Source organism: Chlorocebus sabaeus, chromosome X, assembly GCF_047675955.1.
Source record: "Chlorocebus sabaeus isolate Y175 chromosome X, mChlSab1.0.hap1, whole genome shotgun sequence".
Lineage (NCBI taxonomy): Eukaryota > Metazoa > Chordata > Mammalia > Primates > Cercopithecidae > Chlorocebus > Chlorocebus sabaeus.
The window spans coordinates 125,038,410-125,297,958 of NC_132933.1; the positions used below are offsets into that span (position 1 = coordinate 125,038,410).

Below are 259,549 nucleotides of genomic sequence, written 5' to 3' on the forward strand. Positions count from 1 at the left end.
TGTATGTTTGAATCCACTAGTGACTTTCACAGATAAAATTTCTTGTTATGGAGGTTGAGGGGGTGCTTCTGGAGCAAATAGTCATCAGATCAACTCAAATCACAGATATACACAAAACTGCTAAAAATCTTCTGGTTATTATGTCACTTATCAGAATGTGTTGAAGCTATGTTTCAAAACCAAATATAGTAACATTAAAACTGCCTATAAAATTGCCCACAACATATCAGCTCTGCTTCTAAAAATTCAAAAGAGCATAAAAATAAACACTGCATATACCATGTTAGGTTGAAGATCCATTATGATTACTTTTTATTTCTTGCTACAAGTTTGTAAACATGCCAATAATTACTGCACTAAATGAAAAAAAATCTTTCTTATGAACTGACCATGATCAAACAAATACAAAAGTCTACATTTTAAAAATATCAAATCAAATTTCTTTTTAACACTGACATAAAAACAGGCAGTGACTAGAGTTGCATCAATCCTTCCCAACTGTCTCAAAAAATATGTGCACTGTTACGATAAAAACAGTTCACCAGCTGTTTATGTAAAAATTATTTGATGAAAAACAAGCATGGCCATATGGTGCACTAGCTCTGCTGTGGGAGCATGAAGAATAATTTTGTAGGCTGTAGTACATAATGGTCATGCTAAGTAGGGTGTCAACTATTGCAGGCACATTACATTAATAGTTAATCTGTCCTTTTATCCTCTAAGTACTTACATATCTTAATAGCTTGTAGTTTGGAAACAAGTTAACAACTCACTGATTAAGAATTAAAATTTTGGAGTTCGTGACCAGCCTGACCAACTTGGTGAAACCCCGTCTCTACTAAAAACACAAAAATTAGCTGGGCGTTTTGGCGCATGCCTGTAATCCCAGCTACTTAGGAGGCTGAAGCAGGAGAATGACTTGAACCCGGGAGGCTGAGGTTGCAGTGAGTGTGAGCTGAGATTGAACCATTGCACTCCAGCCTGGGTGATGGAGCAAGACTCCATCTTAAAAATAAATAAAATAAAATAAAATAAAATAAAATAAAATTTTGGAAATGACAAAATATTTGATGTAATGTCGACATACATAGTATTCATTTGTTAATTAAATATATTGTTTAAATCATACATTAATGGAATGATATGAATGCGATAGGACAGCTGGTTCTCATTTCTGATGAGAAGTTCCAAAATATGAAGGTACTACTCCACTGATTTAGAAGAAAAAAAAAACCTAGTTAGAAGAGGCACTTCATGTAAGAGCCAAATCAACATACACACTTGCATTCCTAGAGTGTTAAGAATTGTACCTTACGCACCTGTATATATCTATTGCTGTGTCTTGCACATAGTAAACATGAAATAAATATTGGCTGAATAGAATCCTTTTAGAAATAATGAGTTATAAATGCCACCAGCAGACCCTCGAGTCTCATAAGTTTATTTTGAAATTCCGGAATACATCCGAGAACAACTCTTATCCATTACTTACACTGCACACATGAGTATTTATTAGGTTATGAAATTCCAGCATTTAACTCTCATATCAATATTTCCTTCTTAAGTTGTTTACATATTGAGAGCTAGAGTCAATTGAAAAAAAAAAAAAAAAAGACTGAACAGCCTAGCTCTCATTCAGCAAATCAGAGTGCGTGACTTAAGATCCTTTAAAAGAAGATGGAAACCAAAATGGAAAAGGAAAAAGTGAGGCTAGAATCCAGTCACTCACATTTGTATGCTTTGGTCGATACCCTGACAAAAAGTTCATTGACATGTGGCACTATCATTAATAATTTCAAAATGTCAGTTGAGTGTCATGGTGACATTAATAACTGAGAAAGAAACCACAGCAGAGATAGTTCTGTAAGAAAAATGTTGCAGATGTGCCATCTATTTCTAAAATGCTTATTCTCTATGTTTTTCATGGTTCATTTGATACATGAATGTCTAGTTTAAACTCATGATCGATGTGATTTTTTTCACTTACACCAATTCCAAGTCAAATGTATTACTTTTTAATTTCAGAGAATTGGAACACCATATTAAAGAATTTCAGATTGGTAGTAATATCCTTGTTTACAAGTGGCAAACAAAACTAGTGTGTAAGTTATTAAGTCTCAAGACTCGTGGTAAGAATGCTAGAAACTCTGGTATGGATACACACCTAGTATTAGTTCATGGAATATAATAGTCATAATAAGGATGTATTAGGAAAATCACTTCAAAGAATATTTTAGGGAGCAAAGTAATTAAGTTGATAGAGACACAGATAGGGAGCTCTCAAGGCTTAATATTTGAATGATGGGACAAATACTGGAATCACAAAAGTGTCAGTACTTTAGTAAATGACAGTAGCAGTGGAGCAAAGCTCACAAGATTAGAAGAGACTCTAAGATATAAAATTATTATCTATGATATTGATGTTTAAGGAAGATTAAAGTTTTTAGTTTAGTTTGTTTTATATATTACAAAAACCCTATTAAAAAGACAGTTTTCCTGGAGTGCACATCTTTTTATTGATTTTTACTATGGTATGTGATTAGAGTGATTTTTATCACTTTACAATATGTTTTTATAAAACAAGAAAACCTGCTGTTTATTTGTTGACTGTGACAAATAGTATCTTTAGTAAAATGTTAGATATGTATTTAAGATCTCAAGGGTACCCAGAAAAGTTGAGAAGGCAACAGTTTGAATGTTAAAATATATATTCACCCAGAATGGAACAATATGGGTAGTGTGAGGTAATGGGTGATATTATATGGTGAAGTACAATTCTAATTAGTGAAATAAAAGTCATCTGGTATTAAGAAATAAAAATATGTTTGAAGTAGTGGTTGAGATTTCTTGATTTATGAATATATATTTTTAAATATTCATTATATGCTATTCAGATATTTACACTCAGATGTTTATTTTTAAAAGTAAGGGATTGTTCAAAGAAGAAATAAAAATTATCATAATTTCCCAATAAGAGATAGCCAATATATGTATTTTAAAATGTATTAACAATATTTTAAATTTTCTGTAATATTAGTTGCAGATACTTTCCCACATATATTTTTACATATGGATTATTATTATTATTATTATTATTTGAGATGGAGTCTCACTCTGTCACCCAGGCTGTAGTGCAATGGTACAATCTCGGCTCACTGCAACTTCTGCCTCCCGGGTTCAAACAATTTTCCTACCTCAGCTTCCCGAATAGCTGGGATTACAGGTTCCTGCCACCACGCCTGGCTAATTTTTGTATTTTTAGTAGATCTTTTTTTTTTTTCTTTTCTTTTTAGAGATGGGGTGTTGCATTGTTGCCACGGCTGGCCTGGAACTACTGGGCCCAAGCAATCTTCCTGCCTTAGCCTCCTGCGTAGCTGGGACTACAGGTGCACCACTGCACGCTGCTTCCTTTTTATATGATTTCTGTATTTGAAGTCATAAAGTTTGTTCTTTCTTCCAAATGTTCTTTACTATTATTTCAAGACTTTTTTAACCTTTAAATTTATAATACATTTACCAGGAAAAAAAAAATCATAAACTGGTAGTCTGCAGGCTGGATTTGGCCTGGAATTTTTTTTTTTTTTATTCACACAGTGCAGTTTTTGTGGTTGTTGTCATTAGTTTGCCTTAGTTTGTTAATGCGTCTGCTTATATACTTATTACTCAAATATAATGTACACAGGAACAGAAATGTGAACAAATCACAAATATACAGCTTGATGAGTTTTCAGTTTCAGCTTGATGAGTTTTCATAAACTGAACACACTCATGTAACCATCATCCAGATCAGGAAAGAGAACCACATCACAGTACTGTAAAAAAAAAATTCTGCAGACATGCCATCTACGTCTAAAACTCAGGACCCCCCACACACCTTCCAGTTCCTACTGCTTCCCAAAGATAACTACTATCCAACTTCTTAAAGTTCTAAAAGATAAATATACCAGTTTTAAACCTTATGTGAATTGAAACGATGGAAATTACTGTGTTTTGTATGATTATTGGCCGTTTTGATATCCTCTTTTGTGGAGTTCTTAAGTCTTTTGTTCATTATTTCTATAGGGTTGTCTCCCTTTTACTTATTGATTTATAAAAGTTATCTATATATTTTGGAAATAAGAACTTTGTTGGAAGTTTATAGTCAATCTATCTCCACTTATGCCAATCTTAATATATTCTAATTGATCAGTTTTTACCATTTTTGATTATTTTTTGTCCTGGTTAAAAAATTGTTGCCAACTCCATGGTTATGAAGCTGTTCTACCACATTTTCTTCTGAACACTATATTGTTTTACCTTCCACAGCTAGATAGGGAACTCATCTGGAAGTCTTTTTTTATTATGTTAATGAGAAGTCAAGGTTAATTTTTTCCTCATAAATATCTAGTTGATCCAGGACTATATACAAAAAGGACAGTCCTTTCCCTACTGCATTCCAATTTTCATAATTCAAGTGACTATATATGAAGGTTTATTTCAGAACTCTCTAGCCTTTTCCATTGGCCTACTGGTCTATTTTTCTGCAAATATTGTATTGTCTTAATTACTGTAGTTTGGTATGTAAAATAGTATCTGGTAATTAGTGACAATTCATAGCCATTTATTTTTTTCTTTTGAAACCTTATGTCTCAACTTATAGTATATAAGTATTTTTGCCTCATTGAACTGACTGAAACAGCTTTTAAAATGATAAATAGAAGTGATAGCAGTATTATTAACATGAGTATTTGTCTTGTTTCTGATCTAAAAAAGAAAACTTTCAATTATGTTTGCTCTGGTAATTTAGATGTTCTTCATTAAATTCAAGGCATTTTATTCCTTTTCTATATCAATAGCTTTTATCAGTAATGAGTACTAAATTTTGTAAATACATTTTCATCATTGATATATACGATTTTCTTCTTTTGTTCCTGTTCACTTTATGAATTAAAATGTTTGATATTTTTAACGTTAAGTAAATCATGTATTCCTGCAATAAAACCCTCTGGTCAGGATGTATTATCTTTTTATTTATCTTTTAATCTATATTTAAATTTTATTCATCTTTATTTATTTACATCCACTTGGTCATGATGTATTATCTATTTTCCTTGCTTTTTTATTATTTAATTTCTTCATTTATCACTAGATTTTAATTTGCTGATAATTTGTTTAGAATTGTTGTATCAGTGCTTATGAAAGGAATTAGTTTTAATACTTTTTCATAATGTCTTTTTCAGGGTTTGATGTTATAGTTATACTGCTATTATAAAATGAGATGGGATATGTTTTCCCTTTTTCTGCTCTTTAGAAGTACTTTTGTGTAATGTTGGTTTTGTTGTTCCTTAATGAAGCCATCTAATTCTGGAGTGTGCTTTGAGGGAATTTAAGTTATGGATTCTGTTTCAGGATTTTAAACAACGAAATTACAAATTCATTATTACACATATTTTTTATTTCTTTTTAGTCAATTTTATTTAGACGTGCTTTTCTAGGAATTTGGCTTAATTTTTCAAGTTTTCCATGATATTGTTGTTGATGCTATCATATAGTATTTTATATGGGTGTTGGATTTGTAGTGATATTTCTTTTTCATTCTGACAGTGGCTTTTTCAGCATTTATTTTTCTTAATCATTCTTGCCGAGAGTTTATCTGTTGAATTTATCCTTTTAGAGAACTAACCTTTAGTTTGGTGATACTAAGTAATGAATTTGAACTCTATTTCATCAATTTTTGCTCTTATAACATTTTGCTTTATTTTCTTTTGCTATTTTCTTTTCTTTTTTTTTTTTTTGTCGTCTTTTTTTTTTTTTTTTTTTTTGAAATGGAGTCTCGCTCTGTTGCCCAGGCTGGAGTGCAGTGGCTGAAATCTCAGCTCACTGCAACCTCAGCCTCCCGGGTTCAAGTGATTCTCATGCCTCAGCCTCCTGAATAGCTGGGATTACAGGCACGTGCCACCACGCCTGGCTAACTTTTCTATTTTTAGTAGAGACGGGGTTTCACCGTGTTGATCAGGCTGGTCTCGAACTCCTGACCTCGTGATCAGCCTGCCTCAGCCTCCCAAAGTGCTGGGATTACAGGTGTGAGCCATTGCGCCTGACCTGCTATTTTCCTAATATGGGTGTTATTTTATTGTTAGTTCATCAATTTTTACCCTGTCTTATTCTCTAACATATGTCTTTTAAACTGTAAACTTTCCTCTAAGTACATGTTGAACATTATACTCTAAATGTTATGGTGTATTGTATTTTTCAGTCATTTCAAAATACATTATAATTTCTGTTTTTTTTCTTCTTTGTGGTTTATTTAAAGTTCATTTATCAATCTCCTAAGTTCTTAAGTTAGGAAGATTTTTAGGTTTTTATTATTGATATTTACATTTAATTACATTGTGATTAGTGACTGTAATTTATAATTTTCAATTCTTTCAAATTATCTTAAAGTTATTTTATGGCCCAGAATATACTCAATTATTTAAAGTGTTTGCTGTCCGAAAAAAAAAATGTGTGTTATGCATTTTTTGGACAAAGTGTTTTGTGTATATAGTTTGCCTCAAATTTGTTAAAACTATTAAAATATTCTCTATTTTGTGTTCTATTTGATCTGCGTGATCTACCAATTCAGGTAGGTATATTAAAATCTATTATTATTATTTTCTGAGATGGAGTCTCACTCTGTCACCCAGGCTGGAGTGCAGTGGCGTGATCTTGGCTCACTGCAGCCTTCACCTCCTACGTTCAAGGGATTCTCCTGCCTCAGCCCCCTGAGTAGCTGGGATTGCAGGCGCCAGACACCATGCCCAGCTAATTTTTGTTTTTTTAGTAGAGATGAGGTTTCACCATATTGGCCAGGCTGGTCTCATACTCCTAACCTCTGGTGATCCACCCTCCTCGGCCTCCCAAAGTGCTAGGATTACAGGCGTGAGCCACCGTGCCTGCCTCATTATGATTTTAAAATATTCTATGTCTACTTGTAATTTTGTCAATTTTTGCCTGTGTATGTAGAGTCCATTTTATCTGAGGTATAATAATTTAGAATAGTTATGGCCTTCCAGATAATTACATTTTTGATCATTCAGAAGTAATTTCTGTATATCTATTATTGCTTTTTGGCTTTAATATGTATTTTATCTGTTATTAAGGTAACTATACTAGATTTGCTTTGATTAGTGATTACATGATAAAACTTTTCCTATACTTTGTCAACCTTTTTGTACTTTTTATTTCACATAATTCTCCTGTAAATAGCATGTAGTTGATTTTAAAAATCAAGTCTGAATTGTTTTCTTTATTTTGTAAGAGTCATTCTATTTCCTTCATTAGCTAATGTGTTCAGTTTATAAATACTATTTATTATTTGCATTCTTATTGTCTCACTTGTTTTAGGAGTCCCTTTTTCTGCTTCCTTGCATTATTTTGAATTGCACATTTTTATTATTCCTTGTCCCTCTATGATGCTTTTAGTTTTATATTCTTTAATTCTTCTATTCATTTTTCTCTAGAAATTACAACATGCATGATAAAATCACCAAAATCTATTATTTGTTGATTATTTTATTTTCCTCTCAGAAAACAATGAAAATGTAGACTCTTCATTACAATTACTTCCTTTGTTGGTTTACATACTATTATTTTTGTGGATTTTAATTGGTTAGTAATGGATTTTTTTTTTTTTTTGGTCAGTCTACGTCTATATTTCACATCCATCATTGAAGGATACTTTTGTGAGAAATAATTTGTATTGGTCGTCATTTTAACACATTGAAGTTATAGTCCTTCAGCTTCTGGATTTTATTGTTGTTGTTGCAAAGGCAGCTGCCCTTTTGACTGTTGGTGCTTTAAATGTGATCCCTTCATTAGCTACTTTTAAGATGTCCTTTGTATTTCGTGTTGGTTTTCTGCAGGTATATCATAATATACCTATTTCTGATTTTCTTTTGTATATCTTTCATGCAATTTGTTGTGATTCTTGAATATGTGGATTGATATTTTCCATTAGTTTTGGAAAATTTGTAGCCCTTTTTTTGTTTCAATTTCTTTCTTTCCTTATAAACTTCAATTAAATGTGTTTTAGAACTTTTCATTATATTCTCTGTTTCTGTCTTTTTTTCTGTATTTTCTCCACTCTTTTGTCTTCATGATTCATTCTGGGTAGTTTCTTCTGACCCATCTTTCCAAATCATAAATGTTTCAGCTGTATTAAATATGCTGTAAAATCCACCTTCCATGTTCTTAATTTTTGTCATTGTATCTTTCAGTTCTATGATTTCTGGTTGGTTCTTTTAAAAATTGTATTGTCAGTTTTTACACTTTCTTATTTCTTGGTAAATATTTTAAGTTCAGTACTTACCTCCATGATCATAGTTAACATAACTATGTCTGTTAATTATAATATCTATGTTCATTGTGAGTCTGTTTCAATTATCTTGTCCCCTCATGTGCTAGGTTATGATTATGTATTGATCATTTTTGTACACATTTTTAGATATTTTATTGTGTTCTGAATATAAATTTGATGCCTAGATTCAGGTATTTGTCCTAAATCCTCTAGGGAGGATTTTTTTCTGTATAGTGTTTGGAGGCACTAGCAATGTATTATCACCATAATCCAGTTTCAGGGTTTGAGATTTTCTAGAGACCAAATGACCTGAAACTGAGCTTCAGCTCATGCAAGGGCTTGTTTCCTTCTATTTCATGCTTACTCCTGTATGCAGGTTTGCAGGAACTATTCTAAATAAAGTATACCTTACAAGACTGCTCTCCATCTTGGCAGGACCTGGAATTCATCTTTTGATCACCTGCCCTTTGAACCTATCACAGGCATTACTTGACCCCTCAGTAACCTTTGAAAAGTGGCATCAAATACTGCAAGTACTGCTTTGACTTCTGTGGGTTTCTGTCTTCCCCAAGATAGTGTCTCTTCACTTCCTCATCATTTTGCTACTTTCTGATTACATATTTTTCTTGTCCATATTTTTCAGTTATGTTTATTGGGGTGGAGGTTCTCAACTATGTAATCCATCATTTCAGTAAACTTTACTGTGCTTTTCTCAGTCATTATTTTATATTATTGATACACAAGGGTTGGAAATGAGTACATGTTCTCCCTCCAGTAAGATTTCCTCTGCCTCTAAATTTGATAGGGCAAAGACTATGTATGAAACTTTCTCTAGAAAATACAAAAATTGGCACATATTTAGCAACGGTTATATATAGAATATGCAAGAAAACTTTTTGTCACTTTCTGTTAGCCTTTAAATTCTGTTTTCTATTTTTAGGCTTGAGAAGATACATTATTGTCACATTAATTCTCTTTAATGTAAATCTTGAAATATGTAACAAAAACATAAGCACAAAGCTTAAACACATTTGGCTGCTGGCAGGATGGATGATTCTCCTTGTTTGCCTCTAGAAAATCATACTGGGACAAACTGCAATAAAAAATGCTGATATACTGGGCATCTTGAACCATGCTGCATTTCTCATCTGGGCATTTAATCACTTTATTTAACAACTTTTAATAATAGCTATCATGTGAGGGTATAGAACATGCAGTTCCTGTTTTCAAAGATGCCAGAGTCTCATGGTAGCAATTGTTCAGTAAAGAGATATGTGTAAAAGAATGTAGTGAGTTATCTGGTAGGGGCATTGACAATCAGTTCTTAGAGTCCTGATGATAAAAGTGTCAATTGACAACAGCACAGCTCTGAGAAACTGATGTATCTTTCCACTTATCCTAGCTAAGGATGTGCCTAAAAGCTTATTCCAAAGCCAATCCACCTTTATCCCCTCTCTTCTGCTTTCCAGGGGAGAATGGCATCATTTCTAGGCTTTCTTTGCTACTGCATGCCACATTCACAAGTAGAATACTAAAAATATTTAAATAAAAATCATGAGCAAAAATGGCATATAAAAATGTGGAAAAAGAGGTGACAGAAGTAAAACTAATCAAACACATCATTTTTGAAAAATTATCAAAGAAAAACAATGCATTAAGGAAATACAGCGATTTTTTTCTTTGATGACTTTATAATCTTTAAAGTAAATTTTAAACACTTTTCTGAAATATTTCAGATCTTATTTCCTTTTATGCATTAATTTACTGGCAATTGTAATTGTAGATATTGAGTTTATTACCATACATAATATCATGAGTTTCAAATTCCTTCAAAAATGAACCTTCAAATAAAAGTGAGTTTTTTGAAATAAACTAACTCATGGCATCACTTCAACTCAGAGACTTATAAAGTGTGTGGAAAGAATTATTTTGATTACTTTTAATTAACTTTGGGCCTATGCAAGTTAAATATATTAACAAAAGGATTTGATTATTTTAACAAAGATAAAGGACCACCATTTGGAGGAAAGTACAGATTCAAAACAAATCTTCTTCAGTAAATAAAGGTATATGAAACCAAATTATTTGGACTCTACACTGAAATAGAAAACAAAAGAAAAGTAATAAAATGAATTAACTTAGATCAATGGTGATACTCCAGTTAGCCATGTATTCTTCCATATTAATTTCCTTCCATTATTCCAAAAATGTTAGCATATGAATCTCATTTTAAAATATACTTGCATATGTTAATTTCAGTCTGTCTTCCCAAAAATATGAAAATTTGTCTTTAAAAATTAACATGACTAATCTAAGAAAAGTATGTTAAAAATGTAGGTTCATATATTAAATAGTACGAAGACAATATGGTTGAGGATTGCTTCTTTTTCATCATATAACACTTCTGTGTTTACTTATATACCCTGATGACTTTTGATGAAAATATAGTAAGTAGGAAAGCTTTTCTAATACTCAGGCGCATGGCCTCATAAAATTTCCTTTTGGTACCACTGATTATATAATATTTATCAAATGTAGATAGAATTAAGCTCATTGATTTCATGAGTATGTGAGGAAATTCACTTTGTACATCTATGCTGAGAATTAACATACACAAATCTATACATATGAACTGTTGTACCCCTCTTTTGATAATGTTATTTCATTTAGTAGATATTGAAGTCATTTTTAAATTGGATGATGGAGTTATTAGATAAAAGGAAGAGCAGAAAAAATGTTAAATATTTGTTTCAACCTACATTGTAATTTTTGTCTTATAATTATGACTTTTGGATGATATGTGCCTTTTCACCTATGTGTCTGATTATTAAGTAACAATTTTAATTAAAAATATATGTATCAGTCAGGGGCCAGGCATAAAAAGATAATTTAAGCTATGGAGTTCAATAGAGGGAATTTAAATTGGGAATATTAATGTCGAAAAGTGTTAGAAGAACTGAAAGGGCAAAAAGAGGACCATGAGGCAATCTGGCTGTCAGCACTGAAGGAAACAGGTCCTAGTGCTAGAGAGGCAAGGATACAAGGTGGTGTTACCAGGTGATGTTACCAGGTAGTGAACAGAAGTGAGGGCCTTCTGGTAGGAGCCAGAACTTAAGAAGGGGGAGCACCTCTGGAAGCTAGAACCACATAGGAGAAGCAATCATATCCCAGAAGGCCATCTGAAGCAGTGAGAGGTGGGAGAAATACCTTAGGTTCTCCTCTCCATTCATTCTCAAATATCTGGCCAGTAGCTTTCAGTGGCAGAACTCAGTCAGAGGCTAATTGGTAAGTAATTGGTAAACTAATCAGTAAGGGATGTACTTGTGGGGCTCAGTCACCCAATACACACAGTAGAGCAGGAGGAAAGAACGGCATGGCTCTAAGTGCATGCTGGCTAATAAACAGAACAGTATATTCAAAATAGTCAGTAGAAAAGAAAAAAATAGCATTATATAATATTCTTTATATAATGTTATTTATAACATAACAATCTCAAATTCATAGAAGATTGGAAGAAATCAGACTAAAAAATGACAAACTTTAAATGACTGCATGGGTTTGAGGTAGTAGGAAAAGATTTTTAAATAAAAAATTTAAACAGTGTACTAAAAGGCACTTGATAAAAAGAAATGTTAACCTCTTCTGAAAAATTAATAAATATAAATATAAGGATTATTGCTTAATGTCATAAAGAATACCTTTGTAACAGCTACATTGTCAAGCATTGAATTTACATTTAATTCTGAAATTACACAACATCGATATTGCTACTGTATTTCTTGGTATTGCTCTGCTAGTCCTGGCCTATGGAACAGTGTGTCAAAACAAAATGAGATATAGTTATGTGAAGGTAGTGAAGAAAATTACCATTATTTCCAAATAATATTATCTATATAAAAACTCAGGAACTTATATGAAAAAATGTTTCAACTTAAAGTGCGTTTGATTACTGATAGCAAAGAGTAAATAACAGTTGCTAATTAAACTTTTATGTATTATCACAATTAATGTGGTGGCTGGGAGTGATGGCTTACACCTGTAATCCCAGCATTCTGGGAGGCCGAGGCGGGAGGATCACTTGAGGTCAGGAGTTTGAGACCAGCCTGGCCAACATGGTGAAACCCTGTCTCTACTTAAAAAAAAATACAAAAATCAGCCAGACGTGTCTGTAGCCCAGCTACTAGGGAGGCTGAGGCAGGAGAATCTCCTGAACCCGGGAGGCGAAGGTTACATTGAGCTGAGTTTGCACCACTGCACTCCAGCCTGGGTGACAGTGTGAGACTCTGTCTCAAAAAAAAAAAAAAAAAAAAAAAAAAAAAGAAAAGAAAAGAAAAATTACTGTGGTAATATAATGAAAAAAAAAACACCTCCATTCACAACAATAACAAAAAGTAAGTACCTAACTACATATAATACGTTGGAATAGTCATAAAAAAGGAATGTAAATTTCATGGAAAATTTTACACAACTTTAGATGAGACTTAAAATGTTAAGTAAATAGAGACTTATGTCAGGTTTTTGGATTAGAAATCTTATTTTAAATATCAGAATTCCTCTTAAGTTAATGGGTTGGTTTATTACAAGTTTATTCACATTCTCACTGGGATATTTTGGAGGGATAGTATTGAAAATGATGCCAACTCCCATTTGGAAAAGAAGTTAATGATTGAAGTCAAAAATATTGTGAGAAAGAGAAGTATGAGATTTTAAAATGTAATATCTCTTTTCAATTCCACATGACAGGCTGAGCAACTGTGACTATCACCCCTGACTCCCTATATCCACTTAAAATTGCAGACAGCATATTGGTGAGTGTGTGTGCATATGCAAACAAAAGAACATAATAAAATTGTCAATTAAGAACATTTTATATACGTAGATAAAAGAGTTATTGGTAGATAGAAAGTTGATGGGTTCAGATTGAAAGGAAATTCAGAAGTGCCAAAAGTGAAGCAAATACCCGAGGTAAGCAGATTTTCTCAAGGAAACCCTGGGGAAAACAAAGCTGAGAGTGCACAAATATCAAAGCCAGACTAAGCCGTAGGTCAATCATCAAGATAATTACTGTAAGAAATTTTATTGAGAATAACTGGATGTTTGTGCCCCCGTGTCTCCAGCTCATCAACAGAACAGCTGGTTGTAGTGAATTTTGTACTCAAAATAAAGCCCAAGAAATTCCTCTGGATAAAATAGTCTGTTCGAGGGCGGGGTTACTAGTAAGGGGATTGTAGCTTGGAGAAGGAAGCCAAGCTTAAGTTGGAACAATCCTCAAGAGATTAAAAAGCAAACAATGCTGCACAAAAATAAAGAGAAATATATTGGATATGTTTCTTTCCAGAGTAAAACTCTTTGGTTTGGCAATTATGAAGACTTTGAGCCTACCTTCTTGCCTTCTCACCATTCACACAAAGGTCAATACCTGTCCCAGAGTGTAACTTGTTTACTTATGTAGAGTCTGTGGTCAGGCTTAATTACAGAAAAGTCTTTTTTTTTTTTTTTTTTTTTGAGACAGAGTCTCGCTCTGTCGCCCAGGATGGAGTGCAGTGGCCAGATCTCGGCTCACTGCAAGCTCCACCTCCCGGGTTCACGCCATTCTCCTGCCTCAGCCTCCTGAGTAGCTGGGACTACAGGCGCCCGCCACCTCACCCGGCTAGTTTTTTGTATTTTTTAGTAGAGATGGGGTTTCACCGTGTTAGCCAGGATGGTCTCGATCTCCTGACCTCGTAATCCACCCGTCTCGGCCTCCCAAAGTGCTGGGATTACAGGCTTGAGCCACCGCGCCTGGCCAATTACAGAAAAGTCTTATTATATAAATACACCTACAACCACTGTGGAATCCAGCATGCTATGCTGTACTTCATTTGTAAATATTAATAGACCAACACATATGATAAGACATTTGAGGAAAACACAGAGTGTGAAGAAGGGAGACAAAGAAGAACAAACAGAATAATATAATTAACAGATGAAAACATTCAGAGGAAAAATAATTCAAGGAGAAAATAAATTAAACCCGATTGAGATCATGAGAAAAAATTGTGATGAATATTGCTTCCATGAAACAAGAATGCTTGTCCATGCAAACAGAAGAAGATGCAACAATTAGAATACGTTTTTTTGAAATGTAAAATTCAGTAAACTGACTAAATTACAAATGTACATAAGTTATGACGTTATGACTGAATTGCAGATCTAGACAGTATCACAGAATAATCAAGACAAAATCAAGGCAAAGTATGAGACGTGGTGTACAGATTCAGGTAATTCCAGAAGAAAGAGGAGCTAATGAGCTAAAAATGTCTCTGAACTATAGAAACATGTAAACTTTCAGATTTAAAGGATTCATTTACTGCCTATCAGAATAAATAAAATAAGCCCACACTTAGCAAATTTATCACCAAGGTCAAAATAAAAATCCAAAACATTTCATAGAAGAAAAAAAAGTTTGTTTACAAGGAAAGGAAAATTTCAGGGAGGTAACTAGTATTCTCATAAAAATATAAACTCTTCAAAAAAATGATACAATAGCTTTATATTTCTATGAAAAAATAACATTTTAAAACTACAAGTATATACTCATATCATTAGTAAGTCATGAGTGTCAAATGAATATACTTTCAGACACTTAAGAGCAGAGAAACCTAATGCCTGTGAAAAGTTACCCAAAACATATTCCAACACAACAAAAAAGGTGGCGACATGTAATATAAGAATGATTGGTATCATAGTATGGCCTAGAAAATAAAGAATGCTAAAGTTTACTTCAAAGAAAATCCATTATATGTTTAGAGTATTTTTTCACTTTCAGCAGGAAATAATGATTCAAAGGTCTGGTGAATTGTACTACTTAACTCTATGACAGACATGATTTGGCTAATTGAATAGAAAGTGCTGTTTGTTACTTTTCATGATTTAATATCAGTATATAGAGGAAATCTTTAAAAATTACAGATAGAGAAAAGAGTATAAATATTACAAATGTCACACCATACATATATGATGAACAGAAACGGAAAGTATCATGGGAAAGGGTGGTATACAGAAGCATGTTAATTCTAATTTCTTTTATGAATAGCAGAGTTATGTTCTAGAGGTGAGATCAAGAAGTGCAAGTTTAAGTACATTGTTTAAATTTTACAAACCAACCAACAGAAAAACTGAAAAGAATAAATGCAATACATTCCTGTCTTTTCCCAGAGAAGAGACAATAGAAACTGTATCTTTTATCTTTGGCAAATAAAATTATTTACAAAGATATAATCATAATTATCATAAGAACTAAGCTCAAAAACCATTATCTGTGAGTGACTCTAAATTGTGTGTGTGAGAATGTGAGTGATGCAGGAAAGAAGAGGCTTTGACTTTTTTGCTTTAGTTTCTTCTATAATATTTTATTTTTCTTGAAATTTACATGCATTATCTTCATAAGGAAATATCATTTCATAAGGTTTGAACTTTCCAATAATGTATCAACAAATTATTTTAATTGAAAGTGTTGCCTGTCTGAGGATGAAAAAAAAACTGTTAAAAAAAAAAAAAAAAGGAAAAGGGCCTGATATAAATTCTAAAAGTTCTGTAAGGAAAGGAAGTATTTGTTAAGTAAACATTGCTAGACTATTTAGAAAAGCAATAAATACAGAGACATTTCTCATGAATCATATGTGCATATTTGTATTTTTATGTGCGGAAATATTTTTATTTTTCTGTGGTGTATTTTGCTTTATCATGAATTAACATAATTATAAGGGCAGATAAAAATTATTTAAAGATTTTGGTCATCTGTAATTCTTATCTTGTGATGACCTTTTTTTTAAATGAAAATAATGATTTGTAAATTTTATTCAATCTAAAACAAAGTCAGAATGTGTAGGCCATACATAGGAGAGAAGGCATCCCCTGATACCCCAATAACTTATGGAAAAATAAAATAAAATAAAATAAAAGAACAGCTGTGGAGATAGGAAACACTCCTGTAGGTATTTTTTAAGATATTCAAATAAAATAGAACCTTCTTTTTTGTTTGTTTAGTTGTTTTTTCAGCTTCATTGAAGTATGATGGACAAATACAAACTTTCTGAGCATGAAGACAATGTTAGGTGACAGGAGGTATATATTGTCAAATTTCATTTTTTAAAATACCACAAACAAAAATATACAGCAAATATTAAAATAGAGAGGAAATTATGTAAAATATATTTTATCAAAGTTACTAAAGGATGCTGTCATTATTAAGGAACACTTTATAAAGCAATGGAAACCGACTTTCATATAAATAAGTTATGAGTTTAAATTTGTGAAAGAATATGGATGGTCAGTAAATATATAAAAAATTAAGTCTCAGTAGTGCCCACATAGTTTTAAAATACCATTTAGGATCATCAGATTAGCAAATGTTAAAGTTATAAACACATTTTTGGAAATGAGCATTTTTTTCATTTCTTGTAGGAGTATGTATAAGCATAACCTTTTTGAAAGCCCATTTGCAATAAATATTTACTAGCATTAACAAGGCTATTGCTGATCAGTATAGCAAACATTTATCATCAGTCCTGTGAAATACAAAGAAATACAGTCAAAGACATGTGCAAAAAGGTCATTGCATTATGCTTTATATAATAGCAAAACAATGGCAAAATAAGTCTCTCCAAGTAGTGAAAGAGAAATGTATAAATACATTAAGAAAAAAACTATTTTCTTAAAAAAAAAATCTGAAGCAAGGACTAAGTTGCTTACATTTCAATTAGGATATGCCAACTCAGTGCTATGATGATGAGGACAAGAGGGAAATGAGTTAAGATCCAAAGTAATGCCAAACAATGCATCGCTGTATTTGCTACTGCTTCAAGCAGGCCACTAAGAGAGTTCACCGTGACAGAACAGATCACTCAGGAAGCATATTCACTGAGCATCTGAGACTTCTCTGGAAGGGTAGCCAGTCCTGAGAGTAGTCCACAGGAGAGAGAAAATAGGGGTACTTGTCAGCCCTTCTCTCTATTGTTTCTTATTTTCTATTGGCCAAAGGCGATCTTGGGATAGCTAATCCCCCAATACCGATTTGGTGATCACTCTGGAAGCCAGATTCTGCCCTTAACAACAAACTCTACTGTTCCATCCAAGTCCAAACAGGGATGACATGATCTGGAATGGCTTGGCCACCAGCCAAGAAAGTGAAAAATTAAAATAGTCAAGGAAATATGAAAAGGCATACAAGGTTGGCATTTCAATAAAATATAGTTGAATAATTATCATAGAACCTTTATAATCAAGTTTTCTAAAAATTAAGAATGGCACAGAAGTGTTTATGAAATTATGTCAAATTTTAAAAAAGCAGGAAAAAGTGGCTACATGTTTGCTATGAACCCAAGATCGCGAGATAGATATGTGGGTAGATAGATAGGCTGATAGTTAAGTTGATAATCTAGAAATAAATTTATTACCAGTGTGTTGCTTTCTGTGTAAGGTATTTTAACTTTAGATTCATTTTTTTCCAAATAGTGACTGTGATATCCTAAAATTTCACCATGATTTTGTATTAATTTTATAATTCAAGTAAACAATAAGCATTAGCACACATGAAAAAAAATACAGCTGAAGTTGTTATAATGGGATCCAGTTTTACTAAATTTTAATAAGCTATTCTTCAGTATACATATAAAACTTCAGGAAACTTCAGACACATGAATATAAACTCCATGGGGATGCATAAAATATGGAGTTTAAAAAACTAGTTGATGTGACAGATGTTCCTTTTCCATCCTGTCGGATAAAACTACCATTATACCATTTTTAGGAAGAATTGTTTTTAGTAAAGTTCACTAAACAAATAAGACATTGGTTTGGCATACTAATAGAAAAAAAAATATTTCACATTTGTGGTCCCAAGAACCCTTAGACACATAAAATAAAATTATCAGTTGTAGTTCAGCCTTTATTAAAATAATCTGTGGTACTTTAATCTAGAATATGTAAGGGGATTGGAGAAAATTCAAAGGCATTTAATAAAGGGGATATCATGACAACAATTTACTTTTGGATGATGGATTGAAAAGGAGACATAAGCATTTTAGCCTCTCTGTAGTTTAACCAAATCTATATTCTTCCATCTTTATTTTGATCAGATTTACACAAAACCACCAAAACTAATGTTTTAAAACAAAACAAAAGCCAGCCTTCTGTCTAAATACATTTGTAATTAGATGGTGAGAAAATCTTACAAACGTCAATAAAATCTTCTTAAAGCCCAACTATAGATATTGTTTTAATTGTGCCTTCCTTTCCATTACTTTGTTTTCTGAAATGTTCACCAGCACTCTGTGAGCCCTAAGTAATGCTCCTGTAGCAAAAGAAAAAAAATGAATGGGTAAAAAAAGAGGCATCATAATCATAATAGCAGATATTTAATGAACATCTTATAATTGCCAGCTATAATTCTCAGTGCTTCACACACATTATTAACTCATTTAATATTGACAAAACCTATGAGGTATATGAGGTGAATATTATTATTGTCATTCCCACTTTACAGATGGGAAACAGGCAGAGAGAGGTCAAACAGGCAGATCCAGGATTTGAACTAAAGAAGACTGGCTCCAGAGGCTGTGGTATTAACCATTATAGCACATGCTACCTCTAATGTCACTTAGGCACTTGCTGAAAAAAACAAATTATGCATTACATAGAAAATAATCTGCCACAAGGAATCTCTTTGACTTCTCTTTGTTGCAGATGCCTAATTATAGCTGACCAAGAATACATTTATAGTACAGATATCTACAGAGCTGAGATCTTACATCTGCTTTCCTGGTCCTTGTTTCTCTAAAGCACTTGCCAACCCATGAAAAGGAAGTAATCATGCTGATTTGTGTAATTGCTCTGTTTTATTTCTTAGTACACTTCCCATGAGTAATGACTACTAAATATTATAACCCTTTAGTCTATTGATTTTACCATTCCAAGGTTTAATTCCAGGAAGTATGACATTTAGAAATAACATATTTATAGTTTACGCAAATTTTGAATTTTCAATTTATTATTAATTTCAGAGAAATAAAAATTAAAATTTGTTTTCTTAAAGTCATCTATTTTACTACCAATAACATGCAGACCATTAAGAAAGTATGTAAGTTTCATTTTTGCAACAAATAAATTTATAATTACAAGTTAGTAAATTGTAACTTTATCAATGGTTAAGTGTAGTGAAGATTTCAGAAATGAATGCTTGGTTATTCCTTTTAATTTAAATATGGGGAGAGGAAAATAGAATAAAATTTAAATGAATTGACAGAAGTAAAACAGTACTTCCAGACGGGTATGGCACTCACATCTTCAATATAAGGCTGACTACACACCTGAAAAAACATCTAAAAATTAGGGAAGATCCAATAATGAGCTATTGAAAGAAAAATTCTATTGTTTAAACAGAAGGAAGTAGACTCAAAAAATACGTGGTCTTGACATGCTCTTTAGTTACACATATAAATGAATGTAGAAGGAAAGACAGGACTGATAATATATTTTCCTTTAACAGGTATAAGAAGTCTTGTGATTGCTTACTCAGCTTTCTAACTTTTAAAATGAAATGAAATACATGCAGATAAAAATAACCCAAGATCTATCTCAAAGGACTCAAAGTAAAGTAAATCAATGAATGATGTTTGTACTCCTTAAATTAAGATTAATAATGATAACACTGAAAAAGGTAAACACTGGACTTGTCAAATTAAAAGATGAACTTCCTGAAGAATCAAACGTGCCATTTTGATGTACCAGAATGGGAAAAAAATACTACAGCTAGAGAATATTTCATTCTTTCATTCTGTAATTAAGAATATTGAATATTATTGAACATCCATTACTGTGGTACTATTTCATGATAAAAAGTGTGATACATTAATTATTGCCTTATTGTTGGATAGTTAGATTTTTGCCAATTTTTCTTTTATTGAGCTAGGATAAATATCTTTAAACATCCCATAGTTCTGATGATTTCTTCAGAATACAGCATAAGAGGTTTACTGGGATAATTTTTATAGGTGATGTAAAAGTAATTTCCATTGACCTATTAGAGGAATAAGTTGTGACGTAAGTTATCATTTAACACAACTTAACCATGAAAAAAAAGGGTTGTCTAGTATTTTGTTTATCACTAAACTTGAGTTATGTAACTTGGAAACCCTTACATAGTTGAATTTGCAATTTCCATTTGAAACATCTTCACAAACATTTTTCTATGACAGCTACACTGACTTCACTAACTCAAAAAGTGATTTTTTAAAATACGTTTTAAAAAAGTTTTTTATTACATTTTTTACAGGACATGACTTGTCAAGAATGAGAGGAAAGGCAGGAAAAATTGCCTGTTTGCTTGATATATAGATCATGGGACAGTGCAAGCTAAAAACATGTTTCTGGCCAAATTTATGTGATATAAACGGCTAATCCTAAGAATAATATTATATATTTTATTTATATTTCCTTCTATTTTTCTTAAATTTAGGATGCAAATGTGACCTGGTTATACATCAGTATGTATGTCTTAAAAGTAAGCTGTCAGTTCTAAAAGTAGTTACCCTGTGCACTGTTTACTAAAATGTGACATGCTGATTAAAAGAAACAAAGCTAAACAACAAGAAACAAAGAACAATTCTCAATGGCCCAGCACACTTACTGAGAATACAATTCAAAGCTCATATCCAGGCCTACAACACTTTACAAGGCCTCATGCTCTGGCTCCTGGACCCCTCTCCAAGCGCATCTCCTGTCACTCTTCCCAGTACCACTACCTTTATCACCACCCCTCTATCACTTGTTGTTCCCTCTATCAGGAACCTTCTTGTAGATTTTCACATGGTTCAGCCTCTTAAATTTTTCAGAGCTCTTGATAAAGGGCTTCCCTAACTATCCCCATCATTCCATAAGGCTTCAACTGCCTTGTTTTAGTTCTATAGCATTTGCCTGCACCTGACATTATATTATGTGTATGCTTCTTTGTCATTTTCTTCTTCCAATGAAATCTAAGCTTCATTAGGACAGAGGTTGCTTTCTCAACCACTGCGCTTCTATTACATTGGACATTGTTTGTGGCATAGTAGGTTCTCAGTGAATATATATCCAAGGAGTGATATAACATGATCTGCTGGGAGTCAAGAGAGACTAGGTAAAATATTTATATTTTCCATGTGAACTCAGCTTTGTGAAGTGGAGAAAGAAGTCAGCAAATTATTGCTTAAATTAATGTATATAATCAAGTGATAAAATTTTAAAAATCAGTTGTGTGCTTCATGTGGTAATTATTTCATGAAAAGCTATTATTAAATCAATGTCATGGCATTATAATCATGACATCTTTTATATGTTGAACACATTGTTAGGTTATTTTCATTGTTTCAGGAGCGGACTCAGAAAGCAGAAAAGAGACTTTAAGTCTCTTCTGGATTTAGACACATAAAAGATAAAGTTCTTACACAGAGAATGTGTTGAACATTGACAAAAATGGAAGAAAAATCACAATGAGCAGCGTTTCTTCATTTTCTTAATTTTCTTTACACAAAAATACGTTCCAAGTTTTAGGGTGGGAAGCAGACAGTACGTAGAGTGATATTCAAAATATAGAATAACTGATGTTGGTCTGCTGTTGACCTACCAGGCACATCTGTTGGTTGTGTACAATCTGTGTTAGCTATTTTGAAGGTAACCTGCTAGACAAGAATCTATATGTTAGAGTGTCTCTGAGAAAAGGGCAATCACTGGGAAAAGAGAAAGTCTGCAGGGAAAAGGATGGCTCCACAAAGGACCTAGATGCCCTGGATCTTCGGTGACCTAACCAATAACTGTCTTTGTAACTTTTTAGCAAGTTTAAGTACCCAGGAACTTTGACCAAACCTCCAGGAAAGAGGATAAAGACCCAGTTGACTGAGAACAAGTTTCCACTGCTCCAGAAGAATGGGGATCTTAAATATAAATTAAGCTGGTAAAAGAAAACAATAAAATAATTGTATTTTGTGCTCAGCTATACTCTATACACTGGCTATCCACATTACATATACCCAGTGGTAGATCTGCTGCAAGAGTAATAAAGCTTAAGCTTCAAGGCCTCTCCCTTGCACCTGTTTCTAGTAATTCTCAGAATTGTAGTGTGTGTGGGAACTCATTTGCACGAAAAGCATTTCTCTACAAGTATTTCAGACCCCAGACGAAATGATTATGAATTGTTAAGTCTCCAGTCATTTTTTATGATTTCTTTCCTTATTCACACACACACACACACACACACACACACACACACACACACACACTTCCTAACCTAATTATAAATGTATAATTTTGTAATTTCTTATTTTTTAGTAAGGTCCTAAAATTGTATAAGTTTTAGATTCCACTTAACCTGGACTCACCCTTGTATATACATAGAACTTTTGAAGGATAGCCACCAGGTTGATAAGTGTATTGACTTTGGAGAAGTAATTGTGACAGACCAAGGAGGGACAAGTTTTTCAAATTTTACATCATATGCTTTCACAGTTTTTGATTGCATCGTGTTTTGTATCTCTCCTTTTAAATTCCCTGATAAAGAGAAACAAGATTCTCATTTCTTCAAAATAACTTAGCTTCCAATAAAAACTGCCAAAACAAACCAAAACAAATGAAATAAAGTGTTTGAATATGTCAGTGAGAGAAACTGATGCCACACCTTCCTCATTTTATTCAGAGCCAAATTTTTATAAAGGTTATTATTTTTAAGTTTATTATTGTATAATTTATATATAAATTATGTTTATTATTCATAAAATTTTACAAATTATGTCAATTCAATGGGTTTTTTAAGTGAATGTATAGACTCATGCAATCAGTATCACAATCCAGAAATACTCTTATCATCCCCCCAAAATTTCCTTGAGCCAGTGTGCACTCTATAAATTACTATTTTAAAAAATTTGTTTTTATTTAAGAGCTATTGTCTTCCCTTCTCCTTATTTAATCCCTTTTGACTTCTGCTGCTTCACTCATTGAAGCGTTTCTTGCCATGATCAGTAATAACTTCTGTTGTTATTGTTAAAATTAGTGGATGTTTTTCAGCTTTTATCTTACTTGATCTTTCAGGTATTCTTGTATTGTTGGGAATATTCTTTGCTTTATAAAATACTCTTAGAATTTGTGGCAGTAAGTCATCCAATATCTATTGTTTCTTTCCTTTCTCCGTGCTAATAGAAACTGTAGGTAAGATGTTACCAAGTGTGGAGCTCAAGTATATAAATTACAAAGAACCCTTGCATTTGGCGGGGTGATGTAAGAAATTGGCTAAGTATTTCTGGGAAAGATTTTGATTTCCTGATATAGATGCCACCTCTTCTTGCTTCCCTCACTTTCTTCTTCCTGTCTGGAACACAATAGCTTATTGAAGTTTTATAGATCATCTCCCACCACCATCATAAGAATGGCAGAACATAAAACTAGAAGCTCCTTGGGATATTGAGGTCATCACGTAGCCTTTATAACAGTCCTGAACTGCTTATCTATGGACTTGTTGAGATGAGAAAAAATAAAATTGCATCGTGTGAATCCCCTGATATTTCAAAATTATCTTACCAACATCTGATTGCACTCACTAACTAAAATAGCTTAGATGGCTTTTCTCATTTTGAACCTATGGGTAATAGTGCCACCTGGAAGAGTCTTTATAGAGAAAAACCAGGGATGTTATCTGATGACTCTCTTTCTGAGAATATCCCGTTATACGAATCCTCTTCTATTTGAAAGAATGCAGTTTCAACATTTGGTTGTCCATGTCTAGTAGCTAAATATATGTGAGACCACGGATTTTAAGAACTACAATTTTGTACATAAGAACAGACTGGTATGCTAAGTCAGTAAACAACTTTGTTTAGAAAATCAAAGATACCATTTGTACATTAGCGTTATAGCCCTGGGGGAAAATATCCTTTGGCTATCCAAGATACCAGGATGAAGTTCTTTTTAGAACGATTCTCTCTCTCTATCTTCCCTCCCCCATTAATAAGCCCAAAAGAGCATATATGGGGATGACTAAAAGATGACCAATACTCATTTTTCCCACTTTGAGATATGGATTCTTTTCACTGTTTTAAATCCAATGAAACAATATATTTTGGCTATTATAAACATATCAGACAGAAACAAAAGGATAAAGAGAGTAAGTATCATAAGAAAATTTCAAAATAGAATTTTCACGTTTACGTAGTATACACAGTGTGAGGAAACCAGCATGCCTTAAGTTGTCGATTGGAGTTAAAACTGAAACAAATGCATATGAGGACATATTGTACAGGAAAAAAACCCTTAATCTTTTATATATCATTTAGCCCAGCAATGCTATTTCTGTGTATTTATCCTAAAATAATTCTGCAGAAGCCTATTTGGAGCAGAGCTTGGTATTAAAGTTAAGATCTTGCTTAGCTATCATTCTTGTGCACCAGCCAGGCAATGAATGAAGCAGGATGGGGGAAGAGCACTCTCTTTCCTTAAAACATAACAGATCTGTTTTTTCCACAATTTAAAGTTTTTATGAAACTTTTTATTTTGATGAAAACCCTTAGCTGCATCCTGTATTTTTCTCTATACCTACTGCAAAGTGGTTTGTTTGTGACCTAGTTTGATAATTAAGGTCAGGGACAAATTGCTTCCTATATTCTGTACAGTCATCATTAGAATGGCGTGCCATACTAATTTTCCTAGGAAAATGTTTAAGATGTCAAATTTAATAAATCTGAAATTCTGTTTTTATTAACTATGTGGGAATATCCACTACCTATAATTGAGGCCAGAGGGAATATTTGAATGGAAAATTGTATATTTTTATTGATCATAAAATCACTCAAGGAAATACTAATTATATGAGGTGATATAAAATTTCCTTAAAATAAGTACTTATATATCTTATAAACATTTTTTCAGGTATTTAAAAATATTCATGTTTTGTGAACGAGACCTCTGAAAGTGATTCAGTTTACTATCTTCATTTTTTTTTTTTTTTAACCAAGCAACCAAGTAAGAAAATCTTTCAGTGCAGCATGATTGGGGACTTTCTTTTTGCCCCTTGTAATGAAAGTATGTATGGACATTTATTCCAGAAAACCATTACTTATAAACACCAACCAACTTCCTTCCACCTGATCTGAGATTCTTCAGGGAAGTCCTATCACCACAAAAACAGAGGATGTAGCCTTCCCAAAGCTATAGGACTCAGTGGGTTTTAGAACTACTGAACTGTATGACCCTCTGGGATTTTCAATTATTTTGCATTGTCTTCTCTCTATTCAAATACCTTCTTGGGATCTTTATATGAAGGTGATGCCTCAGGGTGAATTGCCAGAAGTTCAGTACCTCACCCTTTCATTTTGGCTATCTAATCTAGAAGATCAAAATCGCCTAGAACTTCCTAAGCCTGGGATGCCCAGCCTAAATCTAATTTGTTCTTGAGCACACTGAAGCCAAATGATTCGAACAGTGAAGGTTAACCGATTTTTCTCTGCCCAGCTTCCACCGCGCTTCCCCACTCAACAGTAATAGGGAAAGTTTATGCCTATCTTTTATTGGTCATGACCATCACATCCCTTAGATTTGTAAATATGTTTTTCCTCTTTTTAAAAATGACAGTAATAGGAAAATAGTTATAAATATGTTTTCTGTAAAATTTAAAAAATAATAAATCAAGTGCTTATAAATCATTTGCATATCTCAGTGTGTTTTGATGAAAGGATAATGGAATTTCAAAGTATCCTAATATGCACCTGGGGAGGGCAGTGTCAGGAAGTATGTAAAATTTCACAATTTAAAGTGGCAGCATTGCTAATATTAAACTTCTAAAAATCCCAAAAGGAGTAAGGAATGTGAATTGTTATGGCATAAAAGATAAAAAGTCTTCTGCCTCTCGTGCTGATTAGTCTATTTAATAGAAGAAAAGACTTGCAATGATGGTACAGCAAACTATTGAAGTGTTATAATATGGGTCTAAAGGTTACTAATAAAATGCTATGGATAAGAAAATATGTATAAAATTACAAAAGAAAACTACATTTCTACCAGAAAATATGTGGAACGACTAGTAAAACAGAGTCAGTAAAGGAATACTGAAATACATAAGACAAACTGAATCATATGTGCGAGGAAGACTGCTACAAAGGGTGGAAATTAATGCAAGGATGTTCCTTGATTAGAGAGGATTGACAGGGAAGAGTAGAAAGCCTTGCATAAAACAGTAAGGTGATTATTTGGCATAGTGTAGTAGAAGCTGAGTATTGAATACGTGTTCTTCCTTGTTGAGACCTCATCTCCTCCAACTTGAGCTAGGGAATGAAGAAACAGAATTATTTGCTCCCTTATGATTTCAGGTATTTTGTCACTTTTTTAAAAAAAGAACAGCACCTTCCCATAAGAATAATTATCTTCATACTCCACCCTGTTCCATAACCTATCACTGCTCTAGAAGTGGGGAATGATAACCAGGTATGTTATAGAGAGACAGAAGATTAATTCAAGATCCTAAAATAACAAATATTGAGAAGGATAGTAGAAACGGTAAGAAAAGAGGAGATAATTAGATGTTCCAAAAATACGTCCAACAGAAATTTCAGAAAGAGGAATAAGTCAGCAATAATAAAATAACGTCTGATCAAAATGAAGAAAGTCATGAATCCTTAGCTGGAAAGGGCCCATTCTATATATGAGCCCTGTTTACCTCCATCCTATCAATGAGAACTGTGAAATAATGTGGAAAAGTACACTTGGGAAGTTCTTATGGCCTAGGTCTGGGAATGGAATATATGTTTCCACTTACATCTCTACTGTCACGTGGTCATACATCACTGAAATGGAGGCGATGAAATAAAGATGAACTCTGTGTTCAGAAAAAGAAAATTTAGTTTTGGTAAACCATTGGCAGTTCCTCCCATATTCTGTACTTCAGACTATTAAATATCCATTTGGACTCTTCTGTTTTAATAGGAGGAATACTTTTGCCCATTTATCTCTGTGTCCCTTGACTCTAACCTCAGGAAGATCTTGCAAACCCATTATCCTACTTGGCCAAATCTGAAACCGATGTTGAGGCACCGGGGATTATACCAATAACCATACACTTTACACATATACTGAATAATTATACCTAAAACATTTACCATACCAAGTCCTTACTCAGTCACTTTGTTTATTCACATATTTTTTGCTTGCTTGTTTACAGCTTCTTTACCTCCATCCCATCAGTGATTGAAAAATATTAGATAATGATATAAAAGGATATTCAGAATATCTTTGTGGTGGATAAATGCCTAATATGATCCTGTGGTAGGCAGCCTCTGAGACAGCCCTAAATGATATCCTCTTCCTGGCATTCATGCCTTTGAATGTGAGTAAGGTTTAGTGACTCACTTCTAGTGAATAGAACGTGGCAGAGGTGATGACTTGAGAGACTAGGTTACAAAAAGACTGCAACATAGATATTTTGCCTTCTTTCACTCACCTCTTTGCTCTGATGGAAGTCAGCTGCCATGTTGTGAGCTGCCCTATGGGGTGGTCTACTTAACAAGGAACTATTGTCTCTAACCGTCAGCTAGTAAGGACCAAAGGCCTGCCAACACCCACATGAGTGACCCTGGGAGCAGTTCCTTCCCCACTTGAGCCTTGAGATGACTGCAGCCCTGGCTGACACCTTAATGGCAGCCTCATGAGATACTCTGAGTTAGATAACTCAGTTATCTAACTCATATGAAGATTCTTGACTCATAAAAATGTAAAATTAAGATTCAAATGTTTGTTGTTTTAGGCAACTAAGTTTTGGGTTAATGTGTTATGCAGCTATTGATAACTAATTCAGACCCTCTTTGAGTAAAATTTTACAAAATAGGTGTGCTCTTATATCCTTAAATTATGTTTCATGAAAAGGTTCAAGAAGTTGTCAGCACTGCTTATCTTCAACAATAGGGTATGGATAATTGGGGAATTAATTTTACTTTACACTTCATATTGTTCTCCACTTTTTGGATATTTTACCATGAAAGTGGATTACTTTTTAATCATTATATAAAATAACTAGTTAAAGATAACCTCTGTTTTAATGAGGAAATAATAACTAACATCACATGCTTTTTAGAAAAAAATTAGGACACTATATATTAAAACCTATGGAGTGTGCTCTAAATCACATTCAGAGGAAATTTTAAAGAACTGAACAGATTTGAACTATAAAAGAAAAATTAAATATAAAGAACACAGCTTTCTGTTTAAGAAGAAACAAAAGAAATAAAACTTGGATGAATTGAAATAAAGCATTAATAAATATAACTGCAGAAATTAATGAGGTAGAAAATAAACTGTCTGGAAAAAAAAACACAAACCAGTCATCTTGACCAGTAAAACCAAAATCTACTACTGAGAAAATACTGATAAGATATATAAAATACCGACAAATACAAACAAGAAAAAAGAGATAAGGCACATTTACACCAAGAATGAAAAAACTCAAATGATTACAGATTAGAAGTATTCCCGTTAACATTAAGAACCAACAAGGATGTGTGCCAACACTGCTACCATTTGACACTGCTTAGGAAATCCCAGTAAAAATAGGAAGCAATAAAGGAGAAATAATAGTATAAATATTGCAAGAGGATAAATAAAAGCGTAACTGATTAGAGATTATATGATAGCACATATAGACAATTTGAGATCACACAGTTAATAAATGATTAGAACTAATATGAGAGCTTAACAATGACCATTTACAGAAAGCTCACATGTGATTCCTACATTTAAGAACAATTCCTTATTGTCTTTGCTCTTTAACTGTCTCTAAAATAGCAATTGCCCTGACGTGGTTTCTGATTCCAGTGGACAATTCCAGCCTTTAATGATGATCCTATTAGACCCATTCTGTCCTTTAACAGATATCTGTACTCACTTAGAAATCGAGGGAACTATTTTGCTGAACTTTTTCTTTATATATTACTCTGGACTGTATTGGAATGGTCATTTTCTTATCTCAGGGCATGTAATACTCATTACAGAGATTTCTTAGGTTGTACTCCACTATGTTTGAGAGCCAGTGTTAATCTTACTGTGTTTCTAAGAGTACGAGAGCACTGCTATCTACTATGGTACTCTGCAGAAGGCTTCTTTCCTGATGACTCTGGGAAGGGCCTGGATTTGTGTATCGCTGGAGTTGTGAGCACTCTCTCAATGTACATGTGTCTGCATAATTAACAGACAGCTCTTTAAACATTTTGGTGGGAAGTTCCAATTACATAATGAATTCTAAACGAAGCTGATTTGATATGCACATGGATACCATATAATGTCTGTTACCTAAATCAGGCAGAGACACCTCCCCTGTCTCCAGTGAAGTGAGGTTTTAATGCACTTAAAATCAATTTTTAAGCAACATCTGTATTTCAAATAAAATGTCCTTAAGGTGATGGCCAAGGCAAATTGTTTTGTTTTGATTTTAGAGACAGGGTCTTATGCTGTTGCCCAGGCTGGAGTGCAGTGGTGCAATCTTGGCTCACTGCAGCCTCAACCTCCTGGGCTCAAGCAGTCCTCCCATCTCAGCCTCCCGAGTAGCTGGGACCACAGGCACACACCACCACTCCTGGTTAATTTTTGTATATATATATATATGTTTTTGTAGAGATGGGGGTCTTGCTATGTTGCCCAGCTTGTCTTGAACTCCTGAGCTCAAGCGACCCACCTGCCTTGGCCTCCCAAAGTGCTGGGATTACAGATGTGAGCCACCATGCCCAGCCTGGCAAATTCTTTTAGTTACAACTTTATTTTGAAAATTGTGAATTCCTTGAGAATATTATATTTTCCTAGGAAGTCCGTTTTCTCACTTTCTAAGAAAATTATGTCCAATTTTATCCTCTCTTTTCAAACTTTTTTTCAAGAAAATTCTTTCCCCCACAAAAGTCTAAGCCAATGGTCTTATCTCACATTTTACTAGACAGAAAGTCAAAGCAATAACATCAGTATCCTAACACCCATCTTCCCACCACCAAACCTGTCGACTCACTTGACTGAATTTACTTTGTCTGGCTTGGTCCTAAAAAAGGCCATTATTTCACTAGTTTCTAGATCATATATCCTTCTCAAGAGCTGGAATCCTGGAGTTTTCCACTCCTTCCTACATCATTGATTTCTCTCTCACATTCAGATATTTACTATCAACAATTTTTTTCTAATATATTTCTTCTAAAAACTTCCCTAATTCTACATCTTGTTCCAGCTGTAACTCCATTTTTCTTTCTTTCTACACAGCAAAACTTCTTGAAAGATTTGCCTACACTCACCATTTTTACTTCCTCTCCTATATACCCTTCGACCAACTCACATCTGACTTTCACTCAACCTCTATGCTAAAAATGTTGACAACATTTTACAAACTGCAAAAATATATATGTTTTGTGGTAAATGATCAGTGTTTAAAAAAAAGCAGTGATGTGTGAATATTTTCTAAGTCCTTATTTACTAAGTACTTTACAATTTTCTTTGGTGATAAGTCTCCCTTTAAGGAAATTTCTTTTAGGAATTTACTAAACATTGTCCTTTAAAATTTTCATCTTTATTTCAATTTACAGCTTTTATTTGACTTTTATTAGAAGCAGCTTACCAGAAGCACATCATTGAACAAAACAGTCAGAGTGATAAAAGAAAGAACATTTTCAAAAGGTCACAAATAATGAAAATTACTCAACATGAATCACAAAATAAGTAGAGATTTCAAAAACCAAAGGAACTGAATTATTTCTACTCATAAGATAAACTACTAGAATCATGATAGCTACTATAGTTAGGGAGTTTTTCCATGGATTTTTTTGCATGTAATAATTTCTTACTATTTTGAAATAATTTTAGATTTCCAAAGATTTTTCCCACATATCCCTCACCCAGTTTCCTCTAAACTTTACATCTGACATTGCCATTGTATATTTATTAAAACTAAGAAACCACCGCCAGTTAATTACCATTAACTAAACTACAGACTTTATTCAGAGTTTACCACTTTGTCAACTAATGCCCTTTCTGTATTCCAGGATCCCATGCAGGCTACCACGTTGCATTTAGCCATCATGCCTCATTAGACTCCTCTGATCTGTGATAATTTTTCAGCCTGTCCTTGTTTCTTGTAACCTTAAAAGTCTTAAGGATTACTAGCCAGGTATTTGTAGAATGTTCCTCAATTTGGAGTTGTTTTGTACTTTCCTCATGGCTAGACTGAAGCTATGGTTTTTGCAAAAGAATAATCATAGAGGTTAATGTCCTTATCATTATATCATATTGGAGGCATATGATATCAACGTGACTTATCACTGGTAACGTGAACTTCTATCACTTGGTTAAGTGGTGTTCATCACATTTCTTTACATAAAATGACTACTATTTCCTCTTTTTATACTCAGCGCTTTAGATGCAACACACTAAATTCAGCCCACATTCAAACGGGGAGGGGAATCAATCTCCGTCTCCTGAAGAAGGGAATATCTACTGTTATTTCGGATTATTCTGTGGAGGGAGATTTGTCCCTTCTCCCTTATTTATTTACTTATTTATTATCAGTATGGACTCATGAATATTTTATACTTTGGGTTGTAGTCTAATGCCACATTATTTGGGATTTTTTGGTCAAATTATTACAGCTTTGCCAACTGAGAACTCTTTCAGTTGGTTTATGTGTCCTTTTGATAGACTCTCATCCCTTTGTTTTATGAGAACTTTCTGACTCTCTAGCACTACAAGATGCTCCACGTTCCTCTTGTATATTTACTGCCCCAGCTTTAAAATCAGCCATTTTTCTGAGGATTCCTGGTTCTTTTTATTGAAGAATGGGGTTAGAAATCAAGATCTGGGTGCTGGGTGTGATCATTGCTGCTGAAGTGTCATTGCTCCCGGAGTCTCTCCATAGAGAGAGCAAGAAAATGTATGTATGTACTCTAACCCATGTATATACACATTTCTTTAATTATTTCTGCCTCTGTCCATCTCTCTTTCTCTCTGTTTCTCTCTCTCTCTCTCCATATATATATATGTGTGTGTGTGTATGTGTGTGTGTGTATATATACACACACACACACACACACACACTAGGGCAAGAACCCCGGGATACAGAAAGCCCTCTGTCCTTGCAATAAGGCAGAGGGTCTAATTGAGCTGATAATACAAGCCATCTGCAGATAGCAAAACTGAAAGAGCACACTGTAACACACACCCACTGGGGCTTCGGGAGCTGTAAACACTCAACCCTAGACGCCGCTGTGGGGTCAGAGCCCAAAAACACTCCCCACGACCTGCCCTTCTGCATGCTCCCCCTAGGGGGTTGAGCAATGGGACACCAAAGAAGCAAGCCACACCCCTGTTACATACCCAGAGAGGCGGATAAGGGAAATCTCCTCCCATTTCATATATAAAGCTAATTGTGAGTTCATAGAGATGTCTCTAACTCTAATTTGGTACTACAGAGTTCATTTCACCTTTATTTCTTGCTTATCTATAATCTCCCTCTCTGAGAGTGAGAAACCTGGTTCTCAACATGCATCATGAATTTACTTATTTATTCAACCCTAGACATACGTGCAGGTTGAGAATTAGTAACCACAATCCCAGTGAAAAATAAATTCAGCAACTAGAGTTTAGTTTTTACGGACCATTCCTTTTGTCTTTAGCTTTCAGTTTCCTTCAAAACACCATTCAGCAAAGTTATTTATGCTAACTTCTTTTCCCCCACCTGCTTCAGCGAGGTTATGTCAAACACTGTAATAAAGGCAGATTTAGTTGTCATAATCTATATTCCATCCTGAGATCCCCTGATATCCTGCTGATTTTTTTTACTATGCATACATTAAAATGTACTCTTTTTTGACATACGGTTCTATGAGTTTTGACAAATGCATTGAATCATATATCCACTCAGTGTTTTCAGTAACATAAAGATCAGTTCCATCATCCTAAAATTCTACAGATTTTTGTTGAGGGGGGACTATGAGAAAGCACTTGGAACAAAATCTTTTTTCCTTTAAATATTTGGTTTTATGTGATGATGTTAAGGTCAGTTTATTTCCATATTTCCAAAAACATGTTTAAAACTTTTACAAATATCCTTACTCACCAAGAGTTCCTAATTACAGACTTTAAAAAATATTTATAGGTGTGATTATTAATTGTTAATTATAAGTCTTAACAGAGTAACACTGAAGGCCCAAATACTGTGTCTTACTTTGTAACTCTCACTGCAAAAAAGAGGAGCTTGTCTATAGGATGCAAGCTCTTAATGGTTACCTATCATGAATCTCAGTCCCTCACAGTGTTTGTCATACCACTATCTAGCAAAGAAATATATATTCAGTGTTCCATTAAGACATGAGATCTAAATTTGAAAATTCAACCCTCTCATTTTACTGTTGAGATTAAAATTGAGAAAATTTAAGATAGTGAAGTTCCTAGAAGTCAATCACAGGATGGCTAAGATTCAGTCTATTGTGAATTTATTGCATTATGCTTTTGGCTCACAACATGGGAAAATAAGCACTGCTGACAGTCACTGTTGGACTTTGACAAATCTTCAAAATTGTTTTGGCCTACCATTTAGCAATTATGCTCCATTATACATATTTTTCATCTCTATTCTTTTCCACACCTATCTCCTTAAGAAATGGCTGCCAGAAGATTTCTTTTTAAAAGTATAGTTTGGCATCTCTCACAACTTTATGCAGATAAATCCTGTGCATAATTAGGAGACAATTACAATATTTCATAAAGGTCATGAAAACCTACACAGAACTGTCCTATAGACAACCCACATTGGATGAAAATAACTGGTGTTGAAAAATTAAAGCTAAAGGGGCAGCTTCACCTGCTTATTGAACTGACGGAATTGTTAGTTTTGCCCAGTATCTCATAGCTGTCTGGTGGTTGTATTCTGTTGCTCTCTTCTATGTGCTAATAGGAAACATATGTGCATAAATTAAAACCATAACAATTACTTCATTTTCTAGAACCTAAAAAGCATATCTCAGAGATATTGCATGTTCAGTTCCACACTACTGCAATAAAGTGAATATCACAATTAAGTGAGTCACACCATTTTTTGTTTCCCAGTGCATATACAAGTTATGTTTATACTATACTGTAGTCTATTAACCGGGCAATAGCATTATGTCTTAAAAATAATGTACATACCTTAACTAACAGTATTTATTAATAAAAATGCTAATGATCATCTGAGCCCTCGGAAAGTCATAATCTTTTTGGTGGTGGATGGTCTTGCTTTGATGTTGATGACTGCTGACTGATCAGGATGGTGTTTGCTGAAGATGGGACTGACTGTGGCAATTTCTTAAAATAAGACAACGATGAAGTTTGCCACATGAATTGAATCTTCCTTTCCCAGAATATAGTGCTTTCAAAAAATGTGATGCTGTTTGATAGTATTTTACCCACAGTAGAACTTCTTTCAAAACAGGCATCAATCTTAAACCCTGGCACTGCTTTATCTGCTAAGTTTATGGAATATTCTGGATCCTTTATGGTCAATACAACAATGTTCACAATTTCTTCACCAGGAGTAGATTCTGCCTCAAGAAACCACTTTCTTTGCTCATCCATAAGAAGTAATTCCCCATCCATTCAAGTTTTATCAAGAGACTGCAACAATATAGTCACATACACAAGCCCCACAATTAATTCTAGTTGTCTTGCTATTTCCACTACATCTGCAGTGACTTCTTCTACTGAAGTGTCAAACTCCTCATAGTCATCCATGAAGACTGGAATCATCTTCTTCTAAACTCCTGTTAACATTGTGATTCTGACTACCTTCCATGAATCATGAATGTTCTTAATGGCATCTGGAGTGGCAAATCCTTCCCAGAATAATTTCAATGTACTTTGCTCAGATCCATCAGAGAAATCTGTATCTATGGAACCTATAGCCTCATGAGGCTTATTTCTCAAATAACAAGACTTGAAAGTTGAAATGGCTCCTTGATATAGGGGCTGCAGAATGGATGTTGTGTTAGTAAGCATGAAAACATTAATCTCCTTGCACTTCCCTATCAGAGCTCTTGAGTGACCAGGTACATTGTCAATTATCAGTTTTATTTTGAAAGGAATCTTTTTTCCCTGAGCAGTATGTCTCAACAGTGAGATAAAATTATGAGTAAACCATGTTGTAAACAGGTGTGCTGTCATCCAGGCTTTGTCATTCCGTTAACAGACCACAGGCAGAGTAGATTTATCATAATTACTAAGGGACCTAGGAATTTTGGAATAGTAAATAAGCATTAGCTTTAACTTAAAGCCACTAGTTGCCTCAGCCTTTAATAAGAGATACAGCCTGTCCTTTGAAGCTTTGAGGCCAGGCATTGACTTCCATTATCTATCTATGGAAGCAAGCCCTAGATGGCATCTTTTAACAATACAAGGCTATTTTGTTTACATTGAAATCTGTTTAGGCTAGTCACTTCCATCAATGGTTAATATGGTTTGGATGTTTCTCCCCTACAAATCTGATATTGAAATGTAATCCTCAGTGTTGGAGGTGAGGCCTGGGGGGAGGTATTTGGGTCATGAAGGAAGATCCTTCATGAATGATGGCTTAGTGACATCACACTGGAGATGAGCGAGTTTTCACTGTGAGTTCACATGATATCTGGTTGTTTAAACATGTGTGACACCTCTCCCCTCTGTCTCTTGCTCCTGCTCTTGCCATGTGACAACCTGCTCCCACTTCACCTTCTTCCATGAGTAAAAGTTTCCTGAGGCCTCACCATAAACCCAGCAGATGCTGGCATCATGCTTGTACAGCCTATAGACTCATGAACCAATTAAACGTCCTTTCTTTATAAATTATCCAGCCTCAGGTATTTCTTTATAGTGACATAATGGACTAACACAGAAAATTGTACTGAGGGCGTGGGGGCTCATGCCTATAATCCCAGCACTTTAGGAGACTGAGGCAGGCAGATCAGGAGTTCGAGACCAGCCTGGGCAACATGGTGAAACCCCATCTTTACTAAAAATAGACAAATTAGCTGGGCATATGGCACATACCCGTAATCCCAGCTACTTGGGAGACTGAAGCAGGAGAATCACTTGAACCTGAGAGGTGGAGGTTGCAGTGAGCCGAGATTGCGCCACTGCACTCCAGCCTAGGCGACAGAGTGAAAGAAAGAAAGAAAGAAAGAAAGAAAGAAAGAAAGAAAGAAAGAAAGAAAGAAAGAAAGAAAGAAAGAAAGAAAGAAAGAAAGAAAGAAAGAAAGAAAGAAAGAAAGAAAGAAAGAAAGAAAGAAAGAAAGAAAGAAAGAAAGAAAAAAAGAAAGAAAGAAAGGAAAGGAAGGAAGGAAGGAAGGAAGGAAGGAAGGAAGGAAGGAAGGAAGGAAGGAAGGAAGGAAGGAAGGGAGGGAGGGAGGGAGGGAGGGAGGGAGGGGAAAATAAAAGAGAGAAAATTGCACTGAGAAATGGGACATTGCTACAAAGATACCGGAAAATGTGGAAGTGGTTTTGGAACTGGGTAATAGGCAGAGGTTGGAAGAGTTTGGAGGGCTCAGAAGAAGGCAGGAAGATGAGGGAAAGTTTGGAACTTGTTAAAGACTGGTTGGGTGGTTGTAACCAAAATGCTGATAGAAATATGGACAGTGAAGGCCATCCTGATGAGGTCTAGGTTGGGAATGTGAAAGTTATTGAGAACTGCAGTAAACGTAAATCCTGTTACACCCTAGCAGAGAACTTGGCTGCATTATGTTCATGTCCTAGAGATCTGTGGAAGTTCGAACTTAAGAGGGATGACTTACCATATCTGGCAGAAGAAATTTCTAAGCAGCAAGGTGTTCGAGAAGCCTGTTAGAAGACTAGATGCTTCTAAAAAGCTAAATCAGGAGCAAAGGAATGACTTAACATTGGAACTTATATTTAAAAGGGAAGCAGAGCATAAAATTTAAGAAAACTCACAGCCTGGCCCCTTGGTAAAGAATCCAGGCAGGCTGCAGAGCAACCACTTCCTAGACACAGTAGCATAACTAAAAGGCAGCCAAGTACTAATATCCAAGACAGTGGTAAAAAGGCCTTGAAGGCATTTCAGAAGTTTTTAAGACAGCCTCTCTCATCACAGGCCCAGAGGCCTAGGAGGAAAGGATTGTTTCAGGTATCAGTCCCAGTGTGTTACTACCCTATTCAGCCTCAGGAAACTGCTCCTCACATCTTGGCTGCTCTGGCTCCAGCCTTGGCTGAAAGCGGCTCAGGCACAGCTCAGGCCACAACTCTGGATGGTGCAAGCCATAAGCCTTGGCAGTGTCTATGTGGTGTCAAGTCGGTGCATGGAATGCAAGAGTGAAGGAGGTTTGGAAGCTTTCCCCTAGATGTCAGAGGATGTATGAAGAACCCTAGGTGCCAGTAAGAAGCCTTCCACGGAGGCAAAACCCTCACAGGGAGACTACTAGGAAAGTGCAGAGAGGAAATGTGGGGTTGGAGTCCCCACAAAGAGTTCTCCCCACCAGTGCACTGCCTAGTGAAGCTGTGAAAAGGGGGCTGCTGCCCTCCAGACTCCAGAATGGTATAGCCATGGACAGGTTGCATCCTGAGCCTGGAAAAGTTACAGGCACTCAACTCCAACCCATGACAGCAGTCACAGGGGCTTCAACCTGCAAAGCCACAGGGATAGGGCTGCCCAAGGTCTTAGGAACCCAACCCTTGCCCCAGTATGCCCTGAATATGGGACATGGAGTCAAGGAGATTATTTTGGAGCTTTAAGATTTAATGCCGACCCTGCTGGGTTTCAGACTTGCATGGAGCCTATAGCCTTTTTCTTTTGGCCAATTTCTTGCTTTCAGAATGGTAGTGTTTATCCAATGCCTGTACCACCATTGTATCTTGTGAGTAAATAACTTGTTTTGATTTTATAGGCTCGTAGGTGGAAGATGAGTCTCAGATGAAACTTACGACTTTGAACTTGATGCTGGAATGAGTTAAGACTTTTGGAGACTATTGGCAGGGCGTAATGGTGTCTTTCAATGTGAGAAGAACATGAGATTTAGGGGGCAAGAGGTGAAATTACATGATTTGAAGATCTATCTCCTCTAACTCTTATTTTGAAATGCAATCCTCAGTGTTGGAGGTGGAGCCTGAGGGTGGTGTTTGGATCATGGGGGAAGATCACTCATTAATGGTTTAGCACTGTCTCCTTGGTGATGAGTGAGTTTTCACTCTGAGTTCGCATGAGATCTGGTTGTTCTGGTTGTTTAAAAGCATGTTCCCCCCACTCCTGCCACCTTGTTCCCCTTTTTTGCTGTGTGATGTGTCTTCTCTGGCTTCACCTTCTGACACGAGTAAAAGCTCCATGAGGCCTCACCAGGAGCTGAGCAGATGCCAGTGCCATGCTCTTACAGCCTGCAGAGCCATGAGCTAATAAAACCTTTCTTTACAAATTACCCATCCTCACATACTTCTTTATAGCAATGCAACATACAAACACAATGGTTTTAGTTATATTTTCTGGATAATTTGCTGCAGTACTTGTTGCTTTACCTTGAACTTTTATGTTATAGAGATGCCTTCCTTCCTTACACATAATGAACCATCCTCTGCTAGCTTCATGATTTTCTTCTGCAGCTTGCTCACCTCTCAGCCTTCATAGAACTGAAGAAAGTTAAGGCCTGCCTGACTCTGGATTAGGTTTTGGCTTAAGGGAATGTTGTGGTCGGTTTGATCTATGCAGATCACTCAAACTTTCTGCATATCAGCAATAAGGCTGTTTCAGTTTCTTATCATTTATGTGCTCACTGGAGTAGTACTTTTAATTTCCTTCAGAAACTTTTCCTTTTCATTTACAACTTAGTCAACTATTTGGCACAAGATGCCTAGCTTTTGACCTATCTCAGCTTTTTTGATGCTTTCCTCACTAAGCTTAATCATTTCTAGCATTTGATTTAAAGTGAGAAACGTGTGACTCTTCCTTTCACTTGAACACTTGGAGGCCATTGTTGGGTTATTGATTGGCCTAATTTCCATATTCTTGTGTCTTAGGGAATAGGAAGGCCATAATAGAGGGAGACAGACACCGGAATGGCTGATCAGTGGGGCACTGAGAACACACACAACGTTGATTGAATAAGTTCATCATGTTATAATGGGCACAGTTCATGGTGTGCCAAAACAGTTACTATGGTGATATCAAATATCACCAATCACATCTTGCTTGTAATCCCAGTTGCTCAGGGGGATCACTTGAGGCCAGGAGTTCCAGACCAGCCTGGGCAACACAGCAAGACCCCACCTCTAACAAAATTTTGTAAAAAATAGGCTAGCCAGGGGTGGTGGTTCAGGCATGTAGTCCCCCCTACCTGGGAGGCTGGGGTGGGAGGATCCCTTGAACCCAGGAGGCTGCAGTGAGCTATGATTGCACTACTGCACTCCAGCCTGGGTAACAGAACAAGACTGTCTAAGAAAAAAAAGAAAAGATCGTCAATTACAAATCACCATAACAGATAAAATTATAAGGAACATTTGAAGTATGGCAAGAATTACCAAAATGTGGCAGAGGCATGAAGTGACCACATCCTGTTGGAAAAATGGTGCTGATAGACTTGCTTATTGCAGAGTTGCCAAAAAACTTCAATTTTTAAACAAAACAAAAGCAATATCTGCAAAGCACAGTAAAGTGAAGTGCAATAAAACAAAGTATGCCTATACTACATCAGCTTCATTGAGAGAGAGACAAGGAGAGAGAGAGAACGAGGGAGAGAGGAAGCCAAGGAGGATGACTAAGAGGCAGTTGCCCCCGGCCAGGACTAGGATGAGGTGTAGAGGCTGTGTCCCCCATCTCCAGGGCTGGACTGAGGCCCGAGCACTCCTGCAGCAAAGCCAGCCTTGCCAAATAATGTCTCTATGAGACTGGAGGACTTTCTTTTCTTCCAGGCAGGTTTGGATTTGGGGTGGATTTTAGTTTTGTTTCTCTCCCCTCTTCTTTTTTAATGGTGTATTATCTTTATTATTTTAATTTTATTTTTTGAGGCAGAGTCTTGCTCTGGAGTCACCCAGGCTGTAGTGCAGTGGTGCGATCTCGGCTCACTGCAAGCTCTGCTGCCCAGGTTCAAGTGATTCTCCTGCCTCAGCCTCCCAAGTAGCTGGGATTACAGGTGTGTGCCACCATGCCCAGCTAATTTTTTTGTGTGTTTTTAGTAGAGACGGGGTTTCAGCATCTTGGCCAGGCTGGTCTTGAACTCCTGACCTCGTGATCCACCCGTCTTGGCCTCACAAAGTGATGGGATTACAGGCATGAGCCACCGCGTCCGGCCAATGGTGTTTTACCTTTGATTCACTTTTAGATCTCACCCCTGGTTGTTATCTTTCTTCATCAACATCTTTTCCCGATTTTGTCCCCTTCTCTCCCCAGATCTCTTAGCTACCTTCCAACCCAGGGAGCAGCAGTGTAGACAGGAAGCCACAGGCCTGAGACTCCATCTCCTCTCCTTCTTAGAGCCTGGAGCAGGCCAGGAGAAGGAGGTGGTGTTCTCCAGTTCCCCAGCACTGAGGAAGAATGGGGTTCTTACCATGTCACCCTTCCCTTTGTCTCCTGCTCCCAGGACTGGGCCACTTCTGAGTGAGTCAGCGGATCCCAGCTCAGCTCACACTGAGAATGTACGAGTGTGTGTGTGTGTGTGTGTGTGTGTGTGTGTGTGTATCAAGTTCAACTTCTCCCTTTAGGGACCTATAATTCCTCCAGATGGTAAATGTCCAAGTCTAAGTAACCAGGGGATTTATTCAGTCCAAAGCATGTGGGGGAGGTTGTATCAGTCAGGGTTCAATCAGAGAAACAAACACTCTGATTGAACAAATATAAGATGATACACATATGGGGATGATACACATATAATAAGGGACTTATAATAGGGTCTAGGCCTTATTGAATTGTGAAAGCCAGTTAATCAGTCTCAGTGAGGCTTTTGTCTTTGCATCATATGCTGGAACCTGAAGTCAGCAGGGAAGTCAGGAAGAAGAGATGTTGCAAAGTAGAGGAAGCAAGGGTAAATAGAATCCATGAGGAATATCTGGAGCTCTCAAGGACTGACTGGGACCCATGTTGATCTTCCACTGCCTCTAAACCTCCAATTTCAATGACATGAATGTCCTGCCAAAAAAAGTGGGCATTCTTTTTTATGGAGCTGGTGAAGAAGGAAGATATGAAGGAGAACTGGAGCAATTGTGGGCCCAGCTGCTGCCCCCACACCAAGGTAAGCCAGGATATAAGCAAAAATATTCATGAGCTGTAGTAGCACCTTTCTTAGCATAAAACAAATGTGGCTACTACTTTACCTTTGCCTCCTAAATCTTTTACCAAATGCCTCTTGTAGCACAAGTTATCTCAGAACCATTCAGGGAACTCTGAGTAAAGTTTTAGTTCAGCTAAGTGAGCAGAATATAAATCCCCCAGAGGCAGACCTTCTAAACAGCAGGTGGGGAAACAACTGTGTAATTTATCTGCTTTCACTTTTGCTAACACTGACACTGTCACTTGAAATCCCAAATGATTTTTTAAAAATGTTTTGTTAATATTATTGCTGGCATGTATCCCATGAAGTTATACAGGGTGCCCCAAACTTGGAATTCTAGTTTTAACACTCTTCTTATGGACTATAAATTCTCTTTTGGGACTCTTAAGATCTTTTCCTGACAGCAGACCTTGGTAGGGGCTTCTTGAGGGTCCCAGACCCCCGGGCAGTTGTCCCTAACTTTGGATCTCAGTGAGTAGGAACTTCGGTCGTTATGTTCCATTCTAAATTCTAATCTCATTATGCAAATTGCTCTACATTTTCCCAAAAACACAGAGATAATACTCATTTCAAGAAGTATTATCAAAGAAAGCCATTGTCAGGACACAGGATGTTTCATTACATCCTTCTTTCCCAAGAAAAGTCTACAGAGAATGGTGTGGTATATTTCATGGGTGTTGGGGAAAAGGGGATCTTCTGAATTCATTCACACAAATAACACATATAAAATAAAGACGAATATTTTTATTGAGCAGTAATTGGACATCCAGTGCCCTTATTTAATTTATATTAAATGAGGCATAAAACAATTTTTAAAGCAATTTAAACAGCAGAGAGAATTTTAAGCAATGTTGAGGATGTCAAATAGGATTTTTCTACCAATTACACCAAACGGTTATGTGTAAGTATAAACAATTTTTATTGCAACTTGTTCTTAAAAGTTAATTAAAATGTATTTTCAAATATGAGAGAGTTTTATACCAGTAGCTGGCATTTACAGGAAATAGCTGTCCCAGGAGGACTTCCTGGAAGGTAACCCTGTAGGAGTTCCCAACCTTAAAACTTCAAGAAAACTTAATGCACAGAGTAAACAATGTCATGTGATCAAATTTAATTTAATTCTTACCAGCTACAGTGTACTCAAATTTTTAAAAGTTAATATATGGATTCAGAAAATGTAGATAATCTCATGTTATTTATTCTGAGGGAATGAATTATCTGGTTAGGAATTAATCTACACACTACTTCTTCTCTTTTCCTTTTCTGAGACTGTGTGTGTGCATGGCCAAGTGTTAGGAATTAATCTGCACACTACTTCTCTTTTCCTTTTCTGAGACTGTGTGTGTGCAGCCAAGTGTCAGTATCGACAGAACAAAACTATAGTTTGTCTTATTTTACTTCTAAAGAAGAAACATATTTCTGAAATTTTCAGGTTAACTGAAGAACTTGATCTTCAGAAAAAATTGTTAAAGATGAAAAAAAGTAAAAAGGTAACTGTTTTCAGAATGTCAGATTTGAGTAGATGCATCTAATAAGGGTATTAATTTTTTCAACAAAATTCGGAAAATCTAGAGGTCAACTATAAGGGAACAAGGGAAAAGAGGCATAAATAAGTTGCATATGCACTCATGTAAGAATAAGGGGTAACAAAAGAGGCATAAAGAAACCAAGAGGAAAGGAATGAGAGAAGGAATGTATGGAAGAAAGAAAGGAAAGCAGAGAGGAAGGAATGGAAGAGATGGTTTTCAGCATATATTGTGGAAATTAGAAGACAAAAAGCAAATCTATTAATCTATTGACAATTCTAAATTAGTCAAACTGAATTTTAAAGTCCAGTGTACTTAGGTGGCATCTAGCTGGACTGGGTATGAGGCCTTCAGGATGGCATGCACTGCACTCGGTCTTGGCCTTCCTCCTCGGATGTCTCTGAGGTGCTGGAAGACTCATCCGATTCTTCATCTGGAAATTCGGCTTCACCACTTCTCCAGCCCTGGTGATGACCTCTCTGTGTCAGGTGATGCATGAGGAACCAAAGCATGTGCTGGTCAAACAGACTGGCATGGTGCAAGCTATCTTCATCTCGTTCCCACTTGTTCTTCTTAATCACCTCCTTTAATCCAGTAAGCTCAGTGGCAGCTTTAGCTGTGGGTGTCCAGATCTTCACATTATGATCTAGGCCACTGGTCGCCAGCACAGGTAGGTAAGGGTGGGGTTCAAGACAGTTTATTGTACCTTCTCTGTTCCCCTTTAGGAACTGGATGATCTGGCAGGATGATTTCTCCCAGAAGAAGATATGCCCGCAATCACTACCGCTCACTACAAACTCACTCCTGGGGCCATAGAAATTAACACCTTTGACTGTGGTATTATTTCTGTGCCCCTTAAATCTCTTCGTGTATTGAGCACCATCACTGTGAGTGGAGTCGAAGAGGTAAATATCTTCATCATTGTAGCTGGCCAAAAGCTCTGTGCCATCGTGACTGTACACAACACAGGTGATGTTTGTTGGGAAAACACAATTAACCAGATGATGAGGAGTGAATTTCTTGAGCACTCCATTGTTTTCTTTCTCATCAATTCTCCTCTGGTCATAAATTCTTACAAACTGATCTTGTCCGCCCACTGCAAATTGGTAGGTATTGGCGGGATTCACAGTAATTGTATATAGTCCCACTTTCTTATCCTTTTCTCTTGTTACCACAACTTTTGAAGCTGGCCGGTCTTGTCTGAGGTCAATGGTGAAGACAACAGCATCTTCACCTGAAGTGAGGAACTTAGAAGGAGAGTCAGGCACCAGAGCCAACTTGTGGGCAGGTCCCCTGTGCTGGGCCACACACTTAGTATTCTCGAAATATGATGCATTAATTAGTTCTGCTACCCGTACCTGCCCATCACGGGCACACATGGCCAGGGTGGAATCACCACAGTTAGGAAGGAATTTGGCCTGGAAGACGTTATTTGTGTGACCACTTTCAAAGTTGAGTACTGGCCTCTGCCGTACCCAGTCCCACACTATCACCTTTAGATCATCACCGCTACTGGCCAGCCGGGTGCCACGCTGGTTAAAGTGTACAGTATTGACACAACCGACATGGTCTGCAAGACAATATTGCAGGCGGAAACGCTGCACAAAGGCTCTTGCCCCACAGGCCTCATATACAAAGCGGGGACGTGAACCCAGCTGCCGCTGGTGAAGAGCAGTAACAACCTGCCAGCGAGGTAGGGGCAGGGCAGATGTCTCTGAGGAAATCCACTCCTCCAGCGCCTGATCCTCCTCTAACAAGTACTGCTCATGGTTGGCGCCACTGCATTGTGGACCCGCCCGAGGCTGTTCTTCTTCCTCCTCCTCCTCCTCCGCCTCCTCCCCTCCTTCCGCCTCCTCCCTTCCCTCCTCTTGTATCTCCTCTTCTTCCTCCTCCCTTTCTGTCTCCTCCTCTCCCACCAAAGGGTAATGGAATAAACTTTCACCACTCATGAGGAAATGCTCAAAGTCCTCCATGCTGTCAAGTTCGATGTCTTCACTTACACTTTCTCGGTCTGAGCTTCGATTTTCTGTGCCGACATCGTTGGGGAATCCACCATCCCTGGTATCACTGTCATCTCCGGTCATTGTCACACTCAGCTCTGAGGTCGCTATGTCAATGTCTGAGGAGGCCTCTGTCGCCGCCACTGCTCCAGACTGCTCCTCTGGGCTGCTGAATAGGCTTTCAGTCCCTAAGTCTGGTAAGCCATCTGTGCTTCCCTCTTGGTGGGACATCTCGAACGATCTTTGCTGTAGTTGATCTGGAACTGCAAAGGCCAGGCCCCTAAAAGCTCTGGGAAGAAAGTTGGCCTGCGGTTAGGACTGATGGTCGTGAAGGAAGTAAGCGCGTGGCAATCAAAAGCCAATCTGATTGGCTAAAGGGGACAATAAACTATTCTGCCAAGGCAGTTGCCAGTATGGGATCCCATGAGGTTCAGAAAGCTTCTTACCTGCTCGCCTCCTCGCAGCATCCAGATTGCTCTAGGTTTTCCAGGCCCAGAGCCCCACCCCGACAGGCATCTTACACTGTGAGTAGCTGCGGGTTTTTGAAGATGAAACTTGCTGCACCTTGGAAAATGTTCTTATTAGAGAACCATGAGCAAAAGTGATCCTCTTTAAGCAAAATAGTTTTTAGAAGCCTCTCAGTGTTTTGCTTGAAGGTAATGTACTCTATAAAATGAAGATGTAGGCAAGAACAGTGAAAAGTTAGCTAAGTGTCCCACAGCTAGTGACTTTTTGACATACAAGAAATATCTTAAATCGAGCAGCTTGAGGGAAACCTTGAGTGCTCTAACTGGTAGAATCGATATAGGGTTGCCAGATAAAATATGGTATGCATAGTTAATTGCATTTCAGATGAAGGATGAATACTTGTTTTAGTATGAGTAGGTCTCAAATATTACATTAGATATATTGCCACTAAAATTTTATTTATTATTTATCTGAAATTCAAATTTAACATGGTGTCCTCTATTTTTATTTGTTAAATCTGGCAGGCTCCTTTAGTGAAAAGAATTTAGACCCTCAGTGTAATGAAGGCCGAAATCAACTGATCAATTGAAAGTGGACATTGAAATGAGTAATGGCTTCACCTATTTGAGATAGAAGTAGTACTTCCTTTTTTTCTTATGCCACTAGAGTTCTTATATATTTATTTAGAGTTAATTCAATTTAAGATACTTAGGGAACACCAACACAATTTTATGGAAAAAGAAATTATGTGATGTCATAGAACTATAAAATCTTTTATATATCACCCACAATATGTCAGAGGTTTCTGTGGGGCCTCTAAGGAACAGAAAACAGCTCTACAGAGACAGTTAATTGGCATTACTGTGTTAATTTAATAGTTTCTGTGAATGAATTATCTAAGGTGATGTCAGCATATTTTCAAAGGGCTACAGTAAACTGCCAACTAAGAATGCCAGAATGAGGAAAACAAAGTTTCCCTCAGAGTAACTGCAAGATAAATGCAAAATTGATTAAAAGTAGAAGTACACAGTCTTCTAAAGAAAGCGGATGGTTCCAAGGCCAATAGTAACAGAAAGATATGTAAAAGAGTATTCATAGCAACTTGTAAAGCCTAGCACAGCAAACTGAAAACCACTGAAAAGCCCATCAAGAATAACATGGATATATAATGGAATAATGTACAGAAGTGAGTAGACGAGACTAGAATTGAATACATGAGCATGGATGAATCTTTAACACAATGATGAGTGAAAACACAATTAACAAGGATAGTCAATAATTTCAATTTTTTGCAAGTCTATATTATTTTAATATAAAATAACATCATTTAAAAAGGCAAGGGAGTAATTGATTCACAACTCAGGATAATGATTAAATTTCTAAAAGAGAAGAAGGTTGAAATCTGAGAAAGATGCAACTTCAAAAATTCTTGGCATTATTTATATCTTATCCTCAGTATACGTGTCCAGTTATTCTTTTTATTATTTATTGCTAGGCATACACATTTTATGTGTATGATATATTGCACAGTAATTATTTAAAAGAATTCATGTTCATAAACAAAGGGTCTTGCTCAGCCATGGAACACAAAAACAGGAAACCTAGAGCATCAAAGCCTAACATACCCATAAAGGAATTGCCCAGGAAAGGAAGTGTCTTAGTCCATTTTGCTTTGCTCTAAAGGAATAGCTGAGGCTGGGTAAGTTAGAAAGAAAAGTGGTTTACTTGGTTAAAAGGTCAGCAGGCTATACAAGAGGCAGGCACGAGGTTCTGCTTTTAGTGAGGAACTCAGGAAGCTTTAATCATGGCAGAAGGAGAAGGGGAGCGGGAGTGTCATGTGGTAAGAGAGGGAGCGGGAAAAGAGGAGGTGCAAAGCTCTTTTTAATAGACACATCTTGTGAGAACTAATAGAGTGAGAAATTACTCATTACCTGGAGAGAAGGCACCAAGCCATTCATGAAGGATCTATCCCCATGATCCAAACACCTCCCACCTGGCCCCACTTTCAACACTGGGCATCAATTTTTTTGATAGCTTTTAATTGTGCTTTTCTTCAGCTTAGTTCATTAAAATATATTTATTTTAAACATCCTATAAATAAAGTGATCACCAACTAATGTGGAATATAGGTCACCCTTCAGTATGATATTTGTTTTAAGCAGTGTTTCTCATAGGAATTTTATTTATTGTACAGTAGTTACAATAATGTCAAATATAATGATGTATACAATTTAAACGAGATAGGCCAGTTAAGAACTTACATAATATAAAAATATACATATTAAAAGTTAGCCAAGTGAACAGATGCATGTAACAGGGAGAGCAGGTAACAAGAACCCCTTTAATTATCAGTCAAGGGCCCAGATGCAGGAATCTTGTTTTCCCCTCCATTACAGTAAACAACGTTCATTAACAGATACAGGTCTTCCAGATACATCTAAACACACAGGAGTAAGTTGTGAATTGCTACGTGTACAGTCTAAAGTGGTGTAATTGTGATCTTCCTGTGATATTCCTGAGAAAAAGTAAATAGTGAACCCCAACAAGTAGTAGGAAGCATTGGTCTTTTATCATAGGTTGGACTTGAAGATATTTAACTCCTGACATTAATATCTGTAAACAGGCCAGGCATGGTGGCTGACATCTATAATCCCAGCACTTTGGGAGGCTGAGGTAGACACATCATTTGAGGTCAGGAATTTGAGACCAGCCTGGCCAACGTGGTGAAACCCCATCTCTACTAAAATGCAAAAAATTAGCCGGGTGTGGTGGTACACACCCGTAATTCCAGCTACTTGGGAGGCTGAGGTGGGAGGATCACTTGAGCCCAGAAGGTGGAGGTTGCAGTGAGCTGAGATCACACCACTGCACTCCAGCCTGGGCGACAGAATGAGACCCTGTCTCAAAAAATAAATAAAAATAATAAATAATAAAAGCCAGGCATGGTGGCTCATGCCTGTAATCCCAGCACCTTGGGAGGCTGAGGTAGGTGGATCACTTGCAGTCAGTAGTTTGAGACCAGCCTGGCCAACATGGCAAAACCCCCTCTCTACTAAAAATTAGCAGGTCGTGGTGGCGTGAACGTGGTCCCAGCTACTCGGGAGGCTGATGCACAAAAATCACTTGCACTCGGGAGGCGGAGGTTGCAGTGAGCCGAGGTTACGCCACTGCACTCCAGACTGGGTGACGGAGTGAGACTCTGTCTCAAATAACAAACAAACAAAATATTCGTAAACAGCACATGCCCCCTTTTATGTTTTCTCCAAAAATGGCATGGACTTAGGGTGGGAGAATTCTGATGGTCGTTTGACCTAACAGTGAACTACTGAACTACTGTTTAAAATGTGAGAACCTTTCAAAAAAATTAGACAGGTGTGATAGCACGTGCCTATAGTCCCAGCTACTCAGAAGGCTGAGACAAGCGAATCCTATCCCTTGGGCCTGGGAGATCGAGGCTGCAGTGAGCTATATTTGTGCCACTGCACTCCAGCCTGGGTCACGGAGTAAGACCCTATCTCAAAAAATAAAATAAAATGAAATAAAAAATAAAGTGTGAGAACCTTTTAATACTATTTAGTTACACAGTTTTAAAAATGGGGATCATCCATAGCTATAAGCCAAAAGGTAGAAGGGAGTGCATCTTAATTTTTATGCTTTTAGTTTTACTGTTCTGTGGTTTCTATGGCTGTCCTAAAGAATGACACTGGTACACTGCTGGTTTCTTTACCAACGCAGACACTAGTTAGAGCACTTAGATCAGACAAAACCCGAAATAGAAGAAATGCCACTCTTTTTCTCTGGGATCTTCTAAGAAACTAGACTAAAATTATGAATTATTAAAGTTTTCTATTGAGTGGTGGTGTTTTTATGTATGTAACTATCCAGAGAACAAATCAAATAGCTGTCTAACACTTGCGAGAGCATAGACTTTTGGTATACTTCTGATAGGGATCAAGAACCCCAAGCAGCAGTCAGAGTTCTTTTCTTTTCTTTTTGTTTTTTTTTTTTTTTTTTTTTGAGATGAAGTCTCGCTCTGTGGCCCCGGCTGGAGTGCAGTGGCATGATCTCAGCTCACTGCAACCTCTGTCTCCTGGGTTCAAGCAATTCTCCTGCCTCAGTCTCCTGAGTAGCTGGGATTACAGGCGTGTGCCACCACACCTGGCTAATTTTTCTATTTTCAGTAGAGACAGAGTTTCACCATATTGGCCAAGCTGGTCTCAAACTCCTGACCTCAGGTGAGCCGTCCACCTCGGCCTCCCAAAGTGCTGGGATTATAGGTGTGAGCCACCATGCCTGGCTAGAGTTATTTCCCTACACACCCCATTTACCCTGCGCTTGTGCCAACTACTATGATATATGCATTTTGAGGGATTATGGTTCACAACGTATGCTTAAAGATCCTCTTAGACAGATTTCTCTAGTTGAGTAAAAATCCCTCTATAAAAAGGTGGCAGGTTCTGTGAACCTAAAGATAAGACTCAGTGTCTCTCTGAACACCTTTAAATTACTGCTAGAATGGGAAGTTCCTATTTAGGGGAAAACAATATTAAAATAACTTGAAAGTCTATTTTATTGGTAACTTAGAATGCAAAATATTTTATTTTAAAAATTCTAAAATTTGGAAGCAAGCTAGCCTAGGTTAAATAATATAGTTTCTAGACCTGAGTGTGTTCATTTGGGGCTCAGTTTTTCTGTTTAATTACAAGAACAACTTCCTAACTTCCTAGGTGGGAACACTACTGTTTTGGAGATCTGCAATTAGATAAACTGATCCATCTCAGTTGGTAACACTTCTTTTTTTCTTTGGTAATGGTGTAAAATTCTAGAATAAATGCATTTTTATCTAGTTTTACAGTGACAATTTCATTCCAAAATCTATTGGGAGGCATATACCATATATAGGAAGCCATCTTCATCCTTCTCACTCCTCATACACCTCTGAAATCAGCGAGGTGATGCTCATCATTCTGTGCCCAGTCACCGACAGGAAGAAGGCTTGATTAGCACAAGGAACTTTGTTTCATCCAGAACAGGCAGCTGCTTCTCACTCTTGTATCCTGTTATCACGGGGATTCTGGTTGGATGCTGCTCTCCGGTAAGTGAGACATCTACTCTTTGTCTTAAGGTGCAGGCTGCTTGAAGGTCTTCTGAGGCATGGTGCTGGGGCCTGGGGGTGGGGGCAGGGGGGGCTAGGCTGAGGAGGCAGGCTGCAGAGACCCTGAAGGTCTGGTGGCTCTGGAGAGGGGAGGAGAGGGAGAGTGGTGGTGGCTCTGACTCTCTTCGGGATCAAATTTTAACACAAGATTTGAGGGTACAAATATCCAAATTATATCAGGAAATCTTAATCAGCTTTGGATATGTCTTGACCCATTGCAAAGAACAGTTCCAGTGTTAGAGGGTGAATCAGATTACTTTAACCTGATGCTATTTTATCAATCTGCTTTTCATATTTGCTTATTAGGCAAATTTTGACTATAAATTGGCTTTTTATTTAAGTTTTTGTTTAAGTTTGGCTTTACATCTCATCAATTCATTTTATATATTTCCATTCTCATTCATTAATCCACCATGCATTTATTTAGGACTTCTATGTGCCATGTACTATTCTAGGTACTGATAATACGGTGGTGAATAAAAGTGGCATTCCGTTGACTCATGGAGTATGTAATATAGTGGATGAAAGAGAAAATAGACAAATTAATATATAGATAGACCAGATGAATCAGTAATGAATATTATGGAGAGAATTAAAGTTGTGTAAGTGCATATAAAATATGAGTTGTTATTTTAGATAGCACATTCAGGAAGGTCTCTTTAATGGGGTGACATTTAAGTAGAGGGCCGAATGAAAAGAGAAATAGATCCTTAAGTACCTAGAGTAAGAACATTCCTTATAAAGTGATACTGAGTGCAACTTATCTGAAGTAGGATCACAATGTGAGTGTTCATGGAACTTCAAGGAGGCTGTGATTCAAACAGTGCGAGTAAGCTTTAGGGAGAGTGACAGGCAATGAGATTGGAAGTAGCCATGGCCAACTAAACAGAACCTTGTTGACCATTATAAGGAATTAGAGTGCTTTATTTTATTCTAAGTGTGCTGGAAAACCTTTGGGAGCTTGCCAGCAGGGGAATGCATTGTGTGACTTACTTTTTAAAAGGATGACACCAGCTATTGTGTGGAGAATAGCATGGGAGGAGAAGAGAGAACAGATGTACTAAACTATTGCTCTAATCCAGGTGAGAAATTAAACTGTATTAAACTAGTGTTGGAATGGTGTAGGTGGAGAAAATTAGTTAAGTTTGGAATATATTTTGAAGTGGAAAAGGCAGCATTTGCTGATGAGCTGAATATGAGTGTGAGGTGAATTAGCCTGTCAGCAAGAAATATACCAGTTGGGTAATTGGAAGCAGTTCAACAAGTGGGCTCCTTACAAAGGTGAGAGCAGGCTAAATCACAAGGGAAGCATGCGGACATCATTGCTATTATGAACAGGAAGACATTATACTCCTAAGCCAAAAGGTATAGAAGGCAGAGAGAAGTTATCAAAAACCTGAGATGAAAAAGGGAGTGTGGAGAGTCTGGTGTGACATAGCCATCCCTCTGTGAACCCATAGAGAGGCAGTCAGGGAAATAAATTCCCCAGATTTATTCTCCTTTCTGTGCTCTCCTGCTGGTGCTTCCCATTCAATCACATTAAGAAGGGAGGAGAAGGAATCTGGATGTGTAAATGTAAGCTATCCAGCCTCTGGTGGACAGATAGGAATCAATGGTAACTCCTAAGTATTTGACAGGAATAATGGGTTAATGGTGGTGACATTTACTACAGTGAGGATTAGGGATGAGGATGGGGAATCAAGAGTTCTGTTTTATTTACATCAAGTATAAAAATGTCCACAAAACATTGAGAAAACAGAAGCACTGAGTTGGCAATTGGATACACATGTCTGGAGTTTACAGGAAAGATTATAAATATAGATATAAATTTAGAAGTCATTAACCACTGGGAGTAAAGGAGATCACCTAGGGAATGAATATAGTGAGAAAGCAAAGATCTGAGAACTAGGCATTGGAAAACTCCAACATTTATTTTAGGAAGAAAGGAGAAAACCACCATATGGAGCAGAAGGAGCAGCCAGTTACGTAGGAGAAAAATATGAGAATATGAAGAAAGTGTAGAATTTATTTTACAAAGTTGGGTGTGATTGACTGTACCAAATATTGCCAAGAGGTTAAGAAAAAGCCTTGGAAGTGACCACTGAATTTGGTAAGAGGGAGGTAACCAGTGACTTATTGTAACTCTTTTATAAGACTTACGAGAAAAAAGTTTGGCCAGGAATGTTTGGGGAGAGAAAGGAGAGGGAAGAAGTGATGATGGTGAGTGAGGAGAGACAACCCTTATGGAGTTTTGCTGCAAAGAGAAGAGAACTAGAGTGATAACAAAGGGAAATAGGGTCAACAGATTTTTTTAAAAATCGGTTTATCACAGGATGTCATATACTAATGATAATGATTCAGTAGTGAGGGTAAAGTTGTAATGCAGGGGGGACAGAAGTTTCTGAAAGTCTTAAATAGGGGAGAGAAAACAGGATTCAACGCACAGGTGGAGGGGTTGTAGCAGGAGAGGAGATGAAATATTTGGCATGGAGGCAGGCAAGTTGTTAGACCTGGTGGTGAAAGAGTATATGCATGTTATCTTCTAACTGCTTCCGTTCCTGAAGTGAATAAAGAAGCAAGGAAATCACTTATGAATGAGGAGGAATACCTCTGTGCTAGAGCTTTGAGACAGAAGAAGGTTTGGAACTGCCAACTCAGAGAATGAGAGAATTAGTCCAATAGAGAAATGGAGATTTGTTGCCTGGAAGCAGATCAGACCACTTGTAGTTTCATAACACAAACGTAAAGTGAGACAGCATTGCTACTTGTTTTTCTCTAACCATTTCAGATACTTGAGGACAGAAATGGAGTAGGCAGATACCTGGATTGAAGTAAATTCCAAATTCTTTTGCTAGTTGATGATGACAGAGAGTTGGGGGTGGGGGACAAAGGAGCTTAGATTTTACATAGTGAAATTTTATAATAACAAACCATGAAATTTAACTGTATTAAAAAGGGAATTAAGGACTTGAGGAAGAAGATAGAAATGGCAAATATGATAGGGTCAGCAGGTTGGAGGTCCTAGGGAAGTCAAAGTTTGCTCTGATCAGCAAATGTGTTCAACTAGGCCTGCAAGTATATATGAAGCTTAGGAGGACAGGATGATTCAGAGCACTGTCATGTGGACTCAAGCTATTAAGGCAAAACAATTCGATTAAAAGAGTAAAGTAGTTCACTCTAAGATGTGGCTCAATTTTCTTAGAAGCTATTTTCTTAATCTAAGGGGAACTTCCTACTCTGGGGAAGATGTTTTTTAGACAAAACCTTCCAGTGCCACTTGAATATCCCAGGACATTACCATAACTACTCTTGGAGACCAGAAGTATGGCAGCCTGATTCTGAAAATGTCAATCAAAGAAAAAGATGGGTTATTAATCTGATTGCTTTGGTGGGTTTAAGGATTTAAAAGACAATCATTTCTAAAATGCTATATCACCTTCCTTATGTAGTGGGTTTGTCGTGTTTTCTGCCCTCATGGAAATAACATCCCAGTGGGAGAGAGACATTTGCAAACCAGTAATGATTTTAAAGTGAAATGCATACTAAGATTAGTAGAATTTTTTGTGTGACGATTTCATAAGGTGTTGGCAAACCTTACATTTAAATGTGCTTCCTAGATTTTAGAAACACTTATTCAAATTTCTGGGGAGTCCATTAACTTCAGACTGTCATTTGGAAACAAAAGAGGCAAAAAAAAAAAAAAAAAAAAAAAAAAGATTCTCTATATTCTAGAACAATTTCCATTAAAAACAATTAAAATAGCCAAATATATGCTAATTGAATTATTAACAGAGGGTCCTGTGAAAGTACAGTGAAAGTAGATACTGTTTTGGGGTAGACATAGTGTTTAGATTGGCTTCCAGAAAAGATATTTGAGCAAAACATTGAAAGCAGGAGCAACAGAGCAGCACATAGCCACCTAACGTGAATTTTCTTCTGGGCCCTTATGTATACATGCCCATGCTCCTCTGGCTCAGACTCACTTTGTTTCAGTCCCTTTTCTGCCTGGTATCCAACAAGGTGGGAAGCAGGTGGAGGCTGACACATGGTCTGTGACAGGAGGGAGGAAAGAGCATGATATATTTTGGAAAATGGAAAATCTTAGTATGGTTGGAACACAGAGTAAATGTAAGCAGCAATACGAGACAAGGCCAGCTCACAACTTGGCATGTTTTAATGCAGCATTTCTCAAACTTTTTGGTCTCAGAGTGCCTTTACGCTCTTAAAAGTTATTGAGAATCCCAAAGGGCTTGCGTGTGTATGAATTATATCCATTTATATTTGCCGTACTACAAGTTAAAGCTGATAAACTTTTAAATATTTATTAATTTATTTTAAACAATAATCAACCCAATACATGTTAACATAAATAATACATTTTATGAAAGATTTTTTCCCAACAAACCAAATTTAATAAGGAGATTGGCATTGTTTTACAATTTTGCATATTTTTATTGTCTGGTTTAATAGAAGACATCTGGATTCTCATATCTGCTTCTTCATGCAATCTGTTGCAATATCACACTTTATGCAGTGTCTGGAAAATTCGACTGTACATTTGTGAGAGAATGAGACTGGAAAAAATAATATTTTAGACTTACTATAAAATAATTTTGACCCTGCAGACCCACTTAAAAGGTCTCAGAGACCACCCTCAAACTCCCCAATCACACTTTGAGAACTGCTGCTTTCTTATAAAGGCATGCTGAGAAGAAGTTAAATTTTAACTAATGCACAGATAATTTAGGCAAAGGATTACCTGATAGGATTTGCATTTTATAATTATTGCTCTCAGGGTGGGAAATGAATTGGAGACAGGCAAGGCAAGATGATTGGAAATTAATTACATTTGAACAATTTCTCACATTCTATCTGAAATAAATACTTTTACAAACTTTTATAAAATGCCGGTAATACTTTTTATGTGTCTAGTTTACTTTGCTCAAGAGAAAGTTACTTGAAAGCAGATATTGCTTTTGATTCATCCATATGACTATGGCTTTTGGTAACGTGTACAGAGTAGGCACCAAGTAAAGATTTGTTGAAAATAAATGAAAGAACCAACTAAGTGGCTATCAGAATAGTGCAGATAAAAGACGATATAGTCCTGACCTTAATGGCAGTGGCAAAACAGAGGAGTAAATTCAAGAGATGTACTGAATTCATTGTTGACTGCCTGGAAATGTCACTGACCTACTTGACAGATAAGTGCTATGAAGGAAAGAGAAGGTACACCACCATGTCGGCCATCTGTCTGCTTCATGTGGCCCTGATTCAGGAAGTAGTGAAGGGACAGAATGGGGTGGAGTATGAAGGGGTGACTTCTGGTTTCATTTTGAATATGAATTCCAGATGCCTATAGGACTTGAGCCACCCGTAGCACCTGAGGCTGTTTTAAAGTTACATAAGTGTCTTATCTAATTAAGCCAAGATCGTAGTGTATTCTAATATTTGTTCTCAATGCTTTAATATTTTAGTATTTGTTTTTAGTACTTTTGATGTTTTAGTGTTTATTTTTAATGTCTTAATATTTTAAATATTTAATCAGAATTCTTGGATTTTTGCTGGCCTAAATTTCCGATTCTATTAGTGGGTGCCCATTTACTGTCAAACACATGGGATTAATTTGGCTGCTACACAGTGGACGCTATTTTGCTTTCTGATTCACTGTAATGTACTTCTAGATTCCATCCAGAGTTTGGGAAGCTGAATTCTTCCTACAACTGTGTGAAGGAATCTGCAGACCCCATTCTTAATATGCATGTATGGTAGAAAGTAGAAGACGCAGCATTGGACTTATTTACAGAAACTGATCGACTCTCCTGTCACCATCCTCCCACTTTGCAAGTCCTAATTAAAGTTGATGACACATTTAAAAGCACAAATATCTGCAAGTATGGATTTTAGTAGTTCACAATTCATTACATAGACAACATGTGATTGAAAATAAAGAAGCATTATGCAAAGAGTATGTTTTGAACAACTTAAAATGAGTTCAGAAGGTAGCAAAACAAACTGGCTTTATGTTTCCAAGAGAGTAGCCCCAATAGACAGAAAGGAAGCCTTTAAACACTAAAAGAATTTAGTTCTCATATCCTTTATTGCTGCTTATCTTTTCATCTGGTTGGAGTTGCTGTTTTATCCAGTACTTCACTATTTAGCACCATCCTGTCTTTATATTTTGATTCCAATCTACTCTGCAAGCCTAATTGTTGCCCTGTCCCAGGAGGATGTGAATCATTTTAAAGTTAGAAAGAGAAGCATCTGCATAGATAGAAAATAATTGTAATTTCATTATAATTACTCTATTCATTTGTCTCTTAATTATGCTGAAAATGTATCAATATCTCCAAAGAATTAATGACTACCACCTGTCATAAATGTGGAAGGCAGCCCCCAACTCTAATCACTTTCATCACTTCAAATTAAAACTATAGTGTTTATGAAAGTTTGAGCTCTTGATATAATTTCTATTGGTTGCATAATTTAGTGAGTTACAGAAATTGTACCATTTAAGAAAAATAAGATATACTTTGAAAAGTATATATTTTGTTCGCTCTTCACCAGTTATTAATTGTGTGCTTCATAAAGCACATATTGAACACATAAAACTGAACACTCAAGAATTTCATTAGAGACATTTATATACTTTAAATGGAATACAGGACATTATTTCTAAGACTGTCCAAGGATACTTATGGTAATGTGTAAAATACAGATATAAAACTAAAACACACAAAGTTTCTGGGGTCACCTAACAGAATTTTTATGCTCCCCAATAGAGAATTAGGCAGATAAGTTTAAAAAGTAACCAAAGGTATATTTTATCAAACATGTTATTATTATTATTGAGAGTGGTGCCACAATTTCTTTCTCCTCTCATTTACACGCTCAAAGGAATTTCTGCTCTTCTCTGTTTTTGGAAATTCTGCCTTTACTCCTAATGTGATACTTCAGACTTTGAAATATGGTGGGTCACATTTTACTCTTGCACAGTCATGGTTCATGTGTTACAGACCCTCTTGCTCTCTCATTTGCCTCAATGCTCACGCACGAAGGGCACTCTTGGGTTTTTTGTTAATGTGCTTGGACAGTGCCCAGGATCTAGTAGGAATGCTGGCCCTCCTTCTTACAGCTACTCTCTTTCACCACTGATTCTATGTGTTAGTTAGACCAGGCATCTGCAAACAGGGATATTTTTACTTCTTTCTTTCTGATGTAGATAGGTTTAATTTTGTTTTCTTGTCTGACTGCCCTTGCTCATACTTTTAGTACTATGTTGAATAGAAATGCCAAGGGTGGTCATCTTTTCCCTATATGGGATCTTAGAGAAAAAGCTTTCAGTTTCCCACTGAAAACTATGATTATTATGTTAACTGTGGGCTCTTCATAAATGAGTTTTACTGTGTTGAGAAAATCTCCTTCTATACCTATTTCGTTGGGAGTTTTTTATTTATCAAAAAATGATGCTTAACTTTGTCAAATACTTTATCTGCATCTATTGAGATGATCATGTGGTTTTTATCTTTTATTCTGTTAATGTTGTATATCACATTGACTGACACAGAAAAATGGAACAGAACAGAAACCTTAGAAGTAAATCCAACCACACATGATCAACTAATTTTTGAAAAGGGCACCAAGAACACACAATGAGGAAAGGATATTTTCTTCAATTCATGGTGTTGGGAAAGCTGGATATCCACATGCAAAATAATGAAATTGAACCCTTATCTTATACTATACACAAAAATCAAATGGAAATGGATTAAAGGCCCAAATATACGAATGAAATGGAAATTTCTAGAAAAAAATACATAGGGGAAAAATTCCTTGACATTGGCCTTGGCAATGACTTTTTGTGGCATATCATACCACAAGCTCAAGCATCAAAAGCAAATATAAAAAGTGGGACTACATCAAACTAAAAAGCATCTGTAGAGTAAAGGAAACAACGAAATGGAAACACAGCTTATGGATTAAGAGAAAATATTCGCAGACCATATATTTGATAAGAGCTAATATCCAAAATATATAAGGAACTCACTCTAATCAATAGCAATAATAAAAATAATATCCAATTAAAATATGGCCCAAGGACATGAATATACATTTTTTCCAGACGTAACTAAATATGGTCAACAAATATATCAAAAGTGCTTAATATTATTAATCACCACAGAAATGCAAATCAAAACCAAAATGAGATATCACCTCACACCTGTTAGGATGAATGTTATCAAAAAGACAAGAGATAACAAGTGTTGTTGAGGGTATGGATAAAAGGGAACCCATGGCCGGGCGCGGTGGCTCACACCTGTAATCCCAGCACTTTAGGAGGCCGAGGGGAGTGGATTACGAGATCAGGAGATCGAGACCATCCTGGCTAACACGGTGAAACCCAGTCTCTACTAAAAATACAAAAAAATTAGCTGAGCATGGTGGCACGCACCTGTAGTCCCAGCTACTCAGGAGGCTGAGACAGGAGAATCACTTGAACCCGGGAGGTGGAGGTTGCAGTGAGCCGAGATTGCACTGCTGCACTCCAGCCTGGGCAACAGAGCCAGGCTCCGTCTCAAAAAAATTTTTAAAAAAGGGGGAACCCTTGCACACTGTTGGTAGGAATGTAAATTGGTATAGTCATTACGGCAAATACTATGGAGATTACTCAAAAGATTAAAACTAAAATTATCATATGACCCAGCAATCCCTTTTCTGGTTATATACCTAAAGGAAGTGAAATCAGCAACTTATGGAGATATTACTGCAGCATTTTTCGTAGTATCCAAGATATGGAAACGACCTAAATGTCTGTTGATGGATGAATGCTTAAAGAAATTTTGATAGAGTGTATATATGTATGTGTGTATATATATACATACATAATTTCTGCTATGTGAGGACATAATTATAAAGAGGAATCTAATCAGCTGGCACCTTGACACACACACACACACACACACACACACACACACACACGAAAATTATTAAGCCTTAGAAAAGGAAATCCTGCCATTTGCAGCAACATGGATGAACCTGGAGGCCATTATGCTAAGTGAAATAAGCCAAGGACAGAAAGAAGAATACTGCATGATCCCATGGATATGTAGAATCTAAAAAAAGTGGAATACATAGAAACAGAGTAGGATGGTAGCTACCAGGATTGGTGGGAGAGGGAAATGGGGAAATGTAGGTCAAAGGGTACAAAGTTGCAGTTAAGTAAGATGAATAATTCTAGAGATCTTATGTACAGCATGAAGACTATAGTTGGTAACATTGCATTGTTTACTGGAAATTTGCTAAGTCAGCAGATTTCTGGTGCTCTTATCACAAATAAGGTTAACTATGTAAGGAGACCTATATGTTAATTTGCTTAACTGTAGTAGCAATTTCACTATGTGTATGTAGATCAAAACATCATGTTGTACAGCTTAAATATATACAATAAAAACAACAACAACAACATGGGACCCAGGACCAGGGTTTGAATCATGGTCTTACCCTTTTCCAATTGTATCATCTTGGGCAAACTATATAACATTTCTGTGTTTCTGTCTCACTGTATGTAAAGTGATACCGATTATACCAATTACTTCAGAGAGAATTGTGGGATAAATAAATAAATGTAAATGGAATAAATTATTTAATTAACATTAAATATATTAATAGTTTTGAAATGCTTAAAACGTTTCATGGTACATAGTGAGCACGATGTAAAGGTTAGCTGCCATTATTAGTGTCAGCCTGTTATGTACTGTGTATTTGTGTCTTCCTAAAATTCATATGTTGAATCCCTATGCCCTAATGGGATGCTAGAGCTTTTGGGAGGTGATTCGAGTCAGATGAGGTTATGAGGATGGAGTCCTTATTTGGTAATGCATTTATTAAAAAAGGAGGAGACCAAGGATATTTCTCTCTCTCTTTCTGCCATATGAGGATAGAATCAGGAAGAGGGCTTTCACCAGCAATCTAATCGGCTGGCACCTTGATTTCAGACTTCCTAACCTCTAGACCTGTGAGAAGTAAAAGTCTGGGTTTTGTGTTTGTTTTTTGTTTTTGTTTTTGAGACAGAGTCTTTCTCTGTCGCCCGGGTTGAAATGCAGTGGTGCAATCTCGGCTCACTGCAACCTCCGTGTCTCCAGGTTTGTGCCTCAGCCACCCGAATAGCTGGGATTGCTGGCATGTGCCACCACACCCGGCTAATTTTTGTATTTTTTTTTTCTTTGTAAGTAGAGACAGGGTTCCACCATGTTGGCCAGGCTGTTCCCGAACTCAGGAGTTCCACCTCAGGAGTCCTGACCTCAAGTGGTCCACCCGTCTCAGCCTCCCAATGTGCTGGCACTACAGGTGTACCATGCCCAGCCTAAATGTCTGTTGTTTAAGTCACCCAGCCCACGGTATTTTTATTACAGCAGTGCAAACTGACTAAGACACAGCCAGAGCAAGTTCGATGGTCACAAAGTTCAAGATACTGTACTTGATTCTAAATATTTCAACATTTGTGTCAAAAGTTTGAACAATGATATTAAAGGCCTGTGATACAAAATTGGGAGCTATATCTCTGATGCTAGGCTAAAGTCAATGACATGAAATATGTTTAGGTCCCCCAAAACAAAGGTTTACATGCCAAATATTTGCCAGCATTGTGATATATTTATTTTAAATCTATGAGTGCCATGTTGTGATCTGTTTCACAGCTTGAATTGCAAATACAGCTAAACAAACTTTGGTAAGTTTTTATTTTTTTTTTTCAAAAATGAAATATGTGGCTGTGTGCAGAGGCTCACGCCTGTAATCCTAGCACTTTGAGAGGCCGAAGCGGGTGGATCACCTGATGTCAGGAGTTGGAGACCAGCCGGGCCAACATGGCAAAACTCCGTCTGTACTAAGAACACAAAAATCAGCCAGGCGTGGTGGTGGGCACCTGTAATCCCAGCTACTCGGGAGGCTGAGGCAGGAGAATCGCTTTAACCAGGGAGGCGGAGGTTGCAGTGAGCTGAGATCGTGCCACAGCACTCCAGCCTGGGCAAAAGAGCGAAATTCTGTCTCAAAAAACAAAATAAATAAATAAAATAAATAAAATATGTGATTCAGTTATGTAAGATGAATAAGTTCTAGAGGTCTGCTGTACAACATTATCTGTGGTTAACAATACTGTATTGTGTACTTAAAATTTGTTAAGGGTAGATCTCATGTTAAATGTTTTCATCACAATATATAAATAAGCAAACAAACAAACAAATAATATATGTGATTTCAAATGTCATAGGATGAAATTAGTAGAAAATCCAATATCTTTTCTCCTCTCACCACCTTTACCTCCAATTTGTTGAAAACTTAGGACTTATAGAGACCTAAATATCTTCAGGTGTCATGGGAAGGGTGGGTCATTCCAACTTCTAAACCCACACGAGGATTATGTAATAAGTTCCTTAATGTTTTGTCTTATCATTACTACATAAAGACATTTTTGACAACCAGTCTTATAACATTATGAATTCTACCAGCAAGAACCTTTGAGGGAGACTGATCCATTCCTGCAGTGCTTATCTCAACCATGAAGCCTCTTACTTTGGGTACCCATGGATATACTTCTTAGGACTCAGTATTTTTCATCTCGTATTCAGGTAGGAGTACAGCGTCAAAATTGGTTTAGGACTGCAGTGGACTGAATGCTTGTCTTTCCGTAAATTAATATGTTGAAATTCTAATCTCCAAGGTGATGGTATTAGAAGGTAGCACCTTTAGGTGGTGATTAGATCATAAGAGTAGAGCCCTCATGAATGGGACTAGTGACCTTTTAAAAGAAACTCCAGAGAGCTAACTTGTCCCTTCCACAATGTGAGAACCGAGGTAGAAAGTACCATCTATCAACCAAAAGCAGGCCTTACCACACACTGAATCTACCTGCACCTTGACCTTGGGCTTCCCAGCCTCCAAACAGTGAGAAACAAATTTCTGTTGTTTATAAACTACAATATTTTGTTACAGCAGCCCAAATGGACTAAGATGGGATGGCAATAGGAAAAAGAAAATTTAAAGATCAGTTATTTACTGCCGTACAGCAAGGGTCAGCAGAGAGGACTGAGTGCAAAGGAGCATGAAGGAACTTTTGTGTAGATGATGGAAATATTCTATCTATATCATAATTGCCTTGATAGGTATATGACTGAATACATTTCTTAAAACTCATCAAACCATACAATTAAAATGAGTGGATTGTGTTGAATACAAATTATACCTCACTAGAGCTTCCTCCCCCTGTCTTCTTCATTCCCACACCCTAAAGAACTGAAGACTCCTCACTTTCATCTTGCTAAACATGAAGTGTCTTATAGTACTCTCTCTCTCTCTCTCCAGGGAGCTTTATATTCCACCTATTATTTAATTTTATGTTTTAAGTTAAATTTAATAAATTATTCTTTCAATGGTTATTTCAAACATTTTCTTGTTTTGCTTTCTTTTTACATATGTGGAGGGATTCCTTTCCCTTTTAAAAAATTAGAGAGAAGAATCAAATAGACGCAATAAAAAATGATAAAGGGGATATCACCACCGACCCCACAGAAATACAAACTACCATCAGAGAATACTATAAACACCTCTTCGCACATAAACTAGAAAATCTAGAAGAAATGGATAATTTCCTGGACACTTACACTCTTCCAAGACTAAACCAGGAAGAAGTTGAATCCCTGCATAGACCAATAGCAGGCTCTGAAATTGAGGCAATAATTAATAGCCTACCAACCAAAAAAAGTCCAGGACCAGATGGATTCACAGCTGAATTCTACCAGAGGTACAAGGAGGAGCTGGTACCATTCCTTCTGAAACTATTCCAATCAATAGAAAAAGAGGGAATCCTCCCTAACTCATTTTATGAGGCCAACATCATCCTGATACCAAAGCCTGGCAGAGACACAACAAAAAAAGAGAATTTTAGACCAATATCCCTGATGAACATCGATGCAAAAATCCTCAATAAAATACTGGCAAACCAGATTCAGCAGCACATCAAAAAGCTTATCCACCATGATCAAGTGGGCTTCATCCCTGGGATGCAAGGCTGGTTCAACATTCGCAAATCAATAAAACATAATCCAGCATATAAACAGAACCAAAGACAAGAACCACATGATTATCTCAATAGATGCAGAAAAGGCTTTTGACAAAATTCAACAGCCCTTCATGCTAAAAACGCTCAATAAATTCGGTATTGATGGAACGTACCTCAAAATAATAAGAGCTATTTATGACAAACCCACAGCCAATATCATACTGAATGGGCAAAAACTGGAAGCATTCCCTTTGAAAACTGGCACAAGACAGGGATGCCCTCTCTCACCACTCCTATTCAACATAGTGTTGGAAGTTCTGGCTAGGGCAATCAGGCAAGAGAAAGAAATCAAGGGGATTCAGTTAGGAAAAGAAGAAGTCAAATTGTCCCTGTTTGCAGATGACATGATTGTATATTTAGAAAATCCCATTGTCTCAGCCCAAAATCTCCTTAAGCTGATAAGCAACTTCAGCAAAGTCTCAGGATACAAAATTAATGTGCAAAAATCACAAGCATTCGTATACACCAGTAACAGACAAACAGAGAGCCAAATCATGAATGAACTTCCATTCACAATTGCTTCAAAGAGAATAAAATACCTAGGAATCCAACTTACAAGGGATGTAAAGGACCTCTTCAAGGAGAACTACAAACCACTGCTCAGTGAAATAAAAGAGGACACAAACAAATGGAAGAACATACCATGCTCATGGATAGGAAGAATCAATATTGTGAAAATGGCCATACTGCCCAAGGTTATTTATAGATTCAATGCCATCCCCATCAAGCTACCAACGAGTTTCTTCACAGAATTGGAAAAAACTGCTTTAAAGTTCATATGGAACCAAAAAAGAGCCCGCATCTCCAAGACAATCCTAAGTCAAAAGAACAAAGCTGGAGGCATCACGCTACCTGACTTCAAACTATACTACAAGGCTACAGTAGCCAAAACAGCATGGTACTGGTACCAAAATAGAGATATAGACCAATGGAACAGAACAGAGTCCTCAGAAATAATACCACACATCTACAGCCATCTGATCTTTGACAAACCTGAGACAAACAAGAAATGGGGAAAGGATTCCCTATTTAATAAATGGTGCTGGGAAAATTGGCTAGCCATAAGTAGAAAGCTGAAACTGGATCCTTTCCTTACTCCTTATATGAAAATTAATTCAAGATGGATTAGAGACTTAAATGTTAGACCTAATGCCATAAAAACCCTAGAGGAAAACCTAGGTAGTACCATTCAGGACATAGGCATGAACAAAAACTTCATGTCTAAAACACCAAGAGCAATGGCAGCAAAAGCCAAAATTGACAAATGGGCTCTAATTAAACTAAAGAGCTTCTGCACAGCAAAAGAAACTACCATCAGAGTGAACAGGCAACCTACAGAATGGGAGAAAATTTTTGCAATCTACTCATCTGACAAAGGGCTAATATCCAGAACCTACAAAGAACTCCAACAAATTTACAAGAAAAAAACAAACAACCCCATCAAAAAGTGGGCAAAGGATATGAACAGACATTTCTCAAAAGAAGACATTCATACAGCCAACAGACACATGAAAAAATGCTCATCATCACTGGCCATCAGAGAAATGCAAATCAAAACCACAATGAGATACCATCTCACACCAGTTAGAATGGTGATCATTAAAAAGTCAGGAAACAACAGGTTCTGGAGAGGATGTGGAGAAATAGGAACACTTTTACACTGTTGGTGGGATTGTAAACTAGTTCAACCATTATGGAAAACAGTATGGCGATTCCTCAAGGATCTAGAACTAGATGTACCATATGACCCAGCCATCCCATTACTGGGTATATACCCAAAGGATTATAAATCATGCTGCTATAAAGACACATGCACACGTATGTTTATTGCGGCACTATTCACAATAGCAAAGACTTGGAATCAACCCAAATGTCCATCAGTGACAGACTGGATTAAGAAAATGTGGCACATATACACCATGGAATACTATGCAGCCATAAAAAAGGATGAGTTTGTGTCCTTTGTAGGGACATGGATGCAGCTGGAAACCATCATTCTTAGCAAACTATCACAAGAACAGAAAACCAAACACCGCATGTTCTCACTCATAGGTGGGAACTGAACAATGAGATCACTTGGACTCGGGAAGGGGAACATCACACACCGGGGCCTATCATGGGGAGGGGGGAGGGGGGAGGGATTGCATTGGGGGTTATACCTGATATAAATGACGAGTTGATGGGTGCTGACGAGTTGATGGGTGCAGCACAGCAACATGGCACAAGTATACATATGTAACAAACCTGCACGTTATGCACATGTACCCTAGAACTTAAAGTATAATAATAATAAAAAAAAAATTCTCTTGACAAGATATTTAATGAATCCTTACTAAAAGTCAGGCAGTTTTATAGGCACTATGGATACAAGAGTGAGGAAGACATGTCCTGATAAATTAATATTAGATGATATGCTAAATAGAAAAGTAAAGCAGAAAAGGATAGGAATGACGGGATGGGGTTATGTTTGTTGCAATTTGTTAAAGTCTGGACAAAAAGACATCACAGAGAATGCACTGACTGAACAGATTTTAAGAAGAAAAAGGAAGGCACATGGAGATATACCTAAGTATCTATATCTGTATCTAATAGTCCAAGCAGAGAAAGTAGCAAACATGACTTTTTTGAGAAGAGAGGATATCTGGAGTGACTGAAGAATAGCACAGGGGCCAGAATGGCTGGAGAAGACTCCAAAAAGGGAAGTGAAGAAGACATGAGGCCTGAGAGGTAGCAGGAGGCCAGATTATTTACAGCCGTATGACTCACTTGAAAGGGTTAAAGCTTTCCCTTAAATAGGATGGTGAGATGTCTTGACAAGAAAACTGATTTAGGAACAAAGGTTTGTGTGTGAGTCGTTTATTGGGGGGGATGTGCTCAGAATGCGGCAGTGAGGACCAAAGGAGATTCCAAGCAGGGAAAAGAGGAAAGGAAAAAAAAGACATTAAATTGGCCATTGCTACAAGTGACTAGTGGTTCTATCCATGGGATCATGTAAAAAAATTGTATTAAATGTGCCCCAGGAACATTCACGCAGGGGGTAAAAGGGAGGAGTTTTTATCCTTGAGATTCCATAATTTTGTTGAACCTCCCTAAGGTGCATTAACTCATCTGAAGTTCTGTGTTGCCTATTTACTGTAGCACCCTATGCCCAAATTTAGTAGGCAAGCCCAAAGCAGGAGGTGTGACATGCAGAGTAAGGTGGAAATGTAATGTTCTCAGGACATTACCCCATGAAGCTGGTCGGAACCCAGGCAGAACTAGTCATTGCAATTGTATTTCTATAGACAAGATACAATTGGAATGTGAAATTTATAATAATGGTGCCATTTACAATAGCATCAAAAGATGCCAAATGCCTAGGAATAAATATAATTAAACATATCCAAAATCTCATAAGAGAAAACTATAACTGAAGGAAACAGTGCAAAAAGAGATTAAAAATACAGAAGCAAATGAAGTTATATTCATGTTCATAGATTGGAAGACTCATTATTGAAAAGATGCCAATTTTCCCAAAATTGATTGGTAAATTCAATACAATCTAAATAAAATTTTTAGCACAGTGTTTATATGTGTGTTTTGGGGCTAGGAAAGGAAAATCTGAAAAATTATAAGTGATTCTAAAATTTTTAAAGAATACAAGTACAGATAAAATATATTTGAAGAAAAAAAGTTGGAGAATTTATATTTGTAGATATCAAGATTATGATTAAGATAGTGTGCTGTTGATACAGCGACAAACAAATAGATCAATGAAATAAAACAGAGTCCAGAAGCATGTCCACACACATAAGGGCATTCAAATGATTAAAAAAGTGGGCATAAATGAGTCATAGAAGAATATCTTTATGAGCTCTGGGAAGAGGAAAAATTTCCCAAAAGATAAAGGGAAAGACTGATATGTTGGACTATTTTAAAAGGAGGAACTTCTGTTCATGAAGTGATACCATTTAAGATTTTTAAAACCAGTATATTTGCAACCCATATACACAAATGAAACATATAGATTAATGAAAAAAGCTGGAAGACCCAAGTGAGAAAAGGGACAATAAATTTTTAATATCCTCTATAAAATATAAAAATAGCTTATGATCCTATGGAAAGATGTTCAACCTCTTAACCAGAGAAATTCAAACTAAAACCACAATGAGATATCCACTAGAATACTACAATTTAAAAGACTGAAAACATCCAATATTGTTAGTAAAGAGCTTTCATTTACTTCTTATTAGGGTGTATGGTGAAAAGAACTATTTTGGGGCCTGGCGCGGTGGCTCAAGCCTGTAATCCCTGCACTTTGGGAGGCCGAAACGGGCGGATCACGAGGTCAGGAGATCGAGACCATCCTGGCTAACATGGTGAAACCCCGTCTCTACTAAAAAATACAAAAAACTAGCCTGGCGCGGTGGCGGGCGCCTGTAGTCCCGGCTACTCAGGAGGCTGAGGCAGGAGAATGGTGTAAACCTGGGAGGCGGAGCTTGCAGTGAGCCGAGATCGCGCCACTGCACTCCAGCCTGGGCGACAGAGCGAGATTCCGTCTCAAAAAAAAAAAAAAGGACTATTTTGGAAAATTACTTGGCAGTATCTATTAAATTTGCATATATGCAGATCCCCTGATCCAACAATACCACTATTCAGTATATACCCAACAGAAAAGCACACATATGCGCATGAAAAAACATAGAAAAGAATGTTCATACAATCATTATTCATGATATCCTCAACTTGGAAACAACCAAAATGTCATGCAAGAATGAAATGGATAAGTGAGTTCACGCTATACAGCAATGAAACAAGGACTGCTACTGCACAAAACATTATGGATAAATCTCACAAACACATAGAGCAAAAGAAGCCAGATTAAAAAGAACTCAATTATGTGATTGCGTTTGTAAAATGTTCCAAAACAGGCAAATAATCTGTTGTTGGAAGGCAGGACAGTCATTACCTTTTCAGAGAGGGGAGGGAGTATGATGGGGCCTCTGGAGCAATGGTAATACATTATTTCTTAGTGTGAGTGCTTTATGTGGGTGGGTTTACTCTGTGATAAGTAATGTTCTACACATATGATTTGCTTAGCTTTGTATGTATAATACATAATATTTAAAAGCTTATAAAATTGTTGTACCTACCTTAATATGTTCATAAAAATAAATGAGACAATACATGTCTCATGACTGGCACATAATAGGTGCATAATTGATGTTAGCTAGTGGCATAAAGAAAGGAATTACATAATCTTTGGTTTTAAGTAGAACTGTAAATTAGCTTAGAGAAAGAAAGAGTTGTTAAGAACGGATTTCCCAAATCCCATTCAGATTACGAGGTTATGAGAACTGAGAGGGGAGAAAAATAATCACTTAGCTGCCACTGAGAATATTTATTATGAGGGAAAGGACTAGAGAGAAATGCCCTGCAGGGCACTGAAACATGAATAATAAGTGGCAGGTTTTGGTCTATGTTGTGATATAAGTTATCAAGCTTGTGTTAGACCAAGTAAGGTACTCAAGCAAGAGAGTATAGCTATATAGATTTAGATAATACCAAACCATTAAGATAGGTTGCAAACTCATTTCTCTTTTTCTTTTCAAAGATAGCTACATTATTGTCAGAAAATAAATTGAAAGAACATTTGTATTTGCAGTGTTTTGTTTTTAACAGAGGTTCTGATTTATATTTATAGATATATTTATTTCGTATATTTATTTTATATATTACACTTAAAAGATGAGCAACCGATTTCTTGTTCTGAGCATTTTCATAACATACTTTGAATTATTCTGATACATTTATATTATATTTAGCTTCAAATATTACTAATTTATAATAATTTTAATTTGCAAGTTATATTATTCTACTTGTAACACTGTCCTCTGTATATATGTTCAATTACATTTAAAATGCAATTTATAATATTTGTCTTTACAATTTTTAATCGTGTATATTATTGGACCCATCTAGATCTTTATAAAACATATTTATATTTTAACTCTGAAAACAAAGACTTAAAATATAAATACATTATGTTGTCAAAATGCCATCATCTATATTCAGCAGGTCAAATTTATTATCTGTTGTTATCACAAATAAATATTTTTGGGTGGATAAAAACAAAATTCTCCAATTCTAGCTACTATTAACTCTCAATGCAGCCTCCATTTGGGGATTGCTGAGCTAAGAGTCTATCTTAATACTTAAATAGTATTTGCAGTATCTTTGAAGGGAAATCCTTTCCTTGGGCATTTTGCATGTCCTTGGAAATGAGATTAGTATTTGATTTTTGTTTTCCTAAATATGACCAATGTAACCGTCGCTGGGGATGAATCTTACAGAGCTGCTTGCTGAAAGATTCAGCTAAAAATTCTGACTTGGCTTATACAGTTTTCTCTTGTGGATGGAGTCTTTCTGTCTTGCAATTAGAATGTGCCACAACTTACTATCATGTCTCTTATTTTTAAAAAAGAATTTATAAACATGGAATTGCCAACATGAAATCTGGATGCAATATTTGATATGAGTCTCATAACAATATTATATTTTATTTATTTTCCTTAATAATTATTTAGAGTCAAATAAGTTTAAATATTCAAGCTGTTAGTCCATTTTCTCAGAAACGGAATATATACACTTACTTATAGTAATGTCGTATAGGTAGTTCTTTTTGGCTAAAATATGACTTTTTCCCCTCCCACTTTAAAGTATATGTGAGATGGCTGAATTTGAAATAACAATATACCTAGAATATACAAACAGACAGTATTTAGTTAAAAACCTGGCAAAAATCTATCAAATTGTTAATAAATGTGAATATAAATCTGTTACTTGGAGAATTGATTCTGTAGCTGTGAAGAATTGAATGTGCTTACATCTTTTGTATTTTTTAAAAAAGAATTAACAAATAGATTTTTATAACATGCTTTTCTGTTGCCTGATAAATTTAATATATTCCACTAAAGTTAGTATACAGGTAACCCAGTATATTAATGACTTCTGGAGTAGGAACAGTTTTTTCCCCCTTGTTCTTCCTAGCAGAAAATTAAAGAATTTTTATATTCCAAACAGTTACAAGCTCAGTTTTCCAGTAGTTTATCCCAGTCTTCAATGATGTATGAAATAAACAAGTGATACTGTTCCCAACAAAGAGGTGGAGACAATAATTAACGTTTGTTAATTACTCTTTGTTGTCTTATAGTTGAGAAATATATAAAGCCTCTTAACATCAAATGTATCCAGTAAATCTTATTTTTCTTCCTATGTAAACATATCTAAAATGAAGTAGAAACATAAATTTAAACTACTATTTAAAATGATACTTCAAAATAGAGAGCAGGGCCATATTCCTATGATTGTTTTTTAAGAGTTAATTTTTTGAGTAGATAATATATTTATTCAAAATCATATGAGATGCATGTTTGGAAGTCTTGTTGCTATCCACCCTCTTAACCCACTCTACTGCATTGTGTACTGATAAATATTTTTATTGCATTTTTCTTATCCTCCTAGTGTTTAATGCAAATATATGCAAATAAGAAAATATATTCACTAGCTTCATTTCTTAGGAAAAAAAGGTAGCACACCAAACAAGACAATATTTTACCTTATTTTTTTTTACTCTAAAATGTTATTGGAGATCACTCTTTCTTGGTACATAAAAGCTATACTCATTCTTCTTACAGATGCATAATATTCTATTATGTAGATATAGCTCCAGTTATTTCATAAATTTCCCATGGTTTACTTACAGTTGTTTACTATTACAGTGTCTCAATGACTAATCCTGTTCATATATCATTTAGAATGCATGATTATTTTTGTAGGACAAATACCTGGAAGAGGAAATCTGTGGTCAAAGGGCAATTGCATTTGTATTTTGGTAAATAATGGCAGATTGTCCTGGATAGGAGTTGCATCATTTTCCACTCTTAACACTAATGTATGAGAATGGTGTTTTCCCGTAGTCTCAACAGCCATATTTTGTTAAAAATTTGGAATATGATAGGTAAGGAAAAGCTTCTCTGTAGAGTGTGTTTGCATTTTTTAATTTATAAAAAACTCAGAATCATTTTCTATTTTAAAATTCAGTTTGTATTTGTTTTGCTAGGAATCATCGGTTCATTTCTTTGCCCATTTTTTCTGTTTTGTTGTTGGTCTTACTAGTCTTGATTTCTAGGAGTTTTTTTTTTTATTCATTAAGCAGGTTAGTCTGTTTTCTGTGGTACAAATAGCTTTTCATTTGTCTTTTGACTTTGCTTTTGATTTAAAAAATAGTTTAGAAACATTTATTACTCTTTTCATTTAGGCCTTCTGGATTTTGATTTTTTGTTATTTATAAATTTTATAATTTATAAATTAACTTTGGGGGAATGGACATCTTTATATTGCTCAATCTTCCTAGATAAAACATGGCATAGTTTTCCATACAAATATAATTCTTGCATCCTTCAGAAAACCTATAGTTTTATTTCAGGTTTGTTTCTCTATATATTCTCCTGTTCTGTTGCCATTGTAAACGAATACAATTCTTTTAATGATTTTTAATGGATTTTGTTTGTGCAGATGTCTATTGATTTCTGAATACTAATTTTATAACTCAATAACTTATTTTTTTTCTAGTAGCTTTTCAGATCATTCTCCTGGGGTTACAGTTATGCTTTCTTATTATCTGTTATATGAAATACTTTTACCTCCTTGTTTTACATTGTTATACCTCTCAATTTCTTTCCCATATTAATCTCACTAGCTAATGCACCTTATAAAATGTTAAGTAGCAGTTGTAGTAGTGAGCATTTTGTTATCTTCCTGTTTTTGTCTGGAACACAAGCAGTATATTATAATAAACATGTGCTTTAAGATTATACACATGCACACATACATACACACAGAGACAATCCTCAACTTATAATGGTTCAACTTGTGAATTTTTGACTTCATGATGTCGTGAAAGTGATACACATTCAATAGAAACCACACTTCCAATTTTGAATTTTGGCTAATTAAAAATTCAAAATTTGAAGTATGCTTTCTACTGAATGTGAATTAAACATTCTTCATTATAAAATAATATTTGCATTAGAGGGTTTTTTCCAATTTTAGACTAATGTTAGAGTTTTGAGCACGTTTAATATAGACTAGGCTAACCTATGATCTTCAATAGGTTCAGTGTATTAAATGCATTTTCAACCTACAATATTTTCAGCTTATGATGGGCTTATCAGAACGTAACCGCATCGTTAAGTTGAGATTTATCTGCACATAAATCATTTTAATGAAGTACCTGTTGAATTCTGTTTTATTTTACCAAGGTGTTTTTATTTTGTTTTCTTTTAAAAAAGGACAGATTTGAATCCAGTAAAAATGTCTTTTCAACATTGTTAGAGATCAATCATATTAATTTGCATTAAATTGCATAAATGAGATGCCTCAATGAGAGATAAATGAAAATGTTCTGTGGTTTTCCTTTTTGTGCATTTTTCAGGTTATGGATAAAATGTCATTCGTGCTTGATAAAAATAATTTTAATATATTTCAGCTTTTTATATACTCATGAATAGGTGGATTACCATCAGAATGATCTGTTCTTTATGGATTTGGTAGGATTTCATGTGAAACCATCTGAGCTTGGTGTTATTCACAGGGAGGAGGGCATTATTTTATTTACAAATTTCTCCAGTTATCTAGGGAAATTATCTGCTTCAAATTTCTCTTCTGGTAATTATTCTTCTATTGCATTTTTCTAGAAAATTATCCATTTAATTTAGATTTTTTACATAGGGCTGCATAAAATAGTTTGTGAGTGATTTTTTAAAATTATGAGTTACTTGATTGACTCCTATTATTTCTTATTTTGTGTTTTAATGCTCTCTTTTTTGTCTCCTATGTGAGCTAAACTACTTTGTTATTTTGAAAAATCTTATGTTTTCTTATTTTGCAGATTTTGTTTTCTAACTAATTTCTCTTGTCCATCAATTCATTTTCAACCTTTGTTTTATTCCATAGATTAGAATTAGGTTTGCTTTGTGTTTCAATCCTAAACTAAAAAATTATTAGGTGAATTATGTCCATTTGTATTTATTTAGATATGTTTAGTATTTTGTAGTTCTTCGATATTTAGGACTTTAAAAAATCCTTGTTCTATATATATTTATATGACATCCTTAGTCTTTTCTTTGTTTAAAAATTATGTATCAGAACCTTATTATGAGCAACAGTGAAATTAATTAGCTTTTAACTTTTCCTTTTTGCTCTCCTCACCCACCCATTTTCTTAAATTGGATTAGCTTTAAAGTATTTGCTACCATTATATTCAACATTATACTGGAAGTATCAGGTAGTGCAAAAAGATAAATTGAATGAATGGATAAATAAATAAAAGGCCTACAATTTGATTAAAAAATAAAAAAGCAAAGCCATCTTGATTTGCAGATAATCTAATTATGTATGTGGAAAATCCTTTAAAATCTACAAGATAGTTATTGCAATTAACAATCACATTTTTCAAGCTTACAATTTATAAGACCAATACAAATACAAAGACCAATACAATATAAATTAATTGTCCTTCTATGAAATAAAAATTAATATATAAGAAATAAATTTAAAAATTCAAATTTTAATAATGTAAAAAATAAACTATTTATAAATGCATTTAATAAAAGATATGTAAGGTCTGAACACCGAATTACAAAACACTGGTGACATTAAATTAAAGAAGACACACATAAATACATATAGTTTTCATAAATTAGAAGACTAAATTTTTTTGAAATGTCAGTTCTTCTCAAATTGATCTATAGATTTAATGGAGTCCTAGTCAAATTGATAGGCTGATTATAATAAATATATGAAAATAAAAATAATCTACAATAGCTGAAATAGCTTTGAAAAAGAATAACTTTGGGGAACTTTCACTATCTGATTCAAGACTCGCTATAATGATAAAATAATTAATGCAGTGTAGTACTGGTGTAATAGACAATATCTAAATGAAACAAAGTCAAGATTCCAGAAATAGACCTACATATATATGGTGAAGTGGTTTTTGACACAGGTATTAAGGTATTCCAGTAGGGGAAAGATACATTTTTAAATAAATATTACTGGAACAATTGGATATCTGTATGGTTAAAAAAAAACCTTGGACTCAAAATCATATACAAAATTTAGCTTAAATGAATTATAGACCTATATGTAAGATGAAGATACAAAATCACTTGAAGAAAACATGGAAAAAAATTTTTGTCATATTGACTTTGACAAAGTTTCTTAAGCAGGACATAAAAAAAGCATAATTCGTAAAAGAAAAGAAAAAAAGACAAATAGACTTTTGTTCTTTTACAGACATGGTTTAGGAAACAAAATTGATTGCCATACACTCAATAGAAGAAAATATTTGTAAATCATAAATTTAACAAAGGTGATGTATCCAAAAAATATAAAGAACAAATTTAATTCACTATCAAGAAAATAACATTTTTGACCTGGCACAGTGGCTCACGCCTGTAATCCTAGCACTTTGGGAGGCTGAGGTGGGCAGACCGCTTGAGGTCAGAAGTTCGAGACCAGCCTGGGAAACATGTCAAAACTCCACCTCTACTAAAAATACAAAAATTAGCCAGGCGTGGTGGCAAGCACCTGTAGTCCCAGCTACTCAGGAGGCTGAGGCAGGAGAATCGCTTGAACCCAGGACGCGGAGGTTTCAGTGAGCCAAGATCATGCCACTGCACTCCAGCCTGGGTGACAACAAGACTCCATCTCAAAAAAACAAAAAAAATTAATAGGTAAACGATTTTAAGAGGTACTGTACCTCTTAAAATACACTTTCTTTATATATGTTTTATATTTTAACACATTTTCCTTAACAAAACAAAATAAGTCTATGGCCAATTATAATATGAAAAAGTGTTCTATGTCATTAACCATGAGGAAATTAAAATTAAAACTACAATGATATATTCACTAGAATTGCTAAAATCTAAGAAATGGAAAATACTAGGTTTGGACAAAGATGAAGCAACTGCATTTCTCATACATTGCTGGTGGGGATGCAAAATGTTGCAGCCATTTTGAAAAAAATTGACAATTAAATATCAGCGTTATATGCACTTTTCATCAGAAGTCCCACTCCTAGATGTTTGCCCAAGATAAATTAAAAAATAGATCTACAGAAAGACTTTGTACTAGTCAAAATTCTTCAGAAAAACAGAAGCAATAGGATATATGTGTGTGTGTATGTGTGCCTGTTTTATATATACATATATACATACATACACACACATGCATATGTAATAAGAAGTTGGCTGAGAAGCACCAAGACCTGCAGTTAGCAAGACAGAGACCCAGAAGAGCCAATGGTGTTGTATTAGATTGAGTCTGAAGTACCGAGAACCAGGAGCACCAAGATTTTAAATTCCATTTGGAAAGCCAGCAGGCTTGAGACCCAAGGATAACCAATGTTTCAGCCATGGTTTGAAACCCAGAAAAGAGTAATGTTGCAGCTCAAGCAGTTAAGCAGGCAGTGTTCTCTCTTGTTCTCAGAAAGGTTGGCCTTTTTTTTTTTATTCTATTTAGGCCTTCAGTTGATGGGATGAGGACTCCCCCCACATTAGGGAGGGCAGTCTGCTTTACTGAGTCTACCATTCAAATGTTAATTTCATCCAGAAACACTCTCACAGACACACCCAGAATAATGTTTGACCAAGTAACTGGGCACCCGGTGGCCAAGTCAAGTTGACACATAAAATTAACCATAATAGGCTTATACACAAACTAGAAGGGGGGGAATTGTCCTAAAAGTGGTGATCGAATAAACAAATTGTGGTATATTTATACCATGGAACAAAACAACCAAAATAATGATATACACAAAAACATGAATGAATCTCAAAAACATGATGGTATGTTAGAAAGTGAAACATGAAAGACTGCATAGTACACGATTCCATTTATATGAAATTCTAGAAAAAGCAAAACTATAGTGACAAAAAACTGATCAGTGGTTACCTGGGGTGGAGGATGAGAGGAGGAAATCTAATTCAGAGTCACTATGGAATTTTTGGGGTTTATTTAAAAGATCTATATTATGTTTGTGGGAATGGCTACACAAATACATACAATCACCAAAACTCATCAAACTATACATTTAATATGTGTTGGTTTTATTTTATGTAAATTATTTCTCAAAAGTTAGGAAAAATGATGTTAATTATAACATTGTTAACAAGAGTAAAATAGAATATTTTATAATAGAGAAATGACTAAAGTTATGGCAATTCAACTGAATAAAAAATGATGCCCTCATGAAAATTATAGGATTGAAAATGCAATCAGAACTGTACATGGTTGGTAGACTATGCTTGTATGTATTTTTAAAATTTCACATTTCTCTAGAGACTGAAAAGAGAACATGGCTATTTTTAAATATTGTTTTAAGGAAACAAAACATGTATTTTAACAAAAGCAAAAATTGACAAATGGTATCTAATTAAAGAGCTTCTGCACAGCAAAAGAAACTATCAGAATGAACAGGCAACCTACAGAGTGGGAGAAAATCTTTGCAATCTATCCATCTGATAAAGGTCTAATATCCAGAATCTGCAAGGAATTCAAACACATTTACAAGAAAAAAACAAACAACCCCATTAAAAAGTGGGCAAAGGACAGGAACAGACACTTCTCAAAAGAAGACATTCATGCAGCCAACAAACATATGAAAAAAAGCTCATCATCACTGATCATTAGAGAAATGTAAATCAAAACCACAATGAGATACCATCTCAAGTCAGTCAGAATGGCCATTATTAAAAAGTCAAGAAACAACAGATGCTGGTGAGGTTGTGGAGCAATAGGAACACTTTGACACTGTTGGTGGGAATGTAAATTTGTTCTACCATTGTGGAAGACAGTGTGGTGATTCCTCAAGGAGCTAAAACCAGAAATACAATTTGACCCAGCTATCCCATTACTGGGTTTATAGCCAAAGGAATATAAGTCATTCTATTACAGCGATATATGCACACATATGTTAACTACAACACTATTCACAATAGCAAGGACATGGAATCAATGCAAATGCCCATCGATGAAAGGCTGGATAAAGAAAACGTGGCACATATACACTATGGAATATTATGCAGCCATAAAAAGGAAGGAAATCATGTCCTTTGCAGGGACATGGATGAAGCTGGAAGCCATTATCCTCTGTAAACTAATGCAGGAACAGAAAACAAAGCTCCACATGTTCTCACTTATAAGTGGGAGCTGAACAATGAGAACATGCGGACACAGGGAGGAGAACAACACACACTGCAGCCTGTCGGGGAGTGGGGTGGGAGGAGAGAGTATTAGAAAGCATGTCTAATGCATGCTGGGCTTAATACCTAGGTGATGGGTTGATAGGTGTAGTAAACCACTATGACATACCTTTAGCTATGTAACAAACATGCACATCCTGCACATGTCCACCAGAACTAAAAACAAAAAAAGAGTAAATGTAATCCTAAAGCATAATAAAATACTTGGGTATCACAAGTTTTACAGCTCAGAAATACATATAGTCTCAGTTTCCCGTTTTTAAAATTGAATGACACATTTCCTATGGGAGCTGATGGTAAGGCTTGGAAAGCCAGTGATATAGACACAGCGGCACATTAAACTCTTATAAAAGCTAAGATTTTATAAATATGAGCAAGTTGTAAACATATAAAGAAAAGGGTGTTTGCGTTATTTCTGATTATTGTTGTTTCATTTTGTGACAAGATTTACCTTTGTGTTTTTCAATTGCTTTGTATTTTTCATGAGTTATCATAGTTAATGGGAAAATGTATCTGACACAAACTAATATTCAAGTACTTTTATTAGGCAAACTATTATTTGTAATGCCTTCACAGTTTTACATTTTAGTTAGATTCTTCCTGTGCCTAAATCATTCTCTGTTAATGACTTAGGCACTAGAGGCACATTAAAGCTTTTTAACCACTAAGTAATCACAGGTCTTTTAGGAAATTGCTGCCGCCATGCATAATTTGCTACCCATGCCACTCACCTGTGTCAGTAGCAATTAGAGATTTCCCCACTGATTCCACACCGTCCTGAAAGAGTTAATGGACCTCTGCAACAGTGCAACTTCCTAACAGGATAAAATAAATTGTTTCAGTGCAAGTCTAATCAGATTTCTTAATAAAGATAATAAACTAACCAAGTCATTGGATTTTAGTTTGTCCAATACTGATGAAGGGAGAACATAACAAATTTAAGTTTAAGGTTATGCAATGTGTAGTTCAAACATATGTGACAATAATAATGTTAAAAGCTCTGAGAAAGAAAAGCAAAAATATTTATATCCATTCTGAAGAAAGGACTATCATTAATTTAGCATTAGTCATCTCTGAAAGTCTGATGTACTTGTAGCTAAAGTTATTGAAGCGGAAATGACCTGGGAGCATGAATACTTAGTTTTTATTATGACATAGCTTGACGCGGTGATACCCCCAAGCTCTTTTCCTGGGCCACTTTCTTTTGCATCAATAACTTCCCCTCATGCATTATTTATTTAGTTTTTATTTAACTGACACTTATTGTGCTATGTACTGTTCTGCGTTTTTGACAAGTATTAAAACATTACTCCTTATGATAACCCTACGAAGTGGGTATTACTGATTTCTGTTTTACAGATGAGAAAGCAGAGATCCTGAGGCATAAGTAACTTTCTCAAACTTGTAAGTCTGGATCCTGAATCTGTGCTCTTAACCATTGAGTTAAAGTGCCACGACGGTTTATTAGTTTTTCCAAATTCCACCACAGATTTCAAGAATAGATCTACTCTCAGTTCCCCCCCCTCTTTTTTTTTTTGGGATGGAGTCTTGCTCTGTCACCCAGGCTGGAGTGCAGTGGCGAAATCTCAGCTCACTGCAAGCTCCGCCTCCTGGGTTCATGCCATTCTCCTGCCTCAGCCTCCTGCCACCGGCCCAGCTAATTTTTTTGTATTTTTAGTAGAGACGGGGTTTTACCGTGTTAGCCAGGATGGTCTCGATCTCCTGACCTCGTGATCCACCCGCCTTGGCCTCCCAGGGATTACAGGCGTGAGCCACCGTGCCTGGCCTACTCTCAGTTACCTTTGACTTCCATTTCCACTCAAATATTATTTTCCCTACAAATTATTGTACACTATATCTTGTGAAGAGAAAATTAGTGTCGTAGTAAAACCATTTTAAGTCCCCAACACACGGATGAGAAGCTATTTTCTGAAAATTATGTCTGAACCCAGAACTACTTGCCTTTAACTAAAAATAATAATAATAATAATAATAATAAATCCATGTGGTTTCTACTTTAAACATGTTTTATAAGGTGGCTGCAGGGTTCTTACTCAAAAGACTGAGGTAATATGGCCTTAAACCTGACAGAATCCAGGGCACTGACATTTGCAATTACTTCAAATTTTGGAAGAGTAAGGAAAATGGGGAAGCTAGAAAGACCTGTCAATATAGTCAATCTCAGAAAACATGATTTTCTCAAATATCTGTATTCTCGTTGCTATAACTTTTGCAATCACTGTAGTTTACAGCACCTTCTGTAATGTAATGTTGGCTGCCATAGAAGTACTCCACCAAAATAGAATGCCTCCTAAATCTTAGTGGTGTTAAAATGTAGTCATTTTATACAATGGGAATAAACATTTCTCTATTAAACTAAGCATATTTAGAGAAAAGTTTTTGAAGTTAAATAATGGTTGGGAAAGAAATTGCTAGGAATATTTTCTTTGCCTTATTATGATACACAAACAGGAAAAAGATGTTTTAGGTGCATTTTTAGAACAGTCTCAAGTAAAAAAAAAAACACACACACACACAATGAATTACCATACATTTAGAATCTGGTTTGGTAAAATCAAGGGTTAACAGTAATTCTAACCACTTGATTTCTTAGACTGTTCTATCGTTTTAGGTGTTTAATGAATGAGAAGCAGAATTAGTGTTATTTGAGAAACCATTAAAAATCATTTTGCATTTTCCTCTCTTTTTTTCTATTATAAAATGATTCTGTTACTGTTAGCAGAGCCTGGAATAGGGGTTGGCAAAGCTGAAGATGTTTATCAGGGATAGATAGGATAATTAAGATCAAGTGGATGACTTAACATTTCCTAACATGGAAAAACAGAAGAAATCTAAAGGAGAGTTGTACATGCTTCTACAACCACCATCTACCATTCTACCTGTATAAGGGTCATATTTCACCCTAAATTCTATTAAAATGGATGAACTTTTTCTTTTTTGATCAAATGATGATCTCTCTACTTGTATATTGGATCCTCTCAAGGCTTGCCTACTCAAGAATTTAATTTCTGATATTACCCTCTTTTCTCTTAATATCAGTGGCCAGCAAACTAAGGTGCACAACCCAACCCTGCCTTTCGTCTGTTAGTAAATCAAGTTTCATTTGAACACAGCCATGCCCATTAATTTACATGTTACATATGGTTGCACTTATGATAGAGCTCATACGGCTGACAAAGTTTATAATATTTAATATCTGTCCCTTTAGAGAACATGTTTGCCAACTGATCTTCCATTTTCTTTTCCCTTGATTAGATAATTTCTGCCAGCAAATAAACATTGTGTATTGCTACTTTTAACATTAATACCTTTTTTACCCCAGTTATCTCCTTCAATTACTGCCCCATTACTCTGTTCCCCTTTACAGAAAATCTCCTCAAAAGGTTTGTGTATGTCCTAGGTATTTCTGCCTCTTATTACCTATTTTTTTGTTGAATCTCCTGAAGAGTTTCTTTCAACTACTTCATACACACTGCTCTTTTAAGGTAATCAATAATGTACATTAATCCAATTTTACCAGCCAATTTTCAGTCCTCATCTTATTTCATTCATTAACAACATTTGGCAGTATTCTAATCCAATTTTCTTGAAGCATTTATTTGATTCTCCTCATACCTTCCAAGTCCATTATTTTATTCTCAGTCTTCTTTCCTTGTTTCTTCTTATTTTCCTGGCTCCTAAAGCTGTGAAATGTCTCATTTCAGTCCTCAGACTTTGTTCTTCTTTACATAAAATTATTCCCTTCATAGTTTAATCCAGTATAATTCACTCAGATGCCATACATTCTATACACTGGTGATTACCAAAATTCTCTTTCCAACTCAGACCTCCTCCTCAAATTCTGTACACCGGTCTGCCTCAGCATACGTACTTGGATCATAAATACGGATTTCACTGTTAATAAATTCAACACAGACTCCTTACACATATTTTCTGATGGGTCCACTTTACTGAGGCTCATGCCTTTGCTCAATCCCAAGTGAATACAGTCTATCTCTACAGAAACAGATAATTATCTATTTTAAAGCTTCCACTTGCGGTTTCTGCTTCCATTTTGGAGGAGTAAGCGCCTAACATATTGATCCTCCCACAAATATCAGCTATAAACATTAGACAAAAATAAACAAACTCAAATACCTGGGGCTCTAGAAACTGTACAAATAAAAACATTTTTAGAAGGGACCAAGTGACCAGCACCGTGTGAATATCCTGTATTTTTACAGTTTTACCTGAGAGTAGCTGCAGTCACAGAGGCATGGAAGCAGCTAAAACGCTAATGGTAAACTAGAGATGTTTCTGGTAGTCAAGTGAACACAGAACCCTGGAAAGAAAATAATCAAGAGAAACCCTAAATTTTGTGTTTAAACTCACTTCAGGCTGGGCACGGTGGCTCACGCCTGTAATCCTAGCACTTTGGGAGGCCAAAGTGGGTGGATCACGAGGTCAGGAGATCGAGACCATCCTGGCTAACATGGTAAAACCCCGTCTCTACTAAAAATACAAAAAAAAAAAAAAAAAAAAAAAAAAAAAAGCTGGGCGTGGTGGTGTGCACCTGTAGTCCCAGCTACTTGGGAGGCTGAGGCAGAATGGCATGAACCTAGGAGGCGGAGCTTGCAGTGAGACGAGATTGCGACACTGCACTCCAGCCTGGGCGACAGAGTGAGACTCAGTCTCAGACAAACAAACAAACAAACAAACAAACAAACAAAAAACAGAAGAAAACCTCACTTCAACCTGTGAAACATGCATATGTAGGCAAAACTGGAAACAGCTTTGAACAACTGAAATTTGAGCCACTGACCCCTTCAGTTAGGATATTTTGCAGTTTGGGTCTAACTATTTTAACTACTTACTGGAAGAGAAACAAATTGCTACTGTTCAGAGCAATATAACAGAATTCAGAGTGTCTACAACATGAAATTCCTAGTGGCCATGATACAATTTGAAATTACCTGACATACAAAGAACCAGGAAACTTAGACCCCACTTCAAAGGAAAAGACAGTCAGCAGATGCCAATTCTGAGATGACTCAAATGACAACAATATGCTAATTGGGTTAAATACTCCAAAATAAAATAACACCAAAATCTGGTTCTTGGAAAATATCAACAAAATTCATGACCCCTAGCTATACTACTAATAAAAAACGATAGAAAGAAAATCCCAATATCTTGAAGGAAATAATGAATATTACTGCAGATCCTATATCTATTAAAAGGATAATAAAGGAACATCATGAACAACTTTATGCAAACCAATTCTAAAACCTAGATGAACAGACAAATCCCTTGAAAGATACAAGCTCCCAAAACTCCTTCAAGAAGAAATAAATAACCTGAGTAGTGCTAGATATATTAAAACAATTGAATTCATAGTTAGCTATCTTCCCTCCAAAAGTCTCCATGTTTCTGGTGGCTTCTTTGTTGAAATCTAGTGAACATTTGGGAAATTATACCAACCTCAAACTCTTTCAGAAAATTCAACGGAGGGAACACTTTTCAACCCATTTTATGAAGCCAGCATTACTCTAATACTAAAATCACAAAATGATATTATAAAAAAAACCGCAGATCAGTATTCCCTTTTAATTATTTTCTTTATTCTTTATTCATTTAAATCAATTTTATTGTGTATATTTGAGGCTTAGAACATGTTGTGGGATACAAATAGTAAAGTAGTTACTATAGTGAAGCGAGTTAGCATATCCATCATCTCACATAGTTACTTTTGTGTGACAAGAGGCATATATATATATACACACATAAGCACTTTTAAACTGAAGAACAAAGCCAAATACACACACACACACACATATATATATACACACACACATATACATACACACACACACACACACACCCACCCCTATAGATGTAGTGGAAAATTATTCACCCATAAAAAGGAAGAAAATTCTGCTATTTGTCCCAACATAGAAAGACCTGAAGGACATTATATTAAGTGAAATGAGCCAGACACAGAAAGAAAAATATTGCGTGGTCTCACTTATATGTTGCATGGTCCAAATATTACTGAATCTAAGTCCACCATATATAAAATAACAATACACTCTGACTAAAGAGGGTTTATCTACAGAATTCCAGTTTTGTTTAATACTGAAGTAATCAGTTAATGTAATTAGCAAACCATATTAAGAGAACAAATGGAAAAATAATTGTCTTTTTTATTATTTTCAATTTTTATATTTTTAATTTTTGTGGGTACATAGTATGTGTATATTTTGTCATTTTACGAGATGCAGAAAATCATTTTACAAAATCAGATAGCCATTCATGATAAAAATATTCATCAAACTAGTAATAGAAGACAACTTCCTCAATTTGATAATGAGCATCTACAAACAATGAAAATCCTACAGCTAACATCATACTTAATGGTGAAAGAGTAAATCTTTTCTTCTAAGGTCAGAAACAAGACAGTGTCCCCTTTCAGCACTTCTCTTAAACTTTGTGTTGGAGGTCCTAGCCATAGCAATGAAGGAAGGAAAAAAATGAAACTGATAAAAATGTTAAAGGAAGAAGTAAAACTATATACACATGCAGAGGAAATAATTGTTAAAATAGGAGAATGCTGAGGAATCTGCATATAAATTCTAGAAAAAATAGGTGACTTTATCATGGTCAGAGACTAGATTAATATACAAAAATGAATAAAATATTAGTTTGTGTTTACAATAGTACCTAAAATCACCAAGTACTTATGATTAAATTTAACAAAAGACACGAACGACAGAACAATTGAGACTAGAGAACACTGACAGACTAGAGAATATTTAAATAAATTAAGAAAAATACTCTAATTCTGGACTGGATGACTAAAATAGATAATATACAAAGTTACCCCCAAATTTATATATTCAACACAAAACCAACCAAAATTTCAGAAGTTTTAAAAATTTATAGAAATTGGAAAGTTGATTCTAGGATGTATATGGGAGTTGAAAAGACCAAGAATGCCTGCCCAAAGTACTTTTAAACTGAGGAACAAAATCAAAGGACTTACACTACTTGATTTGAAGAGTTACTCTAATGGTGCATTATAACATTGGGCTACAGGATAGGCACATAGTCAATGAAACAGTACAATGTGCAGAAAATGGATAGAAAATCGATGGGAAAAGAATCTTCAACTACACTTGAACAACTGAACATCTACATGGAAAAAAACTGAGCATAGGCCCTTAATGCAAACCATATACAAAAATTAATTCAAAATACATTTCATAGAAATGTGAAAGCCAAAAATAAAAAAATCCTAGAAAAAGTAGGGCAAATTATTTGCAAAGATTTATTAGATAAGACACACAAAAAGCATAATCATAAAACGAAAAAAAAATTGGACATTTCCCACATTTAATCTTTTGTTTTTTGAAAGACATTGTTAAAATAAAATGAACATGCCAGCCACAGAAACAGTCTATGAACATGCCAGCCACAGAAACAGTCCACAGACAAGGACTGGTGAGGAGACAAGATTTAGGCCCCCACGATCTTTAACCCCTTTAGCCCATGGTGTTACTTCTGCGATTTTTATGTTACATGGCAAAAGAGACTTTGTAGATGGAATTAAGATTTGCTAATCAGCTGACAATAGAATAGAGTGCTTATTCTAGATTATCCAAGTAGGCCTAACGTAATCACACAAGCATTTAAGAGTGGAAAGGGAAGGAAGAAAAGTCAGTCAGAGAGATACAGTGTGAGAAGAACCCCATCACGGCTGCTAATATTTTATTGTTTATGGCGTAGTTTAAAATCAGCTGGTTCCTTGCCTTACTTTTCATGTAGACCTTTAATCAATCAACTGTAAAGAAGTTCAGTTTTTTATCTCTCTCTATGCACTAATCAACAAAATAAATTAATATAATGTTATACAAAAAGTGTTACAACAAAATGCAAGGAAAATACAAACACAAATGAAAGTCCTTAAGGTCCAGTGAAGAGAACTAGCCCAGAATGTAATAGAGTGGAAAGGTACCAACTTAAGAAGCAGGTGGAACTGGCCGGGCGCGGTGGCTCACGCCTGTAATCCCAGCACTTTGGGAGGCCGAGGCGGGCGGATTACCTGAGGTCGGGAGTTCAAGACCAGCCTGACTAACATGGAGAAACCCCATCTCTACCAAAAAAATACCAAATTAGCCGGGCATGGTGGCGCATGCCTGTAATCCCAGCTACTCGGGAGGCTGAGGCAGGAGAATTGCTTGAACCTGGGAGGCTGAGGTTGTGGTGAGCTGAGATCGCACCATTGCACTACTCCAGCCTGGACAACAAGAGCAAAACTCTGTAAAAAAACAAACAAAAGAAGCAGCAGCAGCAGCAGGTGGAACCAGAACTATGAGAAACTCAACTGAGCTAGTGAAGAAAAGAAAATGAAATGAAACACTAGAGGCATTTTCCAGTAATGGAAGAGTAAATGGGTAGTAGAAAGAAATGCTACTTGAGATTGGGAATATTAAATAGCAGAGGATAGCAGTGTTTTGAGGAGAAGGGGAAGATACTCGTCCTCAATAGATCGGTAGGGGTTTCACCTGAAAAATCTTCTGTAGCAATGCCTTTGGCATCTACTAAAATCAATCTATGTAGGCTAAAACAAATGGGTAGACAATAGTACAAATATTCCTTAAAACATCCTTGAAAGAAGATTGCATATATGTAAGCAGTTATAAAACCAGAGACAGTAGATATAGCTAAGATAATACAAGATTGAAAACCCAAATGTCCATCAGTGACAGACTGGATTAAGAAAATGTGGCACATATACACCATGGAATACTATGCAGCCATAAAAAAGGATGAGTTTGTGTCCTTTGTAGGGACATGGATGCAGCTGGAAACCATCATTCTTAGCAAACTATCACAAGAACAGAAAACCAAACACCGCATGTTCTCACTCATAGGTGGGAACTGAACAATGAGATCACTTGGACTCGGGAAGGGGAACATCACACACCGGGGCCTATCATGGGGAGGGGGGAGGAGGGAGGGATTGCATTGGGAGTTATACCTGATGTAAATGACGAGTTGATGGGTGCTGACGAGTTGATGGGTGCAGCACAGCAACATGGCACAAGTATACATATGTAACAAACCTGCACGTTATGCACATGTACCCTAGAACTTAAAGTATAATAATAATAATAAAAATAAATAAATAAATAAATAAAAAAGAAAATGCCACCTTATGAGAGTCGAGTGTAGCACTATGTGACAGAAAGGCGAAACTCCCATCCAAGAACTAACCAGGCATGACTCTGCTTAGCTTCTGATATCAGACACATTCAGGGTGGTATGGCTATAGATGTCAATGATGGACTGGATAAACAGAAGGTGGTATATATACACCATAGAATACTATGAGCCATTAAGAAGAATGAAATCATGTCATTTGCAGCAACATAGATGCAGCTGGAGGCCATTATCCTAAGCAAATTAATGCAGGAAACAATACCACATGTTCTCACTTATAAGTTAGAGCTAAGCACTGAGCACATATGGACATAAAGATGGGAACAATAGACACTGGTAGCTATTAGAGGGGGAAGGGAGGCAAGGGTTGAAAAAGTAACTGTTGGGTACTATGCTCAGTGCATGAGTGATGGGAATCAATTGTACCCCAAACCTCAGCATCACTCAATGTATCCAGGTAACAAAACTTCACATGTACACCACAAAACTAAAATAAAAGTTGAACATTTTAAATAAAGTAAAATAAGAAATGTGAAACTCACAGAGAAAACACATACTAAAAGATTTTGAAATTGGTGGATAGGAAAGAAAAGCACCTCAAATAAGATGCCATTTTTATTTATCATAACTTCCATAATCACAAAATTCTACTTTGTCAAAAAAGCAATGGTATTTCAAATAACGCTCTCAGTAACTAATGTATCTATAGTTTTATTTTCCCTGCAGATATTATAACCCCCTAGTGCAAATATTAACATATTATGGGAACAAAAAGCCCAATTTAATCCTAAACTCATAGACCATGGATTCCAAGCAACAGTAATAGGCTGATTAGCATCCTAGTGAAATGAAAGCCAAGATGATTTCCATATATGCTCCTTTCCCTAGATATTACCGAGTCTTCATTCTGGATTGCAACACTCGGTTCTGGTTTACAGAACTATAATTTGGCTTCAAATTACTTTTTTGGTATTTTTCCATCATTATATTTGAAATTTTTCAAACATATAGAAATGCCTTATCCATATAATTGCCACCTAAATTTTATGATTGTTAACATTTTGCTGTTTGATTCATCACATATCTGTGCCTCTAGCCATCTACCCATTTATCCAATTATCAATCCATAACATATTTGATCAATTTCAAAGTCAGTTTCAGATATCAGGAAACTGCATCCCTAAAAACTACAATATGCACATTATTTATTTTTAAACAGGCTGACTGAGTTATTAACATTCAATAAAAATCATCCATTGAAAGTATACAAATCAATAGTTTTTAGTATATTCACAGAGCTGTGCAGCCATCACCACAACCTAATTTTAGGACATTTTCCCCACCCCAGAAAGAAACCCCATGCTCATTGGTAGTCACTTCCCATTTTCCCCCATTCACCTAGCCTTAGGCAACCACTTTCTGGCTCTACTCACTTGCCTATTCTAAACATTTTATGTAAATGGAATAATACAATATGTGGTCTTCCGTGACTGGCTTATTTCATTAGCATAATGTTTTCAAGGTCCATTCATATCGTAGCATGTATCAGCACTTCATTCCCTATTTTTGCTGAATAGCATTCCATTTTATGATATACCACATCTTATTTATCCATTCATCAGTTGATGGATATTTGGGTTGTTTCCACATTTTGGATATTATGAGTAATGTTGCTATAAACATTCATGTACAGGTTTTTGTGTTGGCATATGTTTCCATTTTTCTTGGATACATAAATAAGAGTGGAATTGCTGGGTCATATGGAACTCTATGTTTAACTTTTTGAGGAACTGCCAAACTGTTTTCCAAAGCAGCTGTACCACTTCACAATCCCATCAGCAATGTATGAGGGTTCCAATTTCTCCATGTCCTTGCCAACACTTTTTATTGTGCCTTTTAAAATTTATAGCCATCCTAGTGGGTGTGAAGTAGCATCTCATTGTAGTTTGATTTGCATTTCCTTAATGACTAATGATGTTGAGCATCTTTTCATGTGTCTATTGCCTATTTATGTATCTTCTATGGAGAAATGTCTATTTAATTCCCTTTCCCAGTTTTTTGTTGGTCCATCTTTAGAGGAAGAATCAATAATGTTAAAATAGTCATATCGCCCCAAACAATTTACAGATTCAATGCTATTCCTATCAAACTACCAATGAAATTCTTCACAAAATTAGAAAAAACTATTTTAAAATTCTTATGGAATCAAAAAAGGAGGCCAAATAGCCCAGGCAATACTATGCCAATAATAATAATAACAATAAAGAAACTGGAGGCATCACGTTATCCAACTTCAAACTATACTACTGGGATACAGTAACCAAAACAGTGTGGCACTGGTACAAAAAACAGGCACATAGACCAATGGAACAGGATAGAGAGCCAAGAAATAAGGCTGCACACCTACAAGCACATGGTCTTCGACAAAGCTGACAAAAACAAGCAATAGGGAAAGGAGGGCCACCTATTCAATAAATGGGGCTGGGATAACTGGCTAGCCATGTACAGAAGATTGAATCTGAACTCCTTCCTTATAACACATACAAAAAATCAACTCAAGATGGATTAGAGACTTAAATGTAAAACCTAAAATTATGAAAACTCTGGAAAATAACCTAGGCAATACCTTTCCGGACATAGAAACTAGCAAATATTTCATGACAAAGATGCCAAAAACAATTCCTACAAAAACAGAAATTGACAAATAGGATCTAATTAAACTAAAGGACTTCTGCACAGCAAAATAAACTATCAACAGAGTAAACAGGCAACCTACAGAATGGGAGAAAATATTTGCAAACTATGCATTTGATAAAAGTCAACTATCCAACATCTATAAGGGGCTTAAGCAAATTTACAAGAAAAAACAACCAACCCCATTAAAAAGTGGGCAAAGGACATGAACTCACTTTTCAAAAGAAGACACTCATGCAGCCAACAAGCATATGAAAAAAAGCTCAGCATCACTGATCATTAAAGAAATGCAAATCAAAACCACAATAAGACACAAGTTTGCATTCAGTAGGATGGCTATAGTGAAAAAGAATGACAATAATAAGTGTTTACAGGGATGTGCAAAAACTGAAACCTTCATATTTTGCTTGTGGAAATGTAAAATCGTCCAGTCACTTTGGAAAACAGTTCTTCAAAAAGCTAGTCATGGAGTTACCATATGATCCTATAATTTTACTCCTAGTTATATACCTAAGAAATGAAACATATCTCTACAAAAAAACTTGTATAGAAATGTTCATTGCAGCACTATTCACAATAGCAAAGACATGGTATTAACCTAAATGTCCATAAATGGTAGACTGGATAAAGAAAATGTGGTATATATACACCATGGAATAGTATGCAGCCATAAAAAAGAATGAGATAATGTCCTTTGCAGGAACATGGAGGAAGCTGGAGGCCATTTTCTTTTGAAAACGAACACAGGCACATAAAAACAAATATTGTATGCTATCATTTATAAATGGGAGCTAAAATGATGAGAACACATGAACACTAGGTAGGGAAGAACAGACAATAGGGCTGTTCTTTTGTCTGTTGGGGACAAAAGAACAGACAAAAGACATGGAGGGGAAGAGGAGGGAGAGGATCAGAAAAAATTCTTATCGGGTACCATGCTTATTACCTGGGTGACAATCTGTACACCAAATTTTTGTGACATGCAGTTTCCCTATATAACAAACATGCATATCTACCCCTGAATCTGAAATAAAAATTTTTGAAAATTTCATGTCTTAATTTTTAAAATTTATTTTATTGCATATTGTTAAGGTGTTTAACATGATGTGTTGCTATACACATACATAATGAAATCATTACTACAAACTAACAAATTAACACATTCATCATCTTCCATAGTCACTTTTTTTAGGTAAGAGCACCTAAAATCTACTTTCTTAGTAATTTTTCAGTATACAATAAAATACTCTTAACTATAATCCTTATGCTGTACATTAAATCTCTAGACTTATTTATCCTACATAAAGGATTGTACCCTTAGACATGCTTCTTCCCATTTCCTCCCCCTCTTCATACCTGGCAACCACAATTCTCTAATTCTATTTATTTGACTTTTTAACAAAATTCCACATCTAAGTGAGATAATACAGTATGTTTCTTTCTGTGTATGGCATATTTTATTTAGCATAATATTCTCCAGGCTCACTCATGTTGTCACAAATGGTAGTATCTCCTTTATAAGGCTGAATAATATTCCATTTTTGTGTGTGTGTGTATATATATATATATATGTACTGCAGCACTATTCACAATAACCAAGATATGGTAACAGCCTAAGTGTCCATCAATTGATGATGTGTATCTTGATTTATACATATATATACACACACACAATGTTATCTTTACATTATGGAGTCATAAGAGTTCTTTATGTATACTGATCCAAGTCCCTTATCACTATATGATTTGCTAATATTTTCTCTCATTGTGCAAATTTTCTTTTCACTTCCTTTATGGTAATCTTTGAGCGCAAATATTTTTAATTTTGATGAAGTTTAATTTATTTTTCATTTATTGCTTAGATATATACTTTTGGTGTCATATCTAAGAAAACATTGCCTATTTTTCTAAATACAATACAAATAAATACAAATATTTATTCCTATGTTTTCTTTTAAGGCTCTCATTGTTTTAACTGTTACATTTATGTGTATGATGCATTTTGAGTTATTTTTGTGTGCATGCATGGTGTGAGTTCAGGGTCTAACTTCATTCTTTTGCATATGGATATCCAGTTGTCCCAGCACCATCTGTTGAAAATCATTATTTCTCTATTGAATTGTCATGGCGCTCTTTTCAACAATCAGTTGACCATGATTGATTTTCAAAAATCAATTGACCAATTCAAAAATAAATTGACCATAAAGTAAGGGTTTATTTCTGAGCTCTCAATTCTATTCAATTAATCATCATGTCTAACCTTATGCCAGAACTTTACTGTCTTGGGTACTTTAGCATTGTAGTAAGTTTTGAAATGGGGAAATAGTGTCCTTTGTCTTTGTTCTTCTTTATCAAGATTGTTTGGGGTATTCTGAGTCCCCTACATTTCCATATAAATTTAGGATCGGCTTGCCAATATCTGCAAAAACGCCAGCTGCGATTTTGATAGAGGTTGTAGATTAATTGGTAAATATTGCTATCTTAAGAATATTAAATCTTTCAGTCTGTCAACATGGGATGTGTTTTCATTTATTTAAATCTTTCATTTCTGTCAAACTGTTTTGCAATATTCTGTGTACAATTCTTATACTTCTTTTGTTAAATTTATTCCTAAGAATTATGTGATTTTGATTTATTGTAAATGTGTTTTCTTAATTACATTTTCAGATTGTTCATTGTTATTATATAAGAATACAATTGATATTTGTGTATCGGTTTTGTATCCTTCAACCTTGCTGAACTTGTCTATTAGTTCCTATAGTTTTCGAGTGGATTCCTTAGGTTTCCTGTACACAAGGTCAGGTCATCTGAAAATAGAGTTTTACTTCCTTTTTAATATGAATTATTTTTATTTATTTTTCTTGCCTAATTTCCCTGGCTAGAACTTCCAATACAGTGTTTAAGTGTCAAGAGCAGACATTCTTGTCTTGTTCCTTATCTTAGGGAGAAAGCATTTAGTTTTTGACTACTAAATGTGATGTTAGTTATGGATTTTTATTAGATAACTTTTATTAATTTGAGGCAGTTATCTTTCATTACTAGCTTGTTAAGATGCTTTATCATGAAATGTTGAATTTTGTGAAATGTTTCTTCTGTATCTATTAAGATGATTATGTGCTTTTTGCCATTTTTACCTATTAATATGATATATGAAATCAATTGCTTCTTAGATGATAAACCAAACTTGCATTCTTGGGACAAAACTTATTCAGTGATGATGTGAAATTATTTTTGTATGCTCTATATTCAGTTGTCTAGTATTTTTTGAGGATTTTGGATCTATATTCATAAGGAATATGGCTTGTAGGGTTTTTTGTTGTTGTTGTTGGTATCTTCGTCTGGTATTTCTATCAGGGTAATACTGGACTCAAAGAATGATTTGGGATCTGCTCCATCTTCTATTTTTTTTCAAAGAATTTGTGAGGGAATTGGTATTAATCTTCTTTCATTGTTTGGGAGAATTTATAGTGGGGTCTCTGGACCTGGGAATGTTTTGTGTATTAGTGGCAGAGGAGTTACTTACTAATTCAATCTCTTTACTTTTTATGTCTACTCAGCTTTTCTATTTCTACTTGAGTCAGTTTCAGTAATTTATTGAAAGCTGTCTATTTCATGAAAGTCATCTAATTTGTGGCATGCACCCTTATTCACATTATTTTCTTAAAATTATTTTCTCATATCTAAGGTCAGTAGTGGTATATTCTCTTTCATTCCAGATATTAATAGAAGAAAAGTCTTCTCTTTTCTTGATAAATGTAGCTAAAAGTTTGTCCGTTTCTTTTTATCATTTCAAAGCACCAACTTTTGGTTTCATTGATTTTCTTTGCTTTTTTCCCTCTCTAATCTCTGCTTCATTTATGTTCACTCCAATCTTTATTATTTTGAGCCTTTTGCTTTATTTGGATTTAGTTTGCTCTTATTTTTCTAGTTTCTCAATGTGGAAGTTTATGTTACTGATTTGAGAGTTTCTTCTTATTTAATAAAGGCATTGCAGCTATAAATTAAGCACTATTTATAGCTGTTCTTTGGACATAAGTTTTGGTATGTTTTTCCTTTTTTTTTTTTTTTTTTTTTTTAACCTAAAAGTGTTTTCTAATTTCCCTTGTAATTTGTCCTTTAACTCATTGGTTATTTAGAAGCATATTGCTTAATTTCCATTATTTATTGATTTCTCATATTTCATTCTGTAATTTATATCTAGTTTCTTTTTTAGTAAGAGATCATATATTTTATTGATTTCAGTTCTTTCACGTTTATTGAGGCTTGTTTTATAGACTGGCATATGTTTTATCCTTCAGTGTGTGCTTGAGAAGAATGTATTCTGCTTTTGTTGGGTGGAGTGTTCTCCATGTCTGTTAGGTCTAGTCACTTTATAGTATTCTAAAGTCTTATATATTCCTGTTCTTCTAACTTGTTCTATCCATTATCAAATTGTTTGGATTACCTTTCTCTCTAAAATTTGTAGCACTGGATACAATGCCATGATAATGTTCCCTGTTCCTTTACTTTAATCCATTGTTTCTTTGACTCTTTAAAAATTAAAGCACGTTAGGATCTTGGTGTTGAATTAATAAAAACACTGCCCTGAATTATACTCATCCCAGTAAGAAACATCCCATAATGAAGCTTCTAAATGAATTTTAGTTTGGAAGTATCATGAAGAAGCCTCCTGAATGAGATTTTTGCAGGATGAGAGATTGGGAATATAAATTATGGATTTTAATTTCTTTGGATCTTTAACTCATGAGAGGAAGGTGATTTTATTTGTGGGGTTTATTCAGGACTTTAATTTACAAGGAAGTTTAATCTGTGAACTCTAATTTCTTCCCAGGAATTTTATATGGGAGTGATATGATTTTTATTTAAGTTTAGAGTGGCTTTATATTGGCATTTTATTATTAGAGTATTTTAATTGTGTCATTTTATTCTGTTGCAGAACGTTTGGCAATATGGCTAGAAATAATGTACAGTGAAAAAAGAAAAATAGTGAGTGAATGTTGGTCTTGGCTACAAAGTAGACTTAGAACATAATAAATGTAATATTCAGTTCCACTTCAGGGGTTTCAGGTGGAAAAATTCATATTTCCCAGTAATTCTCCTGGAAGGATAACCAAAGAAGCAGTGAGCACCATCCAAGAAAGAGTCTCATAAAGGTGAGAAAAGAAAGGTCCTGAGAGATAATCCATCAACTCTAATAGGAGAATGAAAAACTGTTGCTTGGTCAATGGTTTTCATCAATGGTAAATAATGCAAACAGAAAAAAATATTAAGGGGAAAGGTTCTTCCCACTCCTTATATATCCTTTCCCCTCCTATGAGGATGGATTTTTTTTCCTTAACACTTATGACCCATCTCCAGATGTGTTAATACTCCTCAACACATAAAATGCTTTAATGATCGTTCCTCCTTTTTCAGTTAGTTTCATGTATCCTGTCAAAGTTACAGCACTCAGGAGAACTGGTCCCTTCTCCAATTTAGGAGTGAAAGGCAAAGATCTAGATACGTTGGTCTGAAGACACAATCTTTCATTGGATGGGTTGATCCAAAGTTTAGACTAGGGGCCAGGAAACTATCAGTCCATTTTGGCTCTTATGATAGGCTACATGCTTCAGCCTAGATTTTATCAGTATAAAATAAATATAGGTAATATTTTGGCCCTGTGTTTTCTCCCTTCCCCTTCCCTTCCCCTTCCCTTCCCTTCCCTTCCCTTCCCTTCCCTCCCTCTTCCCTCCTCCCTCCTCCCTCCTCCCCTTCCCTTCCCTTCCTTTCCCTTCCCTCCCTCCTCCCTCCTCCCCCTCCCCCCTCCCCTCCCTTCCCCTCCCCTCCCCTTCCCTTCCCTTCCATTCCCTTCCCTTCCCGCCTTTCCTTTCCTTTCCTTCTCTTTCTTTCTTTTTTTTTTTTTTTTTTTTGGACAATCTGTCACCCAGGTTGGAGTGCAGTGATGCATTCATAGCTCATCTTGATGTCGAACTCCTAGGCTTAAGCCATCCTTCTCCCTCAGCCTCCCAAGTAGCTATGACTACAGGTGCACACCACCATGCCCAGCTATTTCTTTTGTTTTATTTTTATTTTTGTAGAGATGGAATCTCCCTATGTTGCCCAGGCTGGTCTCCATCTTCTGGCCTCAAACAATCCTTCTGCCTTGGCCTCCCAAACAGTGGGATTACAGGTGTGAGCCATACACCCTGCCTATATTTTGGCCCTTATCTGCTTAACCTTTTCATTTATTTCCCAGTGGTCTCAGAACCTGAGCATGGAAGCAGGTGCTATTTAATGGATTGCCTTAACACTTCAGAAACCCACTACTTTGATGCTACCACTTGGCTTGAGACATCATCATCTCTGGCCTGTGTAATTGCAATAACCTCACAATCAGTTGTTCTCTATCCATATTTGCTCCTCTATAGACCCACTTTTTGCCATATAAACCAAGTCATGTCAATCTGTCAATGCTCAAAACTTTACAGAGATTTATCTTTCTTAGAGTGATAGTCATACTCCTTAAAAATGCCTATAAGGCCTTTTCTCTCTCCTAAGTCATCTCTTGCTTTTCCCTCCCTTGCTGACTATATTATGCTCACTTTAATATCATTGTTATACTTTGAATGAGACAACAATATTTCTACCTAAGGGCATTTGCCCTTTCTGTGCTGTCTTCCTGGAACATTATTTTTCTAAAAATATCCACGTGATCCCTCACATCCATGAATTCTTTTCTAAATTACCCCTTAACATGGAAGGCTTTTATAGACACTATAAAGTATAACATCTTTTTCCATCCCCAGCACTATCTTTACACTGAATCACATTTTTTCAAAACATTTCTTGCTTTGCTTATTAGCTATTTATTTATTAGTTTTCTGCCAATTTTTGTTACAATATAATCATCATGGCTTTTTTGTTTGGTACTTTTGGCCTAGTCCCTAGACCACAGCCTGAGATTCCATAACTTCTCAACGAATATTTGGGCAATGAAAACCCTTTTGATAGATACTGTGCTGAGAAAAAGGTTTTAATTAGAAAAGGGACATTTAAAATAGTCAAAAGAATAAATGTAGAATATTTTGCATAGTGTCTGCCCCACAGTAGTAGCAGGTTCTCAGAAAGTGTTAGTTCCAACTTTCTCTGCATCATTCAATTGTTTCATACATTTGAGAGTTTGAGATTTCCTATACATAAAGCAGAAAGAAGTCATTTTTTAAAAGAAAAGGTCAGATGGTATACAGTTAAGACTCATTCAACAGCAAGTGACTAAATACACAAATAATAGTGGCTTAACTACTACAAGCATATTTTTTTTAAGAAAAAGTTTAAAGTAGATGATTAGTCCAAGGCTCAGGGGCCCAAGTCATTATCTCTGTAAATCTCTTGATGAAATGGTAGCAACATGATCGTAGCAAATATAACATCTTCACACTGAAATGTCTCTAACTGGAAAGAAAGCAGTTGTCAAAAAATGAAGGTCCTCTCATGTGTCCTCTCCATTTGTATGAAGGAGATTCAGTCCTACAAGCTCCCTGGTAGTCAAACCCCCATATGCCAAAGGCAAGAGACATTGGTGTCTTGGCCCAGTAGGCTCAGGAAGTGACTATCTTTTTGGCCTCTATGCTGGAAGACAAATCAAGACAGAAAAGGGATGCAACAGTTGTTGCATCAACAAACAATAGTGCCTGCCAAATTAATAACACATATAAATAAAACAAAACCTTTGTTTGCATTTCATGCCCCAATATTAAAGAAAATTTATCAAATAAGGAAAAAAAATCAAGATAAACATCATACAAACATTTTCTTGAATTTAAATCATTATGTGAATAGAATTCCTTTTTTCCCACCATACACACTGGGAAAAATGTATCCTGCAAAAATGACAAGGAAACTGTAAGGATAAAATCAAATAGTTAACAAAAAATAATTTTAAATTCATAAAGATTCAACTATAAGGTTTTTGAACTCTTTTGCTCCTGAATGCCAAGAGTTCTTATATATACATATACTTATGACGATTGTATGATTCTTACATATTTATGCTAATATCATTGTTCTTTCATTCTTTTTCTTTCTCTCTTTCTTCTTCCCTTTCCTTCATTTACTTTGTTTCCTTAATTGTATTAAAAATAATATTCTCCCTCATTGCTTAGTGGATAGCCTGATTATAAAGAGGTATTCATTGACTAATTAGACAATGATTCATTCTAGTCTACAAAGTAGCTAGCTTATCTAGAGACAGTCTATTTTCAAAGTTTTAAGAGTCTCTTTGCTAGACATTAAACATTAAGGGAAATAGGTAATATTTAATTGCGTAAGTAAAAAAATAAATACAAAGAGTAGAATAATTGACAAACTAGGTAAAATTTATCTATTTTGTTGGGTTTCTGTTGAATTACTTTGTAGAGTTCCTGAAAAATATTACAATCCTCCAATTCTGCACATTTTAATATATAAATTTAACAGAACACAAAGAACACTTACTGAAAGGTGTACAGAATATGTGTGTTTCTAATTTTATCACACATTATTGGACATCATTCTCATTTCCCCAATTCCCAAAGCTATTAGGAAGCATAAACAACTTTATGTAAAGACTACACATATCAAGGCATCTGGTTTGAGGGAGAGGATTATATGAATGTTGAAAAATACTATAAAATAGAAATATTGAATTGACATAAGTAGATTTGCTTTAAGATTTAATAACTTAACTGTAGCACATTTTTATCACCTCTATAAAGTTCTTTCTAAGCCTTTCCCTGTCAATCATACTAGTGAAAAACCATGACCTCTGTTTACTTTGCGGAAAATTTTTACCTGAAAAGAAGTGCCCTTCTGCTTTTACCCAAGTACCAGGGGTTAGGTCAGGTTAAAAGAATATTGTATACATTTTTTACAGAAAATATGTTAAAACTCTTCATGGCACATGCAGTAGTGCCCTCTTCAGCCCCTTCTGACCTGATAAAATGATAATGCCAGACTGAGCTTCCCCATTTAGTTGTATAAATAACCTTTTGGGGATATTATTCTACAATAAAAAAAATCTGCTGCTTTAAAGGACACGAGGGTTTCCAACTTCCCTCGAAGTGTCTTCACTGCCATTGTGTTTTTTTGTCTAAGCTGCCCTATGGAGTCTATTTAAAGAGGGATTCAAGAATCAAACCCACTGACAATCTTTCAGAAGGATTTGCTATTGCACTTGACAGGAAGTGACTTGTCAATCATCTGAAGAACTTTTGCTTGAAAAACTAATATTTTGGAGGAAAAGTAAAGCAAATCTTGAGGGTCATTTACTCACAACTTGTTCATGTTTATATGCCTTAAATTATTCCTTATGCTAAAGGAATATCTGTATACAGATTTTGGAAAACTATGACTATTTATTAAATAGCAAATATGAGGACTAGGTATCATAAAATTATGGAATTAAAACAAAGTGAATTGTGCAGGTATCCAATCTAAACGCTCATTTTATTAAATAGCAAATATGAGGACTAGGTATCATAAAATTATGGAATTAAAACAAAGTGAATTGTGCAGGTATCCAATCTAAACGCTCATTTCTCTCATTTTATTGAAAACACAGCTGAACAAGGTGTATCATATTGTTCAAGAAACCACAGTTAGTTAGAGTCAGGCTTGGCTGTATTCTTTCTAGCATGCCATCCAATGCCTTCCATTTCAATTTTCTTTTTTTTCTTTTCTTTTCTTTTTTTCTTTTTTAGACGGGGTCTCACTCTATCCCTCAGGCGGGAGTGCAGTGGCACGATCTCGGCTCAGCGCAACCTCTGCCTCCCAGGTTCAAGCGATTATCCTACCTCAGCCTCCCGAGTAGCTGGGATTACAGGTGCGTGCCACAAACCTGGCTAATTTTTGTATTTTCTTTTAGTACAGATGGGATTTCGCTATGTTGGCCAGGCTTGTCTCAAACTCCTGATTTCAAGTGATCTGTCCACCTCGGCCTCCCAAAAGTGCTGGGATTACAGATGTGAGCCACCACGCCTAGCCCCATTTAAATTTTTGACAGTAATATTAATCTACTTATATTGAATTATAAAAGTTTACATTTACATGTGAATTCAAATGTAAATGTTAAAATGTAATATTTGAAATTTGAAAAATACTTCCTGGTACACTGCTGAAGATAAACTGGAGAGATGCTATTATAAATTCATATCTATAGGCATTAAAATATCTATATTAATCAGGACACACATGTTAATTTCTTAATTATAGAGAAAGTTATTATATTTATAATGGTTATTCACTATGATACTATTTTATGCCAGGCACTATGCTAGCCTGTAAACATTTTATGTTGAGAAGTAGGTATTGTTATACACATATTTTAGATGAGGATATTGAGAATCAAAAAGGTAAAGGACTTGTCAAAGATACCTATGTAATGAGTGACAGAGGACTGATTCCATTTCAAATCTGCCTGATTTCAAATTCCAAGCTCTTAACCATTTTGATAACTCCAAAATGCCATTCTGCAGCCCATTCCAATAGTGAATAAGAACTTATTTCATTTCTGGTTTAGTTTAAAACTTGTTCATATACTTTTGTTTTCTATTGGCAAGTAAAATTGCTCTGCATAAATTCTTATATATTACTATAAACACAACTTGCAAAAATAATAGTAACCTTCATAAAAGGTCACCTTTTAGCATTCTCTTAACAGAACACAGAATGGTATACCAAGGAAGACTCTTATAGTTTATGAAGTAAACATCCAGTAATTTTCATAAGTGGAAACTGAGGCCTATTAGTGTGAAGGGCCATGAAGCCAATTAAGTTTTAGGAGGGTGCGAGCTCACACAGAGGGCCAGATCTGAAAACCAAATCTCCAAACTGTTCTGTCTGCTCTGTGTGCTGCACAAACTGATGTGGTTGAGGTAGAAAAGAAGGAAGAAAAGAGCAATTTAAAACCCATTATGTAAGCAGAATTCAGCTCTATGAGGTGGTCCTTCTTGAATAAAAATATCCTACAGTGTAGCTGGAGTGTTATTATACAAGGCATGTTTACATTTCAAGTGCAGTCATGTTTCTATTGTCATTATAATGAGAGACAAGAATGGCATGTGATGCTTAAAACCTCGTAGATATGTGACAAGAATAATGTATATGAGTAATTGATATCCTTGGATACCTGAAAGTTTTCTATGAATATTATTTTAAAATTTAAGTTTGTTTTCCCTTATTAATAGAATTACCAATGCACAAAAAAGAAAAATATGATCTTAAGTCTTTAATTAGGTAGACAAAAAGAGAATCTTTTCAAATAATTGAACTTTCACTGTTAACTTGGCAGTAGCTATTACTTGATATGTTTTAAAGAAGCAACAGTAACATCATCTTTCACATATGCATTAATACTGAAGTGCATACTTGATAAGAAACATTGCTAATCTAAGATTTAATTACCTACCAAAAAGATCAGTTTGATAGAAATGTTAATATTTTTAAAGTTTTCAAATAAATGTAATCATGGTTAAATGGAGATAAAGATAAAAATAGAGGAAATTATTATTTTAAAAATAATTTCCATTTTTATGTTAGATTAAGAGAGTACATATGCAGGTTTGTTACAAGTGAATATTGCGTGATGCTGAGGTTTGAGGTATGGATGATACTATCACCCAGGTAGTGAGCATAATACTCAGTAAGTGGTTTTTCAGTCCTTTCCTCCTCCTTCCCTCCCTCATCTAGTGGTCTCCAGTGTCTATTGCTCCCATCTTTATGTTCATGTGTACTCAATGTTTAGCTCCCACTTATAGTTGAGAACATGTAGTATTTGGTTTTCTGTTCCTACATTAATTAGTTTGGCATAATGGTCTCCAGCTGCACCCACTTTGCTGCAAAGGACATGATTTCATTCTTTTTTGTGGCTGGATAGTATTCCATGGTGTATATGTACCACATTTTCTTAATCCAGTCCACCATTGATAGGCATCTAGGTTGATTCCATGTCTTTTTTTTTTTTTTTTTTTTTTTTGAGAGGGAGTCTGAGTCTGGCTCTGTGGCCCAGGCTGGGGTGCAGTGGCCGGATCTCAGCTCACTGCAAGCTCCGCCTCCCGGGTTTACGCCATTCTCCTGCCTCAGCCTCCCGAGTAGCTGGGACTACAGGCGCCTGCCACCTCGCCCGGCTAGTTTTTTTGTATTTTTTAGTAGAGACGGGGTTTCACCATGTTAGCCAGGCTGGTCTCGATCTCCTGACCTCGTGATCCGCCCGTCTCGACCTCCCAAAGTGCTGGGATTACAGGCTTGAGCCACCGCGCCCGGCCGATTCCATGTCTTTGCTATTGTGAATAGTGCTGTGATGAACATATGAGGTATATATTTTTGGTAGTTTGATTTATCCTCCTTTGGCTACATACCCAGTAATGGGATTTCTGGGTTGAATGGTAGTTCTGTTTTGAGTTATTTGAGCAATATCCAAACCGCTTTCCAAAGCAGTTGAACTAATTTACATTCTCATCATCAGTGTATGAACGTTCCTTTTTCTCTACAGTCTTGCCAGTATCTGTTATTTTTTGACTTTTTAATAATAGCTATTCTGACAGATGTGAGATAATATGTCATTGTGGTTTTGATTTGCATTTCTCAGATTATTAATGACCTCATTAAAAAAAATGAGCAAAGGACATAAACACATCTGAAAAAGGAAATTATTAAAAATATGATAAAATTATAGAACAGGTTTCTATATGTACAGGAACATAATAAACAAAGGAAAATACTTATTTTAAAATTAAGCCATTTAACTAGGGTAAAATAGGAGGGAATAGAAGTTATATATAAGGTGAGAAAACCTGAATGATTCTAATATGAAGACCAGTAAAAGTATAAATTAATAATTTATGAAGAACTTGCCTTTATTTTTTTCAATAATATTTAATTTTTAGTTAACTCAGAAACTCATAGACATGCACTAGTGGCTACACTTTATAAATTTCCTGATTTATATAGCTAAGTTTCTGGTTTTTTGTTAATGAGCTCCACAGTTTTACTGATGAAACAAAGCACATGTGAGTTTAATGTCCATTAATTTTAAGCAGCTTCAAAAATATCCTTTCAAATATCCACGTGTGCTTATTTTTTGTATTTTTAAGAGACAGAGTCACTTACTGTTAGAATATTCTATTAAAATGATACAGACTTTTCTTGGCTTATAATATAATTCACATGCGAATTATATCAATCAGTGACCTGGTTAAAATAATTGTTTTATACACTGGCACATATGTTGCATAACAAAATATCGAAGTCTTTTTCTTTTATATTATCCTAGAACTCTGCAGGGATGAAGGCAAACTTTCTCAGTTTCAGCACTATTGACATTTGGGGCCGTATAACTCTGCTGGTGGGGGACTATCCAGTGCACTGTAGGATGTTTAGCAGACTTCCTATTCTCTACCCACTAAATAGTAGTAGAACTTCTCCCTATGTTATGATAATCAAGAATGTCTCCAGAAACTTTCCAGTTGTCCCCTGGGTGACACAGTCACCACAGTTGAAAACTACTAGGTTAAGGATATAAAATATCTCACCAAATAGATAAACAATTTTCTCTAAGTCTCTAATTCTTCACTGTTTAGAGTCATGAAACCTTTGAGAATCAAACTCTTTCAGAAAAATTCCACAGAGAAGCAACATTGTGCTTATTAAATCTTGGTGATAAGGACCTTTTAAACCCATCCATGCTCTTTTGTTTAAAAGTCTTCTCTAGATAATATTTATGAACAATAGATTTGAATGGAAATAAAGAATAAATTGTGAAAATTAGAGAAAACACATTGTTTAGGCACTTAATACATTAAATTCTTTTACAAAACCCACTGGGACACCAAGAATTCATTTCAACTGCCAATCTTATCATATCCTGTACGGCTGTAAGTAAGTTCTCTTTTTCTCACGATACTATGAAAAGTCCATGTCAGGCTATTATTTTTCCCTTGACATTCATATTAAGTTAATGTTTAACTTTAAGTACATATCTCCAAGAAGCCAGAAATCTGAATGTAACACCTTCAATGACAAGCAATTTTGTAGTAAGTGTAGGTATGTCCATACACATAAAGTCAAAAGGAGAGCTATGTTATTTGGAAGATATTTGGAAGATGCCAGTCACTGTTTGAATAAACTATAACTCTTTCCCACCAGAATAATATTCTACATCACTACTCTTATGTTCCTAGCTGATTAAAAATACATTCAACCATATCAAATATATGACCATATGTTCAACAGAAGCACGTTATGATCAACCTCTTCAAAATAGAACTAGCATTTTTCGAAACTCAAATCTAAATCCTTCTTCTTATTTCTACGAATGACATCTTCATATTTTCAATCTCCTAGGCTTCAAATCTGAAAAGAGAATTCCACTCCCTGTTTCTCACTAGGCACCACCTATCCTCATTCAGGCTGTCCACATAATAGATGAGTTTTAAATTTTAACAATCTTAGTGTGAATTCAATCTCTGTCACTTGCTGGTATGCAATTTTTGGCCAATTATGGACACAGCATTCTGAGACATCCCTTGTTTATAAAATAGAAATAATAGTACATATATCATAAGCTAATTCTGATGATTTTCATTACATGCAAATCTTTGGATATTCCATCGCTCAATATCTTCATAATAACATCCACACTTTTAATGAAAAGAGGACAGAAAAACAGAAATAGATGTTTCAATGAAAATTAGCTATCATCATTAATTTTTTGATACTTCTCTTACATACAACCACATCTTTCCAGCAAATAGCCAATAGTTTAGCAGTGGCACATATAAAATGATTTAGGTAGAATTTTAAAACTGTGTTTTATTTCTTAATGAATTGCAATTATGTCTATTTTTTATCATCTTGACATGGATTTAAATTTGCCGTATAAATGCTTAGGAAACAACATTATCTGTCATCTATATTTCTCCTAAAACAACTTTTCAGAAATAAGTGAGACAAAAACCCACATCTATTTAACATAAAAAATGATTTATAGTATAAAATCAGCTATTTTATGAAGAGTTATAACCTTGTTAGATTCATATGTTAATGAATTGCTGCAATTTGATTTAGATCTTAAATGTGATATTTTGTTAGCTTTTTTCCTCAATATATTAAATGTCATTCTGATAGAATGATAAATGTGCATATATCTAAAGAAGTTTCAGGTAAATGTGCAGAGAAATACAGAAAAATTGCTTGGCACAGGGAAATGCGTTTTCGTCCTTCATTTTAAAAAATGCTTATTTCAGTGGTATTTGATGACACACGGGAATATTAATAGACATGAGCCTTTATGCTCTCAATTTGTAGTTCTCATCTCAGTCAAGAGAAGCTTCAAATTATTTCTAATTTAGGGATATTAGTTGTTCTAAAAAATGACTTTTTGTGTCAATTCAATTGAGTTGTAAATAGTTTATACCAGAGTGACTACTAAATGTGTAGGTACAAAAGAGAAAAAGAGCAAAACTCAGTTTGGCATGCCATAGCCAGTGAAGGGCATGGTAGAAACAATGAGAAAAGAGAGGAGGAAAGGCCAGATTAGAGGATTTGTAAGCCATTATAACAATCTGGCATTTTATTGTGCTTATAGTAAAAGGCTATTTTTTTTTCTCCTTTTAGTGGTGAACAATTTCATGTAATTCATATGTCAGCAAGATCACCTTAAAAAGATCTGGTGGTCAGCCCTTGGTGGGCAAGAGTGCCTAACTCTGGTAAGATAAGGCCAGAGAAATGAAAAATTGTATCTCTTTCTACACTTTGAAATGTATTTGTCTGAGAAAAAATTAAGAGCCATAGTCAAGACATGCATTCTGTAGATCATCACATGCTCTTTAATTCCCTGTACTTTTTTTAGCCAGCCTGATTTACACATTTTTGTTATTGAAATGGTTATGGATGGCATTTGGGGTTGCAACCCAAATAAATATTCAAATTAGCAAAGACTATACTACTGCTCATAAATTGCATGCATCCAAGCTCTTGACCTCCTCTAGTTTATCTTCTTTTATTATTTAAAAAATAATGGGTGTGGTAAAAAAAAGTTAAAATGTACAAAATTTACATCACAGAAAGTCATAATTAACAATATTAGTATCTTAAGATTATTTTCTGTCATGATTTAGTCCCTCAGTCTCTCTTCAGAAGTATCCCCTACTGACAGACAGGGTCTTATGTATCCTCCAAAAAAGTCTCTTGAATATATGCATATATAATTATATGGAATATATACATTTTCTTTACTTTTAACATGAATAGGACTATAATAGCCTAACTCTATTTCTTTATTTTTACTGAGCAATATATACTTTTGTTCCTATTTTCTTATTTTTCTTTATGGTGCTTAATCACTACATTGCATTATATGACATTCATTGTGTGTTTGTTTTTCTGGTTAATGTCTGCTTCTGTCACCACATTTTGAAATCCATAAAGGCAGGAACATTGTCTTGTTCATGGCTGCATCAGTAATGCTTGGAATGTAGTATGAACTCATATATTTGCTGAATGTATGAATGAATGAATCATTTATATTGTCTGCTGTCAGCCTGTATCCTATTCTTCCTAATGGCTACATGGCCTTCCATTCGACAAGTAACAGTAATTCATACAACCATCTTTCAATTGCTAGTTAAAAAGGCTATAATGTGGCAATGTATTCTTGTATGTATATCTTATGGTGGTCTGGGCACAGTGGCTCACGCCTGTAATCCCAGCACATTGGGAGGCCGAAGCAGATGGATCACCTGAGGTCAGGAGTTTGAGACCAGCCTGACCAACATGATGAAACCCATCTCTACTGAAAATACAAAAAATTATCTGGGTGTGGTGGCATGCACCTGTAGTCCCAGCTACTTGGGAGGCTGAGGCAGGAGAATCACTTGAACCTGGGAAGCAGAGGTTGGCAGTGAGCCAAAATCGCACCACTGCACTCCAGCCTGAGTGACTGAGTGAGACTCCATCTCAAAAAATCTATCTATCTATCTATCTATCTATCTATCTATCTATCTATCTATCTACCTCGTGTATATATGAGTGCATTTGTTATATATGCATTTTGCATACATTCAGTCAATAAAATGCTAAAGGAAAATTGATAAATCAAGGTATGTGCGCTTTCAAATTTTGTAGATATGGTCAAATTGTACTGATAAAAAGAGGGAATGATTTAGAATCATAGCAAAATACTTTTCCCATATACTTCTGAATCATCAGTCTGGGGCCTCTGATGCCAGGAATAAACTGAACACATCAGGGAAAACGTTAACAAGATATTTCATCTTTTGGAGATTTGAGTTTCTTATCTAGAAAGTGGGGTGATAATAAAACCTATCCTGAGTGTGATTTCAAAAAGAGGAACTTATTTTTGGGTTAAAAAAATAGCAAATGAAAAAAAAAAAAAAAAGACCTCCATGTAGTTACTCACCAAATATACTTATATATTAATAATTTAGTCACAATTTTCTCATTGTCATCATTAGAGACTGCACATTTTCTCTCATGGGGAAAATATACTTTTAACATTTTAAAGTTTTCTAACTGGGCTTTTACACCAAATATGGCTCACAAGAGATACTTCTAGAATATCCTTTTTTTGTTATTGTTAGACAACATGTTTTAGAAGAAAAAGCACTAGGCAATAATAATAATACAACAAAAAAGCTACTATTTTTGAATAATTATCATAGATGGTCATCATATTAAATGTTTTGAAAATATTTATTTGATGCTCATAGTTGTCCTTTTGGGTTGTACATTATTATTTCCATTGTATGAATACAAAATAAAACAAAGCAATGCACAAAAGCTTTAAATAGCTTATCCAAGGCCACAGACCTAGCCTTGAAGTTAAGAACTCTGAGCTCAAGTCCTATATTTCCCCTTGACTTGCTTAGGTGAATTAAGCAATTTAATTTCTGTGTTCATATTTTGTGGTCTCAAAAATGAAGAGGAGAGATTGGATGGTCATATATGTTTCCTTGCAATTCTAATATTCATAAATGTTATCGCTGTAAAATAAGATGTTAAACTTCATCCTGATGGGCCCATTCTATTTTTTATCAATTAGATAATTAACCAGTTTTTCATATGTGACTGAAATCTTTCTCTATTTCATCTAAGCCCATTTCTTTTTATCTGATACTCTACATACAGAACAGTTTGCCACTCAAAAACAATAATTAATTCACTCTTTTTATTCTATTTTTTGAAGAGGCAAAATCTTTATTTAGCCATTTAATACAACCAGATTTCTCCCTTTCAGTATTTAAAAAAATTCTTGGGCATACAATTAAATTCTTCATATTTTTAATGAAAATATAGACTCAAATTAAATCTAAAACTCTAATAACAGTTTCAGCTAGGGAACTAAAGACAGATACCTTTATAAAGATGAGTACCTTTATAAAGACAGAAGGATCTCTTATTCTTTTCAGAGACAGGGTCTCAGTCTGTCACCCAGGCCAGAGTGTAGCACCTCCTGGGATCAGGCTATCCTCCTGCCTCAGCCTCCCAAGTAGCTGCGACTACACACATGCATGACCAGGACCAACTATTTTAAAAAATTGTTTGTAGAGGGGATCTTGCTATGTTTTCCAGGCTGATCTTGAACTCCTGGCTTCAAGCAATCCTCCCACCTCAGCCTCCCAAAGTGTCGAGTTTACAGGCGTGAGCCACTCTGCCCAGCCCTGATTTCTTAATGCCTTAGTATCATTGTATTTTTAACACTTCCCAGATTCATGTGGATTTTATTATTACATTGCTGATATAGTTTAAGGATGATTTTTAGTTGCCTTTTGCTATTTAAAAAGAATTTCAGTACTTGCAACTAGTTATTGATATTAGTTTCTCTTGCTACCTTATTTTGAAGTTTTGAATATCTGTTTGTATTTTTCCTCATTCAACTTTATTCACTGAACAGGTTTTCCCCCCTGTTGCTCAAGTACATTTTATTCTAAAAATAACAACGTGATCAAGAACTTTGATAAATATATTTTACTTCGTTTATACAGTCATTTTCCCTCTGTGCAAAGATTTTATTTTATTTTCGTGGGCACATAATAATTGATACATATTTACAGGCTACACAAGATATTTTGTTATATGCAGAGACTGTGTAATGATCAAGTCAGGGTATTTGGGGGTGTCCATCACCTATAGCAGGAGTCCTCAATCTCTGGGTCATGTACTGGTACCTGTCCATGGCCTGTTAGGAACCAGGCCATACAGCAGGAGGTGAGTGGCCAGCGAGCATTAATGCCTGAGCTCCACCTTCTGTCAGATCAGTGGCAGCATTAGATTCTCATAGGAACGCGAACCCTATTGTGAACCGTGCATGCAAGATGTAGGTTGTGTGCTCCTTATGAGAATTTAATGCCTGATGATCAGAGATGGAACAGTTTCATCTTGAAACCACCCCTCAACCCAGTCCGTAGGAAAATTGTTTTCCACAAAACCGGTCTCTGGTGCCAAAAATGTTGGGGACCACTGACCCAGAGCATTTATCATTTCTATCTGTTGGGAACATTTGAAGACTTTTCTTCTAGATATGTGGAAAAATACAACACATTGTCATTAACAATAGGACCCCTAATCTGCTTTTGAACACTAGAACATATTCCTTTTATTTAAGTGTACATTTATGGCCATTAACTAACCTATCTTCATCCCCTACCCCTTCCCAGCCTCTGGTAACCACCATTCCATTCTCTATCTTCATGAGATACACTTTTTTTTTCCAGCTCCTACATATATATGAGTGAGAATGTGCAATATTTGTCTTTTTTGCCTGGATTATTTTACTTAATATAATGACCCCCAGTTCCATGTCGCTGCAAATGAAAGGATTTTACTTTTTATAGTCAAAAAGGATTCTGTTGTCTATAAATATGTATCACATTTTCTTCATTCATTCATCTATTTATGGACACAGGTTGATTTCATATCTTGTCTATTGTGAATAGTGCTGCAATAAACATGGGTATGCAAATATCTCTTCGATGTACTGATTGTCTTTCTTTTGGATATATAACTAGTAGTGGAATTTCTGGATCATACGATACATCTATTTTAATTTTTTGAGGAACCATCATGCTGTTTTTCATGATGGCTTTACTACACTGCATTCCCACCCGCAGTGTACTAAAGTTTCCCTTTGTCTGCATCCTCACCTGCATCTATTTTGCTTTTGTCTTGTTTTTGTCTTTTTGATACTAGCCATTCTAACTGATGTGAGATGATATCTCATTGTGGTTTTGATTTGCATTTCCCCGATGATTACTAGTGTTGAGCATTTTTATATGTTTGTTGGATATTTATATGTCTTCTTTTGAAAAATGTCTATTCAGTTCTGCCCATTTTGAAATCAGATTATTTGATTTTTTTTTTTTTTTTTTTTTTTTTTTTTGCTATTGAGTTATTTGAGTTCCTTATATATTCTTGGTATTAATCCATTGTCAGATGGATAGTTTGCAAATACTTTCTCTCATCCTGTAGGTTGTCTTTTCACTCTGCTGATTGTTTCCTTTGCTCTTCAGGTTTTTAGCTTGCTGTAATCCGATTTGTCTATTTTTGCTTTTGTTGCCTATGCTTTTGAGGTCTTACACAAAAATATATTTGCCCAGACTAATGTCCTAAAGTGTTACACCAATGTTTTCTTCTAATACTTTCAAAGTTTCAGGTCTTACATTTAAGTTTTTAATCAATTTAGAGTTCATTTTTGGTGTGTAGTGAGCGATAGGGATCTAGTTTTATTCCTCTGACTACGAATATCTAGTTTTCCCAGAACCATCTATGACAGAGGCTATCTTTCCCCAATGTATGCTCTTGGCATCTTTATAAAAAATAAGTTGGTTGTAAATGCATGAATTTACGCAGTTATTGATACAGTAATTGAATGAAATTGTCTTATGGTACAAAGTCTTGTCACCCACAAATTATTTCTTTACCCCAAATTATTATTAAACTATTGACAGATGTTCTCTAAGGGCCTGCCCCTAGTGTTCTCCTTTCTTAAGAATAATAGAGGCAATATCAAACTTCTTTATCTTGTCACTTAAATTTTTCCCACCTTGATTTTTTTTTTACATATTTCTTTCAGATAGAATTGGAAAACAAAAACTCTTCTTGATTTATTCATGAGGTATCCATTTCAAAGCAAGAAGTTTCTTTATAATACTCTAAATTGAAGGGGATATGCCGTGGAGTCTCAGCTTAGTGCACAATGCTGATGAGAGGACATTGCATCCTGTTCTTAAACTGATTAGCTACAGTGATTCCCAAGAATATTGACCAAAAGGGTCTCATCAGAAACAGAATGTGAAAGTAAACATGAGTTGACATTCTAAGAAGATAAAAAGGTAAAGATAGGTATGAGATTAATGGAGGAAAGTCACAATGTTTGTAATTGAGCTGGCCTACAAAAGATCGGTAATATGAGTGAGTGAGCATTGGGTCACTAAAATGCTAAAAACAAGTCTGCAGAATCATATGTAAGAGCTCATATCTATGTAGATGGATAGCTTGGACTTGATGGCCTATATAGTTGTATATATTTAGTTCATATCAAAGATGTCCTACCATGTAGAACATTATATTAAGTGGAGTCATTTTTGACATACATTCATGATACATGGTTCCATCTACTGTAATAGGATTCACCGTACATTCTGAATGCCCTAAATGCAGCATATTTATGGTTCTGACATTCATTAGGGAAGTTGTATTTGCTATTAGTCTCTGGACTAGTCTCAACCTCTTTTTTATCATCCACCTGTATATTTTACCTATTTGTGCCACTATGAAGCCTACTTTCACTGGGCATAAGCTAGTCTTTGCAATTTAAGCCTGCAACAACTTAATGAGTTTTAATACATGTAAAATTCTGCTTTAGTCTTTTCTGATGAAAATAGATGCTGGGATAGGACCTATAAGTGTCTAATGTATCTCAGATGATGAGATCCTGTGACTCTGATGCTCAGAAAATGGCCCTCCTTCCCATACTGCTTCTTCTTTGTTTCTTAATGACACAGCTTTGCAAATCCTACCTGTGGTCATGTTTGCTGTCACTTCTTCTCTTTTGGTTCCAGACATCGTTAGCTCTTTGAGGGTAGAGATAATGGCACTGTCTTCTTTGGATACCTCTCACTACTTTCAGTTGGTATTCAATGCAAGGTATTCAGTGAAGAAAGGTATTCAGTGAAAGGTCATGCAGTTAATGCAAAGAACTCTGATATTCTTAGTCTTGCCACGAGGCGGCGATATTTTGACATGACAGTGAGGTCTCTACTATAGGTGTATCCTAAGTTAAACATAGGCTCTGAGATGAGGATGTATGTTTGATTAATTTAAGAAAATGATCCAAGGGGAGGTAGTGGAAGCCAAGGAACAATGCAATCTCAGGTGAACACCCCTCAGAGCATAGCTTCAGCGCGATCCTCCTGGGGAACTCTGGAGAGTAAGTTATGTCTGAGTTATCCTTACACTAGGCAAGGGAGTGAACTTTCATACTTCTACACTGTTCAGTCATTGGTTAAAGGCCACACTGGGAGGGATGAGCATATCAACTCCCAGATGTCCCAGATGCTTTACAATATCTTCACCTTTGGGCAAAAGCCCCTTCAGCAGCTTGAGGACTAAAGAGCTGTACATTAGTACTGATGCTTGGAAGGGAAAGGGAAGTAAATGGTACAAAAAGGGATTTGAAAGGATCTTGCAGGAGCATGAACATTAACAGCCACAAGGTAGCTAATACAACGACTATTAGAAAGGGCTTTGTTACTACTGTGTATGTTGATGAAAGTACAACTTAAATAAAGCTTTAAGAAGTGTATAGAAGCCTAATTTGGAAGGTGAAACTAAAGCTAAAGTCATGGTGAGCAAATACTATTCACTTCCCATATCTTGTTCAATGATGGTTCAAATCCCACAGCCACCATACCCCTCTTCATGCCACTTGAATGAATAATATGAAGCAGAATGGTGAAGAGCAGAGACTGACAGTGGGAAGGGCGTTTGAAGCTCTCAACAGTGACCACTGGCAAATCAGCACAGATAAAGCCAATTATTTTTCCTTTTGTTTCATGTCATAAAAAGAAAGATTTGCCAGTAAGAAACTGAAATTTAGATTAGGAATGCTCAAAGCTAGGAGGACAAAACTTTATAGAAGTACTCAATGTTCAGCTACTAATTAGTCATTTCTGAAGATACTAGTTTCAAAGAAGCCTAGTATGTGTTTATAATGATCTCTGGACAAACTGTTACATGTTTATGTGAAGTGTGGCTGGGTATCATTGTAACAGTTGCCAGCTACTGCTTGTTTGTGAGGACTAAAGTTTTAAAGGATTATTCAAATGGAGCAGTGACCCAACTCAGAACCTCCAATTCAATATCTTGTGGCTCTAACAGGAACTATTAAATGTGTCAGAAAGACAAAGAGTCAATATAAAGCACATAAAACTTTACAGGATTTTTTTTTCTTGAGAAATACAGTCTTCTTCCTTTAAATAAAGGACTCTGGGAAGACTCTTGGCAGCTTAAACAACATATAAAAATACTCATTTTGCCAACCTCGTGAACTTGCATTGACTTGAATCACAATGACCCATAATCTTTTGTCATATGGAAATTTAATCTCTATTAATCTACAACTACAAACAATATAATTCCATTACATAAATGAAATTTACTGACAAATGTGAGGTGTTTACTCATTAAATAGACAGAAGAGTTTTATCAAGAAGGTCTAAACCAGATAAAATAAATTACTCTAAAGTAAAAGAGAATAATCTGTCATTATTGGATACTCTTTAAAACAAATTATTGTATTTTGTTTTATCGTATATCCTTTACAATATTTGTGTTTCCTTCCTTAATTTTATAAGAAATTCCTACATTCAGAGACCATTCTTAAAATTCATTTACTAAATACATCATCAATTTGACCTTAAAAAACGATTTTACGTGTCTGGAGAGTCTCATTTTAAAATTAAAACCAGCTGGGCACAGTAGTTCATGACTGTAATCCCAACACTTTGGGAGGACGAGGCAGGAGGATCACTGGATGTCAGAAATTTGAGGCCGGCCTGAGCAATATAGTAAGCCCCTCTCTCTACAAAAAATGAAATAAATTAGTTTGGCCTGGAGGTGCGTGCCTGTAGTCCCAGCTACTTGGGAGGCTGAGGTGGGAGGATTGTTCAAGCCCAGGGGTATAAGGCTGCAGTGAGCTATGATCACACTACTGCACTCCAGACTGGGTGACAGAGTGAGACCTTGTCTCAAAAAACACCACCACCAACAACAAAAAACCAAGAAACACGACTCCATTTTATTTTGATATTCTGTGACTACAAATAATTCTCTGAATTTCTACAACATGTTAATCATATAATAAAATTAATTTTTGTAGCTTAAAAATAGGCTCTGGGAATTTTGGGTTAGAAAATATGTAGTATCTGAGCAATCACATAGTTTAGATCACTTATAATAAGAAATCTGGGGTCCAGAAAGATTCAGAGAGTAAATGCTTAAAATGTTGACTATTTCTGAAAATTATTTTAATAGCAAATTGTTCATAGAATTGATATATTACTTCAGCTACGACAATATAATTTTAATCCAATCACATAAGGTAAATATAGAGCTCTTAAATAAAATGTATTACTACTGACTGATACATTTTATGTAATGAAATATACAATAAATGATTGACTTGACTGAAACAGATGTACTGTATATTTTTGTTGCTTTAGTTTGTTTTAATTAGTGAGATAACACTTTAGAGTGGACTTCCCAAAGAACATGAATTACATTTAGGGCAGTGCAGCTCTAATGACCTGGTTACTTTGTCACCCATTCGAGAGAAGAGACCAAATATCTCACAATCTAGAGATACAATATTACATCAGACCTATTACCTGTCTCTACTTCTACTTATTGTTTCTACTTTTGCCACCACTTTACCCTCTTTCTACACTTAACTTTATTGTGCAGTCTATAATGACTCAGGGTGTCTGCTTACTTAACATGTGGTGTGTTTGTGTGTATTTAATTTCTGCCTTTGCCTTTGCTATAAACTGCTGTGTCAAGCCCAAACTTACACAGAAGACTTGATTGCTTCTTTTATTCACTGCTGAGTAAAAGGCTTCTCCATTAGCCCAGCTCAAAGGCATGAGCCAACCTATAGATATCTACCTCTAAAACAGTACTCCATCTTTGTTCAGTAATCATTGGCCAGAGAACCTCTTGATTTTTCTCTAGCATTATCTTCAGTCCAACCTTCAGGAAAGTTATCCCTGAATGACTTCATCTCCCCAGAGTGTGCTTCTAACTGAACAAGAATGCAGATTTAACCTTCTGGATCCAGCTATCTAATCACCTAAAACTGACTAAATCAAGTTTCTTTTCATAGACAAAGAGTTTTCAAACATATCAAGATCTCAAATGTATCTCCACTTGCTTGGCAATGCCTGAAATTCCTGTATTACAGGACACAGCTTTTCAAATAACAATTGAAAGTATTAAAGTGCCAATTCTTGGCTGAGGTAATGCAAGCAGGTCAATTAGTCAGTCGTTCAACTATTCTAAAGGCTTGAGTTTTGATACTTTCCAGTTTCAGAGAAAAATCGGACACTGGCATTGGATGGGCAAACAAAAACATAGGGATAGGGACAGATAACCTGTAAAGTATAGAAAAAAATGTAGAAAGGGAAGGCCAAGCCTCAGTGAATACAATTTTCAGTACTTAAGATATTTTTAAAAATTATTATTCTTTACCTCTAACTTTGTGCAAAAGGAGAGAAGTGATTTACAGAGTGTTTTTATTGTTTTTTCTCATACACATTCATACTCATGCTTACTTTAACAATGCTATTATGATCCTGCATGACTGCCAACAGTGGTTGACATGCTTTATGAAGTCTTTTTTTTCTAACTCAACTGCATTGTAGAACGGTTTTATTACCTTGGGACTTGCAGGGCAGGAGCAAACTTTCACAATCCTGCCATAGAGATATGACAACTCTTAGGCTCTGTGCCACTGTTTAGTCCATAGGGACCCTAACAAACTCACATTCTTATAGGTCATTCTGATGAACCTCTAAAGTGATGAATTTTTGCTATAGGATCTAGGAAGAAAGAAAGAAATGGCACCCTAAATGTTTGACTGTGGTGCCAGGGATGGATAGAGAGATAGTTTTTTTACTACCCCAGAAATTTTTTCTGGAGTCTTGTTGATCTGATACAAAATAAAGGATATATTTACACATCTTGATTTCCACTTAACATTCTTGGGGTACCCCTTGAGGTATTTGAGAAATGTGCCATTTAATGTTGTTCTAGCTAGATCTATTTGCTGGATAAAGCAAAAGCCTGTTCATTTTAGTGGGGCTCAGAGCAAAGAATGCCTCTCTAACTGGTTTAAGGTACAGGACAAATATCTTTGCCAACTGATCCTTATAAAACAGCATATGCTGTGTTGCTTGAAGTGTCAGAGGCAGGTGGCAATGTGCAATCAAGCCTACTGTAAACCGTGAAAGAAGAATAGCAGATGAGGACCCAAGACTTCTGTAGCAAAGTCAGGCCTGCTTTACCAAGTTTATTTTCTTCTTGAGAAGGAGCTCTGGATCAGCTCACAGAGGCTGAATCTTAGGCCCGGGGAACAATGTCCCGGGATATCTGACCCCAGCTGCTTGTCATGAACTGGATACAATCTATTTCTCCTAGCTGTAAAATGTGCTATACTCAGAAGCTCTTAAATATCAAGTGAAAACAGCACTGAGCCCAAGCAGGTTCTAAAGGCATTAGTAATTTGCATAGGCAGATAGCTCATACATCCAGAGTGCCTTACTCCTGCCAAATTACTTCCCCTTCTTCAAACCACATCTGTGGCTTGATGGGTAATTTCCTATGACAAATTAAATAGGGGGGGAAAAAAAAGCTCAAACTGGAATTACAGAGAGCTTTGCCTTACAGCAAAAATGAACTACTATAGCATTACAGTCCCAAGGAGGACTCTTCAAGATAAATGAGAAATAGAATCCTTCCACCAAGAGGGATTCAAGTAGCAAGGAACACTACTGATCTTTGGCTCCTAGAAATATTCACTCCCTTTAACTTATCTGACACTTTTCTCCTTTCTCTTTTTGTCTTCCTCTCACATTTCTAGCCATCCCATCCCTGTCCTTTCTGAAGACCAGTCCTCCTCCCCATAGCCATTATTGAGTTCATCAGCTTTAGTTCTAAATTCTCTTTTCCTTCCATCATACATTTCCATCCACATACATTCAAACTAGACAATTTTACATGACTTCACTTGTCATAAACACAATGATGACACTTTCATTTATATCTTTAGCCTAGGACTCTGAGCTCCAGATCTACATACATTTTCCATTATGGAAAAATACATATAACATAAAATTTACCATTTTCACCACTTTGAAGCATATAGTTCAGTGGCATTAAGCACATTTACATTGTTGTGCAACCATCAGCAACATCCATCTCCAGCACTTTAAAAAATCTTCCCAAACTGAAACTCCATACCCATGAAATAACGCCCTTCCAGCCCCTGACAACCACCATCCTACTTTCTGCCTCTACAAATTTGCCTGTTCTAGGTTCTTCAGATAAGTGGAATCATACAACATTTGCTCTTTAGTGTCTAGCTTATTTCACAAAGCACAATGTTTTTAAGGTTCTTCCATGTTGTTTCCATGTTGTAGCAAGAATCAGAATCTTATTCCTTTTTAAGGATGGATAATATTCAATTCTATATATACCACATTTTGTTTATCCATTTATCTGTTGATAGACATTTTTGTTGTTTCCACCTTTTTGGCTACTGCGAATAATGCTGCTGTGAGCATTAGTATACAATTATATGTTTGAGTCCCTGCTTTCAATTCCTTTGGTTATATATTCAGAAGTGAAATTTCTGGATCATATGGTAATTCTATGTTTAATTTTTTCAGGAACTTCCATATCATATACTTTTGATATATTTACATGCCCCTTATATTTGAAAGTGACATAGACACTTCAAAATAAAATAAAATAAAATAAAATAAAATATTTTGTCTTTCCTCTAAAACATAGTCTTTCATTAGTGTTCTTTTGGAGAATGGCACTGCCAAGCAGGCAGATAAGCAAACCAGAAAATAAGAAGTCACCTTTGATATAACCCTCTTTCTCACCTTTCATATCATCATCTTGCCAGTTTTAGCTCTGAAATATTTTTGAATTTATTTATTTCTATCTCTATCATCATTTGTCTAGAAATAAATCTCATTATGGTTCATCTGATTATTTTAACAACCTCCTAACAGATTTATCTACATTCACTCTTACCTCCTTATTAGCACCGCTCCACAGTATGGTCAGAAAGTTCACATGTGATATGATTTTCTTCAGTTAAGAAAACACATCTGCAACAGCAGCAACAGTTAGAGTCAGTGTCTCATTAAGGTTATGGTAATCTACTGTTCTTCAAGTCCAGTAAATATTCTGTTACCCACCTGCTGAAAATGTTCAATAGTTTAATAATGTTAGGATAAAGAGCACGATTCTTAATCTGGCCTGCAAGGTCCTGCATGATATGGCCTCCACTTTTTCCGCTTTTCCTACTTTTCCTAAGCTTTATTTCTCACAAACCCCTGCCTCATTTTCTGATCTCCCATCATACTAAGCTTCCTTGGGTTTTCAATTAATTATTTCCTACTTCAAACAGGACCACAGTGAACAATATTCTCTCCAACTGGGAAACTATCCTCCATTCCTCATCACCACATGGAAGCTATCCTTTACTTATAAGATCAGGTGAAATTCCTCTCACAGGCTCTCAAAACATTTCTCTTTTTCTTAGCTTAACATAGAGACATTTCTACATTTTATTTGTTTGGGGTTTTGATTAAAATATATTTTTCCTATTAGAAAATAATCATCAGGAGTGCATCAACCATGTGTACTTTTTCAAACCTTTATATATCTAACAGGTAGAATAGTTCCTGGTGCAGCGTGAACATTCAGTGTTTGTGGGATGAAGGAATGAATCTGTTTATGTCTCTGTGTTCCTCACCAGAATTCAACTGCCTTTATCAGAGAAGAGCCAGCCATTGACTTATTCACCTTGGCATCTCCAGCATCTGGCATATTTAGGGCTGAACAGAACACCACAATTTCAATTTCAACAGGATCTTTCGAATTAGCCATGAGCATACCCTTGTCAACAGTTAGGTTTCTGCTCCTCTCATAACAAGGAAAATCCTACAAACTACATCCCTTTTCCTTTGTAGAGTAGTTGGCTCTCTCTTCTTTTTCCTGGAGGAAGAAGACAGCATTTGTTTAAGCAAAAAATTAAGATAAGCAAAGAAAAGTTTGGAGAGAGCTGGTAAAGAGAGCCAGTCTAGGCAAACTTGTCCCGGGGGGATGCAAACTACTTCTAGTTGTCTCAATTTGTTGAAATAGAGAAAAATGCATGCACAAAATCGATACATGAATACTGAATGCCAAGAGCTACAATAATTTTCTCCAGTTAAGAAAACACATCTGCAACAGCAGCAACAGTTAGAGTCATTGCCTCATTAATGTTATGGTAATCTATTGCTTTTCTTCAAGTCCCATAAACATTCTGTGCTGACCAAACTGTGCTGACAATGACCACTCCTACTTATTTGGACTCTTTCTAGGTGGTTCTAATCTCTGCTCTTCCTCCAGGGATGTCTTATTCACTATTTTGGCAGAAAACATGAGGTTAAAAGGCTTTTATTTGAAATTTCGTAAGGTAACATAGTTCCATTGTTAAGATTCTAATATTGTGTAAGTAGACATGCATTTATTCATACATACATATATACATACACAAATACTTACATGTACTTCCATATCAGACCATGTAAATTCATGTTTAAACTTCCTTTGAAATTTCAGCACTTTAAATTGCTATTCAAGACTATAGTGACATATGTGTCTTCAAAAATTAGTATTAATCAATGCCTTTTACGATTGTACCTGACATATTTGGATTTCCCTGCCTCAGCACCTAGTGACTCAGGTGAATAAGTATAAGTTACTATGAGAAGCCTAAAAAGAGATACAGAGTACTCAATTGTGGTGTTACAGGGGAGACTTTAGTGGAATTGAGAACTGATTGCTCTGGGCTTGGGAACTAACTCAAGATTAGAAATGGGGTGATAAACTGTAACTCTCTTTCATGTTGGCTTAAGGCAGGACTAAAGTTTTGTTTTCTTTTGCTCTACATTTAATTATGCAAATTAAACCAGAACTTAAGGTACTTTATGATTAATTAAGCATCGCCAGAGATCTTTGCAAGTCACAGCCTCCCGTGGCAGCGGATTACTCTGCTTTCTGTGCTACCTGCTGTGATAACTATGTCCACTTTGTTTCTAGTGGTTTACTGTGCTCTACAACCTTATGATCCCATGAAGCTCAGAAGACAGTCAAATTGCATTTCATCCTACCAGCATCTCTGGCCTAAAGCCAATAAAGCACTCTTTAAATCTTTATGTGTTGTCATCACCTATGTCTTTCTCAAGGCCTTGGTGAAGCAAGACTCTTTAGGTTTGAGAGTGGCTATGTGAGTCACACAGCATTCTTATTCTTAAAGAATTTAACTACCTTCTATACTATGTCAATATGATTCAAAGCGCTTAACATAATGACATCCAAGTTTGCACTAGTCAACTAGAAAACCATTAAAGTTTCAGCCAGCTAACCAACTAGCACATTGGATACATACCTTCTACTAAATTAATACATGTAAAATAATCAGTCTGGTTTAGAAATACATTACACTTTCCCTTGTCTGACATTTTCACAATCTGTTTTCATGATTATTTGCCAAAATTTTTACAATGTTTTTTAGTAAACTCCTTCAAATAGTTTTGCTTGAATGCTTCTTTTAACTATTTTTGCTCTATACTTCAGTATCTCTCCCCACCAGGTCACGTTGAATTTGGATGTTGATTCCCAGTCAAGCAACCATTGTGACAAAAAGGGACATGTTATCTTCTTCAACTAAGAGATGGGAGACAGTTTATGGAGGCAAAGGTGATATAATGGAATTTTAGAGAGTGTTTTGGATATTCCAATTCTTCTGTGTCTTCTAAACCTATTACATTTACTAAAATATTACTCTTTTTCAGGTCTGGATTCCAAATTTCACATTTTTAGAGTTTGACTTTAAATGATAAAAAAATTACTTGGAACAAGGAAAAATCACATGGAATATTCATAAAAGCAATTCCATTTTTGTTCTCTTCAGTACCTATAAGTGAGTGTAGTTCACTTTCCACTGGATGTTAAAAAGGGCAGGTCCCTTGATTTCTCAGCTTACTCTTAAAAAGCAGAAAGTCCTACGTTCACACTAAGTCACAAATAAAGCCTCAATTCTGAATTGAGACTACCCGATCCAAAATACTGTTCAATCCTTTCATCTCAATTTGTAGATAAATCTTCTTTGACCTTTCTACAACCGCGGCCTGCTGCAAGTGGAAACCTGTAATTTGAAAAAGGGAATATGGGTGGCATCATTTTCTTTCCCTGCCTAACATTTCTACTCCACCTTCGGATTCCTGAATTCCTGCCAATGTCAAAGCATTGGGAGAGACGAACAGTAAGGGAAACAGGAAAGTTCTCTCCTGACTGACATTATTGTACAATGGCTTCATGCTGTCTGAACATGAACATGAGAAAGTCAGTGTGCACATCTTTATAGGTTTTTCAGAGGTACTAACTACTGCTGGACTCTCTATCTCTCATTGGCAGAGGTGATGCATTCTATTTCTCCAGCTTCTATCAACCTTTAGGCCCTAGTTTTCTACTATTTTGCTTTTTCTAATTTTGTCTAGGCAGAAAAATCCCACAAAATTAATATTATTGACCAATATGAATTTTATTTTTACTAGAAATAGGCAGAGGGGGCACAATGAGTAAAATAAATACCGCCGATCAGTATTTATTTTTGAAATGTAACAAGTTACACTCATATACACTTTCACACTTTCTTTAATCTCTTAATAATGACAGGTCTGTATTCCAGTTTTACAGAAAATTAAACTGTTAAACTGAGGCATAAGAAAGTTAGCTTGCCAAATGTCACTCAACATAAGAAGTGGGAAAGTATGTCGGACATAAATATCCATGCTTTTAACTACTATGCTATTCTAATTCACTAAACCAATAATTAATTTGATTCTAATAATCATCCATATTTGTAAAAGTTTGGAAATTTGTGGGCTATGGTGGGTGATTAAAGGGTGATTAACCCCATGAATACATACATGTACTATATTCCCATAAAATAAAAAGTAAAGAAATGAAAGTGACTAAACGCCCCAGGGGCAAGCTGCCTGGTCAGGTATTTCAAATCTTCTACTTTCTAGCTGTGCAAACTTGGGCAATATACTTAAACTCTGTGCCTTAGCTACCTTATCCATAAACCATTGATACACATATTGTATTTTATGAAGGGTTGTTATGAAAAACAAATGAATTAATACATGTGAAGTACTCAGAAAAGTGCTTGACATATACATGTAGTATATGTGGTTGTGTGTATGTATGTGTATATACACATATATATTTATATGTATATATGTATGTATATTATTTATATATAATACATACATATATACATACATACGCACAACCACATATATACACATATATATGTATATTATATATGCATATATGTGCATGTGTACATATATGTGCACATATACATATATATGTGTATATAAGTTAGCTCAGAAAGTTTTCTACATATAGAAAGATTCAGTAAAGGTTACAAATTATTATTATCCTTACTAATATTATACCTAACCCCAAATCATTTTATTTTTTTGAGATGGAGTCTCATTCTGTCACCCAGGTTGGAGTGCAGTGGCACTATCTTGGCTCACTGTAACCTCCACCTCCCGAGTTCAAGCGATTCTCGTGCCTCAGCCTCCTGAGTAGCTGGGACTACAGGCACCCACCACCACGCCGGCTAATTTTTGTATTTTTAGTAGAGATGGGGTTTCGCCATGTTGGCCAGGCTGGTCTTGAACTCCTGACCTCAAGTGATCTGCCCGCCTCAGCCTCCCAAAGTGCTGGGATTATAGGCATTAGCCACTGTGCCTGACCCTCAAATTTTATCTAAAATTCAGGTTGGTATTTGGATTCGTTAGAAGTTTTCAGAAAATAAAGTATAATAATATAAATTTAACATAAATATTTAAAAATACTTCTTAGCCAGCTTGCTTTAGGAGTAGTGTGTGCATATTACTGTGTGTGAGTGTGTATTTGTGTGTGTGTATGTGTGTGGCGGGAGTGGGATGATAAAGTTACCCAAAACTTCTTCAGGGCTTGTGGGGACTCTGATAGGCCTCAACTGTGCATTTAAGTGAAGATGTCCTAAGGAGAAATTTCATCTTTCTTCAATCTAAAATAGTATAGCAGCAGTTGCTAGCTTCGTAACTAATTCAAATAATATGCAGACATTTTTTTCTTATCACTCCAACTGGAAATTCAAATTTGACACGTGAAAAGGCAATGTGAGAGATTTTGAGCAAATAACTGTGAATTACACTTTATCTGAAATTGAGGGATTTTATTTATCAAATATAAAGGTTTGCCCTGTAGTTGTCTTGGCCACAAGCCTTCAGACTGCATTAGTCAGAAATAACTTTTTGCCAACCTCGTTTATTCCTGCTATAGGTGAAGGCCATTTTCTCAAAGTGATTAACTGGCAGTAGAACTCAATCCATTTATCCTTCTTAGGCTTTCCTATTGTAATGCATTGCAATACTCACCTCTCTCTGTGAAGCTACAAAGAGGCAATGGCTGTGAAACCTTGAAGGTGGAGTTTCTTAAAATGAAAGTCTAAGACCTAATGAAATTGTTCCAACATTATGTTGGGAAGGTGTAGGAAAACGTAGTGTTCTTCATCTTCTTGAGTGGTATGCTTGGCAAATGTATTTTAACTGATGGCAAGCCAGGGAAAATGATGCGAATGTCACTGAATAATTAATTAGTATAGCCAAAGGAATGTTTAAAAACGATTACCCAAACAGCACAGGCCCTGTGCTTGGCATTACCTCAGTCCCTTGACCACCTTTAGATCTGTACAAACTGGAGCGCTCATTGAACATTTCCATCCTAATAATATTGACAGATCATTTTACAGTAAATATCTTTGCTTAGAAGCAAGCACTGTTTGATACAGAATCTTTATATATGTGAAAGTTGCTTTGATATATTTCAGCATGCTTCTCTCTAGTTTGTCAGTTTCTAACATTGTATACAGAATTTTGTTTTCTCTTAGGATGGTATTTTCATTCTGAAGATTTTCGTCCTATATTAAGATAGGCTGTTTATGAACTTAGTTAAAACCACTTTTAGTATAGCCTGTAAATTTCAATACTTCATACTGGGTTCACTGTTTTAAAAATTGACATGCTTTGAGATTTCAGTGAACTCATGACTTATTTTGAAAATGATGCTCCCTAAATATATTAATACCACTGAGCAATTCTGTATTTCAGTTAGAATTATTTTAGTTGAAAGTGACAGAAGGCCGGGCGCGGTGGCTCAAGCCTGTAATCCCAGCACTTTGGGAGGCCGAGACGGGCGGATCACAAGGTCAGGAGATCGAGACCATCCTGGCTAACAGGGTGAAACCCCTTCTCTACTAAAAAATACAAAAACCTAGCCGGGCGAGGTGGCGGGCGCCTGTAGTCCCAGCTACTCGGGAGGCTGAGGCAGGAGAATGGCGTGAACCCGGGAGGCGGAGCTTGCAGTGAGCTGAGATCCGGCCACTGCACTCCAGTCTGGGTGACAAAGCGAGACTCTGTCTCAACAAAAAAAAAAAAAAAAAAAAAAAAAAAGACAGTGACAGAAAACACAGACAAAATTATATTTAGCAAATGGGAATGCACAGTCCAAGAAGCTCTGAAGACCAGGTATGGCTTTTTAAGATCTCAAAAGTATCTCTGGGTCTTGGATTTCTTCTGTCTCTTGGTTCTCCTTCCTCTGGATTGACATCATTGAAAGTAGGTTTTTATCTGACTGAGGATGGAAAACTATTATCAAAAGAAAGTGGAATCGATGCTGGACAGATAAAAATGTTCACTATAATATTTAGAAATTGATTCTTCTTGTGTATTCAAGATCGCTTCCCCTTTAAGGATGAGAATTTGGAATATGGCAGAGAAGAGAGTCCTAAGCTTTAAAGCACATTAGAAATTGCTCATAAAGCATTCTTACTAATGTCACAGGAAGTATTACTTAATAGTACTTATGCATTTAGTAAATTAAGTGAGAAATATATAGCAGTATTTGAGGCAGAATAAAGATGAATTTGGTGAAAAAATAAAAGTTATCAGAAAAACCAGAAAGTTTATTTTTTAACAGTTACCAGAATGTATGTAGCAAGGTACTCAGTAGCAACCAATTACTGGTAGAATTTACCCTGTTATTGTGGTAGGCACAAATTAGTATGACCACCTAGATTATAGATTGTTAAGCGGCCATGTCTGTGATTATGGTAACATAGCAAAATCCTCTGTGTTCTGGACAAAGAACATAACCCATATTGGGTAATCTCAGAACCTCATACCACCCCCTCCTCAGTGTGTTTGACCTAAAGAATGGACACAGGACCTGTTTTAGTCCATTTGTGTTGCTATAAAGGAATGCCTAATGTTGAGTAATTAATAAAGAAAAGAGATTTACTTGGCTCACAGTTCTGCAGACTATACAAGAAGCATGGCACCAGCATCTGTTTTTGATGAAGGCCTAAGACTGCTTCCACTTATGGCAGAAAGGGAAGGGAAGTGATGTCAGAGTGATGAGAGAGGAAGGAGAAGAGAGAGGGGAGGAGGTCAGGCTCTTTTCAATAACCAGTTCTTGCGGGAATTGAGTGAGAACTCACTCACTCCTAGGAGGACAACACAAACCCATTCATGAGGGATCCCTTCTCACAACCTAAACACCTCCCACCTGGTCCCCCACTCCAATGCTGGAGGATCAGATTTCAACATAAGACTTGCTGGGGCCAAACAATGTCTAAACCATAGCAAGACCCAAGCTGGGTTATGTAGATTATTTCCTTGATATTCTTTAAATGGTGTTGAAGGAGCTAAACCAATCCTATCAGCACCCGTCACAACACTAAAAGGATGTAAGCTCAAAAGAGCCTGCAGCAACAACCCACTTCATGGGAAGATATTGTTTTGAGAGCATAATTTGGCACTTGAAGACAGGCAGAGATGGGAGATAGAGGGGAATGCCCTACAGCATTTTGCTTACTAATTTTGGTGCTCTTTCAGGCCGACTCCAACTCACCCTCCCCAGATAGTCCAGCCAATAAGCAGGACTTTAGCATAATTGAGTTCAGCTGTATGTTTGTTACTTGAAATAGGGGACCTGACTGAACCAATCTCTTAGAAATAAATGAAAACATCAGGGAATATTTTAAGAAGAACTAAACAAACAAACAAAAATAAAACCAAACAAAACTCAGGAAGTATGGTAGTCACAAACTAAAAAAAATAACACTATAAAACAAAGATTATGTAATTGAGATTAGAGAAATTTGTTTCTTGCTTTCTTTTTAGAAATACTGGGTAGGTTATTTAGACTAACCAAAACTGGGTAAGTAAATAATCATTCTCTGAGGAAAAAATATAATGGTAGCGCTCTGTGAATGAAGCTTGTCTTAGAAAGAGATTCTAACAGTCAGTGATAGTTTTGGGGATTGGAAAGGCCAAGACCAGGGATACTTTTCAACAGAAAGCTCCATAATATTTAAAAGTAATAAATATTTTGTATTATTAATTTGGTAAGCATGCATCATTTTCCCTTTATTGTTTGACAATACCCACTTTTTGTGATGGAGTGAAGCAACATGAATATTATTTTAAAAGATAGGCATTTCTCGTATTATCTTGTTTTGTAAAATTAGGAGATATAGACTATTCTATGTTATGCTCACATCCTATTGGGCCCTCTTTACTATCTGTGTGCACATGTCTTTCCAGTGAGCTCTTCACTCCTATCAGCCAGTACCTCTGTCTGTCTGAAAAATCCCCTCTGGCTGTAGAATTTATTTATTTATTTATTTATTTTTGAGACGGAGTCTCACTCTGTGTCACCAGGCTGGAGTGCAGTGGCATGATCCCGGCTCACTGCAACCTCCACCTCCCGGGTTCAAGCGATTCTCCTGCTGGGATTTCAGGCACCCACCACCATGCCTGGCTAATTTTTGTATTTTTAGTAGAGATGGGGTTTCACCATGTTGGCCAGGCTGGTCTCAAACTCCTGACCTCAGGTGATCCGCCCGCCTCGGCCTCCCAAAGTGCTGGGATTACAGGTGTGAGCTACAGCGCCTGGCCAGAATTGCTTTTTCTGAGTAGAGGAAACAAGAAGTGCCCAGTAATTTATGATCTCCCAGGCGTAGTTCTTAACTAACTGACGGCTGGTCAGCTGTTTGCAGGGGTGTAAATATTCCAGCCCCTTTGCCCTTTGGTTGAGACAACTCTAGGTGTGGGCCACAGTGTGTCCAGAAAACGGTAACTTTAAGACTAACTCAATGTTACCCTCTGTAGGACTTTGCTTGACATGTTTCTTTCTGGCATTTTGTTTTCCTCTTTCCTATTTCTTTCCCATTCACCTACCGTTTTTTCTCATTGTTCGTTTGCTTGTTTGATTTCCCTTACAAAGACTACCTGATAAGCCACTTTCATACTAATCCTCATCTTCAGGTCTGTTTTTGAAAAACCACACTGAGTACAGGATGCATCTTATATGCTGACAAACGTGTTAGCTGGCAGGATGCATGTAGAATTCAGTCTTATTTCATTTTTTTCTCATTTCTATAGGCTATTTGTCCCTGGTAGAGATACTTTTTCCCCATGCCCAGCAATCTTGTGATTTGCATATTGGTAAAAATGCAGTGATGGGTTACGTGGAAAGGGGCCTTTCCTTGCTTGGGAAGAAGCCTTACTGACTGGTACTACATCTTTATCTTGAAAGCCTTCAGAACCAGGGCCATCACATTAAGAAGGAGCACTCTAGACTGATAACGTATGACTTGCAAATCTATTCTTTATTATTGAGAGGACATCATGGTTTCTATCAATTCAGTTTGTAAACCTGAGATCTAATTCATGCTATAGAAGTCTGTATCTTTTCTATGTAAAATAACAAAATAGCAATATTTGGAATGAAATGTGATAAATTAATCAATACAGTAATGATTATTCAAGAAAAGAATTACTAGGAATTATCTTTCATAATATAAAATGCTCACAGAAGAGTAAAGATGATTTGCTTTCTATTTTTAAGTATCATGAGAAACAGATATTCTCTTTTTCAATCTTCCTTATTATTTAGTATTTTTAAGCAAAGCCATAACTCCAAATAACTGCTTACTAACAACATATTTGAGTCAGCCAGAATTTGATTTGCTCAAGCTGACCTTGACTTTTGTGGCTTCTAGTTTGTCTTTGTTCTCTCACAGTTAAACATAAGCTATCTAGTACTGTGTCCTTCTCTGCCTGAATCTCCTTGATATTATAAAAGAGACTTCTAAAACCACTGTTTGACTTATTTTTCCCAAAATAAATCTTACTTTTAGCTTTATTTTTGCTTAGTACATTATTTATTTGCAGGTTATTAAAAAGATGGTTTGCATATTTACTCATTGAACTTCCTGTGCAACCTAACCTAGTTGTAGCTTAACAAGAAAAGATGTGTTTCTACTTATTCTTAATAATCAAAGGATTAAAAACAAAATAAAGAATAAACCAATCACTTACAGAATGAAAATCAGTAGGTCAATTTCTGTATCTGTCAGGTGAAATTTGCAACATTTTTTATGGGTTACCTTGTATCATTCCTTTCACACTGCCCTCCCCACCCCTTCCTTTACTCTCCCTCCCCACACACATATCATGAACTTTTTAATTGTAAAGGCTCACTATTCCAAGTGTGGTTCTTGAACCAGCAGTATCTGAAAGTATCATTAGGAAGCTGGTTCAAAGTTCAAAATCTTTGGTTCTTACCTAGACATACTAAATCAGAATCTTCATTTCAACAAGTTTCTTCCATTGATTGATAGGTACATTAAAGTTTGAAAAGCACTGGTCTAAAGGACAGGGTCTAGTCTTCACTGTGGAAACCAGTGAGCCCCTTTAATCTCTTGTGTGGATAATATGTTACAATGAAAGGAAATAGCACTGGACTTGTATTAATTTTAAAATGGCATTAAAGCATAAATATGCCATAGAGATAAAAGATGGTACATGATGAAAACAATTCTGTTACAAATTGTCCAGGGTTTTTGCCTTACATCACAGAAGCATAGAAAACAAAATTATCTTTTAAACCAGATTTCAAAAAAATTATAATCTTTCAATTGCTTATATAGCACATTCTACAAAATAATATTGAAAAACAAATATGCTGTGTTAAAGGCAGGTTTTTCTGAGTTAGAAAGATCTAAGTTATTCAGCCTATCTTGACACTTTTACACCATAGAATATTTTCCATCCAGGCTAAAATGTGGTATCTGTTACTTGGATAGATCTGACCTAAAATCATGTAAGCTGTTTACTTGTAAGGTTAAGTAGCTATTTCTTATACTATAATATAAAGTAGTAAGTGTATCTTATAGTAACCACATGTATTCAAATATAATATTGGCCTTTCCAGAAGAAACATTTGTGAAATAAACTTCCCAATTTTCTCTGAGGTTCCTTATTAAATAAGAACTGTATTTGCTTTATTGTCTAAAATGTTAGAGACTTTGCAGAGGTTGCATACAATTTAAGAAAAGACTGGTTTCTTATTTTTACTGCAAACTTGAATAAGTAAGTAATATTGTAAACATACACAATTTTAATATTTGTTTTAAGAGGAAATTAAAGTCAGAACACAATAAAATATAATTATTGATGAAAGAAGCTATCACTAGTTTTTATTACTATTTAATTATTTGGAAAACATGACGCATGAGCTTTTATTTCTTAATAGTACATATACAGGTATATGTCAGATATATTGCAGGTTAGGTTCCAGATGACTACAATAAAGCGAATATCAAAATAAAGCAAGTCACATAGACTTTTTGGCTTTCCAGTGCATATAAAAGTTATGTTTACACTACACTATAGGCTATTAAGTGTGCAGTAGCATTATGTCTAAAAAATGTACATACCTTAATTAAAAATAATGTATTGCTAAATCAATGCTAATGATCATCTGAGCCCTCAGCGAGTCATGAACTTTTTGCTGGTGGAGGGTCTTGCCCTGATACCAATGACTACTGACTAATTAGGGTGGTGGTTCCTGAAGGCTGGGGTGGCTATGGTAATTTCTTAAAATAAGACAACAAAGAAGTACAAAAGATTTCTCTGTAGCATGTGATGCTATTTGATAGCATTTTATCCACTGTAGAACCTCTTTCAAAACTGGAGCCAATACTCTCAAGCCCTGGCATTACTTTAACAGCTAAATTTATGTAATATTCTAAAGTCTTTGCTATCATTTCAACAATGTTTAGCCATCTTCCAGGAAGAGATTCCATCTCAAGAAATCACTTTCTTTGCTCATCCATAATAAGTAATTCTTCATCCATTAAAGTTTTATGATGAAATTACAGCAATTCAGTCACATCTTCAGGCTCCACTTCTAATTCATGTTCTTTCTATTTCCACCACATCTGTAGTGACTTCCTCCAATGAAATCTTAAACCCCACAAAGTCATCTATCAAGGTTAGAATTAATTTATTTTAAATTTTTTGGTAATGTTGATATTTTTAAATCCTCCTATGACTTACAAATACTTTTAATGACATCTAGAATGGCGAATCCTTTCCAGAATGATTTCAATTTGCTTTGCCCAGATTTATCAGAGGAATAACTATCTATGGAAGCCATAGCATTATAAAATATATTTCTTAAGTAATAAGAATTGAAAGTCAAAATTACCGCTTGATCTATAGGCTGCAGAATGGGCGTTGTTAGCAGGTATGAGAACAATATTAATCTTTTTGTATATTTCCATCAGAGCTCTTGGGTAACCAGGTGCATTGTCAGTGAGCAGTAATGTTTTGAGAGAAATCTTGTTTTCTGAGTAGTAGTCTCAATGGTGGGCTTAAAATATTTAGTAAACCATTCTGTAAATAGATGTTCTATCATGCAGGCTTTTTTTTTCTATTTATAGGGCACAGGCAGAGTAAATTTAGCAAAATTCTTATAGGCTCTAAGATGTTAGGAATGGTAAATAAATTCTGGCTTTAACTTAAAGTCATCAACTGTCTTAGCCCCTAACAAGAGAACCAATATGTTCTTTGAAGCTTTGAAGCCAAGAATTGACTTATTCTCTCTGGCTATCGATATCCTAGATGGCCTCTTCTTCCAGTAGAAGGCTGTTTACTTTACATTAAAAAATTTTTGTTGAGTGTAGCCACCTTCATCAATTATTTTAGCTGGATCTTCTGGATAACTTGCTGCAGTTTCTCCATCAACACTTGCTACTTCACGTTGCACCTTTTATGTTATGGAGATGGCTTCTTTCCTTGAACCTCATGAACTAACCTCTGTTAGCTTCCAACTTTTCTTCTTCAAGTTCATCACCTCTCAACCTTCACAGAATTGAAGAGTGTTAAAGCCTTGGTCTGTATTAGGCTTCGGCTTAAGAGAATGTTGCGGCTGGTTTGATCTTTCCAGACCACTCAAACTTTCTCCATATCAGCACTGAGGTTTTTCCCCTTTCTTATTGATATGTTCACTAGAGTAGCTGTTTTCATTTCCTTCAATACCTTTTCCCCTGCATTTACAACTTGTCTGACTGTTTGGCAAAAGAGGCCTAGGTTTTGGCCTATCTCAGCTTTTGAAATGCCTTCCTCACTAAGTTTGGTCATTTCTAGCTTATGACTTAAAATGAGAGACATATGATTCTTCCTTTCACTTGAACACTTAGAGGCCATTGTAGGGTTATTAATTAGCCTAATTTCACCCAGGCACGGTGGCTCACGCCTGTAATCCCAGCACTTCGGGAGGCCGAGGCAAGTGGATCACCTGAGGTCGGGGGTTTGAGACCAGTCTGACCAATATGGTGAAACCCCATCTCTACTAAAAAAAAAAATATATATATATATATATATACACACACAAAAAAAAATTAGCCAGGTGTGGTGGCACACACCTGTAGTGCCAGCTACTCGGGAGGCTGAGACAGGAGAATTGCTTGAATCTGGGAGGCGGAGGTTGCAGTGAGCCAAGATCACGTCACTGCACTCCAGCCTGGGTGACAGAGCAAGACTTCATCTCAAAAAATATAATATAATATAATATAATATAATATAATATAATATACCTAATTTCAACATCGTTGTGTCTCAGGGAGTAGGAAGGCCCAAGGAGGGAGAGAGATGGGGGAATAGCTGGTTGGTGGAGCAGTCAGAACACACACAACATTTATTTATTAAGTTTGCTGTCTTATATTATTGTGTGTGGCACTCCAAAACAATTACAATAGTAACATCTCATATCACTGATAGCAGATCACCACAATAGATACAATAAAAATGAAAAAGTTTAAAATATTGTGAGAATTGCCAAAATGTGACACAGAGACACAAAGTGAGTCCATGCTGTTGGAAAATGGCACCTACTTACTTGTTTAATGCAGAATTGCCATCATTCTTCAATTTGTAAAAAATATAAAATGAAACAAAAACTCTCACAATATCTTCCAAGTGCAATAAAGCAAAGCACTATAAAATGAGTTATGTCTATATACAGAGAATCCTTCCCTTTAATGAGTTTTGGTTGTTGTTATATTTTCTTTAATTGCATTACTTTCACTGTATGGGATACCATTGTGAACTGCTGGTAGATTGCCACTGTCTGCTATGATTTATTTTATTCTATGTCTTGAAGCTCAGGTGACCAAAATTTTTTCATGTGCCATTCGCTAATATTACTTTAACAAATATTGCAATACCTATTACATGAAGAATGTAAGTTTGATAATAGGAATGCAATGGGAAATAAAATATCTCTACCCACAACTCATATTCCAATTAGAGATGAAGGTCAAGTAAAAATATAATTATTTTTATATATCAGAAACCTTGAATCATCATAGGCAAATATGAAAGGTACACTGAACTTCTGTGCATCAGATCAATTTTTATTGCCTTATTCTCTGCCACACAAGGTTAGGAATAATCTCCTAACACTCTTATATGGGTCACGTGGATCATAAATTTACATGGCTATTTTGTAAGATATTTGGCCACTTCACAAGTGTTTTGAAGTAAGTGTTAAATCATTTATTTTGAAACAATAGTTCCACACCTAGGAATTTCTATAGATAACAATTAGACGTGTGCACAAAGAGATACGTAAAAGAATATTCACTCCAGTATTGTTTGTGATAAAGAGAAAATGCCACAGCTACATAGTGCTATGCTACCATTAGGATGATGTTGTAGAACATATTTAATGGCATTGAAAGGTATAAATAATATATTAAGTGATAAATTTACAAAAGAAAGTGGATAACATTGTCTCTCTTTTGAAAGAAAATATATGTGTATGGATGTGTCTAGAAAATTTCAAACAACATATGTATCAAAATACTTCTAGATGGTAATATTGAGAAAAAATGGGAAAAATTCCCTATTTTCTTTTATATATAGTGCATATATATTCTTCCTAAGAATAAATAGACTAATTTTTATGATTTGATACTTCATAGAGGACATTTTGTTTCATATTTATCCCTATGGATGAATTCTAAAATTATTTATAGATCATCTCCTGCACAGAGGCAAATCTTTACAGACATAATATCTATATTTCTCTATCTCTTGCTCTTCTTTCTTCACTTGCTACACCTCTCCCCTGATCCTATCATCCCAAGAATGGATTATAATATTTATCCCTAAGTGTCCTAAATATTTCATTAAAGTATTTTGAAACTGCCAAAATTTGAAAATATTTATTGATTCTATTTCCAGTATATTTAAAACATTCCCATATCTGGTCTCATTGCATTTTATTTTCCCAAATTGTCTTAGCTAAAAAAACACTAAGTTTATTTCAGTGTAAGAAAAACTGAGTCTCATATAAGTTTCCAGACATCCCAGGAAGTGGTTATTTACTCAAAATCTTCACAGCATTTTTGTGACGTTCTTGCCACAGCATGAGTGAAATATTTCTCACTGATATTTTCCTCTATCATGTGAGAAAGGCATATTACTATTTCTCGTATGCAGGACATATTTTTTCAATGTCAATTTGGGTGGTTAATGAAACTTGCTCATTCCATTTTCCTAAAAGCTAAGCACTTATAAATACTTTTCATGATTCTCATTATGATTTACTGTATCTAAATATTCTTTTTAATTCCGGTAATAATATAGACAGATAACATTAAGTTAACAAGCACATATTAATCCCCTACTACAAGATAGCATAATATCAGGAACATTGGGAAAACAAATAAATATGAAAAAAAGAAAACACTAGATTAGAGCTCTGAGAGGTCATCAAGGTGGCTGACTAGAAGCAACCAACACTCATCTCTACAAAGAAGTACTAAAACAACAGATCGATAACCATAAGTCAAATGGAAGGTCTAGCGAACACTGGAATTCACCAAGAAAGTGACAAAGACCCTCTGAGGCACAGAAATGCAAGATGGCAGCATAGAGAAGGGAAGCAGCCAACCAGGATTAGCTCAAAGTCAACAAACTCCTCATTTTGGGGAAAACTTAACTGTAGATCTCCAGCAATCCACATTTCTACCACAGATGCCTGCAATCCTAACTAGAGGGGAGCCCCTCAGTAGTCACAAGCCCTAAGCTTATTATAGAGAGCTCCCTAGAGTCCATATGACTGCATTATCCCAGACAGGGAATTCACACTGGGTCCGACTCACACCCCAGAACCCAGGCTGCAGCAGCACAGTGCCATTTTGAGAGCAAAGCCACCACCAGGTGACATCATGCTCTGGGCCAAATAGCCCCTGCATTTCCACATGCCTAGGTCCACACTGACATCTTCCTACATCCACCCTGAGGGCTACAGTATAACAAAACCAGCTGGAATCAATAATGCTGCTGTGTCCCCAACATCTGAACCCATGCTGTTTATTACACGACAGAAAGGAGGATGTTTGGCACATCAGGGAGGCTGCCCTCAGGATATAGGGAACTAAAGCACATGCTCCCCAGAACCTGAGACTTGCCTGCCTGGGGCAGCAGCCACTGACATTGACCCAGCCCAGTCCAGCAGCAGAACCACCCTACATCTGTGCACTGCCCAGAAGACCAAGGACTGGTCCACCCAAGACCCAATCCCTCCATTACCGGTGCCCACGTGCACTAACCAGTGGCCTGAGGACTGCACATGTGACATGCCCATCCCCATAAAAATCACTCCACAGCCTCCACAGGAAAACCACACTCTGAGCCACTGAGGGATTCACAGTAAACAATGTTAATTACAACTGAAGAAATCATACAGAGACTACACTACTTCAGGCACTAGAACCCAGAGCCAAAGCATCCTACCCAACTGACGCTACAGACAAATCTACAAAAAAAAACAAAAACAACCAACCAACCAAACAAAAAACCACCTCCTCCTCTATAAGCTACTTAATAAAACTAGAAGAAGCAACTGTTAAACTAGATACACACATATCAACATAGGGATAGGCTGGGCATTGTGGCTCACGCCTGTAATCTCAGCACTTTGGGAGGCCCGAGATAGGTGGATCACCTGAGGTCAGGAGTTCGTGATCAGCCTGGTCAACATGGTGAAACCCCATCTCTACTAAAAATACAAAAATTTAGCTGGGCGTGATGGTGGGTGCCTGTAATCCCAGCTACTTGGGAGGCTGAGGCAGGAGAATCACTTGAACCCAGGAGGCGGAGGTTGCAGTGAGCTGAGATCGCACCATTGCACTTCAGCCTGGGCAACAAGAGCGAAACTCCGTCTCAAAACAAACAAACAAACAAACAAATAACATAGGGACACAAGAAATATAAAAAAGTAAGGAAACATGCCACCTCCAAAGAAACACAATAATTCTCCCGCAACAGATCTTAAAAAAAAGGACATATATTAAATGACTGAAAAGAAATCCAACGTTATGATTTTTTAAAACTCAGTGAGATACAAGAGAACAGAGAGACAATACAAAGAAATCAGAAAAACAATTCATGATCTAAATGAGAAATTCAACAAAGAGACAGATACTAAAAAGAACCAAATAGAAATCTTGAAACTGAAAAATTCAGTGAATGAAATTAAAAATAGAACAGATAATTTTAACAATAGACTAGATCAAGCAGTAGATAAACATTCTGACCTTGAAGAAATAACCCAGTTTTTTGAAATAACCCAGTCAGACAAAAGAGGAAAAGAAATGAAGAGAGCTCATGTGACATATAGGATACAATTAAGCGAAAAAACAGAGGTCTTTTCTTCCCAAATATCACATTTCAAAGGGTGGTGATTGGCAGCAAGACATAAGCGAGTTTCCCTCTCTCATATATGTGAAAATCCATTCTATAGGAAGATGGAGGTAGGAGGTAATATGTGCGTGTACATGAACATGTGTGTGGATTCTCCTGACAAGATGTAGGTAAAAGCATAGTTTTTGTCTCAGATAATGACCCCTACCCCTAGCTCAGCAAGTTGATTTGTAATTGAGCTTTAGAGAGAGAGGAGCTTTAGGCAGAAAGACGAGGATGATCCTTTGATTTGCACAATGAATACACGAGTTTCATGTAATTGAGGTCTTCAGCTAAAGCAGTGCTCTTTAGGTACTCTGAGAAGCTACAACATCAGGAACAGGAGATAATGACATAGGGTTCAGTATTAGCACAGCCAGGTGGGAGAACGTTCATTCTCTTGCACTGTTGCAAGCCATAAGCATTAGTGAAGGGATTTCAGGTGGAGAAATGGAAGGGGTACATTTGAGACTATCACTGGGGATATTCAAACATATCTCAGAGAGATCTAGGGGAAAGGAGTTGGAAGTTCAGCCTCAGCAGGTGGGGGTGAGAATTATTAAAAACTGTGTTAATAATAGGATTACATTTTAATCCATCAGTTAATGAAGGCTGGGGAAACTTGGTTAGAATTAAATGCTTTCATTTCTTTCTCTAAACACTTTTGTAATATAGGTAGATTTTATCCCCATTTTTACAGGTAAAAACCAAATAAAACTGGCCCCTGTAGCATAAAATAACTTGACCAAGGTCATTCTGACTGTTACAGACCCAGTGTTGTTGTGCTGTTTGAATATAGTTGTGTAAAAGCTCATAATACTGCATTCCTTAAAAATAATTATTGAACATTTATTACATACGATGCTCTTTCCTCAACAGAACAAACACACTCAGCCTTGCTCTCAGTTTCCTAGCATCCAGTTTGCATTTAGCAAGATTCTGAAATGCTTTTGGTGTAAGATAGGGGAAGTGGACCAAGTGTGAGATTCAGTACAATTTTTAATCTTAGAAAACATAACAGTGTCTGTCTAAGAAAATGCTTATACATTTTTTCACATAAGCTACAAATAGACATTCATTTTGATATTTTAGTATTTCAATTTCTATGGCTACTAATCTTACCCCCAAATTAAACCTGTCTGTTCTCTGTGTATGGCTTAACCCTGGGGAAGAAACTTGTGACATGGAGTTTAAACCGATATCAGTGCCTATCATATTTAATTTTGCCCTGTTGTTTTCATGTGTAGTATAGAATGTTACGCTCTTTTAACAATTTGTGCTATTTACTAAGGCACACTTTAAACAATGAGGAACAATATGAAAATAATTTAGAATTAGCACTAGTCCTGTGGTACACACTTACTTTTCAGATTCAAGTAAACCTCTTCAGTTTTCTGAAAACAAATGTTGCAGAAAAAAGAAAATATGCAAAATTATGAAGCCAACACAAACATACACATATTCTAAGACCACATTGCTATGATTACCAAGAAGGCAATAAAAAATGCACTGATTAGGGGTCTGCTTATATTTCTAGTGCCACTGGAATAATTAACTTTGTTCATTAAAGTTCTCTGTCATTATTACAGCCATTTGTGGCTTTTGATTAATGGTATTTGATGTTACAAAACTACATCTGGGTGGTATATATATTTAATAAAAGAGAATCAGTTATAATCTTTATATGTAATGTTTGTTGCCAAAGAAGAGGGTCTCCCTTGTTCTGAGGAATAATTATTGATCACAAAAGAACTATAAATGGAAATTTAATTCATTATTTGGCCTATGGTTCTTCCCTGCTGAGGACATTATCCTTATTCTGTCTCATGTATAAATGAATTTTAAGGATGAGAGGGCTTAGAAATGAATGGTATTATTTCAGCAGAATTTTTGTTATGCTCTATCCTTACTCATTATCATTGTAATTATGATTGAAAATTATATCCCATATCTTTATAATCTCTTTACTAAATATAGAAATATTCTTTTAAACAAGGTAGACTAGAGTATTTGAGAAAAACTGCATAGTACTTAAAATCTCTTTAGGTGTCAATCATTGTTTTATCCCTTGCTGGTAGGGTGATACTAGACAAGTTACTTAAATTCTCTGTGCCTGAATTTCTTGGTTGTAAAATAATGATAACAATAATACATGGGGATACTCCAAAGATCAAATGAAATGATGAATGTAACATGCTAACAAAGGAGCACAGGCCATAGTGTGGATAGTAGTTTACACTATTGGTTTCAATTTTTCACCCCTCCTTTCGACATGTATATTCATCAGGGTTCTCTAGAGGGACAGAACTAATAGGATATATTAGTTTATTAAGTTAATAAAGGGGAGGTTATTAAATATTAACTCACATGATCACATGGTCCCACAATAGGCCCTCTGCAAGCTGAGGAGCAAGGAGAGCCAGTCTGAGTCCCAAATCTGAAGAACTTGGAGTCCGATGTTCGAGGTCAGGAAGTATGCAGCACAGGAGAAAGATGTAGGCTGGGAGGCTAGGCCAGTCTCTCTTTTTCACATTTTTTCTGTCTGCTTGTATTCTAGCCAGGCAAGCAGCTGATTAGATGGCGCCCACTCAAATTAAGGGTGGGTCTGTCTTTCCCAGCCCACTGACTCAAATATTAGTCTCCTTTGGCAACACCCTCACAGAGACACCCAGGGTCAATACTTTGTATCCTTCAATCCAATCAAATTGGCACTCAGTATTAACCATCACATCATGTAACTTTTCAGTTCCTTCCACTAAAGGGATAATGTATATCTTCCTTCCCCTTGGCTTTGACCCATAGAATAAACAGAAAGTTAGTGTTCTGGATCTTAGCCTAAGCCTTGAAGTTTCGTATGTTTCACTTACACATTTATGCCTCTGCTAATCCTACGAAAAAATATTATTTTGTTAATACAGCTAATGGAAAGGACTTAGTCCAGCCAACCCATTACCTGCAGTGAGAAATAGGGCCACCCTAGCTCCCACAGACTGAAAAAGAAATAAATTGAACCTACCTCCAGATTAGGCAGCACCCATGCAGCCCCAAACACATGAATAATAATAGTTTATTGTTTTAAGCCACACGGAGGTAGTTTTTTTATGCAGCAAAAATTGACAGATACAGTATACAATTAGATTAGCTATTGTTGTGGTTATCATTTACTATTGTTTGAAAGGGAAGCCCAATAAAAATAAATAAAGCAAAGCAGTATGATCATTAGTAAGGTACAGAACTCTGTTTTCTAAACATGAGGTTTTTAAAGAAATAATGTTTTATCTACTCTTGTTTGTTTTCTGATACCGCTGTTGGCAGACAGCACCTTCTTCAGGAAAAGGAAATGTAAATGCTTGGGAGAGTTTTGTCCAATCTGCTACTTCTCCAAGGAAAATAGAATCCTATAATAAACAGTCTTGTGATCACAGATGTATAAATGTAATGGCGATGCTACAAATACATCACACATGCAAACTTCAAATACATATCTCCCTCCTACATATTCTTCCACAAATATTCTGCTGCATCCCTCAGAAGGAATTGCAAACATTTCATCTGGAAGCCTCAGTGTGTAGCTCTCCCCAGTGAAACCAAGGCAAAAAAAAACCCATTAGAGCTGTAACAAAGGGTAGGGTCAGGAGACAGAGGTTTTTAACAAAAAATTAAAGGGCAAAGGGAGAAGAAAAATGAAGGCAGAGGTACTTAACTATTTGAACTTACAAATTTGAAGTTTTAAAAGCATATAAAAATAGATGCCCTTCAGCTGAATGTGGTGCACAACTTGGGTTTCTCCTTCTAGGGTGCATACTGCTTAGGTATTTAGTTAGCATGTAAGTTGGAGTAGTTAGTGAGTTCTGGTATAAAAGACTACATGATAAAACTGGCTTAAAATACAAATAAAAGATTTACTATAATACTGTGCCATTGTGACTAAATTCTCTAAGAAATGTGGAACAATCTTGTCATAAGAGATGAAATAATAATAATAGTTTAAAAATCAGTTCACTTTTAAGTTGAATTGTGTATTCCAGAGGGAAATTGCAGTTTGTTTCTATATATTGCTTTGCCCTTCAGCTCAGCTGTTGGCCCTGCATTAATATTCAGGCAGCATCAGTGCCAGTCTTGGTGATTCACTGAGGTATTATGAATATGCAAATGAGCAAGAGCTTTTTATGTCGGTGGTTTGTCTTTCTTACATGTTTGAAGAAATAATTGGAACCAATCAGCTACTGATAACTTGCATATAGATGACTATTGCCCTGGAAGCTAAAACAGTTTAATAATTTGTCTTATTCCAGCCCAAAGGTTTGATTTTAATCAATCTCTTGAAACAGTACTCCTAGTATCTCTTAAACTGACTGACTTAGAGGTTAAAGTGTCATTTTAACTTTCTGGATTATAGTGACAGTATTTTGGAGTGAGCACTGTACAATGAGTTTAATATGTATACTTTTTACTTGTACTTTAAATTTTCCCCTAGATCTTAATCCATTTTCCATGAGTATTTAAAAACCAGAGGAGTTTGTGGAGTATTCTAGGTAGATGAACTCTAGAGTTCTGAAATGTCGAGATAGAACAGATAGATAGGAGAGAGAAAAAACAGTATGTACACTGGACCTTATCTACCTGCCTAGTTTCTCGTATTCATCAATAATTAATGCTTGATTTTAAAATCACATTAATGTTATGTTAGCAACATACATTAATAAGAAAGAATAAACGTTAACAAGATATATAATTCGTTTTAGATAGAAAAACAATAACATTTATGATGAAGAAAAATCAAAGTATAAGTAAATGAACTAGGTAAATTTTAATATAAATTTTGTTAACATATTATATCTTGATAGAGATTTGTCATGCAGTTTAACAATCTTAAATTTTTTTCTGTAGCAGTGTGACACACTGAAAAAAGTCACAATACAGTATAGAATATTTATATTATTGTGCCCTGCAAGTGACTAAAACATTTGTGGTTATTTTCTTTTGATGTTCTAGCACTGTCTTGTTTCCATGAAGAAATAACCTTCTAATTGTCACAGTTCGTTGAATGTCTATAGAGAACTTATTTATGACTGTGTGAAACAACCAGCATTCTGCTAACATGTGGTCATTTTCATTTAATGAAGAAATTATTTCAGATATAGGAAATACTTTTGAAAATAAGATTATATAGTTATTTGATTCCTCTCTATCTACAAAAATGAATTATGTGTTTTATATTAAAAGGTAAATACCAAGTAGTTCATGTTAGGTTATGTTCTGGCTTTTGTTGTTGTTGTTGCTGTTTTTTGTTTTTTAATCTCTGTTTGAAACAACAAAGGTTTAATTATTGCACATGCAATGTGTATCACAGGTTGGTAGAGGAGCTCTATTCATTATAATGCCGAGGGCCCTAGGCTGATAGAGATCCCAAATTGGCACATACTCCCCTACTTATCATGCCAGAGGGGAGCAACTCTGGAAGTTCTTGAACCAGCGATTCAATACCCAAGCCCTAAAGTGACACGTATCACTCTGACTACAATTAATTGATTGAAATGGTCACATAGCCACACCCAACTTTAAGGGATGGAGAAGAAAATACATTCCCAAGTGCCTGGAAGGAGAGGGGAAATGGAATATTTAGGCACATTAATAATTTCGGTACCATGACACTGCATTTGTATATTTGTCCCATGACAATGCATTGGAAAGATTTGCAATGCCCAAATCATTTAGACATTGACCAAATGATTTGCTAATGTCATATTTCTAACTAAAGGAAGAAAAAACCAAAATCCTCTTAGGAATATTCACTAACTGGCAGAAAATGAGACATTAAAACCTTCCTGGGAAAATATGTTGTGTGTATGTGTGTGTGTCTGTGTGTACATATCTGTGTGTTATCACTGCATGCCCTATGATTGACTAAAAGTTCTTCTATATATGTATATATTCTTTATTTGGAGCTGGATTGAGTTGAGGCTAGATATATGGGTACTCAGTAGGATAGTTTATTAAAAGGGAACCTTAAAATTTAATGAAAATGTAAAGTATTGGAGAAAAACATATTTTCCAGAACCCCTTTTTAGAAGAATGTTAAATACAATTACAGGGCTTATTTTGTTTTGTGAAGCTACTTGGGGTGTGACTACTATAATGAATTTAAAAAAAAATAACCATAGGTGATCACTACATAATTTACTAAGAACGTGGAACCAATGAACTAGATCTGGCTGCTATCAGCCAGTGAGGCATGGTAATTTAGAGCCAGGGATTTCTGACAAGCATATTTGCCTGTCTTCTGTCCTATGCCCACATAACAGTCAACTTGCCCTACAAATAAAAACCGAACAAATATTAAAAGAGTAGTGGTTTGTATAAGTCAAATTGTTCATCCTGTGGCTGAGGTATTATATTGCCCATTAATCTCCAGAATATGACTTTGCTGATCTGACTCTCTAAATAGCAACTACCTCCTTCCTCACCATTCCACGCAGTGTATCCCATCAAATATCACACAGCTGGTCCCAGACAAAAGAACAACATTGTTAAGTCAATTATATTATGAATTAATACATTAGGCCTATGTAAGAATATATAGCTACATAAAAAGCAAAATGCAGTGAATATAAATGGTCTTACCCTCTAGCCATTTATCCCTCTCTTATTTTCCATTTCATAGGGACTGAATTCCTAGTAATCATAATTGAAAATTTTTATGATAGTTGTAATTTGCCTAAAAAATAACTCAATATAGATGGTGTGTGTATTTTAACCAGGAATTCCCATTCCAGGGACGGTCACATATCACTTTTTCATTGAGGACACCCTCCTCCACTCCAGAGGCAATGATCACAAACATATTAGCTGTCTTTGTCTTTTATCATATCCAGATGTTTTAGCAATCACCTTATTTCATATCAGAAGTGGGTTTTCATTGATTGAATTAGTAGCTACCTTATTAATTAGCATGACATGTTAGAAATGATTTTTCTTTGGTAAAATTAAAAGTTTTCAACTTGTATGAATTGTCTAAATTAGTGTAAAGACACTCCTCAATCTCATATAAACAGGACATAAAAATCCAGCAAAATTTGCAGCTTCTGCCCTTAGAGTTTGTGCCAAAGACTTGGTCTGTAAACTTTTCTGTATCAAGCCTCTGCTTTAGAGGATTTTGGTTGCCTGATGTTGTTAAGAGTAACTGAGTCCTACTTCTGGGATGCTGTTTGGTGTTGAGAGGGTCAAAGCTCCTGAAATAACAGACAGCTGGGATTTCATCAAGCTTATAGAACAAGTTGTATGAACCATGTTTTCCTCTTTGCTAATAAACACCTCTATTATAATGGAGTTTGTTCTAGGACTTGACTTCATACAAACCTGGTTGCAATGTTTGAGGGAAGTAGCTAGCTTTTATTCATATAGAAGATTCAGTTGGCTACTGTTATTTGTTAAAAGTAAACAAACAAAATGAAACCCCTAAGAATTCTGCATGTTCAATTTTTCTTAAGTTCATGCCCAGCATACTTAAATATAAATTAATATTAATATTAACATCAATATTAATTAATAGTATCTCCATTTTTACTACTTGACATAGAGTAGTAAAAGTTGACCTCACTTACTAGAGTGGTCTTTAAAAAATATGTTATTGTAGTAGTTTACATTGACTAAACAACTCTAATTGCTAATCACTATCTTCATCTCAAAACATGAGCTTCCATGAAAAAAAGGAAATCAGCAAGTTATACTAGAAGATTGTATTAATATAGATTTTAAGATTATCGCCCGGGCGCAATGGCTCACACCTGTAATCCCAGCACTTTGGGAGGCCGAGGTGGGCGGATCACGAGGTCAGGAGATGGAGACCATCCTGGCTAACACAGTGAAACCCCGTCTCTACTAAAAATACAAAAAATTAGCCAGGCATGGTGGCGGGCTCCTGTAGTCCCAAGTCACTCGGGAGGCTGAGGCAGGAGAATGGCATGAACCTGGGAGGTGAGGCTTGCAGTGAGCCGAGATCGTGCCACTGCACTCCAGCCTGGGCGACAGAGCAAGACTCCATCTCAAAAAAAAAAAAAAAAAAAGGATTATCTACTTTTTCATTTTTATTATTTAAAACTAATGTATCTTCTGAAAGATCATTTTACATGCAAGAAGCCATTGAATTAGGGTTTTAATGAATGACATACACATAAAAATGAATAAAGTTTGTAAAAATAATAAAAAATCACGAATTCTTAGATACCTGCATAAAATAAGGACCACTTCCATACCTCATTCTATGAAGTCAACATCACCCTGATACCAAAACCTGGAGAAGACACAGTGAAAAAGGAAAACTACAGGCCAATAGCCCTGATGAACACAGAAACAAAAATCCTCAATGAAATACTAGGAAAAGGAATCCAGCAACACATTGAAAGGTTAATTCACCATGATGAAGTAGGCTTCATTTCTGATATGCAAGTTTAGTTCAACGTATGCAAATTAGTAAATGTGATTTACCACATACACAGGATTAAAAACAAAAATCATATGATTATCTCAATAGATGTGGTAAAAACTTTTGATAAACTCCAACATCCCTTCACAATAAACACCAGCAATAAATTAGGCACCGAAGGAACATACCTCAAAATAATACGAGTCATCTATGTCAAACCCACAGCCAACATCATACTGCATGGGAAAAACTGGATGCTCCCCCTTGAGAACTGGAATAAGACAAGGATGTCCACTCTCACCACTCATATTCAACATAATACTAGAAGTCCTTGACAGCACAATCAGTCAAGAGAAATAAATTAAAGGCATATAGATAGAAAAAGAAGAAGTTAAACTATATCTCTTCATGAAAAGTATGATTCTATACATGGAAAACAGTAAAGACTTCACCAAAAGGTGCTTGGAACTGACAAACAAGTAAAACTTCAGGATACAAAATGAATGCATGAAAATCAGTAGCACTTCTATACACCAATAACATTCAAGCTGAGAGCTAAATCAATAATGCAACCAATTTACAATAGATGCAAAAGATAAAATAAAATACCTAGGAATACATCTAACCAAGGAGGTAAAGGATCTGTACAAGGAGAACTGCAAAACACTACTAAAATTAATCATAGATGACACAGTCAAATGGAAAAACATTCCATGCTCATGAATTAGAAGAATCAATATCATTTAAATGGCCATATGGCTCAAAGCAATTTACAGATTCAGTGTTGTTCCTATTAAACTACCAACATCATTTTTCACAGAACTAGAACAAAAACTATTCTAAAATTCCTATGGAACCCTAAAAGAGCCCGAATAGCCAAAACAATCCTAAGAAAAATGAACAGAGCTAGAGGCATCACATTATCTGACTTCAAACTATACTACAAAACAACAGTAATCAAAACAGCATTATCCTGGTACAAAAACAGACACATAGACCAATGGAACAGAATAGAGAACCCAGAAATAACGCTGCACCCCTACAGACATTCGATCTTCAACAAAGTCAGTAACAAATAAGCCCATGAGGAAAGTACTCTCTATTCCATAAATGGTGTTGAGATAGCTGGGCATATGCAGAAAAATGAAACTGGACCCCTACCTTTTGCCATATGCAAAAATTAACTCAAGATGGATTAAAGATTTAAATATAAGACCTTAAACTATTAAAATTCTGGAAGAAAAATTGAGAAACACCTTTCTAGACATCAGCTTTGGGAAATAATTTATGACTAAGTCCTCAAAAGCAATTGCAAGCAAAAACAAAAATTGACAAATAGGACCTAATTTAACTAAGGAGCTTCTGTACAGCAAAATAAATTACCAGCAGAGTAAACAGAAAACCTACGCAATGAGAGAAGATATTTACATGCTGTGCATCTGACAAGTGTCTAATATTAAGAATGCATTAGGAACTTGATGCAACAAACAAAAACCAAACAACCCCATTAAAACATGGGCAAATGACAGAACAGACACTTCTCAAAAGAAAACATACATGTGGCCAACAAGCATATGAAAAAATGCTCAACATCACTAATCACCAGAGAAGTGCAAATCAAAACCTTAGTACAATATCATCTTGCACCAGTCAGAATGGCTATTAGTAAAACGTCAAAAAAACAACATTCTGGTGAGGCTGCAGAGAAAAGAAAACATTTACATACTGTTTGTGGGAATGCAAATTAGTTCAGCCACTGTGGAAAATAGTTTGGAGATTTCTCAAAGAACTTAAAACAGAACTACCATTTGACTCATCAATCCCATTACAGGATATATATCCAAAAGAAATTAAATCATTCCTCCAAAAAGACACATGCACTCCTATGTTCATTGCAGCACTATTCACAATAACAAAGACATGGAATCAACTTAGGTGCCCAACACTGGTGGATTGGATAAAGAAAATGTGATACATATACACTACGGAACACTATGCAGCCACAAAAAAAAAAAAAAAAAGGATAAAATCATGCCCTTTGCAGCAACATGGATGCAGCTGGAGGCTGTAATCTTAAGCAAATTAACATAGGAACCAAAAACCAAATATCGCATATTCTCACTTATAAGTGGCAGCTAAACACTGGGTACTCATGGACACAAAGATAGCAACAATAGACACTGGGGACTACCAGAGGAGGGAAGAAGTAGGGGACAAAGGTTGAAAAAATAACTATTGGGTACTATGCTCTGTACCTGGTTGATGGGATCCATCGCACCCCAAACCTCAGAATCAAACAATATATCCAGGTAACAAACCTGCCAATGTAACCCCTAAATCAGAAAGTTGAAATGATTAAAAAAGAAATAATATTTGCCACTGAACCAAGTTTAAAAAGCAAGGTACAGAGACAAACCATTTTGCTCAAAATTATTCCACAACTAATCCAAAGACCGACAATAATTTATTGTATCAATAAATTAACTCTTTCCCAAAGAACTTATGCATCTCTCGTGTGCCAGGGATGGTGGTATACACAGGGGATACTGTGATTAAAATATTTATTAATATTTAAGTTAAGTAAGCATTTTATAAACATACATATATATAGTTGTATATAGTTATTGTTGTTGTTTTCTCTGTTTTGAAGTTGTTTGATTAATGTACCAGTCACCCTTTTATGACTGCTTCAGAAAAGAGTGTCTCTAGGGTAAGCAAAAAAATAATGCAGGATATGAGTGTCTGAAAGCTGGTTTTGTCCAGGGTGAAGGTTAGGGAATTGTTAATCTTCTTGAAGAATCTGACAAATAGCAACACAGTATATGTTTGTATCATGAGCATTAACTTTTTAAAAAGTTTTCAATTAGCTGAGCCATAATATTAATGGAATATTTAAAAATGACTTCCTTTACTAAGAGTTAGCTTATTAGGATTGTTTTTATAGGATGCTAGGATTATTTTTATGCTAATTCTAGTTAGAGTTCTTTTGTAAATAAATATAATTTAGATAACTTCTTCCTATAGTATTTTGTAGGTTTCTATCTTATTTATATCTATTTTATTCAAATCAGAAGTTTTTGGAGGAAGACACAAAGCATTTTTGTACTTACTACATATCTGACATTGTGATTGGCTCAAAATATGTGATCAATACATATTTTCTAGGAATAAATGGATATCTAGAAATGACTGCTTTCCAGATACTAAGATAAAGAGTGACCCTTTTAAATTTTATTTACAGAATACTAAAAAATAAATCATGTTATTTATATCTAAAAAGAGAGGAGACACAAATGTGGTTATATTATTTGAATAATGCATGATTACTTGGCATAATGTGTCAATGAATTGATCTCACTCTGTAGAAATGTTACTTATGAGTTTTTCTTCTTATTTTCTTAAAATTTTGAGGAATAAAAATATATTACAGTGCACAAGTACTAGCAGATGAATACATCCTTATTCATAAATATTTAGATCTTGATTTGATGAGAAAAATATAAGATTACAATGTATGTCACAGTCTTTCTATGTAAGTGTATAACTGTATTCTTCAGTTGTTGCTAGTGCAGATATGATGTCTTTAAAAGTCTTTTATTATAACAATGCATTTCCCCAAGGAGGAGTATTCATAAATATATGAATCAAGGTGATGCATTTGGCTGATATTATTTTCTTGTCTTCCTGGATTTGTTTTCATGACTTACAAAAACTTTACAACAAAACGAGCCAACAGGAATAGCCATATTGAAGCAGACAAATAATTCAGTTATTCTGGAAACTATTACATGAATGTGGAGGCGTTTTTGTTATTTTTATTCTTATAACCTGAGAAATACATACTTGAAACAAAATTATTACTCTAAGTGATTAGTCTGTCTCCCAAATAATCTAAAATTAAAGCTTATCCTTTCAAAATTCTTCAGACTATGGTCACCTGGAAAAAATTTTCCATCCAAATCTAAACATATCAGCTTCATACCAGCTTAATCATGAATCTGTCTTTATGACATTAGAAATATTCATTTAAAATATTTTATCATTTTCAGTTCAGAATAACTTGATCAATTTAGATGAATTAAACAATTAATCTGAAGATCTAAAAGTTTTAAGCAATTTGATAGTCTATGATCTATCTGATTTCTTTTAACCTTTCAATTGGATGAAACTTTTGTCCTTGATTTTGTTTATTTTGCCCAACATTTCAATGGTTTTATTTTTTGAATCATTTTGGTCTGAAATAATAATAGTATGTCAGGTCCTCATCATTCTTTGTAACTACATATTCTGTCCTCATCCCTGCTGATACATGACTGAGTAGTGGAATAATTGAATGCTCTCAAGTTATAAGAATTGACAAATGACCTAGCAACTAATTGGTGAATCTCAGAAGTGGATGCCTGTTTCACAGTTTGATTCTAATCAGTTTATTTGCCTTGAAACATCAGTTTCTGAAGGTCCATGAGGGCAGGGGCTTCATTTATTTTGTTCACAACTATACACTCAAGACTCAATCACTCGCTAACTTAGAATAGACATTTAATAAATACTATTGAAGGAATGAATAAAAGGAATTGTAGCAATTAGTTACTTCAGTCAGTGAAATAATGAATTGATGCTTACATTTTGTAGTCAGATTTTAAAATCATCTTAAAAGTTTTTATGTCATAATGACTCAAAGCCTTTGGAGTTAGAAAGAGTAGGCTATGTGGTCTCATATAACTTATTTAGCATCTAATTTCTCTCTCTCTCTCTCTCTCTCTCTGGACAGTATCTCTCTGTTGCCCAGGCTGGAGTGCAATGGCAAGATAATAGTTCACTGAAGCCTCAAACTTTTAGGCTCAAGTGATCCTCCCACTTCAGCCAACTCTTAGGCTCAAGTGATCCTCTCACCTCAGCCTCCCAAGTACCTGGGATTGCAGGTGTGCACCACCACCACGCCTGGCTTTTTTTTTTTTTTTTTCTTTTAGTGGAGAAGAGTTCTCCCTGTGTTGTCCAAACTTGTCTCAATCTCCTGGCCTCAAGTGATCCTCCTGACTTGGCCTCCCAAAGTGCTGGGATTGTAGGCGTGAGCCACCATGCCCAGATAATTTTTGTCATTTGTAAAGGAAAATACTAATTGTGTTATGAGGATTAAATGGGATAAGAAATAGATTATGTCAATCACGTAGTTATCACTCAATTCATGGTAGCTATTATATTTATTATGGACAGAAATTTAATTTGTTTGGAAATTCACTCTCAGAAGCTGGTATTAGAGCAATTCATTTTATACTAACTTCATCCTACTGTTAAAAAGTGTTGGAAATTGAAGAGCAAGGCGTTTGGTAAGGACTATGAAAAGACATAAAAATGGAAGAAAAGAAAAAATGAGCTGGCAGCCATTTAATTTTTAAAAATCTATGTCAAAGTTAGGGTTTTGGCATGCCACACTTGTAGGATTTCTGAAATGAAATGATTATCTGGCGTTACCATGTATACTTTCATTTCTAATATCCTAAAATTATTTTATTAAGAAAATACTAATGACAATTCTATACATACCAATGGAGAAGATAACTTTGGCAATTATCAAAAATAGTAAAAGCAAAATAACTTATTTTGCCTTAAAATAACACAATGATTGTGTTAAATGCTAATATCTGAAGAGATTTAAATATTCAGGGCTGTCCAACATAACTGTCTGTGATGACGGAAAAGGTACATATCTGTGCTATCCAATACAGTAGCCACGAGCCACATGTGCCTATTCAGTACGGTAAAATGATAAACTTATTTTCAAATTTTACTTAATTTTAATTACGTTAAATGTAAACCGCCATATGTAGATAGTGGCTACCGTATTCGACAACACAGATCTAGATAGATGCCCCATGTTCACTTTCCTTTTTTGGCAAAACCGTAAACATAGGATCAAGTTTTGTCAATTACAGAGCTTTCATATTCTGAGGCTAATGAACCTAAAATAAAATATATTATACATACTTTTCCATGTAAATTCTACTATTATTCCACTATTATTGTATTCATAAGGCCTTTTTCTTTCATTTAAGTAAATGTCATTAATTGAGTAAATTACTATGGACTAGGATAAAAATATATGGAATTTGGTATTTAGTTTCAATTACTATAAGGGGAAAAATATGAGAAAAGTTTTACTCAGAACTGGGGATTTTCTTCTTCAAAGGAAAAACACTTCTTCCTTAATTACCCTACCAATCTCTCTCTTCACTTCTAGTATTCTCCCTACTCTGAGGAAATAAACACTTTTTATGGTACAGAATGACAAACTATATAGTGTACATATTAATTTATTTTTAGTAAATGCCACTGAGATTTAATCAATTACTGTGTTGCCTTTATTACAGTATTTAGGAAAGGTGAATATATACACACACACATACACACACAAACACAGAGTACAATATCATGGTTTTTATGTTTTATGTCTTTAGTCATAGTCCCATATTCTCATTTTGCCTTAAGATTTTATCTTCCATAACAGGATTTCTTTCTTTCTTTCTTTCTTTTTTTTAACAGACAGAGTCTCGCTCTGTCACTCAGGTTGGAGTGCAGTGGTGCAATCATGGCTCATTGCAGCCTGGACCAACAGGCCTCAGGGGATTCTCTCGCTTCAGTCTCCCAAAGGGTTGGGATTACAGTGTGAGCCACCATACCTGGCCAGAAAATATTTTTAAGGGAATATTTTACAAACTATATTGAGTCCCAAAATGTCCAGAGATCTGAAATGAGGTTACTTAGGTCTCATATCTAAAAGCAAGAGTCCTGGAAAACAAATAGGAATCATCCAATATTCCTAATTCTCTTACCTCAATCTGAAAGCATTCCTACAGTTCTTGATCAGGGGTAAAAAACAGGTTTCAAACTATTTCCATGTTAATAAGAGCAGTTGACAATGACTGCTTAGAGAGTCATATTGATCCAGAGACTGCAGCTTCATCCTCAGATTTTCGTGGAGACATTTGCTATCTCTGTACCATTTTGGTTAAGGAAAGTGATTCTGAACTGGCTGCAGATTAAAATCATATTGGACATTTTAAATAAATATCATTGCCCAAGCTCTACTCCAAACCAATCCAGTCAGAGTTCCTGGGGCTGGGGCTCAGGCATCAGTGTGTTTTAAACCTTTCTGAGTGATGTTAATATTAATACACAGCTAGGTTCAAGAAACTTAGTTCCAAAATGAGCCGATATATAGTACTAACCCACTTGCCAGCCAGTAAATCCGACTTTCATTCTATCTTCTAGGACAAAGATATAAGAAATAATAAAATAAACATACGTGTGCATGTGTCTTTATAGCAGCATGATTTATAATCCTTTGGGTATATACCCAGTAATGGGATGGCTGGGTCATATGGTACATCTAGTTCTAGATCCTTGAGGAATCGCCATACTGTTTTCCATAATGCTTGAACTAGTTTACAATCCCACCAACAGTGTAAAAGTGTTCCTATTTCTCCACATCCTCTCCAGCACCTGTTGTTTCCTGACTTTTGAATGATCGCCATTCTAACTGGTGTGAGATGGTATCTCATTGTGGTTTTGATTTGCATTTCTCTGATGGCCAGTGATGATGAGCATTTTTTTCATGTGTCTGTTGGCTGTATGAATGTCTTCTTTTGAGAAATGTCTGTTCATATCCTTTGCCCACTTTTTGATGGGGTTGTTTGTTTTTTTCTTGTAAATATGCGGCACTATTCACAATAGCAAAGACTTGGAATCAACTCAAATGTCCATCAGTGACAGACTGGATTAAGAAAATGTGGCACATATACACCATGGAATACTATGCAGCCATAAAAAAGGATGAGTTTGTGTCCTTTGTAGGGACATGGATGCAGCTGGAAACCATCATTCTTAGCAAACTATCACAAGAACAGAAAACCAAACACCGCATGTTCTCACTCATAGGTGGGAACTGAACAATGAGATCACTTGGACTCGGGAAGGGGAACATCACACACCGGGGCCCAACATGGGGAGGGGGGAGGGGGGAGGGATTGCATTGGGAGTTATACCTGATGTAAATGACGAGTTGATGGGTGCTGACAAGTTGATGGGTGCAGCACAGCAACATGGCACAAGTATACCTATGTAACAAACCTGCATGTTATGCACATGTACCCTAGAACTTAAAGTATAATAATAATAATAAAAAACAAAAAACAAAAAAAAAACAAAAAAACAAAACAAAACAAAACAGAAAAAGAAATAATAAAATAGCTCTAATAGAATAATTTGATTTGCAAGTTCTGACCAATTCCATTTTACATAAATCCTACTTTGGCTTATTATACCACACAGTTGTGCTTTGTCCACCTTGGTCTACCTGTGTATCAGTAACTGCCTCGAACATATCGAGACTTGTAATATCCGTACTGTGTCCAATCAACTGAAAAAGACAGATTGTGAAAATTTTAAGAAAACTATATTCATTGTGCAATTCTAAATTCCTCTTTTAAAATGTTTGCATATTTTTGTTCATGATATACATTTCCTGATAACTGTATGTAATTCCAAAAAGTAAAGCAGATATATACATATATTTATATACACAATACATATATATATGTGCGTGTCGCTTAACTAGGAAATATTACTACTGACCTTTGAAATCAGATCTCCTAAAATAAAAATCATGCCTCTATTCTCTTTTCTCCCTGCCTCCATTCTTTCACAGAGGTATCATAATCCTGAATTTAGTGCTTATAATATTCTTTCATTTTCTTTTTCCCATATTCACATATCCCTAAACAATATAGAATATTACTGTGTATTTTTATGTTGTAATTCCCAAATGTGATAATAATCTTTGGAATGTTCTCATTTTTATTTCTTTAAACGTCTTATACATACTTATTTTATCATCTTTATCTGCTAATTTCAATATCTAAGTTTCTTGGTCATTAAAAAGTATCCTTTTTTCCTCCCTAATTTTTGCTTATGGTACTTTTTTTCTTCTGCTGCTGTGTAACTTTGGATCCTGAACTTTAATTCAGAGAATCTTGATATGAAGTCAGCCTGTGAATTCTTTTTTGCCATTACCTTCTTCTAGAAAGGCGGTGTATTTACCTCTGTCATGTGGCCCAAGTTGCAACCAGTTCAGAGTGTCTTTAAGTTAGTTTTGTGGCATAGAATTTTTATGGACTATGTGGGTAGCAAAAAATAGGAACTCATATCATAAGCGAGGGCAGGAATGAAGTTATGAAATCTCATTGCAAACTTTTAAAAAAAATTCTTCCTGAACCCAAGTCTAGAAAGACAATTTTCCTTGTCATTGGCCTTTGACAGGACGTTTGTTTTTGTCCAGTTCATTTTTTTATAGAAAGTGTAGATTTTGGGTTTGTATGGGGTCTTTCCTGTTCCATCTTTGCCTGTTCCCTGTTCCACTCCTTTCTGAGAGCTAAGGACTTATCTCCTTCTTCATTCCCAGCTGTAAAGGTGCCAGTCACTTGAATACTAAGAAAGAAAAAGAATTTTTTCTAATTTTTAAATTGTTTATTATTTTATGTTTTTAGGTTCTGTGGTACATGTGGAGGATGTGCAGGTTTGTTACATAGGTAAATGTGTGCCATGGTGGTTTGCTGCACCTACCAACCCATCACCTAGGTATTAAGCCAAGCATGCATGTTCTTTTCCCTAACGCTCTCCCCACCCCCACCCTCCTCCGACAAGTGCCAGTGTGTGTTGTTCCCCTCCCTGTGTCCATGTGTTCACATTGTTCAGTTCCCACTTATAAGTGAGAACATACGATGTTTGATTTTCTGTTCCTGTGTTAGTTTGCTGAAGATAATGGCTTCCAGCTTCATCCGTGCCCCTGCGAAGGATATGATCTCATTCCTTTTTATGGCTGCATGGTACCCCATGGTGTATATATAGCATATTTTCTTTATCCAGTCTTTCATTGATGGGCATTTAGGTTGATTCCATGTCTTTGCTATTGTGAATGGTGCTGCAATTAACATACGTGTGCATGTATCTTTATAATAGAATGATTTATATTCCTTTGGGTATATAACCAGTAATGGAGTTGCCGGGTAAAATGGTACTTCTGGTTCTAAGTCTTTGAAGAGTCGCCACACTGTCTTCCACAATTGTTGAACTAATTTACATTCCCACCAATCGCATAAAAGCATTCCTATTTCTCCGCAACCTCATCAGCATCTGTTGTTTCTTGACTTTTTAATAATTGCCATTCTGAGAGGCATGAGATGGTATCTCATTGGGGTTTTGGTTTGCATTTATCCAATGATCTGTTATGTTAAGCTTTTTTTCATATGTTTGTTGGCCGCATGTATGTCTTTTTTTGAGAAGTAGTCTGTTCATATTCTTTTCCCACTTTTTAATGTGGTTGTTGGTATTTTTCTTGTAAATTTGCTTAAGTTACTTATAGATCCTGGATATTAAACCTTTTTCAGATGGATAGATTGCAAACATTTTCTCCTATCTGTAAGTTGTCTGTTCATTCTGACAATCCTTTGCTGTGAAGAAGCTCTTTAATTAGGTTCCATTTGTCAATTTTTGCTTTTGTTGCAATTGCTTTTGGTGATTTCATCATAAAATCTTTGCCCATGCCTATGTCTTGAATGGTATTGCCTAGATTTTCTTCTAGGGTTTTTATAATTTGGGGTTTTACAGTTAAGTCTTTAATCCATCTCGAGTTAATTTTTATATAAGAAGGGATCCAGTTTCAATTTTCTGCATATGTCTAGCCAGTTCTCCCAGCACTATTTATTTAATAGGGAATCATTCCCCCATTGCTTGTTTTTGTCAAGTTTGTCAAAGATCAGATAGTTGTGTGTGGGCTTATTTCTGGATACTCTATTCTGTTCTATTGGTCTATGTGCCTGTTTTTGTACCAGTACCATGCTGATTTGGTTACTGTAGCTTTATAATATAGTTTAAAGTCGGGTGGCATGATGCCTCCAGCTTTGTTCTTTTTGGTTAGGATTGTTGTGGCTATACAAGCTCTTTTTTGGTTCCATATGAATTAAAACTTTTTTTTCTAATTATGTGAAGAATATCAATGGTAGCTTAATGGGAATAGCATTGAGCCTATAAATTGCTTTGGGCAGTATGGTGATTTTCATGATATTGATTCTTCCTATGCATCAGCGTGGAATGTTTTTCCATCTGCTTGTGTCCTCTTTGGTTTCCTTGAGGCATGGTTTGTAGTTCACTTTGAAGAGGTCCTTCACTTCCCATGGTAGCTACATTCCTAGCTTTTACAAACAAACATACATAGACATTTTGCAAAAGAAGACATACAAATGGCCAACAGGTATATAAGAAGGCGCTGACTTTCACTAATCTTCAGGGAAATGCAAATCAAAGCTGCAATGGGCTATCACCTTACACATGTTAGGATAGCTATTACCAAAAAGTCAAAAGATAACAACTGTTGTCTAGGGTGTTGAGAGAAGGAAACCCTTGTGAATTGTTAGTGGAACGCAAATTGGTACAGCATTTGGGAAAACAGACGGATATTCTTCAAAAAATTAAAAATCAAGCTACCATATGATCCAGCAATCTCACTACTAGTTATATGTCTGTAAGGAATAAAATGAGTATCTGGAAGAGATATCGACACTATTCTGTTAAAATGTAACAGAACCACAGTAAAGGTGTCTACATATACGTAGCAAAATATCATATTAAAAGGCAAAATGGTGAAGACATCTCTTGACTTAAAAACCAACAATATGGTAGAGTTAATAAATGATGGCGTGGTTTTAGTAACGCTGTGATGCATGTCATATCACCTGCAACATCCAAGTTGTACATCACCTTTATTGAGACTATATGTTCTTTTCAAAATGATTACATGGTTCTGACAGTGTATCAGTTATATTTGGAAAATAACTGAAAGCTTATTCTGCATACCTTATTATTAAAAATAAAAAGTTACACTCATTTTAGGGGATATAAATATACATTTTACCAAAGGGTGAGGAAACCCAAGGAAAGCCCAGCAGTGTCCTTGAGTTGAAGAGACAGACATGGAAATATGGGAAGATGAAGGTATCTGGAGTTTGGATGGGAGAGTAGAAAAGAGAGAATTGCAGTGAAAGAAAGCTCTGAAGATCTGCAGAGTCCCATCCCCCTGAGTCTTCATCTGTGTTCTTATCAGAACATACATGTGAGGAAGCTGCCTGAAGCCTATGAAAGAATTATCTGAAAGAAGCAAGTGGAAAAATCTCCAGGGCTCAATGAGAGCCAGAAAAAAAATTGCTGTTTGCACAAGCCAGATTAGAAATACACTATAATACATGAGATATAGGGTGGACTTGTCACAAGGATGTTGGTTTAGTTGAGAGGCAAAATTAGATCTAGACTAAAGGCTTATGTGGTCCTGCATAAGAAAAAAAAAAAAAAAAAACAAGTTTAAAAGGATCAAACCTTTTCTCTTTTTTCAAGAGAAAAAAACGGAGAAAACTTTATTAAGATGTACCCTTATCAGGCCGGGCGCGGTGGCTCACACCTGTAATCCCAGCCCTTTGGGAGGCCGAGGCGGGCGGATCATGAGGTCAGGAGATCGAGAACATCCTGGCTAACACGGTGAAACCCCGTCTCTACTAAAAAAAATACAAAAAATTATCCCAGCGTGGTGGCAGGTGCCTGTAGTCCCAGCTACTCTGAAGGCTGAGGCAGGAGAATGGCATGAACCCGGGAGGCGGAGCTTGCAGTGAGCTGAGATCTCACCACTGCACTCCAGCCTGGGCGACAGAGCAAGACTCCATCTCAAAAAAAAAAAGTACCCTTATCAAACTGCTTGAAACTAGTAATAAAGAGAAAATTTTTAAAGTAGCCAGAGGAAGGGCAAACACACGTTATGCAGAGTAAAACAAAGATAGAAATATAGCATACTTGGCTGGGCGTGGTGGCTCACACCTGTAGTCCCAGTGCTTTGGGAGGCTAGCGTGGGTGGATCACCTGAGGTCAGGAGTTTGAGACGAGCCTGGCCAACATGGTGAAACTCCGTCTCTACTAAAAATACAAAAGTTAGCTGGGCGTGGTGGCATGCACCTGGAATCCCAGCTATTCGGGAGGCTGAGGCAGGAGAATTCCTTGAACCCAGGAGGTGGAGGTTGCAGTGAGCCGAGATCATGCCATTGCACTCCAGCCTGGGCTACAAGAGCAAAATTCCATCTCAAAAAAAAAAAAAAAAAAAAAAAAAAAACAAGAAGAGAAATATAGCAGGCTTTTTGTTGGGAACAGTTCAAATCAGAAGACAGTGGAGCAATATCTTCAAATTACTGCAAAAAAAGCTATCAACTTTAGAGCTTATAATCAGAAAAAAAAAATTCAAAAATAAAAGTGAAATAAAAGCTTATTCCAATATACAAGAAGTGAAAGACTTCATCACCAGTAGATGTGCAATTTTAAATGAAATCCTTTAGGTAGAAGGAAATGTTAACAGATAAAAATCTGCATCTACACAAAGGAGTGAAGAAACCAGAAATGGTTAAGTATGTGAGTAAATACAAAATGATGTTTCCTTATATTCTGAAGTGCTTTAAAAGATAATCAAATCTTCAAATAAAATAATTAAAAATTGTGTTATCTATAACAGCTGTGGAAATAAACTATATGACAATAGCACAAAGGCAGGGAAAATGGAAATAAATTGTACTGTTTTCAAGTCCTTCTATAAATGAAGCAATATAACATTAATTGAAGGCAGACTGTTATAAGTCATCTCTACTAGAAACCCCAAAGCAAAATTTCACCAAACAAGATGTACATAAATGTATATGAGCATCAATAGTCATTAGAGAAATTCAAATTAAAATGATAATGAAATACTTATACATATATTTTTTTGTAAAATACCACTACATATTAAAATGGCTAAAATAAACAAATTAACTGAAAATATGAAGGGCAGACAAAGATGTAGAGCAACTGGATCTCTCATACATTGCTGTGGAAATGTGAAATGATACAACCAATTTGGAAAATAGTTTAGCAGTTTTTTATAAAGTTAAACACACACTTGCCACATGACCCAGAAATCCCACTATTAGGATTTACCTCAGTGAAATTATTATAGTCTCGAATATTAATAGCAGCTGTATTCATAAATGCCAAAATTGGGAAATGATGATGATATCCTTCAACTGATGAATGGCTAAACTAGTGTAGTATATCCATACAGTGAAATACTGCTCAGCAATACAAATGAATAAAATACTTGTTCACACACATAAACATGGATAAATGCCAAATGTACATAAGTGAAAGAAGCCAGACTCCCAAATCTACACACTATATGGATCCATTTATATAACACTCTGGAAGAGGTAAAAGTACAGCGACAGAAAATTGATGAGTGGTTGCGAAGTGCTGGGGATGGGAGAGGTAATGAATAAAAAAAATTAATAACAACAAAACAAGCCCAAGAGTCCCAGTCTGGAACCCACACTTGCTTGATACCAAAGCTACTATGTAACCTGCAAATATATATATATATAGTTGTAGATACTTAGTAGGTACAGGCATGCAATGTGAAATAAGCACATTATGGAGAATGGGGTATTCATTCCCTCAAGCATTTATCCTTTGAGTTACAAGCAATCCAATTACACCCGTTAAGTGATTTTAAAATGTACGATTAAGTTATTATTAACTGTAGTCGCCCTGTTGTGCTATCAAATAGGTCTCATTCATTCTTTCTACCTTTTGGACCCATTAACAATCCCTACCTCCCTACCAGCCCCTCACTACTCTTCCCAGCCTCTGGTAATCATCCTTCTACTCTCTACATCCGTGAGTTCAGTTGTTTTGATGTTTAGATCCCACACATAAGTGACAACATGCAATGTTTGTCTTTCTGTGCCTGGCTTATTTCACTTAACATGCTCTTCAGTTCCATCCATGTTGTTGAAATGACTGGATGTCATTATTTTTATGGCTGAATAGTACTCCATTGTACATATATAATTAACAGAGATCCTGTAATGATGTAAGTTCAAGGCTAATTAAGGAGAGCGAAGTATGAGAGTAATTATTTGGGTAACTCATATTCTAAAAACAGAGTTTTTGTTTTACTCACTTGGTTCTCCTATAGTGCTACTCAGACCACCATTAGCAGCACCTGGGAACTTGTTAAAGTTGTGCGTTCTCAGGCTCCATCCCCAGATATATTGAATCAGAAACTCTTTGGGTGGGGGTGGATTCAATAATCTGTGTTTTAGTGAGTCCTCCAGATGATTCTGATGTGCACTAAAGTTTGAGACCTACAGATCTACATTAATGTATTAGCCCTCATTATTTAAAACAATAAATGCAAATGATTGGGCTATTCTTAACTTTTCATCTGTAAAGCCACTTGTGCATTGAAAACTGATATATCTCATTTCTCCCTGCCCCTCCACAATACATTGTTTATACCTTTATTAAACACACATTTCCTTCACCTTGTATTATATTTCATTCCTGACATGTCTATAACCTTCACTAGAACACCAGTTCCATGGGGCATGGATTCTCATATTTCAAGATTTATAAAGCTCATAGCCAGCATAATCTGAGTAAGGTCAAATCCAGCTGGCTATGAAGGTTAAAATAATTGGGAAGTGTCAGTTTCCAAGGTACATAAAGTTCCAGGCTCGATTCAAGTAAATCAATTACATTTAGTAGTCATCTTTTCACAATCACCAAAATGAGTGTGGGAGTGTGGCAGCCATGAAAATGTTGCTCTCAGATCTTCCGCTATGGGGAGCATAATTGATCAATGACTCCAGCTGTTGAGCTCTGAGTCCATTACCATACTTTCCACAGGCTCTTCCTAGCCAATGATGGTATGTACCAGGGTACTAAAGCAGGGATATTCCAGTAAGATACAAGACTTCTCTAGTGAGCAACTTTGGCTCAAGGATTCCTCATCAGCCTTGCTAATACTCTCCTTAAATTACCATGCAATCTAAGACTTCCTACCTAACCTTTCTTCCTTCCATCTCTCCTTCATGGTGTTGAAATTACATTGTGGTCTGATAGCTCCCTCCTCCTTTCCTTCATATCCATTTTTCCCCAATAAATCTTGCTTTGTTTAATCCTGTCTTAGTGTCTACTTCTCTGAGAATCTGAGCTAACTTTGAGAGGATCGTGTCTGGTTTGAATTTCATTAATAGTTGTGCTTCCCTAAGCAATTGTATTGTTTTTAATGTATGAGGAATATTACCTGGATAAACGAATACTTCCTCTGTGCAGGTTGGCTGCTAGAAAGTTGAGAACAAAAGTATGACTCTATGTTATGAGCGAGTTATTTCTTTTCTTTAAATTTTGAGCCCCCTTTTATTCATAAGTGATTTTATTTCATTTTTAATTTAATTTTACAGATTTTTGTAAGCTGCACTAAATAATTTCTGAATGAAGCCCGAGTAAAGATAATCCAAACAATACTCAAATTTGAAGAAGCTGCCATGTTCAGCCAGTGTTATGGGCTATGTACTCCATGGCTTGAGCTGGATGCAATGAATGATGCCATCTGAAGTTGTGTGCTGGTCCTGGTTGGCACGTGCCCAAAGGTGGAAAGAACATTCTAATGGAAAACCCATATAGTGACATGTGGAAATTCAGTCAAGCAGACAATCTGATTGGGTAAGAGTATATATTTGGGTAGTGGTAACCATACTAGAAAATTAAAAGTTACAAACCCACTTCTCAAAGTTAAGCTAGTGTGATCTGGAGATCCCTGAAACAGGGATGCTACAATGGAGAAAATTTCAGAAGTCCTGAGTGCTGGTGGTAGGCACTCCATAGGACATAACAGATAAACCTGAAACACACTGGCTTAAACCAAAAGGTTAATTTAATAAGCCATGTAATCAGATTGTTCAGGAGGAGACAGGCTGTAGATGAAGCTCTACATATGACTCAAACAATGTTATTGGGACTTTGAGAATGTACAGACGTCATTTTTGGCTGCTCAGAAAGTGAAGTGGCTTTCTAATTTTGGAGAACCTTTAAACTGAGGTTCTCAGTAGGTGATAGTGCATCTCCCAATGACAAGTGCTCAAAGGTAAAATCTGTCCTCTTCTCGTCTCCTGGTGGCCAGAGCATGGAAATCAACACTCAGATATTATCATCAAGGATTCTCTATTTTAGCCTAGTGACCTAAAGGAAAATGATTTTATGATTTGCTTTTCTGCATCTAGCTATGGTGCCTGTGTGTCATGGAGGAGATTGTGGACAGTGGCAGCAGATACATTTGTAAATAAGATTCTTTTTTCTGCAACATTACTCAACTCTTTAGTTCCTTCTTATTTCCTGGGCCTGATTCTCTGGCTCTCCCCTCAACTCTTTGAGCTACTAGTAATATTCTTCCAATAAAATTCTTCTATATTTAATTTTCCAGAATTAAATAGAGATGGATTCAGGTTTGAGATGCATTCAGACCACCTGATATACCTGACTCTTTATATCTAGTTTTCAGTCCCTTTTCCTTAATATTAGAACCAATGCAACAGCCATTACATCCTGGGGATACACACTTCCTTGTTCAAGTTTAGCACAAAACATGTCTGATTTTCTAGGGAGTTACATAAATGAATGAATAAACACAGCTTTTAATTCTTTCTATCTTTGGATCAATTTGAAGTAATGTACTGATAGATAGTTAAATGTTAGTGATTGATTTAAAATGCAATTGTAGTAGACTTTAGGTTATAATGAAATGGGTTTAATAATAAATTGTTATAAAATAAATGCTTTAGAGCTCAGAGGAATATGTTGATTCTAAACATGAAGATTGGACCATGTAAGGCCCAGGTGCCTAAAGGAATTTATTTCAGCACTAAGGTTTTCATGCAACATAGCTCATTAAGAAAATAAAATATATCAAACACTATGAGCTTTTATTGGCATTAATAGAAATTGCTGGCTGGGCGTGGTGGCTCAAGTCTGTAATCCCAGCACTTTGGGAGGCTGAGGTGGGCAGGTGGATCACCTGAGGTCAGGAGTTCAAGACCAGCCTGACCAACATGGTGAAACCCTGTCTCTACTAAAAATACAAAAAATTAGCTGGGCGTGCTGGCAGTTGCCTATAATCCCAGCTACTTGGGAGGCTGAGGCAGGAGAATCTCCTGAACCTGGGAGGTGGAGGTTGCAGTGAGCCGAGATCGCACCATTGCACTCCAGCCTGGGCAACAAGAGAAAAACTACATCTCACATACACACACAACAACAATAAAGAAAGAAAAGAAAAAAAGAAGAAAAAGGAAATTGCTTTCATACATTAGGTGTTGACTATTGTCCAAGAATATTAAAATAATACTTCAAAAAGTGTCACTTTCAATTTGAATTATTGATAATTGAAGCATTTTCTTTTTCTTGTGTTAAACCTGAAAGTAGAATGGCTAGTGGGAGCAAATGTTGAATTGGCCAGAAGAAAGCTGTCTGTTATATTCTTGAATACTTTTATGACAATGAAAAGAATTACTTGATTCTTTTGTGTCTGGGCCTCCTCAAATCTTAACAGCATTTTATTTAGTAAGGTTGGTTTTGAGGAAAATATTAAATTGAGTACAGTGAATGCTACTGGTCCTGGTACTGATGGATGATGACTATCAACACAGCTATTTAGGTATGATACTTTAAACTCATCATGAAATTCCTTGGGTGGGTATTAGGAACTACTCATTATAAATGTTGATAGTTTCATTGAGAAGATATTTCAGCTTATTTAGTCAGTCACTCCAAATAATATTTATTTTGCCCTATTGAATATTAAACACTGTACTAGGTCCAGCAGTTGAGTAAGTAAAAGTATCTGTACTCAGTCAACTCACAGTATGGTCACAAGGTAAAAATAATTAAAAATCAATGTTAAACAGCAATGATAAAAATTATGTAATAACTCTGCTTAAGGGACTAGAGTTATAATAAAAATAATAATGTCAGTATATCTATTACACTACTCATAAGAGTTAACATTTCCTGCATGCTTACTATGAAACAGGTACTATTCTAAGCGCTCTCTAGATAGATAGACAGACAGATAGATAGATAGATAGATAGATAGATAGATAGATAGATAGTGTGTGTGTATATATGTGTGTGTGTGTATATATATACATATATATACACACATAGTTTGTGTATCCCTTATGTGAAATGCTTGAGACCAGAAATGTTTCAAATTTCAGATTTTATTTGGATTTTGGAATATTTAGGTATACATAATGAGATATCTTGGGTATGGCACCCTATTCTAAACAAAAAATTCATTTATGTTTAGTATACACCTTATACATGTAGCCTGAAGGTAAATTTATGCAATATTTTGACATAATTTCTTGCATGAAACAAAGTTTTCACTGCATTTTCACTGTGACCCATCACCTGAGGTCAGGTGTAGAATTTTCCACTTGTGATGTCTTGTTAGCACTCAAAAAGTTTCAGATTTTGAAACATTTCAGGTTTCAGATTTTTGGATTAAGCATGCTCAGTGTCTATCAATTTATTTGATTATCACAACAATCCTATGAAGATGTTGCTATTTTCTTTACAGTTAAGGAAACCAAGGCACAGAGAGGTTAAGTAACTTTCCCGAGGATGTGCAACTAGTAAGAGGCAAAATAAGCCAACTCCAACAACCTGGTTTCAGAGTCTGAGCCCATAACCACAAGGCTACTCTGAGGCATCAGAAATGCCTTTGCAAAGGAGGTAACATATGAACTGAATCTGGAAGGATATTTAGGATTGAGCCAGGCAGATGAAGGTGAAAGACATTTCAGGGAGAGGGAGTAGCATGTGTATGGGTAGACAGAACAGGTTATATCCAGACTACTTACAAGTAATTTACTATGTCTGTAGCTCAAGTAATTTTTGAAGAAGCCAGAGGTGGAGAGACAAGTTAGGACATTATAACTCTAATCCAGTTAAGAGATAATGAAGGACCAGACTATGTTAGTGCTAGCATATAATATGTGGAATGGAACACATATTATGTGCTAAATTCTGTAGAAAATACAAAACTGAATGGGCTATAAACTTGTCCTCAAACAGTTTATATTTATGTGGATATAGAGATGGGATATAGTCGATTCATCAAATTTTGATGGAAATACTAGCTTTGACAAGGTTGTCAAACAGCCTCTCCAATAAAACAAGAGGGAAAATTGACCTTCACCAGCAGAAAAGGGAGAAAAATATGCTAATTTTAACATTGATAAGTGTAGGATCATTTTAAGGATAAAACATGATTTCCATGACTACACAATCAGAAATAACCAGCTTTGAAGCAGTTGCCAGAAAAAATTTCCAAGATTTATTATGGGCTCAAAGTTAAATTTGTCAGCAATATAATTCTTTTAAGAAACGAGAGATGAAAATGGGATACGTACACTGAAGCAGAGGCTCTAAAAACAGCAAGTTTTCTTCCCACAGCTGTTAGCAGTGGTCAGATATTATGAGAATATTATGTCTGCCTTGGGGCTTTGAAATTGATATTGGCAATTTGGAAAGGGTACAGAATGTGATAAAGGGCTTAGGAAACAGGCACACTGAGCAAGGGTTAAAGGTAGCTCAGAAGCTACACTGACCTCTGCAAACATGCCAAGAACAGTCTCACATCTAGAAAAGACACAGGCTCTATTGGCTTAGATTCTAAAAGTTTCAACTAGTTTGACTGGAAATTGCTTTGAATATACATTCTTCTTTTACACTGTAAAATTTCCTGGAAAATTAAATACAGCCTGCATTTTAATGAAGTGCCGTAAGTATTAAAATTAAAGATGGAAGGGCTTGAGTGTCAAGAAAATTATAATTTTTCTCTAATATCATTATCTCAGCCCAATTGAACACATCTAGGATTTTATATCACTATTAAAATACTTTGAAACAAATTAACATTTACTAAAGAAGTTTATGGTCTTTCATTTAGAAAATTCTGACTTTGCAATTTTCATGTTACACTAACAATCAAGTATGTTTACTCACAGAATTTAACTCATTAAAACCATTCTATACATATATATGCATATGTATACATATACACTTTTACATCATAGATATATGGACTTCATTAACAAACATTGGCTAATGTTTTCAATATACTTTTATAAAGTGTTTATTGTATGTTAGGACCCCTTCAAGGTGTTTGGGATATATCAGTGAAAAAAACTGCCTTCCTGGAGCTGACATTCTACTGAGAGAAGGTAGACACTGAAAAATACATATAGTAAATAAGTAAATGATCTAGCATGTTACAACTGATGATTGCTGTAGTAAAAAAAGAAACCAAATAGAGCAGAGTTAGGGAAATTAGGAGAGCTGGGTGTGCTGGGAACAAGGTACAGTATTAAATACAGTGGTCAGGAGTAGGTATCTTTGGGGAGGTGGGACTTGAGCAAAGACACAAAGGATAGGAGAAAGACATCAGGGAAGTACACAATACTCTTGTGTAAGGATGTTCTAGGCAGAGGAAATAGCTAGTGCAAAGACCCTCAGGCAAGACATAAGTGCAAAGACCCTAAAATGCCTCATGTTTGTGAGCAACAGCCAATGTGCCTGGGACAGAGTGAACAAGGAGTAGACAAAAGATGAAATCAGAGAATTAGGGGATGCAAACCAAATAGGGTCTTGCAGGCCACATAGTAAACCTTGACCTGCTCTGAATAAAATGCTGGAGAGTTTTGAGCAGACAGACATGACGTGATTTCTGTTTTAAATGGACCATACGGGGAGGGATATCAGCAAAAATGGTAGAATAGGACTTTCCTGCACTTGTTTCTGAAAAAATCTTCCATTTGAACAATTATTTATGCATAAAAATACCTTTACAAGAGCTTGGGAAACCAAGGAAGAGATTACAGCACCTGGGTATAGCACATACATTTTTAAAAGACACAATTAAGAAGAGTAGGGAGGGTAATCTAACATTACCCACTCCACCCTTCCCCCAACCCCAGGCAGCACAACATGGAGGGAGAAACTTTCTGCTTGAAGGAAGAAGAGGGAAGCGAGCACTTTTCTGTGAGGTCTAGCACTGGGTGTGCCCCATTAAAACCCAGTACTGGGTAGGCCCTTATGACCCCAGACTCCAGGCTTTACCTGAGATTGAGTTTCCCAAGGTCTGTCACAGGAACTCGCTAGGATCCTGCAGCCCCAGGCATCAGATGAGCTGCACTACCACCAGGCTGACACCAGTGGCCTCAGGCTCAGTAGACCAAAACCTGTGGGACACAGAAAAGGTAGTTCTGAGAGGGAAGTATATACCAATAATTGCTTACATTAAAAATGAAGAAATAGTTTACTGTGAATTTAAAGGGTACATGAATATTTGGGAAATTTGGCTATAACTGCTGTAGGGATAATTCAGCTATTCTGATTAGTAGGAAGGAGTCACATTCTCAGTGCTACACAATTGTCCTACTTTAAGTTATTCATTGTGGGAAGAAGATATCTTTCTTCCAAGGTTGAATAATAGATATAGTCTGTGTTGCCTAAAAATGTGTCCACTGACCACATTTGGCTATTTAAATTTAAATGAAAATTAAGTGAAACCAAATAAAAATAAAAATTTAGTTCCTCAGTCAAAATAGCCATATTTCACTTGCTTTGTAGCCACATGTGGCTAATGACTATGCATTAGATGGAACAGACACAGAAAAACAACATTTTAATTCATTTTATTTCTTTACCTTGCCTAAATTGCTCTGGTTGGAACTTCCAGTACTATGTTGAATAGAAATGGTGAAAGTTGGCATCCTTGTCTTCTTCCTGATTTTACAGGAAAAACTTACAACTTTTCACCATTAAGTGTAATGTTAGATTTCAGCTTGTCATCTATGGCTTTTATGATGTTGAAGTACATAATTCTATACCTAGTTTGTTGATTAGTTTTATCATGAAATAATGTTCAATTATTTCGAATGCTTTTTCTACTTCTATTAAAAAGATCATGTGATTTTTAGTATTACTTTTGTTAATATTGGGTATCACATTCATTGATCTGCATATATTGAGCCATCCTTGGAACCCCAAGGATGATGCAATAGACTAATGTTTGTGTCCTCCACTCCCCAAATTTCATATGTTGAAACCTAATCCACAATGTCATGGTATTTGAAAGAGGGTGTTTGGGATGTGATTAGGTTATGAGAGTGGAGCTCCCATGAGTGTGATTAGTGCCCTTATAAAAGAGACACCAGAGACCTCTCTTGCTCCTTCTGCCAAGTGGTGAGGCAGCAATAAGATGACCATCTCTAAATTGGGAAACGGGGCCTCACCAGGCATAGAATCTGCTGGTGCCTTGAGCTTGGACTTCCTAGCCTCCAGAACTGTAAGAAATTAATTTCCATTTTTTATAAGCCACTCAACCTATGGTATTTTGTTATAGCAATTTGAATGGACTATGATGAATAAATCCCACTTGATCATGGTGCATAATATTTTTAATGTACTATTAAATTTTGTTTGCTAGTATTTTTTGAGGATTTTTGAATATTTATTCATCAGGGATATTAGTCTGTAATTTTCTCTTCTTGTAGTATCTTTGTCTGGCTTTGGAATTATGTAATGATGGTATCATAAAATGAGTTTGGCAGTCTCCCCCTCTCCTCAGCATTTTTGAAGTGTTTGACAAGAACTGGCATTAATTCTTCTTTAAATGTCTGGTATAATTCACTAGTAAAGCCATCTGGTCAGGGGCTTTTCTTTGTTCAGAGGCTTGGATTACTGATTCAACCTCCTTACTCATTATTATTCTGTAAAGGTTTTTATGTCTTCATAATTAAGTCATGGCAGGTTGTATGTATATAGAAATTTACCAATAACCCTAATAATAAAGAAAGAAGTAAAATTATTTCTGTTTTCAGATGTTATGATCCTATATATAGAAAACCCTAGACTCCACAGAAAAATATTAGAACTAGTTTTTAAATTCAGTAAATTTGCAGACTACAAAATCAACAGAGAAAAATCAGCTTTTTACACACTGACAATGAACTGTCCAAAAAGGATATTAAGAAAACATTCCCTTTTACAAGAGCATAAAAGAAAAGAAAATACTTAGGGGTAAACTTAACCAAGGAGATGAAAGACTCATGCACTGAAAACTACAAAAGATTGATAAAAAAAAAATTTATAGGAAACAAGTAAATGGGAATATATCCCATTTTAATGGATTGGAATAATTAATGTTAAAATGTTCATACTACCCAGTGGCCTACAGAGTCAGTGCTACCCCTGTCAAAATTCCAATGGCATTTTTTACAGACATAGGAAAAACAATCCTAAAATTCATATGGAGTGATAAAAGACACAGAATAACTAAAATAATCTTGAGAAGGAATAAAGTAGGAAGCATAATACTTCCTGATTTCAAAATATATTATAAAGCTACAGTAATCAAAACAGTTTTGTACTGTCCTAAAACAGACATACAGACCAATGGAACAGAATAAAAAGTCCAGAAATAATCCAATGCATATAGTCAAGTGATCTTTGACAAGGGTGCCAATAATGCACAATGGGGAAAGGATAGTCTTTTCATCAAATGGTGTTGTGGAAACTGGATATTGACGTGAAAAAGAAAAGAAAGAGAGATAGAGAAGGAAGGAAGGAAGGAAGGAAGGAAGGAAGGAAGGAAGGAAGGAAGGAAGGAAGGAAGGAAGGAAGGAAGGAAGGAAGGGAGGGAGGGAGGGAGGGAGGGAGGGAGGGAGGGAGGAAGGGAGGGAAAAAGAGACAGAGCAAAAGAAAAAGAAAGAAAAAGGGAAAGAAAGGAAGAAGGAAAGAAAGAGAAAGAAAGAAAGAAAAAAGAAAGAAAGAGAAAGAAATTTAACCTCTACTTTAAAGCATACATTAAAATCAGCTTAAAAAGAAATACTGAAATGTAAGAGCTGAAAATGCAAAACTCCTAGAAGAAAACAGGAGAAGAGCTGCTGTACATTTGTCATGGCAATAAATTATTGGCTAGGACACTCAAAGCACAGGCAACAAAAGGAAAAATAGACAAGTGGGCCTACATTAATCTAAAAAGCTTCTGCACAGAAATGATCAGCAGAATGAAAAGTCTACAGAATGGGAAAAAATTTGTCAACTGTATATCTGACAAGGGATTAATATCTAAAATATATAAGAAACTCATACAATTCAACTGCAACAACAACAAACAACCCAGTTTAAAAATGGGCTAAAGTCTTGAAAATATATTTCTCCAAAAAAGACATACAGATGGCCAACAGGCATATGAGAAGGTAATCAACATCATTAATCATTAGGGAAATGCAAATCAAAGCTACTATGAGATCTATCACTTCACACATGATAGGATAGCTACTATCAAAAAGACAAGAGCCAACAAGTGTTGGCAAGGGTAAGGAGAAAACAGAACCATTATACACTGTGGGTGGGAGTGTATATTGGTACAGTCATAATGGAAAAAAGTATGGAGCTTCCTCAAAATTAAAAAATAGAACTATCACATGATCCAGCAATCCCACTTATGTGTATATACACAAAGGAAATAAAATTCGTATCTCTAAGAGATATCTGCATTCCCATGTTCATTGCAGCATTATTTAAAATAGCCCATATATGGAAAAAACTCAAGTAGGCATCAACTCATGAATGGATAAAGAAAATGTGGCTTACATATCTAGTGGAATATTATTCAGCTTTTAAAAAAGAAAAATCCTTTCATTTGCTAGATCATGCAGGAACCTAAAGGACAATATGCTAAGTGAAATGAGCCAGCCATAGGACAAATACTGCATGATTTCACTTATATGAGGTATATATAATAGTCAAATTCATGGAACGAAAAGTATACAATAGTGATTGGCAGAGTTGGAAAGTGGAGGAAATTGAGAGTTGTTCAATGGGTATAAAGTACGTTATGCTAGAGGAATAAGTTCTGGAGATCTGCTGTACAACATAGTGCCTATAGTTAACAACATGGTATTTTATACTAAAATTTAAGAGAGTAGATCTCATGTTACGTATTCGTTGTTGGTTTTTTTGTTTTTGTTTTTGTTTTATTTTTTATTTTTTTTAGATGGAGTCTCACTCTGTCGCCAGACTAGAGTGCAGTGGCACAATCTCAGCTCACTGAAACCTCCGATTCCCTGGTTCAGGTGATTCTCCTGCCTCAGCCTCCCGAGTAGCTGGGATTACAGGCACGCGCCACCACGCCCCCTAATTTTTGTATTTTTGGTAGAGACAGGGTTTCACCAATCTCCTGACCTCGTGATCTGCCTGGCTCGGCCTTCCAAAGTGCTGGGATTAAAGGCGTGAGACACCATGCCCGGCCTGTGTTATGTATTCTTAACACACACACGCATACACACACACACACACACACACAACAAAAACAATAATCAACCAATCAAACACACACAAAGGGATGCAACAAAACTTTGGGAGGTGTTGAATATGTCTATTACCTTGACTGTGGTGATGGGATCATAGGTGTCTGCATATGTCCAAACTCATCAAATTTTGCACATTATACATGTGCAGTCATTTGCATATCAATTATACTTCAGTAAAGCTGTTTTTAAAAGAAAAAACAGAACGATTTCACTATGCCAGAAAATTCTATTGGATAGCACTGGCTAGGTAGTTTAGTGAACATAATATATTAAATGCTTGCCGGATGTGCCTAATATTCCTCTTTCTAGATTTTATAGGCTTGGATAATTATAGAAAAATAATAAGACAGAAAACACAAGCTTCGTACTACTTATGTATTCTAATGAAATACCAGTCTGCATTTTTCCCATTTCTTTTGCACTTATCTTTCACAGCTTTTTTTTTTTTTTTTTTTTTTTTTTTTGGTCTTACATTTCTTGGTGCTGTCTATTTTTTTCCACCACCTAGAATTAGAAATCAATTCTTTTGTTTCAAATGTGAATTCCCCCTTCCCTAATTATAAGCTGCTACTTTACATAACAAAAGAATTGATTTCTGAAAGCTCTATTCAGACATTAGCAAAACTAACAATTGGAATTATCATTCAAATTTATGTCCCTTATAAGCTTTAATGGCCAAGACTAAGATATAGACTTATTTTTAGACTCTTATTCACATTTATCTACTTTTTGCCTTTAAATCAATCCTATATGATAGCAGGAATCTTTCTTTGCCTCCTACATTTCAGCTTGCTTTCTCATCCTTTGTATGCAGTGTTACTTATTTAGACTTCTTGATAAATGTGTATTTATTCAAGTTACATGGTGACTTATTTTCATGAGAAACAAATAAAAATATGGCATATCAAGTTAATTATTCTAACATTAGTCTGTTTAGATACTTTAAGTAATTTTTACTCATCATCATCTTTTGGGGCTGGGATAATTTGATGTGACCTAGAAAACTAGCTTTGTGGTTTGATCATTTTCCTCTTTACTCTGAGATCCACCTCCCCTTCCTTTCATGTGCTATGCCCTAAACTACAGATCACAGAAGGATGACTCCTGCAAACTACATTCCCAGATCCCTGTCAAATTGCTTCTTTTGGGCTCACCTAACAGGGAGGCACTGGCTGGAGACTGGAGGTGAGAAGCCAGGGTAAGCCTTTGTCTCAGCTTCTGGAGGTATCTCTATCAGTGTCTATAGCAATTCCGTGGTTGCAGAGCCCACAAGGCAGCACCTTCCTCTGAGGTCCCAGCTCCCATCTTGCAGCTCCTTCTATGATTCTAGCTCCTGTCAGATGAGCACTTGATGTCTCCAAATTCGCCTTGGTAGCCACTCCTGCTGCTCCCTCAAAAAGCCCTTCTTTTAAGTTTTCAGCTCCTGTGAAGGGAACTCAGATCTTGGGCTCTAGTAACATCAGCTCCTTCTCTTTTATTTATTTATTTATTTTTCGAGTTATTGTTTTTTTGGTTTTTTTTAACTTTTATTTTAGGTTCAGGGGTACATGCACACGATTGTTATATAGGCAAATTGTGTATCACAGGGGTTTGGCATACAGATTGTTTTGCCACCCTGGTAATAAGCATAGTACCGGATAGGCAGTTTTTGGTCCTCACCCTCCTCTCAACCCTCCACTCACAAATAGGCTCAGATGTCTCTTGTTCCTTTTTTGTGTTCATGTGTACTCAGTGCTTGGCTCCCACTTGTAAGAACATGTGGTATTTGGTTTTCTCTTCCTGGGTTAGTTTACTTAGGATAATAGCCTCCCTGCACCCATGTTGCTGCAAAAAAACATGAGCTCATTCTTTTTATGGCTGCATAGTATTCCATGGTGTATATGTACCACATTTTCTTTATCCAGTCTACTGTTAATGGGCATTTAGGTTGATTCTGTGTCTTTGCTGTTGTAAACAGTGCTGCACTGAACTAACATGTGCATGGGTCTTTATGATAGAACAATTTATATTCCTTTGGGTACATACTCAATAATCAGATAGCTGGGTCAAATGGTAGTTCTGTTTTAAGTTCTTTGATAAATTCCCAAACTACTTTCCACAGTGGCTGAATTTATTTACATTCCTACCAGCAGTGGTGGGAATAATGGAATAAGCATTCCATTTTCTCTACAACCTCACCAGCATCTGCTATTTTTTGACTTTTTAATAATAGCCATTCTGACTGGTGTGAGATGGTATCTCATTGTGGTTTTGATTTGTATTTCTCTAGTGAGTAATGATGTTGAGCACTTTTTCATATGCTTGTTGGCTACCTGAATGCCTTCTTTTGAAAAATATCTGTTCATGTCATTTGCCCACTATTTAATGGGGTTTTCTGTTTTTTGCTCATTAGTTTGTTTAAATTCTTTATAGATTCTGGATATTAGACCTTTGTTTGATGCATAGCTTGCAAATTTTTTCTCTCATTCTGTAGGTTGTCTGCTCTGTCGATAGTTTCTTTTACTGTGCAGAAGCCCTTTAGTTCAATTAGATTCCATTTGCCAATTTTTCTTTTTGTCACAATTGCTTTTGGCATCTTTATCAGAAATCTTTGCCAGGGCCTATATCCAGAATGGTATTTCCTAGGTTATCTTCCAGGGTTTTTTAGTTTTAGGTTTTACATTTAAGCCTTTAATCTATCTTGAGTTGATTTTTTTATGTGGTGCAAGGAAGGGATCAATTTCAATTTTCTGCATATGGCTAGTCAGTTATCCCAGTACCATTTATTGAGTAGGGAGCTCTTTCCCCATTGCTTATTTTTGTCAAGTCTGTCAAAGATCAGATGGTTGTAGGTGTCTAGATTTATTTCTGGGTTCTCTATTCAATTCTACTGGTCTATGTGTCTGTTTTTATACCATGCTGTTTTGGTTATTGTAACCAAACATGCTGTTTTGGTTATTGTAGACTTCTAGTATAGTTTGAAGTTGGGTAAGGTGATGCCTCTGGTTTTCTTCATTTTTCTTAGGACTGCTATTAAGGCTCTTTTTTGATTCCATATGAGTTTTAGAGTCGTTTTTTTTTTTTTTTTTTTTTCTTCTAATTCTGCAAAGAATGTTCTTGGTAGTGATAGCAATACCATTTACTCGGTAAATTGCTTTGGGAGGTATGGCCATTTTAAAACATTCATCCTTCCTATCCATGAGCATGGAATGTTCCTTCTATTGTCTCTCCAACCCTAGTAATGGAAGCAACTTCTTGCATTTGATAACCTCTGGGCTATCTCCCCTCACCCTGTTATTCTGTGAGGTCTAACAATTTGGTACTACCTTCCCCTATGAAACTCCCTTTGTTGAAGTACTTGACATGAGTTCTCTTTTCCTGACTCTACTGTGACTGATAATCCCTGGTATTAGTATGGTATCTAAAAGTTGCAGGTAGGCACAAAAATAATTGGTCTTAGGGTCAGAAGAACAATGTCTAAACTCTGACAATTCTAATTCCTTAGTATGTAACTAGAGAAAATACATGTACTCTGAGTTTCAATATCTTTAACTGTAAATCTTGGAAAATAATTCCAATTCCATTGATTGATCATGCATATTGAAAGAGATAAGTAAATGCACATAGAAAATACCTAGTAGGAGGTACTTGAGGAACATTAAGAAATTTTTGAAAGTATTTTCTTCCTTCATTTTAGGAAGCAATTTCAATGTCGTAGCTTTAGTACTTGGACCTTTATCTAATTGGCAGACCTCAAATAAAATTGGTGTGAAAGGAAATCTAATTCTTTCCATTCATACGTGTTTAAATCTGCATTGCTATTTTCTTGGAGGTTGTGAGAGGTGTATCTTGCTCTTTTTTAAAAATGGTGTCCAATTCATCATGAAATAAATCATACTCGGGCTGCTATGCAATCTTTTTTTTAAAATATAAATTTATTTGGTTTTCTTTGCCAGTATTGATTTTTTTCTTATAGGCAGTAAGTAGAAAGTTGTACCATAAAACTTTCCCAATTTTTTACCCTTTTCATTTATATTTAAAACCTTGTTGTTATCAATGTTTTCCATTGAAAAACCCTCAAAAACTTCTCTTTTAGGTTTTTGATTTGTAATACATCTGTATTAAAAATAAAACAGGTATATTTACTAAAAGCATTCCAGTTTTTTTTACATTTATGCAGTATTTCCAGTATGACTTTTTAGATTTACAGTAAATTAATACAGCCTTTTCCACCTTCTCTACATTCATACTTCCTCTCCAGTGTGGATCATGTTTCCTAACAACAAGCAATCTTTTACAATAAACTTTTACAATTCTAGGATTATTCAGGTTTTTTTTTCTTTTCCTGAAGGGCAATGAGAGAAATCTATCCTCAGTTCTATTAAACTCTCTCTTCTTATTGTGACCAAGCCAGCCCTTTCCGGTAGCCCAAAAGTAAGTGGTGTGAAATGTAGACTATATTATGATCAAAAAGTTTCCAGCAGTGAGCTCAGTTTACAGCCACCAGTCACTGAGGTCCATCTCTTGTCACCAGCAAATACATTTATAACTTCCTTTTTTTAAGCAAAAGTGTTTCCTTGTAATTAGAGCAATTCCAACTATTACGGAATTATGTTTTAACCAATTACTTTGCATTTTAATTAAATTTTGTGGTGGACTACAATATATATGGGGGAAATGCACAAAGTAGAAATGTACAGTACAGCCCTTTCTCACACAGTGAATTTCTGCCTGATGACCCTCAAGCATAAGAAATAAAGTCTTCAACCTAAATAACTCCCATACACCCTGTCAAAATCACTATTTCTCTTTTCCAAAGATAACCTGAATTGTATGGTAGTTATTTCCTTCATTTCTTTGTGGTTTTATTTCCTCAGTACATATCATTAAACATTATTTTTTAAGTGTACCTGTTTTTTAATGTTACCTGAATGGAATAATCTAGAAGTGTCTAAGTTGTTCTAGTCAGCATTGTGTTAGTGGGAAATATGAATGTAGCACTAATTCACTTATGTTAATGTTTCCTAGCATGTCATTGCTTGACTTTCTACAATTTATTTATCAATTTTACTTTTAAATTAGTTTGAGATTATTGCCAATTTGAGATATTACATGTAATAATGCTAATGATGTTCTTATACATGCTGCTTGGTGCACAAGTGCCTACACTCTGTTGAATAGAGATGTAAAAGTAGAATTTCTGAGTAACAGGTGATGTACGTCTTCAACTTCGGTAGATAATACAAAATTTTATTTCAAAGTACTTTAAACATATATTCTCACTAACATCTTTTTTTTTTTTTTTGAAATAAGGTCTTACTTTATCACCCATGCTGGATTACATGGTGCAACCTCGGCTCACTGCAGCCTTGACTTCCCAGGCTCAAGCGATCCTCCCACCTCAGCCTCCTGAGTAGCTGGGACTACAGGCATCTGCCACCACATCTGGCTAATTTTGTTTATTTGTTGTAGAAACAGGGTATCACTGTGTTGCCCAGGCTTGCCTCGAACTTCTGGATGGAAGCTATCCTCCTGCCTCAGCCTGCCAAAGTGTTGGGATTACAGATGTCAGCCACGGTGCCTGCCCCCAACATCTTAATAGAACTCTTATTGCACACATCCTAGCCTACACCTGGTATCGTGTGTGGGTGTGGGGATGTATGTTTGTGTTTCTTAAATTTTAGTGATATCTTACTATAATTTTAATCTGTATTTTGTTGATTACTAATGATTTGAGCATATTTTATATGGCTATAGGCCACTTTTTGCCTTTACTGTGGTGGGCGGAGAGGAGGACTTTAAAGTGTTGGTTCAATTTTTTTTTCCTGTTTTCTATTAGGTTATCAGGATTTTGCTTGCTTATTATTTTTTCCTGTTTTTGTTATGTTAAAATACACATAATATAAAATTTACTATCTTAACAAATAATTATTTTCCTTCTCCAATTTATTGCTATAGACAACGTAACGATTTAAGTGTAGAGCTAAGTAATACTAAAGACATTAATAACATTGTGCAACCATCATCACCATCGATCTCCACAACTCTTTTCATCTTGTAAAACTGAAACTCTATCGCATTCTACTCTCTACACATTAAAAAATATTCCCCATTCTCCCCTCTCCCCAGCCTCTGGCAACCACCATTCTACTTTTTGTCTCTATGATTGTGATTAATTTAAATATCTCATATAAGTAGAATAGTACAGTATAAGTACTTTTGTGACTGGTTTATTCCACTTACTATCATGTCTTCAAGGTTCATCCATGTTGTAGCATATGACAACATTTCCTTCCTTTGTAAGGTTGAATATACTATTGTATGTATATATCACATATTGCTTATCTATTCATTCATCCATGGACATTTTATTTCCTTCCATATTTTAGCTGTTGTTAATAATGCTGCTATGAGAATGAGTACATAAATAACTCTTTGAAGCCCTGTTTTTAATTATTTGGGGTATATATCTAGAAATGGAATTGCTGGATCATACAGCAATTTTATTTTTGACTTTTGAAAGAACACCAGTTTTCCTCAGCAATTATACCATTTTACATTATCACCAAAAATGTACAAGTGTTGCAATTTCTCCACAGCCTTGCCAATACTTGGTATTTCTTCTTGTTGTTGTTTTATAGTAGCTACCCTGATAAGCATGAAGTATTACGTCATTGTAGTTTTAATTTGCATTTTCCTAATGATTTGTGATGTTGAGCATTGTTTTGTATACTTCCAGCCATTTGTATATTTTCTTTGGAGAAATATTTGTTCATCCCTTTGCACATTTTTTTCACATTATCTTTCATCAGATATATGGTTTGAAAATATTTTCTCCCATTCTTTGGGGTGCCTTTTTACTCTGTTGATGTTGTTTATTGATATGCTAAATTTTTTAATTTCCACAAAGTTTGTCTATTTATTCTTTTGTTACCTGTCCTTTTGATATTATATTTTTGAAGTGCATCCTCTGGCTATATTTTTGAAAGTGGTACTACTGAATCAAAGTTCAAAAACATTTTTTAAATTTTGTCAAATTTTTAACCATAATTATACTATTGTACTATTCTGTAGTCCCATTAGCAAGATATGAGAGTGTCTGTTCTCTACAGTCTTGCCAACAGAGGGTGATAATGAGCTCTCAAATATTTGTCAATGTATAATGTGAGAAATTTTGTCAATTAGCTTGAATTTACATTTTCCTCATTATAAGTGAAATTTAGAATCTTTTAATAAGTTTAATGACAGTTTTTGTATCTCTTTAAAATTGTTTTAAAATTCAAAATTGTTCATGTCTTTTTGCCAATTTTTCCATAAGTTTATTTAGGTTGTTAAACTTCATCTTTTAGATTATTTATTAAGATAGTAACCCTTTATTTGTAGCATGTATTGCAGATATTTTAGTCTTCTTTTTACTTTACCTGTGTTTTTCTTTTTTTATCATGCAGTTTTTTAAATTTTAAGCAGTAGAAGTTATCCTTTCTTTAATTGCATCTGGACTTTGAGTCATAGTTAAGACAGTTGGTTTTTCAGGAATTTGAATAGGCTACTAGTGAATTATTTCCTCAAACTTTTTTATTGGCAGGTAGAAAGGAAGCAGCTGCCATTTTGTAGATAACATGTAGTGATCTGCTGACTGATCTCATTAGCATGAAGCAGCATCTAGACCTGAATTACACTAGCTTCTTTGAATTTTCCTTTAGTTTTCCTGACTTCTGCGCCAGCTTGTGCTCAAGTGTCAGGTCTGCGTATGCTCCAGCATCAGATGTGGAGGGAGAACCTTTAAAAGACTGTTTACCCAGTTCCCACAATTGAGAAACCCAGATCCCTGTAACAAATCTCTCTCTCTCTCTCTCTCTCTCTCTCTCTCTCTCTCTCTCTTCCTCCTATCTATTATTTGTTTGATCTTCTATTTGTGTGCTTTTCTGGATGAGGCCTAACTTATAGATAAACGGTTTCTATTCATAAATTATTTTAGGGAAATGCTGTAAGGCTTATCCCTGTTTGGAGATTTACAGTAGCTGTAGTAGTAATATCTCTAGGATAACCTGGAATAAAGAAATTTTATGCTATATTCATCAAAGCATTGTCACACTTTCTTGACTTACTACCAAAACCACTTACCTAAAATTGTTTGATATCTCATAGAGATAGTTTTCCAAATAAAATTTTTGTGGAATATAGGTAGATGGATAGGTAGGTAAGTAGATAGATAGATAGATAGATAGATAGATAGATAGATAGAGATAGAGATAATATCCTGAAGCTATATCCCAATCCAGAAGAGATGGGCTTAATTATAAAAAAGTTGAAACATAAAGGCCATACATTTTTCATAGTCTTTGTTATTTTTTAAAAAACACTAAGCCTTTTCCCAAAGCTTTACTACTTTTGGTCTGTGATCAATAAAGCTTAAAATCCAATCACTATTAATTTGCCTCTCACTTTTCCACTAGTATTAACAGAACTTACAATACATAGGAGGACTGAGTTCTGAACAAGTTGATCACTTCACATACACAACCAGCCAAGAGGGCAAATGGGGGTTGAAATCAATTTCAAGCTCTTCTAAATGTCATTTGCTTCACGGGGCAGAGCTACATCTGCCTGGAGTAACGAGCATCTTTTCTAATTAGTACACAGGCTCCATCTGCACTCCAAGATGAATGACAATGGGGATGTGCATACCTGGAGAAGTGTCTATGTCTAATCTGAACAAAGATGCCATAGCTACTTGTGTCTAATGCACCTAAAAAGTCTATGAATGTTTCCTCATTTTCATTTTGCCAAGAAGAAAATTGTGTTTTGAAGAGGATAAGTAATCTATTTATAATCCCAAGCTAATAACCTGAGTCCAATCCCCATTTTTTTTCCACTGTAATAGACTGTCTTTGTACCTGTGTGTTACCCCCATGCAGCATTTCTTCCTGTGTTATGTTGTCTAATTATTTCTAACTGCCTGCTTTCTTGTGTATTCTCTTAAAAATCTAGATTATGATTCCACTGTGACAAATGGGAAATGAATGTTTTTCATCCTACTGTATATTGTTCAAATGTTTACTATATGTACGTCATTTTGAAGTTAATTCTGTAATTTTATTTTGCAAATTCATTTTGCATATTTTATTGAGTTTTCTCTAAGCTCCTGTGTTTTTCTAGCAGCTTTATAACTCTCTACAATCAGTCATGGAATAGAAAAATATACCTAAGCATCCTCTATGAAGTTTCAAAGCCATATGATATTATAACATAGAATGCTTCCATATGTTAGAACCATAATAACATAAGTTGCACACTAAAAATTGTTTTAATTTTGGAATAGTGCCCATTTATATTCCACATTATTGAAGTAACATTATACTTTCAATAAACATCTCTAGACATAATTATTTAGTTCCTCTGTCCCATAAAGGGTGGCGATCACTTTATTTATTGTCTAAATCATAAAAGGCAGTAATTTTTTAAAAATACCCTAAATAAAAAAATATCTAATAAGTGAGCAGTTAACAAATGCACTGACTAATCACTAGGTAGCTGACAACTGGATATTTTGGGAATATGTGAATATCAGTAGATCATTTGTAATAAAAAATAGAAACTTATAAAAAGGGATAATAATAATTAAAGAGGTAAGATAATGGAAGATTCTTTTTCAACATGTTTTCATTTTCTTAAATATGTTGTGATCCTAAATAAGCAAATTAAGGAACCAGGTTGATTACTATGTAAAAATCCTTGAATCATATGATTCATTTCATAGCTTTTAAGACTCCATGAAAGATAATGTTTAAGACATGTCAGGCAGAACACCAAGTGGTATAGATTTAAAACAGGGTCTATTGGGAGAAAACTTACAAGCAGAGAAGTGATAGAGCACATACATTTCCCTAAACTCTACCTATCCCACAGTGAAAGCTGAGCATAGCTCCACACACAACACAATGTACTAGATAGGAGTAACCTTCCTCCCAAACCTCTAAATATCTATATATTTATAATGAAGGTCAGGGCAAATCTATGTAACTAAGTAACAGAGGAATTCCTTCGTGAAGGAAATGGGCTTCTTAGAAATGAGGAGTTCATGAAGCCCCATAACTGGTAGCAGCTTGTTATTTTGATGAGTTAACTCAGACTATTTGGACCATTCTTCTAATCTATTAAAGGAGGGAGTGATATTAACCCAATAACCCTCCAGATTTATTGCTTTCTATGTATTTAATCAGTCTAGCTTGAAACCTCAGTAGAGTAGTTCCATGGCTTACAAATAGAATGGTGTATTCAAAATGCAATGTATAACTTTTTCCACAAAGAGAATGTATTTTCCCTCTTGGGAAAATCCATCTTATATGGTTTTGATACAACTAATCCTGCCCCCAATATTTTCTTCCTCTACTTTCTGGGCAAAAAGAATTGAGCCAGTGATTGCTGCAAGATCCTGTGTTTGATCATTTTTCCCTAGGACAATTTCCCCCAGAGATATCATGGACAAAGATCCTCTCTCTGATGGGGATGTTAATCTGTAGACTATGGGTCTAGGGCAGCAATTCCTTCCTCCTTAAGAGAGAATCAACGTAATAAGATAAGCAGTGGCAAGAGTTGGCGGGAGAAAGAAGAACTAATGACATTGTTTAAGCTTTATGTTTAGTTATGACTGAACCCAGGTCCACATTCTTTTGTATATATAAATAAATTCCCCTATCAGCTTAAATTAATTTCAATTGAATTGGTCTTTTTTGAATATAAACGAGCCATAACTGGAGTAATAACTTTTTAAAATCCGCTACTACCATTTTTGGTATCAGAATTAATTATTCCAATTCTCATAGAGAGTATGAGACTTGTATTTCCAATTTTTAGGTAATCGATTTTTTATTATAATAGCGTTATGACTGATGGTTGATATTTTGGAAGTCAAAAAACTTAATGTACTTTCTAAGAGAGGATTATTCACTATTGGAAAGGCCAAAAAGAGCACTGTATCACAACACCTGAGGAGAGCATTAAAAAAACTGAGAGAATACCATAATACAATGATACTGGAAATAACAGCAACAGTGTCATTAGCCACAAAATAATCTAGAAATTTCATATGTATTTTTTATTTGAAGAATATCATATAAAGCAAGAATTCAACCATTTATCTCTCTAAGAGGGGAAAAAAAGAGTACTGACAAGATATTCTGTTTAGTTTTACAAAATATTCTAGCTGAAAAAAATCTGAATGTCTTAGTTATATTGCTATTCTTTACTCCATTAATCTAATATACCTTCCATCTATCTGTCTTATTATCCTCTCTATTTTTAAAATAAAAATATAAAAAGAACACTGCCACACATGTGAGATATGAAGGAAAAATAAAGGTTTCTAGTGCCATTTATTTTATTATTTATTTCTGAAGTTCATAAACTTTAAGAGGTTTTAATGACATTGTAGATCTTTGAATATTGCCGACTTAAGTGATTAGGAACTTAGTATTTTAATATTCTTCTCTGATCTATGTTTCACTGATTCTGTTCAGAGTTAATTAGAAAAGCTTAAAATTGGTAATGAACAAAGTTTTCTTTTTATTAGAATTATACTGAAGAGTTAGCATATAATGCAGACTTCTTAAATTGCAAAGACTTGCTGAACAGTGAATCTATTTCCAGGTCACTTTTTCAAGTTAGAAAATACAGATAGACAGATAGATAGATAGATAGATAGATAGATAGATAGAGAATCTACTATTATTTCTTCTGCATTTAATCATAATGCAAAAAAAATAAAAAATATTTATGGCTTCTGACACAGCAAAAATTTGAAGGTATTCAAGAATATATTCATTTCTTCTTTAGTATTTCATGTTTCTAAAATGTATTGATTATAATTATAAATGTTTATAAAGTTATATTGATTCATTATGTTCAAATGTGTTCTAAACTTTAAACGTGTTCATTCAAAAGAAGTTTGACTTTTTTAGTTATAAGGCAAACAAGAATCAGAAGTCTCCTTCAAAAAAACTGCAATGACTACAGTAGGGATGAGTTGGATATCTGTTTGGCCTCTCATGTCCAGCATTCATTTTTTCCTTTTTAGAGTAACAGTACTTCAATCCCCTTTGGGTAAGGGGCATGTCTTCCTTCTCTCTCACACATCTTTCCCAACCACTGATACCTCTAGCATCATTGGGTCTAGCAAACCACATGACCCAAAAATGCAGAGATGCTTACATTATAACTTAGACTTGCTACAGAACACTTCTTTGCTCTGGGCCTAACTCAAAGCTAGCAGCCTTTTGTATCATTGTGTATATGGGGTAAAGCAGTGTCTTGGGGTATGGAACGTTTCCTATAGGGTCTGAACTTATTCCAAAATGGACCACATAGTTGGAAGTAAAGCACTCCTCAGCAAATGTAAAAGAATGGAAATCACAGCAAACTGTCTCTCAGACCACAGTGCAATCAAATTAGAACTCAGGCTTAAGAAATGCATCCAAAACTGCACGACTACATGGAAACTGAACAACCTGCTCCTGAATGACTACTGGGTAAATAACAAAACAAAGGCAGAAATAAACATGATCTTGAAACCGATGAGAACAAAGACGCAACGTACCAGAATCTCTGGGGCACATTTAAAGCAATGTGTAGAGGGAAATTTATAGCACTAAATGACCACAAGAGAAAGCAGGAAAGATCTAAAATCGACACCATAACATCACAATTAAAAGAACTAGAGAAGCAAGAGCAAACACGTTCAAAAGCTAGCAGAAGGCAAGAAATAGCTAAGATCAGAGCAGAACTGAAGGAGATACAGACACAAAAAAACCCTTCAAAAAATCAATGAATCCAGGAGCTGGTTTTTTGAAAAGATCAACAAAATTGATAGACTGCTAGCAAGACTAATAAAGAAGAAAAGAGAGAAGAATCAAATAGACACAATAAAAAATGATAAAAGGCATATCACCACCAATACCACAGAAATACAAACTGCCATCAGAGACTACTATAAACACCTCTATGCAAATAGAAAATCTAGAAGAAATGGATAAATTCCTGGACACATACACCCTCCCAAAACTAAACCAGGAAGAAGTTGAATCCCTGAATAGACCAATAACAGGCTCTGAAGTTGAGGCAATAATTAATAGCCTACTAACCAAAAAAAGTCCAGGACCAGATCGATTCACAGGCGAATTCTACAGAGGTACAAAGGGGAGCTGGTACCATTCCTTCTGAAACTATTCTAATCAATAGAAAAAGAAGGAATCCTCCCTCACTCATTTTATGAGGCCAACATCATCCTGATACCAAAGCCTGACAGAGACACAACAAAAAAAGAGAATTTTAGACTAATATCCTTGATGAACATCGATGCAAATATCCTCAATAAAATACTGGCAAACCGAATCCAGCAGCACATCAAAAAGCTTATCCACCAAGAACAAGTTGGCTTTATCCCTGGGATGCAAGGCTGGTTCAACATTTGCAAATCAATAAATGTAAACCATCACATAAACAGAACCAAAGACAAAAACCACATGATTATCTCAATAGATGCAGAAAAAGCCTTTGACAAAATTCAACAGCCCTTCACGCTAAAAACTCTCAATAAACTAGGTATTGATGGAACGTATCTCAAAATAATAAGAGCTATTTATGACAAACCCACAGCCAATATCATACTGAATGGGCAAAAACTGGAAGCATTCCCTTTGAAAACAGGCACAAGACAGGGATGCCCTCTCTCACTACTCCTATTCAACATAGTGTTGGAAGTTCTGGCCAGGACAATCAGGCAGGAGAAAGAAATAAAGGGTATTCAATTAGGAAAAGAGGAAGTCAAATTGTCCCTGTTTGCAGATGACATGATTGTATATTTAGAAAACCCCATAGTCTCAGCCCAAAATCTCCTTAAGCTGAGAAGCAACTTCAATAAAGTCTCACAATACAAAATCAATGTGCAAAAATTACAAGCATTCATATACACCAATAACAGACAGAGAGCCAAATCATGAGTGAACTCCCATTCACAATTGCTATAAAGAGAATAAAATACTTAGGAATCCAACTTACAAGGGATGTGAAGGACCTCTTCAAGGAGAACTACAAACCACTGCTCAAAGAAATAAAAGAGGACACAAACAAATGGAAACACATTCCATGCTCATGGATAGGAAGAATCAATATCGTGAAAATGGCCATACTGCCCAAGGTAATTTATAGATTCAATGCAATCTCCATCAAGCTACCAATGACTTTCTTGACCGAATTGGAAAAAAAACTACTTTAAACTTCGTATGGAACCAAAAAAGAGCCCGCATTGCCAAGACAATCCTAAGCAAAAAGAACAAAGCTGGAGGTATCACTCTACCTGACTTCAAACTATACCATAAGGCTACAGTATCCCAAACAGCATGGTACTGGCACCAAAACAGAGATACAGACCAATGGAACACAGCAGAGGCCTCAGAAATAACACCACACACATCTACAACCATCTGATCTTTGACAAGCCTGACAAAAACAAGAAATGGGGAAAGGATTCTCTATTTAATAAATGGTGCTGGGAAAACTGGCTAGCCATATGTAGAAAGCCAAAAGTGGATCCCATCCTTACACCTTATACAAAAATTAATTCAAGATTGGTTGAAGACTTAAATGTTAGACCTAAAACCATAAAAACCCTAGAAGAAAACCTAGGCAATACCTTTCAGGACATAGGCATGGGCAAGGACTTCATGACTAAAACACAAAAAGCAACCGCAACAAAAACCAAAATTGACAAATGGGCTCTAATTAAACTAAAGAGCTTCTGCACAGCAAAAGAAACTACCATCAGAGTGAACAGGCAACCTACAGAAAGGGAGAAAATGTTTACAATCTACCCATCTGACAAAGGGCTAATATCCAGAATCTACAAGGAACTTAAGCAAATTTACAAGAAAAAATCAAACAACCCCATCAAAAAGTGGGCAAAGGACATGAACAGACACTTTTCAAAAGAAGACATTTATGCAGCCAACAGACACTTTTCAAAAGAAGACATTTATGCAGCCAACAGATACATGAAAACATGCTCATCATCACTGGTCATCAGAGAAATGCAAATCAAAACCACAACGAGAAAGCATCTCACACCAATTAGAATGGCAATCATTAAAAAGTCAGGAAACAACAGGTGCTGGAGAGGATGTGGAGAAATAGGAACACTTTTACACTGTTGATGGGCATGTAAACTAGTTCAACCATTGTGGAAGACAGTTTGGCGATTTCTCAAGGATCTAGAACTAGAAATACCATTTGACTCAGCCATCCCATTACTGGCTATATACCCAAAGGATTATAAATCATGCTACTGTAAAGACACATGCACAGGTATGTTTATTGAAGCACTATTCACAATAGCAAACACTTGCAACCAACCCAAACATCCATCAATGATAGACTGGATTAAGAAAATGTGACACATATACACCATGGAATACTATGCAGCCATAAAGAAGGATGAGTTCATGTCCTTTGTAGGGACATGGGTGAAGCTGGAAACCATCATTCTGAGCAAACTATTGCAAAGACAGAAAACCAAACACCACATGTTCTCACTCATAGGTGAGAATTGAACAATGAGAACACTTGGACACAGGGTAGGGAATATCACACACTGGTGCCTGTCATGGTGTGGGGTGATGGGGGAGGGATAGCATTAGGAGAAATAACTAATGTAAATGACGAGTTAATGTGTGCATCACACCAACATGGCACATGTATACACATGTAACAAATTTGCACATTGTGGACATGTACCCCAGAACTTAAAAAGTATTAAAAAAAAAAGAAAGGAATCTGAAGAAGTTTGCCAGGCTTGGCACTTTCTTCTTTATGATAAGAGACCCACGATGTAATGATTCCGCTTTTATTTTGAAAGGTATATTCTGACACTCAGATCCATAAAAATCGCTTAGATATGACAGTCCTGTGAATATTCCTCAGATTTATATCCCATCCCTGAAGTGTACCTGTATTTTCATCTCCATTGTGATAGATACCTCTTGATCATCCCACCTGATCAACACAATATCATTGAATCAATGCTCAGGCAGTCCAGAGCTCTTCAGATACATTATAATAGAAAGCAGTATAGTTAACATAGCCCTGAGGCTAAAGTGTTAATGAATTCATTTGTCTGTTCCACAGGAATTCAAATCGTCACTGATCTTTTTCTCCGATTAAAGAAGAAAGAACACCTTTTCCAAATCAGTGGTCGCACACCATGTACTTGAGGCTGTATTAATCTGCTCTAACAATGATACCATGTCCAACACAGCACCTGCAATCAAGGTTAGTACTTGTTGAAGTGTGCCATAGTCTGCAGTTATTCTCTTGGATCCATCCAATTTCTGCAGCAGCCAGGTTGGTGAATTAGAAATACAGTGGGGACCACGATCCTTGTAGCTTTAGATCCTTAGGGGTAGCCTTACTTTCTAGCATGCTTTCCAGGTGTGTTAGTGCTTTTGATGTACTCTCTTGGCCAGAGAGGAGACAGTTTCAGAAGCTTCCATTTGGTTTTCCTTACTCTGATAGCACTTTCCTCAAAAATGTTCTAACTTCAAACTATCAAAATATGGACAAATTCCATTAAATAAAAAATATCATTGTCAATGAATTAATTGCAGCACTGTACATTGTGTATTTTTGCCAAATACTCTAAGCATCATGATGTTTCCTTTGTTAAAATAAGTACTTCTTATATATATAATTTGAAAAACATCACACACACACACACACACACACACACGCACAGACACACATATACACACATCCAGTCCTGAACTGGAGAATAAGCCCATTATAACACTTGCTATGACACCAAACTTACCCAAAGGATATTGGGCACTTATTCATGTAATTTCGAATCCCACATTTAGGCATATGGGGTGTAGGTTCTTAGGTATATTGTTCAAGTATTTCGTCTTAAGAGTACATACTTATTGTAGGTATGATTTTTCTCTTATTTGATCATTCCAGAACGCCTGGAATAACCTCATGAAGCCTAAAGGCATGCAATGAATAGTTTTTGATGGTAGGCATTATTTGAAACAGTTGAATATCTGGTCTATGCTATCCACCCAAACACTTTAATATATATGGCTTAACAATATTGCAAGCCTGATTTCATTTTAATGGTGCATTATCTGGGTGAGTGTGATTTATTGTGACAGAGTGTAAATTCAACTATTGAGTCTTTAACAATAAATAACGAAGAGGTTTGTAATAGAGAACAATAAAGCATTATGTTGATAGAGGCAGAATTGAAATGGTGACAAAATACAGCAATCTACTATCAGACAGCATAATTAAAGTTTAGCTGTGGGGTGTCAGAATTATATTATTTTAAGGTGATTTGGGTGTGTGAGTGTGTAAGCTAGAAACAGTTATTCTCTATTGGAAAACAGTATTTTGGTTTCTTATCATAAAAGAATAACTATATACATTTTCTTTAAGAGCATCAGACATATGTAATAAACTTTAGCACTAAAACCAAGAGGCGTTCGGCAGGGAATCCAGTGACCTGAGAATGGGAACAGTGATGATGACCTGTAAAGAATTTGAGGGGCCTGCCAAGAGATGCTTCTGGAAAACTGGCTTTTGATTCACCTAAACTTGTCCTGGACACACAGGAATTATTGTGGTTTGTTTTATACTAACTGTTTTATATCTAGCTAATAGGTTGAAATGTAGCCAGAATTTTCAGAATAAACCATTGTCATCAGGAACCTGGAAGATGTAAGTGCTGTGAGAATAATGTTAATTCCAGTGGTGTCTTCCACAGCTTTACCTCCTATCAGGGACTTGGGGAGACCTGGAAAGTCAAATCTTTTCCCAGGATTGTTTACTATTCTGTACTTTTGGTAACTTGTATCTTTTCTCTATTAAAGAAATTTACACCCCATAACATTTTTTTCCCACCATCCTGACAGCTTCAGTGCAATATTTAACTTCTACTAATTTTTAGTTTCTTCATCTGTAAAATAGAGATAAGGCCTTTGTGAGGAAGATACGAGATAATGGATGGGAGGCTTTGCCCATAGTTCCTGATACATGGTAGAAGTGTAATACATGTTAAGTCTCGACTATCACTTGTTCTTTGGATAAACAACCAAATAGAGGCATAATTATAACTTTGGGGGTATCAGCTAAGTTTAAGAGAGTCCCTTTTCTCCATGAAGTTTTGCCCCAACCCCTCTATCTAGTTGTGTGAGCGGCTGAAATCATGGTAACAGTACACGATGTCATTCTATGTACTATTGATTGGACCGGTGTTGGACACCAGGCCTGTGCTGAGTTAATCAGATTCTCTCTCCTAGGAATGTGAAATTGCCATGCAGTTTGGCTCTGTGAAAGACTGGAATAGAGGACTTATAAATCTTAGCCAGAGAAGGAACCTTCTGTCTTATTTGCAAAACATCACAGAGCAAAAAAAAGATGTTCAGGATAAGACTGAAGAAGATAGAGACGCAGAAAAAAATGGAACGGAAGAGGATCAACTACATGCCTATAACTTTCCTAATTATTGGTTCTGGTCTTCCCTTACGTGCAGACTCCCTTTGAATTTTAGGAGAAAGTGCAGTATCCATTCTGTAAATATGCATTGTTGCTTAAGTTAACTGGAATTATCCTCCATTATGTGTATTCAAAATAAATTTAACTAAAGCAAAAAGTGAAATGATGCTCATAAGATTATATTATTTACCAGTATAAATATTTTAAATTACTTCTCTTTTATTACAATATAACATCAAAGTCTACACGATCAGTATGTAACATTCCCTATTTAATTGGTTATTTTTTATATCTAAGTAAACGACAATTTTTAAAACATTTTCAGCAGCGAAAACTGTTTAATTTTGAAACCAAAATAAAGTCTTTTACTTGAAACCTAAATAAAAGTAAATTAGAATTGCTTCGAAAATATGTTAGCACTCTTGTTATTATAGAACAAGAGAAATATAACTTTATATATTTACCTAGCAGAGAAACATAACAAAAGTTTAAATTAAATCATTATCTCTAACATATATCATATAAACACTGTTATTTTTTCCTTCAGAAGCAAAGAACTATGTCATAACTTCTTAGTCATATTACGACATGTTAACTATGTCATAACTTCTTAGTCAATTTAGAAAGCTAAATTATTCTTCAATTTCTACCACATTTTTCCAAGTTGTAGTCAATTTCATAATCCATTATCTTGATATAGTTACTGGAGTATTTAAATGGTGGTTAACACAAAACGAGAGAAGAGGGAAATCAAAACTAAAACTAATGAAGTCATAGAAATAAAGAAAGAGGTCTTGGAAAAAATCACCAAAAATAATACAGTGAAAGAAGTACTGGAATAGAGTTTCAAAAGAAAATTAAATTCAGTCTAGCAAAGAAAATCATGGTTATTTGTGAAAATATGTGCAGAAGATAACGTCCACTGAGTTAAAAACCATGATTTGCATGCAGCAAGAGTGCTGAATCTTGCATCTGTGTCATGGTAAGTTTTATTCAAAGTGAAAATGCCATGAAACACAGTTGGAGATATATTGGAGATATATTCACAGATATATTGGAGATATATTCACAGTTGGAGAATAATTCTCTGTTAAATAATCGTAGAACTTGTTTAAGAGACTCAGCCCATCTTAGAAGACTCTATGAAAAATAATGACAACCACTGAGACCACTGAAGCTCTGTTCTAGAAAATATAAGAGCAAATCTCAGAGGAAATTTGATATCCTATACACGAAAGGATTCAAGAAACAGCTACTTGAAAATAATTCATACTTCATTATTTCTGGTATCATTTGGTAATGCAGGCTCCACAAAATAGAATTACTGAAGTTTGCTTTTATCCAAGACATAAAAACCAAACCCACGTTATTTATTTTCCATTCTGATGTATGGTGTTCTGAAATGTTTAGTTCTTCCTCTGAACCTTCATAAATAGCATAGTAAGCAAAATAGTATTTTGTTATAATTTATAAACATTATCAGTTGTATTGATTTTATGGCTATGTTTTTTAAGTTCCTAATCTTGTTTTTACTATATTTCTAGCCTCCTTCCTAGATTTAATATTGTCAACTGTCACATTTTTTGTACATGTATTCCTGCTGCTGAAAGTTTCTTTACTCTAATTTGATATTTCTAATATATTAATAGTTTGGGGAATCAGAAAACCAAACTATTGTAACTGGATTTTGGGTAGGATATGAATACAGGTACCTTCTTTTAGCACCCAAGAGGTTTTCTAGAGTTAAAGTGCATTAAAACAAGTAAATAGGCTGTATTTTGACTGCTCAGAGGAAATTTTTAAATTTAATTTCTCTATCACTGATTGACTAGGAAAAGTTTACCAAAAAAATCAGTCACTAGAAGTATGATGTACTCATGTAGGAAATAATTAATCAAAATTTAAGGAAGAAAGTGACACCAAACATTTAAACTCAGAAAAATATACTACTAGGAATTGGTCAGGCACAGTGGCTCACACCTGTAATCCCAGCACTTTGGGAGGCCGAGGCAGGCCGACAGGCAGATCGCCTGAGGTCAGGAGTTTGAGATCAGCTTGACCAACATGGTGAAACCCCGTCTCTACTAAAAATACAAAAATTAGCCAGGCGTGGTGGCGGGCGCCTGTAATCCCAGCTACTCGGGAGGGTGTGGCAGGAGAATCGCTTCAACTCGGGAGATGGAGATTGCAGTGAGCCAAGGTTGCACCACTGTACTCCAACCTGGGAGACAGAGTGAGACTCTGTCTCAAAAGAATACACACACACACACACACACACACAGACATATATATATATGAATATATGTATGAATTAAAAAGAGTGTACAGTTCTTATCTGTGAACTTCTTAAGGTCTGCCTTCCACACCATAGTAATGCATGTAATGCACGTGACTTCATTAAGTTTTTAAGACAATCAGTATTTGTGTGGCTCTTCCAAAAAAAAAAAAGTGCACTGTCTCTTTGTGACTTTGTTTATATCAAGCCCACACCCACTCTTCTTCATCTATTCAGCAGACTCTTTCCCTCAAAGAAGTGGTACCAAATTAAGTCAGTCTGTGCTCATCAGTGTTAATTTCACCAAATCAGGAAAAGGACTGGAAAATGCACCTAACCCCAGACCCCTGGGACTGTCGAGTTTCAAGAGGTTAAGATAGAAAAGTCTCATTCTCTGTACTTCAGTCTCCTCTTGGCATTTCACTGCTTGTTTTTCTCAGAGCACTACACTCTATTTTATTCTTCATTTCTGATTAGCTCCACTGACAGCAAGAAGTGAGGTATGTCGCTCTTTTTTGAAATGAAGTACAAGATTATTCAGTAAGTCTTCATTGTAAAAAGCACCTGCAAAAACCTAGTCCACTAGAAGCCTTTTCTAATGCCTGTGGCAAACATCTTAATGCAGTACTTACTGTTACCTGAAGAGATGAGAGCAGCACTTTCACTATTTTGGTAGATGCACAAAGATGAATTTAACCCACATATTTTAGCTTCAGTGAAGCACATCTTCCCATAAAAAGGGATGTGCTTCAATGTTGCCAAAGTCGGCAGGACTCCAACTCTCCAAATCCCCAAATATTAGTACAATATATAATGTTTTATATATATATATATATATATATATATATGACTTAAGAAAAATAATTTTCAAGTTCACAGAGACATTCACAATAGTGCCTTCACATACTTAGAGCTGAAACTTTTCATCTAAGCCCATTCTTCTCTATCAGCTACACAATATTATTGCATATTGATTGTATCATTCAAAACGTAATAGTTCAAAGTTCTTTGAAAGAGTAGGATGGTAAGAGTGACTAACAAAATCTTGGCTCATTTTGGTGATTATATATCTTTATGTGCAGTGAGGTTTTGCACATTACATCCAACTTCCAGATGACAGCTTCCCAAATATATCCCAGATATATAACACAGGTTCAACCTCATAGCCATCTGACTCTAGACACCTTGAACCAATGTGTATCTCTACTCTAAAATTTCTTAAAGGAAGCTATGTAGGAGTTTCAAAAAAATATTTCACAAATAAAATACCCTAAAAATACGGATTCGACATCATTCCTTCTTCCTAAATTTTTACACTCATTTAGTTGCTAAGAAAAATACGTCTTTACCTTTGTAGCTACTCAACATTCTCCACTGAATTTGTTCACCATCAGACTGTCTCTTATTTTTTCCTCCATTATCCACTGTCTTAGAGAAGCATGTCTTGAATTTTTACCTCTGCTTACCAGCCATGTAATATGCTGGAATGAATACTTATAGAGGGAAGCAAAGGGAGGCCTCTACTTTCACTTCAACAGTTTCCCATAATATTCATGGAAAAGTTGGTGAATGGAATTCTACACTTTGTCACACCAGTTAGAGACAGATTTTTGTTAAGTGATTTTTCTTGTATTTTCTAAATTATATCATATATGTAACATTCTTCATTCATTCATTCATAAGATATTCACAGTTTCTGCGACGTCCATACCTCAATACTAGTCACTAGAGAAAATGAATATAATAAAGTGGAAGATGTAATGTGTGGTCTGCATCCTTCATGAACGTATGGCTGAGTTTGAAGAGACAATAACAGCTTTCCTAGGTAACAGCAATTGATATGATAGGAGATCTAGAAATGGCCCGCTACTGTAGTTTACAACTAGAAAGTCTTCTCCTTGGCTGGCACTTTAATGCCGTAAAGTATGTAATTTATTATTGTGCCTTGAATTTCATCTCTAAATGTAGCAAAAAGGAACAGTTCACTATTCATGGCAAGTAAAGATATAAGGTCATGCTTTAGCTACCTTAAGAAAGATCAGGCCCCCAAAATCCAGTATCTTCATAGCTGATGTTATTAGAGTGTGAAAAGCTGAAGGTAGAAAAAAACCTGTTGCCTGTATGTGAATGCAAAAGGCAGTTAAGTTGCTTGTGTCTCTGGTGGAAGGATTCAGTAAAAGTGTACTGCTGCTGTCAAATATGAGATATCAGAGAGTGTCATAAAACATCATTGCACAGTTATTAAAATTATTTTAATCAATTAGTGAAAACTTGAGGAAGAGCATTATTCTATAACCTTATGAAAAGATATCAGTGCCAATAGCTACTTAGTTGTTTTAAGTGATACTGTGTGAAAAAATTTTCAAGATAAATCTCCCAACATGTCAATGAGTATAAAAATACATTACAAATAGTTACAGAATGCCTTTACATTGCTATAGCTTTTAAAGCTATCTAACCTTCTAAGTCCCCAATCGATAACACACATTTCATATTCAGTTGAAACAAAATAAAAATGTGCACCTATGGCTATCAGTGTTGACTGAAATATAGTTGAAATACTTCTGTTCCAGCACACTGTGCTTCAGAAATATGCTTTATATATGTTGTAGGTTTGTGATATCAGTTCTTGTTTTATTATTTTTGCTTCTAGCTCTATGAAAACTTCTTAGCTAAATCTCCACTAAATGATATACAACTGTAGTCCCTTTGCTTGAATTAAAGTCTCAAATGTATTTAGTGTGATTTTATATTTTGAACTTTATAATGCAAGCCATGAATAATTCACTTTGGTTGAATAAGTGGAGAATAAAGGTGAATAAGTGAATAACTAAAATGATGCTTTTAAAATAGAGTCCCCAGGCACTTAAAATTCTTAAGCCGTTTTGTAGGCCAAAAATATAGTGTAAAAAGGGTACTCTAAGGTTTTAATGATTGTGATAAAGATCTCAAAAATAAGCACAGAAGCTTAAAGTAGAACAGTTAAACAGGAAGCAATCACTCCAATAGAAAATATATGAAATAATACATGTATGGTAATAAAAACGTCCAAATATGCTGATGATACCATAAAAGGTTAAAACAAAAAGACTGCATTTCCCTTAAAGAAAGTAGGAAGGCTGCTGTCCAGGGTCCAACAGAGAGTTCCAAACATCACAAAGCAAAACAAACATTTCTTAGAGGACATGTAATTGTCTCTGTCACTTGTAATTTTGTCATTATAAAGAATACTTTATAAAATGTAATTATGTTTTCAAAAATATAGCTGTTTGAAATTATTTTGCACATTAGCAATATGTTGTCTTTTAATAAACAATACTGAATTTATTGGTAGAAAAGCATTTTTCAAATTATAAGAAAATAACTTTAATTTTTACTTTTACATTTCCTTATACTCATGTTTTTTAGTGAAAAGAGTTCAAATTATTGGTACTTTGAATGCAATTATATTTTTTAATCTTTTAGATCACTTAGTGTAATACAAATTATGTGAATTTCAGTCATAACAACACAACTAGCAATATTTCTAACATACAAAGAGAAAAACTAGATGAGTAATAAAGACAATTTATAAATTGTACATCTATTATATAAAATATTATTTCATACAACTCCATTTTTAGGAGTTGTGATCAATTTGTTGAGACTTTCTTAGGACAATAAAATATGTCTTGTCTTGCTGACAATAAGGGTCTGATAAAATAAAGGTACACAGAAAAATAAGATGATGAATTTTGATGCCAGAAATTTCTATGAGACTTAGAATCATATTAGATGTTACAAATATATTTTCAAAGCTGTTTCTTTAAGATTAGAAAATTTAAAGAACAAGTTTTTCAGAAGCTTTCATTCTTAACCAAAGAGCTTTCAACACTACTAAAAACAAGTTCGGCCAGGCGGTGGCTCACTCCTGTAATCCCAGCACTTTGGGAGGCCGAAGCAGGTGGATCGCCTGAGGTCGGGAGTTCAAGACCAGCCTGACCAACATGGAGAAACCCCGTCTCTACTAAAAATACAGAATTAGCTGGGCCTGGTGGTGCATGCCTGTAATCCCAGCTACTCGGGAAGCTGAGGCAGGATAATTGCTTGAACCCAGGAGACTTGCACCACTGCACTCAAGCCTGGGCAACAAGAACAAAACTCTGTCAAAAAAAAAAAAAAAAAAAAGGAAGGAAGGAAAGGAGGGAGGGAGGGAGGGAGGGCGGGGGGGGAGAGAGAGAGAGAGAGAGAGGAAAAAGAAAGAAAGAAAGAAAGAAAGAAAGAAAGAAAGAAAGAAAGAAAGAAAGAGAAGAAAGAGAAAGAAAGAAAGAAAGAAAAGAAAGAAAGAAAGAAAAAGAAAGACATCTCTTTTTCTCTATTGGTATCTGGTCTCCAGGAAACCATAAGTATTATTTGGAAGTGAAGTAGCCAAACAGCAGGAAGAAACATTAGAAAAAATAAATTTCTCCCTTCCTAAACTGCAGTTTCTTTGCTGGTGCCTTCCTTTAGCACAGGTCCAGAATGCACAGGACTTGGTACCCCTGGAGATGAAGTCTACAGGCCTCCCTTTGGCAGAGGAGGATGGGGATTTGTTGCAAGTGTAGAGGGGGAAGAGCAAATAACCATCACAAATAGGCGATGTTAAACTGGGTCCTGGGTCTTACAATGACTCAATTTTTTTTTTTTTTTTTTTTTTTTTTTGAGACTGAATCTCGCTGTGTTGCACAGGCTGGAGTGCAGTGGCACAGTCTCGGCTCACTACAACCTCTGCCTCCCAGGTACAAATGATTCTTCTGCCTCAGCCTCCCGAGTAGCTGGGATTACAGGCATGTGTCACTATGCTTGGCTAACTTTTGTATTTTTAGTTTTGCCATGTTGGCCAGTATGGTCTTAAACTCCTGACCCCAAGCAATCCACCCGCCTCGGACTTCCAAAGTGCTGGGATTACAGGTGTGAGCCACCACACCCGGCCTAATAACTCAATTCTTAATTCTGCATCAATGCACAATTAGAGAGGGCATGTTTACCTGGGTAATATTTAAATAATATCATTCCTACATATGTGGTTCACATAATATTTCCCTTTATTCAAAGATTACTGGCATGTAAGAGTGACGGTGTGAATTTGATAGTAAGGGGAATGGAGAAAGAAAGATGATTCCACTGTGTTCAATCAATTTTTGCCAAAGGCTCTTGGAAAACTATAAGCAAGTACCACGTTAAAATTTCCAGAGCCCAGCCTGGGCAATGTGGTGAAATCCCATCCCTACAAAAAGTACAAAAATTAGCCAGGTGTTGTGGTGCACACTTGTAGTCCCAGCTACCTGGGAGGCTGAGGTGGGAGGATCGCTTGAGCCCAGGAAGTCCAGGCTGCAGTGAGTTAAGATCACGTCACTGCATTCTGGCCTGGGTGACAGACGGAGACCTTGTCTCAAAAAAAAAAAAAAAAAAAAATTCCAGAGCACTCTAACATGGGATGGCTGACTCATTATATTTCATAAAGAACAATGAACTTTCCATGATTAATGTTCTCCCATGAGATGACATATTCCTTCACCATTTAGTTAACCACCTAGTTAATATAATCAGAGCTTTTGATTTCCATGCACCCTAGAAGTAATTCTTAGAGCACCACAGCTTTAGCTAATGACAGATTACTTTGTGTAATTCTCACAAAGCTAAATCAACTTGTTGGTTGTTATACAGGATAGTCTGAACAAATACAGTTCTGCACTCTTTTCCTTTAGTGACCATTCATTTTTGTTTTATACTTTCTAGAAAGTTTCTTTATGTCATAAACTCTTTCTTTGAAGATAGAATTTTCGGAACATGCTCCTGAGATGCTTTAAATATATTTTCAATGCCTTGATCTGGTATCTATAGTGTGACATTTTTGTTTCATGCAAATTAAATAAATCTCTCATGCTATAATTTATGAAATACTGAGATGGCCATATTTTTATTATAAAACTCAAAGTCTGAGACGTCTTTCTTTTGGTCACTATACCCTTGACAAATGAGTAAAAGTCATTTTCTAAAAAGAAGGACATATAGATCGTTTTATCTAATATTGTACATTTTAACATTTTAATCCAACACATTCTTCAGCCTTCATTCAGTGTCTTCTTGTCAATTTATTTTGTTTTACTGTATTTAACTGTTTTATTCTGATACACACACACATCGACACAATGATGTACAAATCAATGATTCATCATAAAGTCAACAGTCTGTAACCACTGACCTAGATAAAAAAATATAACACTGCAGCACCATAAAAGTTTCTCTTGCGCCACCTTCTGGTTACACCATCCTCCCTTGTAAAAATAACCACTCTCATGTTATTTAGAATAATGACCTATTTGCTTTCTTGCATAGTTGTACCAAATAAGCGACCAATCTTAAATACTTAGATTTAAAACTTGGATTTTCTTTTCGTAAAGATGTTATTATAAGGGATCTTTAGTTTAACATTATATTCCTGAGAAGTATCTATGTTATTGCATACAACATATTTTATCCATTTTCATTGTTTATAGTTTCATTTGTAACAATATATAATAATGAATTGTTTCATGACTCTTGATTTGAAATTTGGATTAACTATGGTTTGGATTTTATAAATAATGTTGTCACGATCATTCTTTTACATGTCTCAGTGCATGGGGCGGGGGCAAATTTAAGTATTGAGCAGTCCAATTAATTGTGTATACTATTCTATGAAATTTAAAACCTGTTTATAATGTAACCACCACCACCATCTGGATGCAGAACAGCTCCATCACCTCCCAAAATTCTCTCATGCTATTACTTTATAGTTATACTACTAATTCAATTTTTTTCATGATGTAAAAATACCTAACAGGAAATCTACCCTCTTAACAAATTTTTAGGGACACAATACAGTATTTTTAACTCTAAGCACTAGATTGTACAGCAGATCTCTAGAATTTATTCATCTTTCATAACTTAAACCTTACACCATTTGAACAGCTCCTCATTTCTTCCTCCTCTCAACCACTAGCAACCACCATTCTACTCTCTGCTTCTATGAATTTGACTCCTCCAGATAGATACCTCATATAAGTGGAATCACATAGTGTTTGTCTTTTCTGTGTCTGTCTTATTTCACTTAACATAATATCCTCCAGGTTCATCAATATTGTCACAAATGACAGGATTTCCTTCTTTTTAAAGGACGAATAATATTTTATTCTGTATATATACCACATTTTCTTTATCCATTCATCCATTGATGGAAATTTCCGTTGTTTCCGCATCTTGGATATTGTGAATAGTTCTGCAATAGTACATGGGAATGCAAATATCTCTTTGAGATCTTAACTTCAATTCTTTTGGATAAACACCCAGAAGTGAAATTGCTGGATCATATATGTGTATATATATATATATATATAGAGAGAGAGAGAGAGAGAGAGAGAGAAACTTCCATATCGTTTTCCATAGTGGCTGCACCATTTTACATTCCTTCCAACAGTAGACAAGCGTTTCCTTTCTCCACATCCTTACCAACACTTATCTTTCGTTTTTCTGATAATCATCAGCAAATCAGGAACTACTAATAATTACCAAGGTAGTTATGTTGTTGTGGGACAAATCAGAGATGGGAGAGACCAAGCAGAGTTCAGGAGAGCCTTTAATTATTAAGGTGATCACTGACTCAGTTGGACTAGGGTCCAGAAAGTCTGAGCCCGGAACAAAGGGATCAATCACCTTGTAGGCAGTTTGTGGCGGGAGGAGTTACGTGCTGCAGGAAGCGTACTTGCAGAAGCCAGAACAAAGGCAGTTAATTACTCTTTTACATTTGTTACACCGTATGTCTTACAACCTTGGGAATACATGCTTTTGTAGCAATTGCTTATCAACCTTGTGACTTTACAGCCGGGCTGGGGAGGGAAGCAAGAACTCACCGTGCCTCAAGGAATGTAGAAAGATGGAACACAGATAAGCCTCTCTGGGCACAGAGGAGGGATAAGCAGCTAATGTTCTTTCTAAACCTGCCCCACCCCACCCCCCGGGGCAGGGGGGTTATTTTACATCCTACCTTCAAGAAAAAAGAATAAATTTTCCGACTATTATACTTACAAAATTCATTAATTCCCCCTTCAGTGTAACAGTGTCAAACTGACTTTTTTATGATCGAAGTTTGCTGTTTTAGAAGGAAATATTTTTTTCAGCCAAAATATATTGTTCTTTTCAGCCATTTCCACCTTCTCTAATTCCTACATCCTTGAAATTTTCCAATTCATTTACTCCTCCATAGGGAGAATATTTTATTTTTCTTTGAGTATACCTTGTACAATTTTTGCAGTTATTGATAGTATAAGTAATAATTTATATGAAAATATTTATAATTTGAAGACAATATTTGAAGGTTTGTTTTTAGAATCAAGTACATACCCTTAAATCCCAGCTTTAAGAAAGAGCCACATAAACTTGCCATAATGCATGAGTAATATAAAATAATGTCAGAGAAGAAGAGAATACTACTTTCTGACCTTCACACAAATTCTCCTTATGCACCATTGCTAGAGGGCTGAGAGCCCTTTAAACTTTCTGACCTACTTAGTGTGGCTGTAAATGTCATTCTTATTCATAGCAACATTTAATGCTTTCCTGGGTTTTGCTAAACTACCACAGTGATATATTGCAGAATTGAATTCCACAGCTTGATGGTGTACTGCATAAAGAATTGTATTGTTCATCAGTCTAAAATGGAATGCGATTCATTCTCATTGAGAGTCAGCTTGTTTCCATGGTATGAGAATGGGAGGAGAAAACACCTTATGTTTTCAGTAAAACATTCATTACTTGTACAGCTGTTTTCCTTTTCATAGTTTACTTCTCTCCATTACTAAGTAAATCACACTATAATGCCTCCCAGACATAATTTTTATATTTATTTTGGCCTTTTTACCCAGCTTTAACATTTGGCCTGATTTTAATCTGTCACATTTTACATAATCTTCCTTATAAATTGACTACTGAGTGAAACAGTGAAACCGATGCTCAAAAGAAATCTACAAGCACCGCAAGGAAAAGTCATCAGCAATATACAGTTAGGAATAAATTGGAATTGAAAATTCAGAATTTTTAAGTTCTGTTCATGTGAATGCTCCATGTTATTTTTCCCTTCCTATATCTGCTAAAAAGTTAGAAGGAATTTCTTTCACCAGTTTAAATACATTGTAAAATGTATCTGATTCTAAACAGATATTTATATATAATCATCATTGTAATAAGCTCTTAGATAATATTTATCTTTTACATATGTGAAAGTCAATACAAATATTTCATGTTAACTCTAAATCCAAATGGCCTTCAGTGAGTGTTCTTTGCAAAGACATTTAGAGTTAGCACTTCTGCTCACAAAAATGTTCCAAGAGCACTTTTCTAATAACAACAGGAAATGAATACAATTATTTTAGCTGCCAAAAAAATTGTTGGTGATAAGATTCTTTGTGCATTGATTTTAGAACCAATGGTATAAGAAAATCTTAAAATATTTTCTATATATAATGCCACTGAAAACAATGTTTAAAAAGGATTAAAAAATAAGAGACATATCAATATTGATAAATAATGTCCATAACAATATTGATACTCACAAAAATTAACTTGAATATTTAATTTTTGTACACAAGTTTAGATGGTAATGGCAGTTCATTACTAATGAATTTAATTGTTTTTATGGGATCCTTCTCATGTATTAGTTCAGACCTTCTTATCTTAATCTTTCTTATCAGAGATAATTCTATGACTGCTAAATCTAGAAGGGTGTAGGTGAACTTTTCATAGCAAATGTATTGCTTTTCACCCATTATACAATGTAATTGGTAAAACAAATCAAATGTGTGTATATTAATAATCATATCAAGATCTCTAACCCCTCCAGATTACAATGATATAGTAATTTAACAAGAATTGCTTTGTTCTTCTACAAGCCTGTCAGCTCTAGGTTTTAATTATCTTCTCACCACCTCTAGGCCTTTTCATATTCAGACGATATGTAAATTAATGTAGTCTTTCATTTTGAAAGAGTTAAGGGATAGGAATTTCTCTAGAATATTTCTCTCTTAGCTGTCTTAACCATACATCTGCCTTCCTGTAGAATATAAATCATAACAAAAATATGGAATCCTAATTCTGGAGAGTAAAATCAGTAGGAAAATAAATCCTGCTCTCAAGAAAATAAACATTATTAAACTTTAAAATTTTCAAAGTACAATGGAAGAAAAATTAGTTTATAAATTAACTTTTCTACAAATTTAAAAAACACCCACAGTATTGTGTCTTCATTCAAATGATTTATATGTTCAAGAACCTTTTTTTGTTTTGTTTTGTTTTGTTTTGTTTTTTTGGAGATGGGGTCTCACTGTTGCCCAGGCTGGAGTGTCATGGAATGATCTTGGCTCCCTGTAACCTCTGCTTCCTGGGTTCAATGATCCTCCTGCCTCAGCCTCCCGAGTAGCTGGGACTACAGGCACGCACCACCAGGCCCAGCTAATTTTTTTTTTTTTTTTTTTTTTTTTTCTAGTAGAAATGGTGTTTCACCATGTTGGCCAGGCTGGTCTTGAACTCCTTACCTCAGGTGACCCACCTACCTCAGCCTCCCAACATGTTGGGATTACAGGCATGAGCCACCACGCTCAGCCTCAAGAAACATTTTTAAAGCAGTGTTCTAAACTTGAGGCTACAACCCTGAACTAAAAAGACAAAGCCCCTGTTTTTGTCTGATTACATCTTACATGCTAAGAGAGGGAAGTATAATAAATTATGAAACACATGAATATATATATATAATAAGGAAAATGAAATGGAGTTATGACAGGAAATGAATGAGGAGCAAATCTAAGGAAATCAGAAAGGGCTGCTCTTACATGATAGTTGAGCAGAAATCTGTAGCAATGCAGTGAAACATAGATATCTCTGGGGAAAACATTAGAGATGGTCAGGGCTAATTCCAAAATTTAGAGTCTAACTAAAATGATGGAATTACCATTAACTGAGATGAGAATGACTAGAGAAGAGGATTGGCAAAAATCAAGTTTGGATTTGGGCATGCTCCTTTTTTTAAAGTGTCTATTAGACTTCCAAGAGGAAATATAAAATAGAAAGAATCTAGAGTTCTGATGAGAGACCTATATTGCATTGTAACTTTGCCAGTCATCAACATGTAGATGGTATTTGAAGCCAGGAAGCTTGATGTGATCAATGAGGGACTGAGTAAATATGGAGAAAAGAGGCCTGAAGACTGAGTCCTGGAGCTTTCTGATTGTTGGAATCAAGAACAGGAGGAGAATAGAGAAACAGAGCCTGAGAAAGAGCATTCATGTGATCAGAGGAAAACCAAGAGAAAGCGTTGTCCTGGAAGCCAAGTGAAGAAAAATTTTAAACTAAGAGAGAGTGAAAAATTGCATTATATGCTGTTAACTGTCAAATAAATACATAGTAAAGTATATGTATTTTAAGTACATATAAATAAGTAAATTATAGTAATATTGCATGGTGCATCATTTTAGTCATAATTGTAAGTATAGGTTGCTTTGTATTTTACTTTGAAACCGACCTAAATATTGAAATATAAAATGCTTGCTCTGTTATTGATGTTACCATATTACAACTTTGGAGAACGTGACCAAATGAAGCTACAATTAAATTATAGGTTTCATAAGCAAGACAAAGTAAATATGACTAGACATTTTCCAGCAAATATTAACAGTAACTGGTACTTAGATTATCTTCATTGTCTTTTAAGGAAAATTTTGAATATCTCAAAGAGTTAACGTATACATTTGATAATTTTCTACCAAAAACAAATTTTATTTGATTTAGAAAGGTATTTACTGATAGTATTCACTGAAGAATATGCTGAATTGTTAGCCATTTTAATCTAATTAGGTGTGAGAGTCTATGTGTGTGTGTGTGTGTATATATATATATATATTCTCAGTATTCTTTCAAGATTCTGAGTAAAGAACATATTAAAATTTAAAAATAAGCTACAAAATGACTGATACCATTTGTCATGTCTTATCTATATGAATTTTATTTTATTTTCTTAAAATCATTTAGCCAAAGTAAAACTCAGAAAAATGCTGAATTATGGAGCTAGAATGATAAACTGACTGCAATTGTTATCCTTTATGCCAATTTTGTAAGTTATGTTTATCAGAATAACCCTATATTTTACTGCCTGACTTTGTAAAAAAAGGTATAGATGTGTACTTATACGTTAATACTAAAAATATATTAGTTTTAAACATGGTGGATACACATGAGGTTTCATTACAATAACATAAGTTTGAAACTACTTTCTTTTCTTTCTACTTCCCTTCTGCCCTTTGACAAATCTATGCACTTATATTTTGACATTTCAAGTGACTTTATTATAAAAACTTTTTAAGTTATTTCTTATGTGCAGTAATGTCTGCATCTAGCTTAGCACCCAACAAACAATAGGCTTTCAAGCTTTTTTAATGAATAAATAGTAGCACCATTTTACACATTTTGTTACCTTTAGCAATTAGTAAGTATTAAACTATTAACATGAGTGACGGTGCCCAGGGTTGTCTTCTAGCATCTGAGGTCCCTTGCCTCAGGACTCTGCACCCAAGTGGGATGCATGCCACCCTTCCCATTCTGCACAGCACCTTGGCCCTGAGGCACCCTGCCTGTACCTCGCATCGCCCAGAGTCCCTGGAGCAAGCATCTGTTTTCTGTAGTCCTTCTCTACATAGGGCTGGACAAGAAATAGGTCTATGAAGTCCTTGGGATTCCCTGATTCTGGAATCCAGCAATGAGGACCCTACTCCATGCAAAAGGCAAGGGTGAGACTGTCTCACCAAGACAGCCAGCCTAACAGCCCCTGGTCTTCCATCAAAACCAGCATCCTCCACAACAGCCAAAAGGTGGAAGCAACCCAGGTGTCTGAATAGATAAACAAAATGTGATCCAATAAACACAGGGAATATTATTCTGCCTTGAAAAAGGAAGGCCATTCTGACACATGCTAGGACATGCATGAAGCTTGAGGACATTATGCTAAGTGAAGTCAGTCAGTCACAAAGGGACAGACACTGTATGAGTCCACTTACAGGAAGTACCTAGAGTAGTCAAATTCATAAAGTCAGAGAGAAGAATGGTGGTTGCCAAGGGTGGGAGGAAGGGCAATGGGAGTTGTGCGATGGGTACAGATGATAAAAGATGAAGAGTTCTGGAGGTGGATGGTGGTGATGGCTGCACAACACTGTGATCGTAGTTAATGCCACTGAACTGTGCACTTAAAAATGGTTGAGATGGCTGGGCACAGTGGCTCATGCCTGTCATTCCAGCACTCTGGGAGGCCGAGGTGGGCGGATCACCTGAGGTCAGGAGTTTGAGACCAGCCTGGCCAATATGGTGAAACCCTGTCTCTACTAAAAATACAAAAATTAGTCGGGTGTGGGGGCGGGCACCTGTAATCCCAGCTACTTGGGAGGCTGAGGTAGGAAAATCGCTTGAACCTGGGAAGTGGAGGTTGCAGTGAGCCAAGACCATGCCACTGCACCCCAGCCTGGGCAACAGAGTGAAACTCTGTCTCAAAAAAAAAAAAAAAAAGTTGAGATGGTTCATTTCATGTTATGTGTGTTTTACCACAATTTAAAAACAATGCCCTCTGGCCAGGCGCGGTGGCTCACGCCTGTAATTCCAGCACTTTGGGAGGCTGAGGCGGGCAGATCACGAGGTCAGGAGATCGAGACCATCCTGGCCAACATGGTGAAACCCCATCTCTACTAAAAATACAAAAATTAGCCAGGCGTGGTGGTGGGCACCTGTAATCCCAGCTACTTGGGAGGCTGGGGCAGGAGAATCGCTTGAACCCGGGAAGCAGAGGTTGCAGTGAGCCAAGATCATGCCATTGCACTCCAGCCTGGGCAACAACAGCGAAACTCCATCTCAAAAATAAATAAATAAATAAATAACCAAACCAAAAACAAAAACAAAACAAAAAAAACAACAATGCTCTCCTGCACACCTACCTCCTGGGGAGAATGGCAGGGCCAGCACCCTTGACTGGAATGTGCCCCAGCTCCATGCCTCTGAATGTGGTGCGGCAGCACATGCAGTTCCCCAGTGGGAAGTGAGAGGAGTCTGTGTGAGGATGCCAGATGGCAGAGCTGAGGCCCAGGTACCGTGACGAGGCAGGAGGAGGGGGCCCCACAGCTCATCCTGCCCCACGCACCTCACTCAGCCATGGACAGGGCCAGGCAGCAGCAGGCGCTACTCCTCCTCCCCATCTGCCTTGCCCTCGCCTTCTCCCTCACCGTGGTGGTCAGCAGCCACTGGTGTGAGGGGACCCAGCGGGTAGTGAAGCCGCTGTGCCAGGACCAGCCAGGAGGGCAGCACTGCATACACTTCAAACGAGACAACAGCAGTGATGGCAGGATGGACAACGACAGCCAGGCTGTGCTGTACATTTGGGAGCATTTTCCTGTAGTTAATATTACTGTGTCTGCATAGTGAAAGTTAGGATTTAAGCTATGTTGATTGAAATTTTCTTCCCACTTAAACTATTGTCTTCTTGAAGACAGGGAACATGTTAACATTTTAGTCAGACATAGTTAAAAAGACTAATCTAAACAAGAACAAGACACTTTTCAACTTCACTACAGTATGATACAGTTTCTTAACTTCTCTGAGCCTTGGTTTATTTTTTTTTTTTACCTGTATGCAGAGAAATATAATGTATGCTCTGCTTTCCAGATACAGATATTATAAAGATAAAATAAAATAATACATATAAAAGAACTTTGCTACCTCTAAGATATCATGAAAGAAAGATGTTTATTACTACGCTTTCAATAGCAGTTTCTAACAAGATAAAAAGGAGAGTGGGGAGAGAGAAGGGAAGAGGGAGAGAGAGGTAGAGGGAAATGGGAGAAGCAACAACTTACTGCCTTACTTTTATAAATGTACAAAGCATCATAATTCTGTAAACCACTGTTCTAAGCCAGTCTCCTCAACAGGGTAAAAGAGGATGATCAGGGAATTGAAAATGTGGGAGGTTTTGGTTATCATAGTATCTGGAAAGTGTTATTGCATTTATGGGGTTGAGTAGCTGCTATGCTAAACTTTCTGTAGCCTGCTGGATACTAACACACACAAAAATTATCCTACCCAAATGTTATTGGCAAATAACTAAATCTAGCAAACATTTTTTGAAAAACTTTTCTTTTCCTATTTGAAATAAATAAGTTGAATCATACACCAGTACACATATTTTTACATTCAGGATGAAAAAAAAAAAAACCCAGCATTTATGATATACCAAATATAGTCCTACTGGTATGCTTACATAATAAAGTATTTTATAAAATGTAACATAACCTATACAATTTTATATATATATGTGTGTGTGTGTGTGTGTGTGAGTGTATAATGTAAAGGCTTTTATAAACATTTAACATAAAGGTATTATGGTGCTGGCAAAGTGTGGTGTCTCATATCTGTAATCCCAGCTCTTTGGAAGGCTGAGGTGGGAGGATAGCTTGAGGCCAGGAGTTCGAGACTAGCCTGGGCAACAGAGTAAGACCCCGTTTCAATTTTAAAAATATGAATTTATTATGGGGCTATGTAGGTCTAACATTATAAGATGAATTATCTCTATTCCATCTTAATCTTTGAGACAGTGTAGGAATATTCTCATATCAATGTATTAGCAAGTTCTGGTGAGAATATACTTTACTAGAAGCGCAGCATTTAAAGTGCTTAAAAAGTGAAAACCAAGTAAGATTTCTCATATTATGCCCCAGGCAACTGTAAAATTTTCTGTAAAATTAAGAAACACGACTATTTCCGCTCAGTATTATTTAAGGTAACTTTCAATCACAGAAGAATGAATCCAGTTGTCTTCACACTAGAAAGATCTCGCAATCAAAAATCAACCCACTCCCAAAATCATTGTTGAAATCAAAATATTGATTACGTACCATAGAATCGAGTCATTCGCCTTCCTTTGCATTCGAACAGTGCAAGATGTCTTCTAAATAACCTTGTGGGGAGGATGTTCAGCTTTTGCGACTCCACAGAACAAAACTATCTCTCATCCTTCTTATTGCCGTTTATGTGAGTCTTTCCCACGCTGTAAGCAAGTAAAGTATCCAAATGCACCATTTTATCAAGCGCTCCATGGTCCAGAGGCAGGATATTTTGAAAGTTTGTGGCTAAAGTTGTGGCTCTCTAGTTCCACCCTAATCTAATTTTGATAATAGGACCTCAGAGTTTCTAGTACTTGTAGAAAAAAAAACCTAAATTAATTCATTTTCTTCTTGGATTCCAGTAATTGTTTAGGATTTCTCTTCTACCAGTTGCTTTTGAGAAATATATTGATTTCTGGATTTCTTTAACTGATCATTGCTTTCAAGAAAAGCACTGCTCATGTCCATGCAGTTCACATCTATTTTTACAGTGATTCAGTCTGGAAAGTGAAGAGGCAGAATATAAATATTAAAGAAATATTAGTAATGATAGATATGGTAATATTATCAGTTCAGGAGCAACTTTGCTTAGTTTATCCCTTACGTGCTCTACAGGTTCAATTTAATTGAAAGGGGGAAATGAGTAAGAATCAAAGTTTTGAATTTACACACATGGTTTATTCTTTTAATATATGCCATTTTGATTAAAATACTTTCATTTCTCTCAAATCCAACTTTACTTAGAGCCAAGTTTAATTTTTTGGAAAACTTGCAAAATCAATCTTCGTCCTTCTATTCCTTTTTTATGTGCAAATCATGGGAAGATAAAATTCAAATAAAATGTTTCTAGACATAGTGACTTGATAATTTCTTCTTTCTGTTTGGCAAATTGATCTTTCATGTTTCCCCACAGGATATAAAATTTCCAGAAAAATATATAAGGTGGTATAACTACAAAGCTATGAAGCTGATTAAATTGGTATGTGGCAAATAAATTGAATTAATTCAAAATAATATTCATTTCACCATATCCAAGGCTGGGCCTACATGGTAAGTGCTTGCTACATTTATTCTCCAAATTGTTTCTTGCAATGCATTTTCCTTATTTACTCCTTTCCTTCCCATATCCACAAAACATAGTTTCTCTGTGGATAGCACATTCATGGCCCGATAAACAGCTTTTTAATATGATGTATAACCTCTCTGTAAACATTTTCTTAAGCCCATGACCACTCTATAATATAAGTTCTCCAGCTGATAAATGGGAAGTTCCTTAGTATATTCAAGGCATAGTTAAAGAACCAACCATAACCTTTGGTCTGAGAATTGCATTCTCTATCATGGATCTGCCACTAAATGAGTGACACTAAGAACTTATCCTGACTGAGGTAATTTCTCTAATTTCCAAAATGTGGGTGATTAGCCATTGTCTTTCCAATGATTACAAGTAATCTGGGTATATACTTTTAAAAATAAGAATTTTCTAAGAATCTCGATTTTGATATTCAAAATACAGATAAAATGTGTGATGTGTTTTATATTATGTCATTTCTGTAAGTTATTTCAATAAACTCATTCTTGGTGTGTGTAAATGGGAGTAACAGGTTATATTGTCTTAGAAGCTGGCTGGTGGGGAGGGATGAATTCAATGAACTCCTTTTCCCCGTCTCCACTTACTTCCACAAATCATAGTTTATATGCATTGGTGTGTAAGTTGCTCTTTCATGTAGTTTAAAATAGTACTTCTAATAATGCCTTTTTCTACTGGTCTCACACCAGTCAGAATGGCTACTGTTAAAAAGTAAAAAAACAACATATGCTGGTGAGGCTGCAGATAAAAGGGAAGGTTTATACATTGTTGATAGGAATGTAAATTAGTTCAGCCACTGTGGGAAACAGTTTGGAGATTCCTCAAAGAGCTTAAAACAGAACTGCCTTTCAACCAAGCAATCTCATTCCTGGGTATATACCCAAAAGAAAATAAATTGTTCTACCTGCATCCTATGTTCATTGCATCAGTATGCACAGTAACAAAGACATGGAATGAACCTAGATGTCCATCAACAGTAGATTTAACAAAGTGGTACATATACACCATGAAACACTATGCAGCCATAAAAAAGATAGAAATCATGTCCTTTGCAGCAACATGAATGCAGTTGGAGGCCATTATCCTAAGTGAATTGATGCAGGAACAGAAAACCAAATGCCGTACCTTCTCACTTATAAGTGGGAGCTAAACATTGAGTACTAGCGGACATAAAGATGGCGAAAATAGATACTGGGGACTACTAGAGGGTGGGGAGGGAGGGAGCAAGGGTTGAAAAACGAATTATTGAGGACTATGTTCACTACCTGGGTGACAGGATCATTTGTATTTCGAACCTCAGCATCATGCAATATACCCATGTAACAAACCTGCACATATACCCCCTGAATCTAAAATAAACTTTGAAATTTTATATATGTGTATATATATATATATTTTTTTTAAATTGCAGTACTGAAGTCACTCCAGTAATAGAAGACTTTGGGTTTTCCAAATTCCCCCAGAACACATAATGCTCTGCTGACTAGTTATATGATTGAGGGCCCTAAGGACATGCTGGATGAATGGGGAGAGGGGTAGACACCATATTTTCAAGATTTATCCACTGCCCTTAGTACCACATTGTGTGGTTAGGAATTTCAAACTACTTCTTATTTTAATCTGTGATTTTGACCACAATGAAAAAGCAGTACATATACTGAAATCCCTTAGGGGAAGTCAGTTTGTCAACCCACTAACTAGCCCCTTGTTATATATTCCTTCTCATATTACTTCAATTTTGGACCCCTGAGTTAGTTTTCCAAAAATATTGTGCATCCTAATAAAATAAAAATATTCTAAGTTATTTGCATGTTCCTTTATGTCTACATTTTAACTATAACATTTCAATGTATAAATGAACTGAACTGAATGTATAAAAGAGAAAAATACCAAAAGATACAAAATATTTAAGGTGAAGAGTGTATTGAAAACCACCCCAGGGGCTTCCTAATTCTTTCTTCAAAAGCCAAGCCAAACATTCTCTTTTACGATTTTATCTTTATTGTTGCTACATTACAACCCATAGTATCTTGCATTTCACCTCTTATATTCTTTCTAAAATAAAATCAATAAACACAGTAAAAAGGAACTTCTTGTATGGTTCTTTTATTGACACTTTTCTAAGGATTTTGCAAGTATATACTACATACTTCTTTAAATGTAACTGTGTATTTTAATATAAGGAAAGTATGTGAACAGGTTATTAAAAATCCTTCATAGATATTTAAATAACATAATTTTCAATTTTTTTTTTCTGTTGGTAAGGCATTTTAAAAAGCTTAATTCAGGGTTTTATGGTGTGGTGATAGTGATAAGTACATGTTTTTATGTGATTTAATTATGTTTTGGGAAAGATAAAGTTGAAAATAAAAAAAATCTTGAAACACAGGCCATTAAGAACATGGAAATCAAATGATATTTCCAAAAGTTCAAGAAATACTTAATGGCAAGTTTGAATGTCATGTCCAGGAAAGAGCAATTAAACCAGGATAGGCCATCGTCATGTTAAGGTTAAATTGTCTAAAAACAAACTCCCCAGGATCTGCAGAAATGCATTCTATTCCTGGTTGTTAAAACCAGGAATTTAAACCATCTAAAACTTGATTATTTTTCAAGCCTCCTTTTTAGCACCAAGAGCAAAGGTAAAAAGTGAGAATAAAACCACAAATAATACTAATACACTCCTTGCCTTCAAAGAACTGACAGTATAAACAGACATACAATTTAACAAGGAATTTCAGTAAGGCACGTTAATTATGAAAGGACACCACAGGATAATAAAGTGAGCCAGGATATGAGAATGGGTGGCATGTCAGAAAAGCTATCCTGGAGGAATTGCTGTCCAGTAGATAACAGAGGAGTGAATAAACCATACCATTATGTTGGTGCAAAAGTAATTGCAGTTTTTGCATTAAAAGTAATGGCAAAAGCCACAACCATATTTGCATCAACCTAATACTACGAACAATCTTATTACTACCTTTTGGTGACTAGGCATAAATATTAATCTTGGGTTTTTATAAAACTGAACATATGTATATATACCTATGACCCAGTTGCAGTATACATATGTTCAACTTCAGTAGATACTACCTAACAGATCTAAACACGTTTGTCCCAAATTACACTCTTTCCAGCAATATATAACAGTGTCATTTGTTCTACCACCTTGTCACTACTCAGAGTGTGAGGGGTGTGTGAAATAAGATAAAAGGAGGGTGGATGCTGTTAGCAGTGGAGTTTGGAGCTGGATAGAGTGTTCCAGGCTGAGGGACAGCACATGCAAAGGCCTGTGGAGAAGGGAAAATGAGGTTTATTTGAGCAACCACAGATACCCTGATGGTGTGTGTTAGTGAATGAGCACTGATAGAAAATAAGATTAAATAATAAGCAAGCATGAGATCATAAGAGGCCTTTCATGTCATATGAAGAGATATAAAATGTATCTTAAAGGTAACAGGAAGCCAATGAAGGGTTTTCTTACTGAGAATTCACTAAAGGGGTGAAGATGGGAAGTGGGAAGGTAAGAACCACAAGGACCATTTCAATTGAAACAGTGATAAATACAGGTGAGAGTGATAATGAGATCCTGCACCAGAGTACTGGTAATTGGGGATTTGGTAGCTACATAACAGGCAAAATAAATAGAATCTACTAGATTTGGCAGAGAAGGAGCTTGAGTATTGTTTCTGTTGAGTTTCATGTGCTTCTGTGATACTTAAACAAAAATATCCCTTCTATAGAGGTAAAACATGACAGGGCTTGAGGCCCAGGAAAGAGTTCTGCACTTGTGATTTTGACTTGTGAGGCATCAAAATTTAGATGGTGGTGGAAACCATGGGAGTTAATGTAGATGCTGATGGAGTATGAGTGAGAAGAAAAGGGAATCTAGGCAATCTGGGAAACACCAGTAACACAGAATCAGTAGAGAATAAGAATGGAGAACCCATGGAAGATACGGATGTACATGCAGTGGTGTAGCAGACCCTTAAGAGGTGAGCTGTCTTGGATTCCAAGGAACAAAATTGATTTCACAAAGGTGATATGATAGACAATATTAAGACTAAGACTACAAGTAAGATTAGGACTAAAATAAAGCCATAAAGCTCCGTGAAATTAAGATTATGGGGGGCTATTACGTGAGCAGTTTCATAGAAGAGGAAATAATAAGAGCTAGATTTGGCATGAAGGACACACGAGGAAGAGGAGACAATAAAAGTAAACCAGGGTTTGCCAAATGCTCATCTATGTATTTTTTAGCTCACCTCAAATAATTGAAAAAATAAAAATAAAAACAATATTGTTTTTCATGAAGTTTATCAGGGTTCTCAACTTCAACACTATCACCATTTTACACTGGATAATTATGTACTGTAGGAGGCTGTCTTGTGCATTGTAATAAGTTTATCACTGTCCTTGACCTCTATCCATTCGATATTAGTAGCACATTCTGCTCAGTGTGACAAACAAAAATGTCTCCAGATATTGCCAAATGCTCCTTGAGGGGCAAAATCTTTCCTCATTAAGAACCACCGAGCTAAAGTGATTCCATTTATGGAATGATACCATTTTTATGTGAATTCTTTTTATAAAATAACAATAATATATTGGACATGTGTGGATCTGTGCATATGTGAGTGCCTGTGTATTTAACTTTCTTACATAGAATACTTTTTCAAATGAAACTGGTGTCTGAGTTTTCTTTTTGAACATTAACTGTTTATATAAAACTCAAAATTCTAAAGATTACTAGTGCAGTGCAAACAATGTATTTCAAAACTTTAGTAATAAGAGTTATTTTGAGTAGGAATTGGAAAGACATATGAGATAGTGGGATTTTTTTAAATATGGGATTATTGAGCATATTCAGATGCTATTTGGAGGAATTAAACTATATGTAGAGATTGAAGTTATTGAATGTGAGAAGCACATCAAAGAGAGCAGAATATCCCTGACTCTGTGAAAGGGCGAATAATAATGGGATTCAATAGTCAGGCAGAAGTATTCAGTTTAGGAGGAGGAAATGGGTGTGTGTGTGTGTGTGTGGGTGTGTGTGTGTGTGTGTGTGTGTTTAAACAGACTCGATTTTCTGTTTGGTGAAATGAAGTTGAAATATAGGCTACTCAAAGGTTCTATTGTCTTCATGAAATAGCAAATAGTATCTTTTGCTGATAACAAGGCAAAAGATGAGAAAACTATGGTTTTAAATGATTGCTGTGAATACATGAAGAATGAATTATTCAAAAAATTGTAGTAAGATTACCAAGCAGTTTAAATTTGGAAATCTTAAGTCTGTAATGAAGCCAACTTACAATGTTGGATGCTTTTTCAAGGATACTCAGCTGCTAGAGTGCGAGTACAGAGAATGTAGATCACTGAGTTCCTAGAGGCTTGGGGTCTTTACAGATCCATACTTAACACAGAGGGACAACTACATGGGAAGAATTTTAATGTATACACAATGTAAAGAGCCAGATATTATTTAGAGCAGCAGTCCCCAACCATTTTGGCACCAGGGACCGCTTTCATGGAAGACAATTTTTCCATGGACCGGAGCAAGGTGGTGGGGGGTTTGGGAGGGCATTAGATTCTCATAAGGAGCGTGCAAACCAGGTCTCTCATACGCACGGTTCACAATAGGGTTTGTGCTCCAATGAGAATCTTACGCTAAACTAACAGGAGGTGAAGTTCAGGCAGTAAAGCTTGCTCACCTACCGCTCACCTCCTGCTGTGCAGGTGCAGCCTGGTTCCTAAGGGACCATGGAAGAGTACCGGTCCATGGCCCGGGGGTTGGGGACCCCAGATTCAGATGGCCAGGCACACAATTTGAACAAGACTTCATTTCCTAGCTTTTTCCACTGAGAGGGCCCGAAAAGAGGGTAAAGAAACAACAGCTTAAAATTATCCAGATCTTGGTTTCTAAACACCATCCCACAACAAAAGGAACTAGGTATCCTTGGGAAAGCAAGTGATTCTAGGGCTGAAATAGGAAAAACACAAGATGAGTCTTGAAAATCTTGTGACATTATGAAGTAACAAAATGAACAAAAGGGAACGGGGTATTGTTGAAAGAACATAGTAGCCAACCTTAAAAAGATCCTAACTGAATCTGCCAAAGACAGAACCGTTTGTGCACACACACAAAAATGATAGCACTGGATTTTAACCTACAGGAGAAAATGAATACCCAGAAGTCTCTCTGGATATAAATAAATCACCAAGTAAATAAATAAATAGGGAAGAAGGCATAGACAGAAAAAGAGAAATAGAAAATTCACCTTTAAGCACACACCACAGTAATAACTGCTACAGACGAGATCCAATAATGAATACTAAAAATAGTAAGTGAAAGTTTGATGAGAAACAATTTGCATAGACTCAAAATATCTCCACAAAAAATAGTTACTAACTACAGAGAGATCTTAACTTTACAGTGGAGAAACCTGGCAAAAACTACCTTAACCAAATGATCATGGTTAACATAACCATGTTGGTATCATGGTTATGTAATTTTTTAAAAAATATGGGATTATTGAGCACATTTGGATGCTACTTGGAGGAATCAAACAATACTTAGAGATTGAAGTTACTGAGTGTGTGAGGCACATCAAAGAGAGCAGAATATCCCTGACTCTGTGAAAGGGCGAAAAATAATGGGATTCAAAACTCAGGCAGAAATATTCATAAGAAGTATTCATAAGAAATGTTGATATAATGAGCCCCATTGATGTGATGCACTTCTGAGGCACAATATCATGTTTGTGGTATTCTTGCCAAAAGTGCATAACTTCATTCAAATCATGAAAAAACATCAGAGAAACCCAAATTGAGGGCCAGCTGTAAAAGAATGAACCCACATGTATCATTAGTACCAAGATCATAAAAAACAAGAAAAGACTGGAAAACTGCCAGACACTGGAGGAGATGAAGGAGACATGACAATTAAATAGAATATGGTATACTACATTGGAACTTGAAAAAAAAAGGGGCCATTAGTGGGAAAACTGGTGAAATTTGAATACTATGTATAGTTCAGTGAATAGTACTGTACCAATATTAATTTACTGATTTTGGTCATTATTATGTAAAATGTTAACTTTAGGAAAAGCTACATGAGAGATATTTGGGAACTGTACTATTTTTTGCAAGTATTCTGTAAGCATGAAATTAGATAAGAATTAACAATTCAAAAATATAATTGATTCTTCATGGCAGGAAAGGAAGCAGAGACAGTCATTGCCTGAAACATAGTGACCTCAATAAACAATTTTGGAATGAATGAATAAATTAAATAATGAAAGAAAATTACCTAAATCCTAGAATACTACTTCAAGTGAACAACTACATCTTTTAAACTAGACCAGTGACTCAAAATAAAATAAAATAAACCCACGTTTTTCCCAATAATTTATTTCAGAACAGAAAATCTAAGTCAAATATTAAATTTAAAAGTGTATTAAATCCAGCCAGGCACAGTGGCTCACGCCTGTAATCCCAGCACTTTGGGAGGCCAAGGCAGAGGACCACTTGAGGTCAGGAGTTTGAGACCAGCCTGGCCAACATGGCAAAACCCCATCTCTACCAAAAAATACAAAAAATAGCCAGGCATGGTGGCAGGTACCTGTAGTCCTAGTTACTCTGGAGGCTGAGGTAGGAGAATCACTTGAACCCATGAGGTGGGGGCTGCAGTGAGCCGAGATCACACTACCACACACTACCCTGGGTGACAGAGTAAGACCCTGGGTCAAAAAAAAAAAAAATTGCATTAAATCCCAACTGCTAGAACAAGAAAACTACATAGAACAAATGGAACAGCAGCTTTTACTTTGGAGAAAGGCAGTACCATTTTATCACAGAGGCTTCAATAAACAGAAATACCCAAAATCAACTAATAGAGGAAGCAGTGATATTTAATTCCCAAGTAAAGATATATTAGAAAAAAGCACTTTAATTCTTGTATTTACACAACACATGGAAATAGAGATATTAAGATCCAAAATAACTGCTAGTGCTAACCTAATATATCCAGCAGAGAGGAAAGTAAAACTGAGAATTTGATATCTATGTATTTTGTTAGCACTGTGAGAAGCAGGAAAATGAAAACAATAAAAAACATGAAGAGCTAGGTCCCCAAGTTAATGCTGCTGATGGACGTCTGAAATTATGACTGTATAGAACTGAGTTGCCCAATATGTTTGCCATAAGCCATATAAGGTCACTGAACATTTGAAATGTGGCTACTCACCTAATCATGTTGTAAGTATAAAATACATGCAATATTTGAAGATTTAGTATTTTAAAAATGCAAAATATTTTATGAATTTTTATATTGATTACACATTGGAATCATAATATTCCAGATATATTGCGTTGATAAAAATATTAATTAATTTCACTAATGATTTTACTTTCTAAAGTGTGACTACTAGTAAATTTAAAACTATTTCCGTGGTTCACATTTCATTTATGCTTGTATTGTATTTATATTGGATAGCATTGGTATAGAAAATGAAAGAGAGCTAGGTAGGAAAACAGGATTTTTAACATCATTAAAAGGGTTCTATCAGTAAAACTCCCTAACATTTCTTTTTAATATTTATTCTAACATTTATATTTCCTTTTAAATTTCCACTGGAACCACCTTTTCACCTTAGAACTGAAGTGTTCATCAATTATGTATTAAGCCCTTAATTCCAAGACATGATGTTCTAGAAGAACATGTTGAAGCCGTTGCTAATGTATCTGATTATGTAGCCTGGCCGTCCTTCAGGGCACGGGATAATCTGGCCCCTAGGGATTGACAGACTTTATATGGCACTTTTTTTTTGTCTTTTTCAGTGTCCAGCACAGAATTATGTTTGAATGTCTCTTAAAAGATTCCATCACCTCTACTAGACTCACCCAGTTTCTGGGGGATCTGGGACAAAAGGAGCAGAAGGGGGAAATAGCTTTACTCTTCTCTGTGTTTAAACCTCATCTTCCTTACTGCTCTCAAATCCGAATGAGACAAAAAACATACCCATCTCATTGCCTGTCCTTTTCCCCACTGAAACCAGAGCACACACAGTCCTGATTAACCAACCCTCTCTTGCTCCTTTCACTTGACACGACTTAGCTCTTCTGTGACAAGGGCCTTGTAAGGAAAAGACATTTAAATCTAACAAACCATAATTAATACATCTCACTTGAGTCCTAGATTAGTCATTAGCAAACTCTTTGCTCTCATGACCCCTGTACTCTGGTCAAAATTATTGAAAACCCAAAAAAGCTTTTATTAATGTGGATTATAACAATCTGTAGTTAGCAAGTTAGAAATTAAAATTGAGTGATTTAAAAAACCATTTAAGTATCAATTCATTTAAAATGTTACTTATAAACCTATTTAATATATTTATAATATATTTTATAAGAAATATTAACTATATTAATAATATAATTATATAATCGCTAAAATAATATTAAAAGAAAAATTAATGAGAAGAGGGCACTGCTTTATATTTTTAAAAATCTCTACATCTGGCTTTGTAGAAAAATCTCTACATCTGGCTTTGTAGAAAACAGCTGGAACTTCATGTTTGCCTCTGCATTTAAGCTAGTTCAATGTATAGCTTTAGCTGATGTATATGAATAAAATATAGCCTCATAGAGAGTCTGAAAAAGGAGGAGTATTTTAGGTATTCAATCTGTTTCGGTATATATATATATTATATATGTGTGTGCATATATATATTTTATATATATATATGTATTTTTCTTATATATCACTTATATATATATATATATTTCTCTGAAACTACATCCAAATAGGCAAATGGCAGTTTCTTTTCTAAGTTCTGGGGTACATGTGCAGGACATGCAGGTTTGTTACATGGGTAAACATGTGCCATGGTGCTTTGCTGCACCTATCAACCCATCACCTAGGTATTAAGCCCCACATGCATTAGCTATTTATCCTGATACTCTCCCTCCCCCTACACCCCCAACAGGCACCAGTGTGTGTTGTTTCCCTCCCTGTGTTAATGTGTTCTCATTGTTCAGCTACCACTTATAGGTGAGAACATGCAGTGCTTGGTTTACTGTCCCTGTATTCATTTGCTGAGGATAATGGCTTCCAGCTCCATCCATGTCTCTACAAAGGAAATTATCTTGTTCCTTTTTTGTGACTGCATAGTATTCCATGGTGTATATGTACCACATTTTCTTTATCCAGTCTATCATTGATGGGCATTTGGGTTGGTTTCATGTCTTTGCTATTGTGAATAGTGCTGCAATGAACATACATGTACATGTATCTTTATAATAGAATAATTTGTATTCTTTGGGGTATTATACCCAGTAGTGGGATTGCTTTGTCAAATGATATTTCTGGTTTTTAGGTCATTGAGGAGTCGCCACTGTCTTCCACAATGGTTGAACTAATTTACATTCCCACCAACAGTGTAAAAGTGTTCCTATTTCTCCACAACCTCACCAGCATCTGCTGTTTTTTTGACATTTTAATAATTGCCATTCTGACTGGTGTGAGGTGGTATCTCATTGTGGTTTTGATTTGCATTTCTCTAATGATCAGTGATGTTAAGCTTTTTTTCATATGTTTGTTTGTCACATAAAGGTCTTCTTTTGAGAAGTGTCTGTTCATTCCCCTTGCCCACTTTTTAATGGAGTTGTTTTTGTCTTATCAATGTTTAAGTTCCTTGTGAATTTTAGATATTAGACTTTTGTCAGATGGATAGATTGCAAAAATTTTCTCCCTTTCTTTAGGTTGCCTGTTCACTCTGATGATAATTTCTCTTGCTGTGTAGAAGCTCTTTAAGGTTAATTAGATCCCATTTGTCAATTTTGGCTTTTCTTGCAATTGCTTTTGATATTTTCTTCATGAAATCTTTGCCCATGCTTTTAAATGGTATTGCCTAGATTTTCTTCTAGGATTTTCTTATAGTTTTGGGTTTTACATGTAAGTCTTAAATCCATCTTGGGTTAATTTTTGTATAAGGTATAAAGAAGGGGTTCATTTTCAATTTTCTGCATATGGCTAGCCAGTTCTCCCAGCACCATTTATTAAATAGGGAATCCTTTCCCCATTGCTTGTTTTTGTCAGGTTTGTCAGAGATCAGACTGTTGTAGATGTGCAGTCTTATTTCTGAGATCCTTATTCTGTTCAATTAGTCTATGTGTGTGATTTTGTACCAGTACCATGCTGTTTTGGTTACTGTAGCCTTGTAGTATAGTTTGAAGTTGGGTAGCTTGATGCCTCCAGCTTTGTTCTGTTTGCTTAGGATTGTCTTGGTTATACAGGCTCTGTTGTGATTCCATATTAATTTTAAAGTAGTTGTTTTTTGTAATTCTCTGAAGAATGTCAATGGTAGTTTAACGGGAGTAGCACTAAATCTATAAATTACTTTGGACAGTATGGCCATTTTCACGATGTTGATTCTTCCTATCCATGAGCATGGAATATTTTTCCATTTACTTGAGTCCTCTTCTGATTTCCTTGAGCAGCAGTTTGTGGTTCTCCTTGAAGAGGTCCTTTGCTTCCCTTGTTAGCTGTATTCCTAGGTATTTTATTATTTTTGTAGCAATTGTGAAGAGGAGTTCATTCATGTTTGCTTCTTGGCTTGTATATTGTTGGTATGTAGGAATGCTTGTGATTTTTGTACATTGATTTTGTATCCTGAGACTTTGCTGAAGTTGCTTATCAGCTTAAGAAGCTTTTGGCCTAAGATGATAGGGTTTTCTAGATTAGGATCATGTCATCTAAAAACAGAGACAGTTTGACTTCCTCTCTTCTTACTTGAATGCCCTTTCTCTAATTTATAAAGTTATTAATTACCTTCCTCAATTCCTATTTTATGTCTTTAATATTTACATATAAATCTTGCTTTTAATGTTTTTATTATTTTACATTATGTAGTAATCCTAACATTTGCAAGTTAGCATTTTGTCTCCACATTTTCCAGGGGAAGGAAAAATGCAGACCCAATATGTTCTTCTATTTGGTCCCTCTGTCAGGCACAACCCAGTGAATTTTTCTTTGATTTAGTAAAGATTTACCGAAGGTTCACCCTGACCCTACTATGGGCTGGCCATACCAAGAGACGTAGCTGCATTGTACCAACATATTTGAGTCATCCAACTAACTCACTCACGAGAGTTTTCTAATTGCAATTGACTTCCTTTAGAGTTTTCCCACAGGGAGGATATGTGCTGGTCTAGCTGATCTGACTCTCCAGTTAGCTTGACATTTGTGTTTCTCACTGCAAATTAATAGATCAGTATTCAGGTTTACCCTGAAATATCCTGGCAGTTGCACAGCATGGACCAACATCCCTAAGTCTGATCAACACTAAAGCAGTTTCTAAATGGAGATCATGATAAATGCATTAAGAAATTTCCACTGGGTAAGAGCCTTCTAGCAGCCAGTTTTATCTGTTAATATGCTTATATGTCACAATGTCATTTGTCACTTTTCACAGAGCTCTGACATAATATTCAAATAGTTGAAATATAATAGATAGTTTGAGTTCAATGTTATGTAGAAAAATCACTATTTCCTCATAATGGACAGTTTATTTCTTTATATGAAGCCATTTTGAATATGCTTAATGTATTTTTAATGTAACCAGGAAGCCAATCTAATTGCTATTTCCCCAGAAATTACTTTTTATAACTCTATCAATGCAATAAGGTTTTAGAAGTTTTTTCTTTCTATATTTTTACATTGGCTTATTTGAGGTAAATTTTAAAATTTTGTGTTGAAAAATAAACCTACAGTAATTATTTGTGCTGAGACAAAATATAGCCAGGTTTTCCAGATGTGGAGGATAATCCAAGGGTTAAATAAAATGAGATAATGTTTTCCTTTTTAAACCATCACCACTAAAGAGTATTAACACTGCATAGCACTTTTCAGTGCACAAATACTTGTAATAAATATTGTACCACATTTCTCATAATATAGCTTGATGTATGAGTAGAACAAATGTAATTTCCAATCTAGAGGTAAGGGAAGATAGGTCCAAATGGTTCCATGACTTGCCCAAGTTCACATAGCTGGTAAGACCCAAGTTGAACTGTGTCTTTAACCCTGCATATCCAATTTCTCTGTACCTTCTACTGTTAGTACCTGGAATTACTAGTAGCAATACATTAGACAAATTGAATACATTATATATTTTTGAAGGAAAAAGCCACAGATGAACAATTCAAATGCATTTTAAAATTGTAGTTACATTGTATTGAACTAAATTAATGGATAATCAAATTACTACACATACTTTGACTTATTAATGAAGATTTATTAGGTGCATTGTCAATAGAATACCTACTTTTTTTTCTTGTTGCTGTGCTTGTGGCAATTTTGTGCACTGTTTCACCCAGATCTTTCAGAATTTGTTCCAACAAATTCAAGGTGCTTTGCTGTTTCATCAGAATGGATATATTAAGGTACAATCCAGTGTGTTGAATACATAAAGCATGAAACTTTCCAAACATTACTAGCTGTTGGTAATGTTACAGGTCCTGCTTACCACCACCAACATAATTCAGATAAATTCCTTTATACATGAATCCCATGAAAACAGGAAAAAACAAAGCATGATAAATATGTAAGGGCATGTACTATGTTACCAAATAAATTTCTGACTAGAATTTCTGCTTTGACAAGCTTCAGTGGAAACCAAATCCTCCCATTACAATGTTTTATGACTGATGAGTGGTAGAACTTCCCAAAGATTATCTCCTGGTTTGTACATTCAAATCTTGCTTCTCTTCCCATATCCACAAGTCTTCAATGCTAAGTTCTTTAGAGCACATTTATATCACAGTAATGATACGGGAGTGCTGGGAAGGGAAGAGTGTGGTCCCTTTAAATGATATGGGGGGTGGACAGGGAAGTGCTGGGTAGAGGAAGGCATAGTCCCTGGCTAGGGCTCCACCCCCACTGACCTGGGTGAGGATAAGCACTCCTGCTTTCAAGCCCAAATGTTGCATTTTCCAAGACCACCCTGGCCCTCCACACCCCCATCCTGGGCCTGTAATAACCCGAGACCCTAGCGGGCAGACACACAGGTGGCCAGACATCAAGATGAGCACATCAGCGGAAGAAGACACAAGTGGCTGGACAATGAAAGGGCATCGAGGGAGCACGTCGGTGGAAGAGCACAACGACAGATGCCAGCATGCCAGAAGGCCATCAACCAGCAGGACGAGGCCAAGTTTGACCTGGCCGGAGCAGTCAGAGGAAAGCTGGGGCCGCCGAGTGCTCCAACTCTAGGGCAAAACCATCTCTCTTCTGACTCCCCCATCGCCTGAGAGCTACTTCCACTCAATAAAACTTTGCACTCTTTCTCCAAGCCCACGTGTGATCCGATTCATCTGGCACAGCAAGGCAAGAACCCAGGATACAGAAAGCCCTCTGTCCTTGCAACAAGGTAGAGGGTCTAACTGAGCTGCTTAACACAAGCCGCCTATAGGCAAACTGAAAGAGGACCCTGTAACACACACCCACTGGGGCTTCAGGAGCAGTAAACATTCACCCTTAGACATTGCCGTGAGGTCGGAGCCCCACAGCCTGCCCATCTGTATGCTCCCCTAGAAGTTTGAGCAGCGGGGCACTGAAAAAGCGAGCCAGACCCCCATCGCACACCTGCGAGAGGGACAAGGGAACTTTTCCCATTTCAGTAAGACCTCTGGTCCTGCAAATACTTGTCACAACACTGAATCAGTCAGAAAGGTGCACTATAGAAGTTTTCTTGGAAGCCATTGCTACACAGGATGTCTAGAAATACTTTTCTTGGACATGACTAAAAACCACAAACATGTATCACAGTAAACCCAAAGTAAATGTTTTCCAATTCACCTTCACCTTAGCCATATCTCAAAAGTTTCTTTGGCCACACCAGTGGCACCTGACAGAAGGAAAATGTAACAGAAGGCATGTCACACTGGAAAGAAACAGTGAACTGCATAAAGTAACCTTAATTTGCAAACTGTATAAAACACATGGTCATGTGAATACATTGCTATAAGCTCTCATGGGCCTTGGAAAAGTCAGACAAGTTCAGGGCCTTAAAGTTGGAGCTTTAGATTCATGGAGATTCTGCTGCTGCCACATACCCATATTTATTCTTCCTGTACTGTTGATATGTAACATGACCATGAATACATTTTTCAAAATCTACCTCATATTCTCTCTTGAACTGAAAGGTTCTTTATACCAACCTATTGGCTCCTCAGGAAGCCCACCAATGCCAGGTATGGTGTGGCTCATGTGTGTAATTCCAGCTACTCAGGAGGCTGAGACAAAAAATATCACTTAAGGCTAGGAGTTCAAGACCAGCCTGGGCAACACAGGGAGACCTTGTCACTATAAAAATTTTAAAAATTAGCCTGGCATGGTGGCATGCACTTGTAATCTCAGCTACTCAGGAGGCTGAGTCAGGGAGATTACTTAAACTCAGTAATTTGAGACCAGCCTGGACAATTTAGTGAGACCACGGCTATGAAAAAAGAAAAAGAGAGAGAGATAAATAAGTGCATAGTCTCCAATAGTTAAGTAATACAACATTTAACATACATGCCCTCAGGTGACCTAAGCTTCAAATAACCCTCCCAGGCTAAGAATATCTTAGCCCTTGCTGATTCCTGAAATGCAGCGATTGGGGTCCTTTCCAAATGTGTTTCCCTCACTCCGATGCATCTCCTACATGCTGTATTTTAAAAGTTCAAGGGTTGGTGAAAATCTATTCCCCTAGTTTAAGAAAGCCTAAAGATTGCTTCATTTTCAAACATCCTCTATCTTCTGTCACCAATGACTTAACTGAACTATTCTTGATGACTATTTGGTTACTAGATCTGCAGACCCTGAGCAGACATTTCCATAATCCTAGCCATATATTTATTCATCCAGGGCCTAAAGATTGGCTTCAAATGTGTTCCTCAACTAGGGCAACATTGCTGTCATTCTACCAGAAATACTCTCTGAGTAGCCAGAGGCCAGCTTAAGAGAGTGGATTAAAACACTGAGAAATTCATGTCAACTGTCCTCTGTCACTCTACCTGTTGATGTTTGTGTAGGTCTCTCTCCGTGTGTGTGTATGTGTGTGTGTATGTGTGTGTGTGTGTGTGTGAGAGACAGAGAGAGATTTCTTAAATACCTGTTCTTTTATTTTAACACCTTAAGAAATGGGCAAAGAGTACAGATATCAACCATGTTTGGGGTAACTAAAGTGAGAATAATCTTGTACTGGTGACTTCTGATGCTGAAAGTGTGTTGTTAGCTATACTGACATACTCTGAAATATTTTTTTTTTAAGTTGGGTCCATAGGAACCAAATCTTTTGCTTTCCTGATCTTAGACAAGTAAACCAATAGGAAATAAGACCCTACTTCTGATGTAGTAACACTAGGAAAGATTGATCCCAATGGAGGAAGATCATTCTAGAAGAAATTAGGCTTTTTCATTGAATAGAAATAACACAGTATGTAACCTGCTTATTCAGATCATGCTTTGAGACTCACACAATTTTTCAGAAAATGTAACCAAAGTGGCAGGTCTAAGTAGACAAGCCACGGAGAAAGAAGAGAAGGGTTACTACCAATGACATATCACAGGACTCTTAATAAATAAGCCTGTGTCTCAATGCCCTGAGAATTATGAATCAGTATTCATTGACCCATATGAACGGGCTAAGAAATACTGGGCTATACTCCATTTCTGCCCTTTTCCCTCCTGCACATGTCCAACAACCTTCTCCATCACAACACTGTAGCTTTATTCTTATAAGAAAACTAAATCAGGAATCATTCTTTCACATAAAGATATGAAACATAAGACTTACCTTTTCACTAAAAACAGGTCGTGGCAGAACATAGAATTTATCCTATGATGATGGAAAAATTGCATTTTAACTCCACACGGTCTCTATAGCATGGTGCGGTCATACTTCTCACATGGAAGCAAAGGGCTTCAAAACAAAAATAGCAGAAACTGCCATAAAGAGATGAAACTGCCCTGCTTAGCATTTTGGTCTTTTCCAGTGTCCCTGGCTGAGCTAACTATGGTGGACAAGAAGCCTGGAAAACACTTGGAAACATCATTGGAAAAATACTTAGAATTGCTTGACTGTATGATAACAATCGGACCCTCTACATTAACCCCAGAAACTATAGCCACAGCCACAAACAATTAAGCAGACTACTCAAGGACACTTACAGGTCAAAGGAATATTGAGGAGCATACAGAAAAAGTGATACTGTGAAAGAAAAGGGGATTGTTTCCTTCTTCTAGTTATTGATGGCTACAAAAATCATTACACAACTAGTGAGTTACTAAAACAATTTATTATCTCTCAAGAATTTGGGCAGGGCTTGGTGAGATAATTTTTCTCCTCTACATGGCATTGATATGACAAATCCATCTTATTTAGAGGGTGTGTGGACTAGTTTGGGGGATTCAAGATGGCTTCACTCACATGCTACCAACTTGGCAGGATCACTGAAAAGCTGGGCTCAGCTGGGTCTCTCTCCCTTTCTATGTAGTCTTTGCATGTGTTTTCCCAACAAAGTAGTTGGATTTCTTATTATGGCAGCTCTGGACTTCAAGAGGAGGTGGTAATTGCTACCTCCCTAAAACATTAGGCCTAGAATAAGCCGTAATATTACTTCTTCCATATTCTGTCAGTCAAAGCAGTCACAGATCAGCCCAGATTTAAGGGGAGGAAATCTATACTTGACCTCTTCAATATCTGGCCATTTTTAACCTACTACATCTCTTTTTGGTAAAAGTTGCTCAAGGCCAAATGTTAGCTGCAGAACTCGAAATCATGATGTCAGAACCATTCACAATGCCAGAATTATTGAGGATAGCCCTCTCACCAAAGACTTCAGAAATCTAGCACTGATTATAAAAGCCTTAGTTAAACTCCACCACACCAAACACCTATAAACAAAGGCATTGTTCTGGTTCTGAGGAGAGCTGACCTTTGACAGAGGGAAGTAGTTGATCATTTTGCCTGGGAACCTTTGGAGGCAAAGGTCAAATCTTTCCATCTATAAAAATATATGGGAGAAACCAGAAAGAATCCAGAGATGATCAACTGAATAGATTAAAGGATAGGAAATTACTTCCCTCAACAAAAATAAAGGAGTCTAGGCTATTGAGCCACAACAAAGGAAGCTATCCAAGATTAATAGATGTCTTCAAATATATGAGAGGATTTTCTCAGGAGGAAATTAAGCAGTTGCTCCACTTAGAAAGAGCTGTAGTAAGAGGAAATGACTTATACTGAAATGGATAAGACAGAGGTAGAAGCTTTCTGTCTATTAGAGGATCAAAGAATATGAAACGAGATATTTCTAAAGCAAAAGAGGTTTTATTGGTTTTTGGAGTTAGTGTATTATTATCGAACTCTAAATTTATGAGAAAAAAATAAGTAACAGACTAAAAGGAGAGGGAGGATAATACATACAAATGGGATATAGCTCCTGATATTAAATTGCTTACAGTCTCTTTGGGAAGATAGTAAATTTGCATTAAGTAAATATTTAAAAGTAACAGAGAAAATGTATAAACATACACGAGCTCCCACCTGAGGAAAGCTGCCCTAAATACGCTGCTCCAGACCTCTGTGGAATATTTATTCTGTCTTTCTTTTGGTTGCTGCAGAGGCTTCCCTTGCCTTAAGTTGTAGGAAGAGTTATGGAAAAAGAAAAAAGGGAGAGAACTTCCTCTGAATTCTTCACAAATGCTCTCCAGTAATTTACAGGACACTGCAAAACATCCACACGCCAGACAGAAACTGCATGGGAGGGAGGGTTGTCAGTTGTTATTATAGCAGTTATGGAAATAGTTAATAGGAAGAAATAGGGATGGAAGTGTTCAATAGATATCCCTCTCTCAACCTGCTGATTGGTTGCATGTTCACAACTGAACGTACCCCAAACCTCTCCTCACTCAATACCGACCTTTTTTTTCATTCTTAGCACATCTTAGTTCACATCCTGTTTTTAAGCTTTTAGGTCATAGTACTGTCCACTTACTTTTCTACTTCCTTCTCCCCTATCCCCTGCCCAAAAGATACCATTGAACTACCACCCAGAAGCATACTTTAGGGAAATCATAAGTTTTAGAGGTAGGGAATGGAACAAAGCAGATGTTCTCTTTCCCCTACCAAGTTTCTGGAGGTGCAGTAGGAGGTGCGACAGGAAGAGAGGTACTGAGCATACCTGTTTTACCAAAGAAACAAAAGCTAGAAGATATTTAATGGTTTCTGTGTATAAGGGGCTTTATATATTTTAGGTTTAATCATAAGAAAATTGTCATTTTTTAAAGCTTCAAAAAGTTGAATCTTGGCAATTTTCGTATGATACAACCTAAAAATATTACCTTATACTTTAATCCTTACAACAACTCTGGGAGAAGGATATTATTAACTTTCTTATACATAACACATTTAACAAAACTGAGGCCCCGAGAGTCAAAATAACTTGAAGATCACACAGATACTGAGAAAAGAAGCTATCGTATTAACAGAGTTTATTCAATTCCAACACCCCATCCACTATCCCTGTTATGCTTGTGTCATGTTGATACTCATTCACATTTTAAGACAGGTATGTTTAATTTTGCATACTTTTTGAAAGGCTTATCACTATATTAAGCATACTTTCTACATTATTTTAAATTAGATAATCTTACTGGAGTTAAACAGTTGTATTCTAAACAGTCTTTGTCAATACAACTACCTGAATTAAACACTCCCTTATACAAGAAAGTGTATGGATCTTGCCAAATAAGTCCCATCAATAATAAAGTCAGTGAAGAATAAAAACAAAACAAAACAAAACAAGACACTGGCCATGATTATTGAAAATTTGGATTCTTGCCTGAACTGGGATATATGATTATAAATTAGAAATACATCCTGTTGGGACTCAGATTCAAGTTATCACTTCGTTAGGTCAAATTGATGTTTGCAGGTGTCTGGGTTGTACCATTTAGAAAGAGCCAGAGAGATCCAAGGAACAAGCAACAGAAACAAGCTTGAAAGATATCTGAGAGCTCATAAAAATATATCTCATTTTTAATATAAAAGAGGAACACATTCTTGGGGTTGGTGGTGGTAACAGAATAGTTTGAACTATTGGTAGTATGTATTATAGAAGTCTAGTCAGGTATAATTTCCTTAGGGCAGGGCAATATACTCTTCATCTTTGAATCCCTAACACAATGGTTTGTTCATAATGGGCATTTAATACATGGATAATGAATTTAATTTGTTTCTAGGAAGCAAATCCTTCTGACAGCAAAGGTTAAAAATTAACTCTGTGTGTGTGTGTGTGTGTGTGTGTGTGTGAGCTCCAAAGGCTTGGGGAACTATGATAAAGAAGAAAGTATTAGAAACTGAGTGCCAACTAGTTCATGTATCTGGTACTTGCTCTACATACTTCTTAATTGAATAAAAATATCACAAGGACATTGAAATTAAAAATCTAGATTCTAGCTGTTATAACTGAGTTTTAGTTTGTTACAGTCCTTTCTAGAGAAAAAAAATAGATTTGTAGTATCATTACTCAGAAATAATGACTTACTAATTTAGATAATACAGTTTTTAAAATTATTTATTTAAAGATAAGACTTTGATTCGTGTCATACTTTCAGGCCTAGTTATGCTTCTCAAAAAATATTGTCATGGGCAGAGGTAAAACAGATCAGCTAAAAGCTTTGAAGCTTGATTTGAAGGTAAAAGTTTTACAGAAAAAAACCTATCTCCAAGACAAATCAGCAATATTACTTTAGGGAGTTTACTACTCCTGTCTGTGACATATACCTCCATTTCCAAAAAAAAAAAAAAAAAAAAAATTAGGTTATAATGGGTGTTAAATAAAAACTATAGAAGGCCATTGTTTCGGACTGATTTTCTGCATTAGGCTCCAACAGATCAGATTAAAAACCAAAATGGAGTTACCCGTGCTAACGTTCTATGTCACCAAACCCAAACTAAGTTATTATTTGACCTTCCTAGAAATCAGGAGAAAGAAATAACAGCTAATGTCCTAAACAGGCCAGATTTTTTGTTGTTGATTAAAAAATTTACATATTTATGAGGTAGATGTATTTGTTACATGCATAGAATGTATAATAATCAACTCAAAGTATTTTAAATTTTCAATCAGCATGATAATAAAGTTCCTTCTGTTTTAATACTTAACTAATCAGTTGTTTTTCTATTATCCTGTCTCCCTGTCCGTGTCTTACAAGAAAACTAGCTTTGAAATGACTAATATACTCTTTATTCTTTGCTTCTGCTTTCTTCAGCCCCTCTGTGTCTATAAAGCCAACCCCTTCTACTCATTTCATTGGAGCACTTATTCTATTTCATGGAATAAAGTATCACCTAATTCTAGAATTGCAATAAAGTTAATTTAAATCTTTAAATAAAATCTGTTATATCTGTTACAATTTTGTCCTTTGATACTGTGTGTGTGTGTGTATATATATATATACACATATATATACACACACATATATATGTGTATATATATACACATATACATATATATATATGCTAGAGTGGCAATTCTTAGACAAAATAGATTTGAAGTCTAATACTGTCTCTGGAGAAAAAAAAAAGGTCATTATATAATGAAGCAAGGGTCAGTTCAGTAGGGACATATAACAATTATAAATATATACCTACCCAACATCAGAGCACCCAAAATATAAAGTAAATATTGACACATTGCAAATAATAAATTGACAACAACAAAATAATAGTAGGTGACTTTAATAACCCACTTACAATAAGGGCTAGAACATCCAGACAGAAAATCAATACAGAAACCGCTGACTAGAGCAACATTATAGAGCAAATGGAACCAACAGACATATACAAAACTTTCCACCTAACAGCAAAATAATACACATTTTTCTCAAGTGCACATGAAACATTCTCCAAGAACCTGTCAGGTCACAAAACAAGTCTTAACAGATTTAAGAAGATCAAAAGTCATTCCAAGTATCATCTCTGACCACAGTGAAGTTAGACTAAATTAAATTAACTAAATTAATAGTAAGAAAAGTGGATATTCACAAATATGTGGAAACTAAACAACACACTCTTGAACAACCATTGGGTCAAAGAGAAAATCAAAACGGAATTTGAAAAGTACCTTGAGAAAAACAAAGTGAAAACACAATATACCAAAACCCATGGGATTCAGCAAAAGCAGCACTAAGAGGGAAGCTTATAGCAATAAATGCCTACCTTAAAAAAGCAGAAAGATCTCAAATAAACAACCTAGCTTTATACCTCAAGGAACTAAAAAAAGAAAAACTACCTAAGTCCAAAGTTTGCAGAAAAATGGAAACAATAAAGAGTAGAGAAGAAATAAAGTTGAGAATATTAAAAAATAGAAAAAATAAAGAGTTTTTCAAAAGATAAATAAAATTAACAAATCCTTGGCTATACCAAGAAAAAAGAGATAAGGCTCAAATAATTCAAATCAGAAATACAAAGGGAGACATTACCATGTATGTCTCAAAAATCAAAAAGGATTTTAAGGGTCTATTATGAATAATTATATGCCAACAACTAGATAACCTAGAAGAAATGGAAATATTCCTAAAACACATAGTCTACTAAAACTGAATCAAGATGAAATAGGAAGTCAGAACAGAACAATAACAAATAAGGTGATTGAATCACTAATCAAAAATCTCACAGCATAGAAAAGCCCCGTGAGAAAGGAGAAAGTAAGGAAACAGGCAGATAGTTAGAGCAAGGTCCTTGGTAGAATTCTTTCTAACAAAAGAGCAGCCTGAAAACTCAAGCTGCAAGCACAGATAAGGAGGCAAGGTCCAATATAAAACATCTTTGTCTGTTGTAACCAACAAGTTTCACATACACGCAGTGGGCTCCAGTGGGTACATTCCTTTCCTTTTTTGGGCATACTCAGATAAGAGACCTTACACAGGGTTGGGGGGTTGGCTAAGACATGCTCGCAGCTGCACAGATAAGAGGAGTTGTACAGAACCAAACATATCTGCAATAGAAAATTCTGTCTCCTAACACATGCTCAGTAAGGGAAACAGAGTTACTGAGAACAGTAACTCATGCTAAGGGTCCACATGCACACTAGAGTGATGGGGTGGAGCTGTCAGAAATCCATACCTTATACAAATTAAGACACCCAGACCTAACCTGTCTTTTTGTGCCTTATGCAAAGAGATCACCCAGCCCCACTAAGTCCCTCATAAAAACCTTTGTAGTCAACTGTGAAATGGCAACTCTCTCAGGCCGCCTCTCCCAAGTGGAGAACTTTCCTCTTTCGCTTATTAAACTTTCACTCAAACTCACCTTTGGTGTCCACCCTCCTTGGTCGTGAGACAAAGAACTTCAGGTAGTACCTCAGACAATGAGAATGCTTCACCAGGGCCCTCGTTTCTACAAAAAAAAAAATTTTTTTTAATCACCTTTCTTCAAGGTTTTCCAGGATTGAAGAGACTTTTAAAGGAAGCATGGCCCCAAATTACTAGTTGTTCATTATAGACAACTGTATTCTTACAGAGGAGTTTTTTGTTCATTGACAAAAGGTTTGTTCCAGACTTATAGGGTCAGACATAAGTCTATTATTCCAATATGTGAGATGGACCCATGGACTCACTTGCAGTCTCTCCATTATCCACTCCAATAAATTTTAGATAGTCTATTCAAATAGACTCCCAGATACACTGATGTGGCATAGAAGCCTACCTTCTGTGTGTGTGTGTGTGTGTGTGTGTAAGAGAGAAAGAGAGCACATGCACTTCAACTGTTACATAAGCACTTATTCTTTTTGATACTTAAAATTCACTTTCCTTTACCTTTCATTTCAATTCACTGAAGTTCAAAATTTTCAGAAAATATGCTGATATGGTTTGACTCCATCCCCACCCAAATCTCACCTTGAATTGTATTTCCCATAATCCTCATGTTGTGGGAAGAGCCCTGTGAGAAGTAATTGAATCATGGGGTGGTTATCGCCATGCTGCTTTTCTCATGATAGTGAGTTCTCATGAGATCTGAAGGTTTCATAAGGGGCTTTCCCCCTTTTGCTTGGCACTTCTCCCTGCTGCTGCCATGTCAAGAAGGACCTGTTTACTTCCTCTTCTGCCATGATTGTAGGTTTCCCAAGGCCTCCCCAGCCATGCTGAACCGTGAGTCATTTAAACCTCTTTCCTTTATAAATTACCCAGTCTCAGGTATATGTTTATTAGCAGCATGAAAACAGACTAATACATATGCACAAACATTGAAGTAAAAGCATTGAAAGTACAGTCAGTGTAAATTACTTAGAGTAAGAAACAGCCACTGGACCTTTTTTAACTTAACAAATATACAAGCTATTAATTATTGAAGCTATTAGAGCAAATCAAATGAAATGTCTACTTATTGCAAAAAAATCAAATATTGTATGAGAAAGTCATTGCCTAGTAAGCAATATATAAATGTGTATTAAAATGATCTATTCTTATTATTCACCTCTACATAAGCATATTTGAAAACTACTTTGTTAAGTCTAAATGGGGAGTATACCTGCCATTTAAGGTAGAAATTAAAATTCAATTTGCCTTTCATAATAAATGTATTTCTCTGTAGCAATAATGCATAAATTGACTTAGGTTCTTCAAAGTGCATATTGTATTACATTTTATTTCAGTTAACTCTGCACCAAAGAGGGAATGTCCAAGACATGAAAACTCAGTGCATTTGACATATTAGGATTGAATATTGAAAGAGTCATATCCTAATATCAAAAGGTCAAATTACAGAAAAGGCTAGAAAAATGTGAGAAATATGTCTATGGTTCCCCCTCAAGGCTAGTGGAACTCTGAGTGAAATTTTACCTTTCATTTTGCAATAAACTTATTTGGCATGAAATTAAGTGACTGTCACAGACAAGAGTTATCAAAGGACAGAAAATCATTTTAAACAATACCTAAATTTAATACCTAAATTTAGAAAAATGTTATACAATAAAAACCAGCAGGCAAGAAAGAAAAAAAGATGGATAGGTGGATGGATGGATAAATATATATATTTTTTCTATTTTTTTAATTCAAGGCCAGGTGAACCTCTCAAGCTGTACAATTTTATATGTTTCATCCGGAGAAACCAGTTTGTACTTCTATTTATAGAGAACAATAAATAGGCAGCAAAAATATAAATATATGCAAATAAGAATGTAACCAAAAAGAGAAAATTAACCCTGCATATGTTATCTATCAACACTTCATATTCATGCCCTAATTGTTGAATGTTTGGAGACTATTCAACATGACCACAATGAAATACAACAACTACTAAGAAGGCCTCTAAATTGCATCAAAACATAACATATGTGATAGACATAGTGATGAGACACTCAGATTTTATGGAAGGAAAAATTTGATGCCTAGCTTTCGAGAGGGAAGTAAGAAGACAGACTAGCTATCAGCTCCTTCCACTTTTGCCTGCGAGGCAGAGAATAGCTTTATCAAAGTCACATCCTTCTGACGGCAGCCCACATCTGGTGGTTGGGTCAGTGGAAGGCATAAAGGCCTGACCATTTTGGCCCAAATCAGGATAGTATGATGAGCAATTGTTGCTCCAGAGCTCCCCGCCAGGTTGAAGAATGCTGTCAGGCCTGCATTTCAGTTTGACTTCCCCCTCTGCCTGATCTTACTCTCTCCACCTCCTTTAACAGATGTTGATTCCTAATAAATATTTTGTACCTCAAACGCTGTTTCATATCTGCTTCTGTAAAACCCAATCAGCAACAGTTGATACCAGGAGTGATCTGAGAAAGCAGGCAATAAGATGGTGTTTTAGAGCTGGGTCACTCACCACCCTACCGGCTATGAGGAGGACTCCTGGTGATAAGTGGACGATGGTGAGGTTTTGGCACAAGGTGGCTGTTAAATTGTTAAAACTTTCACTAGCGGCAAATCAGGAGGGTACACCCTCCTAGCAGGTGCAATGCGCTAGAAATGCCCTAGCAGCTGCAATGTACTAGAAATGGCTTAGCAGGTGCAATGTACTAGATGTATATTACTTATGGAGAAAATATTAGATAAAAGCATAGTGGAGCACATGAAAATATGCTCAACATCATCAGTCATTAGGGAAGTGCAAATCAAAACCACAATAAGATACAAATTCACACTCAGTAGGATGGCTATAATGAAAAAGAAATACAATAGTTAGTGTTTACAGGGATGTGAAAAAACTGAAACCTTCGTATTTTGCTTGTGGATATAAAAAATGGTCCAGTCACTTTGGAAAAAAATTCCTCAAAAAGCTAGTCATGGAGTTACCATATGGTCCTGTAATTTTACTCCTAGTTATATACCTAAGAAATGAAACATATTTCTACACAAAAACTTGTATTGAAACGTTCATAGCAACACTATTCATAATAATCAAAAGTAGAATCAACCTAAATGCCCACTAACTAATGAATGGATAAATAAAATGTGCTGTATCAATATAATTGAGTATTATTCAAGAACAATAATATATGAAGTACTGAAACATACTACCACTTGTATGAACCTTAAAAATGCACTAAATGAAATAATCCAGTCACAACATCCCCCCACACACATATATTGTACTATTTTATGTCCAGAACAGGCATATTCATAGAGATAGAATGTTAATTAGTGTTTTTTTTTAGGGTAGAGAGTAGGGGTGACTGCTAATAGATATGGGTTTCTTTCAAGGGGAACAAAAATACTATAAAGTTAGAGCATGGTGATGGTAGCGCAACGCTGTGAATATACTAAAAAACATTGAATGTAGACTTTGAATTGGTCATTATATATAACATAAAAATTATATCTCAAAAAAGCTGTTAAAAGATTAAACCCACCCTGGTCCTGGAATGGGGTGAGGATCCCTCGTTTAAAAATAAGATAATAGGATTGGGTGACTATAACTAAATGTGATTGATGCGGTACAATAAAAAACAGCTGAGAGCAAGTAACAGAATTAAAAGCCAGGTGTGAAAGTCAGCTGACCTTTTTGAGAGCAGAGAAAGCAGCAAGAAATGGCTAGCACATAGAAGACTTGGAAAGACACACAAACTCAAAAGATAAGAGGGAACCTCTACAAAGATTGAGGGCCAGCCATGTCCTTCAAATTGTAGGAGTCCACTAGTCCCGTGCTGGGACATTCCCTCCAAAGTAAAGGACAAATTGGTCTTTTCAAGTCCTAAAAGCAGCATATTTCACACTTTGGAATACTATTCCCACCCAATTATTTTGTGACATAAAAGGCTGCCAGCTTTGAAGAGAACTCAGAGGATAAAAAGGCTCTGCAACAGTTCCATACTGTAGTGCAAGCAATCTTACTGCTTAAGCCATAAGATTTGGCAGACACTGTCATGTTGAAAACATCGACAGTGGGAAAAGGTGCTGTATGGAAATTGTGGCAAGCCCTAGTAGAATAATTACAATACAGGCTCCTGGAGGTCTGGAACAAGGCCATGCCATCAACAGCAAATTATATTCCTTTAGAAAGACAGCTTCTAGTGTGTTACTGGCCCCTGATAGAAATGGAAATATTTCCCATAGACACTAAGTGACCATATAGCCAGAACTACTGATCGTGAATTAGAGCCTGTGAACATCATCAAATTTGATTGTGTAAACCCAGAAAAAAAATCTAATGTGGAATGGTAGTGGTGCATCCAGGATAGAGCATGAATATGAGTAGTAGCCACAAGTAAGCTGCATAGTAGCTAATTATCACTGTTACATCATTATCACTCCCTCAGCTCACAGCTATGACTACAATGGAGAATTCTACATTACCAGCTGAAGGAAGAGAAAAAAAGCCACCAAAGATTTGTTTACTCATGGATTGACTTAGTATGCGGGTGCAAGTTGATAAGCGGATTCTAGTGGAATTATAAACTCACACATAATGACCTCGACACACAGGGGTAAAGAAAAATCCTCCCAGTGAACAGAGGTTAAGGTAGTTCACCTTGTCATTTTTTTTTATGTGGAAAGAGAAGTTTCCCAAGTTTAAAGTATATACACACTCATGGACAGTGGCAAATAGTCTGGCTGATGGTCAGAGACCTGGAAGGAGAAAGATTGGAAGATTGACAAAAATAAGTTGTTAGGTAGAGATGTGTGGATGGACACACAGAGTGGGCATAAAGTATGAATTGGAGCTTTTTGTATCACATATTAATGCCAAACAGAAATCATCCTCCATGACAGAGGCATTAAACGGCAAAGTAGACAGTGACCTACCTGACCAGTTGAGGTCAGCCAGTCACTGTCATCAGCCATCCCAGCGCTAAAACTATGGCCACATGAATGATGTAGCCACGGTGGCAGAGGTGGACGCTATGAATTTGCCCAACAATGTGGACACCCACAGATCAAGACTGTCATTGCTACTGCAGCCAATGATTGTTCAACCTGGCAGCAGTAGCAACAACAACAAATGGGTTATTGATATGTTCTCATACCTCACGGACCACAACCAACTTGTTGGTGACAAGTTGACTACAGTGGGCCCCTTCTAACCTGGAAAGGCCAGTGGCTTGTTTACATAGGAACAGACACTTATTTTGGATATAGGTTTGCCTTTACTGCCTGAAGGTCCTCAAGCAGCAATCATTGTTCAAGGGTTTATACAATGTTTGATCCCCTGGTGTGTAGTTTCACATAACATAGAGGCAGACTGACGATCTCTTTACAGCAAAGGTCGTGTGAGATTGGGCCTGTATTAGTCCCTTTTCACAAGGCTATAAAGAACTACCCATGACTGGGTAATTTATAAAGAGAAGAGGTTTAATTAACTCGCAGTTCTGTGGGCTATACAGGAGGCATGGCTCGGGGAGGCCTCAGGAAACTTACAATCATGGCAGAAGCTAAAGGGGAAGCTGGCACGTCCTACATGGCCACAGGAGAGGCAAGGAGCAAAGGGGAAACTGCCACTTTTAAACCATCAGACCTTGTGAAAACTCACTATTATGAGAACAGCATGAGTGAGCCCCCCGCCCCCATTACCCAATCACCTCATACCAGGTCCCTCCCTCAACACGTGGGAATTACAATTTGAGATGAGATTTGGGTGGGGACACAGGGCCAAACCATATCAGACCCTTGATCATAAGATCTACTGGCCATATTACATATCTTATGATCCAGAATCTGCCAGTCTAATAAAGTGTTGGAACACAGCCTGATGAAAGCACAGCTGAAGCACCAGCTCAGAAGCAATACTACATCTCCCAGCATATTTTATATGCCCCAAATTAATAATCTTTATATGATATTGTGCTCCCAGTAGGCAAACTATCTGGAAACTAAGGAGTAAAATCAGAAGTTGTCAAACACTTATCATTATTCCCAATGACCATTGGAAGCTATTATGCTCTCCACTCCTGCAACTCTAGGCTCTGCTTGGTTAGACATCTTTTTTCCCAAAAGAGGGCACAATTTCCCCAGGGACAAAGCAAGAGTAGCACTGAATTATAAAGTACAATTTCATACAAAAGGAGTCACTGTCTTGGCAGGAGAACCTGACCCTGATCCTGAGGAGGAAGTAAGGCTGCTTATACAATGGTAGCATTAGAGGAATGTATATGAATTCCAGGTGATCCACTTGAGTGCTTCTTGGTACCCTCTTGTGCAATTGTGACTGTAAAGAGGCAGTTTTTACAGTCTGTTGTGACCACCCTTTTATAAGAAGGGCAGAGTGACCAGGCACTCAAGGGTCTCAGAGTGAGGATCTGGATCATGCCAGTGGGTAAACCACTAAGTCCAACATATATGGTAGTTGATGGTGGGGTTATTTAAGATGAAAGTGGAGGAGGGAGATGAACAGTAGTTGTGGTCCAGAGTCCCAGTGTAGCAGCAGTGACTCTAGTTCGTCTCATTAACCTCCTTCGTCTAAGTTCCTCTTAGAAATGGCCACTGGAATTTTCTAGGAGCTGTTTCCCAAATGTGCATAGAGAAGTATATCTATGTGGAATAAAGTGTGAACTCTGATAGACATGGAAATGCAACACCCAGATCCACTTATACAGAAGGGCTCGCTGCTCAGCTGTGCGGAGTGCTGGCAAGCAGCCTCCATGTGGAAGCCCATACAGGGTTTCTCTCAGCTACATACAACTTTTTCGTCAGGTCATGTCCTTCCCAGAAGAGCCCATATATCTCACTGAGCAAAGCAGGAATATGAAGGTACAGCCTCTACAGCCCAACATGAGATACTCTGAAAAGCATTACCCCAGAGCTTCCAGTATCACCAATTCAATTTCTACCTCTCATCTTCACTAATAAGCATCTTGTTTCCAAACTCTTATAGAATCCAACCTGGAACAATAAATTTAATAGATATTTTAACTTGGATTCAGATGTATTTATGGTAATAATGTTTACCATTGTATTCCTTTCATTTGGTGAGATAGTCTCCTAGAATATGAAAATGACATTATTTTGCCTCAATTAACCTGTAAAATTTAAATAATTAGCATATTACCAAGCTAAACATTTCAATTTTCACATTTTTATTGTCTTTGTGGTGTCAGAAAGGACTACACTAAAAGTTGTTGGATCAGATCCTGAAAACAAGATTTATCTAATGAAAGGTATCTGTAGTATTTTGACCATTCAAACTGATAGAAGTAATTTTGGCACAAAATAATTTACACTGGAGCTTTTTGACTGTTTCAGTTATTTTCTACTCCTTTTACCTGAATACCTAGAAATATTTCTAAATCACTTGCACAATTCAAACAGAACAAATTATATTTCAGTTTGTGGAACCTACTTTTATATTTTTTTCTATACCACTGATGAGAATACTTGAAAATATTTCAAAGCCATTTACTATGTGAAAAATAACACCAAGTTAATATATTTAGGTGTTATTTAGGCCCGAGTACTTTGAAAGATAAGATACAGTTAATGTTGGCGTTTAAGCTCTCCCTGTTCCTATTCTCACCAACATTTACCAAGCATTCCCTTTAAAGGATGCATTTGGCAGATGAAAAGCACAGATGACCTGTCCCACAGCACATTCCTAACAGCTGCATCTGGAGCTGATGTTATTTTCCTGGCTGCATTAGCATTCAGCTGTGTGATAAATATCAACTGCTTGGGATTTCTAAGCTTTATACACTTGCTTGGATGATTTTGCACTTCTAGTCTTCGGCTCTTTATCATGTTCTTATGGTATTTCAGTCAGAATTCTTCCTCTAAGTAAAATTTTATGACAGAGAAGGGGATGTTTCATCACATCACAGCTTGCATTTTCAACTTTTCTGCATAAGTGAGAATGATAATTTGGAAATAATCCACAAACAACTAGACAATTTTTCAGCATCAGGAATGGTGGTGGCATAAGAACCAAACACTTTTATCAATAATCAGATAGTAAGTTTGCAAAGTCAATCATTTAACGCTATTATAATATAAAAAATGGCTTGTGTTTATATTGCACATTACCCTTAACAAAATGCTGGTACATACATCATATAAATTGATCCTCAGAAATAACATGTGAGCTTGTTGGGGTAGTCTTTAGTATCTCTGTTTTATAGAAGAAGGTACTGGGGCCCAGAGAAACTGATTTAAATAGGGACAGTTTAATATAAATAATTATTAAGCTATAATAAAAGAGTGATTTGTAAGATGTAAGAGAACTCTATATGGTAACCTAGGGCTGGGAGAGAGTACCCAATAAATGACGAACTTGGAAGGGAACCACTTTCCCAAGGCTAGCATGCGGACCTCATTGGAGAAGGTGAAGTTTCAGCTAACTGGATGGCAGAAAAGTATACTTGTCTCTCTGGGCCAGAGCTGGTCAATAGTCACTGATCAAGTAGGAAGCCAACCACCAGGGTATAGGCAAACCACATCTGGTGGGTGGGTTCATGGGTGTTCAGAGAAAGTGGGAGTGTCAGCGCTGAAGGGAGATTCAAGTACGTTATGTTAGTGTTTTAAGAGCCGACGAAGGTGATCACCACGCAGGGCTAGAGCTGTGAAGTCACCTATGGACTGCACACTGTGGCATGTGGCTGCGGTAGAACACCACTGGATGCTCTCAAACTCACACCTCGCACCAACAGCACAGCAGCTGGAATCAATAGAATCCTCTTCCTCCTGCAATGTCACTACAGCGACCTCTAGTGAGAAAGTTTAACATTGTATTCACTATAAAGGAGAAATCCTTACAGGAATTCTACCCATTATTACAGAGTACGTATTAAAGGATAAATCTGGAACTGAGGTGGAATAAATAACAATCACAGAAACCTATCAGGAGTTCAGTGTTGGTCTCTTAAGCTGACAGGTTTGATATTTGACAACAACAATAGCTAAATGATCCATGTTGAATGAGACCCATGCATTGCCTTGATGCCAACCAACATGCCTACTTTTTTCATGAGCCCGTTGTGCCAACATTCGAAAAGGCCAATGTCAGAACATGAATGAGTGGATGATTTTATGGTAGATGTTCTCTCTTAGGGGTTGACATGCAAAGCAAAGATATTCACATTTTGTGCCCACTCACACGTCAATCTGTATGCCTCTATACCAAATGTCTCTGTCTACATCTTCTAGCCTTTTTTTTCTGTTGAGCCTCTGATCAACAAACCAAGTTATTCACAATTGCCATGAGTCCATATATTTTATCTCAGGACACTTCTCTTTTATTCGAAGTGAATGCCCAGTTACAGCATCTGAGCCATTGCCTGTCCGGTAGATTTTTTCCTTACTGCAATCTTTCAAGGTTACCCCTGCGTTAAGATGCATGTAGCACAGTCCATTTTCAGCTTGTATGCACCTACAGACTGGGATTGGCTGATTCATTCTCTACCAGGTGATCATTGGGGTCATCTGTGTGGCCATAGATATAAACAGAAAGAAAGTGTCTGGTGCAACTATGGTGTGTGATTCAGAGGTCTGGCACAACTGAATGTGTAGTTTACTTGTGACCTCTGTTCTGGTGCATGTCTGATCCTTGGTGTATTACTTCCTTCTTAATTCATTGCAAAGGACCCAACCTGGCTGTAGGATTTTGCAGGTCTGACAGAATTCCTCTCATGATTGGCAGCTGTAATCTCGTGGTAAGAAATTTGATGTCTAAGAGTCAGATGCTCCCACTCTAACCCAGCAACACACAAGGAGCTATTTTTCAAATGATGCATGATTTTATGCGGCAGACTGCATGGCTTTCCTCCAAAATTAAAGGGTTCTAAATTGTGATCCTCTTCTTGGAGCTTGCTATAGAATCCATAGCATATCTTTTTTCACAACAGATACTTCTAGTACAATAGGGTTTGTTGAATTGTATAGTACGACTGCTTGTACAATGTTTTCAGCCTGCTGCAAAGCCCTTTTTTGACCTGATCCTCACTTAAAGCTGCCAGCCTTCCTTGTCACTTAGTAAATGAATCAGAACAGTCAAAAATGACCTTAGGGTAGCAGATGTGCCAGGGTTGGAAAATCAACCTTTTCTGAAGCTCTGTTTATGGTATAATTAAGTGTTGGACATAATCCTCAGTTTTTTCTGCCCCTAGGCTATAGGAGATGAGAACCTTTATGTGCTGTAAGGGAGACCCTCTGGTTTTCACAACTCACTTTATACAGGTAATTGATCACCTTCATCCTTTCTTTCAGTTTTTTAATGCAAGGGTCAACAAACATTTTCTGTGAAGCACAGGAGAGTAAATATTTTAGGATCTGAAAGCTACATATGGTCTCTATTTGAATTTTTTCTACTTTTAAAACCTTTTAAAATGTAAAAACATTCTTAGCTTGAGGGCTGTAACTTCCTCTAGTGTAACAATGGCCCCTAGCAATAGCCATCTGACTCCAATGTCCTTATAATGACTATTTCCCTTGAAACTCTTAAATGCCAGAGGCATTGCATCCACTAGTGCATTCTGTTCAACCAATATTTCATGGCAGTTTTTCACCAGTGAAAGTTTTAACAATTTTTCTAAGCCTCATGGTAACCACAAAGCAAAAACCTATAAAAGATAAACTAAAAATAAATAGCATGGAATGCAATCATACTACCAAAGAAATCACTTAATCACAAAGAAAGACAGAAAGGAAAAAAGGAAGAAAGTATAATGGCTGCAGTAAACCCTTACCTATGGATAACCTTGAATGTAAATGGATTGAATTCTCTAAACAAAAACCATTGAGCAAGAAATTCACTTCACTTATAAATTCAGGCATAAACTTTATGTGAAGGAATGGAAAAAATATTCCATGCAAATGGAAACCAATAAAAAGCAGGATTAGCTATACTGATATCAGATAAACAGTAAGTCATCAAGAAGATTTTTAAAAAAAGACAAAGAAGGTACTGCATTATATAATGACAAAGGAATCAATACAGCAAGGGGATATAGCAATTGTAAACACATATGCACCCAACACCAGAGCCCAGAAATATATAAAGCAAATATTAGTAGACCTAAAGAGAGATCTCTTGCAATACAGTGATAGTAGGTGACTTCTACAACCCACTGTAAACAATGGGCAGATAATCTTGATAGAGAATCAGCAAGTAAACATCAGAGTTGAATGGAACTCTAAACCAAATGGACCTAGCAGACATGTACAGAATATTCCATCCAACAGCCATAGAATACACATTCATCTCAATAGCACATGGTCGTATATATAGGAAATTCTAAAGACTCTACCAGAAAACTGTTAAAACTAATAAATGAATTCAGTAAAATTGTAGGACATAAAATTAACATACAAAAATCAGTAGCATTTTTATACACCAATGGTGAACTAAAAAAGAAATCAAGAAATCAATCCCATTTACAATAACTACAAAAGTAAAATAAAATAAAATATCCAGGAATAAGTTTAACCAAAGAAGTGAAAGATTTCTACAAGGAAAACTATAAAATACTGATGAAAGACACAAATGAATGGAAATATATTTATGTGCATGGATTGGAAGAATTAATATTATTAAAACATCTATACTACTCAAAGCAATCCATGGACTAAATGCATTTTCTATCAAAATACCAACGATATTGTCACAGAAAAAGAATTAAAATTTATATAGCCTTGAATAGCCAAAGCAATCTTGAGCGAAGAGAACACAGTTGGAAGCATCATACTACCTGACTACGAAATATAATACAAAGCCATAATAACCAAATCAGCATGATATTGGCATAAAAATAGATGTATAGACCAATGGAACAAAATAGCCCAGAAATAAATCCATGTATCTACAGCCAACTGATTTTTGACAAAGACACCAAGAGAACACATTGGGGAAAAGATAGTCTCTTCAATAAATGGTGCTTGGAAAACTGGACATTCATAAGCAGAAAAATGAAACTAGGCCATTATTTCTCACACATATGAAAATCACCTCAAAATGGATTAAAGACCTAAATGTAAGACCAAAAACTATAAAACTACTAGAAGACAACATAGGGGAAATGCTATATAAATTTGTCTGAGCAAGGATTTTTTTTTTGGTAAGACTTCAAAAACACAGGCAACAAACACAAAAACAGACAAATGAGATTACATCAAACTAAAAACTTTCTGTACAAAAAAGGAAACAATCAACAGAGTAAAGAGACAACTTACAGAATAGGAAAAATATTTGCAAATTATGCATTTAACAACGAGTTGATATTTAGAATATATTGGAAATTCAACTCAATAGCAACAAACAAACAAACAATCTGGTCAAAAAACAAATAGCCAGTAACTATGTGACAAAATGCTCAACATCACTAATGGTCAGGGAAATGCAAATCAAAAACACAATGAGATATCACTACACCCCAGTTAGAACATGTAGTATCAAAAAGAAAAAATATATAACAAACACTGGCAAATATGTGGAGAAAGGGAAACTCTTAAACACTATTGGTAGATATATAAATTAGTATAGCCATCACAGAAAACAATATGGAGATTTCTCAAAAAATTTAAAATACGACTACCACATGATCCAACAATTAAACTACTGGGTATATATCCAAAGGAACTGAAATCAGTATGTCAAAGAGATACCTGCATTCCCATTTTTATTGAAGCACTGTTCACAATAGCCAAGAGATGGAATCAACCTAAGTGTCCATCAAAGGATGAATGGATAAAGAAAATACGGTGTATATACATAATGGAATACCATTTGATATAAAAAATAATGAAATCCTTTCTTTTGTGGCAACATGGATGACTTTAGAAAACATAATGTTAAGTGAAATAAGCCAGGTACAGAAAGACACATAAAAGCATGCCTCAGAGATATTTGGGGTTCAGTTACAGACCATTGCAATAAAGTAAATATTTAAATAAAGTGAATAACACCTTTTTTTCGTATCTCAGTGCATATAAAAGTCATGGTTTCACTTTACTGTAGTCTATTAAGTTTGAAATAGCATTATGTCTAAAAAAATACATACCTTAATTAAAGACGCTTTATTGCTAAAAATGATAATGATCTTCTCAGCCTCTGGTGAGTCACAATCTTTTGCTGGTGGAGAGTCGTGCCTTGATATTGATGGCTGCTTAGCAATCAGCGTGCTGGTTGCTGAAGGTTGGGGTTGCTTTGGCAATTTCTTAAAATAAAATAAAATTTGTCACATTGATTGACTCTTCCTTTCATTTGAACAGTTACAGGTCATTGTAGAGTGATTAATATGCCTAATTTCAATATTGTTGTGCCTCAGGGAACAGAAATGCCCAAGCAGAGGGAGAGAGATAAGGGAACGGCCAGTGAGTGGAACAGTTAGGACACACACATTTATTAAGTTCATTGTCCTATATGGGTGTGGTTTGTGGCATCACAAAACAATTCCAATAGTAACATCAAAGACCAATGATCACAGGTCACCATAAGAGATATAATAATAATAATAATAATAATAATAAGCTTGAAATATTTCAAGAATCACCAAAACATGATACAGAGACATGAAGTGAGCACATAATATTGGAAAAATGGCTCCAATGGGCTTGTTCGATGCAGAGTTGCCGCAAACCTTCAACTGTGTAAAAAAACCACAGTATCTGCAAAGCACAACAAAATATTGTATGCCTGTACTACATGATCTCACTCATACATGGAATCTAAGAAAGTTAACCTCATAGAAGTAGAGAATAGAATAGTAGTTACCAGAGGATGGGAAGGGGAGAGGGGAGGGAAGGTGGAGAGAGGTTGGTCAATGAATATAAAGGTACAGTTGGACAGGAAGAATAAGTACTGGTGTTCTATTACATGGTAGGGTAACTATAGTTAATAACAATATATTATATATTTCAAAATAGCTACAAAAGAGGATCTTGAAAGCTATCACCAAAAAGAAATGGTAAAGGTTTGAGGTGATAGGCTGGGTGTAGTGGCTCACATCTATAATCCCAACACTTTGGAGACTGAGGTGAGATGATTGCTTGATGCCCGGAGTTTGAGACCAACCTGTCTCTACAAAAATAAATTTACAAACAAGGTTTGAGGTGATGGACATATTAACTACTCTGATTTAATCAGTATACAATGTATACATGTATTGAAACATCACATACACCCCATAGCATTCACTATTATGTGTTAATTATTAACATAATTTTAAAATAATAAAAAGTTTTAACAATTGTACTTCAACCAACAAGAGACTATCAGGCCTTCATTTATTACAAGCTACTTATTGCCTGTCAACTGGCTGACAAATGATCCATTTCTAAAATCCCACTTTAGAGTTGCTTTCTAGGACCATTTCTGACACCAATTTTCATAGAATGAGTAGAAAACAGATTCTGTCACTCTAAGATTTGTGAGGAATAAGAGCATCCGCATTGGAGAGAAAGGGAAATTGAACTGCAATGAAGTTGCAACAGAAGCATCAGCCAATATAGTGGGGAGCTCTGGAGCTGAGATGGACCTTCAATCTAGAGGGCAAGTGCTTTATATCCCAGTTAATAAATGTGGGCTGCCCCATGGGAGGACTCATGACCTTGGGTGAGGCAGCTTTCTTTGGCTAAGGGTACCTTCTGGAGAGGCACTTGGATGTCTCTGTAACGCTTAGGACCCCTGGGGGAATGAGTGCCTTGATTCTAAAGGGAGAATTTGAGCGGTTTATGACAGTAGCCATTACAATCATTTATCTGTAGATTAGTGGCAAGAAGCTGTCTGAATTGTGCAATATGTATGTATAACCCCTTTTCCTAAGATATATTAGTGAGTCTTTCATTACTCTCCTCAGTGATGTTTTCTCATTCATTCTCTTATTCATTAAGGTTGTCATTAAATCTATAGCCTGGATATGGAATGCATTCAACTTTAATAATAATACTAATAATTATCAAGCCAAATATGTTTTGTCTTTGCAATCCCTATATTTTATAAAAAAACTTTCACTCACATTTCCTTATTTAAAGTTTACTTCCTAGAGAAAGCTTAGTACAGCTATCATACTACTATGGACTATTATTTTCAACTGACTGGTATGAATGGCAGTTAGCTAAATATCATTATGAAAATACTTTCAAGGTGCTTGTGATCGATAATTTTACTTTCACAAACTGAAAAATCAACCACTACATGTGTATAATGCATCGGAAGTGTCCTACTTCATCTACGTTTCAGATTACCAAAAAAAATTTTTTAAGAGTGATTTATTTCAGAATTAAAATAGAATAAAATAGAGGGATATTTCTCTTATATACTAATTCATGCAATTGCCACTAAATAATACTACCTCCTACTGATTCTGTAATAAAAATACTTACCTGTGTTCATTCCTAGAACTACTTCTACAGTTACCGAGAGAATTAAGAACACTTTCTACACTGCAAATGTGGAGACTTGTGCTTTGCTTCTATTCTGGGTCTCTTTTGGTGTATGGACATATATAGCGTAAAAAGAAATAAAATTTCAGGACCTTCCAAATTTATTATGCTAAAGGGAATCATTAAGCCCCGAAAGCTGACTGATGTAACAGGGCTGTTTTTCTTCTCTGGGGCATGACCATAGCTTCCTGACGTTTGTGTTGAGATGTTATCCATTAACTAGACTCCCTATTCTTTATTCAACCTAGATGAAATGACATGGAGATAGAGATTCTTGTGATTGTTATCTCTTTACAGCAGAATGTTAAACAACCCCCTTAGAGTATAATCAATAATAGCCAATCAAATATTATACCTGTATGTTGACCTTTGTATGGAAAATGTTGTAACACTGTTCAGTATCTCTGTTTTGCTTACATAAATGATCCTCATTTTTCCCCACACCTCGTGTACTGATCACCATCCTTTGGTGTAGCTCTGCTCCAGGACCTGATGGCCACCCTCACACTTTGCACTTGAGTAAACTCTTTTAACTGGATCCTGAACCTTTTGATTATTTTAGGTTGACAATAGTATAGCTATTTCTCTCTTCTATTTGTACAAAAATTCTTCTTTGGCTAAAATCCTTAATGCCTCTGCACCATTTTGAAGAAAGAGTCCAGACATCTAAGCATACTTTTTATTAAAAAGAACTGTTTTTAGCTAGGGGATATTTTTCAGTTTTAGCTCCTCAAAAAACTCTTTATTCCAATGGTAGACCCTGAACATTTACTCATTCCTTTAGACCTCTACACAACTTATTGCTTCTCTTTGGAATGGCTTCCAGTATCTGAAAAATTCATACATATATTCAACAATAAGCTTCATTATTACGTCCTTTATGAAGTCTGTCAATTCTTCCTTACTCCCTACTCCCCACTGTTCCCATGGCATCTCTATTAGTCCGTTCTCACACAGCTATAAAGACATACCTGAGACTGGGTTGTTTATAAAGAGAAGTGGTTTAATTGAATCACAGCTCCACAGGCTGTACATGAGGCATGGCTAGGGAGGCCTCAGGAAGCTTATAATCATGGTGTAAGGTGAAGAAGAAGCAGGCACATCTTCAAATGGCAACAGGAGAGAGAGAGAGAGAGAGAGAGAGAGAGAGAGAGAGAGAGATAGAGCAAATGGGGAAGTGCCACACAATTTTAAACCGAAAGACCTTGATATGTTTTGGTTCTGTGCCCCCGCCCAAATCTCATCTCGAATTGTAATCCCCACATGTCAAGGGAGGGAAGAGATTGGATTATGGGGACCATTTCCCCCATGTTGTTCTCCTGATTTTGAGTGAATTCTCATGAGATCTGATGGTTTTATAAATGGTTGTTTTTCCTGCACTCTCACATGCTCTCTCTCTCACCTGCTGCCATGTAAGAGAAGCTTGCTTCCTCTTCTGCCATGATTGTAAGTTTCCTGTGGCCTCCCCAGCCATGCAGAATTGTGAGTCAATTAAACTTCTTTTCTTTATAAATTACCCAGTCTTGGGAAGTTCTTTATAGCAGTGTGAAAATGGAGTAATACAGTAAATTGGTACTGGTAAGGTACTGTTGTAAAGATACCCACAAATTTGGAAGTGACTTTGAAACTGGGTAGCAGGCAGAGGTTGGAACAGTTTGGAGGGCTCAGAAGAAGACAGGAAGATGCAGGAAAGTTTGGAACTTCCAAGACACTTGTTGAGTGGTTTTGACCAAAATGCTGATAGTATTATGGGTAATGAAGTCCTAGCTGAGGTGGTCTCAAATGGAGATGAGGAACTCATTGGAAACTGGAGCAAAGGTGACTCTTGCTATGTTTTAGCAAAGAGACTGGTGACATTTTGCCCCTGTCCTAGAGATCTGTGGAACTTTGAACTTGAGAGAGATTATTTGAAACTGGAACTTATGTTTAAAAGGGAAGTACAGCATAAAAGTTTGGAAAATTTGCAGCCTGACAATGTGATAGAAAAGAAAAACCCATTTTCTGGGGAGAAATTCAAGCCTGCTGCAGAAATTTTCATGAGTAAAGATAAACCAAATATTAATCACTAAGACAATGGGGAAAATGTCTCCAGGGAATGTCAGAGATATTGGTTATTGCCCCTCCCATCACAGGTCCAGAGGCCTAAGAGGAAAAATGGTTTTATGGGCTGAGCTCAGGGCCTTCCTGCTCTGTGTAGCCTCAGGGCATGGTGCCCTGTGTCTCAGCCACTTCAGCTCCAGCTGTGGCTAAAAGGGACCAAGGTACAGCTCAGGCCATTGCTTCAGAGGGTAACAGCCCCAAGCCTTGGCAGCTTCCACACGGTGTTGGACCTGTGGGTGCATAAAAGTCAAGAATCGAGATTTGGGAACCTCTGCTTAGATTTTACAGTATGTATAGAAATGCCTGGATGTCCTGGTAGAAGTCTGCTGGAGGAGCAGGCTCCTCATGGAGAACTTCTGCTGGGGCAGTAAACAAGGGAAATGTGGGGTTAGAGCCCCCACATAGATTCCCCACTGCAGCACTGCCTAGTGAAGTTGTGAGAAGAGGGACACCGTTTTCCAGACCCCAGAGTGGTAGATCCACTGACAACTTGCACCATGTGCCTGGAAAAGCCACAGACACTCAACGCCAGCCCATATAAGCAGCCGGGATGGGGGCTGTACCCTGCAAAGCCACAGGAGCAGAGCTGCCCAAGACCATGCATGCCCACCTTTTGCATCAGCATTAACTGGATGTGAGAATGTGAGACATGAAGTCAAAGGAGATCATTTTGGAGCTTTAAGATGTAATGATTGCCCTGCTGAATTTTGGACTTACATGGGACTTGTAACCCCTTCGTTTTGGCCAATTCTCCCATTTGGAATGGGTGCATTTACCAGAATGCCTGTACTCACATTGTATCTAGGAAGTAATTAACTTCCTTTTGGTTTTATAGGCTCATAGGCAGAAGGGACTTGCCTTGTCTCAGATGAGACTTTGGACTATGGACTTTTGAGTTAACGCTGAAATGAGTTAAGACTTTAAGGGACTGTTGAGAAGGCATGATTGGTTTTGAAATTTGAAAAGACATGAGATTTGGGAGGGGCAAGAGGCAGAATGATATGGTTTGGCTCTGTGTTCTCACCCAAATCTGATGGTTTTATAAATGGTGCTTTTTCCTGCACTTTCACATGCTCTCTCTCTCACCTGCTGCCATGTAAGATGTGCTTGCTTCCCCTTCCACCATAATTGTAAGTTTCCTGAGGCTTCCCCAGCCATGTGGAACTGGGAGTCAATTAAACCTCTTTCCTTTATAAATTACCTAGTCTTGGGAATTTCTTTACAGCAGTGTCAAAACAGACTAATACAGATCTCATGAGAATTTATTCACTATCACAAGAACTTACCCGCTATCATGAGAACAGCAAGGGGGAAATCCGCTCCCATGATCTAATCACCTCCCACCAGGTTCCTCCCCCAACATAGGGAATTACAATTCATAAGATTTGGGTGGGGACACAAAGCCATACCATATCAGCATCTAAAAAACATTTCTGTCATAGCATTCTTCATGACGTTTTGTAATTTGTCTGTCTCTTCCACTAATTTCTAATCTTTGAACACAGGGTATAGGATATTCTTTTGTTGTCGAGATTGCACTTAATGAGAAGTGCGCACAGCCAATTGGCTTCCATTATTATTCACTGGAAGAATGGTTTTGGCTAACTGAAGCTGTCACACCTGAAGACACTAGGTTATATTTCCTCTTCCAGCAGCTCTAGCCAATGACTTGCTGATACAGGGATATGATCACTTGAACTATCCTCACACTCAGTCTGTACTCTGGAAAACCTCTGTGTTTTAGTTCATACTCCTTAGTTACTCATGGAATCAAGCCGAAGCTAAATGTATCCTGAAGCCATATTTTTTCCAGCTTCTTCATCCCATCCATCCCACTTCCATCTCTCTCTCTTATTCATATTGTGCTGAGACAGAGATTTTAAACTGCTAAAATTTTTAAACTATAGACCTAATATAATGCTGTTAAAGCATAGGACATTCAAGAAATGTTGGCTTAGTAGAAGGAATTGAGTAATTAAGCCGAATATGTCTAATTATTCCTGTCTTTACTGCTTCGTTGTCATGATGCCTGGCTTCTCTCTCTGATTTCCTTGTCCTGAGAAAATAGTGATGTCTCAGTGGGCTCCTAATAAATAGTTTCAGTTGATGTTTTCTTATCAATCTTTGAGCCACATTTGTGCTTGACAGGTTTTGAGTTAATAATCCTCTTAACTCTTTTTCTATCAATTAGGCTAAAGCTATCTGGATTATATGACAATATGTAAATCACATATAAGGGATCATCTTTTAGAAAACGCAGACGAGGAATAAAACCATTATATTGGAAATAGTTTTACATCAAAAATTAAAATTGGTTACCTTAAGGTTTTACCTACTCCAAAAATAGGTTTCATTGAGTTCATACAGTGTTTAAAGATACTTTGACCTAGTTACCAACACTTAAAAATTCAAACTTCAAGATGTTAAATCACACATAAATTGAAAGATGTAATATATTTACTCTTATATGGTAAAGGGCAAACTTTCCTTTTACCCTCTGAAGGTTCACTAATAAATTAACTGACTAAAATAAAATTAATAGAAAAGGCACACAAATGTATTAATGTACTGCAGAGTCATACAAAATATAAGAACTCAAAGAAATGGTCAGATAGTTGCTTTTCTATCATCTTGAGGTTACAGAAAGAATGGAGGCTTGGATCCTGGCAAAACAGCTTATGGCGGCAAAAGAGGATATAGAAGGGAGAGAAGAGGAGGCCTGACTAGCAAAGGTGGTCTTGTGATGTAGAGGCAACCTCACAGGTAGCAGCAATCAGAGATACTAAATGATAAAAATTACTTTCAGACTTTCAAAGGTGTCAGACTCTCACTTAATTTTTCATAGATCAGTAAAAAAGGGGGACCATAGAGAAAACCTGGCTATATCAATGCAGATTTTCTCTACAGATACAAATCTCTCTCACAAAAGACAGTTTTGTAGAGCTACTTCTGTGTTCAGGCCCTCTGAATAGCCATCTCAAAATATGTCAAAGAAGTATATTGTTGGGGGTCAGAAAACAATACCCTAAAATGAAGGCCTCCAAAGTATCTCGGAAGTTTTTCTCTGACCATCTCCTGGCCTCCTGTCTCAGTCCCATTCTCCACAGAGGTTAGCCATAGAAACTAGAATTCCCATTCTTCAAGGCAGGTCATAGACACCAGAGCTCCTTTTCCCCAAAGCCAGCCATAAAACCTAAAAAGACTATTCTAACTTTCCCTCTGTCTTTCTGTGTTGAACCTGGCCATAAAGAAATTTTCTGACCTATCTTGTTTGACTTTAGGTCATAAGACCCCTATTCCAAAGAGGGTCCCCCCATACCCAGAAGGATAAAATACAGGCTCAGAGAGGCCAAGAATGATCCAGATAGGCCATTTTTTTCATGGAATTAGAAAAAAACTGTTCTAAAATTCATATGGAATCAAAAAAGATCCTGAATAGCAGTCCTAAGTAAAATGAAGAAAACAAAGCCTCACACTACCCAACTTCAAACTATACTACAAGGCTACAGTAACCAGAACAGCATGGTACTCGTACAAAAACAGATATGTAGACCAATGGAATAGAGAACTCAGAAATAAAGCTGCACACCTACAACCATGTGATCTTCAACAAAGTAGACAAAAATAAGCAATGGGGAAAGGACTTCTTATTCAATAAACGGTGCTGGGATAGCTGGCTAGCCTTATGTAGAAGACTGAAACTTGACCCCTTCCTTTCACCATATACAAAAATCAACTCAAGATGAATTAAAGATTTAAATGCAAGGTCACAAACTATAAGAATCCTGGAATAAAACCTAAGAAACACAATTCTAGGCACTGGCCTTGGCAAAGAATTTATGACTAAGTCCTCAAAAGCAACTGCAACAAATACAAAAATTGAAAAGTGGGATCTAATTAAACTAAAGAGCTTCTGCACAGCAAAAGAAACTATCAACAGAGTAAACAGACAACCTACAGAATAGGAGAAAATATTTACAAACGTGCATCCAACAAACCTCTAGTATCTAGAATCTATAAGGAATTTAAATAAATGAACCAAGTGAAAAACAAATAATCCCATTATAAAGTATGCAAAGGACATGAACAGACACTTCTTAAAAGAAGATATACCTGCGGCCAACAAGCATATGAAAAAATGTTCAACATACTAATCATCAGAGAAATACAAATCAAAACCACAATGAGATACCATCTCATACCAGTCAGAATGTCTATTATTAAAAAGTCAAAAATCAAAATGTGCTGGTGAGGCTGCAGAGAAAAGGGAAGGCTTATACAATGTTGGTGGGAATATAAATTAGTTCAGCCACTATATAAAGCAGTTTGGAGATTTCTCAAAGAACTTAAAACAGAACTACCATTTGACCCAGTAATCCTATTACTGGGTACATATTCAAAGGAAAATAAATCATTCTACCAAAAAGGCACATGCACTCATTCATTCATTGCATCACTATTCACAGTAGCAAAGACATAGAATCAACCTAGATGCCCATCAACAGTAGATTAGATAAAGAAAATCTGGTACATATGTACTATGGAATACTATGCAACCATAAAAAGAGAATGAAATCATGTCCTTTGCAGCAACATGGATGTAGCTGGAGGCCGTTATCCTAAGTGAATTAATGTAGTAACAGAAAACAAAATACCACATGTTCTCACTTGTAAGTCGGAAGTAAACACTAGATACACACATGAACATAGAGATGAGAACAAGAGATACTAGGGACTACTAGACAAGGGAGAGAAGGAGGGAGGCAGGGACTGAAAAACAACCTATTTGGTACTATGCTCACTTTTTGGGTAACGAGATCCTTTGTACACCAAACCTCAGCATCATACAATACACCCATGTAACGATCCTGCACATGTACCCCCTGTATCTAAAATAAAAGTTGAAATTATAAAAATAAAATAAAATTCTGGACAGGCGCAGTGGCTCACGCCTGTAATCCCAGCACTTTGAGAGGCCCGGGCAGGTGGATCACCTGAAGTCAGGAGTTCAAGACCAGCCTGACCAACATGGAGAAATCCCGTCTCTACTAAAAATACAAAATTAATCAGGCATGGTGGTGCATGCCCGTAATCCCAGCTACTCAGGAGGCTGAGGCAGAAAAATTGCTTTAACTTGGGAGGTGGAGGTTGCCGTGAGCCGAGATCATGCCATTGCACTCCAGTCTGGGCAACAAGAGCGAAACTCCATGGCAAATAAATAAATAAAATAAAAAACAAAAAAAAATTATTTCAGTGCAAAAAAATATATAGACAGACATTGCTGAGTTTTCCCACTCAGTCTGTTAGCATTTGATCATACTCTTTTTGTCAGATCATATTTCTACATGGCTGTTTATGCTTTGTTGAAACCAAACATAAAAATTGACAATTTCCTCTGTGCCTTTGGGTCTTCATTCTGAATGGTCCTATGTATACATACTAAATAAACTTGTATGCCATTTCTCCAAATAATCTGCCTTTTGTGAGTTTATTTTTCAGTGAAGCTTCAGAGAGCTAAGAGGAACCTGCAGCCCTTGGCCCCTACAATATTTTGGGATGAAATATTTTGGTTTCCTTCACTCTCATGACAACAATGGATAGGTGTTCCCTGGTTCACCATAGTCCTGGATATTCTTTATTGTCTTACATCTAATCTGTTTCTTCATGTGTGTATTAATTTTCAAAATTGTTATTATTTTTAATTAACACATAATAATTGTACATATAGTGGGGTACTTAATATGTGATATTAATATTTCAGTACATGTACACAATGTGTACTGATCAAATCAAGGTAATTAGTATATCCATCACCTCAAACATTTATCATTTCATTTGTGTTGAGAACATTCAAAATCCACTCTTCCAGCAATTTGAAAATACGCAATAAATTTTTATTATAGTCATCCTATAGTGATATAGAACACTAGAACTTATTCCTTCTATCTAGATGTACTTATATATCTGTTAACCAGCCTCTGGCTTTTCCCTTAACCCCCACACCCTTCTTAGCCTCTAGTAACCACTATTCTACTATCTACTTCTATGAGATCAGTGTTTTTAGTTTCTACGTAAGTGAGAACATGCAGTATTTATTGTTCTGTGCATGCCTTATTTCACTTAATATAATGTCTTCCAAGCTCATCCATGTTTCTCTTTTAAGGGACCTGCTTGGCTGCATCTGCATTAGAACCCTTAAGATATACTGGGAGCATATGGGCAGGGATCATATTCCATCTATTTCCAAATCCTTAGCAATTAGCACAGTATCTGCCAAAATAGGTGTGCTGTAAATGTTTGTTAAATTTACTGTTTAGAAAGAAGGAAAAAATGTCTTTTGGAAAATAATGTACTTTTCAACTCAAAGTAAGAGAAGCCTATAAAATATCCCAACTGCAGCAGAAAACTAGGCAGCAGTAAAAAGGATGGCACAATTGAGAGTTGTAACAGACAAGAGGTTTGTGACTTTCAGTGTCAGTGTCAGTTCTGGTATCACACAAACAAGTGCAACAGCGATTAGGAAGAGAAGTAGTAACAGTGATTTACCTAGTAGTACAGCTGATTAATTCTGTATCCAGGAAGAGAGATTTTAAGGACTGAAATGAAAGCAACTGCAAGCAGAAGGACACTGACAAATGACCACAATTAACATTTCTGATAGCCTAAAGCAACTAACACAGCATGATAAAATGTGGAACACAGAAGGTACAACAGGTGAGAGCTACAGGCTTCAACAGAGGCTTGAGACCTCAATCTAGGTAAAGGCTCTACATATAGTGCCTTCTGGATGTTGGCAACACCAACATCCCTTAACAAAGAAGAATTTGTTTAAATTTCATGCCAGATATATATTACATAATTTTCTGCACTTAACTAAGATTAACTTTACTTGCACACAGACACACAATGTAGATTCTCTCAGAAAAAAATTTTGATGATTTAATTTTCAAATAAATATTGGAAAGATTGCCTTCAAGCATTGTTAGAAAGATATAATTTAAAAAATGAACCCAAATGTATGTAGTATTCAATATTTAGGTGTTAAATAAGATAAGTTAGGAAGTACATCACAGACAAAAGGCACCATACTATTAGTCCATTGACTGTCTCTCTCTCTAGTTTTTGCTTTGTATTTTATTTTCTCTCTGCTTGTACTGAATTATTTTCCTTTTATCTAATCATCTTCTGCCATAGGTCAATCAATGTTTTCAAGTCATAGCCAAGACCAAGTTGCCTGTTTAGTTTTCTATTCATTTTTGAAGCTCTTCTTTCCCCCAAGAAAACCCCATAAATTTCTTAATCACACACAGGCAAAAACATTTTTGGTATAAATCAAATAAATTTTCAACTTAAGAGGAAGTTCATCACTATAAATAATAGGTATGGGTAGTATAAAAGTCGGTGCTGGCGGGGCATGGTGGCTCATGCCTGTAATCCTAGTACTTTGGGAGGCCAAGGCAGGAGGATAATTTGAGTCCAGGAGTTCAAGACTAGCCTGGGCAACAAAGCAAGACTCTATCTAACAAAACAAAACAAAAGTCAGGGCAGTTTGCTCAGTATTGGTATACTTTCAGGTATACATTAGGATTACATTTCCCTGACACTGCTTAAGTTCAGCATAGATTTGTGCATTTATTTGGCCAATAAAATGTGAAATGTAAATGAAATATGTCTCTTCCGTGGCAGATTTAAGGGGCCGTAAGTGATTTTCAAAAGTCTCTTCTCTCTGTCAAGTCTATCATGGAAGAAGTTGTTGAGAAAGTACTTTTATCAGCCTGGGTCCCTGAGTGTTTAAATATGAGCAAAGCCTTTAGTTCTTTATGTCATATAGCATGAGTAAAAAATAAATTTTTGGGCCACGCACGGTAGCTCACGCCTGTAATCCCAGCACTTTGGGAGACCGAGGCAGGCGGATCATGAGGTCAGGAGTTTGAGGCCAGCCTGGCCAACATGGTGAAACCCCATCTCTACTAAAAATATAAAACTTAGCTGGGCATGGTGGCGCACACCTGTAATCCCAGCTACTCAGGAGGATGAGGCAGGAGAATCACTTGAACCTGGGAGGCAGATGTGCAGTGAGCCAAGATCGTGTCACTGCACTCCAGCCTGGGCAACAAAGCAAGACTCCGTCTCAATAAATAAATAAATAAACCAAAAAAAAAATTTTTGTTGTCTTAAGCCACTAAGGCTTGGGGTTTGTTTGTTACAACAGCATAATCTACATAATCTAGCCCATTCTTACTGATATGACTAAATTGCAAAGAGTTGTGGTAGTAAAACTCCACGGTGGTATACAGGTAATTAAAAATATTATTTGATATCTCAGCTCAGAATTTCTGGATGACAAACATGTAAACTAGAGGGAAATTTGCATACAAATAATATTGGGCCAGATGACCCAGGAAAGTGAATTTCAAACTGTTCCAGGGTGATCTTTAAGGGTTTCTCTAAATCTCTTCAGAGATCACCTGAGGGGACTGGGGAGGGGGAGGGTTCTTTGTAGACCCTAATCATACAAAACATCTGTTTCTGGGATTATCTGAGATAGTTTGTTCAAAAATACAGTTTCCAAGTATTATTATAGTTGAGCAAAGGATCATATGGTGAAATAATATTGGGAAAAACATTCTTTTGAGGATAATGGATAACATAAAATGCTGTTGGTAATACATATCAATTTCTCACCAGTTGCTAAATATGCCAAGCTTATCCATACCTCAGCATCTTTGCATGAGCTGAAACATGTTTCCTCTCCTCACCAATCTCTGCCTCACATATTCCTTTGCAATCTTTAATATGCAGAAAAAAATTCTCCCTTCTCTGTAAAAGTAGCCCAGATGTATGTGTGGAAATACATGTGCACACATACTAGAACATATGCCACTTTTGAAAATCCCCTATCATGTTCCTTCATCAGTGCATTTACCACATTATGGTGTAATCAGTTTGTAAATCTCTCTCCTTTGCCAGATTATGAATGGCTTACAAAGACTCTAGAAAGATATAAGTAGTTTGAAATGGCTAAAATTATATTTAAACAATAAAACATAATTTAGCTTCTCAATTCATTTTGTTCTATTGTTGTAAGCAAATTGTCAAACTTTAACTAGAATTTCCAACTCTTTACCATATCCTGTCATTAAATATTTAACATAAAATCCTCATAGGCTGTAAAATTAGATGCTATGTAAATGATTTACTACCACACTTTTATAGTTGATTTTTTTCTATTTCTGTGTTTAAACTATAATTAACAAAGGAAATAAACAATCTGAAATAACATAAAGACTTTATTCTTCATGATTTCATATGTGTTTTACCCTTTCCTACCAACAGAAAGACTTCTAACCAATCCTCTATTCACTTT

The 259,549-nt window shown here is 35.9% G+C and overlaps 1 protein-coding gene across 3 annotated transcripts; it reads right to left on the bottom strand.

Annotated features, from left to right (window-relative positions):
- Positions 1–42,322: 42,322 nt before the first annotated feature.
- On the bottom strand, positions 42,323–208,259 carry DCAF8L2 (DDB1 and CUL4 associated factor 8 like 2). 3 transcript variants are annotated; one of them, XM_037986621.2, is made up of 7 exons: positions 208,163–208,259; positions 167,133–167,254; positions 119,309–119,408; positions 118,440–118,516; positions 82,424–82,515; positions 78,905–78,988; positions 42,323–45,413 (listed from the first exon to the last, which is right to left on the bottom strand). In XM_037986621.2, the coding sequence occupies exon 7, from the start codon at positions 45,353–45,355 to the stop codon at positions 43,475–43,477; it is 1,881 nt and encodes a 626-aa protein (XP_037842549.1). In that variant the 5' UTR covers positions 45,356–45,413; positions 78,905–78,988; positions 82,424–82,515; positions 118,440–118,516; positions 119,309–119,408; positions 167,133–167,254; positions 208,163–208,259; the 3' UTR covers positions 42,323–43,474. The 3 variants fall into 3 exon arrangements, with proteins under 3 accessions (XP_037842549.1, XP_037842550.1, XP_007989524.1); XM_037986622.2 differs by lacking the exon at positions 119,309–119,408; XM_007991333.3 differs by lacking the exons at positions 82,424–82,515; positions 119,309–119,408.
- Between the last annotated feature and the right edge of the window lie 51,290 nt (positions 208,260–259,549).

What these genes read in the sequence shown, in the direction of transcription:
- DCAF8L2 (XM_007991333.3), bottom strand. Translation starts at nt 45,355, where the DNA reads ATGTCCCACCAAGAGGGAAGCACAGATGGCTTACCAGACTTAGGGACT.